Source organism: Mytilus californianus, unplaced genomic scaffold (assembly GCF_021869535.1).
Source record: "Mytilus californianus isolate M0D057914Y unplaced genomic scaffold, xbMytCali1.0.p SCAF_14, whole genome shotgun sequence".
NCBI lineage: Eukaryota > Metazoa > Mollusca > Bivalvia > Mytilida > Mytilidae > Mytilus > Mytilus californianus.
This window is the reverse complement of record NW_026262626.1, coordinates 22,223,606-22,511,963: the sequence shown is the minus strand read 5'-3', so window position 1 is coordinate 22,511,963 and position 288,358 is coordinate 22,223,606. Positions and strand designations below refer to the sequence as shown.

The window sequence follows — 288,358 nt, the reverse complement described above, 5'->3', positions numbered from 1 at the left end:
TAATGTAGGTTCGAAAAAAATAGAATTAGACTGCAGCTGACATATAAAAAAAAGTCAGGGAAGACCGTTAAAATTAGGTAGGGTCGAGTTATCCAAAACGAAGCTTATATTTTAGGCCAATTTACGTAGCATTTTTTTAATCTAGAAATTAAATAACAATTACGGTTTTGGCTTTTGATATATATCAAACGGGGTATGATTTATTCAAAATCTAAAAGATAAAAATAAAAACATTTTTAAATTTGATAATGTTGACTGATATAATAATACTCACATTTTGCAGTTAAACAATTTCATTTTTAACTGGGACATTATAGTCCGACACATAACATTCTTTAAACCGTCATTCTTAAAATTGTCCTTGTAAAATTCTTTTTCCGTTTGCTGCAATCCGTGAAAGTCTGTAATCGTCATTGTCAAGAATTGGGTCTTTTCCTATATATCTTAATTTTCACATATTTGTATCAGGGTAATGTCTATTTCTTCATTGCATACATATAACGATCATCTTATTCTTTCTGTATCATCATATTTTGTTGGAAACGTTATTTGACGCTCCATTACTGTCGATGAATCTTGTCTAAATGATATTCGCGCCTTTTTAAGAAGTCCGTGCTTTTTAGAAAGTGGGCGGGGTTTGATTGCTAGGCCCAAACTAAGGGAATATTTTTACTGAATCTTTATCAAATTATTTTTAATGCAAAACACAAAATATATGTAAAATATTTTTAACAGTGAAAGTTACAGGCGAGACAAAAATAAATGATTTAACAGACACTTTTTCTTCTGAATTAAAACTTGTTTTTGATATAATAAACATATTGCATTCTTCTCCAGCCAACACTTCAGGAAGGTGGAAGAAAAAAAATGCATTACTGACTTTTTTACTGTTTTTTTTTTTTTATTTTCGTAGCTTGTGGAACTTTTCTTGTAATGAATCAAATCATCACATTTAGATGCATGATCTGTGAATGAAACAATTTCTATGTTACAATTATAAAAAATCTTTTAACGATCAGCTCCTTTACATAGTGTTTTAACGCCACTTTTAAGCACCGCTTTTGAGCTATTTCGTGGCGGCCAGTGTTTATTGGTGGAGGAAGCCGGAGAAATAGAAAATTGTATACAGCTACCATTTGAAATTATCTGTTAAGGCTTGACTATTTAATTTATTACTTGGGAGTGTACATCAATTTTTCTCCGTGTTTTATGTACAAAGACCTAATCCTATTGCAATTCTCAATTTCTGCGAACCGGATGTCTGAAGCAAATTGCACAGACCGATCTAGATATAAAGTTCAGCACTCAGTTTGCTTCATAATCTGGATGCTTTTATCTTATTCTTCATATCTTCATATTTTGTTTCCTGGATGCTTTAAATTAATCTTATACTCATTGAAGCTGTCTGTACTCATGGAAGAGGTTGTATAGAGAAATTGAAAGTCCAATTTCCATGCGAAGTGTAACTCTGTGACACAAATTATAAGAATATTTCGTATTTTGTTCTTGAGAATAACACACTAGCTTTATTAGGGCCTCTTATATACTGACAATTTTTTGGTCCGATAAAACTTTTCAAATTTTAAGGATTTCCTGAAGTAACTTAAATCAATTCAAAAATTCGACAGGAAGACTTAGTTTTAAAAAATATCTTGTTTTCATAAGTCTTGTGAATACCCGAACATGCACTCAAAAGAACCAATTTATATTCGGTAAAAGTCAATAAACTCATCATGGCCACTTGGTCAGGATTAAAGTTTTGTACGCCAGACGCGCGTTACGACTACAAAACATTAAAAAAGGCCAAATATAGAACAAAGTTTAGGAGAATTGTTTAAACATCAGATACTAATTTATTTGTGTTCATTCCTGATAATTGGTACTCATATGTTGCATATGATTTTTATAAATGTATTCACTGTTAAAACAAGCGGGATGATAATATAACATTAATTATATTCTATCAATGATAAATTTAGTTTCATGTTAAACTTTAATAATTTTAATGAATGTTCCCTTGGTCTGTAAGTATCTATTAATGAAAATAACTATTTTAGACACAATACCGTTTTGTTTAATAATCTTTCTGTTTTCCGACCTAAGATAAATATTTTTAACAGTAATATCGTTTTGTTCATTTTCTTCTTGTATTCCGACATTTGCTCAGGCTATGGTGGAATTACAAATATGACATGTTAAACGTTCAGAAATAATCAGTTTATTCTGGGACATAATTAAATGTCAGTATATTATTCCAATGTGTATTGTCACAATCTAAGACTACTATAACACATATATATAGTCTCAGTCACAATGGACAATAGCACGTTGTAATACTTCACAAGCAATGCGTACAGGGACCGTCTCACAACATAAAATATATACACTTTCAAATAAAAACGTATATGCTGTCAAAAGCAAATAGGTGACTTCAAAAAATGTGTTTGTGTAATTGTCATTTGTTCTTTCGTTGTATTTTTTTCACATGATGAAAAAAAATTGGGGGAATTGATTGATTTTTTTTCAGTGATTGGACTATCATTTACCTGGAAGAATCAATTATGCTACCTTCAGCTGTCCAATATCTTTAAGAAGGAGGAGGGTTATTCTTAAAATTATTGGACAGTTAAAGGTAACATAATGGTTTCATACAGGTAATTGATAGTCAAATCACTGAAATAAATTAAAGAACGGGTACAACAATAGAATGACGTCACAACAATGTTTTAATTACGAATATGATTTTATTAAGCTGAATTTGTCATAAATTATGTCAGGTTGAGATTGTCTGGTATCGGTTGTGGTATTCTGGACCAATGTTTAGAGCTTCTGTTGAATAAAACTTTCAACTAGCTTATTGTCATTCGGATATATATATAGAGTGGTTGTCATTTAAACTTATTTCTAGTTTTGACATTGGTTTTGTATGATCGAGCCCTGTTGGTCTAATACAGATACTTAAGAGCAGTGACTTTTAAAGTCTAGAAAACGAGATGGAAAGTCTAGCGCTGAGTGTTAAAATTTAACTGTCGAGGGTGAATAAATATCGTATTACACGAGATTTGGTGGTGGAATCTGTTTCTCTAATGATTTTCAAACAATACGCAGGCATATTTATTCCTTCTTTTCGAATGATCTGCAAAAAGATGTGTTCTTTCTATGTGACGTCATCAGGCATGGTCGCCTTTTTTCATGCCGTCACAATAGGAAATTCAGAGGAAAACAAAAAAATTCGACGTCATAATCGGATTTTAACCAATGAAGAACTGAGATCAAACGAACCACACGTTGATTAAATTTTGTTTATACAATGGGTGCAGAAAGGGATAAATTGACGAAGAATTAGAGAATATATTTTATCCTGCAATCAGCCAACTATTGTACAAATAACAGGTACACATATAAATTTTTGCTTTATTTGTACTTGTACACATAAAGTCTCCTGTTACCCCTCTTCTATGTTGAGCAAGCGGTAATGTGGATATTTCTTTTTGCGTACCAGTTCATGTCGGGGTCCTCTTCGCGGTCCGCGTTTAAACTATGTCGATTTCTTTGAAAAATTAGAGACAATGATTTAGATTCTAACAACTAAAGTTTCAAGTGTTGGGTGTTAATTTCAGGATAAAAACAATATATGTATATTGTCGGAAAATATAAAATTTATTTGTATTCGCTGCGAAACAGGAGCAAAGCTCGGCGAGTCTCGCTTTTCGTCTTGTTTCTAAAGCTCATACAAATAAATTTTATATTTTCCGACAATGTACATATATTGTATATAACGGTCGTATATATATAAACGGTCGTGTCGTCTGATTTTTGAAACAGAATTTTCAAGTGTACTCCGCATTTAATAAACAAAGCACACATGTACCCGAACGTAATAGTTATGCACTGCATGAGGAAGGGTCCCCGTATTTTGATTACAGGATTTGAAAGAGTTATGTGATACTTATTTATAAGAGTCTATATGTTGCAAAGTCACGCACGCTTAAATTTCTTTCATGAGAGCGACATTGTTGTGATTCAACACCAAGCGGAGAGTGCACATATTTATATATATATATATATACCAAATAGTTAATAATCGAGTTGTTCAATTATGTATATCTGAATACTAACGCAAAACTAAGCATGCTATAGATGTCTTTCTATGGCATTATGGTAACTTTCTGGCATAGATCACTAGAAGATGCCCGCGAAATCGCGGTACAATTGGGCAATGTTGAAACAAAGAGAACCCGACATGAAATTTTAAAGTACATTTTTGTATATAACATACAGTAACTAATTATTATTACAGTGAAACATGTCTAAACTAAACAAAATCTTCAGTCCCAAAGGTGTTCGGTTTATGCGGGTTTCACTGTATATAATATTTGTTATACTGTAGTATGCTTGGCATCCACATGTATCCAGTAGAAAGTAACTAAAATTTACCCCCCCCCCCCCCCCCCCCCCCCCCAACACACACTTTTTTCTTGTAATGAAAAGTATCCACATTATTTTATCCCTAGCTACGCCACCGATACTCCAGACTGTCGGCTCAGAGGTAAAATGTCTAGAAAATTCAGTATGCAAGTTTATATAGGGGAGGCAATTTAGGTAACAACATTTCAGCCTGCGATCGTCTGCTCAGAGGCATATATCATCACATAGCACACACATTTATATGAGGGAAGTAATTTTAGGTCATGACATTTCAGCCATCGAGTGTCTGATCTAAGGTTTACGTGTATTTCAGTCCGCAATTTATATAGGAGGGGGTAATTTATGGTCACAATATTTCTCCCCGTGTTTGAGGAGGGTGCACCACTAATTTTATATGGTTTCAGTATCAATGCTTCAGTTGCAAATTTGTGTGTGGGACGTAATACGACAACTTAAGTCCCAATTTTATGTGGGGTACGTATTAATAGGTATCGACATTTCATCCTATGTTTGAGGAGGGTGCACCACTAATTTACAACAGATTCAGTCTCAAATTTATGTGGGGGTAAGGACATTTCAGCCTAATTTTGATGACAAATATTTTGAATTTATGACATGTATAATATGATTGTGGTGTATGCCATGGGCATTGTGCATGTGACAAATTGTAAACGTTGGCCAAGGCTGCCATGCCATTGGCATTGTGCATGTGACAAACTGTAAGCGTTGGCCAAAGCTGCCATGATCGAGATCACTTCGACACGTTCAACACCCATTCCTTTTTTGGACAGTTGTTTGAATATGGATGCAGTGACTGAAATTGGGTGGAGTGCATGCAGATGTCACAAAATTTGTATGCGTTTGCTCAGGACACAGGCACCCGACGTCCGGACCCGCCCCTAATTTTTATGTGTAAAAATCATTTTGAAAAATATGGTCGGTAGGTCGGAATTTTTTTTTAATTTTTTGTGACATCGTTAACGAAATCCAAAAAATTATCATGGTTTTTCCAAATCTGAGTCCGTCATTAGTTTCAAATTCTGGAAGTGCGCCTAAGACACTGATCGATAACGGTCTCCGAATTTGGATATTTTCTCAAAAATTGGCGTTTTCTGTGGAATAAAGATTGTTTGAAAGACAAATTTAAGAAGTACAAAACACTACATTTATACGTCATTTCACAAATATTTCTGACTTTGTATGGTTTCAGAGAACATGCGGCTCAATGAAATCGGTCTCTTCCTTTAGTAGCATTGATAATATGGATTTTTTTTTAATATGGAAAGACGTTATTCTACAATAAGCTATACCGCTGTTACAAAAAATAAAGGAACAGTTTTAAGGAATGTTATGGCCTTTTATACAGACAGTTCAAACTTTATTTAATCAATTTCCAACCTACTGCACAATGAATTTCGTGTAAAAAAAAGTTTAAAGAGTTATATTTGCTCTGAAACATATAGATGAACAAAATAAAAAAAATATACAAGACCAACAAAGGCTAGAAGTTCCTGACTTGGGACAGACGCAAAAATGCGGTGGGTTTAAACAGGTTTTATGAGCGCTCAACATTCCCCCTTCACCTCTAGCCAATGTAGACATATAGAACATAAACGTCCACTATTTTGAGTATCACTGCCAAAGAATAAATTTTGGGGTCCCTAACAAATATTGCCTCTGCAGCTGCACCAAAGAGCCCACTCTTATCGAAATCTGCAGAAGGGGTCTTTTACATATATATACTGTAGTTTAGTTGCTATCTCCCTGTACGTTTAATATGACGGTGCTAGCTATGAAATTTAATAATAATTAAACTACAAGCCATCCGCTGTACTTCAAAAGACTATCTGTTTCTTCAGAAAATAACCATACTTTGCGTAGTGATTATGTAAAGCTGTGGTCACACCTTACCGGACAGCTCGAACAGACGCCGAACGGATGAAAAAAAAGTTTTTCGTTGACAAAACTTTTATTCGTTAGGAGTCCAAATAAAACGGACACGTAACGAATGCCTAACGGACACACACAGGATATGCAACGTACGAGAAACGGAAACGTACCGGACAGAACGGATGTCGAACGTACACCCAACGGACGAGTACTGCATAAAACGGACACCTAACGGGAGCGAACCGGATAAAACGGACAAACAAGATAACGGAAAATTAAAGGCGGCAATAATAATACATGTAAATCACATAAAATTGACCTTAAAATAGTTAAAAAGTTTCCGTGTAACTGGATTTTTAGTACATTCTTCAAAATGTCGTCAAAGGGTGGGGTTGGAAAAGGAAGAGAAAAAAAATGTCTGAGAAAAATGTCAATAACGCCGCCTCACCATGATTCAGAAGTCGAGCCAAATACAGAATCTTATGCCACTGAAAACCCACGAGAAGGCATCCCTCCATAAGAAATCTGCAATAATTGGCATTTCTGACGCAAAATTTTCAATTGGCATTTATCCGTTTTACATTCGGTACGTAAACGGAAACGGAACTGACGAGTACTGTAACAAACGGACGTCTACCGGACGTTCAATGGACACTTCATCCGTTGGACGTCCGTTCAAAGTTTTGAACATGCTCAAAATTTTCCACCGAACAGAACGGACGTCGACGGATAAAACGGACGCTGAACGGACATAAAACGGATATGGACAGACGTCTAACGGATAAGAACGGACGTCCAACGGACATGAACGGATTGAAAAAAAGTTATCAGTTCGGCGTCCGTTTGCGCTATCAGGCAAGGTGTGGCCGGGGCTTTAGCAATCCATTCATTTTTTTTTTACATGAGACTCAGATGAAGTCCAAACAACAAAAAGAATCAATAATACTGTATACAATAAGCTATCATTATTCAAAAATGTTAAAGAGGTACACCAACAAATTAAAATAGTTTTCCCCATTTTTACGCAAATCTAATTTTGTAAAGTTCTCGCAACTCGATTTTCGTAACTCGCAACTCGACTTTCGTTACTCGCATTTTGACTTTCGTAACTCGCAAATCGACTTCTGTAACTCGCAACTCTATACTCGACAACAAGTGAATCTAAAATTATATTGGTCCGAGTAATAAACGAGACAAGCTCTGATTTAGTTATCTATGGCATGACATTCTCCTATTTTAAAAAAGATTCACAGATTAACAATAAAATTGACTATCTTTATTTTTGATATTTTATAACCAGAAAAGCTCAACAGGAAGTGCCAGTAAACTTTTTTCTCGCTTAACCATTTGGTTGAGATTTGATGGTTTACCAGGCGTGAATAGAGGTACGGTGCAGTCCGGTGTATCCGCGTACATAAGACTTATGACTTCACTTCATTCAACTGATAAAATCAATAATTGAATAATAGTGTGTGATCACATTCATAAAATACTTTTATTTCATAAAGTCTTCTGTTTGTATGGTTTCACCCTCAAGATTTTGTGTAATGTGTGTCCAAAATTAGGGAAACCCCTGTTCTGATGGTTCCTCCATTGCCAGTGATTTCGCGCATGCTTTCCAACAATAGCTTATTTCGAATACAGGAAAGATTTGACACTACGAAATATAGCTGAATTTGAACCAAACACAACGCCAAGGATGCATAGCAAAAATAATTTCCGTCTGATATAAATTTTTCTGAAATAAAACAAATTTTATAAGATGATGAAATTTTTTTATGGAAATTGGCCAAATATTGTAAATCCCGGGATTGCAGTTATTAATTAACTCTTGAACTTATCAGTTTTATTCTTTTTTATCCCTTCGGAAGGTTAAAACAATAACTAGAACGATTTTATTTGTGTTACTGTGTTGATATTAGGAAATCAGCTAATGCACGATATCACCGGCCGCGCGGACACCGGGGACTCCACTGTAAATCATTTTTTTAACATGTATATTGTTATCCACATATGATACATGCAAAATTCATATGACAAATACAATGTTTTCGCAACGAATCGTACAGTATAAAAAAGTGCACAGATAACGAAGCGTTCACAATTTAAAAATAGACATGTAAAATCATGCATTTTGTTTATTTCTAGATAACACAAATACCTACAGTCTTTATAAGCTTGATAAGTCTTGCCTATAACATTATCAAAAATGTGTGTTTTAAAAGATATGAGGCACGGGAAACTTGAAATTTGTAACTATTAAAAAAAGTGAGCATGCTTTTATCAGTGGATAGGCCGTGCGTTTTTTATATTTGCCTATAAGGCTATAAAGATAGAAAATAAAATGCAGTAAAAGATTAGTAATACAGCAAAGAATATATTGACGCAAAATATCCGAAGAATAAATATTGAATTTCCTTAAAATTGAAAATTCTTAACGTGATGGTACCCAAATTGCGCCTATTTTGACAGTTTTATCACCTACTTTTTTTTATGATCCAGACAAAAGTTTCCATTTTGTGTTTATTTTGTAGACGTATCCTTATCTACTATATAATTACACCAATTTAATTTTGAATCAATATTGAATCATAGAAAAATTGATTTGAACCGACCTCCAAACGATCCATGATTCTGTAATGAGGAGTATCCAAATTGCATTCATGCTTAAATTCACTTCCTTACAAATCGAATAACAGATGTTTTGTTTTATTTCTTCAAATATTTAGAACAATTTGACATTGGTCCATGCTTAGTATTCATTTTTTTAAGAAATAGATGCTCGTAACATATTTTATTTGCTCATTTTTAAAAGATGACTTTTTGTGAACGTCGCATGGCGACGTTTCCGTAGATTTTATTTTTCCAGGGAATACTTCATCTGTTGATGAGGGTGGTAAAGGATTATTTTCGTGCAACGTGATTGCCGTTTTTTATTTCACGTTCAACGTGTTTTTACTTTTTTATTTGACGTTCAGTCGTGCAAGACAGGTGCCTCGTTCAACGTGTTCTGCTTATTTGATTTTACGTGCATCGTGATTTTCAAATGCTTATTTTGCGTGCTCGGTATTTTTCAAATAAAATTCAAACACTTGGCAGGGATCGTCAAGAAATACTTTTTTAAAAGCCGTAAACCATTCATATCATAAATGTGTATACTAAATCGGAAATAACAAGTAAAACAGAGAGTCTATATATACAAGAAGACAGTGACTCAGTCACAAAAGGTTCACATCAAAGTCTTTATTTTTCGTGCAACGTTCATGACAGAAATTATTTCACGTTCAACGTTTTTTCCGTGCAAGCACCCCCCCTTTACCACCCTCGTTGATATATACTGTGAACGTTTTGTGTATATTTATATATATATTTATCTATGTTGAAAAACGTACTATATAATGTCAATTCATAAAAATACAAATTGTTTAGTCTCAAAGAAAACTTGTAAGATTTCCACAGCTATTTTTTTTTTGAGTAGCTGCAATTTGGGTTACTCGGTGCTATTTTGGGTACTTTGACGTTACCTGTCTGAACTCCGTGGTACAGATATTTTCTATTATGACGTCAAAATTTTACGGGAACTTTTGTGATGTCCAGTAATGGCGGACAAATAGCGATAAGGTGTATTCAAGCGCGTCAACGTCCGGATTCATTTGTATCGGCGTTATACGGGGTGTGTTTAGCGGAATAAACTTTGCTAGTCGATGAAATAATACACCTTATCGCTATTTGTCCGCCATTACTGGACTTCACACAAGTTCCCGTAAAATTTTGACGTCACAATAGAAAACATCTGACGCCACAATGGAAAAGTGATTGTTGTATGACGTCAAAAGTTCGAGCGGGACAGATTCTCGGGTCAAGCGGGAATAGCGATAAGGTGTATGGCAAACGTTGTAGCCAGTAACAGTGTCACATAGATTGTACTTACAATCTAGAACAATGTGTATAAATCCTTTTTTTTTTCAAAACTTATATCAAAGTTGAATATCCTTCTATTCCGTGCACAATGATACAGTATTTTATGCGTTACGTCAAGTATATACGTGTTTAACCCTCTTGCTGCCAAAGGGACATTTATGGCTTCTACACACGAAACTTGTTGATTGTGTAGAACGTCAAAGGTCCATGGTAACGTCACAATACAGAGGGGCAATGACAACGTCAAAAGACGGCGCCAAAAGGACGATTTTGGCGGGAATGAAGCAAACTGAATTAAATGCATTATTTGTATACTTTTAAAAAACGGATGTCAACAAATGATACAGGATCATAAGCTTGTGAGTACTATAATACCAACTTATCTAACGTGTTTAGTAATTACGTAGTTCGTCATTTTCATGCAAAATGTCGCATACTTTCGAGAAATTTGTTAAAAGTTATCTTTTTATCAGAATATCTTAATTAATAATCGCATTTCTAATTAATCATATCAGAAAAAAGTAACTGGTATACTTGATTCGCTTATGATGGTGGCCTGTTATCCATTTCTTGCATGCATATATAATTCTCGTATCACACTACACGGAGTGTGATACGAAAAAGTGATACAGAAAATCTGCGTTAATTTGATTGGCTTATCCAGTATCACAAGACGATATTACGACATTTAAATTGGCTATTCGTTAGGTCATTGATACCTTCAAAGGTTGAGACGATGTATATTTCGTCCATGGCAACGGACATATGTGATTTCTTCAATAATATACAAAACACTTAAACATTTCACCTGAAAATCTATCTTCTTTTTGTCAAATTTTATTACATTCTGAAGCGTAAAAAAAGTCTTAAAATGTCTGATATTAAAGTTTGACACCGGAAAAGGACATATGACGTCATACAGGAATGTGCAAAAGACTAGATCAACATTTCGCGGAATTTTTAATTTACACATTGAGAGTGTTGACTATAAGAGAAATGATATGTTTAACAACTTGTGAAAATTAGATATTCCTTGATATCAACTTTCGTTTTTTAATTTAAATAGTAATAATAAACTCGAAGAAGGCTCGTTTATTATTATATTGAAATTTTATAACTCGAGTTGATATAAAGCGATATCCCATTCTCGCTCGTTATGAAACCTATAGTTATGCGAAATATTAATATTCACAGTACACGCTTTAGGGAGCTACCATTTGATTTTTATGGGGGGGTCTAGGATGAAATTTGAAAAAAAGGCAGGACAGGAGTTTTGAGTGAAAAAAAGGCAGGATGAGACACTTGCAAAAAAAAAAGTCAGGATGACAATTTAGGTAAAAAAAAGTCAGGATAAACTTAAAAAAAAAGGCAGGACCGAATAGAGTGAAAAATAAAAAGGCAGGACAGAGATTACAACTAAAAAAAAATGCAGGACAAAATTTTTCATCCTAGCACCCCCCCTAGCATGTTAAACTAGTAGGTGACCCAACGATTTCTCTTCCTATCCAACATATTATCCTTTCCCAGTTGCAATTTCAATTTTTAACCGTTTATCTCAGATCTTTTACTTTGTAGGATCGACTTACCGAGCAACATATTTATTGTTCATTAGATCTCAGTCGTCCTTAATATTGCATGAAATGCTTGCCACTGACCGTTGAGCAAACAGCAATTTTTATCAATCAACGAATTTTAAAAGATATTTCATGTATGCCAATTACAATGTGTATTTCATGAAATGAAAATGAAAATAAAAATATAATATTTTCAAGTCATGAATTATGACTGGTTCAGGTTCGCATGTAGACAATATAAATTAATTTTAGAATTTCTTCCCTCGTTTTTCTGTTTTTCAAGTTTATTGACTTTAAATATTTTGCATAAAATATTTTTTCTGTCTATGAAGAAATAACATCAAAAATGTGGTGCACACTGAATAACCCGCGAAGCGGGTTATTTTAAAGTGTGCACCACATTTTTTTTATGTTATTTCGAATAGACAGAAAAAAATTTTACAGTCATTTCTTTTAATTTAATTCTTAATTCCATTTTAAACCGGAGTAAATCATGAAAAAACGTTGATGACGTCAAGGTCACATGACAAAATTATGTCTATGAGCTGATAAACAAAACAACGTCAGCCAATCGGAAGACGCGTTACATCCAAAATTAAATTATTGTCTCATGATGCTTGACAAGACAATCAAAATGAACGCATTTTTCTTATAACTTATTCATATCACACACCGTGCCGTGTTATACGACAAAAATAATATCTTTTCGTGTAAGAAAAAGCTACAAGCCACAACCTAAGAGAAAAACCTATTGCTGGTTAACCCTTTCACTGCCACACTGATTCAATACTTTGCCACGGCATATTTTGGGTATACAAAAAACAACTGTACCGCCTACGACGTCCACAATGAAGGAACGTCACGGAGAGGGGCACAGATGGAGGTGTGCACAGAACATCAAGTATTTTGGGGTTTTTAAGATTTTGATCCGAAGCGCAGCAGATGAAATGCGAGTCCTACGTATTTGAGGGGTTCCGTAGTAATTTTAAGCGATACATTTTTTGAAATGTTTTCAAATTTAACCTAGTAAAAGTATATCATTTAAACTTAAATATTGAAAATCGAACATTTATTGAGTATGTCAATTCAACCTATTAATGAATTAGCTTTCTGTACCGGCGTGCGAGTACTCTCATGTCTATACCTTTTGTGTTTTTGATAGTCGTTTTTGTGCTTGGTATCGATCTCTTTTCAAGTGACACGGGAGACAGATTTATAAAATCCCGACAACATGTTTAACCCCGCCACATTCTGTATGTATGTGCCTGTCCCAAGTCAGGAGCCTGTAATTCAGTGGTTGTCGTTTGTTGCTGTTTAACATATTTGTTTTTCGTTAATTTTTTTGTACATAAATTAGACCGTTAGTTTTCTCGTTTGAATTGTTTTACATTTGTCATTTCGGGGCCTTTTATAGCTGACATATATATGCGGTATGGGCTTTGCTCATTGTTGAAGGCCGTATGGTGACCTATAGTTGTTAATTTCAGTGTCATTTGGTCTCTTGTGAAGAGTTGTCTCATTGGCAATCATACTACATCTTCTTTTTTATATTATAAAAGTTTTTTCAACTTTACCGAATCCCATATTTGAATTTTATGTAAAATTGTACTACAGTAACTGCAGGGTTACAATTTTCCAAATTTTATAACTCGAGTTGATATAAAGCGATATCCCATTCTCGCTCGTTATGAAACCTATAGTTATGCGAAATATTAATATTCACAGTACACGCTTTAGGGAGCTACCATTTGATTTTTATGGGAGGGGGGGGGGGGGGGTGTCTAGGATGAAATTTGAAAAAAAAAGGCAGGACAGGAGTTGTGAGTGAAAAAAAGGCAGGATGAGACTCTTGCAAAAAAAAAAGTCAGGATGACAATTTAGGTAAAAAAAAGTCAGGATAAACTTAAAAAAAAAAGCAGGACCGAATAGAGTGAAAAATAAAAAGGCAGGACAGAGATTACAACTAAAAAAAAAATGCAGGACAAAATTTTTCATCCTAGCACCCTCCCCTAGCATGTTAAACTAGTAGGTGACCCAACGATTTCTCTTCCTATCCAACATATTATCCTTTCCCAGTTGCAATTTCAATTTTTAACCATTTATCTCAGATCTTTTACTTTGTAGGACTTACCGAGCAACATATTTATTGTTCATTAGATCTCAGTCGTCCTTAATATTGCATGAAATGCTTGCCACTGAACGTTGAGCAAACAACAATTTTTATCAATCAACGAATTTTAAAAGATATTTCATGTATGCCAATTACAATGTGTATTTCATGAAATGAAAATGAAAATAAAAATATAATATTTTCAAGTCATGAATTATGACTGGTTCAGGTTCGCATGTAGACAATATAAATTAATTTTAGAATTTCTTCCCTCGTTTTTCTGTTTTTCAAGTTTATTGACTTTAAATATTTTGCATAAACTTACATGTTGAAGTATTTCGATTTTAATTTCAACATTTGCATTATTAAAATAACAAAAAGGCTAGACATATCTATGTGTTAACAGTTAATTGTCCCCCGTGCAATTCGTTGAATGGGACATGGGAATACCTGGCGTCCGTCCTTCCCTCCTGTCTAGTTAGCGCTCTCATTTGTACAATTCTTGACACATTTTTATGAAACTTAATATCATAGGTTTAATTCACCAATGCATTGTATGAGTTAGAAAATAGGTGCCGATCAATTATCTTTTAAAGAGTTATGTACCTTGGAAACATTAATTATATTGAAAATCGCATCATCAGCGCTTTCATTTGTACAATTCATGCCAGACTTTTATGAAACTGATATCTTAGTTTTAAAGAACAAAAAAGAATGTGCTATTTTTAGTTATTGCCCTTGTACCTTGGATATATAAAATATGTGCAACGCGGGGGACATTGGAACTCTGTCCTTTTATTATTATATTACTATAAAAATTCTCCTTTCTCGTGATTTTAATTTGCTATAAATGTGAGGAATCGTCTTTTATAAAACATTATATTCACCACGGGAAAAGTCGTTACAGATTTGCGATGGTAAAAACGGTAATATGATAAAACAATAGTTGATATTGATATTATTTATCAGCGCCTGAGATAAGACGGTCGCCCCGAGCCTCGGTGAAAATAATATCTCTGGGGTTGATAAATCCGTCACCATGGACGAAATGTAAATTGTCTTTACCTTTGAAAGTGGTCAATGACCTAAATAATAGCCGATGGAAATGTTGTAATATTTAAGGAATGACTGTAATATTTTTTCTGTCTATGAAGAAATAACATCAAAAATGTGGTGCACACTGAATAACCCGCGAAGTGGGTTATTTTAAAGTGTGCACCACATTTTTTTATGTTATTTCGAATAGACAGAAATTTTTTTTATAGTCATTTCTTATAATTTAATTCTTAATTCCATTTTAAACCGGAGTAAATCATGAAAAAACGTTGATGACGTCAAGGTCACATGACAAAATTATGTCTATGAGCTGATAAACAAAACAACGTCAGCCAATCGGAAGACGCGTTACATCCAAAATTAAATTATTGTCTCATGATGCTTGACAAGACAATCAAAATGAACGCATTTTTCTTATAACTTATTCATATCACACACCGTGCCGTGTTATACGACAAAAATAATATCTTTTCGTGTAAGAAAAAGCTACAAGCCACAACCTAAGAGAAAAACCTATTGCTGGTTAACCCTTTCACTGCCACACTGATTCAATACTTTGCCACGGCATATTTTGGGTATACAAAAAACAACTGTACCGCCTATGACGTCCACAATGAAGGAACGTCACGGAGAGGGGCACAGATGGAGGTGTGCACAGAACATCAAGTATTTTGGGGTTTTTAAGATTTTGATCCGAAGCGCAGCAGATGAAATGCGAGTCCTACGTATTTGAGGGGTTCCGTAGTAATTTTAAGCGATACATTTTTTGAAATGTTTTCAAATTTAACCTAGTAAAAGTATATCATTTAAACTTAAATATTGAAAATCGAACATTTATTGAGTATGTCAATTCAACCTATTAATGAATTAGCTTTCTGTACCGGCGTGCGAGTACTCTCATGTCTATACCTTTTGTGTTTTTGATAGTCGTTTTTGTGCTTGGTATCGATCTCTTTTCAAGTGACACGGGAGACAGATTTATAAAATCCCGACAACATGTTTAACCCCGCCACATTCTGTGTGTATGTGCCTGTCACAAGTCAGGAGCCTGTAATTCAGTGGTTGTCGTTTGTTGCTGTTTAACATATTTGTTTATCGTTAATTTTTTTGTACATAAATTAGACCGTTAGTTTTCTCGTTTGAATTGTTTTACATTTGTCATTTCGGGGCCTTTTATAGCTGACTAATATATGCGGTATGGGCTTTGCTCATTGTTGAAGGCCGTATGGTGACCTATAGTTGTTAATTTCAGTGTCATTTGGTCTCTTGTGAAGAGTTGTCTCATTGGCAATCATACCACATCTTCTTTTTTATATTATAAAAGTTTTTTCAACTTTACCGAATCCCATATTTGAATTTTATGTAAAATTGTACTACAGTAACTGCAGGGTTACATTTTTCCAATAATAACTACGGTTTAAACCAAGTGATTTTTATAATTTGTTCTTATAGTGTGATGTTAATACACCACTGTCACAGGTTAGAGGAGGGTTGGTACCTACAAATATGTTTAACCCCTTTTCATTCTATATTTGCCTGTCCTAATCCAGGAGCCTACATGCAATTGAGTGGTTGGCGTTTGTTGCTGTTTATTATATTTTTTTGTCGTCTATTGTTTTGTGCATAAATCCGGCCGTTAGATTTCTCGTTTGAATTGTTTGCATTTGTCATTTCACGGTATGGGTTATGCTCATTATTGAAGGCCAAACGGTGACCTTTAGTTGCTTACTTCTATGGCATTTGGTTTCTTGTGGGGAGTTGTTGCATTTATGGTTAATTATAGTCATACCACATCTTCTAATTTTTATCTCTTGTGTACATTCAGAAAGAACGATTATTTTATGCAAATCTGTGATCTCTTAAAAGTTCGTTAGAGTTTCAACAGTTGGTCATCGGATTCACAGTATGAACATTTTGAAAGTAATATTGACCCGGCAGAAATTGAAGTAAATTATTTCGAATACACGACATGTACAACATTTAGTTTAAACCGTAGTAGAATAATTCTATTGAACATATATCATACAGTTAACATGAATCACCATGATAAAACAGTTTGATGGACTTCGATTGCTGACTTTCAGGATTTCTCTCATCCTGTCAATAAATAACTCGTCAAATATTAAGAGACCCATTTTAAAAATTCTTTGATTGAAAAATAATCAATGTGTTTGGAGGGTGTTAAATTTGAGGATATAAAATTTAAAAGTAGATATCTGGTATCTTCCGCCATCTCGAATTGTAAAATACTAGAAAACAATCGGTCTAGATCTTTAATGAAATAATATGTATTTTAAATGAGGAATGCAATTCATTTATAAGACTTTTCATCTAACTGAAGATAACTGTAGTTATTTGTTTTATTGTATTATTGCGATTATTTAAAAAAAAAATTGCAAAACCTGCAGCTTGATAAATATCTCCGTGACCTCACTTTTTATTAGGCTATAGTTTTGAAAACCACACGAGTCTTCATTTAATCAAAGTAAGAATACATTGTATCTTTTTTTTATTATTTAAACCCCTCCTCTACATTACTTGAATAGTTATGAATAGTTGTCCTGTTTGCTTCTGTCACATTTTTCATGAGACGGCCATTATTTTACGATGCTGTCTACAGTTATGACGTCATATTTTAGCATTACGCCAAAAACATATGACGACAGCAATGGCAAGTCTGTCCCTGCAATAAACAGAAATCTTCCTGCATTGAAACCCCGTGTCGAGCCTCAATGTATTGTCCTTACCCATCTGTGACGTAACGTGCATTGTTACAAAACAGACGACATAGGCAACCGTTGCTAAGCCTAAATAAAGACCGTTGGCATTTGAAAGGAGTACAGAACGCCTAAATATAGGCATATAATTGAGTCTTTCATAGAAGATGTATTTCACCAGCTCCCACTGCCAATTAATGCCACTGCAGAATTATTATGTAATATGAATAGAAATAATAAAATGAATACTTCAGTTTTCAGGAAAGTCTGCTTCATTTTGCTAGCAGAAGATTTGAATTAAACTCTGGACCAGCCTTTCTTTTTATGCCCCCGCCGTAGCGGAAAAAGGGGGGGGGATGGGTTAAGTTTTACCCTTGTCCATCCGTACGTACGTCCGTCCGTCCATCCGTCCCATGAATATTTTTCGTCACATCTTTCTCAGGAACTACATCATAAGGATTTCTGAAATTTGGTTTCAGGGTTTATATAAGTCAGCTATACCGTGTGATACGTTTTCAGATTCATTACTCAACAACTTCCTGTTTACTGAACACTTACATATTTTTACACTATTAAAATTATCCAGTTGCGGCGGGGTATCATCAGTGAGCAGTAGCTCGCAGTTTCACTTGTTCTACCAGTCTCAACATTAGAGCCAAATCATATCAATTGCATTGTCAAAGACGAATACTTGAAGTACCACTGTGAATTTTTCATAAACTAAGTAATTTTCACTAAAACTTGACGGGAAAGATACATTATTACATGTATGTAGGTACGCTATGAACCGAAAGCCACCAGTTTTCTTTGGAATTACAGCCAAAGGGAAACTCATTTACACGTTCATGAATGTCAACTACCGAATTAGGTTTGTTACCGGGCTTGTACTAACATGAGCAATATGACGGGTGCTACATGTGGAGCAGGATCTGCTTGCCCTTCCGGAGCAACTGAGAGCATCCCCAGTTTTTGGTGGGGTTAGTGTTGCTTAGTCTCCATTTTGTTTGTTGTGTTTTGTGTACTATTGTTTGTTGGTCTTTTTCTTTTTTTTACCATGGCGTTGTCAGTTTATTTTCGACTTATTAGTTTGAATTTCCCTCTGGTATTTCGCCTCCCTTTTAATAAATTATAGGTCTAGTAAAAAATGTACCAACTATGCGACAATTTTTTACGTCACTTTGTAACTATTTCTCAACGCGATAGAATTTTTTTTATTCATATGTTCAAAATAATTGAACCTAAAACCTTTTTAAAATTGCGTACAATCAATGTATCTTCTCCGCTTAAATATTTACAAAGAAGCTCATTTAATTCTGTAACATTGATTGAAAATAAGCCAATACACCATACGTCCAAGGGAATATTTGAACATTACGAAAAAAATCAAGTTTATTGATTTTTAAATGTTTGTTGTATAGCCATTCTTAATGGAGGGAATCTGCTTCTTTGGGTCTTAATCCATGTGTCGAATAAACTGCTGTTTGACAAATGTGGTTCGGTCCAAAGTGCAAATGGCTATCAGTTCTTGTTGTATTTGGATATTGACCCCTGATTGCATCTTGGACGCGAAGATAGCTTTGATTGCCATTAACTTGCTGTTGTCAGAAAGTAAAAGGGTGAGCCACCCACATTTCAAACATGAGTGGTTATAAAATAAATACGTCGATAACAAGCATCCTTGAAATTACAATCCCAGCATCGTCTTTTACATACACTTGTCTGTTGTATATCGTTCTGGTTCGCTATAACAGTTTACCATAAAATGTCAAAAGAAGATCAAGATCTTGTAGGATTGTTTACCTCAAAAGGTCGGTACGAGACACAAAAACATCTAGCATAAAAAAAAAAATAGAAACAAAGCACCGAAATAAGAGTATTCGTAGTTACTGAAAGTTAGTTCAAAGAAAATTACAACTTATAAATAAATAATGTTCTCCTTGTTTTAAATATCCACCAGTACACACCCAACGGATTAATTTAAAGACGTCATGAACAGTCTGAAAAACGCATGACATTATGCAATGCCAAATATTAGAAAACAGTATCTACAAGATATAGGATAGTCTGGTGTGGATCCAGGATTTTAAAAAGGGGGGCCTAGGAATCCAACTTTTGCAAAGTCTCTACATTTATCATATATGAAGCTCCATTGCCCCATATTGAAGTATCAATCACCAGTATTCGTATTAAATGCTACAATCAAGTAATTCATTTTAATTTAATCAAAAGTATCGATGTCAGTGTTCGAGCTCCTCAAATTTGTATCTTGTTATTAGAGTTAGCCTGTAAACACATGCAAAATCTTTTTCTTAGCGAGCCAGGCTTAAATTGTCTGTACTATAGAAATGATTTTGTTTGCCTGTCATCATTTTAGTGTATATTCTAATTTTAATGATTGTTTGATGGCTAATTGTACATGTTCTGTCCGATCAGATCATAATATGTAGTTCATCTTTCATGCGCTCTGGGAGAACTTAATGCATGTTTTAGTAGTTATGAGCTTTAAATTAGCTTTAAGTAACTACAAGTACTCTTAAATCGGTGCTTTGTGGGTTTTTTTTTTACGTTAGTGGCTATTCTGCTTTGTACTAAGCAGATTTGTTAAGCCATTTGCAATCGATTCTTACAGTTTGTTATTATGCTGTGCTGTTATACTACTGTCCCAGGTTAGGAAGAGAATTGAGCGGCCACAAACATTCGTTTTCCTTAATCTTATATTTTCAGTTTAGTGTTTGCGGGCTTATGTTTGCCTTACATCGTTTTGTTTTTGTTTTGCCATGGTCATGATGGTATTGTCTTTTTTTACTTACATGGGTTTTGTTTGCTATCGTTGATATCTTCTGCTTCTAGATCTTTACATCTAAAGTATATTTCAAAATATTAATATATTATTACATAATATTATAAATAGCTAAATTATAACGTTGGATGATATGTAGAGTGTTGGATCAGGCATCTTACTTGCTCAGTTGTTCTTCGTAACCTTTGTTAGTCATCTTATTTAGCATCGGTTCATGTGATGTATTCTTTTCAATCGACAAACCTCGGGTGAATTTGCTACTCTCCTTGTACGGAAACGGCCGAGTTGTGACGAATGTATTCTTCTTTATCGGGATCGGTTATGAAAGGAAATAAGTCAGAATCCATTGTTGACTTCTGCAACTTAAAAAACACAAACACAAAAGGCCAAACAGAAACTATTTGACAGTGTATATTATCATACTTCATGTCAAAATGCCAGATTTTGATTGGTTAGTACGAGGGAGGCAATTTACTGTATTATACTTCATGTCAAAATGCCAGATTTTGATTGGTTAATACGAGGGAGACAATTTACTCTATCCCATGGCAAATACTATATTACCCTTCACGGAGACGCTTGCTCAAGTGTACGCTTTAATAAATACGGATGATTGTTATGTACAAGACGACAACGTTTATTACGTTGAAGTTGAAATTTAATAGACAGTAATAACTAAACATTCAGTATAATAAATTTATAAACACATATCTGAGAGGGTGATAGAGCAGATTGTTACCCCATGAAAAGACATTGTCAACCTTGGCTTCGCCTCAGTTGACAATGTTTTCTAGTGGTAACAATCTGCTCTATCACCTTCTCAGCTATGTGTTATTTATATATCAACTCACCATCATTGCATATAGCTTGAATTCAACTCTGGTTATCTATTATGAACAATTTGCTATAACACACTTTACTATAGCGGGTCCGTGACTGCAATGATTTAGTATATATTTTGTTCAGGCTTATTTTTTTGTACAACACCGTCAAAAGTTATAAAAGTTATTTTTGTTCATTACACACTTTTTCCATAAGCAGTGATTTACTAAGCAGAAGGCATAAAATCCGAAACCGATGGTAATGATCTCAAAGACGAAACACAAAAACAGGTCTTCTTTTTCTTTTTTTTTTATAATACTAGATGATAATAAACTCGGCAAAGTTCGTATTATCATTTTATAAAAAAAAAAAAAAAACTGGAAAAAAGAAACACAAATTCCGAAGGTACATTCAAAGTCACAATTCGAAGAAAAAAACCAATGTAATGGCGACAAAAGCAAAACGACGAAATGGAAAACAACAGTCTACAAATCACTATTATACACAACTAAGGACTAAGTAAAACGAATTTCACCAAAATCATGGAATAATCTCTGGTGATTCGGAAGGGTGGTACCTGTAGCGGAGCTTGTATAAGGCAAAATAATTCATGGGATATCTATTTCAATACTAATAAATTTGTTTGCCTAAGGATGTTTGCTCCTCTTGTTTTTGAATTTTTGCCAGATTTTTGGAATCCTCTAATTTTATCCATGTATTGCCATTAAAAAAATTTGCCCGCTAGCCCTACTTTTCTTTTCATAGTTGTATTACATATAGTTTAAAAAGCCATATTTGAAAATCTTATAAAATCCTTGTTATTTTTTCATAGTTTTTGAAAGGAAACAGGTGCCAATGTTAATTTTATGAAACATCTAGAGAGAATAATTTCCCACCAAATTTTCAATGGCTTATATCTAGAAAACAAGCACACGAACCCATCATTTTTTTCTGCTTTTTAAGGTCTGTTATTTATATTCTACCAATTTATTATAGTCTTTTAAAAAGCTTGTTATTTTGAAACAGAGTAGCGAACATCCTTAAGTTTTTTAATCCGGTTAAACGGGCATTTTTTTTTAACTAAATGAATCTTTAAAAAATGTAGACAGATCGCACTTAAATTTCGCATCTTACATCTTAATATAAAGAAAAAAAAGTTTAATAGCAGGTGCCGGTTTTTAAATTTGTGTTTTATGTCTTATATACATGCACTACGGTATAACTGTTTAATCAGACCAGTGTTTTATATATATGTCTGTTTTGTTTTACTCAAGTCATTCTGTCAGATTGTTCAAGATAGTCTTTATCAGAACTAGAAAATGCCCGCGAAATCGCGTTACACTTTGGCAAGTGTTGAAACAAAGAGTGTGGACACAGTAATAAGGTGGACACAGTAAGGATTTGGAAACGGTTAATGCATTTAATTATATTTCTTTAAAGAGATGAAAATGAGGAACATAATGCAAAAGACCCCATTCATCTCGGTTGGAAAATAAAAATATTTAATACTCTAAGAAAAGTCTGGCAAAGTGTGATTTTCAGTAGTTTTTTTTTTACCCTTTTAAACCAATAACCGTATGCGCTACGTACAATCCGTTGATATTGCCGAAAGGGATCAACACAATGGAAAAAATCCCATCTAAACCAGATGAAAAATAAAATAAAAGTCGACTGAGCATGCGCGAAAGCGTAGAAGACACGGATCGATAACGGTCTCCGAATTTGGATATTTTCTCAAAAAATTGGCGTTTTCTGTGGAAAAAAGATTGTTTCAAAGACAAATTAAGGAAGTACAAAACACTACATTTATACGTCATATCACAAATACTTCCGACTTTGTATGGTTTCAGAGGAGTTGCAGCTCTCTTTCTTTAGTAGTATAGATTCTTCGACTGCTTTATCATGTTTACAAATTTTTTATATATTCCGTTATCGTAATCCTTATTTGAAGTGATCATACATTCTCATTCCAAATATAAATTCAACCACCGTCTAACAAAATTCCCCTTCTAAATTTAGCACTGTTTATAATTGTGTCAAAGGTGGCAATGCTGCTGCAACATTAATAGATATCCCCGTGCAATACCAGAAAATGACTAGCCTGTTCTAGGTTATCTTCTCATAATACTGTTAGGTCAGTCGTACATTCGTTTCACTGTGACAGTACATGAAAAACTCAAAGCCTCATTTATCTGGTTACTTGAACAAAGATTATATTTGGTATACAATATGAGGAACAAACAGGACGAGAATATTTTTAACGAACACAGGAACATCTATTCCGCTTCCAAAAACTTTTTATACAGTATCTTTCTACATCAATTGAAAAATTCGTTGATTAAAAGAACAATGAGAGCCTCATAAGTCAGGAGAGTATTAATTCCAGATCATCACGACTAAGGCCAACAACTTACTAACCATATGAAACATGAAAGCTAATGAAATCTTCCTAGTCTTATAATAGACTGAACATAGATACCATGATAACAATTGTTTTCACCAGGCGCGCATTTCATCTACACAAGACTCATCGGTGACGCTCGAATGTGAGAGGTCAACATATTTTTGTCATAGACCATAGGTAAACATCATACAATTGCTGGTCAAACGTTTGCACAGCATTTTGTAGAACATATCTTAACATTTTGTCATAGTGGTATATACAATAAACCGTTTCGATATTACTATGCTAGGCTTGGTGTCTAAAACTTGGATTTGTAAAAACAGATTCAAAATGGGACAATTTGTTCAGTGTTTTCTGCAAAAATATAAATTGCATCTAATTTTGTTTTGAAATAAGTCGAAGAAATATAAAAAAAAAAAAAAACGTCAGATGTATGAATTTTTTCCATCAAATAAAACGCAGTCTCCCTGCAAGCAAATCATTATTGGTATTATTTTAAGATCGATTGGTAAGCATGCCATACGTTTTTTATTAACATTATCAAACGTCAAAGATCTTTCTAGTTCAAATTGACATAAAATGTCCCATTTGATAAAAAATCTAAAGACTGCATTTGACTAGGAACTATTGAAGCGGCTGCATGTAATGTTTGGCCCATTCAAACTTAATATCTCAATTTAATTTCCCTACAATATCTATCCTGATTTCAAATCGATAGCTACTGGAATGACTTCAGAAATTATTATCGAAACCAATATCTGATTGCTTTTCCATAATGTTTTACAAACTTAACTTTGATTTGGCTTTTAGTTTTGTTAAGAGGGGAAAAGAGTTAATTTTTCAAAAGAAAAGACAGAACAACGGCTTTTTGTGAAAAAAACAAGACTGCATAGGTGTCAAAACTCAAGCAATGCATGGCCGGATCGCAGAACATTCAATTCATCGTTTAATTGTTCTTTATTATGAATGCCAATTTGAACAAGAGGCTCATGAGAGCCTGATATCGCTTACCTACTATTTTCAGTTTCAGGCATTTGACTTATTTGTAGATCTTACTTTGCTGAACAATTTTGTCATTTACACCTTCTCTTTTTCTGTAATAAAACATAACTCAAAACTATAAAAATTCTAAAAAAAATAACTATGTCTGGACAGTTAAACCACAATTAGTTGTCCTATTGATTTTAAGATTACTTGACATGTAGATCTAAACCTGTTTAACACTTTCATCTATGTCAGTTTTGCTCTAACTGATTTAGTCTTTGAGATGAAAGCGAAAACTTCATTTGACCCCTATTTTTTTTTTTGAAACTACCGCCATGTTTTTGAATGGATCAAATTCTCGAATACAATCTAAACTAGATACCCTAAGGAACATTCAATTGAATTAAGTATATGGCCAAGTAGTTTTAGACGCAAAAATTGTTGAAAAAGTAATCAGACTTTCACAAAAAATGTAAAAAAAAGCGGTTCCAAGGGCACTAACTCCTTAATGAGTCAATTGACTATTTTAATCATTTCACTAATTTGTAAATTCTACATGCTGAACATTTTTGTCATTTACACATTCTCTCTATCTATTATAATATTACAGATAATAACCAAAAACAGTAAAATTTCATAAAAAATAAACTATTTCATATAGTAACCCTACAATTGGTAGTCCAATTGGTCTGAAAATTTCATAGCAGATATATTTTGTATAATTCATCACTTTAACTCGATGTCACTTTTGCTCTATCTGCTATAATAGTTTCTGAGATAAAAGCCAAAAATCATTTGACCTCCATGTTCTATTTTTAGCCATGGCGGCCATGTTTGTTAATGGATCATAACTTCGGATACAATTTATAAACCAGTTACTAGCTATAGTCAATTGACTATTTTGGTCATATAAACTGTTTTGTAGATCTTACTTTGCTGAACTTTTTGCGGTTTACAGTTTATCTTTATCTTCAATAATTTTGAAGATAATAACCAAAAACTGCAAAATTTCCTTAAATTACCAATTTAGTGGCAGCAACCCAACAACAGGTTGTTCGGTTTGTCTGAATATTTCAGAACTGTGTTCTATTTTTAGCCTTGACGCCCATGTTTGTTGATGGATCAAAACTTCGGAAACAAACTTACAATGTATAAACTAGACACCCTTAGGCAATTTCAGTTACAGTTTGTAGGTATTTGGCCTAGTAATTTCAGAGCAGAAGATTCTTGAAATAGTTTACAACGACGACGACAGACGACGACGACGACGACAGACGACGGACGATGACGGACGCCAAGTGGTAACATTAGCTCAAATAGGCTAAACATAATCAAGCAAGCGCTGTGGTTAAGGGCCTTGTTTTTCTATTCTGTGAAAAAAGAAATGATTTTATTTTTGTCCTGTATTTTTTATTTGTCTTTTGTCAGTTTCAGGATAATGAATATGTGTGTTGCGTTTGTACGACTTGGGTCTTACGGAAAATATAAGAAGTCCAGTCCATAGGAGTGGACATTGATCGCGGCCGTAAGAACAGGAACAATATGGTTGATCATCGGCATAACAAGTGTCTGTACATCATAAATGATTGCCAGTGGGACAACTACTCAGCAAAGTTCACGATCAAATAAAAAGTAAAATCACAAAAATACTAAACTCCGAGGAAGATTCAAAACGGAAAGTCCCTAATCAAATGGCAAAATCAAGAGCTTAAACACACCAAACGAATGGATAACAACTGTCATATTCCTGACTTGGTACAGGCATTTCCTTATGTAGAAAAATGGTGGATTGAATCTGGTTTTATAGCTAGCTAAACCTCTCATTTGTATGACAGTCGCATCAAATTCCATTATATTCAAAACGGTGCATGAAATGAATGTAAAAAGTAAAATCACAAAAATACTGAACTCAGAGGAAAATTCAAAAAGGAAAGTCCCCAATCAAATGGCAAAATCAAAAGCTCAATCACGTCAAACGAATGGATAAAAACTGTCATATTCCTGACTTGGTACAGGCATTTTCTTATGTAGAAAATGGTAGATTAAACCTGGTTTTAAAGCTAGCTAAACCTCTCACATGTATGACAGTCGCATCAAATTCGATTATATTGACAACGATGTGTGAACAAAATAAACAGACATGATAGGTAAAAATGTGAACAATAGGGGTACAGCAGTCAGCATTGTGTTATAATCTTAATCACTATAAAAATAATTAAATATGTGACAAAGAAGCACATAATGCATAAAGACAAAGCACATTAGCAAAAATGAAAGACAAGAATGCAAAAATTATCATATAACAATAACACAATGACGGGATGTATAAGAACAGAGCCACGTCATGTATAAAAGAAACGCAAAAAGGCATATAGACAAAGCACATTAACAAAAATGAAAGACAATAATACAAAAACACAATGAGGGACAAATAAGTACAGAGTCACATATAATGGTAATCACCAAAAACAGACTAAACAGTAAAAGTAATATATATAAAGACAAATAAAAGAATAATATAACACGGTATTAAGACGATAAACAATGTCAGTGCCAAGAATCTATACTTCAAGACCATCGTGTATTATTTGTGAGGTTGATACGGAATATTTATCAATAATGTCTATGGTACCTTCCGATAATTTTTATTTAGAAAAAAGACGAGACGTTCTTTGACATACCTCTGGTTTATCAACTTTCTGTTCAGACACTGGTGACGTTTTACAAAGTATGAATAGGAGCTGCAAGCTCTTGAATACCGAATAAGTCAAAATTAAAATCGTCTCGTTCGTCATAGATGCTGGTACTGAGATGACTGTGCATGTCAAATTCGAGGTAAAAGTCTAAAAATGAGGCGGAGGAAGCCGTGTCTGTTCCTTTTTTAATTTTTAGTTTTGGAGGATATATTGATGGAACCCAGTCAGAAAAGTTCGGATCGGTAATGGCAAGAACATCATCAATATATATGAAAGTGAAATTAAATAACCTAGCTTCTTTGATCTTCTTGTTTTTGACAAGTGTCTGATCGAACTCCGATTCATATGAAAATAAAAAGAGGTCGGCAAGGAGAGGCGCACAGTTCGTTCCCATAGGAATGCCGACAATTTTTTGAAAAAAAAGTCTACCTCCAAATTCAACAAATATGTTGTCTATAAGAAACTCCAGCATACTGATCACGTGTTCCTCTGTGTAGCATGTCTTACCTTTTTGTTCACTTTTAACAAAATATGCCGTATGGTATCCCGAAGTAATAAATTTATAACGTATGCTACCATTTTTATGTTGAAAATAATTGTGGATTATTTCTTTAAGACGATTTTTAAATTTTACATGAGGAATGGTTGTATACAGGGTTGAAAAATCAAAAGTTCTGATAGAACTAATTTCAGAAAAAGATCGAGACTTAAAATTATCCAGAAGTTCTTTAGAGTTTTTTAGAATCCACATATGGTTAATACCACTTCGCGAGTAAACAGTTTCACGGTATTTCTGAATACTCTCTTTTACAGCGGACATACTTTTTGTCAATCAAATGGACAATTCTTTAGTCGAACATGCAGATGAGACGGCAATGTACAGTTATTTGTACGGAATTTTGTGAAGCTTAGGTATCCAACACAAACAAGGTAGGTCCTCCGATTAGTTGTTCAATGTAATGTTCATTGGACCAACGAAGTATTTATCATTCGCCAAAATCTCATCCTTGACAAATGATACGTTTTTATATGTTCGATTACCTGAGTGCTGATTTATTCCTTATTCTTTTACAAGACACTCGTAGTAATACGACTTACATACAAAGACAATATTATTTGAAGCTTTGTCCGCAATTATAGGCAACTCTATGATCATCTGTAATATCAGGATGTGTTAACTTTTCTAAATTTACCCTGGTAGGGTATGACTTGCGACAAGATTTTTGAAAATGATACCTTTATATATCATCATCAAAAACCGAACTAGACAAATCATGGAGTCGTAGGTACATATCCTATTGTATTGACAGCATTATAAGGGTTCCTATTGTAGCAAGAGAGGAATTTTTCTAATTGATTAACTCGGACATATAATTAGAAGAGTACAGTTGTTAGAAGCATGGCTTCTTTTAGCTTTTTAAACTTTAATAAACTACTAAAATAAAATATTCAGGGAATATTACTTGTCCTCTCCAATTCAACTTTTAAAGTTAGAAAAGATCGTAAACTTGTTTAGCTGTAGAAAAAAATCATGATTAATGATCTTTGTGACGAAATTTATTAGAAAAAAAAACCTTTTAAACACAGTGTTTAATAAACCTGTGAGACAAATTTATCTTATTGCACAAGAACGAATAATGATAAAGGAAACAAAGTAGTACTTCAATTTCCCGTCTTTGCGCTGGGTCTTTTGAATTTGTGAACCCAAGTCAATGTTGGAGCTCTGTGATTGGATTGGGTATACTATTCTTTTTAAATGTGTTAATAAATAACTGCCGCAGTGTTTATATATTCAATATCAATTTTGAAACACACGAATTATTTTTTTTGAGAATTATTTGAGAAGGCTTCAAAATTTCATCAATTTGATGTTAAATAACGGCTTGCATGGATGCTATACAAGCTCGCTCGAAGAAAACACCTTGTATAAAGTACATATATCCAGAAGATCTACTTCGTATCGGTGTTAATAATTTTAATAAATTTAGAAGTTCACTGAATTATAATGTCTATTAAAAATATGTCGAAAAACACGAATTTATTTGAAAAACTGCGACGCAGTGTTCTCATTCCTATACAAAATGGAGTTTAACTACTTTTTATCCCAAAAACATTGGAATCTACCGATGCAATGAAAATTTATAAATGTTGTAAACACTCCGTGAAAATAATACATAGTGTGTATTCTTAAAACTGGGTGAAAAAAATAAGGCTAAATAGAAATAATTTTAGTATTACAATATAAATTTGCACTTCATAAAATGCCAAATCAAGAGTTTGGTACTATAAAAAGAAAAGAAAAGTAAAAGATTTTGTCAGGTTGCATTTTGAATGAAAAGTCAACGTCTTGTTCTTGTCATTATATGAAAACATTGCAACATAGTAAATGGCTACGATCGGGCAAAAAAGGAGAATTTAAGTTATTGGCTTTGCAAAATAAAAATGTAGCCTGCTTTTATTCCGGTCCATTAAAGTCGTAAAAAATTTTTTCATGATTTGTCACTCTACTACATTAAAGCCAATGCATTTATATATATCACTTTCCAAACTTGTGATGCTACTTATGAAGAAAAAATCTAGAAATCCCACAAAGAATGGAATCGATTAGGTATAGTATTAATGCATGACCTTGAGTACACAAATTGTAACTCTAAATAAAGTATTCAAAATAAAGTGTTTATTGTGACTAACATAAGATTTAACAACTTACGAAAAAGACAGAAAACTAGTAGATACTTTTAAATTTCTAAAATCTCTTCAATGTACGTACAGAGATTGATATACGAAAAAGTTATAAATTGATCCCACCCGGAAATCCATATCCATATAAAAATGAATAGCAAGCACCATAAATGATAACTCCAAACCGTTCACTGCCTGATTTACTATGCAAGGTATGGTAATCTTCTGTTGCTCGAAATGAAATGGTGGAATATATTTTATCCCCGATATGAATACTTCTTACAGTTGAATTCACTGGTAACTGTGCATTGTCATACAGTATATCATTTATAATACTCAATTCCGCAGTAATTGCAATAAATCGTGTCTTTAACATAGTTCCTGGTTCCCAGCAACCAAGCTCATAATTCTCATGCATATGAGAACGGGGAACAATAAACCAATAAACATCTTTATAATGCTTCAATGAAGGAACTAGTGACATAAATCCATTTCTACTTCTAGAAAACGCCCCATTAACAATAAGTGATACCTGAATTGGTCGATTCGAGTTGACATACAACGGACCATCTGTTGTCATTTGAATGTCAATGAAATTTCCGTGAGATAAGTCCCGTGAGGTGGAAGTTGAATTGTCAACTACTAACACACGAGTGTTTGATTCGTTCGCTACTATTCGTAAAATACCTTTAGGATCTTTGAAATTCAAGAAAGGAACGATGAATTCATTACCCCATTTGTTGATAGGTAATAACTGCTCTCGTAATGGATCACAATCAAGACTAGAATCAGAAAAACCCGCAAATGCACACTGATTGCCTGACATAACAGATATCCGCTTTGAACCTTTTATATATGTTCCTGTCAAATCACTTTTATGCGATAAAATGAAAGTCATTCCTTTATTCAGGTCTACTTTAAGAATGTCCGTGTTAGAATAAGTGTGTCCGTTGTAAAGTAAGATTCCTGTCATCTTAAGATTTATATCCAGCCTCGTATTGTCATTTATTCCAACAATGCCGATCAAACTACCTCTGACAGGGGTGTATGTGGTAGCCATATACTCTGTGGATAGACTGTGAGCAGGAATAACATAAAATCCTTCCCTATTACTCGATTCCTCGTTGTATCCGAATACAGACACGGGTACAGATGCTTTTAAATTAATTCCTTTATTTTCTACCCCAGTAATGTTTGTAGATTTTAATAACTTCGGCAGTTCTATGACTGTTTTTCCTCGGTTTATTGTCTTATTTAAAGTTTCTTTTAAGGCAGGGCTCTGGATAACCACCCAACCTTCCTTTTCTGATGCAACAAGGATATAGATATGTCGATAACTTTCCCTTTTAGTTTCATTTTTCTCTAATGTGTTATAATCCATATGGAGAAACATAAGCCAGAACTCATTACTTAAATCTAAAAAAAACATTTTTAAAGAAACGTTTTTATAAAAAAAAAAAAAAAGAGAATCATAATATAATTATACAATGCTCTCAGATATTGGAATCTATTTTATCTACCTTTGATGTTATACAGAGTTTCATCTATATAACTAAAATATGATAAAACAATGCAAAAAGATCATAAACTAGTTACATGTTTTGTATGATATATACATATATAACTAGCATGTTGGAGGTTTCCTTTCTTTTTCTTTATTTTGTGAAAATATTTTTCTAGCAACAATGTCTTGTGATTTCAATAAACAATGAAAAATCACAAGACATTGTTGCTAGAAAAATATTTTCACAAAATGTGATTTTACAACAACTGCGTGCAAATACATTCCCAAAAAAACAGCACTGACCGATATAAGCTGGTAAAATGTGTCAAACAGAGGCTGCGTATTTATCATCCCAAATAAATAGCAGTTTTATAATGAAAATAAAAAATAATAGTAAATTTGGGCCGAGGTTAAAAAATTGGACGTGGATGCGTACTTGTACATCCCTACCATTTTCATTTGGTAGGGATGTACAAGTACGCATCCACGTCCAATTTTTTTCATTTGGTAGGGATGTACAAGTACGCATCCACGTCCAATTTTTTAACCTTAGCCCAAATTTACTATTATTTTTTCTTTTCTTTATAAAACTGCTATTTATTTGGGATGATAAATACGCAGCCTCTGTTTGACATATTTTACCAGCTTATATCGATCAGTGCTGTTTTTTAGGGAATGTATTTACACGCAGTTGTTGTAACATCTTAACTGACGTCATTTTGGAATTTTAGAGTTGTGCCAGTTCATATCTCTAATTATTATTTTCATTTGTCTTTGAGTCGTTTTATTTGGAAATTTAAAAAAATTATTAGCGTCTCTACATATGATGTTCGGGTGAGACTGTTTCACTTTTTTTATTGTATAGAATTCAAGCTTGGTATAGTTTAGTAATCAGAATAGATTGATCTGATTCATTTTACATCGTGCTCATACTGATGAAGGATATCTGTTATCCGAAATATTTATAGTTACATATGTTCGTATATTGTCATTTTTTGGTGATGTTGTACCCTTTTAGACTGGTTATATATTATATTTTGTAGTGTACTGTATCATATTTATATGATCCATCGCCCCGTAAGATTTATCGTTGGCTATTATTCAGTCATTTTATATATATATATATATATATATATAAACAAGTCTAAATTGAAAACAACGTTCAAACCTATTATTGCGTTGGATAAAAACCGCAATTTTTATACGTGTGCATGCAAAACAAATTTCTTGTTAGAGGGGTCTAAATACAGCACAAACAACATTTTCCAAAAGACCAAAAAAGTGAAAAAGTATATTTTAACAAAACGCATTTAACTAACAGGTCGAACAACAAATGTTCTTAAACCCTGCTGACTGCCATTGGCGATTGCCAAATAAACGGATCACCGATGTAATAAATGGATCTTAATTATAAATTTAATACTAAACAGAAAACAATAAACTTGCGGAAAAGATGGTATACCGCAAACAAAAGGTGCAAATGTTTTTTTACACCACATATGGCAAAATTTGGGGTAATTTGCTAATTTGCATAGCGGCCATTTTGCCTTATCATGACGGCAGCCATTACAATAGGATTATATAAGCCCTTTTTATAAAAATGCCAATATGCAAATACCTATGTCGAATGAACAATTTGTTCGCATATAGGTGAATTGTACATGTTTTTAGGCTTCTGTCCGTGTACAAATGGACATTGTCTACTCTGAAATCTTTCGGCCTTTTTAGTTTAATAATCGGAAGCGTAACCATTGTGTAATTGCTATATAAGATCAAATAAAATGACGTAAAATCGTAAAATAGCAAGATTCAAAACAGAAATACACATGCAAGAAGATATTGTTCATGATTTGTTCGCATATAGGGAAACACCTTGTAGGTTGAATTTTAAAGTTAAATGACTTTTAACTTACCTGCTTTCTTAAGTTTTCGGCCAAATTCTTTTAAAAACATGATGATTTCAACCTTCCCATACCGTAAAAAGTCAAATTTTAAGCATTTTCCCTTAGAATTACACAGCATTTTTGTAAATATCCGCCAAAGGAAGTTTTTAAAGATACATTAGTTTTAGATACATGACGGAAAAGGACTGGATTATCCGCAAATCTATAATAAATTATATTTTCAATCTTAAGCTAAGGGAAGTAATTTGATCAAAAGGGACAAAGTCACGTGGTGCAAATGATTTAAATAAAGTACCTTTGATTTTGCCATATGATATCCGGATTTCGACAATTGATGTCTCTTCCGTGATGTTAGGAATCGAAACGGTATTTGGAAAGCTATACAATTTACCTCAATTTAGGATAGACTCTTGAATTATATATATATATATATATCTTCTCTAACAATTGCCTGCCCTCGATAAACAAATATATAAAATATATAAATTTGCAGTTTTGTTTAAAATTGACTCAAACTCCAACCTGTGGCGTCGAATACTATCTTTGATTTCATGAAAATATGTTAAGTTGTCGAAAAGTGTATTAAGCATCTACTAAATATAGTGTCTTTAGATATCCTAATTTCGTTTTGACGCTATAAATACCGAGATAGTGGTAAGATTAAAGACTGGTCGGCTCGGCGTCAGAACAATGTTTCCGGTTAGGGTGACACATCTTCCTGCGGACTTTTACTTTGTAAACAAGCACATTATAAATGCGACTAAGCGTGTCGGTCTGTGAATACAGTACATGAAAAATCCGGCTAGACTGTCGGTCTACAAAGGTAACCTTTAGATGTTCTCGTGCCGAATGTCTTTTAATTTGACGCTGAACATTAAACAGCCATTCATCATATTCATCATCAGTTGATGGAAAAAAAGAATAGTTTCATGAATAAAAGTTGCTGTCTAATAAATGTCAATAAGACCTCGATCAACAGAATCGATAAAACTGTAAACAAAAATATTCTTTATGAATTTGTACTTTATATTACGATTGACACGAAATTGATTCTAAAAGGATTCAAGTTCAGAAAATATAACTCAAATTAATAAATGAAAAAACAAAAAAAACAAAAAAAAACAAAAAACGAGGTGATTTACCCTGTGTTGACTTAATGTCTGCTGTTGTTAATGCTGTTGTTAATGTTGTTGTTGTTGTTGATGTGGCTGTTGTTGTTGGCAGCATATAATTTGTTGTGAAATTACCTATAAAGTAAAATTACAGAAATGCAGAAAGTTAAGTTGTTTATAACTTTGATTTATATGGCATGATAACTTTATTCGTCAGCCGGATATCACAAGATACGACAGAAACATACACGGTTCAAAACATTAGACAAAGACTCTTACAGTGAGGTGAGCCGTTACAGTATACAAATATACCAAATTTAGCGAACAGTTGTAAAACAATGAGTGAAATACAGAAGTTAGAAATAGATAATCCAAAAAAAAAACAAAAAAACAAACAAAGCGAAAACGAATTTATAAACATTTTACATGCAATCTTGTCTCATTTTATAATATCGGCATTGCAAATGAAAAATATTAATTCTAGCGGTTTTTCTGAGTTTTCTAAAAAAAATTCTGGGCTCATTTATTTTCCTTTTTGATTAAAAATTTTATGCTGATTTGAAACATCTTTTTGGATTACAAAATTGTTGCATCTTGTTTTGAATATCAAATCAGGAAAGTAGAAAGATATCATGTTTACTGGAAGTGGTATGGACTAGTAACATTAAACAAAAGGAAGAAAAAAGTAGTTTTGACTTAGGGGTTTTATAACGTTTTATTCTTCATGGCATGAGACACTTTTATCCATTAAATCACAATTAAACATTACTACATTATATGTACATGAAACAAAATTTTTATATAGCATTTTACTTTAAAAAAAATCAAAGATCAGCTGTTTTGCACGTAAGCCTATGGAGTAGTCAATTACAAGACTGCAACCTTAAGTTTTGGCGCTTGAATCCTAATGACGCATACATATTGTGTATGCAAAAGATTGTGACACGACAGGACGCATTTTAGAGCAAATGGATTTTTTCTTTATAATGTTGAAAATATGCACATAGGAATATATTATATAAACATAAAAAAACCCCATAAATATCAAAGGACATATTTATAATTCACTCATATATTTAAAATTTACCTGCTTTAAGTAACACTCCATTTCGGTAATTTAAAAAAAATATTTTTATTTATTTGTTTGAAGTTTTTATCCATTGTCCTTTTTACTCCATAATATTTGAATTAAATTTATTTTTACTGAAAAAGTGATATATTTTTAAGATGCCAAATTTTTTTATCTTTCAAATGCCTTTTTTAGAATAATTGGCATTCGAGGAAAAGATATCTTATATTTTATAACTGAACTATAAGCATTCCAGGAAGACACGGTTTTAGTATAGATTTACAATGATACGTAAAAAGATCGTGTCTCTTCTATATAATTATGAGACATTGTCAGGCAAAGTAACCTTTATTTGGACGTCACATCATTGAAATCAGAGGGAAGCGAAAAACCTGCACGTCATAATTGAATGATGAACGACTGAAACCGGGCGAACCACAAGTTAATTCTTAAAATAGTCTCAAGTTCGAAGAAAGAATATATGGGATAAAACAAATTCGAGGGAAAGAACCAATCGGCTAAGAACTATATATTTATATGACTGAGTCTACTTTTCCCATATCATTTTGCTGTATGTCTATGGATTTATTTTTGAATTACTAATTTTGTTGTATTTATTCTGTGTCTTATTGTTATTAATTACAGCAAATAACTAACGATAAAACGCGTAATTGTAACGTTTTTTGCAAATTTCTGTTAAACAGGTTACATGCTATTGTGAATGACCTAATTTTTGAACTTTATCAGTATTCTAGTTTGTTTATAACAACATTTTAAATGTTGTAAACTCAATAGTTTAAAAACAAAACATTAAAGATAAAAGATTTCCTTGAACAATCAAAATTAATTTTAATTCATCTCAATGAGTAAGGAGACGTACCTTTACTGTTGCAAAGGTCTTTAAAACAGCAAGCGGTGATATGTTGTGATGAATGAAAGTCACGTCTTCCGAAACCATGTGATACAACTGATGGATTACATACCTTTTAAAACACAAACAAAATAATAATTCTTCGTCAAATAAGAGTAAAAATAAAAGGTACTAATATCTTTATTCTTAAATATAATTGTAGTCAAATACTTTTATATAATGCATGGAATTTGACTTGGCAATTGGTACTGCAATTAATGTAACTATTTAAACTCTATCTGTTCAAATGCCCGTAGCATGGTAGAAGCGAATCATATCAGTTAAACGAAGTTCATGAGCATCGAGGACCCAAAATTGCTTGTATAAATTGGATTTTAAGTAAATAGCGATGATTGTTTGTTTAAAATTTTATGTTATTTTATTCATGATATATCTAATACTTTTGTACACCATAGCGTAATCAGAAAAGGAATAAAATTAATTCCAAAACTGTTAAATCGAATTCACTGAACATAAAACAAGTGTGCTTTAAAAAAAAACAATAAACTTATTGCAATTTATAAGTTTTGATTTATTTCTTCAATTGTGTCTTTATATTTTTGGAGTTCAAATATTAATGAAATGCTTATTATAAAAATGAAAACAACACGTTATAAATTTCATGCGTCCGAAGCGCTTTTTTGGATTTACCTTCAACAGGAACGCCCAAAGCCGAATATTTGAAAGCCAAGAATGTATAAGGACCGAAATCGTTTAAGAGCTATAAACCAAATTTAACTTTCAAAAAATTTAGCCAAATCCTCTAAGGCCTACTTTGCCTGAGGGAGTTGAAACCTTAGTTTCTGTATAATTTCAAAATTTATAAACGGGCAATTTTATATAGTTTGTTATAAATCATCTCGATACCGAAGTACTGACTACTGAGCTGATGCTACCCTCGGGAATTGATAGTCCACCAGCTGAGGTATCGACTCGGTGCTGTAAAAAATGAAAACAACACGTTATAAATGTCATGCGTTCGAAGCGCTTTTCTGGATTTAATTTCATCAGGAACGCTCAAAGCCGAATATTTGAAAGCCAAGGATGTATAAGGACCGAAAACGTTAGTTTCTTTATATCATGAAGACCGGAATGAAAAGTAGAAAATAATAAAATATTAAACTGGAGACTCTAAAGAGCCTGTGTCGCTCACTTAGGTCTATATGCGTCTACAGCAATGGACACTCTCCAACATCGTGGACTAAAATAGACTTCATGACACAAATCTATATATCTTCTTTAGTTTTTGCTCCAAAAACAGAAAACGGTTAAAAAAATTGCCATTTAATAACAATCACTCCTATAAATGCCGTCTACTTACGATTTCTGCAAAATTTGACTTATTTGGAGATCTTGTCTTGGTGATTATATTTGCTATTTAAAGTGTCGATCTCATCTATTACTTATAGTGTTTCTCAAGATAATAGGCAAACATGTAAAATACTGATAAAAATCATCATGAAAAAACATGAACTCCAATAAGTTGACTGATCGATCATATTGACTATGTTGACCTATTTGTAGATATAGCCTTACCCATCATGTTTTTGACATTAAAGTTGCTATCTATATAAAATAGTTTTGAACGTAAGAGGCAGAACACTAAAAAAGGGTAAACATCGTCATTAAAGAAGAATTACTCTAATAAGGAGAGAACTGACAATTGAGAACATTAAATTGTATATCTCGTTTTGCTGATAATTTTTGCTTCTTTAAGTTTCTATCTATCTAATATAGTTTTTCAGATAGAAGACAAAAACACAAATATTTGGCAAAATTCGTCATTAAAGAGCAAGAACTCCAATATGGGGTCATCAGACGATTTCAACAACTAAACCTATTTGTAGATCTTGTCTTGCTGATCATTTTTGCTATTCTAAATTTTCATCTATCTATTATAGTTTTGGAGATATTAGACAATAACACAAAAAAGTGAAAAAAATCGTCATTAAAAAAGCAATAACTCCAATAAGGGGTCATCAGGAGTTTTCAGCAATCAAACTGATTTGTAGACCTTGTCCTATTGATCATTTTTGTTTATTTAAGTTTCCGTTTACCCATTATAATTTTTGAAATGATAGACGCAATTATAAATAATATAACGCAAAAAAATGATAAAAATCGTCATTAAAGGGCAATAGGGCAATATCTCCAATAAGGTGTCGTCTAACGATTAAGACCGTTTGACATATTTGTAGATCTTGTCTTGCTGATCATTTTTGTCATTTAAAGTTTCTCTCTATCTATAATCATATTCAAGATAATAGGCAAAAAAAAAAAAACAAAAAATGGTAAAATTCGTTGATTAAGAGAAAGACTCCTATAAAAAATCGTCTAAAAGTTTTGATGTAAAAGGACAAAAGGTAGACTTCATCATTCTGACTATTTCTATCTCGTCAGATTTTCTCTATTCAGTTTATAAGATAATAGATAAAACTTGCATTTCACCCCTTTGTTCTATTTTTAGCCATGTCGGCCATCTTGGTTTGCAGGCGATGTCATCGGACACAGTTTTTGAAATTAATACCCAATGATGTTTGTTGCCAAGTTTGGTAAAATTTAGCTGAGCAGTTTCAGAGGAGATGCTCTTTGTAAAAGTTAACGGACGACGGACAACGGACGAAGGGCGACGACCACAGAATACGGACGCCAAGTGATGGGAAAAGCTCTCATCACTTCGGGCCATGTGACCAAAAAAAAATTTAAACTTCCTGAGAATTTGATAGTATCTTTCGTTGCATTAAACATTTAATAAAGATAATTCCATGATTCATATAATTCAATTTACATGTCGTGCTTTATGATAAAGAAAAATACATTACTCTACGCTTTTCGATGAATCATTTTCTAATCTTAAATCAGCTTTTCGCTCTGTTCTAAATATAAAAAAAAAGGAGATGTGGCATGATTTTTCGATCTGTTCTAAATATAAAAAAAAGGAGATGTGGCATGATTGACAACTATCCATTAAAGTAAAGTACGTTTTGCACATAGAAAGATTGAAGTCAATATAAAACGAAATTGATATATTGATAATCTTCTAGATTTATATCTTGCGTAGAAAATTCTAAAACTTTTGAATTCAAAAGAGTGAACGGTTTAGATTGAATTTTTTCTTCGAGCATTTTTAATGACATGATCTGTTCGGATGAAGTAACTTGTCAAATTGTTCCACCTTATGCTGTTTCCCGTTATTTGCCGATAAAGTTCCACAAAATGGATTCATCAAGTATAATAATTAGCGCTAATAAGGGATTTGGTGGTTTGTATTTATTTGATTGTCTTTGCAATTGACGGCCCACTGAATGTGACATATTTTTAACGGTATCAGTAAAAGCTTTATTCCATGTTTGCCATTTTGTATTGAAAGGCAAACACACCCTTTTTACTGGTAGTTAAAATTTCCCACCAAAGTATCCGCTTTACTAATATTGCAGAATATACATAATGGATATATTATTGATTTTATCGCGCAAAATATACCTCAAATATTTGCAACTTGACGTAAGAAAACATAATTCAATAAATCTTAGTTCAAATAGGTAAAGAAAAAAATAGAGAAACCAAAAACAGTTATTTCGAATAAAAAACAGCTTTAGTTTTCACTTTCTCAACAAAGTAGCATAGTAAAATTTTCGAATCGTTATAATAAAAAGGCTAGTGTGGCAACAATAATTGCAAAAATATTTCCTGGATTAAGAGTTTATTTTATTGATTTTACCCTTACCAATGGCTGTTCTAACAGGATCCCTGGGAAATACGCATGTGTCCGTATGCACAAGATATCTGTATCCTTTTTGAACAACTGCTGTCACTCGCAATTTTGATTGGATAACGTATTGTCTAATTATAAGCTTATGGTTTTATGCAATTGTTGTCCGTACGCAAGCTTTTGTTAATTCTGACATCGTTTGAAGGAAAGAAAATACAATAAATCAGTCCGTCTGAATTCAATATTACAAAACAAAAAATGCAAGGAACTAAGGTAAATGTTTTTCATTTATTGTTTTGTTTAAATTTCATGCCGTTGATTTTTTTCTTTTGATTTGATTCACAATCTGTCCTGGACTTTTATAGCGATTAGGGTTTTGCTCATAGCGATATGGGTTTTGCGCATCGTCAACAGGTCGCACTGTAACCTCAATTTGATGAAATTCGCTTCATTCGAACTCTATTGAGAAGTTGTCTCATTGTAAATCATACCACATCTCCTTGTTTATTCAAAGTGTAGATTCATTATGATAACTGACAACGTTCTGATATAATATAGCTCATTTTAATAACATAATGATAAAACGGAGCAAAGCAAAACTGTCATTTTTCAGTATGCTGCTCTTAGAATATCGTTTGCTTTTTTATTTAATTGTTATGTCGTTTCTGTATCAATAACTTAACCATACATAACTCTGTATTCATTTATGATTTGAACAAAGAAACACATTTTATGCAAATCATTTAGTAGGTTTAACTACTTACAGAGGCACGTCTGCACCCAGTTGAAAAGAAAGTATCTCCAAACTCTGTTACTGTATCTATGTAACATACCTATGATTATAAATGGAGTAAACACAGTTAACAAAAATTTCTACTTAGTCTTCATTTGTACGTTTGGTTTCTCTGAAGTGGGGTAGAGTGTTGGTTGTTGTGTTGCTGTCCTGTGGTATTGTACTCTTTTTATGGCACCCTCAACGGAGTTGGAGTGACATATTATTATTCTACGTTTCTTTTTATTTTTTTTATTATTATTTTTATTGTTATTTTTCTTCCACACTTTTTTGTCCAGTCTGGATCTCGGAATTGAATGGACCCAAGTTGATGGAACTATACAATAATGTTAACCACCATGTGAAGATTTGCGATTGGGGGTTAGCACTTTCAAGATGGCTGCCGTTGCCATGGAAACAGCAAAAATGCGAAAACAATGAAAGTGTTCCAAACTTAATGAAACTTTACATAAATGGTTACTGGCATGTTAAGAGTTGCAGTTTGACTTTGGAATTTTCAAAATGGCCGCCGTTACCATGGAAACAGCAAAAATGTCAAAAAATTCAAAATGCTCCAAACTTCATGAAAATTTACAAAAATGTTAATGGGCATGTGCAGGTGTGCTCTTTGACTTTGGAATTTTAAAAATGGCTGTCGTTACCCTGGCAATGGGGGGACGAGGGTGCCATCCGTTATTGCTAGCAATTACAAATCTAGTTTTTAATTTCTTTTTAATGTTTTTTTTTATTTATAATTAAACCGTTTGTTCAACCATTGAACGTTTTAACGTTGGCCATTATTGATGGGTTTTCGCAATTAAAACACTTTTTATGGTCATATAGTTCGTCAAGTTTTTAATCATCAATAACTTTCAACTTTAAATTTTGAGCGTTTCTGTTGCAGAATCTAGAAAACTTTAACCACTTCTGGAACAGCAGAAAATATGAGCATGTAAACAACTTATAGAATGTAACATGTGTAATGCTTGACGACGACAATTTTTGAAGATTTCAGCAAAGTTGTGGGTATCTAAAAATATCAAGAAGGACATTCCTAATTACGAAAGAGAATGTTCACCTTTAAAAGATTTTTGGAAAACAACAACTGTAGGAAAAAAATTTCTGTAGCTCTCCACAATAAGTCTGAATTATACGACTAGGTGGAGTCTAATGCATAACGTAGAACCTATTTAAAAATTATAAGCCATGTTGAAATCAAGTGTTTCCTTTTTTTATTTTTATTTATTTCAATTTTTGTTTATTTTCACCGAGGCCTCGATTGCCTCAATGGAAGCTACGCCACGCGCGCGGCTAAGAATTGTCGCAAAATTAAATTCTGAAACCAATTTAGCTAATCTCTTACCTTCTCTTTCGGTAATATTTTATGCCTTTTTCATGACATTTGAATTTAACCAATTGTTATATCCAATGAATAAGAGAGCTTTGATGTGATATAGACAGGATGTAATATATATATATATATTGATATGAGTAATATATTTGTAAACCTCAAATCTATGTCCGACCTTAAATCTATTCCTTTCCTCAAATCTGTGTCCTATTTTGTATTGCGTCATAGACGTACAAAATCTACATTATGTCCTTTCTTTCCCCAAATCTATGTCCTTTAACCCTCTTGCTGCCGAGTTTATTTCTTGCTTTGTCGCGCCAAAATCATCTTGACGTATGCATTGTCCTATGAGATGACGTCATAATTTTCAAACATCTACGAGAAATTATTTCTGTTGTCAAAGACATCTATACGACTTTACAAATGAAACAGTTAACTAATTAAATAGACAGGAAATGATGAGATACAATGTATGTTTAAAAAACACGATAATTATTAAAAAAGCAGCATTTACAAAAAGGAGACATTTTCATTTTAAAAACTAAACACGATAATAGTTACTGACCCCGTTAACAAAATTGGTATAATCTAAGGAATGTAATAAAGGCTTATGTTTGGAAACGCCCATAAAGAAATAGTCTGTAAGGGGAGAATTAGAGTCCTAGCTTTTTACACGAACATAGAATTTTGAATGTCGTAACGACTATCTGACACATATTTCAAAAGAGCCGTACCGTTTAAACGGACATAGATCTGCAAATGACGAAACGATTGGACCCATATTTGAGAAAAGGACATATACTTGAGGCCGTACACGGATTTGAGGCTTACATATTTTTATAAAACCTCACCTCGTTAGTGTCACATACGGATATTGAATGACATATGGAAGGGTCTGGCGTTGTGGTACAAGACACACATACGGGTCCTCGATTTGGAGGATAATCTTACAAAAATATGTAAAAAAAACATATTAACTTAAAGGAACAATAACAAGTAAGATTTTTTAAATAGTTTGTATGATATAAATTGCTTAGTTCAGATCCAATATGACTACAATTAATTGTAAGCTTGTGTCTAACAGTCCAATTTTCAGTATGTTCAGTTTCAACCGGTTAACAATAGATACCGTGCTATATATTATTCAAACAAGCCAATATTGTAATATATATTTAGAAATAGATAGTCTTAGACCTTTAGTTCATTCAGCCAAAGGGGTTCAAAATTGTGATATTTTTAGATCAAACTGTCAACATGCACGTGATGCATGCGCGATTGCAATTAATTTTTGTGTGGATGAAATGAATTCTATTTGCTCATCCATCTTTTTTCTTATGATCATATAAACCATGCAGTGACAAGTGTTTAATTCATACATGATAAGCTAATATTAATTTGGGTTGTGATTTGATCCAGGTGGACACACTGAGTCGAATATTAGATGTCATTATTTACATATTATACAATGTAATAGTCGACACTGAATGACGTAATATCCCAATCGGCTCTAGGTTAAATTGCTACATTGTATTATACCGGTATCCGGCCGTTATTTGACAGTTCTACAATACGGCGCAACTTATATAACCTCATACTCCATAATTAAACACGTTTACTACAAGCTAAAACTAATTAGATCATTCAATATCAATAAATGTATTTATACACTTAAAATGGATTCAACCATGGATATAATAGCTATTATATCTATGGTTTAACAAACATTTTCTACAAATCAAACACTTTCTGTTTACTTTAAACACTCAAATAGTATTTGTATAGAAGAGCAGAGTTAATCCAAATTAATACGCAGTTTACAATAAACATTTTTTAAAGAAATTAGATCAATCATTTTCCGAAACAAGAATTAAACATATTCATCAATAAACCTAACACATATATATTTGTTTAAATAACTTAGATTGGTATTCATCAGTACCTGGTGCCCCGCATCCAACTGAATTGCATATATTTTCGCGGCAACAATGTATACAGTCAATTGGTAGGTCATCTACACTGTAAACGTCGGATTCAAAATCGGAACTGTTTCTTGACGTTGATCTCTTTGTTGTTCCACAAATCTGATCAAAGTAAAGAAACATGCAAAAAATGCATGTACATTGTCTGGAAACGTTCGTTTATATTAACATTATTTATCTATAGGGGCCTTAAAAGATAAAAAAAAAAAACGAGACGTATCAAATGTTGGCATATAGCGTAAGGAGTATAAAGAATAAAATAATGATACTTTGTTAGTTTTTCGGGTCAAAAGTTTTCTTTTGACTTACAAATAGTATTCATTCTGTCTAAAATTAAGCATACATACCTTTCACGTAGAATCAAATCATTTATTAATAAGCGATTACATGGAAAAACAAATAATCTAACTTTCAGATTTTTTTTTCCTTAATTCGTTTTCTTATTTTACCTTTATTAGCCATTACTTGTCAATATTTTATAGTAATATTAGTATATTTATTATCATTCCCATTATCATTTACATTTTATCATACCTGCTGTACACCACACCCTGTCCTGTAGCTGTAATGGTTGTTATCATATTTATATCTCTCAAGAATGCAGACCTATAACGTAAATAAATCAGACAGTTGAATGGATAGGCACCCTATAACATCGAAATTTATATCCTGCAAAATGCCCAATTGGACTAGATACAATGTATACTACAGCTCATATGGACTTTACCATGTCCATTTTTCCATGACGGGACTGTTCAAAACTTAATTTTTTTATTAATCCGGACCAGAAAATGTAGAAAAACACCCCGAAACAGCACCAGATTTTTTGACATTGCCACTTATAAAAGGAAATTCAGATTGGGATAATTTCAATTCAAGGTACGAAATGTAAAAATCTTGTGAAAAGAAATAAAACACTTAAAAAAATGACATGAACAGAGTAGTCACAGTTAATTAATAAAGATATTATTGCGTAATTATTTCTGTGTTAGCCTTGTTATTGGTTCGAGGCTTGCTTGCGGAAGACAAATAGAGCTGTTTGAGGATCAAAACAAAATATGAATCACGTAATAATTTCACAGTAGAATCAAAACATAAAAAAGCAAATGCGAAATAATGAAAATGAATGAATTGTAACGGACTTTTCCTGACTTAACCATAAAGAGAGAGTTTGTGAATGATTGAATGTTCACACCCGCTGGCAAATAGTTCATGCATATGCAGTAAACGAAGAAAAGCCACTGTTGAAATATATGAGAGAGACAGAGAATACAGTGGCAAATATTTAAAAAAATAAATTTGAGGACATTGAGTACGGAAACAGGTAAATTGGAAAAGTTACCTATTGATCAAGGCGAAATACATTTATTTTCAAAACACAGATTGCTAGAAACAGACACAAAATAGGGGAGAGGCGAGGAGACTGAGTCTGACTCTCTTTTAAGTACATGTCTTCTAATAAACGAATTTTTAAATATGCATTTTAAATGGTATTTAGTGGAACAGAAAGTAAAGCAAAAAAAAAAAAAAAATCTGCCTTTTCTTGATTAGGTTTCCCACTTGTCAAAATACGGTCTGGTGCACTAAAATCAGTACCAATCACAGACAGGGATTCTTGACGCAGAGGAACTGTTATAATGATATTTAAGTATTTTTTTTAAACTATTGAGAATTCGAATTCACATTTTTTAATAAGCTAGGTACATGTAGGAGTGAGATTTCAGAAGGATGAACAGTAAATACTGAATTAATTATGTATTGCAATTCAAATTTATCTATGAAATGAGAATAGAACCTTCAAGTTTGAATAAAAAATGTCTGACGGTGTGATAAGACAGCGGTCTTTATCTTGAACAAAAAGTGTAGCAACGTAGCTACTTTGTTGCAACATGCTAGAAATGATTTATTAAGCAACTTCCGTTAAGATAGCTATCTTGACACTGATTTTACAGATAGGTTTGCGTGTCCGTTTATATTTCACAAGGGAGATGGCTAATTTCTTTGATTTTTTTTCAGAAACTTCTTCCAGGTCAGATTGTTCAACCCAAACCTATTCTGATCGTGTTGTCAATTAAATTAGTTTTTTTTTAAAGAAGGTATCCAACCAAGATTAAGACAGCCTATTACTATGTACTCTTTATCTACGTTTATCGAGTGCTCTTTGTCTACGTTTATTGAGTGCTCTTTATCTACTTTTATCGGGTACTCTTTATCTACTTTTATCGAGTACTCTTTATTTTACTTTTATCGAGTACTCTTTATCTACTTTTATCGAGTACTCTTTATCTACTTTTATCGAGTATTCTTTATTTACTTTTATCGAGTACTCTTTATCTACTTTTATCGAGTACTCTTCATCTACGTTTATCGAGTACTCTTTATCTACGTTTATCGCTTTATCTACGTTTATCGAGTACTCTTTATCTACGTTTATCTAGTACTCTTTATCTACGTTTATCTATTTATCTTTACCTACGTTTATCGAGGATTCTTTATCTACGTTTATCGAGTACTCTTTATCTATGTTTATCGAGTGCTCTTTTTAATTGTTTTCATCAATGTTGTGTTTCAATCTGATTTGAGTTCCAACTTTTGTAGGTTTCCTTTATTTGATACATGATGCGTGTTTTTTCGCTGTTTAAATAATCAGAATCCAGAGAACAAACAAACCTCGTTAGCAGCACATCTCTCCACAGTTTTACAATGACGAGGTTGAATAACATCATCACAAGATAGACAGGTCAATGTTGACACCCCTAAATACAAACAATTTATAAAATGGTAGACAAAAGGAACATATTTTAAAATATATTTAGCTTATTAACATCGCATTTAATATATTAAGATTTTTAAAACAACGTTCACATATTCAACTACAAACCCCTCTTTTCATTAAGAAAAACCAAGCAGTGGCTAATCCTTTCGTCTACTTGGTTTAATGACGTTTCAGATCCGAATTTTATGAATATGTCTTCAGGTTGATGGAGTCTAAACTCGACAAAAATAGGGTAAAAAAAAATAATAGCGGGAATAAACTCATTTTCATTAGTGGGCGAGTTGTCAGGTCGTTATAAAGTTAATAAAGTTAAAGTATAAAGATTAAACTCATTTTGCGAGGTTAAAATCAAAGCTTGCAATGTTCATCGGAAATGTGATCACACACGGCCATATCCAAATAAAAGTTTTGATATGCATCACCTTCTGATAACACATACTCGCTAAAATAGGTTCATAATGGTTGAAACTAGCCATCAAAACCATATCTTTTAATGTGGAATTTGAAAACGTTAATATCAAAATAGTGAAAAGTTCTGAAAACTGCGTTTCTATTTGCAGTCAATGTATACCATATTAACCAACAATATTTTCTTTGAATACATGTACATGTACATGTATGAAACAGATAATAAATTATACTGCATTAACCTAGATAAAACTTACCCTTTTGCAGAATGCAGAAACTATACAAAATAGTTCGTCTGAAAAATAATATGGTAAGATTTATGCATGTTATACATTAAAAAAGGGATACGTTAGGTGTATGTTTACTTGTTTTTGTTAATATTTCTTTTTGATCAGTTAAGCCATTTCAATTGATATTTATGTGTGTCTTTCTATGTTGTAATGTTATACTACTGTTTCAGGTAAGGGTGAAGGTTGGCGTCTGTTAAAACGTTTAAACCCGCTGCATTTGTTTGCACCTGTCCTCAGTCAGGATTCTGTTGTTCAGTGGTTGTCGTTTGTTGATGTGGTTCATATGTGTTTCTCGTTTTTTATCATATGTGTTTCTCGTTTTTTATCATATGTGTTTCTCGTTTTTTATATAGATTAGACCGTTGGTTTTCCTGATTGAATTGTTTTCCACTAGTTATCTTGGGGCCCTTTATAGCTTGCTGGTCAGTGTGAGCCAAGGTTCCGTGTTAATGGCCGTACTTTGACCTACAATGGTTTATTTTTTTAAACATTATGACTTGGAAGGAGAGTTGTCTCATTGGCACTCATTACACATCTTCTTATTTCTATATACGTGATACAAATATGACTGGGAAAAAGAGACAGCACATTTTAAGCTTATTTGGCCCTGGAAATTTACTGTAAACTTAAGCATTGCATGATCGAATTACAACTCAATTTTGAAAGCATATTAGAGGAAAGGTTTTCCGAAAATAATAAATTGAATCATCCTTGATGACACCGTATGACTGTAACATCATTTTAGTGATAGGTTATAATTACGTGTGATTATTCAGATAATCTGTAGCAAAGGCAATATAGTTCAGAAAGAATCAATAACTCGAATCAAGCGACACACACACCTATTTTTTCATGCACTAATTTTAACTATGGGTAAAATGCTTCACGGTTTTGCTCTATAGGCCTATTATATTTTAGCATTTACAAGACAACTGTTCAGTTTTTGCGTAATTCCGCAGTATACTTGATTTAAAGTGATTTCATGACCATATAACCAATGATAAGTTGATATTTCGACCCAAATCGATGATGTTGATTAAATTATACAAAGATTCAAAGATAGACTATACGAATCAAAGGAAGTGTGAATTAGATTTGATGTTCGCTATGGCACTAGATAGTACCTTTTCCTTATATGTTTCTCACTGGGCTAGCTTTTTTTGTTATATAAACAAAAGAACACCAGCTCTTTCAAAAAATATGTTACTGTCTTATAAAATTTGAAGGAAACATCAAAGAAATTAATAGTGGAAAAGGAACGGGTTCGTTGGGTGCTGGTGAACAACACTGACTAGATATATATAGACTGTGTAATCATAGTTATATCTCGACTTAAATCTAGATCTTTACAACAAGATTATCACATTAAAACAAGCATAGTTATCTTTCCGTCTCAATATTCCAGCAGTACCTTTATGTAAAAAAAAACTTTCTCACTGCTGTACAATAATCCAAAACGTGCGTGTCAAACAATTTGGTTCTTAACACAATTTCCACCACGAATTATGCTGTCAAATAATTGAACGTTATGAATATAAAATAATAAACAAAAATTTGAATTTAAGATACTTACAAATGCATTTTTTCTCGAATGAAAGTAAATATTTGGAAAATCTGTTAACTTTCAAATGTCTTACTTTTTCACCACATACATAGCACGTAATTCTTATCTAGAGCGTTATCTGTCCACGTTCATATACATTTAATTTAAAGGAAATAAAAGAATTGGCCGGTATTGGTTGTTTTCGACGAATCAGAATCGAATAACGATAATAGAAACAAGAAGGAAATATTTATAGTAGACTAATTCCATATTACCGACTTTTGACTCCGGATTATATAACTTTTCGACAGGTAACCTAGTCTGTGGTAGGACATCCTAGTAATCGGTCATGTAAGAGCAACCAAAAGAGGTAAAATCAAACACAGTCTTAATTGGTGCAATTTGTGGGTAAAGTTTATTGTTTTCTGATGATTTTGTAGTGTACAGAACATAAAACAGTAAATTTCCCTCCTATATTGTACCGACTGTAAACTTAATTTTACTTCTTGAAGTTGCTCTTAATTGACCGAGTACCAGGATGTTTAACCACAGAGAAGGTAACCTGTTGAAAAAATATAAACTCCGGAATCAAAAGTCGGTAATATGAAATTAGTCCATTAACTATAAATATTTCCTTCTTGTTTTCTATTATCGTTATTCGATTTTGATTCGTTGAAAACAACCAATACCGAGTGATAAATATGATGCATACAGTTTCTGGTAACAGTAATTACAAATGATTTTGACCAAAGACAGAGATATGATAAGAGCCATTATACGGTCCCTGACACGACAAAAAATAAATATAAAATTGAGAATGGAAATGGAGACAACAACCCGACCAAAGAACAGAAAACAGCCCAAGGATACCAATGGGTCCTCAACATAACGAAAAAATCCAGCACCCCGGAGGCAGGCTTAAGCTGGTCCCTAAACAAACGTGTACTAGTTCAGTCAAAATGGATGTCACACTAAACTTCGAAACATATATTAAATGATCTTAAATTAAAAAACACACAAGACTAACAAAAGCTAGAGGCTCCTGACTTGGGACAGGCACAAAAATACGGCGGGTTTTGTGAGATCTAAACTCTTCCCCTTTAACCCTAGCCTATGTAGAATACACAAACACTTATCTATGCGTGTTAAAATTACTATAGTGTATATTCCTTTTATTGATAAATGAACCATGGTCCAATTTGGTAATGTAAGTGCAGTAAAGTCACATGTGATGCCACTTTGACGTCATAAACATGTCGACATTTGCGTATTTTACCTAAATTGGCTATTACACACATAGCTTGTTGATTACAATACATATGAACAAGAGCTTTTTCTAAAACATATATTATCATAATTATATACAACTTAAAATCTTTGTAATATGTTAACAGGCGAAACTTATGTTGCACACGATTAAAAGGTTATACATTTGTAAAATTTGTTTTATTTTAAGGATTTATTACATAACGATAAGTTATAATGAGGCAGGTACTACCAAATACCACCATACACATTTGGTGGAAAATCTTCTTTGCCTGGATTGTGACACCACCGCACGAGACTTGTCACCAAATTTGCACTTACCACGAGCATCACGACTGTCTTCACATGTGGAACAGAATCTGATTACCCCCTCGTAGCACCTAAGATCAGCTGCAGACTGAGTACTTGGTAGATTTTGTGTTGCTACTTCTTTAGTTTTCACTGTAGTGTTGTTTGTCTTTTCGTCATTTTTCATTTTTTTTCCTTGATTTGTTGGTCTCTCTTCCATTATGTTTGTCCTTAGTATTTTTATCTTCTGTTTCTTTTTCTGTGTGATCAGAAACAGTTTAGCCGGAAGTCGTTGCTCCTTTTTGTTTTAACAAACCAATAAAGAAAAGACGAAAAACTAAAGTAAGTAAGCTTTATCGCAATGTTGTTTAAGGTTTTTCGGTTCATTAAGTATTTAGACCCCTTAATTCTCCCATTTATGCTCTTTTGGGGAGTATATTTACTTATGTTTTTTAAATTATTCATATAAAACAGGGTAACTTTGTAGTATTACCAATGAAACAAGTAAACTACAATAATGTACAAAACCCAGGACTGTTAAGAAGATTTACAAGTCACGGTTACGCTTTGGGGGAAATTAGGAACACCCAAAACTTAAAGTAAACCATACATGGCTTTGAAATGTAGGTCACAGTTAGCTCATGTTGCTGAACAGTACTGTGCAATACTGGTGACTGTCACAGTGATTCTGTACCAAGTGAGGTATGATTTAGCTAGAACTTGTATATTTTCCGAGTACTGATATAACATGAATGAGAGGTGTATTGAATATAAACGAGATGCTTTGCCGTAGCAAAATGTCTTCCGCGCTGTTTATATGAGAAAATGAATTGTCTGTCACTATGTGTCATTTGGGTGCGATAGTCAAAATATGCTGAAACTCTTACTCCCTGATTTTTTTTCAAATCGTAATGACAGTAACGTATGGTCAAATACATCTGAGCACATAAATGCATACAATTCTACCAAGTATAGACCAATTATTTGTAAAAATTGTCAAATCAGAATGGCGGTACAATATGGTGAACTACACATGAAAGTATTCAATAGTACCAAGTTTAAGACCTCAGAGAAGTTACGTTCACAATTTGTTATTGTCACAATACTAAAAAAAAAAAAGTCGAAGTTCTATAACTCACGTAAAAATAGTCAAATCGAAATGAGGGTATTACTAAAATATATTCAACTACTTATAATACAAATACTAGTACCAAGTATAAGAAATGTCTATCGAACAGTCACAGAGAAGCTGCGTTCACAATGTGTCATTGTCTAAATACATCTAACTCACGATGAAATAGTCAAATCAAATGACGGTACAATATGGTCAACTACAAACAATCCTACCAAGTATATGAGATTTCTGTAAAATAGTCTAAGAGGAGTTGCATTCTCAGGATGTAATTGTCATAACAATAAAATAGAATATGGTCAAAGTCCCATAACTTCCCTGAAAATGGTAGCTCTCCTCGGGCATTTATTTGCTTCATTTTTATGGAACCATTTTTAATTTAGGGTTAGATTTTGCAAGTTTTACTATTTTATTCAAATTTATTGGGAAATTTTATGGTCATTGATTTCAATGTTTACTAGGCCAAGGATGCGGAGCCAGACTGTGCAATAATTAACAACTTCTAAGATGGAAGTTAGAGCACTCAGTCTGGTCTAAGCTCCTCCCATTCTTTTTGTTTCCTATGAAAAGCGATCAACGGCGGGCGTCGAAAGTAAAATAAATAAAAAAAAAATCAGTTAATGTACTCCTCCAAAAAATAACCGAAGTTAACTCCTCAAAGAACAAAGAAAAAATTACCATTCATGTAACAACACTGTATAAAAATGGTCAAAGTCCTATAAGTCACGTACAAATTATCAAATCAAACAGACGGTATACATGTAGCATGGCCAAGAAAATATGATCACAAATGATCCAACAAAGTATGAAAACAGTATATCAAACGGTCCTTAAGTATTGACGTGTTTTGGACGGACGGACGGACAGTGACCATTATCATATTCCACGATGCGCAAAGGAGAATAACACAGCAACCTAATAATAAAAATGTATTTATATATATAAGAAATGCAGTGTTCACCTTACCTGCTTTTGTTTACTTAAACTTGGTCACAGAGTCAGGTGCTATAATTGCTCTGATTTAAAAAAAATATGTATCAAATTTAAATTCTGAGTGCTTATGAGTAAATTATATCTATGTTTAAGTAAAATCTTGAGACAGCAGCTCTTTATTTGTAACATGAAGACTGAAATAACAAAGTTTTAGGCACAATACATAAATATCAGTTAATGCTTGTAAAGTAGAGAAAATTTGAAAGAATAGTAACAAAATGTTAAAAAAAATCGTCTTTATTTCTTTCCTTTTCCATACCTGGGAAGTGCAATTTAACAATTCTGAAACGCGACCTACAGAGAGATAGAAATATTTGTACGCTTATTACTCCACCCTTATTTTATGATGCATGTATAGTAATAAATTATTTCATTTAAACACGGGTGTCATTCGATATATGTCAAACATTGCCATCGGATCTTGAAAGATCTGGTATCGGATTGTGAATGTAATTAAGTGTAATTCTACTTCAAAATCTGTTTAAAATCTGCTGTATTTTCAAAAGATGGAACAAATCAGAAAAAAAGAAATATGTCTCTCAAAATGATTAAATCTCAATAATAATACTATGCACTACGTTAAAGAAAAAATCCAGTACTTTTTCAAGAAAACACACAAGGCGACACACGATCCTATGAGATCTTTAAGAAAAAATCACGATTTGCATCATTCTATAATAGTCACATTGCAATATTTCATGATAGGTTTGAAACTTAATCTTTAGTGTGTCAGATAGTCCAGTAAAATTAAAGTATGTTATAACTGGAAAAAGTTCATATCATTTTTGAAAAAAGTATACTCGGCGGTTTTGTTTATTTTTAATCAAAATTGATCGTGAACTACTTACACTTAGAATTAGACTTATCACCGGGTTTGTACTTACTTAATATCCGCGTCAAATGAAATGATATCAATTTTGAAATTATAACTTTTCCTCACCTTAGCAGCAACTTACCAACTTTATCCGCGTATTTAGTATACATTTCTCAACTCATACGATATTCAAAAGCTTGCAACTGAATTTGTAAAACGTCATTAGTGTCTGAGCAAAAAAATTAATGAGACAGCAGGGTTTTGTGAAAGACAGTCTCGTCCTTTTTCGCAAACAGTTCTTTGGAAAATACCAAGATCTTATAGATAATTATCAATTGTCTACTTCACAAATACTACAGGATAGTCCGAGAGTTATAGATTCTAATTAATGACTCTGTAGAATTTTATTTACTTTACAATTTTACCTTTATTTGTCTACTACTACAATGTTCCATTAGGTTGTATGATTTTTGACGTGGTTCGGTATATGTGCAACCAGCTTTCAGGTTTTTGGCTTTTGGCGTTCCTTATTCGGGTTGGTCTAGAGATGCGATTCGGACGCATGAGGTTCAAATAGTGTTGTGCTCATATGTATACCCTTGTATTGACATTATTTTTTTTTGTATCTTATCGGGAAAGTGTATATGTCTTTATGTTTTACTATACTGACTGCATTATTAACTACAAAAGACTGTTTTTGTCGGCGTCTTTAATTGATTTAATTGTAAGTGTGTTTGAACGTTTAATTCAGTTGTGTTGTATATCTGTGATATATGTTTACACAGTCAGTTTAACTGCTGGAACCAAGTTATGGCCATGTTAACCAATTATGTCTGTTTGGGTTGCTTACCCAATATAACGGAACATTAAAAAAACTGTCATTGGGCGTTTACTTAGCTAAAAAACGAGATTTAACCCACCATGTTCTTAGGAAAAAGCGTTTGCCAAGTCGGGAATATAACTGTTGTTTTCTTGTGTTTTTTTTTCAATTTTTACAAAAATCAACAAGGAACTTCGTTTTATATGACTGTGCAAAAACATTAATGGAAATCAGATGAGACAGTCCTAACTTTGCATACGACATAAAACTAATACAGGACGGACAGACAGACTTGCATTTTTATAAAGCAACTAGTCGGTGTGGTATTATTAAATACTCAGACCCGTGGCATTGAACTATCATAGTAAAAATAAGGAGATGTGATTTGATTGCCGATGATACAAGTACCCACCAAAGTTCAAATAAAGTGGATGTAAGCAATTAAAGGCAACCATACGGCCTTCAACAATGAGAAAATCCAAACTGTATAGTCGGCTATAAAAGGCCTCGACATGAAAAATATGAAACAATTCAATTGAGAAAATTAACGGCCTAATTTATAAATAAAACAGTTTACGAAAAACAAATATGACAGACATGGACCAACTAACTCGTCAGATCGATACAGAGGAGAAAAACATCTAACGAAAACATAGAGCGGACGTGGCAGGATATTTATATATCCCTCACAACAACAAAAGACACAAAGTACAGATATGAGAGTACTCGCAATTACTGATAGTTAGTTCATAGCCAATAACAACTTATAAAAAAAAAATCACGTATCTAAGACATAGCCCTATTAACAAACAAAAGTGAGGCGGATTAAGTCATGCAATTCCAATCTTTTGCTAGACCAATTACAAATAAAAATTTATCATGTCACCCCTTTAAAGAACAATTTGATTGTTTTCATGGTTTTTTTTTTGCTAAAAACGAATAAGCAGCTACAGATCTTTCACGATCCTTTACACGATCATCAAAAAAGCGGTACCCGATCTTTCACGATTCGAAATATCAAAATTTTACAAATATTCCCATAATTTTAAGAAAAAAGTAGTTTATGCATTAAAAATATGAAAAAAAAATCATGTTTGTTTACATTTTTATTTCTTTGAAATTTCGATGAGCAATTTGCCTTTTTGTAGTTTTGTAAAAATGGTGTACTTTTGAAACTTGATTTTTTCTCGGATACTGATCATAATGTTGAACCATTTTGACAAACAGTTTTATTTTTCCTATATTCGTAATTAAATTTCATTTATTAGATTTTTTACTGACGTTGCATGTGTCTTCTCGATAAAGTTTTCTTCACGATCCTATCGAGATACTTGACCACCGTTACTCTTTCTTTCACGATCATTTTTTCTCGATAAACCGAATGACAGCCGTGTTGCATCTGTATGGAACGCCAAAAACTGTCTTGTTATGACTATTTTCATTATATGATGTGCATTTACCTTTATATGATGTGCACTTGTTATTATATGATGTGCAAACATTCTTTTATGATGTGTAACTATCCTTATATGAAGGGCAAATATACTTATATGATGTGCAAATATACTTATATGATGTGCAAAGATCCTTCTATGATGTCCAAATATACTTATATGATATGCAAATATACTTATATGATGTGCAAATATATGATGTGCATTTTCTCTTATATTATGTACAAACATCTTTATATGATGTGGTTGTGTCATTAAATTATGTGCTTGTAACCATATATGATATGGTTCGGTTTACTTCATTATATGATGTCGAAACGTCATTATATGATGTTCTTTCATCGTCGTTATGGTCAATGAACATGATTACGATTAGAACGATTACTGTCTACGTCATAACTGATTCCGATCTGCTTCTGCGGAATTACTATAAATCCGGCTCAAATCTGTAGCTATCGTTTGGAAAATGGTTGAGATTTAAAAAGAGATAAACCTTGCCATGTTGGCACCTCGTTTTAAGATGTTAACTAACTTCTGAAAAGCTTAATATTTGAGAAGGTAGAAGACTTGGATGCTTCATACTTTGTATATAGATGCCTTATGATATGAAGTTTCCGTCTGTCATATGTTCATTGTCCTTGACCTCATTTTCATGGTTCAGTGACTATTTGAAGAAAAAGTTAAGATTTTTTGTAATGTTAATTTCTATTTATAATAATATAATTATTATGAATAATATGATAACTATATTTGGTATGTGCGTACCTTACAAGGTCCTCATGCCTGTCAGACAGTTTTCACATGACCTCGACCTCATTTCATAGATCAGCGAACAAGGTTAAGTTTTCGTGGTCAAGTCCATATCTCAGATACTATAATCAATAGGTCTACTATATTTGGTGTATGTAATGATTGTAAGGTGTACATGTCCAACTGGCAGGTGTCATCTGACTTTGACCTCAGTTTCATGGTTCAGTGGTAATAGTTTAGTTTTTGTGTTTTGGTCTGTTTTTCTTATACTGTATGCAATAGGTCAACTATATTTGGTGTATGGAAATATTTGACGATGTACATGTCAGTCTGGCAGGTTTTATTTGACCTTCACCTCCTTTTCATGGTTCATTGCTTATGTTAAGTTATTGTGTTTTTGTCTGTTTTTCTTAAACTTTAAGCAAAAGGTCAACTATATTTGGTGTATGGAATGACTGTAAGGTGTATATGTCTGTCTGGCAGGTATCATCTGACTTTTACCAAATTTTCATGGTTCATTGGTCAATGTTCAGTTTTCCTGGTTAACTTTGTTTCTTGGATACTATAAGCAATTATTATAGGTCAACTATATTTGATGCATGTAATGATTTTAAGGTGTACAAGTCTATCTGGCAGGGTTCATCTGACCTTGACTTCATCTTCATTGTTCACTCTTCAATAAAGAATTTCCATCGTTTGGTCGGTCTGTTCTTGTATACCCTAAGCAATAGGTTATCTATAGTCTGTGTATGGAATGATTGTATTGAAGGTGTACATGTATTTCCGGCTTGGTTTATCTGACCTTGACCTCATGGATCATAGATGTTAATGTGATATTTGTAGTAAAACTTTATATGTAGGACTATCAACATAAAATCAATGGTCAGTATAGTAGGTGAGACATTTTCGTGCACTCTTGTTTTCTATAAGAAGTTGATACATGAATTTCCAGTATGTTCATTTTTTGTAAATTTTGCCTTGCTGATCATTTTAGCTGTTCTAGTTTCTCTTTGTATATTACTTTTCTCAAGGTAGACACAAACAATGGGCAACAATCGGACATTGATAAGGTAGTGACTCATATAAGGGATAAAAAGAGGGGATAGGAAGAAATTAAGGGGGCCTTTAATATTTTTTTTTAATGGAAAGGCGGTATTCAATTTTTTATAGCTATAGATTTGCCGCCATATAATGTTATGGCAATGTCTTCTTCGTCTGTAGATATTTTGTTGCCAGACAATAACTGTTTAGGAATTAGGGGCCAAAACATGACAAAAAAAGCATTTCTAAGGGTTCTTTGATATGCGGACTCAAACAATATATTTAGATTTTGGATATTGGACCATATAATAGGTAAATGTCCAATTTCAACTTTTTAAAATCTTAGACCATATTTATTATGTGTCACAAACCTATGATATGTCATATATTTAATCCATACTTGCCCTTACTGTTCAGGGTTCGACCCTCATCGTACACTCCCCCTACAGTAAAAAAAACCCAGTTTTGACTCGAAAGACATCAATTTTTAAAACCTAAATCCTTAGTTTCAGCAATTTCTTCTAGCAGAGTGTTTTTCATCAGAAGCTAATATTGAATGAAGGTGTGGTAAATATCAATGAGACCATAACCGCCATATCCAAGTTAAGTTCACTGAAGTCGCAAACAACTTCCACAGTTCTAGATCCACTACTGACGCAATATTTTAAACTTATAATGCAATAGAAACTTAATGCGTTTTTTTTTGTTATTACGAACAAAAGTATTGAGAAATGTGTGTGTGTGTGTGTGTTTGTGTGTGATTGTTCGGCGGCGGCTTTTTTGGGGGAAAAAGGGGGGGGGGTGAAATGTTTATGTCTTTGGAAAGAGGGATCTTCATTGTTTTTTCCTTCTTCAAGGAGTAAACTTGAAAAAATAAGAGAAATTCACATGTTTCCTCCCACGTCCCCACCCCCTATGAAAGAAAATGATCATAATTATAAATTATTTATTTTTAAATCTGTTCTTCTCTATACCTTTTATGCAAGGAAAGGTTTCTCTATAGATAAGTTATCAAGATAATAGGCAATAAAACAACAAAACTCTTAAGAGCCAAAATTGCACAAATGGGACCTTTTCTAGAATATATTCAGACACATTGCATAATTTGTTTTTTTTTTTAAATCTATTGTAGTTTTTAAGATAAACGCAAAATATCAAAAGCCGCCGCCGAAAATATTCACTTTAAAAAACGATTAAAACACAACTCTCTATTTGTAAGAGACCAACAGGCCTCAGTAAACAATAAATAAATGCAGTTTTTTATGTTCATTTAGACACCAATCTGATTAAATTACAGATATTGTGTGTTCAAGCTTTGCTTACGCGGATCTGAAAACGCTCCATTCTATTTTCTGTTTTAAAGACCATTGGGATTCTCTGGTTTTGTCGGATTGATACACACCTTCAAAAATGTGTAGGCTGAAATTGCATTGGCTGATGTAATATTTACCAGAACAGAAAGTAAAATAAAGTGTTGTTAGATCCTTGAAACTAAAGTTTAGACTGATGATCTGTATATTGTATCTTAATCAGATTGGTAATGCATCGACTATTCATCGACTATGCATCTAGTATGGGCAGTGGCACGTGTATTACCTTGTGCTCAGGACAAACATATTTTTCGGCTTTGATAAGAAATAAACTTTTTTTTGCAATACTAGTAACATTTTTATTTTTTCATTATTGTTTTATTTTTTCCCTCATTTTCAATGGAAACAAACTATTTCGCTTCCTATCTGAAATAGATATAATCTCTTTCAAGAAATTTGGAATCAAACAATTACAAAAAAACTTGCCCCCCACTCACCAAAAAAAAAAAATCAATGGTCGGTACGTTAGCCCTGTTTACTTGAGTCTGGAGGTGTGTACATGAACGGCTTCCCACGAAACATTTTATATTGCGGGTTACTTTCTAGTGGCGGAGCTTTCGTAGTAGCATTTTGCATCGAGTGCGGGAGGTCGTGGGTTTGAACCACGGCTTGGTCAAAACCAATGACTTTAAAATTGATATTTGCTGCTTTCCTGCAAAGCACGCAAAATTAAGGAGTAAGAGCAAAGTCTTGTCAGCTCGGAATCAGAATAATGTGTCTGGGTAAGGTGACATATCTTCCTGTGGAATGTTACCTTGTGAACTAGCATGTTAGAAATCAGGCTCACGGTGTCGGTCTAGTACAAAGCAGGGTTAATACTCATATCAAATTAACATGTTCTTATACGAATATGCATATCAATTTGCAGCTGAACGTCAAGTATCTATCCATAATCATCTAGTTGAAGCTGTGAAATAAATGCAGGAAAACATAATATAAAGCTGCACGCACATGTAATGTACTACTGCATCACTAGCCTGTCAACACTAAGGTTGTGAGTTCGAATCCCGCACGTGGCAGGTAAGCTCGACTCTAATCTTATAATGACTAGAATTGTCAGTTTTCCTACCGAAGGTCAGTTGTTCTCTCCGGGCACCTCGGCTTCCTCCACCAATATGAACTCACCGCCACAAAATAGCATGATAGCGTTGAAAGTGGCGTTAAACACCAATCAATCAATGATCCATACCGGTAAAATTATGCATGAGTAGATGATTTTATAGCTATTGTTATGAAATATTATTAAAACAAACTGTGAGTTCATTGGTGTCTTTTGCAATGAATAGAAATAAGAAGATGTGGTATGAGTGTCAATGAGACAACTGTCCATCCAAGTCACAATGTGTAAACAGTAAACAATTATATATAGGTCAAAGTACGGCCTTCAACACGGAGCCTTTGCTCAAACCAAACAGCAAGCTATAAAGGACCCCAAAATTTGTTTTTATCATATTTTCGCCGCAGCCGGGAAATTCTTCAACTAGCTCCTGTATTAATTGATCTTAATCTTCCTCCGAAATGTTTGAAACGTTGATTTTTGTTAGATTACACTGTATCATTTTTTCTATAAAATGGATTTCGCAAGCGATTGCTACAGATTTGAGCCGGGTTTATAGTAACCGCAGAAGCAGATCGGAATCAGTTATGACGTAGACAGTAGTCATTCTAGTCGTAATCATGTTCATTGACCATAACGACGATGAAAGCACATCATATATTATTATACTTCATGTCAAAATGCCAGATTTTGATTGGTTAATACGAGGGAGATAATTTACTCTATCCTATGGTAAATACTCTATTACCCTTCACGGAGACGCTTGATCAAGTGTGCGCTTTACTAAATACAGATGGTTGTTATGTACAATGTACAAGACGTCATATAGTTTATTACTTTGAATTTGAAATTTAATAGACAGTAATAACAGAACATTCAGTATAATAAATTAAATAACACATATCTGAGAGGGTGATAGAGCAGATGTTACCCCTTGAAAAAACATTGTCAACCTTGGCTTCGCCTCAGTTGACAATGTTTCTCGGGGTAACAATCTGCTCTATCACCCTCTCAACTATGTGTTATTAATATACTATTCCATGGCAAATACTCTATTACCCTTCACGGTGACGCTTTATTAAGTGTGCGTTTTAATAAATACGGATAATTGTTATGTACAAGACGTCATAGTTTATACTTTGAATTTGAAATTTAGTAGACAGTAATAACAGATCATTCAGTATAATAATAATAAATTAAATAACACATATCTGAGAGGGTGATAAAGCAGATTCTTACCCCTCGAAAAGACATTATCAATCTTGGCTTCGCCTCAGTTGATAATGTTTTCTTGGGGTAAAAATCTGCTCTATCACCCTCTCAGCTATGTGTTATTTATATAATGTCGTTTCCACATCATAATAATGAAGTAAACCGAACCACATCATATAAGATTACAAGCACATAATATAATGACATAACCACATCATATAAAGATGGTTGTACATAATATAAGGGAAAATGCACATCATATATTTGCACATCATATAAGTATATTTGCACATCATATAAGAATGTTTGCACATCATATTAGTACATTTGCACATCATATTAGTATTTTTGCACATCATATAAGTTTATATGCACATCATATAAGTATGTTTGCACATCATATAAGGATATTTTGATGTTCAGGGGAGTGGAGGGTGATGTGGGCAGGATGCTTTTTATAGGACTGAATATTCATTTTGCTTGTCCGGCTTATTTTATTTCTCTTTTAAACATAGTAGCTATTATTTTCCGTTTTTCTTGGGGCAAGATTATCCTTTTTTCAGTTCTTACCAGACCAGAATATCAATTTTAAATATTCTCCAGCATCCACCCTTTCCCCCTACCTCCACCAAAAATATGAAAAATTATTAATTGTCGTGTCCTAATGTCCGAAATATTATTTTTATTGTTAAACTTCTTACCATATATATAGTTTGGTTGCTAGAATTTTTCCAATGTCATATATGGGAAACAGTCTTTTTAATATATGTATAACGCACGGGAGAAAAAGGTGGGTGGGGGTGGTTCTCAACATAAAAAGTTGCGTACAGAAGTCCGGCTAGGGTTAAACCCCCCCCTCCCCAAACTACCCACTTCATATATTGGTTTATGGTAAAATCACTACCATCTTAAACATTTCATAGATTAATCACAACCCATTTATATCAATAGTTCCGAGCTATCATGACATCTTATTTACTTATTTAGACGTAAATCACATGGGATCACCCATATTAAAAGAAGATGAACATTTATGGCCAATTGACATGTAAATAATTCCTACCCATTGTATATTACATCCGTTTAATTGCAAACCATTGATATATTTGACATTCCAAAAAAGTTACCCATCTCAGCAGAATGTCTGTGTTTACCTTTACATAGAAATAGACCCCCCGTGCAACGTCATTGAAATAAGATTTTTTTAAGATAGAAACTGAAAGTAAGAAGATGTCGTGTATGTAAAAAAATTAAAAAATCTACATAAACAAGGTTCAACAGTTTGTTTATAAAATTTAAATTGTTGCGGTTTTGAAAATAATGTTCGTTAATTTCATGACTGAAGATCTCGATTCGCGTCTTAACCTTGCTTTGAGCTGTAAATTTCGGTTATTTACATAATATATTATATATTGGTAATATCAAAACAAGTTGTTAAATGTACACAATAAATCCATTCTATTTATAAAATCAGTGTAAGCTGGAAATTTTCATCGACAAATATATGTTGATTATTGTTACGATTACAACATGTACAAGACATGTTACTTAGTACATGTATAACCTTTTAACTGCCACTCTTGTTACTATGGTAATACACATAGAATTTGAGTGATTCTCTGTTATAACCTGTAAAATACTCTTGCATTTAAGACCTCCGTTCTTGTGTTGAGAAAGTCTCCTGGTCTTATCTGGATGTTTTGCTACATTTTCTTTGAAATAAAATGTGTTTTTTGACAACGTTGTTTGTCCAATTATCGTCCAAAAAAAGCGACTTGCTAATGAAACCATAAAGAATTATTATCTTAGAAAAACACTCTCTTTCTTTCAGTTAATTTTGCAACATCAAATCTGATACATTTGATTAATGTTCAAACACAGAGCTACATATGATTGATGAAAATTGATTGATGATATTTAACGACTTTTGCAGCACACTTCGTTAAATAATATTGGCCAGTTTAGATGGTTGGAGGAAGCAGGAGTACCTAGGAAAGAACTGCCGATCGCCGGCAAGAAATCATTCCCAAATATGAATATAGTTGGTATATATCAAACTTTTTGGATGGACTGACGTAACTGAATATTTATTAAAGTCAGCATATTTTATGGATTAAGAGTGAGTTGGAGGTGTTTCATAAAAGAACTCCTTTAAAATGACGTTTGTTACAATATGATAATAATTAAGAACTCCATGATTAACATTTTGCATGTCATTTAATAAAAAAACAAAAAAACAAAAAATTAGAGACAAACGTTTTTACAAATATTTGAACGTTTGTTTTGAAATAGTTATTACAAGGCTTAATTATTTGTTATCAAGGTATTGCAGACCGCCTCGGTGGTCTCGTGGTAGCGTTATCGCCTCGAATTCGGGAGGTCGTTGGTAAACCAAAGACTTTCAAATTGGTATTTGCTGCTTCACCGCTAAGCACGCAGCATTAAGGAGTAAGAGTAAATATTAATCGGCCCTGAGTCAGAATAATGTGTCCGGATAAGGTGACATGTCTTCCTGCGGACTGTTACCTTGTGAACTAGCACTTTAAAAACCTGGCTCAGCATGTCGGTCTAGTACAAGGCAGGGTTAATATTGTAATTACATTGACATGTCTCGTCCTGAATATGCATATTGATTTGCCGCTGGACGTTCAGTATCTATTCCTCATCCATCATCATCAAGGTATTGAAAATATAATACCGGTTGGCGATACCATATTTTTGACTTGCAGTCCTTAATCTTTAGTTAAGTCTTTTGTTGACTATTTGTATGTTCGTTTTTCGTTTGTTTTAGATTCTTTTACTGGATTTTCAGAAGGAAACACCATCCTTCTCAAGTGCATGCTTTGTGGTAAAGTAATGGTAAGACATCGTTTCTGTATGCAATGCATTTTAGCCAGAAATTTAATATTTTACAATTGACAATTGTCGACGATCACTTTAACAGAACACAGTCAGTGTACCAATATCTCAGATTTATTTTGAGTGTTTATTGACCTGTGCATACCTTAAACAACATGACAAGCATTTTAAAAGAAAAGTATTTAAACTTACCTTCTATAATACATATATATATTGTAAATGCACAACAAAACGACATATTTCTAAAGAATCAAATATGAGATATCATATTTATTATCGGTCGCATACATATTTTCTATATTCTATATAAATAGCATCCAAAAGAAAGCAATATACCGTAAATCAATTGTGTACAGTGTCAATATTATATTTTATTGAGAATTTCCAAATCATCACATACATTTTTAGCTTTAACTTAGTAAAACATTATAAAAAGATCTGATACACTTTGATTGAGAATTGATAAATCTTCCTGTGACTTTGACTCAATGTTTAGATCTATGAACTTGTCACGGGACTTTAAATGTCAGATATAAGTTAATTTTTTACATTTTGTACACGTACTCAGGTATCCTGGTGTCGATTTACTTAGAAATTAACCAGAGTATTTAATTAGGTAAAATTAAGCTTATTATTGATTTTGAAAATTTTCCGATTTTTCATTTGAAAGTTACTGAACTTCACCTATCTGGTTTTATAGATTTTTGTACAGACTGCACACTAGCTCTAGTGTGAGTAAGACTATTGCAAAATGCTTTACAGTTTTGTTGATATTTATGATTGTCGACTTCCTTTCGATTTTGAAAATAGTTTGGTGTGTCGTTCAAGAGTTATAAAACTGTTAACAGTCATGTGTCAAGGCAATATTTATACGTCAGTTTTCTATATGTCAATTTCACTGACCTCTGATAAGAAGCCTTCTATACATCATGTACATATTCCATTTTATTTTTGCAATGTTTTTTATATCTATTAGATGGGCCTATCATGCGATTCTTGCGCTTTGCGCATATGTGTATCTAACTGTATGGCTGCTGTATATACTACTTTGTGTAATAATAAACATATATATTTAAAACTTCAAAAATTTGATATAATTCATATCTGATAAGGATTTTCCCAGTTTGTTGCTTTATTCAAAATTTTAAATTTGTGAAAAGATCGCAAGGCATTGTCCTACATTTCTATATGAAATATGAAAAGCTTCTTTTCAGTATAGTATTTGTTTAATCTCTATAAAATACAATCATCTCAAGGTTTCAGGTCTTTAACTTAATGTTGACCAAAAATACACTTATAATTCTTTTAAAATTTGGGCTATTTGAACTACATTAACGATAATAGAATACGATGATAGAATACGGATCATCTTCGTTCTTCTCTGAACATACCTGTGTGTCTGAAGAAACTCATTTTGTCAACAAGAAATAAAACACAGATTAACACTTACTGGTATGTTTAAATGTATTTTTACATATGAACATGCATTAAGTTTAACTGACAAAATTGAATGAACCGACATTCAACTAATGACAAAAGGAAGACGTGCGGAAAACAAACAAAAAACAAGAAAGGAAATATGATGAAAAATAGCGAAATAAAAAAAAATAAAATATCTCTAGACACACCATGACGTAAAGATTAGATATACCATGCATATATTGCATAACTATATGTGCATTATAGTTTAAATCTTTCCGCATGAACTATGAAAATTTTCAGATTGGAAGTATTTCAAATCATAATATCTAGTGTATACCTGTAGTGCATAATTTATTATGCAATTTTTAAGATCAAATATACCGGTATGTACATGTACCTACAAACTACAATGGTGTAATTTATTTGCTTTCACATTAAAGAAAACGAAAAAAACAATATAAAAATGCATGCATATATTCATCAAATTCTTGTGATATTCATATATAAGAATATATTGTACATTGTTGAACGCAGATTGATTTAATGGAAAAATGGCCTTCGACATGTTCGAATTGTGGCGAGTATTTTCAAATTCTTTGAAAGATGTATGCATAAACACCTTATTGTTCTCTGTTCTTGTTTAGCTATATGATTATACCAATTTAACAATACACAGAAGGATTGATAAAACTTGTTTAATCTTGATAAAGATCTGGAAATTGAAGATCTAAAAATAGAACAAAAATTTTCAAACTATTTATAGCTATTTAAATAGAAAATAACACATTATATCTGACATTTAATACAATACTGTAACAAGCTGGTATAAAGCAGTGCTATGATCAGTTGCGGTTAATAATATGAAAAATTTCTTGCGGTAATTCTTACATGTCATGGAAGACGTTTCTTTGCAAAATTACCGAGAAAAAATACACGAGACATAAACATGATGATCAAAGCTAGAAAGTTATGTACACAGGTTAAATGCACAAATTGTACAGATCGGCCTGGTTATCGGACAATGTTTTCAAATTGCTCTTTGGTTGGAAACTTAAATCTTGTGACCACACATTTTGAAAATTTTGACCACTGTTTACCAAAATATGTGAGTTATTATATTCAAATGGCATCCATTTGGAACGACAAAGGATTGGCTAGCATTTGGAAATCTATAAAACTGCAAATGAACAACAATGGATATGTTTGTTTCTATTCACATGACCTTCTGCACATTCTGTTTGCAGTAAATTATTTTGAATTAAACAAATTCGACTTTGAGTGGCAAAATTATCAGAAATGTAAAAGTAGCCATGAAATAAACAAATGTTTTACAAATCAAATAATTGATGGCAGATATTCAAATCCGAGCAAAAAGGAACATATTCATAATATAGAAAAGAGTGTGAGTTTATGCAATACAAAAAAGTCAATGTCCGTTCAGGATTTCCTAACCAGTTATCAAGTTGAAAGTGATTGTATTCAGTTATGGAAGAAATTTGCAGCACAAAATGCTAGACTTATTATAAATACCCTTATCGGTAAATCGATTGGAGATAACTTTGAGAATAACGGAAAAGTTCATACAGATTCGTCTCTAAGTGTACTTTTAAACTGTAACTACAAGCACACGTGTGTGCATCCGCCTTGTTTGCATAAGAAGATATCGAGTAAACGTTTACAGAGGTACATATGTGATATACGCTCGGATGATTTACACACAAATTTGAATTTAAATCAGGATTTTATCCAAAGAAAAAGAAACGTCTGCTTACTCCTCTTATCACTACAGCAAGGTGATGATCCGGGTTGCGGAAAGCACGTTATTGAAATCACTTCCAAAATAAGACAAAAACCAATACCTTACTATGCACGTAGCTCTTTGATTTATATGTTTTCTTTGATTTGTGTGTTGGCGTATGAAAGCTTAAGACGAAATGATAATAAAAACAGGACAAAAGAAATATCGGAGAAATTATCTTCACTCTTAGACAGAAAACCATCAATTACGAAGATACAGAAGGATCGACGTATCCTCCAGTCTTTACTCGAGCTTAAAACTATCAATGTATGCCAAGATATAACTGCATATCCAGTTAGTCGAATGTCACTGAATAATATTTTAGATAAAGAAAGTTCGGGATCTTTGTCAGAAGGCAGAATGAATAATGAACTTATGCGACTTTCAACATTATCCAATTTTCCAGTACATGGAATAAGTCTTATTAGATTGGCAGAAGACGGGTTCTTTTCCGAAGGAAATGGAGATGAGCTAGTTTGTTATTGCTGTGGAATACGCTTAAAAGGTTGGAGGACTGATAGCAACCCAGCAGATATTCATCAAAAGAATTCTCCAAACTGCCTACATATTCTAGAAAAGAAATCAGATCCAGTGGATCTGTTAAGCAGCAGAAATTCAATAACAACTGATGGTTTGTGTGATTTTTTCTATCATGATAATATTCTTTTGCCAAATTCGTAATTCACCCGTTAAAAAGAGATTCATTTTTGAGTTGCTTCATTCAAGACGGACATACATTTTTGTTGAAAATCAATATCAACAGCTAGTGGAGATATTTTTTGTGTGCATAATGTGTGTAATTTTTAAGTTTTTCAAATATTTTCACTTTATTCACTCTTTTGTTAGGCTAAACATTTTTTGATGTCTATAGTTATTTTTTCCCTAGAAATTGGTTGAAACACCTATTTATCACCTTCAAATTATCATGCTTTGCATGGACAGCAATTTGCAAATAGACTATCATAAACATCTGATACTGTTAAAAGTACTCCCTTTGAAGTTGTTTGAATTTCTATTTGTGTTGTTGTTGCTTTAAACCATTTTGATTGCATAATAGTTATACTGATAGTTTCATGGGACGATGCTACTATTTTTGAGATGAGATATTATATTTGTATTCAACATAAATTATGTTGCCTAATAAATTTTCGTACATAATCAAGATATACATTTTGTAAGTTAGTCAAGCAAAAAGGTCGTTTGTATCCTTGAGTCCTACTTTATAACATTTATAAGTAGTTTACACCGGCTAACATATTTTAATAGAAATGAATTTTATATTTTGTTTTCAAAATGGAGGGGGAGTTTTTTTATCAAGTAGCAAACCAAACCCATTGCTTTAATACAGGGGAAAAAAAACAGACAAAAAATGTCATTGAAAGCTAACGAAAGATAGTAACGTGTCCACCTGTCCAACTAGCAGGGTTCTTCGGACTTTACCTTATTTTTGATGGAGAATGTTAAGTTTACATGATATATATGATTCCTTCAGTAAGACTTATTTTCGGTTAAAACATAATCGGCGAATAAGATACACTGCCACTCTCAACTTTATAATTAAGATGAGTTGAATAGACAAGGAAGCTAGGGTACATGAACATTCATTAGAGTAAACATTTGGCGTTTTATTGGGACCAATTTTAAATTCATAAACATCATATTTTATCAATATTTGTTCAAAAGAGGGTAACGGAAATATCAAATATTTGTGTTATGTTTTTTTGTCATTTGTTATAATTAGTATCATTGAACCTTGTTCACACATTTGACTCTAGATAAATATGAAACAAGATTTTTGATGTGCTGTCTGTCGTTTTATCTAATGACGTAATATCCTTCATCTTAAATATATTTGCAATTTTTTTCCCTATTAAAAAAAAGAAAAGTTCTGATCAACAAAGGGAGACATTTGTGACAAATTCAACCATTGAACTTAAATTATCTGGCAATCACCTTGTGGAGGTTCTGTAAGTATTAAAGGTATCTGGGGCTCTTAAAATTTCAATTGAATTTTTGTAATCGTGTCCACAATAATGCAATATTTCTTCTGTTATATTTCTTGATTAATCAGGCATATGAAACGTATACAAGTTTAAAAGACAAAAGTTAAATGGCAGATAAAAAATTAAATAATAATAAAAAGTAAATTGTATTTATAACTAAAAAGGTTTTTAGATTTGATATGTTGCACGGCTGAATACTCAAGCATATTCATATTTTTTCATTTCCAAACTTTGAAAGTATTTGTTAACAGGTAAATTTATGGTAAGGCCACGTTTTTGACCCTGGAATTCGAAAATAGAAGAAGAACTTTATATTTCCTAAAAAAGAATTTTCAGACGTTCATAATAACATAAACGGTACCAATTTTTCTGTACCAGATGCATAAGTCTGTCAAACACTTCAATCTATATTTTTGAATTTCGTGATAATCATTTGCATTTAGGCTGCAAACCTGTTCCTTGCACGCAATGCGAAACTGCCAAAAAATGTCATATCTCCTCTTTTATTTTTACTTTTAAAGACTCGAGGATTTTTAAGCAGTGTGTTGCCATCGTATTAACGTTAAACGTATATCTCATATTATGCACACTTAAATTGAAATCGGACAATAAACATGTTTTTCAGGCAGAACAGAAGGCAGCCATGCAAACGTATCCAATGGGGATATTACCTGTGAGCAAATCATGTGTACCGATGCAGGACATGAGGACAGTTTCGATAGCTTGTTGATATCTACATCTCATAATGCTGCACAATTTCCGTCGAATATGCAGGGAAGCACATCGAGCAATATCGCATCAGCTTTTCTTAGCCAACAGTCGGAAAGAATATTCTCAAATATGACAAATCATGTGTCATCTTCGATGTCAATGACGGAAGGCCAATCAACTGGTCAGCAATATCCAAGCTCAAACAACTCAGTACATTATTTTGCAGAAGGATATAGACTTTCTGATAGTGATTATGGAAGGGAACATACCTTGTCTCGCAATCCATGTTCTTACTATATTTTAAGCAATTGGCCCCGGTCATCCATAAGTTCTATGAATGGTAGGACACCATTTTCAGAGCGGCAGTTATCAATGGACGGTGAGCCAAATTTCAGTCACGATTTCAATCACCTATCATTAATGTCTGAAGAACAAATGTTACTTTCTAGAGATAACAATCAACCTCAAGATACAGACTTATCTTTACCATCTCAACAGATATTACAGAGATTACCAGACACTTTTGATCAGAATATACCATACACAAGTTATGACGAAGCATTAAGTACAGATTCCACCGCACACCGTCCGGCAAGACCGTCACAATTGAAATACCCTAACTATGAGTCACTTCAGAGCAGGAAAGATTCGTATTTTGATTGGCCAGCATATAGAAGTTTTCTTCACCCTTATGACCTTTCTGAGTGTGGATTATTCTTCACTCGTAAGTTTTCCATATTTACTTCCCTTTGGAACGTTCTTATATTATATTAGTAGAAACTACATAGGAAACCATTTATCAGATTCTTGCACATGTGTCGCAGGCGTTTTCGAATTTCCGATAGTTAATAGGATTTAATGGAATTATAAAACGTTGCAAAAGTGATTAGATATCAAACTGTTGAATACACGAACAAATTTGTTTAGTGTTTTGTTGCTTTAAGTTTTTTATGTTATGCAGTACAATTGACATGGGTGATCTTTTATTATGTATCTGCATAAATCCTCGAAAATAGAAGTATCCTTATGATTACATCAATTGAAATGCACAAAAAAAGTGTTTCAATATAACACACTCAATTTATGTTAGTTCCAATTTATGATAGTTATTAACTTGGGTTTTCATTTCTGTAAATTTTAATTTCTCATTTCATGTTCTTTATACTCGTTTGACCTAATAATCTCTATAAATTACACTGTTGCATCAATTATTCTCTGTTTATTATCTTATTTGCTAATTTTTCTCTATTCTCTATTATTTTTTTCTTTAACCTCTTTTTAATTCCTTTACTGTCGATTTTGTAAACCGTATCAAGACCAACATTAACATTTGAATTGAGCTTGAATGCCTTTACCAAATGCACGCCATCTTTTTATTAACCGGATTTTTGAAAGAAAAATCGATTATTGATTTGGGGATGTACGGCGGGCGGGCGAGCATGTGGGCGGTTTTCTGCTGCTAAACAGTGTCCGTTTATTAACATGAAAACGCTTTGACGAAATCTTTTCAAATTTAGATATGTTATTTTCAGTTACTAAATGAAGTTCAAGTTTAATTTTCCCGATTTTAGCTGTTCTTGTTGTGAAGTTGTAGACCTTTCAGTAGCAAAATTGATTTTTATTATATGAGTTTGAGTTATTTCCGTTTGAACACAAATTAATAATTAATTTCTATGTCATTTGGTCTTTTGTTTATTTTAAGTTATTTTCCTTTTAACAGAAATGTAATTAATAAGTATTTTATCAAAAATTGAATTCTTGGGGTTCTTTGATATGCTGATTCTCACTATGTACTTAGATTTTGGATATTGGACAATAATAGGTAAATGTCCAATTTCAAATTTTTCAGTTCTTTGACCACATTCATTTTGTGTCACAAACCTATGCTGTGTCAAATATTCAATCACAATCCAAATTCAGAGCTGTTTTAAGCTTAAATGTTGTGTCCATACTTGCTCAATTGTTCAGGGTTCGACCTCTGCAGGAAAATCTGGTTTGCTGTCACTCTGACAGCCTCTTGTTGTAACTTCATTTATGACGGATGCTTCTATTGGATCTGAAACTGCTTACCCTTGTGAAGCACATGAGTTCACTCTCCGTTTTATATTAGGGTTGTGTGACCATATTTACATGATTTAGTTTTCTCTGTAGTCTTTTATTAACTATCATTGGTCGTTTCCTATTTCGCAAACATATTATATGTCCGTCCTTTGCTTTAATTTTTATTTCCTCATTGGTATCTTTAACCTCTGTGTATGTAAAATTATAAAGATCATTGACAACTCTGCAATAACGTTCTCGTTTTATTTGTAGATTTTGAAGACTGTGTGAGATGTTTTCAGTGTGGAATCGGTAAGTTTAAGAAAAACATAAAGAGAAGTCTTTGGTTTCGTTTAAAACCAGCAGTCAAACGTCGGAGTTTTCAATGGACAGGTGTTGCTGGTAATACAATATTTTACATAAATTGATTTACAAACATTTACAAAGCTAGGCATTCATGAAAGAAAAAGATTTTTAATGGATTTACACCTTTTAGCAGATAGACGATTTTGTACCCAGATATGTACATAACTTACATAACAATCGCATGCAACTTTTCTAGGATTTTTTTGAAAGCTGCGGATGGATCCTTGATTGAAACCCTTGACAACTTTATTTAGTATGAGAAATTGCCTGCTCGATTTATAAAACATTTCATCAAAAGTGCCAATTTTAAACTGTTTTACATCGACTGTTTACATCATAATTATACACATTACATTCATGACCGTTTTAAATCATATATACTTACACGTCCACTCTGTGTTTTTGTTAGATGCATTTCTATTTGTATCCATCTGAGGAGTTAAGCCCTTTTCCACCGATTTTTATAGTTTGTTCTTATGTTGTACTGTATCACCACTGTCCCAGGTTAGGGGAGGGTTGAGCACCTGCTAACATGTTTAACCCCGCCACATTCTATATGTGCCTGTCCCAAGTCAGGAGTCTGTAATCGAGTGATTGTTGTTTGTTGCTGTTGATCCTATGTGTTGTATTTATTGTTTTGTACAGTTCTTGTATTGTTATGTTGCACCACTGTCCCAGGATTAGGGGAGGGTTGGGTTTCCAGTAACATGTTTATCCCTGCCACATTCTGTATGTGCCTGTCCCAAGTCAGGAGCCTGTAATTCAATGGTTGTCGTTGGTTGCTCTATTACATATTTGTTTTCCGTTCATTATTTTGTACATAAATTAGGCCGTTAGTTTTCTCGTTTGAATTGTGTTACATTTGTCATTTCAGGGCCTTTAATAGCTGACTATGCGGTATGGGCTTTGCTCATTGTTGAAGGCCGTACGGTGACCTATATTTGTTAATTTCTGTTTCATTAGGTCTCTTGTGAAGAGTTGTCTCATTGGCAATCATACCACATCAATTAAAACTTGTTGGTACAGAGTATGCAACAAAACCAAGAAAATAACACCTTAACGTTAATATATGCGAAGGGAAAAACCCAACTTTTCCTCTCATTTTACTGTTTTTCTTGTGAAATAGATTGCCGTTTGAAAAGTGTTTTGTCTCAGTTTTCAATGACCATCGTTTATCATTTATACTTTGATCAAGATATTTACAATAGACTGTTCATGGAAGTAGATATTGAGGTTTTCACTCACACTGATTTACTCTTGCATTGAACTCCTTTAGCTACTGATAAATATCAAACTCGCAAGAATCTTTCATTGTCAGTAATTTTACTAAGAAAACAAATGGGTAATTTCTTCTTTTCAGATTTTGCTCTTTCTTAGGGATGTTTAGATAAATCATGAATATGTTGACATATACAGACGAGGCTAACAAATAGCGTATAAGAACAAATGTTATCATGTAATTGCAGAAGAGCTTCAGTATTGGACAAAGATACAGAACATCGTAAAATACAATATGATCATGTAACAATATGCAAAAGCGCGTAAATTTGTTTATTAAAAAACCAATTTCCTGATTACTTAAGCTTCATCATATTAAACCAAAAAAAAAATAAAAATTTGAATACAAGAATGAAAAGTATTACCTAGTATATGGATGTTATTTTTCAAAATCTACGCGTAGTTTGATATGTAAAGCATCGTAATTGATAACTTTTTCTCTTAAGTGATTCGTCTGTTGAATATGACGGATAACTATTCTTGAAATATTTAGAGTACTAGAACGTTAAGTCACAGATAAAAACAACCAAGTTTTGTTTGTACAATGCTGGTGTGTTTTATCATACAATGCTAAAATACTTTTTGAAGGTTTGAGAAACTGGGAAGAAAATGACAATCCATGGGTAGAACATGCACGGTGGTCCCGCAAATGTCAGTATTTAATAAGAAGGAAAGGACAAGGATTCATTGACAGCGTCGTACAATTGTTGAGATTAGAAACGGTAAGATGCCATTGCCCTTTGGATAATGCACACTTGATCCTGTCTAAAGCTACTTATCTTTTTGCTGAAAAAAAGATATCAGATCTCTCATAAATTGAATTACAAAAGGTTACCGATTACCAAAAAAGCAGTGTGCAATATTTCATTGGTACCAAAAAGTTGTAGGCTGACTATATAATTTGGCGACTTATAAGAAGTAAATGGATATCAAAGTTATTATATTGTTTATGACGTCCGATATACTTTTTATTGACCCCAATTTCCCCCTCTTTCAATACATATTCTTGTATTCAAACCAACACTTGATATACAGATAAGGTGATGTGGTATTGTTTCTAACGAGACAACTATACAAATTCAAATTAAGTGGTTGTAAGTAACTAAAGGCAACCATACGGTCTTCATAATGAGAAATAACCCACACTGTCGAGTCGGCGATAAAATGCCCCGATATAAAATAATATAAAAACAATTCAATTGAAAAAACTAACGGTCTAATGTATAATAAAACAATTTCCGAAAAAAACCCCACCCCAAATATGATAGACATAAACCAACGACAACCACTGAAACACAGGCTCCTTACTCTAGACAAGCACACAAAGAATGTGACGGAGTTTAACATGTTTGCAGACTTATCTTGTAATATTTACATTAGTTCTATTACAGGGAAAAGCAGGTTTGTATTATACTTGAATAAGAATATAAGTTGTATAAGACATTTACAGTGTTTACCATATACAATTGTTCTGTTTTAGGATGAAGAAATTGCACAAAGTTTGGCACCTCAACTTAACCTAGATGGTAATTTAACATATCTTTGAATGTTTCTATAACGCCGTTCAAAATTTAATTTGCATCAAATAACTGTTAGCTCGTGTCTAAATGTGCATTATGCTCTTTATTGTAATTTATCAATTCCTACGAAAATGACACAGGTTTCATGCAAAAAAATAAATACAGATTCTTACAATAGTAAATTGAACATCTTGAAACATCTCTGGATCAAATGGACGTAAACATCAATAAAAACCCACTTTAACTCAAGAACATTGCATTTAATAAAATATATATTCATATGTAATAATAAACAACTTGAATAACAATTTTTGAAGGTCAAACTAATTCCGCGCAGTAAAAACTTTTAAGAAGTTGTAAACATCTGTTACACCTGTCATTTAGATTCATTAACAGAATTGATAAAGGTTATGACCTTTTAACTTAGCAAATTCATCTTCTGAGACCAACGACAACCACACATTGATAACGTTTTTGAAACAATGGACCCAGAAAGAATTAGATATGTATATATATTTCAATGGTCATTTACTATGCATATTGACAATAAATAATATAATGAATTAATTGATAACTTAAAAATAATTTAGCATTGCACCTTCTCTTGGGCATTAAACAAAAAAAAAATAAATAAAAACAAACACCAACAGCAACAATGAGAAAAATAACATCATAATAATTGTGATAGTTTTATTATTGATTGTACCAACGTTTCACAAAAATGATCCTAATTCAATTTAAATAGGTAGTGTTAGCAAAAATGTCTTATATATTTATAAGATGTATTAATTGTAGAACTTACAACCATCAGAAGAAACCCACTTGAGCACAAAGCTGCCATATATGTTTTGTGTGAAAGAATATTCGATAACAAAGAACTGGTTCAGGAGTGCATGACCACACTACTAAAAACACATAGTAAGGTTACTGCAATATGCAAAGTTTTACCTATTTGTTTTGGAAAACGATACAATTCAGTTTTAAACATGTTTTATAAACAATAGTATGTTGATTATTATGGTCAATTTCGATTTCTGATGCTTTTTAGCGTTAACGATCAACTTTGGAAAGCTATATTATGATTTGATTTATACGTTTGAGATGTCTTACGTAAAACTTTCATAAGTTCAATAAACGTGAATTTCATAAGCTTCACTTTATGTTTAGTATAAAATAAAAACAGAGAGTGCAAAACAAACTGAAATAACGCATATCTTGCTATCAATAATAACAGTGGCCGGTTTTTTTACGTATTCTGTGACATGTACTTTTATATTTGCATCATCAAGTGTTCCTAGGAAGCACGAAAGCGAGTTATGAAAATAGTCACAACCTGTATCTTTCGGTTAATTTTGAAACTATATCACAATTAAGGTTGAAATCCCTTCAGCAAAAAAAGAGAGACAATATATCAAGGGGCAATAAAAAATAATAAGTCCAATCAAAACAGACAATACCGTGGACAATAAGACGACAAATAGAAAAAATACAAACAACAGCAAAAACAACAAAATGCTACACCACACCAAACATTCAGCTGGATAAAACAACACGAAACCCACCTTGACTTTGGAAAATACAACTTGACCTTTTGATGGATTTGACAGTTCTAATTCCTTAATATTTCATTTTGAATTTATTCTAAATGAGTTTAACTCCCGGAACATTTTAAATGCGAGTGAACGTCCGATGCATGTGTTTTGAGTATTAATAAACACTGTATAATACACTGCTATTCTCCCGATAAATCAATTGGATTATATACCATTGCTTTCATTCTATGTTACTTGAATAAGTCCGTACAGTAAAACCTGTACATTAAGGGCTTCCCCTGGACCAAAAAAAAAAAAAAAATTACCTGACAAAAGAGGTGACCTTTTAATTGGGATTCAAAATGCATAGGTATCACAACGAGCGGTACAAGACAAGGGTGACATGACCAGACAGGGTTTTGCTTAATAGAGGTGATCTTTATAGCGACGCATGTCATAGTTGGTTCAGGATCTGCTTACCTTTCTGGAGCTTGGTTTTTGGTGGTGTTTGTGTTGCTCAGTCTTTATTTTTATGCCCCTAGGCAACGGGGGCATTAAGTTTGACCATCCGTCCGTCCTTCCGTCCGTCCATCCCATTTTGGTTTCCACACTCTAATTTACGTTTGCCTCATGCAAATATTTTGAAACTCACACACTATGCTTAGAACCACAACTGGCATACAGTGTTTAAATTTTGGCAGTAAGGCGCTTACCGTTCTAGAGTCATGCCCTTTCTAACTTGGCAAATTGCATTTTTTCCGTTTCCGCACAGTAACTTATGTCTTTTTAATTCAAATTTAATCAAACTCATACAGAATGCTATGAACCAAAACTGACAGACAAACATGTAGTAAGCATTTGGGCAGTGAGTAACTTACGGTTCTAGAGTTATGTCCCTTTATAACTTTAAAAATTGGAATTGTTTATTTGAAATTCATACACTATGCTAAGAATCATCAGTTGTAGACAGTGTTCGAATTTGGACACTGAGGCGTTTACCGTTCTGGAGGTACCCCCTTTAATGCCCCTTTTTAACCTGGAAGATTGCATTTTTTTTCGTTTCCGCTCTCTAAATTAAGTTTGTATCATCCACATTTTATGAAGCTCATACACAATGCTAAGAACCACAACACACATACAGAAGTCGCATTAAGGTCGTGAGTTATACACTGTTCTAGAGTTATGTCCTTTTTAACTTGGAAAATTGCAAAGCTTGTGCGGGGGCATTCGTGTCTTTAGACAAATTCTAAGTTGTGTTGTTTTTTTGTCAGCGACTAATAAGTTTGAATATCCTGTTGTTATCTTTTTCCTCTCTAACAGATTTTACTATCGAAGGTAAACAAAAATTACAAATTTGGAGGCTTGATGCAGCAAATCGACGGATCGTCAGCCTATGACCGTTTGCTGTTTCAAGTCGCTGCTGTCTTTTACTATCGCCGTCGGTACGTTACACGATGATGGAGATCGTCTTGATTAAGGCATTTATTTCTGCCTCCCTCCTCAGCTGGCCGCCTTGTCCGGCTAGAATGGCCTCGAGTGGGGTTATTTTCTGCAACAGCCAGTCTCTCGGTTTTAAGTTATACGACCCATTGTAAAATTGTGAACAAATTTGCAATCTTACTTTCATTTTTCATCTTTCTCATGAATCAATGCTCAGAGTACATACATATCATCAAATTATATTTTATTGGTAAATTTAACCTCCCGAGATGCCTGAATACTTCAATGAAATACATGTATGAGTTATTGCCATGTGTCGTCTTGATATGTATAACGACGAACAATCCGCAGTTAACCGCGGTTATCGATCGTTTTGTGGATCATTATCGAATTTGGCTATACTCAATGTAGTTGACCACTTTCTAACGATCGGACAACACTCCAATCTGTTTTCTGTTCAGGTAATTATAGCATCAGTCACGGAAATGTTAGCCTTCAAATTTTTCGAGTTGTATATCATCACTTCAAAGCCAGAGATCTTTAAATCAGATAGTAGAACGAAACATTGCCAGATAATTGTAAGCGATGCGTTATCAAATGATCTGTAATTCATAAAGATTGAAAGAAAGAAATCTGATTGTTTGTAATACGTGCCAGAAAATTATTAATGAACAAGAACTCACAATCACACATAAGTTATTATCGACTTGTCTTTTCATCCGAACGCATTTTAAGTCGAAAATTTAATACTTCTGCTCGACGAAATAGAAGGCATGGTCACAGAAAATATATACCACCTGCTGTGCACACCGTGACAATTGATAATCTGTTAACGTTTGTTCAAAAACCTTTAGGAATTCATCATATCAGAACTAAATTATACTCCATTCCATTGTCAAAACTTTTTTTTATTATTTCAAGAGGCCCAAAATACTTCCGTTACTGATTCTCGTTCTGTTTTGTATAGATTAGTTGCAATAATCATGGACATTAGTAACCATAGACTATTTAACCCCGTATCGACTACATTCAAAAATGAGGAAAAACGTTATTTTTTTAAGGTAGAATTCGCCAATAAAGGTTTAGATGCTGTAAATATTAGCAATGATTTCCACCAGAAATCTGTACAAAAAACTATACCTGATTACTTCAAAAATAAAGCTACACCTGTTATTTCTTATACTTACACCAAGTCTATTGCATCCAAGATTTTCAACCACAAGAGGGTTTTAGAGGCCTTTAACCTCAAAGATGTGAAATCCAAGCCTCCGGATTGCTCATGTGCATCGTCGCAATACAATTATAGTCCAGCTGTTCATGTTATTACTGGCGACCTTGGCATCTTTACCAATGAACAACTAAGAGAGTTGTTAGCGAAGGGATCAAAATATAGAATTCCCCAGCCCATCAACTGGAAAAAGAACTTCAGGTTACTGATGGATGCCGTTGAGGACTATGCAAGACAATGGGTAAAGCGCGAACCAGACGAACCAGAACTGGACACTTTGTCTGAATGGATCAAAGCTATTCGACCATGCATTCAGAAGCGCATTCAAAAACTACGATGTACTATGAGCACAAGAGTTACTAACCCTTTCAAGAATCCGGATGTTGTGGATGCTTTATCCTCTTTGCATGACAAATATGTCGTTGTTCCAGCAGATAAAGCCTCCAATAATATTGTCTTCATATGTAAAAACCATTATTTGCAATGTCTCACAACAGAGCTTAGAATAAATAGAACTACCGGTAATCCTACATATTCTTTAACATCATTTACCAAGGACGAAATTTTACAAAATCACAAATCTGTCCTTCTTTCTTTTGGTATCAACATCAAAGAAAACGAAGAAAATTTACCATCATTATACTGGATACCAAAACTTCACAAAACTCCATATAAAGAACGATACATAGCTGGGTCATCAAAATGTTCGACTAAACATCTTTCTAGAGTACTGACTACTAGTCTTTCTACAGTTAAAGATGGGCTTCAAAAGTATTGTGCTGATATTTATTCTACCAGTGGTGTTAACCAGATGTGGATTCTCAAAAATTCGAAAGATCTACTGCTTAATCTTCGATCACAATCTTTGCAATTTTGCAGCAACATAAAGACTTTTGATTTTTCTACGCTTTACACTACTATTCCCCATGCTCAGTTGAAAGATCAACTTCACCATCTCATTAAACAGAGCTTTTTCTATAAAAATGGAAATCGTAGATACAAATTTCTTGTTTTGGGTTACAATAATTCATATTTTATGAAGAACCATACTGAATCTACCAGAAAATATACTGAGGATGATATTATCAAAATGCTGGACTTTTTGATCGACAATATATTTGTTGAGTTTGGAGGATTTATATTTCAACAGACAGTCGGTATTCCAATGGGTACTAACTGTGCTCCCCTACTGGCCGATTTGTTTTTGTACTCGTATGAAGCAGAATTCATTCAGAACCTTCTAAAAGACAAACAGAAAAAGCACCTTGCGAGATTCTTTAATTTTACTTTCCGATATATAGATGATATCCTATCATTGAATAACCCATATTTCAGTCAATACTTACATCTAATATGTCCCATGAAATTGAAATTAAGGATACTTCTGATACTAGAAGGACTGCTTCATATCTTGATCTTTTCCTCAATACAAATGGACAGCTTCACACGAAAATCTATGATAAACGGGACGATTTCAACTTCCCAATTATCAATTTCCCATTTCTCAGCAGTAACATACCCTCTGCCCCTTCCTATGGTGTTTACATATCTCAGTTGATACGTTATGCTCGTGCATGTTCACACTATACGGACTTCATATACAGGAGTGTGCTTCTAACGCAGAAACTTCTCCAACAAAGTTATGAGGAGGACAGATTAAAAATGACACTCCGTAAATTTTACGGACACCATCACGAATTGGTCGATCCATACGATGTGTCTTTGTCAAAACTAACTAAGGATATTTTTACCACGTCTTTTATTGTGGTTTGACATTACGTCGTCTGATCTTTCAATTACCGAACGTGACTTATTCCCGATTGTGACTGTTTTGCTGACTGTGAATTCGCATTGCTATAAGCCGTATCACGGTACTTTTCTATACAAAATTCATGTATTTAGTTTTGATGTTATATTTGTTATTCTCATCGGATTTTGTCAAATGTCTTATCGTATGTAGTTGTAAATCTTATTTTTTTTTTGTATTCGTGTGTTATGGTAAAGATAATTAATAACCCAGCTCATTAATTAGATTTTAGTTTGGGTCAACTTAATTTATACGATATATTTAGTTTACAGTTTGATTTAGAAGAAACAACGACATAGCTAGATAATACTATTAATTATCTAGTTACTACCACATTTCATATTAATTATTATTGTAATTTTCATTGTTATTAATAAATGTTATATGAGTATTTTAAACCAAATCTTGAATTCTATCCTAATTCTATCCTATTTTTGGGGAAATTTCAGAAATTCAAATGTGACGTCATCTTTTTTTTTGCGTTGATCTCTTTGGCTAACTCGGCTGTGAATTTTTATGTGCTGGTTTCTGTTGTTTTATGTATCCGTTTTTATACTGTAGTTAGTCACCACTTCGGTGTTATCATGTATATCTATTATATAGTCATTTGTATAAATTTACTGTTTGCAATAGTATGAATTATTCTAAATACTAAGGATTTTCTTATCCCAGACATATAACCTTAGCCGTATTTGGCACAACTTTTTGGAACTTTTGGTCCTCAATGCTCTTCAGCTTTGTACTTGTTTTGGCTTTCGAACTTTTTTGATCTGAGCGTCACTGGTTAGTCTTGTGTGGACGAAACGCGCGTCTTAAATTTTAAACCTGGTACCTTTTGTTAGCTATTATTCGTATGTTTCTCTGTCCTATATGTTTTCCCATTTATTTTTATTGTAGTCCTGTCATGTAATGTTGTCATTTTAATGTTATATTTAACATTGCCATAAAAGCAGAAGGTTTGGCTAGCCACAAAACCAGGTTCAACCCACCATTTTTTTCTTAAAACGTCCTGTACCAAGTCGTTGATATATTAAAGTTCGTTTCTGATTGTGTTACATTTTAATGTTGTGTTTCTGTTGTGTCGTAATTCTCCTCTTATATATGATGTGTTTCCCTCAGTTTTAGTTTGTAACCCGGATTTGTTTTTCCTCAATAGGTTTATGAATTTCGAACAGCGGTATACTACTGTTGCCTTTATTTGATGAAAACGATTGGGAAATTTAGATTAAGCATATTTCCTGGAATAAATATAGATAAACTGAATCAACTTATTCAAGTCAACATTTTCAAGGTATTTGATAAATTCGCTGTTCACATCACTGTTACGTTAAATACAATTAGAAAATCAATAAGACAACATTAATTTTAATGTAATTCCACGATTGGTCATAAAAAAAATATAACAGTCAAAATAAATGTGCTTATTTTTCTTAGATTGACGACTGATATATGTTATAGGTAACTGCATAATTTACTTATCAATACATTATTTCAGATTGGCATTCGATTACGAGGGACCTTTTGGTTACTTCCATTCTTGAAAAAAATGAAACCACTTCTTCTGGAAGCAGTAGCGGTCCAGATACTGCTACTGACAAATTGAATAATTCCTGGAATGGTGTCATTGAAAACAATCAAAATGGTTTACTAGATAAACCAGAGATCACATTACCAACTAAAGATTTAAAACCGATAGACATGGATATTGAGAGAAAGAGTAAAGGTGTGTTTAGAATCTATCAACGATTTAACAGACATTTTAATTGAAATTCAGAGTTATTGTAAATTTGAAATAATATAAAAAAAGAAGATATAGTATGATTGCCAATGAGACAACTATCTATGAGTGATCAGGATGACTTTGAATTTAGCAAAACAGGTCACAAACCTGCCGTCAACAATGAGCAAAACCCATATCACAAGGCAAGCTATAAAACACCCTAATTTGACAATTGTTAAACAAGGCTATAACATACCCATTTTAACAAAAGGATAATTGTTCAATGACAGATTTAATAACGTACCAAACTTTATGCATACGTATAATGCATTTGTATGGCCAATGGAACATGATTCAAATTGGATTATCTCCCGTTAGGCATCAAATCACAACTAAACGAAATGAAATATACGTATGTCAAATACACGTAGGTATGAAGTAAAAAAAGATATGAGTAAAAAAATCTGAAAATCTCATATGTAACTTAAAATTAAAACATAACATTTGTTTATTTCTGCATACTCTTGTCTTAAAGCTGATGATGACCCGGACACACTTCAAAAAGAGAATGAAGAACTGAAAGATTTATACACGTGCAAAATATGTTTGGATGAGAAAGTCGGTGTAACCTTTCTACCGTGTGGACATTTAGTTACCTGTAAATTGTGCTCTCCAAAACTTCGGAAATGTCCTCTTTGTCGAAAATTTATCCGCAGTACAATCACAACTAAGGTATAGTCCAAATAATTTATATCGTGTTGCATTCTTTGAGAAAGATCTCAGCAATATTGGTTGGAAATATCAAGACCCGCAAACAAAGTATGACAACATCCACTGCTTGTTATACTAGGTGTTCTTAAGTATAAAGTTAAAAAGGACAGATACATGTGTTTTGCTGATAATACCTTATCATGTCATTAATAAATTAGTAATAGTGGATTTCAAGTTAGATTATGCTTTGTTTAACGATTCATAAAGAACAATTGTTTTACTGTGTTGACTATGTTCTAAAAATGTAAAAAATATCGTTGTTTCTCATACTTTTACATTCTAAAAATTGTATTTATTCTGCTTTAATAGTAACTTTTTTTTTCAAATTTAATCAAATATTAATGAATATGTTCATTGCATGAATGTTGTTAGTATTGACTTTCAATAAAAGGAATATGTATAACAGTAACCTGCAAACAATGAAATTTGTTACAATCGTGTAGCCTTTAGTTGCTTAATAGTGAGTGTTTAAGTTTATGTTAAAAAAACCCATGATACAATATTAGAACAACGATGTTGTATCCATGGCAGTGTAATTTAAGCAATACTATTAATGATAAAAGCAAACTAACACGAAACATTTGAGTAAATATGTTTTGACAATGTAACTTACATTTTCGAAATGAAATGAATAAACCTACTGAAAAAGTTCATACCTTCTCAGCGCCTTTTTGAAAATCTACCATCATTAGGAACACTCAATTCCAAACATTTGAAATCCAAGGATGTATAAGACCAAACATATTTAGTTTCTTAATTTGTAACAAAATAATTCAAGATAATTTTGTTATAAATCATTCCAGTAACAAAGCACTGACTACTAAGTTTGTGATTTCCTCGGTCCACAAGAAAATATGTACAAATTTGGTATTTGTCATATGCATACCTATGTTTACCATGTATGAAATAAGTCGTCATATGGAAGATCTTTGCTTTTCTCTGTTTATTCTATTCACAACTTTTTGATGATAAAGAGCTTTACCTTGAATGTCGATTTGTTTTTTTCGCCTCTCTGTTGCATATCTTATGAACGTTTGTTCATATCTATGTGTAATTACCTTCTAGATGTTGAATGGTTATTTTTGACGTTGACTTACCTTCATTGACGTTTACCCCATTCTCATTTTATGCATAGATGGAATGTTTAATACATTTGATAGCTGTTTTGTTCTAAATTTAATCTATGCACCATCGTCAATCACATACAGTTGTAAAAGACCTGAGGTTTACACATTGTTTTCATTTTTTATAATAATACAAATATTTCCAAAAAGAACAATGATTTTCTTTAAAAAAGCAGATTTCATGTCAAAACAAAAACAAATAAACAACACAACAAACAGACGAACATCAAAGTAAAACAAAAGACATTCTATGTTATATTCATAAAAACCTCCAGATGTGTTTAACGAAAACTTAATTCCGACAAATACATGTTCTCATAAAATGTACTTAACATATTTTCTTTTATGAATAGAAATACGAACAAACAAAATCGTCAAAAAGTAAAAAAAAGCATATACACTAACGCATTTATTTACCAACAATATCAAAGGTATATTATGTAAACATTAACAGCAAAGGAACACATAAAATTACAAATAATAATTGTATCGACCAAAATCATGAAATATATAAGCAATAAGAATTTCAACGCAACATGAGCTCGTAATATGCTCAATTATTTAAAACTACTACATCATACAGATAAATTTATGTATTTATACTAAACTTTACTAGAACAAATGCTTAAACATAACACTTCTTACAATAGAAGAACATTCATACTCCTGAAACAGTTGAATGATGTTTTGAACTAGATAACCATTAAATTGCGACCAATTTGCTTGAGGACTGTACAAGGCTGAACTAAGTTACAAAGTGCTACGTCACTTCAGATTGAGCTAAATTCTAACTTCCAAAACCGATTACGCTCCCTACGAAAACACAACAAAATTATAGTATTTCAAGTTCGACTATAATATCAGTCACTTTTTACAGCTCATAGAATCATGGATAGCGTTTTACATGCCAAGTTAGTAACCGAAATCTAATGAAACTGTGATACTTTTCGACCTTATATTTTACATCTTACATAACATTATAAAAATCAATGTATTTTCAAAATTAAATGTCAGCAAAAATGTTTGTAAACCATCGGTCTGTTCTTTTGGGATACGTATAGATGAAAGTATATGAAAAGGCTAGAATTAATAATCAAATTATTCAAGAAAAAAACTGTTCCTAAACAGTATGAAATATGCAGAAGAAGGAAACTATTTTATCAAGAATGTATTCGAATGCTGTAAACGATATTGACCTATATAGCGGATACAAACAGTAAATTGGATAGGACCTAGCTGATGAGATAAAAGGGTTGCTTATTTATGAATGTCGTACGCTGACTTATACATACCGCTTCATCATGTTCTTTAGGATTCTGTTTAATATTTGTATCATCGACAATCAACCACAATTCCGATTACACATTAACGCAACCAATATTATCTTTTGATCAAGGCTTATTCTTTGATAAATAATATATATATAATATACTTTAAATGAAGTGGATGTAAGCAATTATAGGCAACGTACGGCCTTCAACAGTGGGAAAACCCATACCATATAATAACTGTTATGAATAAGTCTATTAAGGTGTGGTATTCGTAATTGGGTGGTATTTCTGATTTTATAATTATGCATTTCATAATTGATAAGCTGATTCTGAATAAATAGCCCTCTACATAGGTAAATGTTTGACGTTATAACCAATTTAGCTCCATGAGATAGCGATGTCCGAAATTCCTTTTACACATTATTTCTTTCTAAAATAAATACGTCACTGCTGTGACCATTATCTTTAAAGGTAAAAGAGTCAGTAACTTTGACTGTCCAAATCATTTGAACTTAAGTGATAGATGGAAAAGAAAATCCACAAAAATTAAGGCTATTTCTCTTAACGCCGTCCCCATTATTTGCTTCTTTTGTCCTTATGATGCTATTGTCAGTCTACATATTGAGACTTATTGATTGTAAGCGGTAAATATGATTCAAATATCGCATATATCATGTATATATTTACATAATTGATATGGAAATGAACGATAAAAACATGCCAAACTCTGCCACCTTCTTTAATATTCTGTTCCAAATGAGGATCGATTCTATAATGCTTGTCGTTATTTGCTGTCTGTCATATCTTTAAATCGTTTGTTGTTTGAGCATAAATCCGGATGTTAGTTTTCCCGTTGTTGAACACTTTGTAATGTCGAGGTCCTTGAAAGCTTACTATACGGTGTAGGTTTTGCAGATTGTTGAAGGCAGTATGGTGATAAATAGTTGATTTCGATCTGGAGGATAATTGTCTCATTAGCTGTTACATCTCCATAATCATATCTGAAGTAGGAAGTTAACTAGGAAATTCAGTCAATAAGAATATAGCTTTCATATGACATTGGTTAAACAAAATATCAGGATAAATAAGAATTATTGAGAAGATTTGACCTTCAGATTTCAAGCATTGCTGAGAAGGATAAATATTTCGCAAGTTTTTTAAATTTAACATTCATAGCAAGAAGAGAACAACATTACAAAATAATACCGAGACAGTAAAATGACAGTTCATCTGAAAAATTAAAAGATGCAAACACCAGCTTATTGTTTTTATTACATTTTACCTGTCTGGTCACTGCTTGTGTGCTATTTGAAATGAAGAAAAATATAGCACTAAAGAGTGTCCTCAGAGGTAGCGCATATTCAATTAATATAGATAATAGAAAAGTATTTCGTATGATGAATCATCATTAATAAAAGGTCAGTCATAGCTTTTGAATAATATGATGCTTTTGTAGCTTTGTTAATAACGGTCAATTCATGTTTTGATCTTAACCAAATGGCATAGTGCATATTACAATTTGAAACCTTTTATCAAAAATGATTTCACTTTTATCAAAATGTAGACCAGAAGAATTATGCATTCAAAATATATCATTCTTTCTTATAGGATTTATTGAGAGTTTAGTATTATTTACAAAATTGGTATCCCTTGTTTTCTAGTATTAACATTAACGAAACCAATTTTACTGCACCAAATGCACATTTCGTCAATGGGTGTCTTCTCAGCGATTTTCAAAGCTAAAATATTTGAAAACCCAAAACCTGATACAAACGTTGAAGAGCTGATGAAACCAAAAAGGACCTTAAGGGTTGCCAAACCCGGACAATGAGTTTGAGCTTTGCATAATGGAGATATATTCTTAAATTGTATTAGTACTGCCAAAATAAATATCATTCAAATCCAAGACACTTTTACCAAAATGCTATCAAACTAATTGTGAAATACATGATATACACCACATATTAAGAACCAGAGCATCACCTTCAAGAAAAACAAATTAATTAAAAGGAAAGAAAAGGAAAGATGTCTCCCGTTTGTCCTAGTATCAGCATGAAAATTAATATCTTATGAAACAGGAATCAATAACCTGTTAGATGTATCATGAAGCATTATTACTTATATTATGATTTATGATTGTATTCAAACATGAGCAAAGAACGGATGTCACGAACGGTGTGCGTTGTGTAACGTTCGATGATATTTTCTGTCCGTTCGTTGCGTGTTTTCGTTATTATAGTTGTTAGAGTGAGACTCGTATTACTCAGTCTCTACATGTAGATGTATGTATAATGTAAATTGACTTTTGTTTGTATTATGAAATTTCAATTTTTATCCCCGGTTTAGAGTGAGACTCGTATAACTCAGTCTCTAGATGTATGTTTTATGTAAAATTGACTTTTGTTTGTATATGAAATATCACTTTTTATCCCCGGTTTAGAGTGAGACTCGTATTACTCAGTTTCGCGACGTATGTATAATGTGAAATTGACTTGTGTTTGTATTATGAAATTTCAATTTATATCCCCGGTTTAGAGTGAGACTCGTACTACTCAGTCTCTAGATGTATGTGTAATGTAAAATTGACTTGTGTTTGTATTATGAAATTTAATTTTTATCCCCGGTTTAGAATGAGACTCGTACTACTCAGTCTCTAGAAGTATGTATAATGTAAAATTAACTCGTGTTATATTTTTTATTTTCTTTTGAGATACTGGATGTCGTTTAAATTTGACTTTCCTATGTTTTGGGCTTCATGTCATGCTCTTTTGTTGTGATTTATTTGAAGGAGATACGACATGAAAAGAAGGCAAAGTAAGATAAAAAATCAATTGAAGGTCGGTCCAACCGGAATGCACATATTTTTATAAGGAACATATCAACTTCCGGTTTTAAGTTTCATTCCCGGAGTAAGATGATAGCTTACTTTACGATGATTCCACACATTAATGGTTTTACAAGACAGTGGTGTATAGCGATCAACTATTGTTGATTTTATTGTACACCATCTATGTCTGTTTTTAAATCAGAAATTTATTGCATAGTACTGTAATCTAGTCTATTGTGCTTTCAGTTGATATGGATTTATAGTAAAAGAACAAAGGATATGGGGTACCCATTTATGACATAAAATCACTTCATGCACAGCCAAAAAAAAACAAAAACAAACACAAAAAGCAAAGGAACAGCACTTTTATTGCTGTTCTTTATGAGTATGTTCTTAAGTTCAAGACAAAACATGCATATTGTAATAAAAGCCAGGATTGTCAATCTTTAGGTATGCACATTCAATTTTAATTGTCTCATACAGTGAAATAGAATGAATAAATATCTTGAAATTAAGTGCTCCTTTTTGTCATCTTATTGGGTCATATAAGCGTTGACCGAAGTACATGTTGAATAAAGCCCGGAATCTTACGAAACTTACATGTAATGAAATTATTAAGAATTGTCTAATTGTCTCAGATAAGTAAACGCATCATAGATACCAGAATTTGATAATGGTTTAGTGAGTTTGTTTTATGAATTTATGTAACACTTGATTAATCGGGAAGTACTTACTTTGCCGGATTATGGGAGTTTGGAGTTTTATTTTTAGGTGCCTCTTCCTATCCTTCAAAATTTAAATGGAAAATATTACGTTTAGTAGGGTGGGTCTGGCAAAATACCCATGTAAACATAGCACTGCTCTGTATCATTAATTGCCTGCTTTCGTAGAAACGACATAAAAGTTGGCTTTCTTCCTTTCTAGAATAGTGGTAGTTACCTGAAATGCTGGACAGTACAAAAGATCACTTCAAACTACCAATCTGAGAAAACTTATACGTACATACAACATGAACAAAGACAAACAACAAAGAAAACTCTATTAACGGAAAAGTGGGTCACTTTCTATGTAAAAAAGATATCAAAAAGGACATTGCAAAAAAAAAAGAAAAAAAGACAAAAGACAAAAAGACAAAACCTAACACAGAAAAGCATCAATAACCTCACCAAAACCGGGGTTGATCTCAGGTGCCCAGGGAGGGTAAGCAACTCATGCTCCACATGTGCCACCACTGTGTTACTTATATAAGTACAAAACCGGAAAAAGTCTAATCAGGGAATAAGACATAATGAATAAAGTAAAAGTTTTATAGCTAAGAAATGAAGAAATATATTTGCTCGCTCCATTTCTATTTCACTATTTACATGTAACTAAAAAGATTCTCTAATAATTATTTTGTATTCAAAATTGGAAAAAGCAGATCTTCAATTTTCAACAAAAGCGTCATGAGCATCCAAAAATATATACTTACAAATTTGTAAATGAAGGGAGCGACTTATTTTACTGACTTGGAACATGATTTACAGAAAAAGAGGGACTGTTAAAGGAAAACACTGCCTGCATTTGTAGAAACTGTAAATCAAGGAATTATTGAAAGAATAATTTTTTTTTTATCTCAACATAATATGAAAATTCAGAACAATAAATTATTCAGTCATGTTGCTCAGTCTTTAGTTTTCTATGTTGTGTTTTGTGTACTATTGTTTGTCTGTTAGTCTTTGTCTTTTTTAAACATGGCGTTGTCATTTTATTTTCGACTTATGAGTTTGAATATCCCTCTGGTATCTTTCGCCTCTCTTTTTCAGTCTTTGGTAATTTTTCAGATTTAACCACTGAGGTAAATTCCGTACTAGTCAGACAAATCGGTTGCAGTCAATTCAGTACAGTTTAGTTCCTTTTCAGAAGATTAAGTATGTGCACAGGAATATAACGATCACTGAATAGTCTAAACATAGACTGAACGTACTGCAAGCAATTTTTCTTAACAGTACTGAAGTTACCACAGAGGATAAGTCTAAAAATTTACTGAAAGACTGACAATGACTCGACAATGTATTATTATGATCAAAGTGACCATTTCAGATCAAAATAAATTTATTAGTATTTTCAACCAACTTATAAAACGGCTGAACAGCATTCGAAGAAAAAAATATCCTGTGGTGGAGATTTTGATAAAAAAGAGATAAAGTGTATCTTTCTTTTTTTTCTTTTATATCTAACATGAAATAACTACAGGAATTATTAACACCAAAATTAGTCAGCCTTTATTTTACATCAAACTAAGAATCATCTGAAATCTAGTACTGAATTAAAAAGTCTTACCGTATATCGAAATATATTAAATTCAATTCATTTTGCTTTCGTGATTTATTTTCTCCACTACAGATTGTAAATTATATCATCAAGATCTAAGCAAAACCAAAAGATGTAAGGTGACTATATTTTTATTTTCGTATCTATAAGATATCTCATCTTAACATCGTACTTCTCGTGTACCATTGCCTTTCCAATAATCATTTTCTGCTTCATCTCTTAAATTTCCTCTTTTCTTCTTCTATGTTAATAGTTTGATAAACTTGAATACATAAGTAAGAGATTTTGCGTATACGTCAATGAGACTACAACCTAACAACGTACATCTAGCGAGAGTCAACAAAATAGAAGATATATACGAATCTAATCAGTTCCGCATAAAATATTTTATGGTTATATGTCTGTTATAATAATTGCATTCATTAGTGGCAAGTTATAAAGAATAGCGATATTTAAAGTCAATTCCTTTCATCTTTTTGGCATACAGAGCATCAAATTTCTCATTGACGGCAACGGTAAAATAGTTTTTCCAGTCTCCAACCTCACCTGTCAAAGAGTATTGATACACTTACTGCTTAAAACAATACAAATTGCATAAGAATAGGTATTACAGTAAAAAAGATAGTATAAACAAACATGAACAATAGAAGCATTTGTTGAAATTAGGTATGAAAATATAAAATATCGATACAGTCATGCAGTTGGGTTTGAAATATCATGTGTTTCAAACAAATTATGCAGTCATATCTCATGCGAACACGTTCAGTACTTGTAAAATTGATCATTTTTGAAATAAGTGAAGGAGAAGCACAAAAACCAATTATTCTAATAACTACTCTCTAGTAATTAAAGCGTTGTTTTATGTACAAACAACATGTTCACCTATAATAGTAATACGAATATGTTGACATATAGGTGTTGACTTTGATATAGAAAGTGTCATCTTTAGTATTCTTTATGTCCTGAAGTAAAACCAATGAAGTGGTAAACGTCGGATTAGCTGTGCTTGATGTATAAAAAAAATACTGTCAACTGTCAGGTCCGTCAAGCTGGGAAGGTAAATCCGAAACGTTGTGTAAGGGGAATGCCTTGTTCCCTAAATGTAAAATGATCCTTGCATTCACTCTCTGAGGTTTCGTAGGTGATCTGTTGCAAGGCAGAAATTCAACTCTGTCCAACATGCTTTTTTTCAAAGTGGCAGTCCTAATTTTATTCATGTAGGCCAATTTTAAAGAACCTTTATTTAAGATTTTTGTTATTTTTTTTTATTTTACTAGTATTTTTTATTATTCAATACTTGCAACTTTTGTCGTACTTCGCGATTGAAAATCGTCCTATTCATGCATGAAATATTGGCCACTAGACGTTAATCAAACTAACAATCAATCGTGATTGAAACAAATGTGAAGTTGAATATAGGACATTATTAGGCGATATATAAGATATACATACATGAATTAACATAAAATTAGATTTATACCTTTTCTGTATGTGAAGTTTGTAAATTTCTTAGCTGCTTCTTTATTATTGATTGCAAACGTATCAATCTTTGAAAGCGCTGCTTGTTTCAAGTTTTGGAAACTACATTTTTCTGCTATATCTTTAAACAGGTCACTGTTTTCTCCAACTTCTAGAAATTTTGCAAGTTTTGTTATTTCCCTCACTGGATCCTGTGGAAAAGAACAGATAGGTGTCATGTATTACCGACAGCTGACAATTTAAATGTGTTGACAGGTTAAAAAACATTGAAAAAGAAGAAAAAAAATAAAATTCACTACTTATTCTTAGAAAACTTAGTGTTATATCTGTAAATGTATGCGTTATATTCTACTTCATGTTCATTTAATGTATTTGAACTTGCAACACTTGTTTTGTTTATTAGCTCCTTGATGTCAAATGAAATCATATCTGAAGTATCGTTAAGCTGAAATCGTTAATTCAAAGGAATCTTCAACAACAGTTAAGATCAATGTTTTGTTGCATTGGTGTTTTTCATCTCAAAGAGTATACATATATTTTTGAAGATAGCAAATGAATAACGAATTCTCAAAGTGATGTTTAACAATTCAGACTAAATTTAACGAGATATCTATGGTTCACTACTAATTCTTAGAAAACTTAGTGTTATATCTGTAAATGTATGTGTTATGTCTACTTCGTGTTCGTTTATTGTATTTAAACTTGCAACACTTGTTTTGCTTATTAGCCTAGATGTTAAATGAAATCATATCTGAATTATCGTTAAGCTAACATCGTTAAATCAAGGGAATCTACAGCAACAGTTAAGGCCATTGTTGCATTGCTGTTTTGTCATCTCTAAGAGTATACATATATTTTTGAAGAGAGTATAGTAATAACGAATTCTCAAAATAATGTTTAGAAAATTCAGACTAAATATAAAGTGATATCTATGATTCGTGAAATGAAAAATAAAAAAAAAAAATATCGTGATATCCATTTCCAAGTATTCTTTTATGTTCAATGTTGAACTTTAGAAAGAAATAAGTAAATAAAGGTGAAATAAGATACGTCTTTAAGGTCTTCATATGCCAAGCAGTAAATGTTGCCATGTCCTTCCTTCAAGAACTCAAACCACTGTATTGTATAGTAAAACCAGTTCAATAACGAAGATTCAACTTCTAAAATTTGGTAAATAACAAACAGAAGCTATTACACGTAAAACAATAATATACGTTAAAATTTTAAAATGAAAAACAAGTAAATATCCTTAGGTAAAAATTGAAATAAGGAAGAAGACTAAATCATTAACCATGAAATTATAAATATTTAGTTGCATTTGTACACATTTGGAGTTATAGATTTTTTCATGTTTCAATTCCAACTTTGCCTCACTGTTTTGTGTTAATAATGGACATTTGTTTTGTCAGATACAATGACAAATATTTCGTGTACAATGTATCCCAATTGAGTCTTTTTCAGTGTTATGCTTCTAAAATATTTCATCAAACTGATCATCAAAAACTCCATTCTTGATGTTTTCATTTGACACAGCTATTGTACGGATATTTTGTAGAATATAGTTTTCTTTTGTTCTTTGTATTGTAATATGAAGAGCAATCTATATTAAAATTCTAAAATCTAAATATTGTGTAACATTGTATGACATGACTTGAAAACTGGACCAATCAAGGTAAATTGAAAAATAAGAAAAAAAAAAATATCAGATAAAACGGTATGACACAAACCATTAGATATTATATTCTATCAACTTACCTAATTCCATATATTTGCAGATAAATTCATCCCATTTAATCTCAGAATCTATGAGCTTATGACCCTGTAGATACGGAAGATACGACACTAAAACATCTTTTGGATTCCTTTGAAGGAACAGAATCTTGCACTTTCTGTCAAATACATGCATTGGTAATCCTTGAGGTGTAAAATGAGTATTATAAATACGGGGTTTTGGCGTAGATCTTAACACCTCTGCGGGAATTAATTCCAACATGGTTGAATTTTTCTCTTTTCCGTGATAATCCGCTTTTCCGCTTCCTAGCATGGAAGTTATTTCCCATAACCAATGTGTTCCTGTTAACATTGAATATAAATGTAACCCATTTAAGAATGTCAATTACCGATGAAAACAAATGTATGTGTTGTTTGTTCATGTTGATACTGGACATTATTCATACAATTAGGTTAGTCAAGCATATTAATGATTTGGTATTTTGTCACTATAAGCAATTGCAATGTTTGCTAAAGTTGAATCAAATTGTTTAATCCTGAAGGTTTTGTACACTGTTATAAATGAAAAAAAATCAGGTATTATATCAAACATGAGAAACCATTGTTAATGTCGTGTAGTATTTGAGTTATATTCAGAAACTAAATGGCATACTCGCTTAAAGGGCTGGAAGTTGAGCAAACATTTTTTGAATAACAGAGAGAGAATGAGTCAGAATACTGCTTTATTCATCAATAAGAATGTTTCCTTGGTTACAAGTATGTAAAATTGACCTGAACCTATAGGTCTGATATGAACGACTGAATATTAAAATACAAATGAATATCAAATTGCTAATCGGGGAAATAAGATACTAGACATTGTTATTTCCAAATATTGAATATCGATTTAAAAAATCAAACGATTAGATTACCAATATTTAGAAAAAAGATATAATTTTCAAATATCAAGCCTCCTGATTTTCAAACTTTGAATATAGATAATAAAAAAATAAACATCCTGTCATCAATTTGCTTGAGAAAACTGTTATGACGAACAATCTGTTAAATACAAAAAAAAAACCACGTTTTTATATTAGTCAATAATGGCAAAGGTAGTTTACTGATATTAATATTTCATCAGCCGTATTCAAATCTCATCAACCGATTAAAAAACAACAAAAAAAAAAAAAAAACGAAAAAAAAAAAATAACGATATACCTGGTGGTGTGTGATTTATTATTAACAGTCAAGTTTCCCAAACAAATGAAAACCGAAGACGAAGCAATGCTAAACGAATTTATGATACAATAAGTTCACCGAATCAAATGTATAATATTTGAAATGCTTTTATGTTAACTAATTCATAAATGCTATGCGACAATTAGAGACATGCATCATTACTGAATCTTAGTAAAATTTAAGAAAAAATATTAACTTTTGAGACAACTATACATATATGTAGCTAGTTTGTTTGGAGGTTTGTGTATATGACAAAATTTTACGAACAATTGTGGGTTAGGGCTAAAAAAAATTATCTATATATCAGCATGGTGATGCATCTTGCCTCAACGTCAATCTTGTACTATTAAATGTTGATACGAGTCTTATTGACAAGAGTTGTGTCCTTGAAAATTGTGTTTTTTTAATCAGAATATCTTAATTTTTTCACAGCATATTGAATTATTCTACTAATTTGGTCTCTTGTAGAAAGTTGTCTCATTGACAATCGTACTACATCTTCTTATGTAATATTGTGAAGTATACTTATGATATTAAGGAAAACATGACTTTTTTAATTATCTGTGCTATGTGTTTTGGCAGGATATTGTTCTTATACAGTTTTGACTTGTACATAAGTAAAATATGTGGTTCATAGTGTAACCACAATCTCAACATTTTAGGGTCTTGTTATTTCGTTTTGTTATTTTATGTTCAAAATTTCTTTTCAATCGAATTTAAAGAGTGTCATTTAGGAGAAAAAAATGTAAAACATCCCGAAACACGAAAGAGTTGAAACGTATAATGGTATAGTTGCAACGAAAACGAAGGTAAAACATATTCTTTTTCTGTAACAAAAACCCAACAGTTGTGTGAGGAGTAATTCTTTTTATGGAACCAATATTCATACGTTTGTGGTTGCTTTTTTTTCGACTAGACACAAAAAACCACAACGGACGAAAAGTTTACACAACCAAAGGTCAAACCCAAGTTCGTATTTCCTGTACTTTATTCTTTAAACACTCAGAACAATCACGTGTTTATCATGTGTATCTATAATGGCCTTTTATTGAAGAAGAGAAATTAGACAGAAGGCTCCAACTACCTGTATATGCTTTAATTGAAATAAAAAATAAACTAACTTTATTTTATGATTGTTCATCTAGTGTTTATTACAGCAACCAAAATAAATAGTGTTACCTCGAGGGAAAATCCACAAAAAATGTACAACATACATTTATTAAGCGCCAATAATTTAAATTAAACAGTTGCCATCGAACACATCGTATGTCGAAGTACAAAACAAGACGTGACACTGTTAGTTTAACGAATCCATCATACAAACTTGACAGGGTGTTTTCGTACAATTAATACATACATGACATAATGAGACTACTTTTACGTCTGAACATGTTAATGACCTTGTCCCATGTCAGGAATCGTGGTATTTTACCTTAAATATTTAGTGATTTTGTCCTTCAAACTGCTACGTTCGGAGCACTTTTTTGGGCATTTAAAATAAAAACAAAAAAAAATTCCATATACTGTAAGGAATGGGGAAGTGTAGAGAGTTACAAACGGTGCCTTTCCTTTCTTTGAAATGTTATTTTGAGCTTTGATTACTTTTCATCTTTATCGTGTTAGTTCTTGTTTTGTTGGTTACCTACCCATATCATTGATTGTTTAGTTTTTCTGAATAACAGATGTGCAACATATTTAAGACCAACTTTGTAAGCAAAGTAAACTGCACCAAAATCCAAATCAATCTTTTTAAATTGTTTACCGATAAATAAAAGAAGATGAATACAATGTCTTTTTTTGTATGCCGTTGTTCTATACCTGATTTTGCAAATGCACATATTATGACATCATCATCATCCATTTCCATATTTCTGATACTCGGTATGTGTTTTCTGTAATCTGGAACCACCCTGGCCATTTGAACCAAAGGCTGTAATGCGTCTCCGTTTTTTAAACATTGTATTGGTGTTCCACCCAAGTCAACAGTTACAATTTCATCATCACTGGAAATTGGATCTGCAAAAGATTTGAAATGGTTCTGTATTTTTTATGACTTTTATGTAGATTTCGAGTTGTAATAGTAATTCAGTATTTGAATTTTTTTTTCTATTGTTAAATGTTTGTTGTTGTTTTTACGTTACTGTTGAGCTACTTACCATATTTAACGTTCTTTTATTTAGTAGTCCTTGAGACATGTGTGACAGAAATTGTAAACTGATTTAACATATTGTGAGTATTTGTGAACAGGAAGTTGGTAACAGTTCGGAATGTGCGTGTGCTGACACGTTACAATTTTCAACTGTGAAGCTGCAGACCAAATATAAAGTCATTCTGTTTATTCAACATAATTTTTGAAATTTTTCTCTTCAGTGAACTCTACTGGGTAAAATGCATCAACGAGGACTCAGACCTGCTTTTGTCGAGTTGTACATGTGTAAAACTGTAGTCGCAAGGAGAACGGACATTAACATAATAACAATACAAAATCGACGACAAGACAATCAAGCCAAAAAAGCACTGTTTATTACACAAAGGACGGACAACACGAATCTGATCAAAACTTTAGGTAAATCGCATTGATTCAGAAGGGTAAGCTGGTTCTGTTTCACTACTACCACTGATTGTGCTGCTTACGAATAGTCCAAATTCGGCGATAATTTTATTTTGGAAATTTTACGACCTAGGAAAAGTGTGTCTGATATTCAATTAAAAAAGGATCATGACAAGTCTTGCTTACCAAAGTCATATTTAAATTCAGGTTTCCATTCAGATGAAGTATTACAATTTAGCGTTCTGTCTCCCATTATAATATCCTAATATCTAAAAGAACAAGAAGAAACAGAATAAGTTTTATATAAATAAAAGTAAATAATTTAATGTCAGGATATGAGATAGACTTAACTGTATATGTTATATCCGTAATCTCAAATTCAACGGGATAGATGCGCTAAAAAAATCACCGAATGTTGAATTATTTAGTGAGAGAACATCATCTATATAGCGGAAAGTGAAGACACTGCTAACTTGTCTTTCTTCCTATGAAGTTCCTGTATGTAGTCAGTCTCATATTTCTTTTTTTTTAATACAACATATATAGTATAACAAAACAGACATCGAAATAGCAAGTTTATATGTATGTATTGGCAGTCGGCAGGGTTTAAGAACATTTGTTGTTCGACCTGTTAGTCAATTGCGTTTTGTTAAAATATACTTTTTCACTTTTGTGGTCTTTTGGAAAATGTTGTTTGTGCTGTATTTAGACCTCTCTAACAAGAAATTTGTTTTGCATGCACACGTATAAAAAGTGCGGTTTTTATCCAACGCAATCATAGGTTTGAACGTTGTTTTCAATTTAGACTTGTTTATGTATATATATATATATATATATATATAAATAAATAAAATTTAATACAGCTCATTAGTAAATGTATAGTGTTTGAAATTGAATTTAACACTTGGTTATTTTTTTTTTATAAAAGCTGACTTATTAAAAAGGACAAAAAAAACTAGAATAGATGAGTAAGATAAATACAAAAATATATCAAGTAAAATAAACAACCACTAACAGAAAAAATAAACAGAAAAAAAATTGGTTTGTCTGAAAAAAAAAAGCTTCTTGTCTGTTTTGTTTCTATTGATATTCCATCAAATTATCAGGTAAAGCATGCTAGTAAATGTGACAAGCTTGGTTAAACTCTTGAAAACATTTGTTTTTAAACGTTATTTTGTCTCCGAATAATAATAATGAAGCTTTATGTTTTTAAATCAATGCTGTTTAACGTTTTTCTTCTTTAATATTTCTTGTACATATTTTTATTGCTTAATCCAGAGAAACATATTGTTTTGAGGTCCACCTTTGTATATTCGTGATAAATTTCCAAATAAAAAGATTACTTGTGTAATAAATTTAAATGGTTGTACATAATAAGATTCCAAAAGTATATGTTCAATTGATTTCAACTCAGTCTCACACAAAGTACAATATAGCTTCTGAACTAACCCTATTTTGTTTAAAAACTTATTTGTTGCCAGAATCATTATTCCATACTGAAACCGTTGTAGCTAAGTGTTTTTGATATGACAAATAGTAATTGAAAAATCTTTTCCCAGTTTTGATTTTCTAAAACAAATGTTGCCTCCCGTCTTTTTACTCAAGTAGGAACATTGTTGTTTTTGTTAAGATTTCAATACATATCTTTAGGTCCCTTTTGCATTTTAGAACGGACTTCATAACTAATGGAATGAGAGAGATACTAATTTATAATCTCCCTTATCAAATTTGTTGGAAGTCTTACTTAGCATAGAAATTATGCTGTTATATTTCATGATGCCTTAATTTATCCGAAAGAAACAATTTAGAAAAATACCACTGTACCCAACAATACCATTTACATGTAGAATACTTTGCCAGTCTTTGAAAAAAAAACACTGGTTTGTTGTCAATTTGAAAAAGATTATTCATCCAAATTGGACAGGAAAGAAAATATTCCCAGTCTTGTAAATTCATGTCTTCCTCAATAACCGTTTGCCAAGTACTCGGTACATCTTTCCAAAATTTGTTCTTTATACTTTGCTGTTGTTGCCTTATATAACTAATTACACAGTTAAAAAGAATCAATCTTTATCAACACATGACAGAAATATATTACCTAACTTACAATCATTTAAAGAATACTTCTGATCCAAGAATATTTGAATTTATTTGAAAAAAAAAGATTTAAACTAATCAATTTTAGGCCTCCATTACAATAACCTTTTTGTAGTATATCTTTTTGTCACTCTTTTTACTCGCGAGTTCCAAATAAACTGATACATAAATTCATTTATCTGTTTACTAATATATTGAATTGGATAAGGTAGTGACAATATTGAAGAATTTAAAATTGGCAAACTAAGGGGCTTTACAACAGTAATTCGACCATTAACAGTTATGTTGCGTCTAAGCCATGGTTTAGTTAGACGTTTTATCATTACAAGGTTTTCATCATAATTTATTTTAACTGATTTCTCTAATAAATCAACATCAAAATTAGCACCCAGTAATTTAAAGGATGTCCATCCCAAAGTAAGATTTTGACTTGTACAAAGTGTCTCTGTACTTTGCTTATATTTCCAACCCAATGGACATATCTGTATTCACACCAGAAATTGTAACAAACAAATTTTGTTCTAACAAAGCATCATTTAAAGTTTCTTCACTATCATCTAAAAGTGTGCATTGTGTAATTGTTTTACAAAAACTAACTATAATCTTGTGATTTAAACATCTAACCGTTAAAACCTACGTTTCTCCTAGCTGTTATATTTATTTTGATTAGCTGACATTTCCATCAAACTATTCCCTAAAAAGAATTCAGAGTAAGAAAGTTCTCTTTCATTCGTGTAGGAAATGTAAAATTCTTAAAAAGCTCTATTTTGACCCAAACAGCGTAAGTGAAAAGCGATATTACGACCAACAGATGCAGCTATGCAGATATATGTGTGTAGCATGTTTATCAATATATCGTATAGGAAAGAACACAATACTATAATACAAAAAATGAACTTTAATCTATTATTTTTAAAAATCGAGAGAAGTAAAGAAAATTGTGTATCCTTTAGAACATGTGAGTTATCAATTACATCATGTATATGCATGTTTTTAATTCAGGAAGGCGAATACTGTGTCTAAAGAAAAACAAAATCACCAATTACATGATTTTAATTATAATCATTCAGAAATATTTTGTAATAAATTAAAACGACCAATTTGAAATATAGTACTAGCGCAACAACCTCCTTAACTATTAAACATTGAACAATCATGATATGACATTCATAACATATTCAAATATGATCACACAAGTACGAGACACGGATAATCAATTTCGTAGTTAAAAACAAATCTTATATTTTTTTTAATATCATTAAATGTATCATAATAGGTAAAATTTTACTTTATTTGATAGCATGTTGTTACATCTTCTTTTTTTTGAAAGATGAATAAAAACCAGGTAGAGCTTACAAATAATGCATTCATATTGTCAAATGTCACATAAATGTACGCTTCTTAAGGGTTAACATATAGTACACTAGGCTTTGCATACATAACTTATATGACCTTATGAATCACTGGATATATATAAATATCAATGCCTAACCGTTTTATTTAAAGGAATAATTAGTGTAGAGAACGTTTAATGTTATCACTGTGCAGCATCACCATCGGATATAGGTACTCCAGAAGCAAAGACACAATGATAGCAAAAAGTATATATTTTAATCCCTTTACAGTAAACAACTCTTCGCCATACGATGTATCCGCTTCATATACATGAATGTATCTTGGTAAACAAAATATTATTTCAAAATACAGTGTTGTTTAAACTTAAATATGATATTACTTTGTTGTACGAAAACATCGAACGAATAGGTGAAGGATAAATGTGTGTTATGCTTCGTTGAACAGATATGTACCCGTCTCCGATTTTATCGATTTCAATAGAGAGAAAGAAATTAAGGATCATAATCAGCCTTAAATAGTAGCTACACTATTAGGAATCAGTATCAGTAACCTTTACTTGTCAGCATTTAATGAAAATAAGAAGAATTTGACCGTACCTGTCTTCACATTTGTTTTTTCCACCGCTGCCGGGGTACCTTTGTCTGGTGGTTATGCTACACAGTGGTTATGTGTATCTAGTTAAATGTAAATACTTTATCGATGTGTTTTACCTTTTTAATTGTGTAGTTTTTTAAATGTAATTATATCCATAAGAAAAAAATATAACCCAACAACAAACCAATGAGTATTCTTCTTTTTAAACTTAAGAATTTCAGAGTTGACGTTACTTTACTTTGTCCTTGTTGTTCCTTAAAAACGAAGACTACACAGAGGGAGAGGAAGGAGAAGAAGAAAACGGGCTAGGAATTTCTATTGTTATAATCGAAAGACTATGTATGAATGTAGACTGCATGTATTTTTTAGCTCTCATTTTGCTTAAAAACATTTTCAGGAACTTTGGGTCCTCAATGATCTTATGTAATTTCCGCCTTTATTTTTTTGATTCGAGCTTCACTGGTGAGTCTTTTGTTGACGAAACACGCGTCTGGCGTACAAATTTCAATCCTGGTTTATATATAAGACAAATATCAATACTAACCCAAATGATTAACATGCTTAACATTAGCATGCATATGTGTTTATACACGTTATGAAAGGAAGGATTCTACGATGTAATGGAAGTGTTTTGATATTTTTTTATTATACGTGATATAATTTTGTTGTTTTATAGTTATAAAATGTCAAGTTTTTCTTGTGCATTATGAAATATGTGCAAGGAATGATGTTTAATACAAGCTTTATTGTGAAAAAGTGTAAGTGAAATACTTACATTTATCATAAATACATATTCTATTTAGTATACTTAAGCCGTTTTATAAAAGAATATGTCAATGTTTTGATTGTTTTTCACGTATTGATATAAATACAGATCAAAAACAAATATTCCAACAAAATGTAAAACACACACTAGAAAGTAAACGTTGTGATTGGCCTCTAACAACGTTCTTTCTTGCCAAAAGTAACTCATGAAGGGTGTCACTAGTGGAGAAGGGACAATTATAACGTTAACAAATGAATTTTGGTAGGGTTATTGTTGCTACGTTTTCAGTCTTTTAAAACTTATAAATATACTTTAGGCGGCAAAGGTTGATCCGGTCTTAACATACTCTGATATTTCTGATATATAATTATTACAATTTTAAGAAATATTTTTTCTAAGTATTTGTTTTGCAGGAATTCCATTCAGATATTTGACTTGATGATAGTACAATACTAACCCGACATTTGCAAATAATTCAGTAAGTGTTTTTCGCCGGTACATTTGAATAGTAAACGTTCAGCAAAAAAACTGAACTGATTCTGATTTACCACACGCAAAATGTCTGAAAAACGATGCATTACACGCGTAGGTCGTGTCTGAAAATCGACCGATAAATTAAACATTTTGCTGACTTATTTTGCTGATCAATATTGGTTCAGTATCTACTTTTATCTTATGTCCTATACATTTCTAGGAATATGATTGGTTAAAAGCAACCGTGCGGAGACCGTGTATATTCCAAATTAGGCTAGTAGGCGGGGTTTATTTCAATACACGGTTAGTAGTGGTGTTACGACCCTTTAATAAAACAACACGGTGTTGATGAACAATCTTAAAGGTTTCAACAGACGAAGAAATAGATGATGAACGATTGAAATAAATTCTTAAAACACATTTAAAGCTAACAAGTTGTTAATATATTGTTGGCATTTTTTTGTATAGACCAATGAGTAGGTTCTTAATACTAACGGTATTGAAGACTTGATCAATTTGATAAGCCACTAGTCTAAATACCACATTTTAAGATAGTCGGTAAGATAAATTCGTTACATAGTGTGCTAGTGACCTAATACGGTATATATGGGGTCAGTAAATTCCATATGGGAATTCGAGCTTTGCTTTCAACCCATATGGAATTTACCGACCCCATATATATCGTATTAGATCACTAGCACACTATGTAACTAATAAAACATGTCGGAGCAAATAAGAAATACCATATCATTATAAAATTTCATAATTTAATTGAAATATAGCATCAAAGTGAAGTTGCCTTTCTTAGACGCTTCTTGTCAAATCGGACATGGGAGATAACAACTTTTGTCCTAAACTCATTATTATAATAAGTTAGAATATAAAATAGAAATATGTATAAAAAGCTCTCATATTCCCATGTTGTTTACGTTTCTTCAGTTTCTAATTTGATTATGTATTTGAAATATAAATGTATTGTATTAATATTTTTATCTATGGGAAAGTCATGTTTTAAATGCTTAATCTCGTTGTCCAATACGCATAAAATGTGTTCATTATATGTTTTTGATTGATAATCCTATTCGTGAAATTCACCAGTAATGTAACAGAACAAACAGTTTGTGCTTAATAAATTTATTAATATTACCAAATAAGAATTGAGTATTTTCAATTTTGTAGCGTTTATTTGTCGAAAAATATGTATTCAATCCGTGTGCTAAATCATTTTATGCAGAAAGGTTTATAAATTAAAAATCAATAATTTTCAAAACAATAATATCATATAAATGCATAACAAAACTTAAAGTTTCTAATACTTCCTTTTGTTTTCAAAACTCGTTTAGGAGGAGGGATGGGTTCGAACCCCTTGACTACGGGTATTAATATACACACGAGTAGATATATCAAACTTAACTAAAGATTTTTTAAAGTCGGGCGTAATGCACAAGAAAGAATATTATATTTGCTACTATTTCATCAGTCTACGACATATCAAATAATGCATGTGTTGGTCAATAACGAATGTATGTACAGTTTATATACTAGGTAAACAAATTATAGACTGCATATTATACAAAATCACAGAAAAATATTTGTAAAAAAACACTGTAAAATCAGTTTGAAAATCTAACTGCGGGAGATAAGAGATCGAGTTTCTTACAAAAACTGATAACTATGACAATAAGTATTACATTCTTTAAATAGCATGTGTAATACAGCCTGAACAATACTTTGCGACTGATGGGTATCTCATATTACAACACTGACAATCTACACAGTTGAAAAATTATTCTTTGCATCATAGAAAATTACTGATCCCCAAATGATAGACATTGACTATCTGATAAAGAAAATAAATCCACTTAACGCATTAAAAACAAAATGAAATTTAAGACATTAAAAGAATTGAGACTTGCTTCTTGTTTTTTTTTCAGTCACAAGTGATTCTTTGAGAGCAAAATGTCCATAATATTTCATGCATGCGTAAGTATAGAGAAAATCTTAGAAGTGTACATATAAAATTTGAAGAATTATGAGTTGAAGTCAAATTAATTGTAAAAAAGAATGTTCTTTGTTTTTTTTTCACATTCCATTCTTTTTTATTAGCACATGTTAAAGGAGATAAACACATTTGGCAATTAACCTATAGTTATTGGGGGGAATCTGTACTCAGCACAAATTGATCAGAGACAATTTGTTCACCACGGTTCCAGTTAAATTCCAAGATATTTGTACATTTAATGCTTTTTTTTGTGCACATTTCTACATGCATTTGTCAGATATTTATATCTAAAAAAAAATTATCAAATAATTTTATACTTAGGACTAAGTTAAAGCAGGATAAAACTGGAAAATATTGACTCAAATCAGTTACATCAGTTCAAAACAAAGAACAAGGAAGGTCATGGTGTCTCTTGGAAGCCATCCCACCTCAGGATATCACGTACTGATGACTTCTGACCAGATAGAATACATTATCTTTATCAAATTGATATTTCAAGCTACTAACAATAACAGAATTAACCATGTAATGTGTAAAATGTATCATTAAAAATAAATTGGAACAAAAATAGTATTGTCATCGTAAGAGGGGAGGGTCATTTTTTGTCGTATTCGATTTCGGGTAGAGCATGGTATCATTTGCATCTGATACTAAAATAACTGGTTTGTTAAATTACAATTTTTTTTTGATCTCCGTCACATATTTTGATTTTATTTATTTTAATTTAAGATAGTGCTTTAAATAACTCGCAGTCATTTAAGATAAAGAGAACAATTGTTCTATAGCGAAGTATAATAATATACTACATTGGCATAGCACAAGATTGAAAAGAAATAAGATTTGAAGATGAACATGGTTTGCTTAAAATGACTCAAAGGGTTTTTACTTGAAATGTAAATACCGTGCATGAATCTAAATGACAGTTTGGCTACACACAATGTTTATAAGTGTTTATATAGTTTGCAAGTAAATTAATAATGATTATTCAATGAAAACATATGTTTGGAGATTAAATATTAATGCGACAGCAGACCAACAAATCAAAACAACACAATACAAAATATAGTTAAAAAGTCCTTAAAGATGTTTCAATAGATTTAGAAAGCCAAGATAGAGAAATTGCTCAAAAAAAAAAAAAAAAAAAAAAAAAAAAAAAACCCCGTACGTGTCAGGCAAGACGTATCAAAACACTGTTTATTAATTACAACTACATGTATGCAAAAATTTCATTTTCATCTCATTTATAAGTTTTCGACTATAGCTTCTTATTTGTCAGTGAAGGAAACGTGTTCCTCATCATCTAATTATTTTACAAGTTATACCTTCTCTATCATGTCTATATTCCTTGGGAATGTTTGTTTAACCTACTGGCTTTAAACAAACAAAAACGTTTAATCTTTTATTTCCTTTAAACCTTTCGTTAACTACACTTCAAATACTTTGACCGTATATGTATACAGCTTAATACATATATGCTTTGATTAATACAGTTTATTTTGACCTATTGCGATTAACGATATGAAAATATGAAGATGTGGTATGATAGCCAACTCTCCACCAGAGACCAAATGACATAGATGTTACAACTATAGGTCACAATACGGCCTTCAACAATGACCATAACTAATACAGCATAGTAAGCCACACTATGCCTCGAAATGACAAATATAAAAAAAATCAAACGAGAAAACTAACGGCCTTCATAAGCACCTTAAAATTAATTTCATCGTATCGGTTTCGAAGAAAAAAGAATTCATATTCCTTTCATATCAACATGTTTTTGACCTTCTATGCATGTAATGTTTGACACATTTACACCAATCCATATGTGATGTGTCTTGTCTTGTCTTGTCTTGCCTTGTATTTCAGATTAAGGACAGATAAACTGTCACAGTTTTGTAGTTCTATTACAACAATCCATACCCAGGTATTACTGACAGAGGAAAATGACTGTATAATCTGTGGTATGCAGTTGCTATAACATACTATTTTGTCAAAGAATAAGAGAGAAAGAATCAAAATTAAAATATATAGTAAAACTGACATTTCCGCTCAAATGATTTCAACTATGTAAATAAATCTACATAAACAAGGTTCAACAGTTTGTTTATAAAATCTAAATGATTAAGGTTTAGAAATTAATGTTCCGTAATTTCTCGACTGAAGATTTGCGTCTTAGCATTGCTTTGACGTGTAAATTTCGGTTATCTACATAACATATTATATAATACGTAATATCAAAAGAAGTTGTTAAACATACACAAAAAATCCATTCTAATTATAAAATCTAGGTAAGCTGGAAATTTTTATCGAGAATATATTTATTTTTTTCACGATCACAAGAACTGTTCATTTATAAAACCGCTTAACTGTAACTACTTGTGCCAAAAACAGTAATCAAATAACAGTAGTAATACATATCGTCCTTTGAATCTTATAATGATGTATTTCCAATTTGGCAATAGTGGTAAAAAGTTAAACTTAAATTTAAAAGCGCAATATCATAAATATTTGACTGAGACATAAACAAGTTATATAGGAATTGAATTTACGTACACGAAGAGTAACTCTTTGTTCGAGTTTTTTTTATAGACGAGCAACATAGATAAATAAAGCATCCCTTTTCTGGAGATGGAACACTTCGCTACAAACAATGTTATTTTCGAAATTTATCCCTATATTTCTATTCGACATAGACCATGTATTTTTTTAGCTGTATAATATCCCCAATTCTGGACTGCTGGATTTGTTAAGAATTGCTCATTGCATAGTACTACTCAGATAAGTTTGATAACAATTATTCTAGAGGAAAAAAATACCTAAAAATAGTGGAGATACAACACCATAAAAATATTTTTCTCTGAACTTACTGGCTAAAAATGTTTTGTCCATCAGTGTATAGACCTAATTTTGTCATGTGACCGTGCTGTCATTAAGTTAATAGTGTTTTCATGATTTACTCTATAAAAATGGAATTTATATTCAAATTATAAGGAATGACTGTAATATTTTTTTCTGTCTATTCGAAATAACCTCAAAAATGTGGTGCACACTTTTAAATAAACCACTACGCGGGTTATTCAGTGTGCACCACATTTTTGAGGTTATTTATTCATAGACAGTAAAAATATTACAGTCCTTCCTTAAATAAAAAAAAGACAAGAGACAAACATTTCGAAATATGTGTACATTTGTTTTGAAATAGTTATACCCAGGCTTACTTGTTTGTTACCAAGATTGAAAATAAAGTACCGGATGACGATTCCATGCTTTTACTTGCAGTTCTCAATCTTTAGTTTAGTCTTTTGTTGACTGTTGGTTATATGTTCGGGTTTTGATTGTTTAGTCACACTGTCTGTCTTTCGACTAAAGGTTTGATTCTTTTTTTTTGGATTTCATCTAAATCATTTCCAAATGAAAATCCGTCCTTCTCAAGTGCATGCTTTGTGGTATTGTATATTAAGAAAAACGTCGTTTCTGTACGCAATGCATTATAGCCGGACACTTGATATTTTATAGTTAACACTTGTTAAAGATCCCTATAACAGAACAAAGTCAGTGTCCCAATATCTCAAATTTAATTTGTTTGCGTGTTTACCTGTACACACCTAGATTAACATAATAAACATGTCTCAGTGAAACATGAATATCTAAATTGACCTTCTATTATACATTTAATTACAAACCAATTCAAAAGTACGCATTCCTAAAATAGTATACACATGAAACGGCAACAACCCGTATACAAATTAAATGTCATATCTTTGAACATGTTTAATATTCAGAATTTCCAAAAAATCACATACGCATTAACATTTTGTAATAATAAAAGATATCATACACTTGCATAGAGAATGATACAATCTTACTCTAAGATGAGTTACAGCATTAAATTCACTGCCATTGCATTAGGTTTGTAAAGTGAATATATGCATTTGTCAGTGGTTCACTGTCAGTTTTAAGTACAGTTTGCACATAGTGTACACTAACTTAAGTTTACTTTATCAATTGACCTGAAATTTACACAATTTTTGGATTCGATGAAAGTACGCTATGTTTATAGTTAAAATTTTGCGATTCGCCATTACAAAGTTATGGAAATTTAACTATCAAAATAAAGGCAAATTATCAGACTATAAGTCACTATATCTTCCCTGTTTGGAAATTATTACAAAACCCTTACATTTGTTTTGTCATTTGTAATTGTAGGCTTTTGATTATTAAACTATTCTGGTGTGCCAATTCTTCAAAAGATGGTTGACATATTTATTTCAAGGTTGACATTTCATAGTTTCAAGTTAAATTGCTCGTTTTGAAGTTCACATTTCTCAATACCAACTTGACATTGCTCAATTCTAAGTTGATATTTTTCAATTCCATGTTCATATTTCTCTGTTCCAAGTTGACAAGACTCATGCTGTCCTTTGTCAGATTTTGTTTGTGCTTTTGAAAAGTCGAATATATCTTACTCCGATGGGTTAAAGGGACAATTGAGCGAAAAATAGCATTTTAAAAATCTATAATCAACCAATTGACAACAAGAATTACAATTGTAGAAGCAAGCTCTGGTTTATGAGTTTAATACATGCTGACTGGATCTTAAATGATCCCCATTGCCAACAATGCATTCTGACTGATTGTAATTTTTTTTCAATTAATTTAAACAGGAAAACGCATTAAATATGAAAATAAGGAGATGTGGTATGATTGCCAATGAGACAACCCATAAAGTACACTAGCATCTAGAAAAACAAGCGTTCTGTATCTTCAGCCAGGTTTGATATATAAAGGCAACAGTAGTATACCGCTGTTCGAAATTCATAAATCGATTGAGAAAAAACAAATCCAAATATAATTGCCAATTATTCAAAAAAAATAAAAGAGTTATCACGGCCTCCAAGATTGTATACAATGTAAAATGCAAAAGAAAATATGCCAACATAAAGCAAAATAGACAATAAAGAAACGTTGTGAACAACAATATTCCCCCATTTCAGTAATATAAAACAGACACCAATTTGGAAGAGACCATTTAACATTAAAAGAATTGTAATATATATTTGTGTTTTTGTAACGCCTTCGACGTAAAAATGTCAATATGAATTAGCTAGGGGGTGTATATCAAGCTATAAAAAGACCGCAGGATGAGGGAATATGATTCAATTAAAAAAAAAAAGAATCACAACGGCCCGATTATTCTGATCATTCTGATTGCTGGCATGGTCATATTTAAACTAAGTTTAAGCATGGAGCGTATAATTAAAAAAATCAGTTTAATTATTTGAATATATCTCAGGCAGTGTGTACTTGATGATAGCACAATTTGTATTGCCTAAGTTTCAGGAGCAGAATATTTGTGGTGAAACAGTTGTCTGCTACAACTAGAGGGTGCTTAACGACCTTGACTACCCATGAGGGTCTCGCCCGGTCGGTACCCTGCTCGAATGGATAACGCTGAGTTATGTGCCATTTGTTTTTTATTAACTTTGGTCTCCCATGCCTAAATAAGGCTGTTTAAAACATTTACGGTATGGATATTACCAAACTGAATTGATTTTCAACTCAATAGTAAAGCATTAAACGATATGTACGCTGTATGTCAATGAGTCAGAAACTTAACGACAAAAACACCTAAAAGGCAACATGTAGTCTTAACTATGACAATGTATGAAGATATATCTAAACACTTATTAAATGTCTAAAAAACGTTAAAAAAAAACCAGAAATAATCAAAGAATTGCCATTCACTCTTCATTCTTGGACTAGCGGAATAGCAGAACATGCATAATTTCTCAGAGTGTGTTCCCATACTACAATGTTGCACTATAACCTTTGTTGTTTCTTTGCAGATACATGAGCACTGATCTTGATGTCGTGTCGTATGTCTCTGTGGACGTTTTTATATTGCAATTGTCTCCGATGCAAGCTGTATATATTATATGTTCATTTTAATTATGGTGCTTAGACTTTCTTATCCGTATGTTGTAATTAGTTTCTGACATGCCAGTGTAACATCATACAATGAATGCATGTTACGATTTGAAATTGAAAGTAGGTTTTTTCTTTTGTAAACATCAAATAAAAATCAAATCAAATCAATGATGGTAGTGTTTTAAAATGAACACGGTTGAATATTATATAACTGAAGGCTAGTGTTATGTTTTTATATTGATTAAAGCTTATAATGTCGGTTATCTGTATATACACACAAATCCCTACCTGTCAATACTATGTAGACAGTGCAATGTCATAAATTAGACTTTAAATATACATACATATACACTTTGTTTATGAATCATTCTATTCTTAAATCCGATGTAAACCATTGGAAATTTTCAGCGAAAAGTAATTCTGTTGAAGACCATAAGACAAGTACATGTAGTACATCTGTATTACACCTTAATCACATTGTGCCACATACAACTTGACAATGTCTAAAGTACATGATAAGCGTGGGAGGCAGGACATAAAAAAATATCATAGATATACAGGATCATTTGTCGAATATGATTGTTTTACTGATTCTCTGTGGTAACAATGTTAAAAAGCACTTTAATTCCCTAGATTTTTTTCTGAATACGTTTTTTTTTTATAAAAAATGTCTTTGGGTCTTATTTTTTTGTTGTTCTGCTTCATTTCCATTTAATCGTTTTTGCAGTTTTTTTCAGTCGATATTATCATTTGAATTTTATGCCCAAAGCGATATGATAAAACAAAATACAAATTGAAATTAAGAACCAATCTTCCTTCAGTTTTTGTACCTTGCCATTAATTTGATTTTGCACTACTAATACTTCATTTCTTTAATTGTTTTTGTTTTTCGGATTACTTTGATGACAGTTAATCTTGAAATGGGTTCGGAAGCACTAAATGTATAAAGTGTTTTTGTTTTTGTTTTTGAATTTAAAACATAATGCTTAATAAAAATATTGTCGACTTTTATCTGCAATTTTTTTTTAAATTGACATGTTTATTATAAAAAGTAGACGTTAATCGTTTATTGTGCAATAACCGTCTTATTCCGCCACGAATCAGTTCTGTTTGATCCATGCTTTCAGAGGTTTGATAGTTATTTTATAATTCTAGTGAATGTTTTGCTTTTGATTTATTCGGCATATTTAAAATTCAATGTGAAGAGTAACACTTTTGATTCCAACAAATGATATGCTTTGACGGAATTGACTACCTATTGCACTGAAACCTTCCAGTTCTAGTTGCAGAACACCCCCCCCCCCAAAAAAAAAAAAAAAAAAACAACAAAAAAAACTACAAAAAACAACAAAAAAACACATGTAAAGGAAAGAGGAAGAAAAAGAAGGATGGCAAATGTCGGCAGCTGTGGCTTTGTTGGACTTTGCAACACCCAAATATGCTTCCCCAAGCAAAACTTAAGTGTTTGAGGTTTTTACAGAGACGTACTGTCCATGCCGACTGCAACAAAAGACATCCATTTGCACAGTCGCTAACTGGTCAAGAACACCAACAAAATTAGCATTTTTTTTTATCATAACCCAATGAGCAGCATGTTGTATGTTTCTAGATTAAAGAAGAACAAAAATAATTGTTTTTAAAATTAATTTTTTTCTGTACAAGGGCAAAATAACTTGGCATCAAGGGGAAACAAACCATGTTATGATTTATGTGCGATCTCATTGTTTCAGATTTGTCTCTTTTTTGTTGAGTTTGTTTTGCTCAATCTGTTGTGCAGTGTTCTATACACTGTTGTTTGTCTGTCCGTCATTTTTCTTTTTGGCAATTATGTTTTTTTTTCGACTTAGGATGTTTGATTGTTCCCTTGCTTTATTTATATTCTGAACGCAAACTAATAAGTGTTTGTTTTTTATAGGTTATATTACAATTCCTTTCTTCGCTCCAAACATTGAAGCTACAAACGTGATGTTTCACTGTGACCATTATCGACGTGGAATTAGTGTTACAATATCGCAGATTTCCGTCGTGTTTGAATACCTGCCAATAAAAACTTGAATAAAACATTTGTAAATGAATATAATTAATATATCTAAATTAATTCTGTATTTTTAAAACGTAAAACAGATCAATTACGTTCCCCATGAGTTCCGACTGCATGTTTAATAGAAATTAATAGTAAGCAACAAACCTAATGTAAATGTTTAGTGTTTCATCCTATTGCCGAGAGAATTTCCAAATTATGACATACTTACATGTAGTATTCTAATAACATTAAAGAAACGTCTGACGCACTTTGTAAAAATGAGACTTTGCAATAAATAACAGGTATATATACGTAGTATTTGGTTTGATTTGTCCCATGAAGTTATACACCATACTTTGTAATTTTTCAGTCGATATTATCCTTTGAATGTTTTGCCCAAAGCGATATGATAAAAGAAAACACAAATTGAAATTGAAATATTTTTTCAACTACTGAGCGACTATTCAAATGATAAAGTATTAATCTTGCTACATGAAGGTTAAATGTAAAAAAAAAAAAAAAAAAAAAAAAAAAAACCAACACTGTACGGTAAAAACTATCCCCTGAAACAAATCCCACAAAAGGCGAATAAATTTTGCAGCAAAAAAAAATTCCCGTATTGCCACACGCAAAAACGTAAACAAAAAGAGTAAAAAGCTATGCACATATTACAGTATAATCATTGAAAAACATAATTCACATTTTTTCAAATCTCAAAGTATCATACTACCTCAACATGAACTTGTAAAAGTTTTCGAATTTGTTTTACTTAAAATCAAAATATAACGTGTGTAAAATACAAATGTCAAATTTGTATACACGAAATTGATATTGAAAGTTTCAAAGTATGACAGAGTGGTGTCAAATAAAAAAAATATTGGCGAAAATTAGTTACTTCCCTATTTTCAGAAAGATACATGTATATGCATGACAATCTCATCGCACTTACTTATTTGTTATGCTATTATGAATACAACATTTAAAAGACATCAATAAACAAAAGTTGACGTATAACTACGAATTTTGCGATCAATAAGACGCTTAAAGATATTGAAATTCCAGTATCTAAAATTAGAACGGGAGTTTTCTTTTTATAAATAGGTGACTTTATTTGAAAAGATAATATATATCTGTCATACTATGACACAAGCTGATATAAAGCAGTCCTATGAGTAATTGCGGCTATTCTTTAAATTAGAGTGAGGTTATTCTTACCATCAGACACAAAAAGGACGAAATGGTAATATAAACAGAACAAGAACAAAAGAAATAACGGAGAAATTCTTTTCACTCGTATACAGAAAACCATCAATTACGAAGATAAAGAAGAATCGACGTATCCTCCAGTCTTTAATCGAGCTTAAAAATATCAATGTAAATGGAGATATAACTGTATATCCAATTAGTCGATTGTTACTGACTAATATTTTAAATAGAGAAAGTTCGGGATCTCTGTCAGAAAGCAGAATAAACAATGAACTTATGCAACTTTCCACATTATCCAATTTTCCAGTACATAGAATAAGTCTTATGGCAGAAGAAGGGTACTTTTCGAAGGAAATTGAGATGAACTTGTTTGTTATTGCTGTGGAATACTCTTAAAAGGTTGGAGGGCTGATAGCAACTCAGCAGATATTCATCAAAAGTATTCTCCAAACTGCCTACATATTCTAGAAAAAAAATCAGATCCAGTGGAACTGTTAAGCAGAAGACATTCAATTACAATTGATGGTTTGTGTGATTTTCTTTTTTCATGATAAAAGTCTGTTGCCAAATCCGTAATTCAACAATCAAATTAGAGATCCATTTTTTGAGTTGCTTCATTCAGGACAGAAATACATATTCATAGACAACAACTAACGGACATCCCGATTTTTTTTTTGCATGATGCTTTTTAAATCTTTTAACTGTATTCATATTTTTGTTAGTCTAAATATTTTATACTCAATAGTAATCGTTTTCTATTAGAAATTGGTTAAACATCACTTTTTCACCTTTTAAATTATTACAATTAGCATGGATAGCAAATGGCAAATAGACTATTGTGAACCTCTGATATTGTAAAAAGTACTGCGTTTGAAGTTGTTTGAATTTCCTATTTTTGTTGTTGCTTTTATACTTTTATACATTTTGATTGAATTAAAGTGATACTTATTGTTGCATCATACGAAACTTATATCTTTGAGATGTAATATTATATTTGCATTCAACATATCTGAACAGAATATACCATACACTAGTTCTAATGAAATATTAAGTACACCTGCAAGACCATCACCATTGAAATATCCTTAGTATGAGTCATTGCAGAACAGGAAAGATTCGTATTTTAATTGGCCAGCAAACAGAAGTTCCCTACATCCCTATGACCTCTCTGAGTGTGGATCATTTTTCACTCGTATGTTTATACATTTCCATTTCTTTTGAATGTTTATATTTTAAATTCGTTGAAACTACATTAGACAAATATTTGAAGGTATTTCCTCTTTTCTTTTACTGACGAGTGTTTATGCATTGCTGCCGATTTTGTTATGCCACCGCCGTAGCGGAGGGGGCATTAAGTTTTACCTTCGTCCGTACGTACGTACGTACGTCCCAAAGTTGGTTTCCGTTCTCTGACTTTAGTTTGCCTCAACCAAATGTTATGAAACTTATACACAATACTTATTACCACAAAACACAGATAAAGTTTGAATTTTGGTGGTGTCACTTTTACTGTTCTAGAGTTATACCCCTTTACAAACGGAAACATTGCTGAATTTTTCGTTTTCGTTCTCTTACTTAAGTTTGCCTCAACCAAATGTTATGAAGGATGTATAAGACGTAAACACATGAAGAGCGATATGAACAACACGGACATACAAATAGCCTAATTCATATAAAGGCAACTTTGTCTGATGGAATTCGAACCTCAGTTTCTTAATAATTTCTGAATTTATCAGATGAGATTTTCAGAAAAGTATGTTAAAAATCATGTCAGTACCAAAGTATTTAATACTGAATTGAAAAAGGTACACAACTGTAATATTCCTGACTTGGGTACAGGCATTTCCTAATGAAGATAATCTCGGTGACTAAAAGTCAACCAGCAGTGGTATAGACCCAGTGCTAGTAAATGAAATTAACACTTTATTACTTTCGTGCTTCAAGTTTCTTTTTTGAGTCAACATTTATCAGGAACGCTCACACCCAATCATTTGTGAATAAAAAAAAAAAAAAAAAAAAAATAAATGTCGTAAACCCAAAGTGCTTTTCTTGATTAACCTTCATCAGGAAGAGTAAAACACAAACATTTTAAAGCAAAGAACGTTTAAGGTCAAAATACGAAAAAAGATGTATGACCGACAGAGATAAAAAAAAGGAAAACTTATCAAAAGTCAACTTTGCCTCAGGGTGCCTCAGTTGGAATCTTAGTATCTTGATAATTTTTTGATTTATCAACTGAGAATTTAAGAAAAGTTTGTTAGAAATTTTGTAAGTCCGAAGCACTCCAGAGTTAGTGACACACCCGATGACTAACAGTTTACCATCAATGATATCGACCCAGTGCTTGTACATGAAAACAACACGTTATTATTTCGTGTCTTAAGACTGTTTTCTAAAGCAACATATATCAGGAACGCTCAAAGACAAGCATTTGCTAGCAAACATGTAAAAGAAATCGCCATGTGAATGGCTAAATGACCAAAAGGGTCAAAACATAGTCAAATTCATCAAAAGTCAACTTTACATGAGGGAGTTGAAATCATAGTTTCTTATTAATTTGATAATTTACAACGAATAATTAAGGAAAAATTTGTTAAAAATCATGTCAGAAGGGAACCACTGACTACTGAGTTGTTTACACCAACGAGAAATAACCGCCATCAGAAGTGAAATCGACCCAGTACTACTAAATGAAATAACACTTTATCAATTCAGCGCGCTAGAAACACTCTTTTTGATTAATTTTATCAGGAAAGCCTAAACCCAAACATTTGAAAGCCAAATATGTATAATATCTCATTATGTGAATAGGTCTAAGGCCAAAAGGGACGTAATGAAATAGCCAAATTCATCTAAGGTCAATTTTGCTTTTTCTTAATACGTTTTAGGTTTATCAACGGAAAATTTAAGAAAAGTTTGTTAAAAAGCATGTCAGTACCGAAGGACTGGCTATTGAGTTGATGATACGCCGAAGTCTTACAGTCCACCAACAGTTGTATCGACCCAGTGCATTTGACGAACTTTCTCATAATGTTTTGTCAGATTTGATTGCTTTTTAACATGTTACGCTATATCCAACAATCTTTATATCTGTCTTGAAATATCAAAATAATTACATTTTTTATCAATTTATATAAAAAAAACTTTATCGGCAATTTATCAATCAATTTAGTTAAGTGTTAATAAAAAATATCATGGTTATTATTAACTTATGTATTGAAACATCAATATCTTGCGCTCATACTCTGTTCTATATATGTCATTTACTAGAATGACGGGTATGACTATTGGATCTGGAACTACTTACCCTTTTGGAGCACTTGATTTCACCTGGTGTTTGTTTTGGGTGGTTTTGGAACTTTATTTTCTGTGTAGTGTTTTATCGACTGTTGTTTGTCGTTATATTGATTCCCTTTTTGGCAATGATCATGTCTGTCTTTTTCGACTTTTGTCACATTGTAATTCCCTTGTTGTTATTATTAACCTCTGTGTATGCATCATTATTAAAACCATTGACAACTTTGCAACAGTTTTCTTGTTTTTATTTGCAAATTCCGAAGACTGTGTTAGATGTTTTCAGTGTGGAATTCGTAAGTTTCAGAAAACACCAAAATCAACTGTTTGGTTTCATTAAACGTCAGATATGCGTTTTCAATGATATTTTTTGGCTGGTATCAAAATATTTGGCATACATTGATCTAAAAGCATTTACAATGCTAAGGATTCATGAAAAAATTCTATAATTTTAAGTGATTAACAACGTTAAGCTGAAAGACTGAGATATGTACATTACTTTCAAAACAAGTGCATGCAATATTTTTTTGTGAAATTTTACAGCTGCGGAAAAACCCTTGATAGAAACCCCTAGCAACGTTATAGCGTTTCAAAAATGCACTGCTCGTTTTATAAAACACATCAAAAGTGCCAATTTTAAACTGTTTTACATCGACTGTTCACATCATAATTATATACATAACATATTTGTAAAGGGTAAGCAATTAATACATTGACCGATTTTAATCATGTATACTTAAACATTTTTGGTGCACAGTTTGCATCAAAACCAAGGAAATAACACCTTAAATTTAATATATGCAAAGGAAAAAAAGTTTTTTTTTTTCTCAGTTTTCATTTACCATCGTTTATCATGTATATTTTGATCAAGTCGTGGCTATATAAACATGTCCTCTTAAATTGGACATGTTTAACTGAACCTCACGGAATGCTATAGACATCTTTTAATAGGTCTGCATACAGACCTAAAAACACAGTTGTTTATACATTATATTCAAAGCACTAAAATTGTGCCTAACCAAACAGTTATGATCAGATATCACCACTATATAATAACAGTGCCAACAACAACATCAAAAGAATGGGAGAAACTCATTAAAAAAAGCATGAAACAATCAATTAAGTCGTCCTAGACTTGGGACAGGAACATAGACATGCGCCAATTAAGTTAGTGTAAGTTGTCAAAATTCTTCCTATAAATGACGATCAGTTAACTAAATATACCTTTTAAAAACCTCATCAGATATACCAGGGTTACAATTTTGAATGTCAGACGCGCGCTTTTTATACGAAAGACTCACTAGTGACGCTTAAATCACAAAAGTTAAATAGACTAAATCAAATACGAAGTTGAAGAGCATTGAGGACCCAAAATTCCGAAAGGTTTTGACAAAAAACAGCTAAAGGTAATATATTCTTTGGGTGGAAAATCCTCAGTATTTCGAAAAATTCAAAGTTGTGTAAACAGTGAGGTTATAAGTATGACTATATATGTATCAATGATCATTGATGTCAACACAGAAGTGCTGACTACTGGGCTGGGGGTAAAATCCATCAGCAAACCTTCAATAGCAGTTGTATCAATTAAGTGGTTGTAAATGATGTCAGGTTAATAATTGTGTACGCTAGAAGCGTGTTTTGTCTACATTAGAGTCATCGGTAACGCCCGAATCAAAAAGGTTAAGAAGTCCAAATAACGTACGTAATTGAATGGCATTGAGGACAAAAAATATCGAAATGAGTTGCTTATTACAGCTGATGTAATCTATTCCTGGGATAGAAAATCCTTAGATTTTCAAAAAATTATATGTATTGTTAAATCAGTTCTGAAAAATTTACTTCTATACTTTACTGTGAGTAGACTGTTCCTGTGTTTATCCTCTCTTAATACACTGTTTTATGAACTTTGGTTAAATTAATTTAATGAGTTATATAAATGCGCAGATACCAGATATTAAAACGAATTATACGTACATGTACATTTGGAAAACCTTCATCTGACACATTCTGAACCAAAATTATTGAGAAGCTAAGTAGAAAGATGTCCGGATGCATCAAACCTAATTGACGTTAACAACATAATGGCAATAAAGAAACTAAATACTTGCAGACAAAATTGATATCTAAATCATTTCAAAATTTGCTACCAGGGGGAAGGTACCGTCGGTCGCAGGATCTGCTTACCCTTCCGGAGCACCTGAGATCAACCCCAGTTTTTGGTGGGGTTCGTGTTGCTTAGTCTTTAGTGTACTATTTTGTGTCATCTGTACTATTATTTGTCTGTTTGTCTTTTTATTTTTGGCCACGGCGTTGTCAGTTTGTTTTCGATCTGTAAGTTTGACTGTCCATCTGGTATCTTTCGTCCCTCTTTTACTCTTGCATTGATTTTTTGTAGTTACTTACAAGTAACAAACTCGCAAGAATTAATCATTGTCAGAAATTTAATAAGAATATAAATGGGTAATTTCTCCTTTTCAGGGCTTGCTCTTTCTTAGGGATGTTTAAATAAATCATGAACATGTTGACATATACAGACGAAGCTAACAGATAACGTATAGGAACAAATGTTATCATGTATTCTCCGAGGATCTTCAGAGCTTCAGTGTTGGAAAAGATATAGTACACCGTTTAATGAAATCTAATCATACAACAATATGCAATAGCGCGTACATTTATTTATAAGGAGACCAACGACTTTAGCTCCATTCATATAAATACAAACAATCAATTCGAATACAAGAATGCGAAGTATTACATATTTGAACGCTAATAAAAAAATCTACTCGTGGTTTAGTATGGAAAGCATCGTAATTGACCCTTTGTGTTTATTCTTATCGTAGGTGATTCATCCGTTGAATATGATGGATATCTACTCTCAGAATATTAAAAGTACTAGAACGTTAAGGCATATGAAAAAACAACCAATTTTTGTCAAATGTACATTGATGTATTTGATTTGTGTTTGATCATACAATGTTGAAATAATAATTGAAGGTTTGAGAAACTGGGAAGAAGATGACAATCCATGGGTAGAACATGCACGATGGTCCCACAAATGTCAGTATTTAATTACAAGAACAGGACAAGGATTCATTGACAGCGTCGTGCAATTGTTGGGATTAGAAAGGGTAAGATGTCCATGCCCTTTGGATAAAAAGTAAAATAACAAAAATACCGAACTCCAAGGAAAATTCAAATCGGAATGTCCTTTATCAAATGGCAAAATCAAAAGCTCAAACACATCAAACGAATGGAAAACAACTGTCATATTCCTGACTTGGTACAGGCATTTCATTATGTAGGATTAAACCTGGTGTTATAGCTAGCTTAACCTCTCACTTGTATGGTAGTCGATAACTCTTTATGAAAATAAAGAGATGAGGTATGATTAGCAATGAGGCAACTATCCACCAAAGTTCAAATGAGAAAATCAATACCGTGTAGTCGGTTACAAAAGACCCCGACAAGAAAAATATGAAACAATTCAATTGAGAAAATTAACGGCTTATTTATAATAAAACAATTTACAAAAACAAAAATGACAGACACGAACCAACGACAACCAATGAACTACAGGCTCCTGACTCGGAACAGGCACATACAGAATGTGTCGGGAGTACACCTTTTTGAAGGCGTATCTAGTAATATTTACGTTAGTTCTAGTAAGGAAAAAGAAGCTTTGAATTTTGTATTAATTGTTATTGGCTTTTAACTTGCTGTCAGTAACTGCAAGTATTATCAGATCTGTTCTTAGAGTCTTTTGTCTTGTGGGAACGTACAAATACCCTGCCACGTCCGGTCAGTGTTTTTGTTTCTTGTTTTTCTGCTGTGTATCGATCTGATGACTTTAGCCTTTTACACTGATCTTTATAGTTTGTTCATATGCTGTGCTGTTACACCACTGTCCCAATTTGTGGAGTGGGTTGGTGCCTGCAATATGTTTAACCCTGCCACATTCTGTATGTGCATGTCCTAAATCATGAGTCTTTATTTTAGTGGTTGGCTTTTGTTGCTGTATTTAATATTTGTTTTTCGTTATTTTGTATATAAATCAGGCCGATAGCTTTCTCGTTTGATTTATTTTACAGTTGTCATTTTATAGCTGACTATGGGGCATGGGTTTTGCTCATTTTCGAAGGTCGTTCGGTGACCTACAGTTGTAAAACTTCTATGTCATTTGGTTTCTGATGGAGGGATTTTCTCATTGCCAATCATACCACATCTTCTTATTTTTATATTATAATATACTTGAATGAAGTATATAATTGTGTATGTCATTTACCGTGTTTACCTTATACAATTGTTCTGTTGTAGGATGAAGAAATTGCACAAAGTTTGGCACCTCAACTAAACTGTGAAGGTAAGCTCATAAGTTTTTTTAGACTAACAGATATTTTTGTCTTGAACATTACTTAAGAAACATTATTTGCTCATCTAGTGCAGAAAAATTGGCACTGTTAATGTTGTTGCTTTTCTTTTAGTCTCTGCTTGTTCGAACACGGAAATTCCGTTCCCAACCCCGGTAGAGGGGTTTCGTAATCCTCTCCCGACAAATCATTTGGATTATATACTATTGCTTTCATTCTGTGTAACTTGAATTAGTCCGTACAGTAAAACCTGTACATTAAGGTCACCTCCTGGACCAAATAAATATTACCTAACAATAGAGGTGACCTTTCAATTAAGATCCAAAGTGCATAGGTGTTACGTTACAACGAGCGATACATTATGGCAAATTGCATTTTTATCCGTTTCTGCACTGTAACTTATGTAATTTTCATTCAAATTAAATTTAATTCATACACAATGCTTTGAACCAAAACTCGCAGATATAGTACGCATTTGGGCAGTGAGTCACTTACGGTTCTAGAGTTATGTCCCTTAATAACTTTGAAAATTGCAATTGTTTTTGTTTCCGTACTCTAATATAAGTTTGCCTCATGCAAACTTTTCGAAACTCATACACTATGCTAAAAATAAAAACTTGCAGACAGTGTTCGAATTTGGGCACTGAGGCGCTTACCGTTCTAGAGTCATGCCCCTTTAATGCCCCTTTACATCGAAGATTGCATTTTTTTCGTTTCTGCTCTCTAAATTAAGTTTGTATCATCCACATTTTATGAAGCTCATACACAATGTTAAGAACCACAAGGGTCGCATTAAGGTCGTGATTCATTCACTGTTCTAGAGTTATGTCCTTTTTCACTTGGAAAATTGCAAAGCTTGTGCGGGGGCAATCGTGTCCTTAGACACGTTCGTCATTTATTCTGAGTTGTGTTTGTCTTTTGGTTGTTTTTTGTCAGCGACTAATGAGTTTGAATATCCCGTTGATATCTTCTGACTCTCTAACAGATTTTACTATCGAAGGTAAACAAAAATTACATAAGTTTGGAGGCTTGAGGCAGCAAATCGACAGATCGTCTGCCTATGACCGTTTGCTGGTTCAGGCCGCAGCTGTGTACTACTGTCGCCGTCGGTACGTTACATGAGGATGCAGATCGTCTTGATTAAGGCATTTATTTCTGCCTCCCTCATCAACTGACCGCCTTGTCCCACTAGAATTGCCTCGAGTAGGGTCATCTTCTGCAACAGCCAGTCTCTTGGTTTTAAGTTAAATTGTAAAATTGTGAACAAATTTGCAATCTTATACTTTCATTTTTCATCTTTCTCATGAATCAAAGCTCAGAGTATATACATATTATCAAATCATAGGTTATTGGTAAATTTAACCATCCGAGATGCTTGCATACTTTAATGAAATACACGTATGAGTTATAACCATGTGTCGTCTTGATATGTATAACGACGAAAAATCTGCAGTTAGCCGGGGTTATCATACGTTTTGTAGATCAATATCGAATTTGGCTATATTCAATGTAGTTGACCACTATCTTACGATCGGACAACACTCCAATCTGTTTTCTGTTCTGGTAATTATTACATCAGTCACGGAAATGTCAGCCTTCAATTTTTTTGGCTTGTGTATCATCACCACAAAGCCAGAGGTCTTTAAATCAGACAGTAGAACGAAACAATGCAATATCATTGTAAGCGATGCGTTATCAAATGATCTGTAATTCATTCAGATTGGAAGAAATCAATCTGAAAAACATTAACAAACAAGAACTCACAATCAAACATAAATTATTTTGGACTTTATTTTTCATCCGAACGCATTTAAAGTCGATTATATCAATAATCGAGCAATCTTGCATTAAATTTGAGGTGATTTTAATGAAAACGATTGGATTATTTAGATTGAGCATATTTCCTGATTAAATATATATAAAAACTGAATTAACTTATTTAAGTGAACATTTTCAAGGTATTTAATAGATTCACTGTTCACATCACTGTTACGTTAAATACAATTAGGAAATCAATCAGCCAACATTAATTTTAATGTTATTCCACGATTGATCATAAAAAAACAATGTAATAATCAAAATAAATGTGCTTATTTTCCTTAGATTGACGACAGATATATGTGATAGGTAATTGCATGATCTACTTAAATTATTTAAGATTGGCATTCGATTACGACGGACCTTTTAGTTACTTCCATTCTTGAAAAAATTGAAACCACTCCTTCTGCAAACAGTAGCGGTCTAGATACTGCTACTGACAAAGTTAATAATTCCTGGAATGGTGTCATTAAAAACGACCAAAATGGTTTACTAGGTAAACTAGAGATCACATTACCAACTAAAGATTTAAAACCGATAGACATGGATCATGTGGATATTGAGAGAAAGAGTAAGGGTAAGCTATTAAAGCCCCTAATTTGACATTGTAAAACAAGGCTATAATATAACCATTTTAACAGAAATGACAACTACTTGTAACTTTGTACATAAGTTTGCCCAAAACAAATCAACATAATAATTTTAAAGATAAATGTACTTAACGGATTTTTTTGTAGTTGCCTTTTTTCATCAAGGAAAATACACGGTAACCAATTTGAATCACATGTTCAAACACATTTACTACGCGATAGATTTAAAACAAACATAAACATATTTTTATCTTTAAAACTTCAATTGAAACTTAACGATAAGATTGATTGATTGGTGTTTAACGCCACTTTCAACACTATTGTGCTATTTCGTGGCGGTCAGTTTTTATTTTTGCATTATGGAGATATAGTATTAAATTGTAGTAGTATTGACAAAATCAAATTCATTTAAATCCAAGACACTATTACCAAAATGCTATCAAACTAATTGTGAAATATACACTACATAATGAAAACAAGAGCATCACCTTCAAGAAAAACAAATTAATTAAAATGAAAGGACAGTTGTCTCTTTTATGTCCTAGTATCCACTTGCAAATTAATTTTTGATGACACAGGAGTCAACAACCTACCTGATATAACATGAAACAATATCACTTATATAATGATATACGATCGTATTCAAACATGACCAAAGCCCGAATGTCTCTATAGGACCAAGAACCTCTTCGAAAATTAAATTGTATCCCCGGTTTAGAGTGAGACTCGTGTAACTCAGTTTCTAGACGTATGTATAATGTAAAATTGACTTTTGTTTGTTTTATGAAATTTCAATTTTTATCCCCGGTTTAGAGTAAGACTCGTACTATTCAGTGTTTAGATGTATGTATAATGTAACATTGACTTGTGTTTGTGTTTTGTATTTTCCTCTGAGATAATTGATGGGGTTCAATTTTGACTTTTCCATGTTCATGGCTTCTCGTCATGCTCCTTTGTTGTGATTATTTTAAAGGAGATATGACATAAAACGAAGGAAAGGTAAATAAAAAAATCAATTGAAGATCGATCAAACCGGAATACACATATGTTTATAAGGAAAATATCAACTTCCGGTTTAATATGTCATTTCCGGTGTAAGATAATTTCTTATTACGCTGATTCCACAAATAAATGTTTTCATGAGCTAACAGTTTTATGTATCGGCAAACAATTGTTGCCTCTATTGTACACCATCTATGTCTATTTTTAAATCAGAAATTTCTTTCATAGTGCTGTAATTAAGTTTACTTAACTTTTATTAGACATGGATTTTTGAGTATGTTTTAATGTTCATCACTAAACAAACCGCCTCGTTGGTCTCGTGGTTGCGTGTTCGCATTGAGTGCGGTAGGTCGTGGGTTCGAACCTCGGCTGGGACAAACAAAAGACTTTAAAATTGGTATTTGTTGCTTCTCCGCTAAACACGCAGCATTAACGAGTAGGAGAATAGACTTGTCGGCTCGGAGTCGAAATAATGTGTCCGGGTAAGATGATATGTCTTCCTGCGGACTGTAACCTTGTGAACTAGCACGTTCAAAATCCGGCTCAGCGTGTCGGTCTAGTACAAAGCAGGGCTAATAATCATATTACATTAACATTTTCTCGTCCTGAATATGCATATTAATTTGCAACTAGATGTTAAGCAGCCATTCATCGTCATCATCATCATCATCATCATCATCATCAAGACTAAATAAGTGTATTCTAATAAAACCCAGGATAATCAAGCTGTAGCTGTGAACTTTCAGTTTGAATTGTCTTAAACAATTAAATTGAATGAATATATATTCCAAAATTAAATGCTCCTTTTTGTAAATGATTGGGTCGTACAAGCGTCTTCTATTATTCTATCTAACTTGAAAGAACTACAGGAATTATTAACACCAAAATGAGCCAGCTTTATGTTTCATCTGAGAATTCGCATTGAACTGAATATTCTCACCGTATATCAATATATATTTAATCTGTTTCATTTTGCTTTCGTGGTGTATTTACTCAACAACAGATTGCAACCAATGCCCTTTATTTTTATTACATGTATATTAAAATTGACAGAAAATACCAATCACAATTTTACGACCATTAAAAAAGTTCATCATAAATCAGTATTGCTCAGGTTTCCTGTTTAGTTTTGTACCAGGATAATTCATGTTGTGCTTTCTTTTTCTTTATTCTCTAAATTATGAAATCTGTTGCACTTTCCGCACAAAACATTATTTATCACTCGATAAAGCTGGTGTCTTCATGCAGATGATAAACTCCACTATCGACACCAATTGTCATATACATGTTGCACTAAGATAGATTATTTATAGTTAATACACATATTATAGTATTTACGATTATGACAACCTGTCATAGTCTAATAATCACTCATTATTTGAATTAAAGTGTCGTTACAAGAAGGTTGGTATGAAGTAATCAGCTGATACAGTTGAATTCAAATAAAACTGAATGAAAGAAGATCTGATGTATACGTAAATGAGACAATAAAATGGCGTATATGTATAAAAACTCATCAAAGATACCAGGCTTATAATTGTTTTACGCAGGACACGCGTTTCTTTTACAAAATACTCATCAGTGACGCTAGAATCAAACAGAATTAAAGGACAAATAAATGAAAAGGATAAATGATTTGCAGAGCAATGAGGACCAAAAGATTTTACCAACTATAGCTATGGTACACTTATCCTTTCGGGAAACTTTTTACTATTCCGAACAATTCAAGGGTTTCAAAACAGCTTGTTTATTAATATTTCCATATCAATAACTCCTGTCAACAAAAGAGGGATAGTTTACGGGGCTAGTAACCACCGGAGAGGAAACATCCACCAGCAGAGTATATTACACTGCATTTTGTAAATGATATCATCAAAATAAAAGCAAAATCAAAATGTGATTACATTTTTATTTCCATATCTTTAAGATACATTTTTCCTATCTGAACATTTCAATTTTTTTTTTGTTTTTGTGTACAATCTATGCTAATAGTTTGGTAAACTTGGATACAAAAGAAAGATATGTGGCGTATACGTCAACGAGACTGCAACCCAACGAAACACAGAGGTTAACAAAAGAGAGGATATAAACGAATCTAATCAGTTCCTTCTGTAATATCTCTTGGTTATATATGTGTTATAATCATTGCATTCATAAGTGGCAAGTTATAAAGAATAGCGATATTTAAAGTCAATTCCTTTCATCTTTTTGGCATACAGAGCATCAAATTTCTCATTGACACCAATAGTAAAATAGTTTTTCCAGTCTCCAACCTCACCTGTCAAAGAGTATATATACACTTACTACTAAAAAAATACAAACTGCACTAGAAGAGGTATTACAGTAAAAAGTCAACAACATGACTAATAGAAACATTTGTAAGAATTAGTAGTAAAATATGAAAGATCGATACATGCAGTTGGGTTTGAGATATCATGTGTGTTAAACAAATAATGCTGTCCTATTTCAAGCAAACACGTTCAATACTGGTAAAATTGTTCATCACTGAAATAAATGAAAGAGAAGCACAAAACCCGATTATTCTGATAACTACGTTCTATTAATCAAAGGAAGTGTTGTTTTATGCACAAACAACCAGTTTATTTGTAATAGGAATAAGAATATTTCACATCTTCATCATTTTTTCTGTCCTAAAATAAAACCAATGAAGTGATAAGTTTCGGATTAGGTGTGCTGGATGTATACATACGCTGTCAGGTCAGGTAGGGCCGGGAAGGTAAGTTCGAAATCAGGTGTAAGGTGAATGGCTTGCTCCCTGAGCATAAAATAAAAGCTGCAACAACTCTTTCAGTTCCATATGGGATCTGTTGCATGTTAAAATTTCAGTTCTGTCGAATATGACTTTTTTCAAAGCGGCAGTCCTAATCTTATTCATTTGGACCAATTTTAAAGATCTAAATTTAGCTGTTTTTTTGGGTTTTCTTTTGCAACCTATGTCGTACTTTGCGATTGAACCTCGTTCTGACTATATATGACATATTTGCAACCAGACGTTAAGCAACAAACAGTCAATCGTGATTGAAAAAACATGAGAAATGATGAAAACAGGACATTATTATGCGATAGATAAGATACACATACATGAATGAACATAAAGTGTGATATAGATTTATACCTTTTCTGTATGTGAAGTTTGTAATTTTCTTAGCTGCTTCTTTATTATTGATTGTAAACGTTTCCACCTTTGAAGTCGCTGCTTGTTTCAAGTTATGGAAACTACACTTTATTGCTATATCTTTAAACAAGTCACTGTTTTCTCCAACATCTAGAAATTTAGCAAGTTTTGTTATTTCCATCACTGGATCCTGTTAGAAAAGAACAGATTTGTTTAATCTGACCGACAGCTGACAATAGAAATGTGTTGACAGGTGAAAATAGTATAAAAAAAACACAACATACATACATACAAAACAATTTACTACTTATTCTTAGAAAACTCAATGTTATAACTGTAAATGTATGTGTTATGTGTTATGTCTATTTTGTGTTCATTTAATTAATTTGAACTTGCAGCAGTTGTTTTGTTTTTAAGCCTTGGTGTTAAATGAAATCATATCTGAATGATCGTTAAGCTAAAATTGTTTAATCAAGGTAATCTTCAACAACAGTTAATGCCAATGTTTTGTTGCATTGCTGTTTTTTCCATAGGTTACATTACACATATATTTGGAGAGAGTAAAGGAATAACGAATTCTCAAAGTAATTTTTAGAAAATCAAGTGATATTTTTGATTCGTGATATCCATTTCAAAGTATGTTCATGTTCAATGTAGAACTTCAGAAAGAAACTATAAATAAAAAAAGAAATAAGATACGTCTTTCAGGTCTTCATATGCTAAGCAGTAAATGTTGTCATGTCCTTCCTTCAAGAACTCAAACCACTGTCTTGTATAGTAAAACCAGTTCAATAACGAAGATTCAACTTCTAAAATTGGTAAAAGAACAAATAAACATCTAGTACACGTAAAACAATAATATATGTTCCACTTTTAAAGATGGAAACAAGTAAATATCTTTCTGTAGGTCAAAATCAAAATTAGGAAGAATACTAAATCTTTGACCATGAAATATCATAATATTTAATTGCATTTGTAAACATTTGGACTTATGGGTTTTAATGTTTCAATTGCATCTTCGCCCCCTTTTCCTTGTTGATAATGGGTACTTTGTTTTGTAAGATGCAATGACAAATATTTCGTATACCATGGATCCCACCTGAAGCTTTTTTAGTGCTTTACTTCTAAAATTGTATGACATAACTTGAAAACTGGACCAATTCAGGAAAATTGAAATTTAAAAAAAAAAAAAATGATCAGATAAAACAGTGTCACACAAACCAAAAGATATTATATACTATCAACTTACCTAATTCCATATATTTGCAGATAAATTCATCCCATTTAATTGCAGAATCTAGGAATTTATGACCCTTGAGAAACGGAAGAAGCGACACTAAAACATCTTTCGGATTCCTTTGAAGGAACAGAATCTTGCAATTTCTGTCAAATACCTGCTTTGGTAATCCCTGCGGTGTAAAATGAGTATTATAAATACGAGGTTTTGGCGAAGCTCTTAACACCTCTGCAGGAACGAATTCAAACATAGCTGAAGTTTTCTCTTTTCCGTGATAATCTGGTTTTCCGTTTCTTAGCATGGAAGTTATTTCCCATAACCAGTGGGTCCCTGTTTAAGTTGAATATAAATGAAACCCATTTAAGAATGTCAATCACCGATGAAAAAAAAGTATTTGTTGTTTGTTACTGGACATTAAACATACAATTAGATTAGTCAAGCACATTAATGATTAGGTATTTTGTCACTGTAAGCAATTACAATGTTTGTTAATAGTAGTTGTGATATACATATAATCCTCTGAAGTTCAAATAAAATTGTTAAATCCTGAAGGTTTTGCATAATGTTATAAATGTAAAAAGCAGGTATTACATCATGTACATTAAACTAATGTTAATGCACGTTTTTTTTTTCGTTTTTTATTTTATTTTTTTTTATTTAACTGATTGTTCGTCAAAACTGTTTTCACTAGCAAATGGAAGACAGGATGTTTATATTTTTATTACCTAAATTCAATGTTTGAAAATCAGGATGCTTGATAAAATTTAAGAACAAAATATTAACCCCTTCTCACTACTATCGGTACCCCAGTACAGATGGGCAAACTTTTGAGACAACTTTATATAGCTAGTTTGCTTCGAGGCTTGCATATATCACAATATTTTACGTACGATTGTTGGTTAAGGTTAAAAAAAAATGCTCTGTATACCAGCGTACTGATTCATCTTGCCTCAAACGTCAGTCATGTACTGTTGAATATTGATACGACTCTTATTGACAAGAGTTGTTTCCGTAAAAAATGTTTTTTTTTTAATAATATAAACTAAATATTTTTACAGATTATTGAATTATTTTACGTTATTTGGTCTCTGGTGGGAAGTTGTCTCATTGATAATCATACCCCATCTTCTTATTTTATATTGTGAATTATACTATTGATATTAAGTAAAATATTACTTTTTTATCAACTGTGCCGTGAGTTTTGGGAGAACATTATTCCAATCAAAGTTTTGACTTGTACATACGTAAAATATGTGGTTAAAAGTGTGTCAATGTAACGACAAACTCAAATAACATTCCATGGTCGTGGTCATTTCTTTGTATTATTTTCTGTTCAAATGTTCTTTTCAATCGAATTTGAACAGTATCATTTCGGAGAAAAAAATGTCACAAATCCCGGAACACGAAAGGGTTAAAACGTATAGTTGCATAAAAGTAAGTCAAACATATTCTTTTACGGTACCAAAAACCCAACATCTGCTTTAGGAATAATTATTTTTAAGGAATTAACATGGATACATTTATGACGGCTTTTGTCTACAGGAGTCAAATAACCACAGTCGACGTAAAGGTTACAGAACCAAAGATCAAAGCCAATTTCTTATTTCATGTACTTTAGTTTTGTTAACACTCAGAACAATCACGTATTTATCATGTTTATCTATAATGGACTTTTATTGAAAAAAAAGAGAAATTAGACAGAGAGCTCCAACTACATTTGAATGCTTTAATTGAAATAAACCATAAACTAACTTCATTTCATCTTGTGATATACAACGATGTTTTGAATATGGAAACTAAGTATTAATCATGGCAACAAAAGTATATATTGTTAACTCGAGGCAAAATCTACACAAAATGCACAACATACATTTACTAAGCGCCAATAAATTCAGTTAAAAAGTTGCCATCGAACAATAGGTATGCCGAAGTACAAAACAAGACATGACACTTTTATTTTAACGAATCTGTCATACAAACTTTACATGGTGTTTTCGTTCAATTTATATTACAATATCACTTATTTTACACCTGGACATGTTAATGACACTTTCCCATATCAGGATTCTCGCTATGGCTGCATTTGTTACTATATTTAGTGTTTTTGTCCTTCCTTTTTTGGTATTTACTTAAAAAATTTCCCATATTGTCAAGAATAGGAAAGTGTAAAGAGTTACAAACGGTACGGTACCTTCCTTTCTTATAAATGTTATTTTGAGCTTTGATTACTTTTCATCTTCGTCGTGTCAGTTCATGTTTTGTTGGCTATCTAACCATATTAATAATTGTTTAGTTTATTAAAAAGCTGACGTGTAACATATTTAAGACCAACTATTTTAGCAATGTAAACTGCACCCAAATCGAAATCCATCTTTTCTCATTGTTAGCCGATATAAAAAGACCATTAAGAAGATGAATAAAATGTCTATTCTTGTATGCTGTTAATATATACTAGTACCTGATTTTGCAAATGCACATATTATGACATCATCATCATCCATTTCCATATTTCTGATACTCGGTATGTGTTTTCTGTAATCTGGAATTATCCTGGCCATTTTAACTATATGCTGTAATGCGTCTCCTTTTTTTAAACATTGTATCGGTGTACCACCCAAGTCAACGGTTACAATTTCATCGTCACCAGTAATTGGATCTGCAACAGATATTGAAATGGTTCTGTAATGTTTATAAACTTTATTTAGTATTTCATGTTGTAATTATGGTAGTTCGATATTTGTAAATTTTGTTTGTCTATAGTTAAATGTTTGTTGTTGTTTTTTTTTAACGTTTTTTGTTGAGCTACTTAACAAATTTAAAATTCCTTCTATTTAGCTGTACTTGATAAAAGTGTGACAAAAAATTTAAACTGATTCAACATATTAAAAAATTTAAAGTATCTGCAGACAGGAAGTAGATTTCCGACATATCTGAATGTGTTAGTGCTTACACGTTACAACTTATAACTGTGAAGCTGTGGACAAAATATAAGGTCATTCTGTTGAATCGTACATGAGAAAAGTGTAAAACAAAATGTATTAGCTGACTCAACATACTTTTAGAAATTGAGAGTACTGTCAAACAAGAGGTTGATGTTGGATAAAACTGGAAAGTGCCCACACATTTAAGTGCATTCTTATAAAGATGCTGACTGAATATAAAGTCATTTTGTTGAGTTATTCATTAGAGAAGTATCACGGAAATATTTGTTGCTTAAACATTTAGCAACATACCCGATATGTAGGCTCTGTTTATTAAGTTGGCAAGGATGAGTTTTGCAAATATTTTGACAGCACTTGACTGAATATTCGAACATACAACCCAAGCAAACTCCTCCTGTAGGAATGGTTTTACTTCGGAAAGGGAGTTGGCCAGATGACTATATTTCTCTTTTTCAGTGAACTCTACGAAGGAAAATGCATCAATGAGGACAGAGACCTGGTATTGTCGAGTTGTACACGTTGTAAACTGTAGTCGAAATTTCTGATCAACGTTTCTCCAGCTTTCAGTATGTACTCATCGGATAAAAACATCTGATAAATAAGATCAAATTAATTTCAAATGAATGGCATGATTTGAAAAAAGAGGCAAAAGGTTCTAAATGAACAAAGAAAAAAAAAAAAAAAAAACGTCACAAGAAAAACTGATTTCAGCATGATTAAAAAGCAAGTTCAACGACAAGACAATCAAGTCAAAAAACAGTATTTATGACACAAAGGACTGAACAACACAAAGCCGACCAAAAATTATGGGTTTATCTAATGTGATCCAGAAGAGTAAGCTGGTCCTAGCGCGCATTTGGCAATAAGTTTCATTTTGGCATTTTTAGAACCAAGGAAAAATGAGCCTGATAATAATTTTAAAAGGATTATCCTTACCAAAGTCATATTTTAATTCAGGTTTCCATTCAGATGAAGTATTACAAGCTACTTGTTTGTCTCCCATTATAACAGTCTTATATCTAAAAAAAACACAAACAGACAATGAAAAAACACAATAATTTTATGAAAAGTATAAAAAAAATAATGTTTTTTATTTTTTTTTCCCCAACATATATCATGTATATATATAGCAGTACAGACATTGAAATAGCAAAATCATATTTTTTTTTCGAATAGAATATGAGACTTATCAGAAAATGTAAAGTATTTGATCTTTGTGGTTTTTTTTTTATAAAAGACAAAAAAGTAGATTAAATCATAAAAAAAAAGATACAAGATGAATAAAAAAAAAAAAAACAAAAAAAAAACAAGAAAAACCAAGTAAATTAAAAAAAAAAAACAAAAAAAAAAAACAAACAAACAAACAAATACACAAACAACAAACCAAAAAAACAAAACAAAACAAGAACACATGTTGGTTTGTCTGAAAAAAAAATAATGTATTTTTGTCAGTTAATTATTTTATTGCTAGTCCATCAAATTAGCATGTAAAGCCCCCTGGTAAATGTGCCAAGCTTGGTTAAGTTTGTCAAAACATTTATTTGTAAACGCTATCTTCTTCTCCAAATAATATTGATGCTTTATATTTTAATCAATACTGTTAAACTTAATTCACCTTTAACATATCTTCTATTATATATAGATATATATATATTGCTTAATCCAGAGAAGTATATTGTTTTGATGGTCGCCTCTGTACAATTAGTGATAAATTTCAAAAGAAAAAAAATATCTTGTGTAAAAGGTATACTAATACCATTCTGCATAAAACAGATTTCAGTTTGCTCAATAAATTCAAATTAATATTCCCAAATTTTATGTTCAATTGATTCCAACTCAATCTCACAAAAAGTACAAAATGGGTTTTAAAGTAACCCTATTTTGGTTAAAAACTAAATTGTTGCCAGAATTCTATGATATAATCTATACTGAAGCCATTGCAGCTTAGTGTATTTGTTATGACAAGTGGTAATTGAAAAAATCTTTTTCCAGTTCTGATTTTGTGAAGCTAATGTTGCCTCTCATCCTTTTACTCATGTAGGAACAGTGTTTATTTTTTGTATAGCTCAAAATACATATATTTATATCCCTTTTGCTTTTCAGAATGGTCTTTATACTTGATGGAATGAAAGGATATACTAATTTATAATCACCCTTATCATAGTTTTTGGAAGTCTAAGCAAGAATAGAAAACCATGCTGTTATATTTCATGATGTCTAAATTCATCTGAAAACACTTCTGAGACTGATAAAATTGAGAAAAGTACCATTCTCGTCAACTACATCATTTACATGTAGAATACCTTTTCTATGCTAGTCTTTGAAAAAAAAAACACTGGTTTGTTGTCAGTTTGAAAAAAGATTATTCATCCAAATTGGACTGGAAAGAAACTATTCCCAAGCTAGTCAATGTATTGCTTCTTCAATTACCATTTGCAAAGCACCTAGTACAACTTTCAAGAATTTATTCTTTATCCTTGGCTGTTGTTGCTTTATCATGTTTGTATAACTATTAATACAGCTAAAGAATCTCTCTTTATCAACATATGACAGAAATATATTTCGCCACTTACAATCATTTTTAAAAATCCTTCTGATCCAAATTACATTTCAATGCATTTATAAAAGTATTTTAATTAATTTATGACTAAATTACAATAATCTTGTTGTAGTATATCTTTTATCACTCTATGAACTGGTGAGTTCAAAATACACTTATACATAAGTTCATTCATCTGTTTGTTAATATGTTCACTTGGATTAGGTAGTAACAATATTAAACAATTTAAAATTAGCAACATAAGTGTCTTCACAACTGGAATTCGACCAATAACAACATGAACATTAATGTAACGTCTAGACTATTGTTTAACTAGTTTTTTATTTTTACAATATTTTCATCATAATTAATTCTAACTAGTTTTTCTAAAACAACATCAAAATTAACACAACATATGTTAAAAGGACGTGCTTCCCCAAGTAAGATCTTGACTTGTACAAAGTGTCTTTGCACTTTACTTTTTACTTCCAATTCAAATTACTTAAAACTCTTCTGACCATTACCCCAGAGCCAATTTTATATACATTATTTAACAAAGATATATGGTGCCAGTTTGTAAAATAATGTCTATGTTTGTTACCTTTTGAAAGACATGTTATTATCCCCTGTTTTTGAGTAACAGCAAGTACCTGCATTCAAAGATCTCACAACAAAATACTTTAAGTCAGACCCGAACATTTTACAAATTTACTCGAAAACCCATCTGATCCAGGCGTTTTATTGCTTTTCGTTCCCTTTAAAGTTTCACCAGCTTCATTAACTGATATTTCACCTTCTAAATTATCTTGTTCATCTATAGATAACTTTCTAACATTCAAATTTTGTAGACTATTTTCAATTTCAATATCTTAAAGTTTATAACATTTAACATCTCTGTGTTTGTACAAATTTTCATAAAATATTTCAACCAGTATAAGTATCTCATTCTGGTTTACAAAATCAACATATTCTTTTTCAACCTTTCGAATAATCTTGTTGGTAAAATTCATAGATTCCAGTCCACAAAAATAAGTTGTGGGTGTTTTCTCCCTTATATATCCACTGCCCCTGGGTCGAACAATTTTACCATGCATTTTTTTCTGTCTTAACTTTTTTAAATTCAATGTATTTGTCTTCCAATTGCTGTATATAATCTGAGTTTTCATTTACTTTTAAACTAAAAATGTTTTCTTTTAATGTTTAATTTTCCTATTTTCTCTTTCCCTCTTTTTTTAACTAGATTATGCGATCGTTTTGCCCCGCACCTCCATTAATAGAGTTGAAAAAAAAAACAAAACTATTAATTGTAAAACGAAGATCCTTATTATTCACTTCATTAATATTGTCAAAATTATATATATATATTATGTATAAGGCTGCATACTGTTACATCCAAGATTTAATCCTTGATAGCATTAATATAGTCAGTATCATACAACAAAGAGTTATTGAACTTCCATTATCTTCCCCCCTATGAATGATTTAAATTCCAGTCAAATTCTAGGATGATCTGAGCAGTAACTTGGTTTGACACAGCAGTTTTTAAAAAACTGATAAAATATTTTCAGAAAAAGGGAAAAATCAAGCCTTGCTAATTTGAAATATGATTTTTTTCCTCAAAAAAAACAAAAAAATAATGTTGCAAAAAATTATTAAATAATTCTAACCTCAAGTAATTGATTACACTTTATAAAATTGAGAATGAAAACGGGGAATGTGTCAAAGAGACAACAACCCGACCAATGAGCAGAAAATAGCCGAAGGCCACATTATGAATGTTTTTAATCATACATTGCCATGTGATATCAGTTCAGTAAACTAACTTCACAAAAAAATTCAAAGCACATTATTTTCTACCAAGACCTATCTCATTGAAATGAAGTTTGTCTGAGTTCTGTTATTTTATCAGGACGAGTTAAGTAATAAAATAGATATACGATGATTAAATGAAGTTTCATATTTTGAGTATATTTATATATGTAATATTTTATTTAATTGTCCATAAGATCAAACTTTATCTCGTTATCAATAAGGAACTGAAAAGGTAATTGAGGGAATGATTTGACTATGACAGCAATTGAACATATGTTCCATTCATAATTTTACACAACCATGCATGCAATATTTTGAAATGAATATAGCTTTTCGTTGTCATGGATATACTATTTAGAAATGGCAACTTCCCTGGGGGGAACTAATAGAAGATAAAAACTTGCTCAGGTTCTCACCTGTTATCTGATTTGTGTTAGGTCACGTAACAGGTAATTGACGAAGCGTCTTTGGTGAAGGAAATGATATTTTTCAAAAATGCTTAACAGAGCCTTAACATGAATGAACCATTAAAATGTATATCAATATATATTTATCAAAACCCCCTCCAAAAAAAAAAATGTGTGTTGGTATACAAAAAACCAGAACTAACCGATGTTTGTTTTTTCAGTAGAACAAATTTCCACTCTCTTTTGCGTATCATTATACTTGAGCGATTTATGTATTCATAGACAAAAACCTATACAATTTCTACAATATATAACATTTAGACATGTTAGAAGAAAGAAAGCACAATTAACATATATTGCTTAATATCGATCAGCTTAAATAAAATTGTGAGGTTATTGAGTTTTTTTTCATGGATATAATTGAGTAATTCTACTAAAAAGGTAATGCGTGACTACAGCAACAGAAGTGATTTTATTTTGTTTGAATTAATATTTTATAGTAATATTAAGAGTTACCTTTATCGTAATTGATAGTCGAATAAATTACTTCTATGCATCAACCTGTTTTAATTAAAACCCAGTGTCCTGCTTAACATTAAATCATATTTGTTGTAGATTAACTTTTTACCCCATAAGCTTTTTTTTTAGAAATTAATATTTCTTATTGACGTGGCTTTAACATTTATAATTGAATGGCTGTACAAATAATGTCAATTGGATAGTTCTTGTGGTCATAAAATGTACATGATTTTGTATATGTTGGATTAGGGAAACATAGGTTTGAAATAATCAATGAGGGTCGGTATGCATAAACCTACTATGTTAACTGCAAAATGTCAATAAACAAGGTCACAATATTCATACTTGAGTGTTAAATATTGTATCTAAATGAAAAAAAAAAAAAAACAGAAAAACTCACCACTTTATCATGTTTATATGATTTTAATTATTTTCCTTAAGAAATATTGTGTTGCCAACAGGCCTGAGGTAAAAATAAAATAAAAACTACCAATTTGAAATTAAGTACTACCGTATCAATCTGCTTAACAACTGTACTTTGAACAATCATGCTATGACATGAATTACTTATTTAAATATAAGTACACAAGTATGAGACACGGATAACGGATGATACATTTCGTAGTTAACAAAATTCTAACATTTCTTTTGATATCATTAAATTTATCATAACAAGTTAAATTTTAATTCATTAAATAACATGCTTTTACTTCTTTTTTGTTTTCTCTTTTTGAAAGATAAATAATAACGATAGAACTTACCAATAATACATTTATATTGTCAAATGTCACATTCATATAATAGTTCTCTTTAAGGGTTAAAATCTAGTACACTAGTCTTTGCATACATAACTTAAATGACCTTGGATATATATAAATATTAATGTAAAACGTTTGTAACTGCTTGAGGCTACCGACGATTGACAGTGCGAAACATACATAAGCGTATTATTTGAAAGAATAATTCATATAGAGACAGTGTAATGTTATGACTGTGTAGCATCACCACCGGATGTAGGTACCCCAGAAGCAAGGAAACAAAGATAACAAAACGTATCTATTTTAATCCCCTTACAGTTAACAACTACTCGCCGCTATTCGCCGTATGTATCCACTCTATTTACCTGAATTTCTCTGTGTAAACAATAGTTTATGTCAAAATATAGTGTTGTTCAGGTTAAATATGATATAAGTTTCTACGAGTACGTCAAATGAATAGTTAAAGGAGAAATGTGTTTTAACAGGTTTGATTTGGTCGTCACATGCTTCGTTGAACAGGTATCCGATTTTAACGATTAGAAATGAAAAAAAGCCAATTAAGGATCATAATAAGCCTTAATAGTAGCTTCATTATTAGGAATCAGTATGATGAAACTTTACCTGTAACATGTGTAAGCAAAACGTAAAATATAACGAAAAAGAAGAGTTTGACCATACCTGACTTCACTGATTTGTTTAACCACCGCTGTGGGGTACCTATGTGGTGATGCTACGGTTATGTGTATATTGTAAAGTGTAAATACTTTATCGATGGGTTTTAACTTTTAAATTGTGTGTTTATTTAAATGTAATTATAACCATAAGAAAAAATATCACCAAACAACAAACCAATGTGTATTCCTCTTTCTAAACTAAAGAATATCAGGGTGGCCATTATTTAACTTTGTCCTTGTTGACGAGTATACAAAGGGAGAGGAAGGAGAAGAAGAATACGGGTCAGGAATTTCTATTGTTATAATCCAAAGCCTTCGTTTAAATGTAGACTGCCTATATCTTTTAGCTCGCGTTTGGCTTTCAAACACTACAATAACTTTATTCAAACGAGTTGAAACAATCTTAATGAAACAAAAACATATATATGTACTCTTAATGTAAATCAAAATAAGACACAAACAAATATGAATACCCAATCCAAATGATTGACATATTTAATCAAAATATAGATGGAGTATGATTCATAAAAAATCGATATAGATAACTTACTTGAAAAAGACATAATTATACAGATAAACAACTGCGCATGCTTATGTGTTTATATATGTTATAAAAGCAAGGATTCTAAGATATTATGGACGTCTTTTGTCATTTATCCATGATACGTGATATAATTTTGATGCTTTATAGTCATAAAATGTTAAAAGAGAAGCGAAGGATACCAAAGGGACATTCAATCTCATAAGTCGAAAATAAACTGACAATGCAATGGTTAAAAAAGAAAAAAAAAAAACAACCAGACAAACAACAGTTAACGTTGTGATTGGCCTGCAACAATTTATTTCTTGCCAAATGTAACTCATTTTTTAGTGTTCTAACACTGAAAAATATACTTTAAGCTGCAACGGTTGGTACGATCTCAGCATACTCTGATATATCTGAACATCAAAATCTGAATTTTAAGATATGTTTTTTCTAGACATTTGTTTTGCAGGAATTCCATTCAAATATTTGGCTTGATGATAGTACAATACTAACCCGATATTCCGATTGACATACGTTCCACTATATCTCACAGATGGCACTGATAGTACCAACTGATAAAATCATGTTCAATGGGCATGATGTGTACATTACTTGTTTAAGGAAAACCAATGTCTAATATAGAATATCTAAGGGTGCCACACATTCTAAATGCTGGTTTCCAAGTGGTAGCAATACATTGTTGATCATATGCCGTGTTATAAATGTTGAAATACAAAAAATGCATATTAATTCATTATTGGTTGTTATATGTGTGTTTATCATGTTTATATGCAGACAATGGTAGGTATGTAGAAAAATAAGAGTGATGGTACATAAAGGGACATTATTGTTTTGGGAGATGCGGCTTAATAGAGGTGTTAAAATTTAGACGAGGACCACAAGCAAGTTTTGCATTCCTTCATATAGAAATTTGTTTTGATCTTCTCATAGTCTATCGCAGCCAATAAGTAAAATATTTAAAGTTTCTACCGCTTTTGGATTTCGAATCAAGATTTCGATTGCATCCTTGGTAAGTATTTACTAATGTTCGATACATATTTCTAAGATAGATGTTCAAAACTAAAACTAAATGATAGTAAAGGAAAACATGTTTACAGATTTAAAATAGTTGTATCCATGTCATTCATTGTACAATTGAAGTAGAAACTGCAAATATTTATTAAAACTATAAGTTTGAAGGGTTCAAAACAATTGTATTATGTATCTAAAACGTTATTTTCATTTGCTTTTAAATAATTTCATTTCAATAAATTCAAAATTACCTCTTTTCTAGATAGCAAAACAAGAATCTGAAAACCCATCTTCTGAAAACCTCAGAAAACTTAATAATACAAAGAAGATGAATTGAAATTTAAATATTTTGTAGCAAACACAATGCTGGTCATTTCATACCAAATAATACTTATTGTCCATGTTAGCATCATGCTTTCCAGAAATGCTCGATATTGAAATGATCACCGTTAGTTTCTTTTTCGTATTTTGAAAGGTAAAAATAGACAACGTAATCGTGATCAAAATTAGATGACGTAAGATACTACTCTTAGTGATACCAATCTTAAATGGGAAGTGCTTTGTGTATTTGAACAATCTCTGCAAACGGCCTAATCTTAATTATTTTTATCTGAAGAATTGAAAGGAACTGGTATAAACTGCGAAATTTTCCACAAAAGCCTAGACTTTTCAATTAATCTGAAAGGAATGTATTTGTTTGCTGCTTGATACCATTATTTTGATTTGAAATCTATCTTAAACGAATAAGGGTATACAATACTTTATAACTTATGTTTTCTCATATTTGGATTTCTGCATAGGAAATAGCTTTAGTTAACAGTTTTAAGTGCGATGTGTTGGTTAGAATACGACCGCAAATTAAGAACGTTAACAATACAAACATAACAATGGATCATCAAAATCGAACTTCAAAATTTTTGTTCAAAAATTTTTCAAAATTACACAGTGGCAGATACAACGTCGTTTACTTCACAGTAAAGTAAGTATCAAAGACTCTGATACCACAGAAAACATATTATATAAATAACACATAGCTGAGAGGGAGATAGAGCAGATTTTTAGCCCGAAAAAACATTGTTGACCGCGGCGAAGCCAAGGTTGACAATATATTTTCGAGGGGTAACAATCTGCTCGATCCAACTGTCACCTATGTTTTATTTATTTTATTATACTAAATGTTCTGTTATTACTGTCTGTTAAATTTCAAATTCAAAGTAATAAACTTTGACGTCTTGTACATAACAAGCATCCCTATTTAGTAAAGCGCACAAATGATCAAGCGTCTCCGTGAAGGGTAATAGAGTATTTGCCATTGGATAGAGTAAATTTTCTCCAACGTATTAACCAATCAAAATCCTGCATTTTGACACGAAGTATAATAATACCTTTTATCATATAGTTTACTTGATATTTTCAATATAAAATATCCTGGTTATATTATACTCAAATTATAAACATGGGATTTCGATTTGCTATTGCCGACTTCAATTTAATGAAATAAAAATGAAAAATTTCGCTTTGAATTTTTATTCAGGATTACAATCGCATATTTTAATTATTTCTTTGTCTGAAATCTATTCACATATCATGCATATAGTGCATATCCCTACGAACATCTGCTTCTTATTTTGATTGTGATACGAGTTACATGTATTATTGCCCGACATTTTAATTCTAGTTTTTTTTCTTCTGTTTGCTGCTTTATTGGTTAATACATGTACATTTATTACTTGTTGTTTGAATGGGTAATTGCCTAAAGTGACTAATTGTCTACTTTTGATACAAACAAGGTCGATTTGAAATGACTTAACAGTTTTACAAATGAAATATATAAGTACAATTTACATTAGATTATTGTTTCAATTTGTCTTAAACACATATAACCACTTTGTCAGAAAAGAGATATAACAAAATAAATATATAATTTACAAGGTAAGAGGAAAAACATGTAAAAAACTGGCCCAAATTTATCAAGCTTAGCTTAACTCTTTTCGAATCATGTCTGTTATGGAAATGTTGGCACACACGCAAGTCTTAGAACATTTTCTTTATCCTGTATTTTGACAAGACATGCTTCACTTTGGCAATGTTAATAGAGGACATTAAGAGTCTACCAAACAACCTCGTTGAGTACGATATCTGTCCACTCGTGATACTTAAGTTTTCAAACTTTGAAATATCAAAAGTGGATACATCTTTTAGTAGCTATTATATCTTTGGTTTTCTATGTTGTGTAATGTTTACCGTTGGTTGTCTTTTGTGTTTTTTTTTCGTGTTTTGCCATAGCATTGTCAGTTTATGTTCGATTTTGATTCCGATTGTCCCAATGGTATCTTTCGCCCCTCTTTTAATGTTCCATTTTGATTTGTCGGGAAACTGTACGAGACAAATATAACGATCGTGTGGTTTATCAATTTTATCAAGATTGTCAGTATATAACGAAATTGTGAAATGGTTGTATTGTGTTTAATGGTTCGAGTCTTATTTGTGAGTAACTCAAATTTCTTGTTAAATTGTATTGGAATTTTTTTGTTTAGACAAACTTAAGTTATAGCAGAAAACGCTTACCCTCTTCTCGAAGCTATTTTTTTTATTCTTTATAGAGTTCATGCTATTCCTTCAGTATCTGTGTCTTACTTATGGTTATTTATATCTCTAGACAGTTGGAAAAGGTACATTTAAAGAGAGGTGAAAGATATCATAGGGACACTCAAACTTATAGGTTGAAAATAATTTGACAACGCCATGTAAAAAAAAGAAAAAGACCAAAAGACAAACAACAGTATACAAAACACAAAATAGATAACTAAAGACTGAGGATACGAACCCGACCAAAAATCAGGATTGATCTCAGAATTTTAAAGTCTAATTCGGTAGGTCACACTCGGGGGAAAGGAGGACGGAATTCTGGTTAAGACGATTGGAACATATCTGTCGTCATCTGTGAAACAGAAATTCCTTATCGGTCAACTAACGTCCGAAAAAATTTCGTGACGACAAGAGATGATTTCAACTTCACCACTTGGAATTCTTGGTTTAATAGCTTCCTTGTGAGCAGCTTTCCTCTATTAAGGACATCATGATAGGAAACACATTGAAACAATAGCCTTGACATATCATATCAACTGGGAGATATGTACTCCAAATGCAGGCGCTGCCGTAAATTTGTTACCTATAAATAGAAAGTTCACATTTGGGAAGCTGAAATAGTGTTGTTCTCAACCAACCCTCATTGTCAACTTCTAGATATAAGTCAAGATATGAGGCAGACTTAACTGTATCTGTTGTATCCTTTACTTCAAGTTCGATGGGATAGATGCGTTCAACATAGTCACAAAACTTTTTTTAGTGAGAGAACATAATCTTTTTGGCGGAAAGTGAAGTTAAAGGACAATGCTAGCTTCTTTTTATCCTTCCTTAGAGGTTCAACTATAAAGATAGCTTCATATGAATAAAGGAACAAGTCGGCAAGTAGAGAGTTCAGTTGATTCCCATGGAAACCCGATTGTTTGTTGAAAAGTACGTCCTCCAAAGTAACAGATATGTTGTCAATCAAGAAATCAAGCATCGTGATGATGTTAGTTTTAGAGAATTTTTTGTTTGAATCATTGTGATGTTTTTACTAAGTACAATTTATCCCTCCCTAAGAAAAGATACTTGTATCTACGTTGGCCATCCCTTTTATCAAACAAAGCAGGACCAGCTCTTTCAATTTGTCTCTTAGTTTGGAAAGGGGAATACTTGTGTAAAGTGTAGAAAAGTCAAATGTTTTAATACCATTGCAGGATGGATGAGTCTTAGATTGTGTGTACTCTAACAAATCTTTAGAATTTTTAAGTATCCATATTTGATTCACAAACGCCGATTACGCTGCACTGCAGACAAATAAAAACATGTACAAAAGAACGAACATTGTATATCTAGTTTGAAAGTGGCAAAAAAAGTCAAATTGAAATTAAGTAGAGAATGATCAATTATTATTCAAAATAAATATTAAAATAAACATGTAACTAAGCGAACAGAAAATTACTTCAAGATGTATGCATTCCTTCTGAAGATTTGTTGGTTTTTTTAAGGACCTTTTAATTAAAATAGTTAATACTACATATTTGCAAGCAATTGATATACTGATTTCAATAATATTTAGTAATGTCCAGTATGAATAAAACACCGTGTATTTCACAGCGATGTATCGTTGTACAGATTTGAATTATTTTTTATATGATATTATCTTTAATTTGTTTTTTTTTGTGTTTTTAGCATCAGTAATATCTTTATTTCAAATCACATGGAATACATAAAACCTTAGCAGTCCAGCGCAGCTGACAGAGGGGTCTTTGCTTTTATATTGCATATCTCATTTGCCAGGAAGATACAATTTTATATATAAATGTTATCTATTTTTTGTTCTTTTAACCATTTGTACTATCTAAAGTTAAAATCTTTAATTGATTTTAAAATAAAGACCGCCATGTAAAGCATTGCATATTTAAAAGTCTAGTTTCCCTTTGTTTTCCTTTCGAAAAATGTTCACTGTTTAATATTATTTCGTGGCGGTAACATTTTTTGCCTTTTGACAGGTGTTGATCTACTTCTACCAGTAGGTTGTGTCGCGTGTTTTGGATTACATCTAGATGTAGAAGTGATTTGAAGCGATTGTCCTGTAACTACGCAAGGTCCTATGTCTTCTCCAAAAGATCCACTTAATTTTATTTCTTCTATTGCATCTGCTAATTTGTAGCAACCAAGCATTGGGATCATTTCATCACCAACTGGTATTTCCTGACCACCAAAAATCACCAATACAGCTGACGGATCATCGGGTACATGTTTGGCAGAACTCAGACATACTATTGATCCGCTATCGGCCGGTAGAGCAAAACAGGACGAACCAATATTCACACCAAGAAAGAATGGTTGATCAGATTCATTTTCTGAAACAATATAACTTTCTAATATGCCCTCTGTGTATTCTGTTCGAGCGCCCCACTTATATACTTGTCTTGAAAGAATATCATCTAGAGATCCTGAAAATATTTTATATTGAAAAAAATTACAGGCAGATTTCGGTCCTTTTAATCCGAATTTGCAATCAGAGATATTTGGTGTGTCAACCTTAACCAATGACACGTCAAGCCAATGGTTTGATACTTTCCATGGTCCTTCGCAAGCAAATACACTTTTTCCAAGAATAGAATGATCGTTTGGACAAAAGGCTGATTCTCCTTCTTCAATGACATGAGCGCACGTAGTAAAAAATAGTTCCTTTTCTGTATTTTGAAGAAACATTCCCAAGGTACCGTATCTAATATCATTATTTCCTGCGGTATGCTCTGCTGTCTTGTCTACTCGACTGCCTTGCTCATAGGCAAATCTTTTCATTTTGAAATTACTAGGCCATTCCTGCATAGTAAAATCGAGACTACTTTGGTTCAAAAATTTCTTGAAGTAATTTGCTACATCAGTTTTTGAAGTTGATTCTTTAAGGTAAACCCGGACAACTCCTTTAACAAAACCAAAAGCATGTACTGATGGATGTCTGCAATAAAACACAAATGTTCATATGATGTAAGAAATAATATTGTTATAATCATTTGCAAACAATTCAAAACACAACTTTTCGTGGACAAAAGTCCAAGGGTATATCTTTATAGTATTACTAAACAAATTTCTACCATTTTAAAACACTTCTGTTGAAGTTGTATGTACCTATAATCATTACATAATAATGACCTGCCAATAAACTTATTATAGATATCAGGATTAGAACTGTGTACACATTTCGTGTCAAAAAGGCCAATCAATGACGCTCAAATCAACACGGTTGAAAAGGTCAAAGCCCAAGCACATTTGTATGTACGAAATTTTATATATAAATTGGAGTGCAAATTAGTTGACGTGCTTGTTTTTGATATGAAGGGGCTTGACACCACTTCTCTAACCCTTTATTTTATACGATATTTTAAGCGGTTTAAAATTGAACATGTCATGCATATTAACGTTGACTTCGTAAAGTGTGACTGAAATACGATTTTAAGTATAATAATATAATCATTTCAAAACGCGGCAAACTATAAAAGGGCAATCAACATCCATACATCTAAGACAAAAACAATAGCATGGACAAAAAGAAGACGATGAAAAGACAAACGTCATTCTACAAAATACTACACCTTGTGAGATGTAATTCAAGATATGAAGCATACATAACTTTATTGCTTGTATCATTTAAAATGTAATGGCATATGCGATCATTAAAGTCGATATACTTTGAACTATTCATTGAAAGTTCATCCCCTTCAATGCAAATAGTTATGTCAAAGCATAATACATTAAGCTTTGATAATGATAAGTGACTTTTAGACCCTAGTATGTAAATATTCAAAAAAAGATTTAAAAAAAATTGAGAATAGGAACAAAGCTATGCATAAATACACTCTCTGTTAATGATTGTTTTTCTTTGAAAAAAATGTGTAATGATGAATAAGTAAAGAAATAGGAAATGCAAATAAATATACAACTGTTACCTGAAAGATAGAATCTTCCAAGCATGTAATTGAACATTGCTGCAGATCTTTGAAATTTCCTCTTCAAGAAGATTTTGTAAAGTTGTATTTAAGTCTGCGCCAGGGTTCTGTTGTACATGATGCATGTGATGTGTCTTTCTATTTTGTTGAATTTCTATGGTTGGTCTTGCAGCTCTGGTCTTAGTTGGATGTTTTTGAATATGTGTACTTTGTTTATTCAAAATTGATAAAATATCTCTTAAAGATTTCATGCCCTTCATGATATTGTTTTGCATTATTAATCCTAAACGAATAAGCAATTCTGCGTCTGTCTCTAGGAAAATGTTTTTGTATGTGGTGTTCGTAGGTAATTTGAAAACCTCTTCTATTTCATTACTGACAAGCAACAGGTCATCAGCTGTGTAGTTCTGATTTTCTGGGGTATTCTGTACGACATAGACAATGGAATCAGATGCTGCCCTGACATTCCTTGACGAATTTAACAGGGATAAGTCCTGTATTAGAAAAAGAAAATTGAAACAGCTGTGCCTTTGATTTTCCAAAAATATAAATATTCACTACGTACAGAAATGTTTTATCGCCAGACATCTTTTTGAAAGGGATCGTTGCGTGTATTTGAGATATTTGCAAAACGTCGAAAAACGGACAAACATAAATTACAAATCAAAATATAAGCTCATCAGAACTTTTTTTTTTGAGAGGAGAGGTGAGGATAGATATTTCATTTTTTCTTGTTTTCGTCTTGCTCCCGTTCTTTTTTTTTAATTTTAGTTTTCATTTTCTTTTATGTGTTAGTTTATACGTTTTGGTTTTTGCATTTGGACATTTGTTTTTGATTATTACGCCTTTAGATGCGGGGTCAATAATTGATGAGGAATCATAACCGCCAAATGCTGACTGTTGTGAGATTTTACAACTGTGCTTTATTATTCGCAACATACCAATGATAATAACCAATTAAATATATTGTACAGCATAATTACATATTTTCTTAAAGGGACAGTAGCTATCAAATTTATGTTTACCGATTTGACACAATTTTTCTTATTAGAGTTATAATATACCAAAGCGTATAACCAAATAACAAAAAGTAAAAAAAAAAACAGTTGACAATACATGGACTAGTTATAGTGTATCAGCAATTACTGCATATTTTAGACTAGACACCATCTATTAAACCATTGAGGAGATCTCCAAAGAAAGCCGATGATCATATAACCCGAAACAAACATATAAAGTAGACAGATAAACACTCGTAATCGTTAAATGACGATTTTTCTGTATCTGTTTGATCATGTTGATTGCATGTCATAAATTAAAAAAAAATATGTAAATCATCGTGTTTTTCTTTATGTCTATGATTTGTGCAAACTTAATCAGTCAACGATAGTTATCTCCCGTGACTCCCATGTTTCACTTTTTGATGGTCATATTCTTTAAATCTAATAACTTGTTACTTTTACGGTTGAGTTATTGACTACTGTTGTTTCTTTCTTGATCGTTTTTCGTTTTTGACATGGCATTGTCAGTTTGTTTTCGACTAACAAGTGTAAGTTTAAATATCACTTATGTATTTTCCGACTTCATTTTGCAAGTCAGTAACAGATCAGCGATGCTTTACAGCTCTATTTGACACATTTGAATCAAACTGACTTCTAATAGCGTTATTTTATTTCTACATTTCATTTTTATCTATGTTTGAAAAGTTTGAAATACAAAACTAGGTTTGAAGAACGACTGCTATCTTGAGATTTGATTTTTTTTTGGTGTCTAAATCCTTAAAAATTATGTATGTTCTGTTGTATTATAATTCAGGACCTACTTATCATCAATAAGATTAACGCACCAGTTTTTTCCACCAGTTTTCAGTATTGTAATATCTCATTGTCTGTTATGAAGCAGTCGTTATTTCCCTTTTCCTTGAAACCTACTCTTTTTATTTCTAGCTCAAAAATAAGATCAAGATTCAGAATTGGTGCATTTTAGACCCAGTGTTAATGAATTTGGTTAGCGGTTTAATAGGAGACATTTACGTATCCTGTATTCAGTGATCATTTCTGAACGTTTATGTGTTATCAACGTATTGTAACACGTCCGGTTTTAGTAGTCAACAGGTAGCTGTTGACTTTCCCTATGAACTTGATTTCAAATTTAGATGAAAGCTTTGTTGGTATCATGTTTGTAGTTTATGATGAAATATACCTGGCGACTCAAACATGACTTAACTCCTTTACTTTCAGTTTGAATAACATATATTAATGCATATGGTCTAAAAAAAGAGCTGCCGAATTTGCTTGGATCTGTGTCTATGTGTATGTAACGACTGTCAGATGGTTCTATCTTCTCGAACGTTTTTCCTTTAATGAAATCTAAATCAACAATATCTTGATCACAACTCGCTATAACAAGCTGCGGGTCACTAAATATTGACTGCCTCAAGAGGACAGCGTCGTTCCATTCTTTTGAAGCTTCGTCATAAGGTGAGCATGACTGTTGTGTGATAGACTGTTGTGATAAATATACAGATTGGAATGTTTCTGGTGGGAAAACAAGTTCCTGAGAAAAAAAAAACTATTATAAAATTTTGTTACATTTATTTTACTAGTAGGCTACTTTTAACTACTACCATAATTTTTGTTTATTTTAATCAATATTTTATCTCGGGTCTATCTTTCAATATTTCAGTCATTGGTTTGTTTGAAAAAATTAAACAAAAGTCTCAGCAGATAAAAGCTGATAAACTTGTCTATGAATACACGGAAGATATTTGCCAACATTATTTTGAGAAAAATACTTGATCAAGTTGACATTAATTATGGAGCTAACAAATTTATCAAAACAGTCTGCTAGTCAAGTTATCCTCAAAATATTAAAAGCTAAAACTACTCTTTTGTGATATCATTTTAGATTCTGCACGCCGGTTATTTTACTTCCACTTTTAAAGGTCTTACCAAAGATGTGTTTATCTCGACACACAATAATTTACATTTTTTTAATTAAACCTGAGGAAATTGATTTTTAGCATTTCATATGAAAGAATAATTTTCCCTTTCTCAATTGTAAAAAAAAACGCTTAACGATCAAATTATGCCGTATTAACTTCAAGTATAATCTCTCAGACAGAAGTATTGTACAGCGTCTGCTATTTCTGAACGCTTCTAAAATTTATTATATGATATTTTGAGATACAAAAAAAAACCCCAAAAAACAAATAATTCCTGACATTTAAACTTGTTTGATAACATCTGAAAATGGGATAATTCCTCACCTGTGTGTCTAATTTAGCCGCTGCGCTCTTTAACTTACGCTTCCTATTCTTCAAAATACGTTGTTTTTCTGAAATTGTTATTGTCGCCATTCCTTTAGAAGATTCCTAAAAGGGGGAACAAGAAAAAAATAAAACATATCACTATTATTATATATGCTCCGATTTAAGAAAAAAAAAAAGTAATGCGTAATATGCTAATTCCGATTTATTTTTTAATTTTCATCAAGTACTCATCTAGAACTGGCTGGTGGCATATGTTTAACATTCAAATGATGACGTTGCCTACATAACAATAGAAAAAACCATAAAAAGAAAAAAAATAATTTTAAAACCAATATAATGATCAATCCAAAATCGTTAACTTTTTTTCTTATGTTTAATTCATACCATTATAAAACGCATATCTAATTTACAAAAAGTCCTATAGAAACAATAAACAATTATGTCACTCTATCATGCCTATATAAAAAATTGATATGAATGAACGGACGTGCAATCGTATTATTGTAATTTAAGGTATTTTTTGTTTTTTATTCCGACTGAAGGGCATACGATGCAGTTACATGGTATTTTTTGCGACGTCAAACAGTGTCATATTAGGAAAAGATGGATTTTTCGACTCACTTTTATTATTAGCTTGAAAACGGATGCATTGACCCCTATTTTTTAAATGGCATTTGGCTTGATTGTGTTTGAAGGTTATTTGTACCATTTTTTATGAACAAATCACCGATGGAAATTTTCTAAATTAGATAAATACTACACAAAAAATCCGGTTTGTTATTTAAAATTATGAAAAATTAATAAAAATGAATTATTTCCAAACAATTGTTGCACAAATTTAAAGCACATTTATGTAAAATAAGATATACTAAATGATTTTATGAAAAATCCTTTTGTGTTTATCTTTTGATACCAGAAAGTTAGGTATGTCTATCCAATGGATAGAAATATTCCAGAAACAGAAATTAGTAAATGTCTTTTACCTGATTTATCTCTAAAAGTAAAAGATGCAGGTATATGTTTTATTGTATATTTTAATTGACTGGTTGAAAACTAGCTTATATGCAAATTTTCTTGCAAACATTACCGTGGGATCAAAACTGTATCGTATACCCTTTATATAAATATATCTGGCGAGATATCAGAGAAAAAAAAAAAAATCAACCTTCATTCAATTTTAAATGCATGAAAGAAATAGTCATAGAAATATATAAATCTTATGAGATTGAACTAATTCCCAAATGTTGAGTACTGACAAAAATGTGTTATCTGAAGTTAACAAGGTGCGTATAAAAGAGCAATAACCATGGTAACAGTTCGATATCATATACCTACCAACCTATCGACATGTTAAAAATGACGGAAGAAAATTTATAATTATGACGAAATCAACAGGTCTTTCCAGAGAAAGATGGAAAGACCTAATAATTGTTACGCAACTAATTAGAACGATCTCATGTTTCAGTAGAGAATTACTAATTGACTAACAATTCTTTATAATAGATATAAGAAGATGTGGTATGAGTGCCAATGAGACAACTCTCCATCCAAGTCAAAATTTATAAAAGTAAACCATTATAGGTCACAGTACAGTCTTCAACACAGAGCCTTGGCTCACACCGAACAGTAAGCTATAAAGGGCCCCAAAAAATTACTAGTGTAAAACCATTCAAACGGGAAAACCAACGGTCTAATTTATATAAAAAACTTTTGAACCACACCAACAAACGACAACTACTGAACATCAGATTCCTACATTACCTTTATGCGTATCAGAATATATCAGAATATACCTCTTTTCTATCAACACGAATAACACAATATACATATCAATAGTAGTGTCATATTCTGTTATAACAATCGTTTGTTATAATTGTTTTGTCAAGATCTACTTCATTATTTATTGTGAAATACAATTATTTGACCAATATAATTTCGTCATTGTTTTAACAATAAACTGTTCAAACAATATGCACTTGATTCAAATATATCTATTAGCACAACTCTTCTTCACCTAAATAAAAACAACGATTTTACACGAAAAGAAACAAACATAGTAAAACATAAATTTCCTTACCATTTACATGCTTTGAATAATGTATTGGATGTACAATTTATCAAAGTTAATAACAATTTTGCAAATGAATTTTTTCCTGTTCGATTCTCACCCTATCATATTATTAAATACATTTTCTGAATTGTGTTATGGATCAATATCACCAGGACATGCATGCTCAGGACATGAACAAATTAACAATAGATATAAAAGGTAGATGAAGGTCGATGAAATTTGGACTGCCACTTGAAAATGAAGGTATATGAAGTTCTGTTTTATCGGGATGTGTAGATTGTTTTATATATATTCCCCGGGGGTGAGATGACTTAATATGATTTAATTTGTTTACTCAATAGATTAAAATATTGTTCATTTGCGTTGGACAAGAACTATTTATACCTGTAAAAATGTAATCAAAATAGGCTATGATCAAAAGTAAATTTAGATGCAGTGTATAACAGCAGGCGTCAATACTTCAAACATATAGTTCTAAATAAGAAAACAATATATTTGTAATACGTTTATATGGTTTCAACAGCTAATAAAAGATTTCACGGCAATATATTAGATGATTTTATTAAATTTCTAAAACTGCTAGCGATTTTACTTTAACAAATCTTTTATTTTATATACGTTTTTAAATTAAAAAAAATGGTTTGTTTTTCTTATTATATTGAGCAGAGTTTATACACACCTTCTCATAGACAAAAAAGGAAAAGCTTCTGGCAAATTAATGTATTCACTTTCAGATATATTGATGATTTACTGTCACTCAACAACTTTCATTTCAGTGAGTGCTTTCCACCTCATTTTTCTCACTGATATTAAGGGTAATGTCGACACTAAAACGTCTGATTCATGTGTCAATCTTTTCCTTTATATTGACACAGATAGATGACTTCAAACTAGAATATATGACTTGATCATTTCCGCTTTCCCATTGTCAACTTTCAATTTCGAAACATGCACATATTCCCAGTCACGTCAAATGGTGACATGTTTCAATTGATCTTTTAGTTTGTGCTTCATTAACAGGGAAGTGATCCTTATACACAGACTCATCCGACAGTGTAATTAAGACGAGCGACAAAACATAGGTTATACGGTCACTATTATGCATTGGTTGTCCGATACAGTGTGTCTCTGTCTTTACCAGTCAGGGCCGTTACTTAAATAAGTATTTTTTTTAGTTACTTATATAGGTAATTTTTGTTTTTAAAAATTATAAAATTACTCAATAGAGTTATTTTAAATTTAAATAGAAGCATGGACTAAATGTAGTTTTCATGAATTTATAAGATTTGAGAGGATTATAGAGATAAAAGATTATTTTAAAAATAATGACAAAAATATAACTTGAATAAGTTATTTTTATTCATCTTTGAAAGAATTAGTAAGAACGGGTCTTAATTAATTTATATCTATTTGTATCTGTCTACCTTCAAGATTTGCGAGGAAAATGATATTGTTATAGTCACAAGAGACCAATCTTGGACCCAGAAGCGTCGATATGAAAGATAAGTGCGTCAGAAAGGCAATTAGTGTTTCAGAAGGATTAGATTTTATATTTCATAGGAAAAATAATAAGATGACTGTGAAAATTTGTTTAAGTTAGTAAAATCTGTATAATTGGACACCTATAAAAATAATATATAACAGTTACTTATATAAGTAATATCTAAAATAGCCTCGTTTTCAAAATTACTTGTATAGGTAATTTTAAAAGTTACTTGTTTAAGTAATGCCCCTGACTTTTTACTGACTAAATACGTGTTTTTGCAGTCTTAGATTTGTTATCTATCTCTTGTGACATTTTTGATTCAGTGTGGATTTCATGGTAGATAACGCATGCATGCAAGGACACGCTTACCTTGACGACGCACCAGGTATCGCTCCTTTAAAATTTCATGCAATAACTTAGAATTGATTTGTTTGTCTAAAATGGATTGATGAGTTTTGAACATTTATCAGAAAACTACTATTTCCTCCCATTTGTACCAACTTTCCCTTTTTTTTTGTTATTTATTTAAATACTTAATATTGAGAGTTCCAAAGAAAGAATTGTTGTCAGCTCTAAAAACATAATTTCTCCTAACAGTTTTGACGAAACATACATTTCAGTTGACCTGTAGAAATATAACTTCAATTTTTACAGAATCAGAGAAACATACTAAAACACATTATTTGCACTATGATTGTTTCCCCTTATCATATAGTTGTTTGACCTATTTATTAAAACTTGATAACATTTCTCGATATTTAATAGATAACTGTTCCGTGTTTGGTCACATACTTGATTGTACTTTTAAGGTCAATATAAGGACAATGATCAATTGTATTATTGAATTTTGATGACATAAAATATCATAATGGTTGTTAAATAATAATAATGATAACGGTACACAATGACAATGATTAAAATTCATTATAAACTTTAAAAAAAAGGTATAAAAAGTTACAACAGGACAAAATGTGTAAAAGTTTAAATTAGAAAGTTTTAGGCCTTATCTATGACTAATCAATAAACAAAAATTAAACAACACCAAACCAACAGCAGCCACTGAATTACAGGATCCTTTTTTTGGGATAAGCACATACAACAGGTGGTGGGGTAAACACACGTGTTTGAGAGCTTAACCCCACGGTCTAACCTTATATAGTAATTAGTATGTCACAGTTCTCCTTTTCTCAACACTCAAATTTATTTTTTATTGCACATCTTGCTGTTTAACAATAGCATTCCATCAAGTATCCGGGCTAAATTAATCACTAAATATCCATGGAAAATATTCAGTAAAATTAACTATAAATAACATTTATATACATATCTGAATAAATAAATAACTGTTACAAATAATCTTCACTACTACAAAATAAGTTAAATTTTTGAATTAATCTATATCTATAATAAAAATTGGAATTACAATATCTATAATTACACAAGTTTGTCAGTATTTGTACGGAAACGGTTTGTCACAGAATAAACTGAACAAATTAGTTGGAAATTGTTTGACTCATCGCATTTGCACGAGGGAAAAAAAAAAAAAAACTGTAACAAAAAGACAGATTTGTAACGTATAGATATAAAAGTATGTAAATGTGAACTTTTGAAAGATTAAATCAATGTCTGCTATTAAGAACGGTTGCAGACCAGTCCTTAATGCTTTTTGACTCCTTTTGATAAAAAAAAACAAGAATTGTGGCAAGTTTTTCTTTTAAAAATCAAAGGACATTTCTTTTTTTGAAGAAGTTAAATCATTTAGAAGGCTGTAGTAATTCATTATTTGTAGTAGCTTATCAAAGATGCTTAAAAATTATTTATTTTTTATGATTTTTTAACACTAGTACTACACAGTATTGTGGTTGTTGTTGATAGCTATATGAAATTTTATAATTCTTTTTGTTATAAATATACATATCTATTTATAATATGTATTTGATAAAAATAATTTAGAAACTTAACTATATTTACCCGATGTACCTTAGTTTTAAAGTGATATTTCTAAATCATTGAAACAAAACAGTTTTGTTATCTTTGTATCTATAAAGTTATATGGTTGGTATATCGACCTTCTGTTCACAAATTATGCAAAAAAGACATGTAAAGACCTAAACACTCATTTACACGATGTTGTTTGGAATGAAATCATTAATTGATTAATTGCAGAATCAACATTTTATTTGAAGTATTAACTATGACAAATTATCAAACATTTCCAGTGCGACGTTTTGGTCACTGTAATATACTGTACTAATACATACCTCACCATATTAGCAGTTGCAAAAAGAGTTTTATTGTTTGTTTCAACACATACTCACTAAAAAACTTGTTTCTATTGCATTAGAATATTAAACAGAATTTTGTCCGAAAAAAGGAACTGTTCATCTTTATATACTTTTATCTATTTCAATGGTTTCAATTGTTTTTGAAATAATTATAATTGTTCTCATTGTTTGGATAATAATTCTTCCGTGATGTGACATACTAAACTTGGTTAATACTAAACCACGCTATCAAGGTCAACGTCACAAGGAAATTAATCTGTGTTTATTTCCGAAATGATAAAATAAAAAAAAACAGGTATCTGCCAGATCATATTTCATATGATGTTATAATTATGAAATCGATTAGTTTTAAGGAAACTACATGTATGTTTCAAATTGATGTCAAACATTTAGACAATGTTTGGACTCTTAAAATTATTTGTTATGACCTTTTCGGCTATCTCTATATTTCATGAAAATTTTGATTATTTTACGTACTTTAATTTTTTCAAAATAAACAGCCAAATATATGGGCTTTTTTTGTTTGTTTTGAAAAAAAATGTAAAAATAGAAAGACGATAACGTAAATATAAAGCGATTTATTGAACCTTATTAAATTAACCTTATCCTGCTATTCTGCATGATGACTGTTTAGCTACACGGCAGAAAATACTCGATTTAACATCACAACCTTATTTTTAATGACATTATCAATAGTGTTTCTCTTTTGTCCTTGTTTTTACTATTTTCAATATTTACATAGTACAGATCACTAAGTGGTTTAGTATTGGTCCAATGAAAAGGATTACTTGATTAATAAATTTACATTACTTCCATTGAAACTATGTGCATTTGAGCAAGATACATAAGGTACTATTCTCAAAGTAGACAATTTGGATAGTCATCCTTATTTTATTGTGTAGTCATGAAATTAATAAAATATAATGTATCTGTTTGGGTCTGCATGAGGCTTTTTATGACATATATTCTTACGTTCATAATCGTTCCAGTATAATGTGTAATATACTTTGAGGACAATCTGTTTTGGTCATTTGTTGATAACACGACTGAAGTTCAAAACGATATTTCTCGGAAATTCGCCGTTAGAATGCATCATTAATTTTCCACGAATGAATTGCGGTATTCTATAAAATTTGTCTGTTTTGTTGATATTTTATTAGTAATTCAATATCTTACATACAAAGATACAGTTGAACTTGTATCACCCTGAAATCGTTAATAATTGTTATCTTGGTAATCTGAGATACTTACTTTTTTTATCAACTTGAATATTCAGAAAATGTTTTTCTTCAGTAAAATGTCTATTGAAAAATGTCCTTGTCAGTAGTGTGCATACATTATTAATAACGTCAAATAGTTCAAATTATACTGAAATAGAACACCCGGAACTTGTTCTAATCAATGATTAAAATATATAGTCTTTGTTATAACAACATTAACGGTACTAATTTCACCAGATATGCATTTCGGCAACAAATGTCTCACTCGAGATGATCAAAGACAAATTATTTTAAAATCAAAGACTTATTCAAAACTGAAGAGCTGATAATAACAAATAGTAAAAAAAAAAGTACAGCCAAAGTCGGGCACAAAACCAGACCTTTGCATGAGGGAGATATAATCGTTAATCAAGAAAAAAATCAACATTTTGCTGCAGGAAATTGCAATAACGCAATATCCGTATGTTGATGCCAGTATCGACGTACTGGCTACAGGGCTGGTGATATCCTGTGGTATTAACAGTCAACCACCAGACATGTTTATACAACAAAAACATAATGCTATTATAAAAACAGTAACCCCCTCCACACACTCATACACGCACACTACATATCCTGTTTCATCAATATTTTAGTATATGTTATATATTAATCAGTTATTTTACTTTAAAATACACATGCCATATTGTCGTAATAAATCTTATGTAGGCAAATTTTACGATTAATGAATTGTTTGTTGCTTAACGTCCAGTGGCAAATATTTCATAAATGTTCAGGACGAGAACACATTAACAATGAATACAATAAGTAGGTCCTATAATATAGGCCGTTAGGGGAAAGGGATGGGAAATTAAGACTGCTGTCACCAGAAAATGAGGGTATATTGAAGAGGGTCGGGAATTTAGCCTTAGAACAGGCCACATACGAACCCCTCAAAGAGTTGGTGCAAGGGTTCTTAACTTGCAGATAGCGTGGCACTCTCTTTACACGAAACATAGGATTTAAAATCCCCATTCGGACCGGACGTGGTTGCATACTGGTACATTCCGTACAGCCAAAAGGACGACCTACATCGGCGAGGGTTTTGACTGCCGGTTGGAAGAAGACCAAAGTGACAATATGTCTATTCTCCCCAATATAACGAGCACAGTTACGTTAATAGTTTAACAACATAGACATGAAATGAACCATTCGAATGAAACAATCGTAAAATAAAGATTGTGAAATATATTATACATTCATAAAAGAAATGAATTGGATTTAACACATGAATATGATTTATATGCATATAATTGAGAAATGAACTAACAATCATATTAACGTTGGACTATGTTAATCATTTCAACAGGAACATTGTGAATATTGAACAAACATGGCTACATTGCTTACAAAAGCTTTAAATTAATTGAAATACTAAGGATTTTATATCACAGGAATAGATAATTTAGCTGTATTTGACAAAACCCTTCGAGATTTTGGATCTCGATGCTCTTCAACTTTAGTTGTCCTTTTAATTGTTTAATGACTCTTTTGAAGACGAAAAGTGAGTCTGGCGTACAAGAATTTGACACATATCCATAAAATCATCTGTTATTCGGGTGAATTCTTACAGTTGAAAGAACTTTAACCATTTTTTTGCAATTTAAAAAAAAAAGGGGAAAAAAAGCAGCTTTCACAATAACGCATATCTATACTGACAACTTCAAAGCTTATATTAAGTAAACATTAACTGCATTGGAACAAATAAAAATATTTGAAAATTAAAATCGTATTTACCAAATATAAGCAGCAAGGATTTCAACGCAACATGTGATCGCAATATGATCAATAATTAACAAAACATGACACCATCTTACAGATAAATTTATGTATTTACACTAAACTGTACCAAACTAAATGCGTAAGTATAACACTTCTTGCAATAGCGAAATATTTATACTCCTGAAACGCTTGAATGAAAGTTTAAATTTGATAACCACTAACATCTCGACCAAATTGCTTTAGGACTGCACAAGGCTGAACTACGTTACAAAATGCTACGTCACTTAAGGGTTCAGCTGAAACGTAATACACTAAACTGATTGCGCTCCCTACGAAAACGCAATTAAATTATAGCAACTCAAATTCTACTATACTTTCAGGCAGTTTTACAGGTAATATAATGATGTTTATTTTCGAGTCAAGTCAAATTAATGACCATAATCTAACAAAAATGCATAAAGTTGTGATATTTCTGACCAAGGAAGTTATTATTTCATATCATAAATTAACAATGAAAACAGTTTATTTTCAAAACTGAAGGTATGCAGATGAATGAAAATCATGATCGTAGGATTAAGGTTTTGTATACTTATAGATTAAAGCAAAGGAAACTGGTATTAATAATAATACAAATATTCCAAAAGAAATGATTGCAAAACTGTATAACAAAATTATGTAGAAAAAGAAACTTTTCACATGAAAGTATTCTGTCAAGAATGAATTTGTATGCTGTGAAAGATATAAAGCTATATCATGTATATAGCGATTGATGATAGTATAGTAGATTTGTTTACAATTTGAGTAGCAACATAGTAACATAAACGGTACCAATTACTATGCACAAGATGCGTATTTCGACAATAAATGTTTCTTCAATGATACTCAAAGCCAAAAATATTCAGACATTAAAATAAAAATTAAGAGCTTATAAACCAAGAGGACATGAAGTATAGCAAAAAAAAAAAAAAAACCCGGACAGGAAAATCAGAGCTTTTCATGAGGAAGATATAATATGAATATACATAACATTAAATGAAAGCTATGTTGTATAACTTGTTTTTTTTTCGTCCCTAAATTCGTCTTAGGATATTAGACAAACCACGTAAATATAAACAACATGTTTATCAAGAGGTAAAACATTACATGTTTAGACTGGAAAGACGTTGATTTATTTATTCGTTGTTATTGGCTTTGCATAAGCTTTCATTAGTTGCGGGTTAGCGTATATCGGTACTTTGTGTCTTTCCATGTCAGTTGTGTTTGTGCTTGGGGTCGATATGGTGAGTCAAACCATTTTTAACTAATTTTTACAGATTGTTCGTATGTTGTTTCTTTACACCACTGTCCAAGATCAGGAAGGGTTGAGCACTCAAGCATATGTAATCCAGCTACCATAAACGGTAATCTATTCACGGGGTATAAAAATCTTTATCATTTCGATCAATTCAAAGTTTTTTTAAACAGTTAATTTATTAATATCATCAATGAGCTAGCGATACCTTTGGGGAGAAAATTTCCACCAGTAGTGTATATACATTTTACACTGCATTTTTGTAAATCATATCTACAAATCAAAGCAAAACAAAAAAGGTGATTACATTTTTATTGTCATACCCTTAAAATATCACATCTTAACATCTTGTATATTTTTTTTCATGCTTTATCTCTGTAATTTGATGCATGGTTTGTGTTTATTAATGGTTTGGTCAACTTGAATACATTAGAAAGATATGTGGTGTATACGTCAATTAGACTTAAACCGAACTACACACATCTAGAGGTCAACAAAAAAGAGGATATATACGATCTAATCAGTGTTTTATATAATATGTTTTGGTTATACATGTATGTCTGTTATAATCATTGCATTCATAAGTTGCAAGTTATATAGAATAGCGATATATAAAGTCAATTCCTTTCATCTTTTTGGCATACAGAGCATCAAATTTCTCATTGACAGCAACGGTAAAATAGTTTTTCCAGTCTCCAACCTCACCTGTCAAATAGTATATATTTACTGCTAAACATAATACAAATTGCATGAGAAGAGGTATTACAGTGAAAAAGAAGCAACAACATGAGCAATAGAAACATTTGTTTGAATGCATTCAATACTGTAATAAATGAAGGAAAAGCACAAAAACGGATTATTCTGATAGTACTTTCTCTTAATCAAAGGAAGTGTTGTTTTATGTGCAAACAACCATTTTACTTGTATTGAAAATACGAACATGTTCACATATAGATGTTGACGTTGATATAGAAAGTGTCACTTTGAGTATTCTTTCTGTCCTGAAGTATAACCAATGAAGTGGTAAAAGATGTATACATGGACTGTCTGGTCAGGTCGAGCTGGGAAGGTAAATCCGAAACCTACTGTAAGGGGAATGTAAAATAATCCTTTCAACAACTACAAGAACTATCTAAGGTTTCGTAAGTGATCTGTTGCAATGCAGAATTTCGACTTTGTCCTAATTCTAAAGAACCTAGATTTGGATTTTTGTTGAATTTGTATCTCTTCTATGATTTGTATTTATTCAATACAAGCAACCGTTGTCGTACTTTGCGATTGAAAATCGCCCTGAACATGCATAAGGTATTTGTCCCTAGACGTTAAACATACCAACAATCAATCATGATTTAAAAAAAAAGTTGAAGTTGGATACAGTGCATTATTAGGCGATAGATAAGATACACTTATATGAATGAACATAAGGTGTTATATAGATTTATACCTTTCCTGTATGTGAAGTTTGTAATTTTCTTAGCTGCTTCTCTATTATTGATTGTAAACGTTTCCACCTTTGAAGTCGCTGCTTCTTTCAAATTTTTGAAATTACATTTTACTGCTATATTTTTAATTAAGTCAATATTTTCTCCAACTTTTAGAAATTTAGCTAGTTTTGTTATCTCCCTCACCGGATCCTGTGGAAAAGAACATATTTGTTTAATATATTACCATCAACTGACAATGTAAATGTGTTAATAGGTTTGAAGCACATTAAAAAAAAAAAATAAAAAAAAACATTACATCTTGCAATTTACAACTAATTCTTAGAAAACTCAGTGCTATATCAGAAAATGTACAATAACTTTAACTCTTGGTCAAAATTTACTAGCAAAACCTGTCTCCTAATTATCTTCGTCAGGGGCGTTACTTTAACAAGTTATATTTTTTTAGTTACTTATATAGGTAATTTTTGTTTTTAAAAATTATAAAATTACTCAATAGAGTAATTTTAAATTTCAATAGAAGCGTGGACTTAATGTAGTTTTCAGGAATTTTAACCTAATTTTATATCATAAAACTCAGAATTTATTAAATTTGAAAGGAGTATAGAGATGAAAGGTTACTTTAAAAATAATGACAAAAATATTACTTGAATAAGTTATTTTATTCATCTTTGAAAGAATTAGTAACAACACTTATTTAAGGAACATATGTAATAGTTTTGGGTTACAAATTATAAATAACTTCAAGTCTTAATTAAATCACAAGTTTCTATCTATTTTTATTTGTCTACCTTCAAGGTTTTCAAGGAAAATGATATTTTAATGGTCCCAAGAGACCAATCTTTGACCCAGAAGCGTCGATATGAAAGACAAGTGCGTCAGAAAGGCAATTCGTGTTTCAGAAGGATTAGATTTTATATTTCATGTGAAAAATAACCAGATGACTGTGAAAATTTGTTAAAGCTAGTAAAATCCGTATAATTAGACACCTATAAAAATAATATTTAGAAAAGTTACTTATATAAGTAATATTCAAAATAGCCTCGTTTCCAACATTACTTGTATAGGTAATTTTAAAAGTTACTTGTTTAAGTAATGCCCCTGACTGATGTATGTCTTATTGTTTGTTAGCCTTTATATTGAATGAAATCATATCTGATGTATCGTTAAGCTGAAATTGTTAAATCAATGGAATCTTCAATAACAGTAAAGGTTAATGTTTTGTTGCATTGCTGTTTTTTTTCTCCATTTCTCAATAAATTTACATACATATTTTGAGATAGTAAAGGAATAACTATTCTCAATTTTTTAAATTTTTTAATTTTTTTTAAATTCAGACTAAATATGTAGTGATATCATTGATTCTTGAAATGAATTTAAAATATCGTTTATATCGATTTCCTTGTATATTCATGTTCAGTGTTGAACTTTAGCAATGAAAAAATAAATATAAGCTTAAACAAAATACGTCTTTCAGGTCTTCATATGCTAAGCAGTAGATGTTGTCATGTCCTTCCTTCAAGAACTCAAACCACTGTCTTGTATAGTAAAACCAGTTCAATAACGAAGATTCAACTTCTAAAATTTTGAAAAGAACAAACAAACAGCGATTTCACGTAAACAACAATATACCTACAACATTTGAATATGAAAAATGAAAAGAATAACCCGAGGTCAAAATTAAAATTATGTGAAAAAAACGAAATCTTTGACCATGAAATCAAATGATATTTAGTTGCATTTTGGACGTTTGGAATTAATGGTTATTAATGATTCCATTTCATCATTGCCATCTCTTTTCCTTTTGATTTATTGGAACTTGTCTTGTCAGATGCAATGACAAATATTTCGTATACTTTGCATCCCATCTGCAGCTTTTTCAGTGGTATGCGTTTAAAAAACTAACAGATTATCGAAAACTCGATTCTTGATGATTTCACTAGGCAAAACTATGGAACTGTTAGTTTTAGAACATATTTTTCTCTTGTTCTTTGTGTATTTTATATGAACAGCAATTAATATTAACATTCCAAAATTTAAATATTGTATAACAATGTGTATAATAACTTGAAAACTGGACCAAATCAGATAAAATGAAAATTAAAAAAAAAAAAACTTTTTTGTCAGAGGAAACAGTGTGACACAAACCAATAGATAATATATTGTACCAACTTACCGAATTCCATATATTTGCAGATAAATTCATCCCATTTAATAGTAGAATCTAGGAATTTATGACCCTGCAGAAACGGAAGAGCCGACACTAAAACGTCTTTCGGATTCCTTTGAAGGAACAGAATCTTGTTCTTTCTGTCCAATGCCTGCTTTGGTAATCCCTGGGGTGTAAAATGAGTATTATAAATACGAGGTTTTGGCGAATCTCTTAGCACCTCTGCAGGGAAGAATTCCAACATGACTGAAGCATTCTCTTTTCCATGATAATCTGCTTTTTCGTTTCTTAGCATGGAAGTTATTTCCCATAACCAGTGTGTCCCTGTATAAGTTTAATGTAAATGTAACCCATATAAGAATCACCGATGAAAAAAATATGTATGTGTTGTTTATTACTGGACATTATCCAGTTAATAAGATTAGGCAAGCACATTAATCATTTAGTATTTTGTAACTATAATCAACTGAAATGTTTTTCAATTAAAAAATAGTATTCTTTCGTGTGTTTTGCATGCATACTTTTTTCTCTTTTATTTTGTTTTAGTTTTTAGTTCCTTTTCAAAATCAAAATGAAATGCAGCTCACTAAGGAAGCTAAGTTCAACGAAACAGTCGTTGTGGTATACAAATAATCCTTTTTAGTTTAAATCAAAATGTTAAATTCGGAAGGTTTTGTACAATTTTAAAAATTTAATAGCAGGTATTTCATCAAAATAAGAAGACGATGTTACAACCGTGCCCTATAAAAATTATATTGAGAAATTAAAAATTATTTTTCATGGCATGCTCGCCTTTAAGGCCGGAAGTTGCTGATTTGATACCATCTCTCCTAAATCACATATAAAAGTTTTGCTGTATTTCATTAAAGTGCGCATCATTTAAGAAGATTAGCAAAATTTTCGACTAGCAGTCAGTGTGATTCAGAATAAAGCTACTATCATCAATTAGACTGTTACCTTGTTTACTAGTATGTAAAATTGGCCTGAATATTTTGGTTCGATATGAACGACTGAATATATGATACCAAACCACCAAAAAGGGATATAAGATACAAGACAGTGTTGTTTCCAAATATGGAATATCGATTTTCAAAAATCAAACAATTTGATTACCAAATAATCAATTATAATTTTCAAATATCAAGCATTCCGATTTTAACTCATTTATACACAGTCTTGGTTTGGAAGAGGGACCGACATGGTTAGAATATGCAAATGGTGACACCATTACAAACACAATTTCATTTTAATATTCTTGTCATGGCTAGAAAGTACACAAAATAACACCATTACAGACTCGGTCCCGGCTTAGTATTCTTGTGCGTGTGCGTTGATAATGAGGCTGATCTTTTTTGTTTTTAGAAATTTACGTCACCGGGGTACGTCACTTTTTGTGGCCTTGGTCCATTCGTGTGGTGCGCGGTTTATACTTCGTTGTGATTTCCTGTGCTGTCGTGAATTCATGGGAGGTGTCATATGTTATTCTGCGGTTTACATGTTGTTATGTTCTATTATATTATGTGTTTATGTGTTTCTCTGTGCTGGGTGTTCTTGTGTTTGTTTGTGCTGTGTTCCTGTCGCGTAGTGTTGTCCATGTTGTTGTTTTAGCGGTATTTGTAACATTGCCATATACGCGGGAGGTTTGGTAGCCAAAAAACCAGGTTCAACCCACCATGTTTTTTAAATTGTCCTGCACCAAGTCAGGAATATGGCAGTTGTTATTAAAAATTCCGTTGCTATGTATGTTGGCGTGTGTTTTTGTTGCACTTCAGTGTTTCTGTTGTTCCGTTGTTTTCCTCTTATAATTAATGTGTTTCTCTCGGTTTTAGTTTGTAACCCGGATTTGTTTTCTCTTAATCGATATATGACTATTAAACAGCGGTGTACTACTGTTGCCTTTATTGAATATAAGTTATAAGAAAAAAAACATCAAGTTATCCATTTGCCTGAGAAAACAATTATGACGAACAGTCTGTTTAATACAAAAAGATTTATAATTTGGTAAGTAATGGCAAAAGCCGTTTACCGATATTTAAATTTCATCAAACGACGATCAAAAAGACCTGGTGATGTGTGATTTATCATTAAAAGTCAAGATCCACAAACAAAGAAGAACCGAAGCCGAAGCAATACTAAGCACATGTCTGATACAATCAGTTCAGCGTATCAAATGTATAATATTTGAAATGCTCTTTGTGAACTAATTCATAAACACTATGCGTCGATTGTTAACCGTATCAAAATCTTGAATGAGTTGATAAGGACACGTATCATAACTGAATATAAGTAGAATTTAAGAAAAAATATTAACCCATTCTCACTCCTATCGGTACCTTAGTACTGATTGGCAAACTATTGAGACAACTTTAAATAGCTAGTTTGCTTGGAGGCTTGTATATGACAATGTTTTAAGGACAGTTGTGGGTTTGGGCTCAATGTAATGCTTTATTCACCAGCATTGCGATTCATCTTGCCTCAAACGTCAACCAAGTACTATTGAATAATGATATGCCTCTTATTGAAGTGTTTCCGTGAAATTGTTTTTTGTTTTTATAATATGAACTGAATAGTTTTACAGTATATTGAATTATTCGACATCATTTGGTCACTGATGGACAATAATACCACGTCTTTTTATTTTTATACTATAAAGTATACTAATGATATTGAGAAAAAGATGACTTTTTTATCAACGGTGCCGCGTTTTGGAAGAATATCATTCCAATTAAAGATTTGACCAAGTAAAATATGTGGTTCATAGTGTGTCAGCGTAAACTCAAATAACATTCCAGGGTCGTGTTGATTTCTTTGTATTATTTTCTGTTCAAGAGTTCTTTTCAATCGAATTTGAACAATGTCATTTTGGAGAAAGAAAAAATGTCACAAAACACGGAAGGGTAAAAACGAATAGATGCATAAAAGTAAGCCAAACATATTCTTTTACTGTATCAAAACTCAACATTTACCTTAGAAATATCTCTGTTTAAGGAACCAACATTTTTGTTGGCTTTTTTCTACAGGACACAAATTAGCACAGTCGACCAAAAGGTTACACAACAAAGTTCAAAGCCAAGTTCTTATTTCATGTACTTTAGTTCTCCCAACACTCAGAACAATCTCATATTTATGATGTTTATCTACAATGGCCTTGTATTGACGAAAGAGAAATTAAGCAGAACGCTCCAACTACTTGGATATGCTAAGATTGAAATAAACCATACACTAACCGCATTTCATCTAGGATAAACAACGATGTTTTGAATAATTATAACTAAGTGTTTATCATATCAACTGAAAATATATATTGTTACTTCGAGGCAAAAACTACACAACATGTATCACTTGGTTATTGTTGAAATAGGCTGTGTGAAAATACTACGCGCTAACAATTTAAACCAAAAAGTTGCCATCGAACAATAGGTAAGCCGAAATACAAACGAGAATTGACACTGTTATCTTAATGAATATTTCATACATCTTTTCATGGTGTTTTCGTTTAATTTATATTAAGATATTACCAATGTTACGCCGTCAAATGTTAATTACACTTTCTCGCTAAGACTGCATTTGTTAATATATTTTATTTTTAGTGATTTTGTCCTTCAAAATGCTACGTTCGATGCACTTTTTAGGTTTTTTTTCATTTTGTCACATATTGTCAAGAATGAGGAAGTGTAGAGTGTTACAAACGGTGATTTTCCTTTCTTTGGAATGTTATTTTGAACTTTTATTATTCTTCATCTACGTCGTGTTAGTTCTTGCTTTGTTGGTTACCTAACCATATCATTGATTGTTTAGTTTTCTGAAAAAACAGTCGTGTAACATATTTAAGACCAACTATTTTAGCAATGTAAACTTCACTCAAATCCAAATCCATCTTTTTTAATTGATAACCGATTAAAAAAACCATTAAGAATATGAATACAATGTCTATTTTGTGTATGCTGTTATCATATACCTGATTTTGCAAATGCACATATTATGACATCATCATCATCCATTTCCATATTTCTGATACTCGGTATGTGTTTTCTGTAATCCGGAATCATCCTGGCCATTGTAACTAAATGCTGTAATGCGTCCCCATTTTTTAAACATTGTATCGGTGTACCACCCAAGTCAACGGTTAAAATTTCATCGTCACTAGTAATCGGATCTGTAACAAATTTTGAAATGGTTCTGTAATGTTCATGACCATTATTTAGTATTTCAAGTTATAATCATGGAAGTTCGGTATTTTAAAATTTTGTTTGTCTATTAAAAAATGTGATTGTTGTTTTACGTTCCTGATGAGCTACTTAAAAATTTAAAGGTCCTACAGTTAAGCAGTACTTGAGAAAAAAAACCTATAACTTTGAACAACTATGAATCTGCGGACCAAATATTCGGTCATTCTGTTAAATCGTACTTGAGAAAAGTATGAAAAATAGTTTTATTGATTTATCATATTTTTAGAAATTGAAAGTAACGTCAAACTGGAGGTTAGTGTTGGACAAAACTGCAAAGTGCCCACTAAAGTGCGTTTCTATAAAGATGCTGTCCGAATATGAATATTTTATTTAGTTGTTTCCGAGGGAAGTGTCACAGAAATATCTTTGGTGGCATAAACATTTTAGCAATTTATCCGATAAATATATATGCTCTGTACATTAAGTTGACTAGGTTGAGGGTGGGAGTTTCGTCATTAAATAGGTGCAAATATTTTAAAGCATACAGTCCAGCCAAACTCCTCCTGAAGGATTGGTTTTTCTTCAGTAAGGGAGTTGGTCAGATCACATTATTTCTCTTCCTCAGCTAACTCTACTGGGAAATAGGCATTAATGAGGAGAAAGACTTGCTATTGTCGAGTTGTATGCGTCTAAAACTGTAATCGAAATTTCTGATTTATGTTTCTCCAGCTTTCAATATGTTGTTATCAGATCAAAACATCTAATAGATAAGATGAAATATATTCCATATGAATTAAATGATTTGCTAAAAGAGTCCAAAGGTTCTAAAGGACAGCAAAAAGAAGACACAAGAAAAACCGACTAAAAATACGATTTAAAAGCAAAATCGACGACAAAACAATTTAGTCAAGATAGCACTTTTGATGAAAGAAAGGGCTGAGCAACACGAATCTGACCAAAACATTAGGTTAATCTCATTTGATCGAGAAGGGTAAGCTTGTCATGTTTCACTTCTACCACTTTTCGTGTTGATTTCGAACATCAATGGCTAATTCGGCGAACATTTTCATTTTAGAAATTGTACAACCAAGGAAAAGTGTGTCTTATATTAATTTAATAAGGATTATGACGAGTGTTGCTTACCAAAGTCATATTTCAATTCAGGTTTCCATTCAGAAGAAGTATCACAATCTAACTTTCTGTCTCCCATTATACTAGTCTTATATCTAAAAGAACAACAGACAATGAAGAAACAGAATAATTTTGGTATACAGTATAAAAATAATGTCTTTTTAAAATAATTTATCATCCAACATATATATGATTTATATACAACATATATGAATCAGTATACATATATAATGAAGACATAATCTTAAATCAGTTTAATTGAAGTCTTTGAAACATTCCCCATTTCTATTCCCAATTTTACTTAAAGGTCACCAAACGGCCTTCGACAATAAGCAAAACCATACCGCAAAGTCAGCTTTAAAAGACTCCGAAATGGCAAGGTAAAACAATTCAACATAATTGTTGAATTTGGAGGTAGACTTTTTCAACAAATTGTCGGCATTCCATGGGAACGAACTGCGCGCCTCTCCTTGCTAACCTCTTCTTACTTTCATATGAGTCGAAATTCCTTCAGACACTTGTCAAAAACAAGAAGATCAAAGAAGCCAGATCATTTTATTTTACATTCAGATATATTAATGATGTTTTGTTTCTTCAAAACAACCCAAAATTTCTGAAAGGGTTCCTTTAAGGTAGCCTCTAGAACTAGAGATTAAAGAAACAACAGATACGGCTTCTTTCGCCTCATTTGTAGATTTATACCTCAAAATTGACATAAACGGTCATCTCAGTACCAGAATCTATGACAAACGAGACGATTTTAATTTTGAAATTATCAATTTCCCTCACCTTAGTAGCAATATACCAACTTCCCCTGCATATGGGATATACATTTCCCAACTCACGCGATACTCAAAAGCTTGCAGCTGCTACTCAGACTTTGTAAATCGTCACCAGTGTCTGAGCAGAAAGTTGATGAACCAGAGTTATGTCCAAGAACGTCTCATCCTTTTTCTAAGAGTTCATCTGAAGATACCAGGACCTTGTTGATAAATATTCCGTATCAACTTCACAAATAATACATTATGGTCATGATGTATATATTTTAGGTACTGACGTTGTTTTTCATCTTACTTACGTGTTATAGTGTTCTTTATTTGACTTTGTAAATTATTAATGTTTACTGTTTGGTCCGTATTTGGCTATATTCTGTAGGCTTGGCTCGGTACTTGCACTTCCGCAACTGTGTTGCTGTGCTGTTGTTATTTTTTGTGTTGCTGTGCTGTTGTCAATTTTTGTATTGTTGTGTTTCATTTTTGCGTATATTCTTTGTCTATATGTCATTTGTTTTTCGTTGTTGACATCTTCGATTGTTATTATAGTGATTGAGACTATAACACAATGCTGACTGCCGACCCTTTTTTTTTTGACATTTTCACCTATTATGTCTGTCTGTTTTGTTCACACAAGTGAGAGGTTAAGCAAGCTTTAAACCCCCGGTTTAATCCACCATTTTCTACATAAGGAATTGTCAATGTCAGGAATATGACAGCTGTATTCGATTCGTTTGATGTGTTTGAGAATTTGATTTTGCCAACTTTTAAGGGAATTTCCGATTTGAATTTTCCTTGGAGATTTTTTATGTTTTACCTTTTTCAACTTTTTTTAAAGATTGAAGAATGCACGGAAAGCTAGATCTGATATCATTGGTTAGTTATATTATTATTTAATTGTTCTCTACTATCAGTCTTTATATTACGTATTGCCATAGCACATGTAGCCTGTTCTGTATGCTTTTGCAAAAATACATATTCATTCATTTATTCAAACGAGAAAACTAATAACCTGATTGATGTACAAAACAATGAACGAATAACAAAAATGATTTACAGCAACAAACGAAAACAACTGAATTACAGGCTCCTGATTTGAGATAGGCACATACAGAATGATGCAGGTTTAAACATGTTTGTCATACAATTGGTAAGTTTAGCTAAATATAAAACCACGTATTACCCATCATTTTCTTCGGAAAATGCTGTATCAATTCAGGAATATGGGTATTGTTTTCCACGTTTCCCGTTCAGTGATAGCGTTTTTATATTATACTTCTCTTTTTTTAATTTACCCTTGAGTTCAGTATTTTTGCAACACTCATTTTTACCCAATCTGCGTCAGTCATTACCGATTTAATGCCCAATAGATGCAGATATGTGACGCGTGCATAGATCTATAGATCTTATAGAAAAGGTAACAATAGTTATGGACTATAATTTATCATTTTAAAACATCGAGTGAATAACAAAAAAATGTGAATCCTTATGTATATGTCAGCAATCAATTATATATATATTTCAAATTTCAAACGGTAGATATTGTATCAAAATGGAAAAATATCACAAATTTACATGATTTTAATTATTATCATTAAGAAATAATGTGTTGTTAACAAGCCTGACGTGAATAGAAAACAAACCTATAGATTGGAAATTCAGTACTACCATAACAACCTGCCTATTTATTACACATTGTACAATCATGCTATGCCATTAATTACGTATTCAAATATAATCACACAAGTATATGACACGGATAATCAATTTCGTAGTTCAAGAATTAAATATATCATAATAAGTGAAATTTTACTTCATTTAATGATGAATTGTTATGACTTGCAATATCCATTTTGAAAGATGAATGATAACGAATAAACTTACCTTTTATATCGTCAAATGTCACATTCATGTCGTGATTCAATACGTGTGTTTTCCACAGGTATAATTAAGGTAGAATTGATTTTAATTTTACCGAAAAAAAATGTCTGGAAAACAACAAATTACCCTGTAGGAAATGTCTAAACATTGATTGATAAACGCAACATTACTTACTTATCGTCCTGTCAGTTTTGGTTCAACATAAATTTACTTATACATTGTTGTATGACGTTATCATCTCACAGATAAATTTATGTATATCAAACTAATGCGTTAGCATAACACTTCTTACATTAGGGGTAAATTTGTATTCATGAAAAGCTTGAACGATGATTAAGATTTGATATCACAACTAAAATATCGACCAGCGTGCTCGAAAACTTAACTACAAAAGGCTAAACTACGATACACAATGAAAAGTCACAAACATTAGGTTTAGCTAAAACATAAAATACAAAACCAATTACCCCCTACAAAAACGCATTTAAATTGTAGCAAATTTTATATTCTACTATGAATTAAGCGAAATTTACAGTTCATATATATAGAAAAATGGCATTTTTTTACATTGATTCTGACTTTATCATCAAAAAAAAAGCAAGAGCGCCCGTTATGGCGAGCTGATATTCCAGCTGACGAAGTCAATATAAAAAAAAGATACCTATTCTATTTATCGGTAATTTGTCATATCTGTATGTTTTTTTGTTGAGAATATAAGGTTAAATGAAATATTTACTAAAACTTCTTTGACTCGTACAAAATGTTGGGATAGTTGTTCGGTTGTATGAATGAGGTCGCGTGCATTTTATTGATACATTGACGCGGAACGACTTGAGCACGTGACATTTTGCACTGATACATGACGTCAATGGCTTATATTTTATGAGTCCTGTCCATGATCTTGAAAGTATCAAAATTGAGAAGTGGAATGTATCAAAGAGTCAACAACTCGACCAAAGAGCAGAAAACAGCCGAAGGTCACCAATGGGTCTTCAACACAGTGAGAAAATCCCGCACCGGAGGCGGGCTTCAGCTGGCCCCTAAACAAAATGTGTACCAGTTCTGTGAAAATGGACGTCACACTAAACTCCAAAACATATAAATGAACTTAAATAAAAAAGCATACAAGACTTACAAAGGCCGGAGGCTCATGACTTGGGACAAGCGTGTAAATGCAGCGGGGTTAAACATGCAATAAAGCAATAAGTGGTGCACAGTTAGTCCCCATTGGAATTCCGATAACTTGACAATATACGCAATCTATATAGCGAACAAAAAATTGTTATCTAGTAAAAATTTATGGGCAGTTATCGTATCAAAGCAGGTCCAATTGGCATAGTTCTTTTGTTTATTGATACTAAAAATTGACCTAAAAGAAAGTGAACATTTATATTCGCATTCAGACTTTTTAAATGTCCATCAAATTAGGTGTGTGCATTTTTTCGTAATAAGATTGAGGCAAAGTGGTATATATAGATATACATATTTGTTTAGTGGCCAGCTGAAGGACGCCTCCAGGTGCGGGACTTTCTTGCTGCATTGAAGACCCATTGGTGGCCTTCGGCTGTTGTCTGCTTTATGGTCGGGTTGTTGTCTCTTTGACACATTCCCCATTTCCATTCTCAATTTTATAGTTTAGAAAAATCAAAAATTTGAACAGATTCGAAATCCAAAATTTAAGCATGCAATTTATCATGTAGTTCCAACAAATTTTTGACATTCCAAAAGTAATTAATTCCACCATTTTCAAACGCCTTATTTGATCTGAGCGTCACTGATGTGTCTTTTGTAGACGAAACGCGCGTCTGGCGTATCACATTATAATCCTGGTACCTTTGATAACTATTGAACAATTTATTACCAGGTTTTTGATTGTACCAAGTGTACTAGTAAGTAGAATAGACAGTTTAGTAGTGGAATAATGGCTTGAAGACCATATAAATCTATATTTGTAAGGTGATTTGTGCAGCTTCGGAAGCGTTTACATAGTTTGAACTTTCATTGTATTTGGTTCTGCTTGAAAAGAGGTAGCTAAAAGTTTATGTTTTGCTACAGATGTTATTTCCGAAAATGGAGTCAGTTAGAATGTTGCTGAATTCGTGATTTCTTTTTGCAGAACCTGAATGTAAAATTAACGTCAAACAATAACAATGAATAATGATATTATTAGCAGCCTTGTGAGAAAACAAAAACAAAAACAAATTCCTTTGCGAGTTCTTTTGTTTATATTTGATACGAGTAAAAGGGCTATTATGGTTTTTGTTAGGAGTAAAATGTTCTTTCAAATGTTTATTACGAATATCAACTATGTTTCTTACTGATTTAACAAAAAAGAATCTAAAATTGTAACTGAAATTAACATCTTTACACACTTTGCCATAATTAAACACATATTTCTGAGTCTCAATCTTCAAATTTGCTTATCTAAAAATACTACAATCGCTAACATTTTTAATAATAAAAATCGTGCACGTGGTTACCCTTCTATTGATAAGTGTTATGCAAAAAATAGCTTACATGTCCCCGTCTTTCCACCAACAATACGGCTAGGTCCACGTTTTATGGTCGCACATTTTACTTAAATTTTGAAACTGAAAAACTAACATTGTTATCTATTTACTCATATGAAACAAACTGAAATGCAGTCAATCCTCTCGGTCTTCATGATAATATCAGTGGAATTGGCAATACATTGTATATCAAGAACCGATTCTGTTAACATTTTGGATATAGTTTCTAAAACTGTTTGTAAAAACCGTTCTCATGGGCGTAGAATAAATCGCAATCAGAGAAATTTCGCACCAACAATACAAATATTTCGGTTCTAATTACTATTTTAAAAAACAACGGCAGACGTTATCTGTTAACCAAGCTCTGTTCTTTACCTGTTAATAAATTACATCAAACTTTAGAGGATTTCAACACAATTCCATATTGCAGTCCTAAGTATGAAATCGTACAAATTATGTTAGCATATTGTTATTCTAAACTGTTTCCCAAAATTGATCGCCGGGAAGATCATAAAAAACATTTTATTAAAATCCAATATGTCAATAAAGGTTTTGATTTTGTAAATATTATCGGTATTTTCAATAATCATTCTGGTAAAAAATAAAATCCTGGCTATTTTGATAATACTGAACTCCCTCTTATTTGCTATGTTTACTACTTGTAGATACCCTTTGAACAAGTTTGGTATTCAGTATTTTTCGATTTCTTAATTTCAGTTTTTGTTATTTTTTTGTTATCCGTATTAGGCAGTAAGAACAAAGTGAAAATGTACAAATTACCGATTAAATTATGTTTTGATTTTCGAATAGCGTTCTACATGTCAAATTAATGACCAAAATCTAACAACATAGCATGAATCTGTGATATTCATTGACCTTATATTTTACATCATGAATAAAATGATAAAAATGATAAAAATATTTTATTTTCTGAACTAAATGTATCCAGATATATGAAATCCATCCTTAGAATAATGTGTGGGTTACTTATAGATGAAAGCAACTGAAACTGTTAGCAATAATAAAAAAAAAACAATATCCATAAAGAAATAATGGCATGATCGTATGAAATATTCAAGAAGAAATAAGTACATGCAAGTATCTTGTATGCATTGAAAGATATAAACATACGGATACTATTAGTAAATTGGTTTACAATTTAAGTAGTTACATAATGACATTTACGGTACAAATTTGTATGCACCAGAAACGCATTTTGACAAAAAAATGTCTCTTCAATGATTCTCAGAGCCAAAATATTAAAACATCCAAAACTTATTAATACAAATGAAGAGCTTATAAATAAAAAAGGAAAGCCATAGCCGAGCAAGAAAATCAGAGCTTTGCATCAGCTAGGAATACCATCGGAGAGGAAATCTCCACCGGCAGTGTGTATTCATTTTTGTAAATTATGCCATCAAAATCAAAGCAAAACCAAAAAGGTGATTGCAATTTTATTTTCATATCATAAGGATACTTCATGTTATCATCGTCCTTCTAGTGTACCATTGCTTTTTCAATGATTTTTATTTTGTGCTTTATCTCATTGCTTCTTTGTCCGTAATAATGGCTTGGTCAACTTGAATTCGTTTACGTCAATGAGATTGCAAACCTTACGATTCACATCACAATTAAAAGTCACAGAAAGAGAGGGTGAATACGAATCTAATTAGATCCTCATATATTATAATTTGGTTATAAGTCTGTTATTAAACTATTATGATTGTATTCATAAGTAACAAGTTATAAAGAATAGCGATATTTAAAAGTTATTCTTTTCATCTTTTTGGCATACCGAGTATCGAATTTCTCGTTGACAGCAACGGTAAAGTAGTTTTTCCAGTCTCCAACCTCACCTGTGAAAGAGTAATAACACACTTACTGCTCAATATGATAAACATTGCACTAGTAGTGGAATTACATTTAATAAAAAAGATCAATAACATGAACAAAAAAAGCATTTGTTAAAATTAAAGTCAGGAATATGACAGTTGTTATCCTTTCGTTTGATTTGTTTGAGCTTTTGATTTTGCCATTTGATTACGGACTTTCCATTTCGAATTTTTCTCGGAGTTTGGTATTTTTGTTATTTTACTTTTTAGTAGTAAAAATATGAAAGATGGAAAGATGCAGTTAGGTTTAAGATATGATGTATGTCTAACAAATTATGCAGGAATATTTTCTGCGAACAGGTTCAATACTGGCTAACTGTTCATCACTTAAATAAATGAAGGAGAAGCACACAAACCGATAATTCACAAAAACTATTTTCTATTTATTAAGGGACGTGTTGTTTTATGTGCAAATCACCAGGTTACATGTAATATGAATAAGAAAAATTCACATATAGGTGTTGATTTTGATATACAAAGTATCATCCCGAGTATTCGTTCTGTCCTGAAGTAAAAACCAATGAACTGGTAAGCCTGTGACTAGCTTTGCTGTATGTATAAATACAATTTCAGGTCAGGTCGAGCTGAAAAAGTAAACCCGAAACCTGTTGTAAGGTGAATACCTTTCACCTGAGCGTAAAAGTTTCCTTGCAACAATCGTTAAATATTCCGTATGTGATCAGAATTTCAGTTGTGCCGAATATCGCTTTTTTTTAAAGTAGTGGTCCTCATATTAATCATGTGGACCAATTCTTAAGAACCTTAATTTTGACTTATGTTGTTTTTTTTTTTTTTTTTATAGAATTGGTATTCATTCAATACTTGCAACCCTTTTTATTCTTTGCGATATAAAATCGTCTTGAACATTCATGAGATATTTGCATTTAGACGTTTTCCAACCAACAATCAGTATCGATTGAAAAGGTGAAGTTGAATATAGGACATGATTGTTAAATAAAAAGAATACATACAAGAATGAACATAAAGTGTGGTATAGATTTATACCTTTTCTGTATGTTAAGTTTGTAATTTTCTTAGCCACTTCTTTATTATTGATTGCAAACGTTTTCTGCTTTGAACTCGCTGCTTGTTTCATGTTTTGGAAACTACTTTTTACTGCTATATCTTTAACCAAGTCACTGTTTTCTTCAATTTCTAGAAATTTAGCAAGTTTCGTTATTTCCCTCACTGGATCCTGTAGAAAAGAACAGATTGGTTTAATCTATAATCATCAGCTGAAAATGTAAATGCATTGTAAGATTTTAATCACATAAAAATAAAGAAAAAAAAAGAAAAAAAAAAAGAAAAAAAAAAAAAAAACAATGGCATCTTGAAATTTACTTCTCCTTACAAAAAATCTTGTTATATATATAAATGTATGGGTATTGTCGGCGTTATGTTCATTTAAGGTATTTAACGCAACACTTGTTTTGTCTGTAAGCGTTGATGTTAAATGAAATCATACATGAAATATTGTAAAGCTGACATGGTTAATTCAATAAAATCTTCAATAACAGTAAAGGCTAATGGTTGTTTGCTATAATGTTTTGGTTTCATCTCAAAGGGTATTAAAAAAATGTTTGAGGGAATAAATGAATAAACGAATATTTAAAGTAATCAAGCGATTTCATCTATTCTTCAAAGGGGCATTATCTGTCGAATTCATGTTCACCAATTTGACTCAAATTCTCATAATTGAGTTACAACATACTAAAATGTATATCCAAATTATAAAAAGTCTAAAATAAACAATTCACAATGCATGGGCTGGATTGTTGTATCAGCATTTTATGTGAATTTAATTAGAAGTAGAAGCCATCTACATCACTACCGAGGTGACCGCGTAAGACTGACGACGGTCATATTATCCGATTTAAATATAAATATCGATATAAATAGATTGCAAACTCGTGCAATTAGATTTTTCTAGGTCTGTTTGATTTCATAATGTAGGTTAAAGATATATGTTAGTCATCTTTTTTACTTGTATAAGAATGGGTGTTTGTGGATCAAATCAGACAATCAAATGGTTATCCCTTGTTTCACTTTTAATGTTGTCATTCTTTTCCTTTTAATAACCGAACACTCATAATTCATGCGTAACCAATCTCTAGCTAAGGCTTTAAAATGAAAGTCACGTGAATACGGATTAAATGAGGTCGAATTATTCACTTGCAAGTGAATAATTTAATAGCGAGGTTTCTTGGCTTTTTTGACAAAATTGAACCAAACTGGCTGCTAAAAGCTAATTATTATTTCAATTGTTCACTTTCATTAATGATTTAACAAAAAAATCATATACTATTTGTTTTATATGTCTCGTAGCTAATAATACTTTTAATTAATTTAAAATATCGTTGATATTAAATTCCAAGTTTGTCCATGTTCAGTGTTGAAATTTAAAAATGGAAAAATAAATATAAGCTAAAATCAGATACGTCTTTCATGTCTTCATATGCTAAGCAGTAAATGTTGTCATGTCCTTCCTTCAAGAACTCAAACCACTGTCTTGTATAGTAAAACCAGTTCAGTAACGAAGATTCCACTTCTGAAATTTGTAAAATAACACACAAAAAAATCAGCTGTAACTCGTAAAATAACGATATGTGTTCAACTGTTTAAGATGAAAAAAATGACATAGCCTTATGTCAACATTAAAGTTACGTGAATAATACTAAACCTTTGGCTTATGGGATTTTAATGTTTCTAAAGCATCTTCGTTAACTTTGTGTGGTCAAATGCAATGACCAATATTTCGTATACTTTGGACCCAACCTGAATCTTTTTCAGTGCTATCCTTATAAAACAAATTAACGGACTATGAAAAATTCAATTCTCGAAGTTTACATAAGACACAGTTCAAGTATTATTGTTATTTAAGAACATATTTTTTAATTGCTCATTGTGTATTGTTTATGAACACCAATTCATATTAAAATTCCAAATTTACATATAGTGTGTAATAATGTGTAATATGTGTTACATAACTTAAAAACTGGACCAAATGCAGAAAATTGAAAAATAAAAAAACTCTTTTTTATCAGATAAAACAGTATGACACAAAACAATTAGTAACATAGTTTATCAACTTACCTAATTCCATATACTTGGAGACAAATTCCTCCCATTTAATCGTAGAATCTATGAATTTATGACCCTGGAGAAACGGAAAAAATGACACTAATACATCTTTCGGATTCCTTTGAAGGAACAGAATCTTGCACTTTTTGTCAAATATCTGCTTTGGTAATCTTTGAGGCGTGAAATGAGTATTATAAATACGAGGTTTTGGCGAAGCCCTTAATACTTCTGTAGGAATGAATTCCAACATGACTGAAGTTTTCTCTTTTCCATGATAATCTGCTTTTCCATTTCTCAGCATGGAAGTTATTTCCCATAACCAGTGTGTCCCTGTTTAAGTTGAGTACAAATGTAACCCATGTAGGAATGTCAACAATCGATGAACAAAATATGTATTTGTAATAAGTTACTGATATGTACAGACAATTTAATTAGTCAAGCATATTAACGATTGATATTTTGTCACTGTCAGCAATTGAAATGTTTGTTTGTGAAAAAAGTAGCATTGTTTCGTATGTTTTCCCTGCATACCTTTTCGTTTGCAGTGTATTTTAGTTTTGAGTTCCTTTTTCAAAATCAACATGAAATGCAGCTCACTTAGAGGTTCGATGAAACAGTAGTACTCCTATACCTATACCCCTGAACTTCAATTCAAATTGTTAAATCCTGAAGGTTTTTTATATTGTTATAGTTGAAAAAGCAGCTATTACATCCAAATGAGAAACCAATGTTAATGTCGTATCGTAGTTTAATTATATTCAGAAAAAAAACCCACATTTGATGGCAGTCATACCTTCAGGGTGTAAATTGCTGCTTTGATCCCATCTTTGTTAAATCACATACATACGTTTTTTTTCTGTACTTCATAAAGTGCGCATCATTTTCATATTTAGGAAAATGAGCAAAAATGTTGAACCAACAGTTGATGAGAGTCAGAATAGAGCTACGTTTATCAATAAGACTGTGAACTTGATTACTAGTATGTTAAATTGAACTAAAAATTTAGGTCTAATATGATCGACCTAATATTACACAAAAACACCAAACAGGGATATAAAATACTAGAAAGGAGAGTGTTGTTTCTAAAAATATTGAACATAGATTTTTACAAAAATCAAACAGTTGGAGTACCAAATTATCAATTTTACTGTTTAGATATTAAGCGTTGTGATTTCAGGCATTGAAAATATATACTATAAAAAGAAAACATCATGTATTCCATTTGCCTGAGAAAAACCATTATAACGACCAATCTGTTTAATACAAACAGACGTATCCATACTGGTAAAAACTAGCAAAAGTCGTATTCCGACATGTAAATCTCATTAACGATTAAAAAGACAGTCAAAGCAATATAAATGCCAGTAAATATTACTGAAAATTGTAGACCTGGAGATGTGTGATTAAGTATTATTAGTCTACACCTTTAAACATGCTTAACAAATAAGAACTAAAGCCGAAACAATGCTTAACAAAATTCTGATACAACCAGTTCACTATATCAAATGTATAAGAGATGTAAAAGATACCAAAGAGAAATTTAAACTCATTAGTCGAAAATAAACTGACAACATCATGGCTAAAAAGGAAACAGACAAACAACAGTACACAAAACACATTTGAAACACAACATAGATAACTGAAGATTTCAATGTTTGAAATGTTCTTTTGTTATCTAAGTCATACATGCTATATGTCCAACGATATCCGTATCATATTTTTTATGCGTTTATAGAGACATGCATCATTACTGAATCTTCGTTAAATTTAAAGAAGAGTATTAACCTCTTCCTGATCCCATTCGTACCGTACTGATTAGCAAACTTTTGAGACTTGAATTGTTTGCTTAGTGGCTAGTAAAAATCACAAGGTTTTACGTATAATTATTGCTCGAATTAAACCTGTATACACCAACAGTATGATTCCTCTTGTCTCAAACATCAATCAAGTACTGTATTGTTAAACATTGTTAAATGTTATGACGTCTCTTATTAACAAAAATTTTTTCCGTGAAAATTGTATTTCTTTAATAAAGTAATCTGAATATCCTCGCCGAATTTTGAATTTTGTACTTGACTTGGGTTCTTCTTGAGAGTTGTCTCAACGACATCATACCACTGCTTCTAATTCTATATAGTACAGTAAACTAATTATTTTTAGACAAACTAAAAAAAGATTGCAGGTTCGTTTTCATCTATTTGTATTATTTACTGTTCGAATGTTCTTTTCAGTCGAATTTGAAAAGTGTCGTTTCGGAGAAAAAACTAAGTCACAAATTCCGGAATACGAAAGAGTGAAAAAGTAGAGGTGCATAAACGAACGCCAAACATATTGTTTTATTTAATAAAAGTTCTGCCATTTGCTTGAAGAATATTTTTTTTTTGTACACCAGCATGTATGCAACTAAAGTTCTCTGAACAATCACAACAATCACGTATTTATCATGTTTTTTCTATAATGACCTCTTATTGAAGAAAGACAAATTAAGCTGAGAGTAACTTTATGTACCTGTATATGCTTTAATAAAAATAAACCATACACAACTTGTTTTTCAAATGGTGATAACAACTATGTTTTGAATAATGAAAACTGATAGTTTATCATAGCTACCGAAAATATATAGTGTTACCTCGACGAAAGAACTACACAAAAATGTATAACATAAATGTTAATTACAGATTTTTGTCAAAATAGGCTGTTGGAAATTACTTGGCGCCAATAAATCAAAGCAACATGTTACCATCAAAAATATTTACCTATACAGGTAAACCGAAGTACAAAACCAAACATGATTTTGTTATTTTAACAAATTTGATTATATTAAAACAGGACTTACTCTACGTCTGATTATGCCACTGACGCTTTTCCATACCAGGAATCTCGTTGTTGCTGCATTTGGTAATACATGTAATTTATTTAGTGATTTTTTCCTTCAAAATATCGCGTTTGATCTACTATATGAGTAGTTCTTTTTCATAATATTGTCAAGAATGGTCAAGTGCAGAGAGTAACAAAAGATGCATTTTTCTATTTTTGAAATTCTATTTTGAGCTTTGAATGCTTTTATCTTCATCATATAAGGGTTAGCTATGTTGGTCATCTTTCGTTTATCTTTTTGTATGTTGTGATTATATACATGTACTTATTACCTGATTTTGCAAATGCACATATTATGACATCATCATCATCCATTTCCATATTTCTGATACTCGGTATGTGTTTTCTGTAATCCGGAATCACCCTGGCCATTGTAACTAAATGCTGTAATGCATCTCCTATCTTTAAACATTGTTTCGGTGTACCACCCAAGTCAACGGTTACAATTTCATCGTCACTAGTAATCGGATCTGTAACAAATTTTGAATGTTTATGACCTTTATCTCGTATTTCAAGTTGTAGTCATCGTAGTTCGGTATTAATAAATTTTGTTTGTCTATTTTGTTTTAACGTTACTTTGGAGCTACTTAACACATTTAAAAATTGTAGCAGTACTTAAGAAAATTGAAACAAAAATTTTAAACTGATTGAACATATTAAGAACTTTAAACTATTTGCAGACAGGAACTTGGTTACCGACATATATGTTACATTTTTTGAAGTGCTAACATGTAACAACTTAAAACTGTGAAGTCAGGAACCTGTTGTTAAGTGGTTGTCGTTTGTTTATGTGGTTCATAAGTGTTCCTCGTTTCTTGTTTTTCCATATAGATTAGACAGTTAATTTTCCTGTTTGAATGGTTCTACACTAGTCATTTATGGGTCCCTCTTTAGCTTGCTGTTCGTCGTGAGCATATGTTCCATGTTGAAGACCATAATTTGACCTGTAATGGTTTATTTTTACAAATTGTGACTTGAATGGAGAGTTGTCTCATTGGCACTCATACCACATCTTCTAATATCTATCAAAATAGTTTTTGCAAATTGAAAGTACTGTCAAACAGGAGGTCGATGTCGGACAAGACTGCAAACGTCCAACACGTTAAAGTGCTAAACTATTTTGCAATATATCCGATATGTAGGCTCTGTAAATGGAGCTGGCAAGGATGAGGATGGGAATTTCGACAGTCATTGGATAGGTTTAAATATTTTGACAGAAAAGACTGAATATTAAAACACACATCAAAGCCAAACTCCTCCTTAATGATCTGTTTGATTTTTTAATGTTGAAAATGACTATAAGTCTCTTCCCCTATTAACTCTACTGTGGAAATGCATCAATGAGGACAGATACCTGCTATTTTTGAGGTGACCACGTCTAAAACTATAGTCGAAATTTCTGATAAACATTTCTCCAGCTTCGAATAAGTTATTATCAGATAAAAATATCTGCTGGTTGAGATGTATTGCATATGAATTGAATGATTTGAAAAGAGTGAAAAAGTTCTCAAGGAACAAGAAAAACGACTCAAGAAAAAAACAAGAACAATTGCTGATACATACAGTTGGGTGCAGTCTAAGCATTACATAAAGTAAACGCACGTTAACGCCGCGTGCACATATTTCGTTAGTTAACTTCAATTTTCGCGTTTACTAATAAACGCGCGTTTACTATAATTACGTTAACGCGGTAAAAATGAAATTTTCTAATGTCTACCCGAGTAAACGGGCGTTTATTTTTATGTGCACTTAAAAGTAAACGGGCGTTTACTACAGATTTCACAGCCGATTTTTACGTGCACTTGAACGTAAACGCGAGTTTACTTTTCGCGTTAACTGATTGTGTAAATTAAGAAATAAACTTCGTGTTCATTTGTACAATTATTTTATTAAAACGACTTTTATCTTAATATTTTACGTATCAGTGTTTCAAACAGGAACCATTCAAAAACACTTTTACTTCGAAATATTAACTTTTATTAATTACAAAAAATCAGTTCCAATAACTTTACTGAGTAGCAGAGTTTCTGTTTTCTTTTCAAAAGTTACATGTACAAATATCGAGGCGGATAGAAAGGTTATCCAACACATCGGAAAAATATTTGTGTATGATAGGACATAAACATCATGGTGTACGTTGCTTTGTTCCCCATTTTTAACAGTCTCTTCCTAAATATAACTCTATGCATTTAATACACGGATTTTAAATCGTAATTCACCTTGTTTGCCTTGGATTTACATGATTTAAGATTCTGTCTTGCTAAATGTTCAAACGAAATTTATACAGTGTATATATAGGGAAATCAATAAAGTGTTGTATAGGTATGTACATTTGTACCATCTCGTCAATTTTGACACACTTATCCATCATGTCCATAATGATTATAAATGATATCTGGGTCGTCCGAAAAATATACTCGATCTAAACATGAATGAAATATTTGCCACTGGACGTTAGGCTACGAACAAAATCAATCAACCGACATATTATATTAAGAGTATACTATTCCAAGAAGAGAACTTCTCATACTTTTCATCAAAAAGTACATGATTCAGTCATGTCAGTGTTGGATGATGCCGTTAAATAGTTTTGTTTTTAATACAAACCATCACGAACTACTGACTTCTGTGACGGTTCATTATAATGGATACAGAGAGGAAATTATGGCACTCTAAATTGATGTAGACAAAATTTTGTAGTCATTGTGTTCCAATATTGCTGTCATCTATATAATACAATCCGTCCTGACAGAGAAATATTACTGATTTACGATGAGGCTATATATATTTTCATGATAAAGTGCAAATATGGTCAGTTTTGGTCGATGCGGTCAAATAATTTTGTTATACGAGTCATCCTGATGTATCAAAACTACTGATATTTGTTTACAATTCTATATTTTGAATAAAAAGAGGACCTGCTGGTACTCTAAATTGATGCAACCAAAATTTTGTAGTCATTGTGATCCAATATTATTATCATTTGTATTATAATGACAATCCATCCTTACATAAAAATATTACTGATTTACTATTCGACTATAAGATTTACATAATAAAGTGCAAATATGGTCAGTTTTGATTGATGCGGACAAATAATTTTGTTATACAATACAGTTTGAGGTATGAAAACTACTGAATTTTGTTGACGATTCAATAATCTGAATAAAAAGAGGACATGATAGCTCTCTTAATTGATGCGAACAAAATTTTGTTGTCATTGTGTTCCAATATTGAAGTCATATGTATTTTACAATCCATCCCGACAAAAAAATAATATAACTGATTTCCTAGACTATGTATGCGGCTATATAGATTGACATAATAAATTGCAAATATGGTCATGATGGTCATGATGGTCAGTTTTGTTGATGCGGACATATAATTTTGTTATACAAAACATGAAAGGTATGAAAACTACTGATTTTTTATTACGATTCAATATTTTGAATAAAAAGAGGACATGCTGGTACTCTAACTTGATGTGGAAAAAGTTTTGTAGTCATTGTGTTCCAATATTGCTGTCATTTGTATTATACAATCCATCATGACATAAAAATATATAACTAATTTCCTAAGCGGCTATATAGATTTACATATTAAAGTGCAAATATAGTCATGATGGTCATGATGGTCAGTTTTGGTTGATGCGGACAAATAATTTTGTTATACGAGTCAGTCTGAGGTATGAAAACTACTGACATTTGTTTACGATTCAATATTTTGAATAAAAAGAGGACATGCTGGCACTCTAAATTGATGCGAACAAAATTTTGTAGTCATTGGTTCCAATATTGCTGTCATTTGTATTATACAGTTCATCCTGACATCAAAATATAACTGATTTACTATGCGGCTATATAGATTTGCATGATAAAGTGCAAATATGATCAGTTTTAGTTGATACGGTCAAATAGTCAGTCTGAGGTATGAAACTACTGAAATTTGTTTACGATTCAATATTTTGAATAAAAAGAGGACATGCTTGCACTCTAAATTGATGCGAACAAAATTTTGTAGTCATTGTGTTCCAATATTGCTATCATTTGTTTTATACAATCCATTCTGACATAAAAATATAACTGATTTTCTATGCGGCTATATAGATTTACATAATAAAGTGCAAATAAAGTCATCATGGTCATGAAGGTCAGTTTTGGTTGATGCAGACAAATGATGTTGTTATATAAGTCAGTCTGAGGTATGAAAACTACTGCAATTTGTTTACGATTCAATATTTTAAATAAAAAGAGGACATGCTGGTGCTCTAAATTGATGCAACCAACATTTGTATTCATTGTGTTCCAATATTTCTATCATTTGTATTATTATGACAATCCATCCTAACATAAAAATATTACTGATTTACTATGCGACTATAAAATTTACATAATAAAGTGCAAATATGGTCTGTTTTGATTGATGCGTACAAATAATTTTGTTATACAAAACAGTTTGAGGTATGAAAACTACTGATATTTGATTACGATTCAATATTTTGAATGCAAAGAGGTCATGCTGGTACTCTAAATTTATGTGGAAAAAATATTTGTAGTCATTGTTTTCCAATATTGCTGTCATTTGTATTATACAATCCATCCTGACATAAAAATGTAACTGATTTCCTATGCGGCTATATAGATTTACATAATAAAGTGCAAATATAGTCATCATGGTCATGATGGTCAGTTTAGGTTGATGCGGACAAATTATTTTGTTATACAAAACAGTTTGAGGTATGAAAACTACTGATATTTGATTACGATTCAATATTTTGAATAAAAAGAGGACATGCTGGCACTCTAAATTGATGCGAAAAAAACTTTGTAGTCATGGGTTCCAATATTGCTGTCATTTGTATTATACAGTTCATCCTGACATCAAAATGTAACTGATTTACTATGCGGCTATATAGATTTACATGATAAAGTGCAAATATGGTCTTTTTTGGTTGATACAGTCGACAAAATATTCTAACGAAAATTGTACAGTGTCCGGATACATAAGGTGTTGAATAATTATGAACAATCTAGTCAATTTCGTCAGATTTGTCTTTACCGATTAAAAATGATGATATGGGACTTCCAAAAATATACTCGTTGTGCACATGAATGAAATAGTTGCCACTTGAGGTTTAGCTACACACAAAATCAATCAACCGACATAATGTACCAACAGTATACTATTCCCAGAAGAGAACTTCTTATACTTTTCATTATAAAGTAAAAATGAAATCAGACATGTCAGCAGTGGTGCAGTGTTGGATGATGCTGTCAAATAGTTTTGTTTACACACACCATCCTGAACTACTAACTTTAGTGATGGTCTAATATTATGAATACAGAGATATTGCATTCATTGTTTACCAATATTGCTTTCATTTGTATTATAATACAATACATCCTGACATAAAAAAACTTCGGATTAAATATAATGCAGCCATATAGATTTACATACTAAAGTGCAAATATGGTCAGTTTTAGTTGATACGGTCAAAAAAGTATGCTATACCAGTCAGCCTGAGTTATCAAAAGAACTGAAATTTTGTTACATATCAATATATTGAACAACAGGAGGACATGCTGGCACTCTAAATTTATGCGGACAAAATTTTGTATTCATTGTGTTCCAATATTACTGTCATTTGTATTATACATTTAATCCTGACATAAAAATATTACCGAATTATTATGCGCCTATAAAGATTTACATAATAAAGTGCAAATATGGTCAGTTTTGGTTGATACGGTCTAATAATTTTGCTATACAAGTCAGCATGGGGTATCAAAACTACTGAAATTTAGTTACGTATCAATATATCATGTATATTGAACCAAAGGAGGACATGCTGGCACTCTAAATTTATGCGGACAAAAATTTGTAGTTGTTATGTTCCAATATTGCTGTCATTTGTATTAATACATTAAATCCTGACATAAAAATAGTTGCTGATTAACTCTGCAACCATATAGATTTACAAAATATAGTGCAAATATGGTCAGTTTTGATTGATGCGGTCGAATAATTTTGCTATACAAGACAGCCTGAGGTATCAAAACTACTGAAATTTAGTTACGTATCAATATATCATATATATTAAAACAAAGGAGGACATGCTGGCACTCTAATTTATGCGGACAAAATTTTGTAGTTGTTGTGTTCCAGTATTGCTGTCATTTGCGAGACAATATTTTGATTAAAAAGATGACATGCTGGCAATCTAGATTGATACGGACAAAATTTTGTATTCACATAATGTTCCAATATTGCTGTCATTTGTATTATACAATACATCCTGACATAAAATATTACTGAATTATTATGCGGCTATATAGATTTACATGATAAAGTGCAAATATGGTAGTTTTTGGTTGATATGGTCAAATAATTTTGCTATATGAGTCAGCTTGGGTATCAAAACTTCTGAAATTTTGTTACGTATCAATATATTGAACAAAAGGAGGACATGCTGGCACTCTAAATTTATGCAAACAAAAATTTGAAGTTGTTGTGTTCCAATATTGCTGTCATTTGTATAAAACATTCATTCTTGACATAAAATTATTAATGAATTATTATGCCGCTATATACATGATATAGATTTACTTAATAATGTGCAAATATGGTCAGTTAAGGTTGACGCGGTCAAATATTTTTGCTATACGAGTCAGACTGGGGTATCAAAACTACTGAAATTCAGTTATGTATCAATATATCATGTATATTAAACAAAAGGAGGACCTGCTGGCATTCTAAATTAATTTATGCATACAAAAATTTGTAGTTGTTGTGTTTTGATATTGCTGTCATTTGTATTATACATTAAATCCTGACATAAAAATAGTTGCTGATTTACTATGAGGCTATATAGATTTACAAAATAAATTGCAAATATGGTCAGTTTTGGTTGATGGGGTCAAATAATTTTGTGATAGGAGTCAGCCTGGGGTATCAAAACTACTGAAATTTTGTTACGTATCAATATATTGAACAAAAGGAGGACATTCTGGCACTCTAAATTTATGCGGACAAAAATTTGTAGTTGTTGTGTTCCAATATTGCTGTCATTTGTATTATACATTAAATCCTGACATAAAAATAGTTGCTGATTCACTATGCGCCTATATAGATTTACAAAAATATAGTGCAAATATGGTCAGTTTTGGTTGATGCGGTCAAATAATTTTGTTATAGGAGTCAGCCTGGGGTATCAAAACTACTGAAATTTTGTTACATATCAATATATTGAACAAAAGGAGGACATGCTGGCACTCTTAATTTATGCGGACAAATAATTGTAGTTGTTGTGTTCTAATATTGCTGTCCCTGGTATTATACATTAAATCCTAGTCGACATACAAATAGTTGCTGATTAACTATGCGGCTATATAGATTTACAAAATAAAGTGCAAATATGGTCAGTTTTGGTTGATGCGGTCAAATAATTTTGTTATAGGAGTCAGCCTGGGGTATCAAAACTACTGAAATTTTGTTACGTATCAATATATTGAACAAAAGGAGGACATTCTGGCACTCTAAATTTATGCGGACAAAAATTTGTAGTTGTTGTGTTCCAATATTGCTGTCATTTGTATTATACATTAAATCCTGACATAAAAATAGTTGCTGATTCACTATGCGGCTATATAGATTTACAAAATAAAGTGCAAATATGGTCAGTTTTGGTTGATGCGGTCAAATAATTTTGTTATAGGAGTCAGCCTGGGGTATCAAAACTACTGAAATTTTGTTACGTATCAATATATTGAACAAAAGGAAGACATGCTGGCACTCTAAATTTATGCGGACAAAAAATTGTAGTTCTTGTGTTCCAATATTGCTGTCATTTGTATTATACATTAAATCCTGACATAAAAATAGTTGCTGATTCCCTATGCGGCTATATAGATTTACAAAATAAAGTGCAAATATGGTCAGTTTTTGTTGTTGCGATCAAATAATTTTGTTATAGGAGTCAGCATGAGGTATCAAAACTACTGAAATTCTGTTACATATCAATATATTGAACAAAAGAAGGACATGCTGGCATTCTAAATTTATGTGGACAAACATTTGTAGTTGTTGTGTTCCAATATTGCTGTCATTTGTATTATACATTAAATCCTGACATAAAAATAGTTGCTGTTTCACTATTAGGCTATATAGATTTACAAAATAAAGTGCAAATATGATCAGTTTTGGTTGATGCGGTGAAATAATTTTGTTATAGGAGTCAGCCTGGGGTATCAAAACTACTGAAATTTTGTTACGTATCAATATATTGAACAAAAGGAGAACAAGCTGGCACTCTAAATTTATGCGGACAAAAATTTGTAGTTGTTGTGTTCCAATATTGCTGTCATTTTTTGACCGCATCAACCAAAACTGACCATATTTGCACTTTATTTTGTAAATCTATATAGCCGCATAGTAAATCAGCAACTATTTTTATGTCAGGATTTAATGTATAATACCAATGACAGCAATATTGGAACACAACTACAAATTTTTGTCCGCATATCCTGCTGGCACTCTAAATTAATTTATGCATACAAAAATTTGTAGTTGTTGTGTTTAGATATTGCTGTCATTTGTATTATACATTAAATCCTGACATAAAAATAGTTGCTGATTTACTATGAGGCTATATAGATTTACAAAATAAAGTAAAAATATGGTCAGTTTTGGTTGATGCGGTCAAATAATTTTGTTATAGGAGTCAGCCTGGGGTATCAAAACTACTGAAATTTTGTTACGTATCAATATATTGAACAAAAGGAGAACATGCTGGCACTCTAAATTTATGCGGACAAAAATGTGTAGTTGTTGTGTTCCAATATTGCTGTCATTTGTATTATATATTAAATCCTGACATAAAAATAGTTGCTGATTCACTATCATGACTATGTGGCTATATTGATTTACAAAATAAAGTGCAAATATGGTCAGTTTTGGTTGATGCGGTCAAATAATTTTGTTAAACTAGTCAGTCTGAGGTATGAAAACTACTGAAATTTGTTTACGATTCAATAATTTGAATAAAAAGAGGACATGCTGATACTATAGATTGATGCGAACAAAATTTTGTAGTCATTGTGTTCCAATATTACAATCATTTGTTTTATACAATCCATCCTTACATAAAAATATTACTGATTTACTATGTGACTATAAGATTTACATAATAAAGTGCAAATATGGTCTGTTTTGGTTGATGAGGACAAATAATTTTGTTATACGAATCAGTCAGAGGTATGAAACTACTGATATTTGTTTACGATTAAATATTTTCAATAAAAAGAGGACATGCTGATACTCATAATTGATGCGGACATAATTTTGAAGTCAGTGTGTTCCAATATTGCTGTCATTTGTATATACAGTCCTTCCTGACATAAAAATATAACTGATTTGCTATGCGGCTATATAGATTTACTTGATAAAGTGCAAATATTGTCAGTTTTGGTTAGTGAGATCAAATAATTTTGTTTTACGAGTCATCCTGAGTCAGCCAGTCTGAGATGTGAAAACTGTTGGATTTTGGTGATGATTTAATTATTTAAATAAAAGAAGGACATGCGTAAACTGTTTATATGTGAAGAAAAAGAAATTTGCTATGATCAATTTTCAATTAATTAAAGAGGTGTAATAACATTATTAATTAACTGTAATCGTCAATATGTCAATCGAAAAAGACCAGTTGGTCCTTTAATTTTGATGTACCTTATCATTTAATATTTAAGGTCAGGGTATCCAGGATACGATGACAATCTGCGTTAACGCGTGTTTACTACGAACAGTAACCTTGCGTTTACTTTTGAGAAAATAAAAGACGCGCCTTTTTTTACGTAGATGCGGAAGTAAACGCGAAAGAAAACGACCGTTTACTCTTTGCAAAATTAGAAGACGCGCCGTTTTTGCGTTAACGCGGAGGTAAACGCGAAGGTTAACGCCCGTTTGCTTTTTATGTCTTCTGAAATTTCGGAGTTAACGCACAGTTAACGCGGCGTTTACAAGAAGTACACGCGAGTAAACGCCGCGTTAACTTTTTCCGCCCGTCTACATGTAATGCTTGGTCTGCACCCAACTGTAGAGCAACATGAATTGACCAAAATTTCAGGTTAAACTCATGGAATCCAGAAGAGTGACCTGATTCTGTTCCACTACTAAAATGCGTCGTATTGATTACGAATATTGCTAATTTGGCGATAATTTTCATTTTGGAAATTTTACAACCAAGGAGGAATGTGTTAGATATTAATTTAAAAAGGATTATGACGATTGTTGCTTACCAAAGTCATATTTTAATTCAGGTTTCCATTCAGATGAAGTATCACAATCTAACTTTCTATCTCCCATTATGATAGTCTGATATCTAAAAGAACAACAGACAATGAAGAAACAGAATAAGTTTGACATAAAGTAAAAGTTTTAGTAAATAATCATGACCTATAACAATTGATTACACTTGATTAATGTCTTTTATCATACATTGTCCTGTGATATCAGTTCATTAAATTATCTTAACAAGAAATTCAGTGCACATAATTTTTTATCATGACCTACATGTATCTCAGTAAAATGAATTTTGTCTGAGTTCTGCTATTTTATCAGAAGTAATTAAGTAATTAGATAAAACAATTATTATTAAATGGTTTCATATTTTCCAACGTATAATAACCTATCTAATATGAGAATATTTGATAAATCAATTATTAAAATTGATCATTAGATTAAACATTAACTTGTTATCAAGAAAGAAATTGAGGGTAATAGAGGGAATGATTTGACTATGACAGCAAATGAACATATACTTCATTTATAACTTTATACAGCCAAAATTTTGAAATGAATATAGCTCTTTGGAATTCTTAAATTGTATACTGTTTGAAAATATATGTCGTAAATATGAAAGCTGGTGCCATCATGGCTTAACTCAAACGTCATTTTCATCATTTGCCGCTCCATAATATTAATCATTCAAATGTATATCAAGATATATTTATTAAAACAAATAACACACATAGGTTTTGTTGGCCTACAAAAAACGCACCTTACCGATGCTTGTTTTTTATGTAAAGAAAATCACCATCTTTTTTTGGCTCGATGCTTTTTAGTTTTTTTAAGGATGTTATTGAATAAGGTTACCAAAAAGGTAATGCATAATTACAGCAATACAACTGATCTCACTTTGTTTGAAACTGTTTTATAGTACTTTTCAGATTACCTCTATCGTAATTGATAGTCGAATAAACCACGTCTACAATTTCCTGCTTAACATCAAATCATATAAGTTGTATATTAACTTATTCACCCCATCAGGTACTTTCAGAAATTTATCTTTCTGATTGATATGGCTATACTGTGGATTTATTATTATTCGTTAAGTATCAATTTTCGTGGATTTTGTAGGTACAGATAATCCAAGAATTTAAATTTTCAACCAATTACACATTTTATATAAGGTGGTATGCAGACTTTGGCAAATTCACGAAATCTAATATCCACGAAAATGCAAGTCTTTCTCAATCCACGAAAATAAATGAATCTACAGTAACATTTATATGTGAATGTCCGTACTTATAATGCCAATTGAATATTTTTTGTGGTCATGAGTTGCTTTTGAAATTTGTAACTGGTTAAAGGAAAATCGACCACGCAAAATGTACCAAAGGAATAATATGGGATACAAATCAGCTACAATATTTATTATGTTCATTTTTTATTATTTGTTTTAGAAGATAAATCAATACTTCAACGGATTACAATACCTTTTGTCGGAATGTGTAACAATAACTTTGACATGAATGCTAAACGAATTTTTTTCAGAGCAAGTAAACAGACCATAAAAAATATGTTTAATGCTATTTTACTAGTTAGATTTTAATGACGTTGGCTTTATGACGTCATTCTGTTCTCATTTCATTCGGATGAGAAAATGCATAATTAGTGGAGTAACTTGAAATGGAACATTATCATAAAGAAAGATCAAAGGTAAAAATAGCGATAGAACAAAGGAATATGTATGACATCTCTAAATGTTTTTATAAAAAATCGTGTAATGACATGCATAAACTGCTTGACTAGACATGAGGGTCTTGCACAGTTGGTATGCGTAAACCCACATTTTTACTAATAAGCATCCATAAACAGTCAAAGAATCAGGCAATTGAGAAGGATATCAAACCATAGTAAAATTTCGAACTTAAATACATGTAAACTTGAGCGTGTATTTGGTTGTCATGTTTTCACCACTACATGATTATTAGACAGATAAGCATGTACATAGTGTTTGTTTCATCGGAATGAGTTTCGAACACTGTTAGATATCATATACCAAACAATCTGAACTCAGAAAACATTCATTTTACAATGTTTGATTAATTCACGGATTTAAATAGTTTCAGCAACCTTTCAAAAAAAAAAAGAAAGATATAGTACACTTAGCATACGCACTTTACAATAGTTCATTGGTCTATGAATAATGTTTTATTTTTGCAGCTACTGAAAATCATGTACAGTATCAAGATTTTTCTGCAGCTATGTATTTCGGAATTTTGTTGATGAAATCTTCTTTTTAGTGCAGATCTAAGTTTGAAATATTGACGAAAATTTGACTTTTTTTGAATTTACTGACAATATTTTCATACAGAGTTCGAACATATGTTTGTTTGAAAAAAAAACAAGATATGGTATAATTGAAAATAAGACAATTATTCACCAAAGATCAAATGACATAAAAGTTAACAACTATAGGTCAACGAACGGCTTTCAACAATTATCAAAATCCATACCGCATAGTAGGTTATAAAAGGTCACTGAGTGACAAATGTAAAACAATCCAAACAAGAATTATAACGTCATGATCTATGAACAAAACAATGAACGACAAAAAGTATATGTAACACAGCAACAACTATAACCACTGATCTAAAGGCCCCTGACTTATCATATTGTATTTTTCTAACAGCAACTTGTATTGTGTAATCGTTTAACAACAACTTACTTTAATCTTGTGATTTAAACATCTAAACGTTACGACCTTCGTTACGACCTGTCGTATTTACTAAGTATTTAGATTAGCTTATATTTCATTAAAACTATAATTTAAAAAAAAACAATGCGAGAGAAAGTTATATTTTCGTCATGATCTGTCTTCGTCAAGTAAATATGGAGAGTTTTAATTTGACATAAACAGCGTCAATGATAAGCAATATTACAATCAATAAATGTAAATATGCAGTTACATTGTGTCATGCGTAGATAGATATATCACATAATAAAGAACAAGATATTATTACACTAGTAATGTACTCTAGAATATTTTTTAACAATCGAGCGAATGAAAAAAGTACATTTGGCGAAATCAATCACATGTTTGTTTCAAATTTAGAATTGTTTATATTGTATTTAAATGAAGAAATAAATAATTCACAAATATACATAATTTTGATTCTTTTCATTACGAAATAATGTGTTGTCAGCAGACCTGATGTGAACGAAAATAAACACTACTAATTTAGTACTACCGTAACAACATCCTTAACTACTTTACATTGAAAAATCTTGCTATGACATTAATTACTTATCTTTACAGGTATTCAAATATAATCACACATGAGACATGCATAACAAAATTCTTAGTTAAAACAATCTAATAATTCTTTTAATATCATTAAATTGATCATAATCAGTCAAAGTTTACGTCATTTAATAACATTTTGTTACATCTTGTAATATCCATTTTGAAAGATGAATAATAACGGTAGAACTTACCAATAATGAATCTATGTCGCCAAATGTCATATAATATACACTTTTAGGGTTGAAATCTAGGACACTTATCTTCGCATACATAACTTATTTGACATTATGAATCACTAAACGTATATACATATAAATGTAGTACACTTGTAACTGATTGAGGCTACCGATGATTGACAGTACGGAACATATTTAACCGTACTATTTGTAAGAATAATTCACAAAGAGACAGTTTGATGCTTTCACTGTGTAGCATCATCACCGGTTATATATAGGTACCAAAGAAGCGAAGAAACAATAAGAACAAAAGTATACATTTTTTATTTCCGTACAGTAAACAACTAGTCGCCGCTATTCGCCGACAATGTACCCACTCTATTTACATGAATTTCTCTGTGTAAACAATAGCTTATTTCAAAATACAATGTTGTTCAAGCTTGAATATAATATAAGTTTATTCTACGAGTACGTCAAATGAATAGTTGAAGGATAAATGTGTTTTAACAGGTTTGATTTCGTCGTCACATGCTTTCTTGAACATGTACCCCTGATTTGAACAGAGAGAGAGAGAGAGAGAGTGAGCCATTTAAGAATCATAAAATGCCCTTAATAGTAGTTACATTACTATGAATCACTATCATTAAACATTACTTGTAAACAAAACGTAGAATATAAAAAAAATTGACCTTACATGACTCACATTTGCTTATTTTTACGGCTTGTGGGTAGTGGTGCTTCACAGTAATTATGTGTATATACTAACCTGAAATACTTAATTGATGGGTTTCACTTTTTAAGTTTTGTAATTATATCCATAAGACTGAATCAAAATAACCCAACAACATACCAATGTGTATTCTTCTTTCTAAGCTAAAGACTTTTAGGGTGGACATTACTTTACTTTGTCCTTGTTGTTTCTTACAAACACAGACTATATAGAGCGAGAGGAAGGAGAAAAAGAATACGGGCCAGGAATTTCTATTATAATAATCCAAAGCCAACGTTTAAATATGTAGACTACATGTATCGGCATTTGCCTTGCAAACACTACACTAATTTAATCAACGAATTAAAACATGTATATGCACATTTAATCTAACTCTGACATAAAACACAAACAAATATCAATACTCATCCCAAATGATTAGCATGCTCAACATAAGCATGGTTATGTGTTGTTATAAGTTATTAAAGGAAGGATTCTACGATGTAATGCACGTCTTTTGTTATTTTCCACTATACGTGATATAGTTTTGATGTTTTATAAAATGTTAAGTAATACGTCTTTATTATGAAATATGTGCATGGCACAATGTTTAATACAAGCTTTACTGTGTGAAAGTGTAGGTAAATACTCACATTTATCATAAACAAATATGTTATGAAGTAGACATTTACTCACAATACTAACCCTACATTTGCATATAATTCAGTATCAGTTTTACAGCAGGTACTTAAGGTAGTAAACGTTCAGCAAAACGACTGAACTGATTCTAATTTACCGCAAACAACAGTCTGGGAAACAATAAATAACCAGCTTAGGACAGGCCTAAAATTGATTGATAAACTGAAGATTACTGACTAATTTTGCTTATCTGTTTTGCATGTTTTGGTTCAGTATCTATTTACTCACATGAGTTATCAGACTTTGTTTTTGTTCCTGAGGTTTCTTATTGAGCTTTAGAATTGTGTAATCTATTTGGTATATACTGGTTGACATAAGTTTTACTATATCTCACAGATGACAATGATAGTATCAACTGATAAAATCGTGTTCAATGAGTCTGATGTGTACAATACATGTTGAAGGAAAAATAATGTCTAATATAGAATATCTAAGGGTGCCACACATTCTAAAAAATAAAATAACAAAAATACCGAACTCCGAGGAAAATCCTTACTCAAAAGGCAAAATAAAAAGCTCAAACACATCAAACGAATGGATAACAACTCTTATATTCCTGACTTGGTTCAGGCATTTTTTTATGTAGAAAATGGTGGATAAACCTGGTTTTATAGCTAGTTAAACCTCTCACTTGTATGACAGTCGCATACAATTCCATTATGTTGACAACAATGTGTGAACAAAACAAACAGACATAATAGATAAAAATGTCAAAATAGGGGTACAGCAGTAAACATTGTGTTTTAATCTTAATCGCTATCAAAACAAACACATGGGTCAACAAAGAATACCAAAAAGACATATAGACAAAGCACATTAGCAAGAATGAAAGACAAGAATACAAAAATTTACCATAGCACAATAACACAATGACGGGATTTATAAGTACCGAACCACTTCAAATGGATATCACCAAAAATAGACTTAACAGTAAAAGTAATATTCACAAAGACAAATTAAAGAATACTATAACACGTTATTCAGATGATAAACAACGTCAGTACCCAGATTCTATTCTTCAACACCATCATGCATTACCTGCGAAGTTGATACGGAATATTTATCAGCAAGGTTTTGGTACCGTCCGATGAATTTTTTTTTAGAAAAAGGACGTTCTTTGATATACCCCTTGTTTATCAACTTTCTGCTCAGACACTGATTTGCAAGGGGTAGCAATTAATTGTTGATCATATGATTATATTATAAATATTGAAATACAAAAATGCATCTCAATTCATTATTAATTGTTGCATATGTGTGTATCATGTTTATATTATATGCATACAAAGAGTGGTGTTTAGAAAAATGAGAGTGCTATTACATAAAGGGACAATAGTATTTTGGAAGAAGCAGTTTAATAGAAGATTGATTGCTCCTCATAACCAAGCTTTGCATCGCTTCATATACAAATTTGTTTTGATCTACTCATATTCTATCGCAGCCAATAAGTAAAATTTAAGTTTCTATCGCTTTTGGATTTCGAATCATGATTTCGAATGCATCCTAGGTTCGAATATTTGTTTACGTTCGATGCATATTTCTAAGAAGAATGTTCAAAACCATAACTTAATGATAGTAAAAGAAAACCTTTTTGCAGATGACACATTTTTGTATTCATGCTGCTCAGTGTACAATTGAAGTAGAAACTGCAAATATTTATTCAAATTGTTTAAAACTATCAGTTGGAGGGATTCAACACAATTGTATTATGTATCTGAAACATTAACTCTATTTGCTTTTCAATTACTTTATTTCAATAAGTTCAATATAGTGGGGCTGCTTATATATTTTTCTGAACAGCGTACCAGGGTAAAAATCAACGTGCAAACATCTTATACGTTCCGGTATTTCACATCCCACATTTTATGTAAATGTTCTCTACAAAGAACAAAATATTCGTCATTCACAACAGAAGCTAACCAAAAGTTTACAAAAGCTTTTGCAGAAGGGATATTGTTACGATACTGTTGTGAGGTCATTAAAGATGGCATTTTGGGGATTTCGTATTGATTCACTAATAGGGACTTTGTACCAAAAATAAACACATGTGTTCTAAAACCAGTTGTTTGCATTGTACGGGTAATGTTCTTCTGGTACATTTTATGATGGTATAAAAGTACACCCCTAATTTTGGGATTGTGATAGATGTAGACATATGTGTGATTCAATCAGTTTAATTGAAGTATGGACCTGGAATGTCAGTAACAGCAAGTAATCCTTTGTTAATGTATGTCGATCATTGTCATTTTGCTTCTGTTACCTATTCTTACATCGGACTCGGACTTCTTTTAAACTGAGTTTTACTGTGCGTTTTGCTGTGTGTTTGTTCAACCATATTTGATAGAGGTGGACGGTCGAAATCTCACAAAATATGTTTAACCCCTCCGCATTTTTTGCGTGTGTCCCAAGTCAAGTACCTCTGGCTTTTGTTAGACTTGTATATTTGTTTAAATTTTGGCTCATTTATATGTTTTGGAGTTAAGTGTGACGTCCTTTTTCGTTTGAACTAGTTTATATTATTTTTTAGGTGCCAGCTGAAGCCATTTCCGGGTGCGGGATTTTCTCGCCGTGTCGATGACCCATTTGTGGCCTTGGGCTGTTTTCTGCTCTTTGGTCAGATTATTGTATATTTGACACATTCCACATTTGTATTCTCAATTTTACTTTCAAATGCAAGCATTTGAAATTGAAATATGTTTTTTCTAAATATCCTTAAATTCACGTGCAGTGCAACTACTCAGATACATACCACATATTATTGACTTTCCGATTAAATTATTTTAGACATATTGATTTCTATATCGAAAAATCCAAAATGCAAAACAAAACTGGTTCTGCGAAAGTTTTATTAAAAAAAAATCCAGGTTTTGAATCAAATAATTTCTTTTTCTTGTTTTTTGTGTTGTTTAGGCTTGTGGAGTTTGGCATGTGATGTAGGCAACGTACTTTGACAGATCGATTCGAAACCGATTATAGAATCTTGTCCGGTGGTTGTGATGGACGGATGGCTTAATGATATATTCTTTTTCACTTCGAATATCCTTTTTTATGTTTATAAAGGAAAGCTATATGGCCTAGAAGCAATTTGATTCAGCTATTTTACTATATTTTAGACTCTATAATATTAACATATTTACAAACTGCGCTAAGCACTTTAATCCTGCAACCCACCAGCACTATAACAAGGGACATTTTGCCATATATGAATAATGTTTATACTAAAATTAACGATAATTCAAGTCGCTAAAGATTGAAATAATCATACTCGACTTTAATTTTTATCTTTCAAGCATGTTTCAAGCATATTTGTTTGTGCACAATTTTGTGATAAAACTGTAAATGAGTTAACAAGAGGGATGCATTTTATGTTTGACATTACACAACATTCTTGATGGTCAGCGCATTCGTAATCATTACGCTCGAACCAAACAAACAAAGAAATGTGTTTTCGTATTGTTGAGTTAACACTAATAAAGCGGAACTAAATCAAATAAAAGTTTAAGATATATTTCAAAGTATTTGTTTCGATCGAATTTACTTTCTTCTGTTACTTTTTGTCTTCTTTTGAATTTTTAAGTCCAAGAAAAAACCCTGAAACATCACGATCTAACGAAAAAAGACAATAGTGAAAAATAACGATACACAACATAATACACAGAAAATGAAAAAGATCAGCAACGTCGCTTGAACATTATGGCTTGTAAAAATGCAGGTTAAATTATAGAATGCACGCTATCTGCAGGTTAAGAACCCTTGTAGCAACTCGTTGAGGGGTCCGTAAGTGGCCTGTTGCAATGATAACTTTCTGTCTATATACAATATACCCTCATTTTACAGTTGCAGTCGAAATTTCTCCGACCTTAATCCCGGACGGCATCTATTATAGGAACTAACTATAGTATATATTGTTAATTTGTTTACAACCTTAACATGCATGAAGTATTTGTCACTAAACATTAAGCAACTAAAATTCGGTCAATGAAGCTTGAAATGAATGTAAGATAAAAACAAGTATCTAGGTTTTGTTTTTTTTCAACAGCGTTTGAATGATTACTTCAAAAAGTTCATGCTTAGAATGAAAAATTTTTGTTGAAAGGAAGAAAAGTTAAATGTTGTATTGTTATGCTTGAGGATAGGGACTTTGAATGCACATGCCATTTAAGATCTTTTGAGAATTGTTTGTATGGAAATCTGGTTCACAACCGCCTCGCGTTAGGGGTTATATAGTTCTTCAAAGTCCGGTTTCTACTGCTGATTCTTCAGGATTAAAACATTTTCTTGGAACACTAGCCAGACTAAGCAATATAAATACATAACATGAGAGTAAGAAATGTTCTCAAAAACTTCAGAACTAATTTTTTTCTAACTAAATTAATTATAGCTAACATGATCGAGGAACGAAAAGGAGAAAAGAAACATACCTCAAAGGTAGAATCTTCCAAGCGTGTAAAGTAACATTGTTGCTGATCTTGGATATTTCGTCTTCTAGAAGATTTTGTAAAGTTGTTATACGATCAATGTTGGAATCCAGTGGTACATGACGTGTCTTTTTATTGTGTTGCATGTTTTCATCTTTTGTTGCAGCTCTAGTCTGCATGGTATGTCTAAGTATATGTTTGTTTGGATTTTTACAATTTGACAATATTTCTTTCAATGATAGGATGCCTGATAGGATATGATTTTGCATTGTTAGCCCTAAACGAACAAACAATTCGACGTCCGTCTCTAAGAAAATGTTTTTATATATGCTGGTCGTATCTAATGTCAAAACCTCTTCAATTTCATTACTGACAGTCATCAGGTCATCAGCTGTGTAGTTCTGATTTTGTGTGGTATTCTGTATGACATATACAATGGTATCAGATGCTTCCTTGAAATATCTAGACGATGCTAACAGAGATAAATCCTATATATAACGAAAACGAAAGTAGTTGAATATTTCATCTTTATTAGAGATTAAGGTTCGTTGCGTATACATTTGTAGAAGTGTTTTATCTTATACATGTTATATTTGCGAAATGTTGAAAAACGGGATAACTAAACATTAATATTACGTCTGTCGTAAAACTATTATCAGACTGGTATCTCTGAGTTTTTACATCACACATTAAGGCATTACTATTTTATGTTTTTCCCTGTAATTTCTTTCTGTTTTTTTCTGTTTTGTTATTACTTTTAGAAAATGCTCTGATTGTATGGGGTTTTATAGGTTGCTTTTCTTATAAATAACGAGAATAAAATGAATGGAGCATCGAATTCGGAAAACCTCGTATAGTGTAAATATGTACAACCATTTCATACATGTTTAAATAGAGATAAGTATACGCCAAACGATGGTCAGTGCTATTATCAGTATAGATTATTTCACACACTTGCTTCAGTTTTTAGTGTCAAAGTTGTGCTATTTTATTTTTGTCATTGTCTGTGAGATTTTAACAGTAAGTCCTGTGCTCTATATCATTAAAACGCCATATCTATTTTAAACTTCAATAGTATGTAAAGTTTTAAAATCAATAGACATATTGTTTAAGAATTCAATGATGTCTCTTGGGTTTAGTTAGGAGACATTTACAAATCCTGTAATGAGTGATACCTACTTATATTTACTGTTTACTCTATGTATCTTAACCTAAGTGACACGACCGGTGTCAGAGGGACAACGAACTGCTGACCGTTGTGTAGCACCTAATGGTCATTGATCTAGTATATGATATTTTGTCGTCGTACCGGTTATTCCTCAGCATTATTTCAGAACGGTAAATAATGTGATTAATGAGGGAATACGTCAAAAATACCTGACTACTTAAACATGCTTTTCCTCTTTTACATTCAGTTTGAATAACACATATTAACGCATATGGTCTACAAAAATGGCTGCTGGATCTGCTGACATGTGCGCCTATGTGTTTGTAACGACTGTCTGATGCCACTATTTTCTTGAAGGTTTTTCCAACGATGAATTCTAAATCGTCAGCATTGTTGTCGTTGCTGGCTATAACTAGCCGAGGGTCAGTATATGTTGACTTGCACAAGATACCAACTTGTTTCATTCTTTTGATGTTTCATCAGAAGGAACAATTGGCAGATGGTAATTTTGAAATATTGCCTAATAGACTGTTGTGATAAATGTACAGATTGGAAATTTTCTGATGGGAAAACAAGTTGCTGAGAAATAAAGATTAAACATAAGTCGTTATATCGTGACTACCTCAGTCCTGTATAATTTTTTATTACATCCAATCATTTGTCTTAGTGCTATTTTGAAATATGATAAATTTTGACATTTGTTTACATATATAATACAAAGGTTTTCTTAATCAAAACAATAGAATTAAAGGGTTATAATTATAACTATACATTGAGGTTGTTAACAAAAAAATAAGTTAAGACATATAACAACTAATTCGCATATTTGATACGAGTCTCGTTATTCGAAATGGTTTTCAATTGTAATGTTATTGAAGAGTCTGTACGTTGACCATTTGTTTATCCCGATATGCAAGGTTTGAGAAAACGTGTGTATTTCGACACAAAACATTATATATTTTTTTATGAAAATGTAAAGAAATGAATCGTGTCTAATCATTTCCGCTTGCTTATTTGTTAAAAATCTATATATAAACAAAAAACACGGTACCTTATAAATATAAAACCAACCTCTGTATCGAGGGTAATACAAAATGTATTCACTTGTGACATTTAGATAGTTAAATTTAAGACGCAAGGCTCGCAGGACGTTTTAGATAGTTAACGCTTAAAAAACATGTTTTTTTTGTTAGTGGAGAAATGTTTTGTAGTGTTTGCACGAATTTGGTTATGTTTCTCTGGTGACTCCAAAAACATATATAGTCGCATTTTTGCAACGTCACGATAGTACTTCCATTAGAATGCAAGAAAGTTTATTGTCGTTATTGACTTTTTACAAATGAAAAACAGATATCCAAGGAGTCCCATACATTGACTATAAAAAAAAAGCAACCGGTCGGTGAAGGTAAACACCAGCGAAAAATAAGATAAATGTGTATATCTTGTTGTATTCGACCTTAAAACAGAAACAATCTACAAAAGAGGGACACAAGATACCAGAGGGAGAGTCAAACTCATAGATCGAAAACAAACTGACAACGCCATGGCCAACAATAAAAAGACAAACAGACAAATAATAGTACAGATGACACAACATAGAAAACTATAGACTAAGCAACATATGTTAGCAATTAATAGAAAAGATTCTAAAATTTCTCTTATTATACATTGATATATAAATAAAAGATAAAAAGTAAATTCTGTATCTATACAGCAATAATTTAATTTTGGATGTAACGCGTCTTCCGATTGGCTGACGTTGTTTTGTTTATAGCTCATAGACATAATTTTGTCATGTGAACTTGACGTCATGAACGTTTTTTTCATGATTTACTCCGGTTTGAAATGGAATAAGAATTAAATTATAAGAAATAACTGTAATATTTTTTCTGTCTATTCGGAATAACATGACAAATGTGGTGCACACTTTAGAATAACCCGCTACGCGGGTTATTCAGTGTGCACCACATTTTTGATGTTATTTCTTCATAGACAGAAAAAATATTACAGTCATTCCTAAAATATCTGAATATCGGATAATTCATTACCCCTATCTTGTCCGATTTAACAGCAGCATTTTTAAATTTACGCTTCGTCCCCTTCAAAGTACTTTGTTCTTTTGAAATTGTTATTGTCGCCATTCCTTTTTATGATCACAATAGAAAAACAAAAGGAAAAGTAAAATGTATTAAGTATTGAGCAAAACATAAAAAGAGATTAAGAAAAATTAAAAACCAATTGTTCAGAGAATAATTGAAAATCTTTCCGCCTTACATATTGATAATCAAAATTTCAATGAATTTCATAAAGACACACACAATCGTTCTTGAAATACAAATAAGTTACTTCCGTGAACAAAAACGGTATAAGAAGAAAACTTCGTTTTCTCAGATTCAAATAAAACAGTCTCGTTTTTAAAATACGGCAGAAGATCAATTATCTCCTGTTAAGAATAGTCACTGCCGGTGTCATATGATAGCTAACTTTGCACTCATTCAAAAAGTATGTAGTTTCCTTGTATTTTTCTTCAACATAAAGGAGATATAATTGACTACTTACACCAGACAAGATGTCACCTCCGCTGTCATATGACATATAGTTCATTAAACTGATTTGAGAAATATATAGTTTCTTTATGCTTTTGCTAGTAATAAAGATGATAATCTTCTACTTCCAGATGACAAATTGTCACTTTCGGTTCATATGAAAGGTTGCTTCACATTCAATTTAAAAATAAGGCTTCTATTAACTTTTACATGACATTAGTGCAAACAAATATTTCTTCCAGTCTACAAAAGGTATTCTGGTTGACCTTTCCCAAGGTCATACACCATACTAATGCAACATACCTCATGTCATATTTGACTTTGAACTTGCACTCAATTATAAAGTCAAATGTCATGAATCTGATATCAAAAGACCCGAGGAGTTATACAACTAAACAGCATATTTCGATTTTTTAAGAGGAGAAAACTCTTATCAAAAGGGGCTAAAGCACTTCAACCCCATGTTTAATGTGTATTGGCGTATAAGGGAAGTGATATCAAGAAAAACTGGGAGATACCTCCAATATTAAAAAGTGTTTAGTTTAAAAGGGTTTAAAGGATTAGTTTTAAAACCACAATATCTGTTCAATATCATACATGTGTCATATGCCAAATATCGTATCAAAATATTGCGAAAACAAAAGAGACATTTCAGAAACAAAAAATGACAGGTACAAAAAACAAATGATCACCAAAAAATCGAAATAGTTTTCGGAATTATAATTAGTGCATAAACAAGACAACAGGAATTATACTAGCTGTAATATTGTTTTCTCTTTTCCAAATTAATTGTAGAACTTAGTAGTGAAATATGTTGATAATATCCTTGACCTGATAAGAAAGTAAGAGGTATATTTAAACGTTTATTATATACATGTACATGTATCTGCTGATATTGTCGTTTGCTGACAGAAAAGTAAAACAAAAACATCATTGTTATTAAAAAGCTTGGCTATATATCTTACTGACTGTTATATACAACTCCTTATTAATACATATACAGTGAGGTCATGAAGACATTGCATGATAACTTTGATAACGATATAACACGCTAGTTGTGAATGTATCGTATATTTTAATGTTCTTGTATTTTACATTTCGATTATTTTTGACGGATTATCAGAAACATATAGATTTTACCATGCATCCCTGTAAATAATGATATTTATTTGAGATAGTCAAATTTCGAACTTAAAATATGAGGTTGATCGACAGTTAGAAAATTTAAATATCTAACTATCGAGACTATTGTAGTCAATCGGAAAAAGAAGAGTATGTTTCTCTAAGATACAATGGAAAATGCTAAGCGCAATTTTCTGAATAGATTGAGGGAAATAACATGAGATAAATTTAATATACGTTTGCTGAAACACAATTTATCATGGTGTTAAGAACTAATTTAAATGCAAACTGGATTGGAAAAGCCAAAATAATAAACATTTTGATGCGAGATTTACACTGTATTAAATGAAAGGATAGAAAGAAAATATGCAAATCATGTATATGATTTAAGTCAGTCCCTAATCTAAATACAGACATTTTGTTTAGTTAATGAAATTAAACTACAATTAACACGAGGTATGTGGATTCTGTATCAACTAATTTGCTGTTATTAGGGATAAACCTTCAAAATATTTCCTCGTAAGCACGTTTAACATTGAATTAATTTTTTCCTGTTTTCGTATTGCTGTTTGATCCACGTCTTTTCTAAAAGCATTTTCACTCACTCATTAAAATGCAACAGTATAAGATATAAGCACGAACACACGTATCATTTTCTGAATATAACAAATGAAGAACGGAATGAAGAGATACCAAAGGTACAATGGAAAAATCTCAAGTTGAGGAAAATTCGACAACACTATGGTCAAAAACAAATTGGGACGAAAAGATAAATAAAAGTCCACAACACTTTAGATATAAAACTGAAAATAGAGAAAGTGAAACCACAAACAAGTCAGCAGATGCTTTTGAGTGCTTCGGTAAATTATAAAGATCCTGCATCATATGTCCATGATATGCTACCCGACGTGTTCCTCCTGACAAGGACTATTTAGATAATAAATCTCCTTCTTCTATGTTTTTATGTGCACATACTTTTGCATCTTCATTCTATCAGGCTGTTTTAAACTGGGTATGTTAATGTCCAATTGACATCCGTTATCTCAAAATTTATTGGACTTGAACAAACATTTGAAATAACAAGATTCCATGGAGTTAATATAACGCAAAACTATCAATATGGACACATCTTATTTTGAGACAACAGGAATTATGAGATAAAGAGTTGAATACAATGAAAGGAAGATAATATAATAATATTTGAGTTCAACATGTTAAATTGAAACAGCAAACAAATTTAATCAAAACGTAGAACAACAGAGAAAATTATCAATTAAAAAAAAAATAAATATATTTCTCACTTACCTTTATGATTAGAAAGTCTCTTGTCCACTGTACAATCATTCATGTTTAAAACTATACCGTAAGGTATAGGTTGGTGTTAAATGGTTTTCAACACCCGGATGCATTTACATTGTAGAAACAACTCTTCGAAAATAAAAAGACTCAGTCCTCATTCATCATGTTTATTGAAAATGTTGGCTAGCTTATTGAATGACTCTAAGTAGTTTTAATAAAAATCATTTTATCAAGCAAATCTGAATAATTATACAATGTCACAGTACTATCAAAACATTCAATTTATAGATTCATCGATTACATTCACATGCAATTGGTATCTGATTCACTATGATCTATAGTCTCGATCTGCACTAAAAAATTTGAAAGCCATCTTTTTGTTCCATGTAAGAGACTAACATATTGAAAAAAGTATATGATTTTTCAATGACATCTTCAAGGATGTTATCAAATGAAGAAAAACATAGATATAGAATAGGTGTGATAAAAGCCATTTAGATGCATGTAGATATGTAAGAGATGTCTTATTTAGAAAAACAATATACACATGTATCATCGACATCATCATCCGTCAAATGTGATTAACGAATGAATGATGATCAGATATGGTAACATAACTAGGTCTAGTATGGAAGAGGTTAAACAATAACAACACGATACAATGATTTATCGTTTACATATGATCGTTGATCTGATTACCCAAACGCACCCTTCAATAATGTGTCCGCATTCAATCGGTTTTTGCACATTTTTTTTGTAATAGATAAACACTGTCAAATTTTGAAAAAGTTTTTCCTCTTTAGTTTTAAAAAATCGAAATGTAACCGTTGTATAACTGCTTCATAAAATAACAAAAATTCCTGCACAAACGAACTTACAAAATACTAAACATAGATACAATACGAGGTTATTAAGGATGTGTACACATTTTTTAAAACACTTTGGAGGTTGAATTTTCGCATTGCGATGACATTTCAATTTGATGCATTTTTTCACGACTACCACAAATGATTGTAATTATGCAAAAAATGAAATTTCAAAAGACACGTCAGTTTGAGTATAAATACGGACACAAAACCTAATAATCCACAATTTAACAGAGTGAATTACGGAATAAAAATTGTACTATAATATATATATATATAACATACTTTATACATGTTGTAATAATTTTCTCTGAACACAAATACATAACAAAAATGTTACGGTAAATACAAAAAAAATTAAACAAATTTTATATAAATTTTCCAACATATGGCGAAAATGCTTTAGACTTGTTGAATTAATAACAAAGCTTTAACTTGCGAAAATTTTGAATTCATTGTTTTATTAATTAAAACATATGTTGGTTACCTTTTTTACTCAATATATTTAGAAATTTTTTAGAAAACTAAGGTTTCAGCTGCTTAAAGCAAATAAGACTTTGAGATAATTTTACCTTTCTTTTAAGGTCTATTGTTGGTAACCATATAGCTCTCAAATAGTCAGGTTTTCAATCATCCTTGGCTTTCAAGCGTTCATGATGACTATACATTCAGGAAGAGTCTTCAAATGTATAAAATGTTATTTCCGTTTATTTAGAAACATACATTTCACATACTAAGACTACATGTAATTCACAGCAAAACACACACATATTATGATAAAAACTTTATCTTACCACTCCTACGATTTTGACAAACAGAATGGATGTAATAATTTATAGTTTTGGCAAAAAATATCCTTGTATAATTTTAAACTAATCGCAACATCAAATCACATTTTTTTATATTAATAGTCCATCAAAATAACATGGACATTAGGTTAGTTTCAATTTGTAATACAGTAAAACAAAATATAATTCGAAGGTCAGATGATGAATTATAGTAACATGATTGATTCTCAATGTCTTAGTATTTACATGCTTAAGACAACAGCAGTTGTATGCTGTAGACGCGTGTCCATTGTTTAATACTTTACCTTACCACATTTTAATTATCACTACAAAGTACCCAAATTCTAAGATGACTAATTTTTGTTTGAATTTGATTGCAATACCTCTGAACAATTTGAAAACTATTGATTTTCGCAATTTTTTTTCACACTGTCTTAGTTTTTATTCTAATTAAGTATGTAATTGTAATGATAAAAATTCAATGATCAGTTAATATTGACATTCAAAGACATCCAAACAAATGGGGGTGTTAAGCTTTTTCTATGGATGTCTTTGAATGAAAACTTTAACTCATCATTGAGCTTTTACTGACTTACAAATCGTCATATATGTTAGTAAAGTACTAATAAGACACTTGCACAAGCCTTTTTCCCTTAGAATGGACGATTACACATATGATATATAAAAGTACTCATACTGATATATACAAACAACAGATCTCTGACTGCACCAAAAACGGACCGATTAGATGACAGTAACATGATTTAAATATTTTACTATACAGTCCGCCAAAAGTTAAGCACCACCTATTTATAACTGGCAATATTTTTTTAACTATTGCGAAAAAATATTTATGTTTGGTGTTATGAATTGCCTATAACATACACTAAGAAAATTCATTACGACCAAAAAAAAATAAACTCCGATAAAGAACCCAAGCAATTATTTATTAAAGGTAATCTGCACTTTTTCGAATACACTGTTTCGATGCTTTTAAATCATCTTCCTACTGTCCCGCGTACAGGTGAAATTTGACCTTCACCAAGTCACTGTGAAATATGGCAAGGGGTAAGTTATATGCGACTGAACCTCAACAAGCAATTGACATGTCAAATGCCGGTAGGAGCACTAGTTGCATAGGTAACCATTTCAATGTCATTCATGTCCAGTGTACAAAGTAGTACCGATATTGTTGACATCGCAAAGTAAACAATGTCGACACAATAGTGTACAACGTTGTCGATATCGTTTCATACTCTTGTCTACCTCGTTGACATTGACGATATCGCGAAGTAGACAATTTCGACACGATGTTGTACAACATTGTCAATATCGTTTCATAGTCTTGTCTACCTCGTTGACATTGACGATATCGCGAGGTAGACAATGTTGACACGATATTGTACAACTTTGTCGATATCGTTTCATACTTTTGTCTACATCGTTGACATTGACGATATCGCGAAGTAGACAATGTCAACACGATACTGTACAACGTTGTCGATATCGTTTCATACTCTTGTCTACATCGTTGACATTGCCGATATCGCTTACACAATACTCGTGTTTACATTGTTAATTTTGAATACAATGATGTCAAAATGGTGTTGTACTACTTTGTCGATATCCTTTCATCATTTTGTTTCTGCATGGTTGGCATTGCCGACATCGCGAAAAAGACAATGTCAAAACAATGTTTTACAACGTAATCTATAATATCAACATTGCAAAGATGATGATGATGAGGAGGAGGAGGAGGAGGAGGAGAATAGAGATTTGCAAACATTAAAAAACTGTCCAAATAAGTTCTACTATTAAGAACATCGACACAGGCGTAATATAAATACATTATTTGAAATTGAAATTGATAAACGTCTTGTCTCTAAATGATTGGCATTGCCGACATCGTAGACGATATCGTCACAATGTTGTCAACATCATGATGTGGACGATGTCAACGATGTAGACAGGAAATGGGGACGATATAGACGATGTCGTCGCTATGTTGTCAACATCACGATGTCGGTGATGTCAACGATGTAGACAGGAAAGGGGGACGATGTAGACGATGTAGACGATGTCGTCACGATGTTGTCAACTTTGCTATATACGCGATGTCAACGATGTAGATAGCAAGAAAAACGATGTAGACGATGTCGTCACGTTGTTGTCAACATTACGATGTAAGCGATGTCAACGATGTAGACAGGAAAGGGGGACGATGTAGACGATGTAGACGATGTCGTCACGATGTTGTCAACATCACGATGTTAGCGATGTCAACGATGTAGACATGAAAGGGGGACGATGTAGACGATGTCGTCACGATGTTGTCAACATCATGATGTCGGCAATGTCAACGATGTAGACAGGAAAGGGGGACGATGTAGACGATGTAGTCGATGTCGTCACGATGTTGGCAACATCACAATGTCGGCGATGTCAACGATGTAGACAAGAAAGGGGGACGATGTAGACGATGTCGTCACGATGTTGGCAACATCACAATGTCGGCCATGTCAACGATGTAGACAGGAAAGGGGGACGATGTAGACGATGTAGTCGATGTCGTCACGATGTTGGCAACATCACAATGTCGGCGATGTCAACGATGTAGACAGGAAAGGGGGACGATGTAGACGATGTCGTCACGATGTTGTCAACATCACGATGTCGGCGATGTCAACAATGTAGACAAAAAAGGGGACTCTGTAGACAATGTTGCGAGCAGGTATAAAATCATGAACGAAGTTGACAATATCGGCGATATCGTCACTACATCGCGCACTGGACATACCTCTTCAATGTTTAACACACCGTCATTGTCAGATTTTAAGCCAACCCATCTACTCCTGCCCCACAACTTAGACACCACTGGCGTCAAGGTGGTCATGTTAGTGTTCGAACATTGGTCCGTCGACTTCATAGAGGCTACCTAAGAGCACGTCGTGTTTTCAAGAGACCTGCCCTAACAGCCAGGCACCGTATAATCAGGTTTCAAAGGGCTAATGTCCATCGACGCTGGAACATGAGAAGCTGGCAAAATGTTCATTGGTCAAATGAGAGTCAGTTTCTGTTACAACCAATAGACGGCAGTATACGAGTTTGTCGTGGAAATAAAACTACTAATGACCAAAACAAAATTTGCCCAACGACTGCATACGTTGCTGATGGTGTTACAGTATGGGGTTTCTTCTCATACTGTTGTAAGGTGGGTATGCATATTCTGCAGGGTAACATAAACGGACAGACATACAGGGATTTGGTGCTGAGAAACATTGTAGTCCCTCATTTTTGATAATCCTCCACTTGCTTCAAGACCCTTGTGCATGTCCGACAATGTTAGACAACACAGGACAAGGATTGTAACCGAGTACAAAGAGCAAGAAGCCATTGACACTATCTTTTGGCCTTCCATGTTTCCAGACATGAACCCTATCGAACATGTCGGGGATGCCATTGGCAGAAATTTCAATTGCAGAGATCCACCTTTGCAAAATCTTAGCGATTTAAGAAGCGCAATTGTTGCTGAACGGAATAAATGTTTCTTAGCTAAAGTTCAGAAGGCTTGTACAGAGTATGAGACTCCGTGTACTGGAACTGTACCGGAAGAGAGGGTGTTACTGACATTAAATTTGCCGAACATACCAAAGATTATTTGTAGAGACTTTTAATGATATTGGGTGATTAATTGTTGTAAAAAAATAAAATCACAGTGAAACTTAAATTCCGTTTCTGATTTGTGTAAATTTTTACTATTTCTATGAACGCAAATTTCAAATGCATAGAACCTGCATACGTGAACTAACTTAAGTCTATTAATGGTATATGTTAGCAAAATTGCTACATGATTATTTTCTCTTTTTCGAGGAATAACTGTTTTTTTTAAATGAAAAAAATTTCGATGCAATAAAAATAGGTGGTGCTTAACTTTTGGCGGACTGTATATATATCATATTTTAAAGCTTATTTGATAATCGTAGGATTGCTTTATTTAGTGGTCATTTCATATTTTGAACTTCAACTTTTCAAAATAATTTTATTTCTTAAAATCTTAAAACCCTTGACAGACCTCATTAACAATAGACCAACGAAAAACACTTCTTGGTATATGAATATATTTGCCGTGAATCGTCTGTCATTTATCAGGATATAATTTCTTAAAGACCAAATTATAATACATAGTTAATAAATCTCTTCCAAAAAAAAAAATTTTTTAATCAGCTCGTAAGGCAACGTCAAACGCCTTAAACCAAATGCTTTCATACACAAAGATTTAGTTAGGGGGTTTGTATGTTTTTGTAAAATTGTTATTAAACACGGGATATCACATCCTGATTTTAATTTACGGGGATGGTGTTTATAGAGCCCGTAAATTTAAATACGATCCATGTTAACTAATTGACACTGTTATAAGAACGTACTCTTAAACACGATTGGTGCCATGTGTTGAGCAGGATTTGCTTACTCGTACGGAACACCTGAGATCACCCCCAGTTTTTGGTGGGGTTCGTGTTGCCTAGTCTTGTTTTTTGTGTACTGTTGTTGTATGTTTGTCTTTTTTCTTCTTCTTTTAAGCCATTGCGTTGTCAGTTTATTTTCGACTTAAGAATTTGAATGTCCCGTTGGTATCTTTCGCCTCTCTTTTAATTTTCATCAATTTTACAAGTTAGTAACATTTTCAAATATCGCATTAATCGGTACTATTATTGATTCTGCTTTTGAAAAACATAAAGCTTAACTTGATAGATATAACTATATATGTACAGTTATGATAACTCGTGATCCTTTATTCTATCGATACTGTTTTTTTTTTATAATATTTTGACTTTGGGCAAGGTCATGTGTTTCCCAGGACAGTTATGAAGGCGTTTTACTTAATCCGTTGGATTTATATTGATTAATACTTTAGTCTGGGAGAACTTGATTATTGGCTTTAAACTAGTGTTCAGTAGTACTCGCATATCGGTGCTTTGTGTCTATCATTTTTATGTTAGTAATTGTTGTGCCTCGTACCGATCGTCTTGGTTAAGCCAATTGCACTGACTTACAGTTTGTTCTTATGTCGTGCTGTAATACCACTGTCCCAGATCTGGGAGGATTGAGCACACATTAACATGTATAACCCGTTGTTTAGTTCTGTTTAGGACGATATATAATCTATTTTATTGTTAAACAAGATTAAAAAAAAATTATTATTTTCAAAGGGAACACAAAATAAACCTTGAATGACAGCTATTAGAAAATATAACAAACTACTATTGGCAAATACTTATTCAGTGGAAATGGAAAATCAGCAAATTAAATAGAGGCACGTGAATACTGAACTCTTACCACTTTACTTAAGAGGGGGGGGAGGGAGAATCAAGCGATGAATCAATACAACGTGACAAAACGCCGCTTTACTGGAACTCAGAATCGGCGACGATAAGGAAATCATCAGGACATTATTAGTTATATTAGTTATTTAGAATTATTAGCAGTTTATTAAGCTCTGAAATTAATATAGGACAATTTGCCGTTGAACATGTTAGAATACTAATAGACAATGCAATTTAGGGAAGCTATATCAACAGTATGTGTGATATAAAGTCTATTGAGTTCACAAACTACTAGATATTTTGTTTTAGTTCAAATTACACCAAATACGGTTTACAGCTGCTCATATACCAGAAAAGTTAAATACAATAGCAAACCATTAGTCGAGAAATTGTGACATGTTAAATATTCTGACAGAATGGCAAATGAATAAAAATGATATTAAAAAAGTATTTAAGTAAATTGATTTTTTTCCATCAGGAGATTGACAATTTTCACTCACATTTTAGGCTTCGAGATTGAATTAAGAGAGAAGGACATTTTTCTTGTCTAATTCGTAGTTTAACGAGATTATCGGGGTCACATGACTCTATTGTTAACGTTGTTGATAGCATGGGGTTAAATTGTGACCTTCTTTTCAACTGATTCACTGTTTTCCTAAACAAGTCAATAACGTAGATTTTTTATGTCAGACATTCTCTTTCTATTCAACTGAGCAAATTCAGTATCGTTCGGGTAGCATGCAATACAGAATTATCACTTAGAAAGATCAAAGGGAGATTAGCTCATCATAGATACCAGGATTAAAATTGTATACGCCAGACGCGCGTTTCGTCTACAAAAGACTCATCAGCGACGCTCGAATCAAAACAGTTTTGAAAAGTCAAATACAGAGCATTGAGAACTCGAAATAAGAGAAAATAGAGATAACTAAAATTCTCATCTATCAGTATATGCCAAGATTTTGCATATAATCAAAGTTGGAGCATTACACATCTGAGCAATGATTAAGCACACACATATTTTGAAAAAAATAATTTGTTATGTGTTCTTCAAGTGTACCTGGAGGATTCAAATACCTAGTTAACTACCAACAGTCTCCATTGTTATTCAAAGAATTATATAATTGATTAGTTCAATGAATTTTTTTGTAAACATACGGTGTTTTCATTTGGCAATGATTTCCAGCTTGCATTTCTGTTTTCATCAACAAATGCAATTGCACAAGGAAAGCAACTTGCAACCTCTCCAATTCTAATTTCAAAATCCTAGATTCCCAGATTCCAATTGACACATTTGTTTTTAAGATTAAATTTTAAATTTGTTAGGTCACTTTTGGAACGAAAGACTAGTCATGATACTTTTCATACTAGACGTTATGCGCTTGGTGTTAAGTAAAATTAAGATCGTCACATGTCGTATCCTTTAAATTACTTGTATTGCTTTTTTAAGATATTCAAATCATATTTTCTAACAAAACGGACTATAAACAGTTGTCATACAAATGGGAAGTAAAGCTTGCTGTAAAACCAGTTTTAACCCACCATTTATTCGGAAAGGGCCTTTACTAAGTCATGAATATGACAGTTGTTTTTCAGTCGTTAAGTTGGTTGATAAAGTCGAGCGTTTGGTGTTGTCAGGTTTTATGAACTGCACCTATTCTATTTTAATTTACCGTGGTGCAGTGGTAATTTGTAGAATAAGGTTTGACTCACCTGACTTAAAGAAAGTAATCCCAAATACATTCCCTTAAAGGTAAGTCGTAACAAGCTGATGTCAACAGCTATTTGTCATACTGAACAGGTTTTTTGGGTATATACACTTTATCATCCCTTGCTTTCGGTCGTTTGACAGTAAAACCCTTGCTAAAGAGCAGTGCTTGATGCTTAATAACCCAACCAAGTCCGGACGAAATAAGAACGTCAAATAATAGGCCTCGTCTAGTGCCCACTCTCTTCAATTAAAAGAAACCTTACAACAATCATAAGGTGGCATGTTGCACAGCAACATGTCTGACCCTATCAAACAAACCCTCATTAAACAGTGACAGTTAAAATTTCCCACCTTTCAACCTGGTCAACTTATTCTAAGGAACATATCCACTGCATTATGTCTTTTTTCGGTCTTGTCTTGAAATTGTACTGTAAATTCAGAATTATTGCGTGCATTTATTATTGCGATTTTGTCATTTTTGACTAAAATGCAATTTTAATTTTTGCGATATTCAGAAAAAATCCTGTTTAATTCATTTAAAATTTTGAAAATGCGAGTTTAAATTATTGCGATTATAACCCTGTCTTATTTTTGCAATAACAAAAACATCGCAAAAATTTCTGAATTTATAGTAATTTATTTGCAACTAACGGTTAAATAAGCTACAACCGCTCATTATCTTAAATTGTAAAAAAAAATTTGATCCTTTCCAAAGCCAAAATATTTGCATTGAGGTGACAAAATTTGATCTGAGGATGGCCTTAGTTCTTGAGTATCCAACATCTGTAACATAAGCTTGATAAAGGTGTTGAAAGACTTGTTCATATTATGTAACCATTCGACCATGAAATCTGATACATTTGTATCATCCTGAAATCTGGAAGATATTTGTTCATCACGGGACTTTTCTATTTTTAGACATTAGCGAGCATACTGGAACGTTTTAAGGGTCATGACACACAATTTCAAATTATTATTTCATGAAACATTTTGTGAAAGAAAGAGAAGTTTCTAACTTATTTTGAAAATAATTTTTCATTCTATCAAAGTAATCTGTATAATGGTGTTGGGGAAGAGGTCGCCAGAGAGTGAGATACAATTGTATATGTTAAACCCAGTATGTGTTTAAACCAGCTCCATTCTTAATTTGGTGTAATGTTCCAGATTATAAGTATGTAATCTATATGTTTCCTTCGGTTTCATTTACTTGACAGTGAAAGAAAATCATATAAACGTACTTCCATACTTATGTAAATATGGACAGAAAATGAAAACCAATACCAAATATCAATCTCACATAAAACTTTAATTTTGCAATTTCTGTTTACATTGTTAAATCTACAATTTAGCTAAATAATATTACAATTCGAATATAATAATTAATTTACAGTAAATTGATCATAATTTGATATTATAATTTAAATTCAGAAAGTTATACACTGTTTCTCATAATTTATTCGCTACTCACGCGGTGGTAGCACTTTTTGTCTTTTGACAGATGTCTTTAAATCTGGATTACATCCGGATACGGAGGCGATTCGACGCGATTGTCTAATTACAGCACGAGGTTGTATGCCTTCTCCAAATGTCCCACTTGTTCTTATTTCTTCAATAGCATCTGAAACGCTGTAACAGCAAAGCATAGTGATCTTTTGATCTTCAACTGGTATTTGTTCGGCACCTATAATCACAAAGGCTGCAGTCGGATCATTACCAATACGTGATGGATAGTTCATACATATTAAGGATCCACTGTCTGCAGGCAGTGCAAATTTGCGCGAACCTAAAACTCGAATCTCAAGAAAGTATTTCTGGTCTGATTCATCTCTCGAAATGACATAGTCGTCTATTGTTCCGGCTGTGTAATTTGTCCGAGCTCCCCACTTATATACTGGTCTTGAACGAATATCATCTAGGAATCCGTGGAATATTTTGTATTCTGATAAAGGAGAACAGCCACTATCGCCTTTAAGACCGAATCTGCATTCTTGAATCTTGCTATTGTGGACTTTTACCAATGACAAATCAAGCCACTGTTTGGAGTTTGACGATGGTCCTTCGCAGGCAAAAACACTTTCTCCAAGAATTGAATGATCATTTGGACAAAATGCATATTTGCCCTTCTCGATAACATGAGCACATGTAGTAAAAAATAATTCCTTTTTTCTGTTTTCAAGAAACATACCTAAAGTGCCATATTTAGTTTCTTCATTTTCTGCCAAAGCCGCATTCGATACATCAACTCGACTCCCTTGTTCATACGAATATTTTGTCATTTGACGATTACTAGGCCATACTTGCATTGTTACGTGGAGACTACTTGTCTTTAAAAACTTCTTGAAATATTTCATTACATCGGCTTCCAGTGATATATCTTTAAGGTAGATACGAACAACTCCTTTTACAAAACCAAAGGCTTGAATAGAGGAATTTCTGCAATATAAACATATAACACCACTTAAAGCAGTATTGGCTTGAGAACTAAACTGCAGCCTCTAATAAATAGTAGCAGTCATGTTCTATTAGCAAATAATAGTAACTATTGCATTTACACTGTTTCAGCTATAGTAAAATTAATATGCCGTCGTACATATATTTTACAAGGGAATCTACATATTGATCACGATCCAGGTATCATATTATAACGTTGATACATTTGGTAACTATAGTTATACTTACTTGTTCTAATAATTGCCCTTAAATGTTTTATCATGTTTTTTTTTTATCTTTGTGTTCTGTTTTAGTTGATGTGTAAATGAATTTAAAATGGCAATCTCAAGGAATACTTTTTTGTTTCGTGTGTGTGTGTTTGCATTTTATTAAAATAAAATTGAGAATGGAAATGGGGAATGTGTCAAAGAGACAACAACCCGACCATAGAACAGGCAACAGCAGAAGGTCACCAACAGGTCTTCAATGCAGCGAGAAATTCCCGCACCCGGAGGCATCCTTCAGCTGGCCCCTAAACAAATATATATACTAGTTCAGTGATAATGAACGCCATACTAAACTCCAAATTGTACACAAGAAACTAAAATTAAAAATAATACAAGACTAACAAAGGCTAGAGGCTCCTGACTTGGGACAGGCGCAAGAATGCGGCGGGGTTAAACATGTTTATGAGATCTCAACCCTCCCCCTATACCTCTAGCCAATGTAGAAAAGTAAACGCATAACAATACGCACATTAAAATTCAGTTCAAGAGAAGTCCGAGTCTGATGTCAGAAGATGTAACCAAAGAAAATAAACAAAATGACAATAATACATAAATAACAACAGACTACTAGCAGTTAACTGACATGCCAGCTCCAGACTTCAATTAAACTGATTGAAAGATTATGTCTTCATCATATGAATATCAGGCACAATCCGTCCCGTTAGGGGTTTAGTATCATACCATCATAACATATATGAGAAGAACATAACCCGTGTCATGCCAACAACTGGTTTTTAAATAAATGTGTTTAGTGCCGATGCAAAGACCCTATAAGTGAATCAATATTAACGCCAAAATATGCAAATCTTTAATGACCTGACAACAATATCGTAACTATATCCCTTCTTAATAAGTCTATTTAAAGGTTTTGTTAGCTTCAGAGGTGAATACTGACATTTTTGTGCTTTATAAAGAATATTTCCATAAAAAAATGGATGTGAAATACCTGAACGTATAAGAAGTCTGCATGTAATACTTATAAAGATGCTGGTGTAGACTCTAATTACATCTGCTGTATAGCCAGTGGTTTGTATCGAGAATAATTGAAATGGTATACTATAATCACAGATGATTCCTTCTTAGAAATATATAGAAAGGTACATTTTCGGTTACATAAATCGACATGTTCAACGTATTTGACTACTTAATATTACGGATTGCACAGAGAACTAAATGAAAGTGACGCAATCGTGTCTATTTCTAGGAAGGATGTATCTATATGAGACGATTACATTACGTAGCAAATGGTTTGTATAACGTCAAGACAAGTAGATTTATTGGGACCTTAGAACTGGTTTTTTTCAGCGATAATTGCCGTTTTCAGTTACACCTCAATTGCAAAAGATTCCAAAGGCAGTTTATTTGTCAATGAGTTAATGATAACATCCAATTGTACTTATATTTGTTTATGAAAACTTACAAGATTTTTTTCTTGTATAATCAACAAAAGTCAATGTTCATTGTTTGTTAAGTGTAGTGTAGAAAATTACAAACAACAACATGTCAGTTGAGAGTAGAAGTTGGTAATTGGAATGACAAAAAAATGTGGAACCAGTTGCATCAACAAGTTGAACATCTCATGATAAGCGTGTATAATTGCCACCTGTTAGAGGGAACCAATCAGCAAATGAATGAATAAAATTAGGAATGAAAATGAGGAATATGTCAAAGAGACAACAACCCGACCATAGAGCAGATAACAGCCGAAGGCCATCAATGGGTCTTCCACATAGCGAGAAAATCCCGCACCCGGAGGTGATCCTCAGCTGGCCTCTAAATAAAATAAAGCTTATTAGAAATTTTTTTTTATTATGTTACTCTTTTAAAACAATAAAAGATGCAATGTATTTTGTCATTGGTATTATTAAACATTGTCTTAAGGGAAAACATGATAAAGTAATTTCTCTCATTCTTCCTTAAGCTTCAGTAAAGAAAATCGATACTTGAATATGTGAATAAAAACAGATTGAGGTTTGTGAAACAAATCTTTTTTTGATGAACTTATTAGAAAAAAAATGACCTTGGGATTACAATTCAACATTAAATGCTCACTTTTAAGAACTGCAATGATCGGAAAGTATGAAAACTAATTTCAATTTTTAGTGCAAGCAATAGTATACGTTGTCATGTTGTTTTTTTTTTTGACATATTGCCATATATGGATACTTTTTATACTAAATCAAACGTTACCTCAAGTCGCTTAATATTAAAATAATCATACTCAACTTGGATTTTTATCTTTTTTGTGATAAAACTATAAATGAGTAAACCAGATGGATGCATTGTATGTTTGACATTACACACCATTTTTGATGGTCAGCGCATTTGCTACCATTACTCCTCAACAAACATAAAATGTGTTTTCGTATTGTTGAGTTGACCTTCAATAAACATTAATGAAGCGGAACTAAAACAAATGTACACATCAACTAAAACAGAACACAAAGTTTTAAAAAAACATGATAAAATATTTAAATAGTTAAAAATATATTTTAGAGTATTTGTTTCGATGGAATTTATTTTCCTCTGTTACTATTTGTTTTCTTTCGAATTTTTAAGTCCAAGAAAAAACCCAGAAAACATCACGATCTAACGAATAACAAGCAAAAGAGAAAAATAACAATACACAACATAATACACAGAAAATTGGAAAGATCCGTGGTGGCCAGTGACACAATAATCAATTGTATCTATTATAGGACCTAACTATAGTATAGATTGTTAATTTGTTAGCAACCTGAACATGCATGAAGTATTTGTCACTTGAACATTAAACAAACAAAAATCGGTCAATGAAGCTTGAAATAAAAGGTAAGAGAAAAACAAATGTCTAGGTCTTGTTATTTTTCCACAGCGTTTGAATTATTACTTCAAACAGTTCATGTTTAGAATGAAGAATTTTTGTTGAAAGGAAGAGAAGTCAATTGTTGAATTGTATTGAACGAGGATAGGGACTTTAAATGCACACACTATTTAAGATCTTTTGAAAATTGTTCGTACGATGATCGGGTTCACAACCCCCTAGCGTTAGATTTTATATAGTTCCTCAAGGTTCGGTTTCTATTGCTGATCCTTTATGATTCAATCATTTTCTTGGAGCACTAGCCAGACTCAGTAATATAAACATGATAAATACACAACATGAGAGTAAGTAAAAAGAAACAAAAGAATGTTTGCATAAACAAAATTAAATTTTATTCTTCAGAACTATTTTTTTTAACTTAACTAAGTATAGCTAACATGATTGAGGAACGAAAAAGAGAAAAGAAACATACCTGAAAGATAAAATCTTCCAAGCGTGTAAAGTAACATTGTTGCTGATCTTGGATATTTCGTCTTCTAGAAGATTTTGTAAAGTCGTTATACGATCAATGTTAGGATCCAGTGGTACATGACGTGTCTTTCCATTTTGTTGCATGTTTGCATCTTTTTTCGCAGCTCTAGTCTGCATGGGATGTCTCAGTGAATGTTTGTTTGGATTTTTACAAATTGACAAAATTTCTTTCAATGATTGCATGCCCGATAGGATATGATTTTGCATTATTATTCCTAAACGAACAGACAATTCGATGTCCGTCTCTAAGAAAATGTTTTTATATATGCTGTTTGTGTCTAATGTAAAAACCTCTTCAATTGCATTACTGACAATCATCAGGTCATCGGCTGTGTATTTCTGATTTTGTGTGGTATTCTGTATGACATAAACAATGGAATCAGATGCTTCCTTGACATATCTATACGATGCTAACAGAGATAAATCCTATATATAACGAAAACAAAAATAGTTGAATATTTCATCTTAATTGGAGATTAAAGTTCTTTGCGTATAGAAATGTTTTATCGCCAGATATCTTATATTTGCGAACTGTTGAAAACAGGACAACTAAACATGACGTCTGTCGTAAAACTAATATAAGTCTGGTATCTCTGAGTTTTTACATCACATATAAAGTACCAAAATAAATAATGATAATAACCAATTGAACAAGAAAAAAAGATTTTTTTTTTAAGTTTTAGTGGTTTGATAGGAACTACCAGAAAGCTGCATTCCCTTTAAAACATTTTCAATCCCGTGTGTTGTATATCGAGGCTAAATTTAAGATAGAGGATACTGTAATTTACAAATGTTCGTAACATCTATTGAGACGATAGAAATTAAGGTGAAAAACTAATAAAACGGAGGGAATATCATGTACTCCTTAAGAAGCGAGTATGGTGCGCCTTATTCAATTACAGACTGTTAATCGTCTCCAGCCATATATACATCATCCGTTATGTGAATCCAGACTCAGTCAAAAAAACACATTTGGGAATAGGTAACATTCAGTAAAATTACAGATAAAACAAATATTCTATTATATAAAGATATAAAATCTCGAAAACTAGTCAATTGTGCGTTCAGACACAACCATATCAAATCAGTCAACCAATGCGTGATGTTGATTGTAAAAATGTGATGTAATTTTAAGTCGTTTTTTGTCCATATATATCTTCTGAAGCAGTTGTTGTCAGAAGAAAATCTCTGTTAATGAAGTTCGTATAGTGTAAATATGCACAACCGTTACATATTAATAGAGATTCCGTTGGTGATCAACATAAACTCAATCGGCGTCTTTTATTTTTTTGTATTTTCTCTTACAGAAAAAGATTGAAATTAAAGGAACTGAAAAGAAGTCTAAATTTTCTAAAATCTCTAGTATACGAGAATGAACAATTTAGTCAACTTTAGATAAGGCTTAGATCGATTGGAAATTACTCTCTTGGCTAAAAGACACAGGGAAAATTTGTAACTGTACAAAGAAAAAAATAAGAGACATAAAATGTTATTATGATAATAAAAGACCATAACATACAAATACATCGACCTGAGACAGAATATCGATCCACTACCCATATTCATCCGGATTCATTTTAGCATTACCAAGCTAAGCAAGAGTTGTGTTCCTTGGTCTGTCAAACTTCTGGTTTCCGTGTAGGTCGAACTACTGGTATCTCGAAATATTTCTCTGGTCCGGCTAACGAGAGTCGACTGTATATGCAAAACGATGAGCAGAGCTAATATCAATTTGGATAATTTCACACACTTGCTTCAGTTTTTAGTGTCAAAGTTGTGCTATTTCATTTTTGTCATTGTCTGTGATATTTTAACAGAAAATCCTGCGTCTTATGTCATTTAAACACCATATATATTCTAAACTTTGATATTTAGTAAAGTGTTAATATAGATTGACATATTGTTTAAGGATTCGATGAAGTCTCTTGGGTTAGATAAGAGATATTTACAAATCCTGTAATAATTGATGCCTACTAAAATTTACTGCTAACTTTGTATCTTACCTGATGTGCAACGACCGGTCTCAGAGGGACAACGAACTGCTGACCGTTGTGTAGCACCTAATTGCAACCATGCTTATTTGTCTAGTATGTGTTATTCAATCTTAATTTTCATTAACTTATGCATTTGGACTGCTGTAATTTTTTAGATTTTAGCTATAAACGTGATATATGAAATTTTGGGGTGGTTTCTGAAAATTCTTTAGATTAATTTAATTTTGGTTGTAACGCGTCTTCTGATTTGCTGAAAGTGTTTTGTCTATCAGCTCATAGGCATAATTTTTTTTCATGTGACCGTGACGTCATCAACGTTTTTTCATGATTTACTCCCTAAAATGGAATTTACAATTAAACTATAAGGAATGACTGTAATATTTTTCTGTCTATTCAAAATAACCTCAAAAATTTGGTGCAAACATTTAAATAACATGCTACGCGGTGGTTCAGTGTGCACCACATTTTTTATGTTATTTCTCATAGACAGAAAAAAATATTGCAATCATTCCTTAAACGTTAAACAATGTGAATAATGACGGAATACGGCAAAATACCTGACTACGTAAACATGGTTTTCCTCTTTTACATTCAGTTTCAATAATATATATTAACGCATATGGTCTACAAAAAAGGCTGCTTGATTTGCTGAGATCGGTGCCTAGGTGTATGTAACGACTGTCGGATGCCTCTACCTTCTCGAAGGTTTTTCCAACGATGAATTCTAAATCGTCAACATTGTTGTCGTTGCTGGCTATAACTAGCAGAGGGTCAGTGAATATTGACTTGTACAAGCTACCAACTTCGTTCCATTCTTTTGATGTTTCATCAGAAGGTGCAATTAGCAGATGGTAATTATGCTTAATAGACTGTTGGGATAAATGTACAGAATGGAAGTTTTCTGATGGGAAGACAAGTTGCTGAGAAATAGAAATAAAACATAAGTCGTTATGAAGTTGCCACTTGTATATATATTTTTTTTATGACATCAAATTTAAACCATTCGTGTCAGTGCTATTTTGAAATATAATAAATGTTGACATTTGTTTACATAAATAATACAGTCGCATTTTTGCAAAATCACGATAGTAATTACATTAGAATGCAAGAAATTTTTATTGTCGTTATTGACGTTTTACAAATGAAAAAAGGATATCCAAGGAGCCGCACAACATTGATTTTAATAAAAGCAACCGGTCAGTGAAAATAAACACCAGCGAAGAATAAGAGAAATGTGTATATCTTCGAGAATTCGCCCTAAAACAGAAATAATCTACAGCATATGTTACCATTTATTTTTGAAAGTTTCTATATTTTCTCTTTTTATACTTTGAATTGAGATATAAATAAAAGATAATAGTTAAAAGCAAATTCCGTATCTAGGCATCAAAAAGAAAAATTCTTTTCTTTTCCTACAATATCTGAAGATCGGATAATTCACCACCTCTATCTTGTCCGCTCTAACAGGAGCATTTTTTAATTTACGCTTCGTCCCCTTCAAAATACTTTGTTCTTCTGAAATTGTTATCGTCGCCATTCCTTTTAGGATCCTAATAGGAAAACAAAAGAAAAAGTAAAATGTATTTAATTTTGAGCAAAACATAAAAAGAGATTATGAAAAATTAAAATTATGAAAGTCTTTCCGCCTAACATATCGATAATCAAAATTTGAAAAAAATTCATAAAGATACACACAATCTTTCTTTAAATACAAAAAAGTAACTTCCGTAAAAAAAACGGTATTATAAGATGACTTCGTTTTCACAGATTCAAATAAAACATAGTATGAAATATAAATAAGAAGATGTGGTATTTGTTCCAATAAGACAACTATCCATTCAAGTCACAATATGTAAAAAGTAAACAATTATAGGTCAAAGTACGGCCTTCAACACGGGGTCTTGGCTCACACCGAACAGCAAGCTATAAAGGGCCCCAAAAAGACTGGTGAAAAACAATTCAAACAGGAACACCAACGGTCTAATCTATATAAAAACGAGAAACGAGAAACATTTATGAACCACACCAACAAACGACAACCACTGAACAACAGTCTCCTGACTTAGGATAGGTGTATAAAAATGCAGCGCGTTTAAACGTTTTAACAGGCACCAACCTTCACTTTAACCTGAAACAGTGGTATAACATTACAACATAAAAAGACACACAATAAAATATCAATTGAAATGGCTTAACTCGATCAAAAAGACAATACACAAACACAAGTAAATATATACACTGAACGAATAATTTTGATCTATGACACAATATAAATAAATAAGAGATTTCAAAGTCAAAAAGAAAACTTTTACCTTGGACAAAATGGCGTTAAATAAAATAACGTACACAGGTAAAATTAAATATAATAATTTTGTTGTTCGGAGTACATAAAAATTTCCTACAAAATAAATCCGTTGTTCATAGTCTCTATATTGAAATAAGGGAGAAGAATTAGATCAATTACTTCCGGTTTAGAATAGTAACTTCTGGTGTCATATCATGCATATTATAGCAAGCTTTGCACTTATTCAAAAATATATAGTTTCCACATATTTTTCTTTAACATAAGGGAGATAATTGACTTCTTACGATATACCAGATGCCATCTCCGCTGTCATTGGATAGCCTTCACTTCCGGTTCAAATGAAAGGTTGTTCACAGTTATTCTTAAATATAAGGTTTCTATTTAGGTTCAACTTTGACCTTGACTTCAATTTCAAGATCATGCCTCTCATATCAAAAGACACTAGGTCAAAAATATGTATATTTAAGCAGTTATACTTCCAAACAGCTTATTTTCATTTATGTAAGACGAGAAAACTCTTACCAAAAGGTTCTCGTACATTTCAACTCCATGTATTGGCGTAGAAGAGAATTGATAACCAGAAAAAACAGTACACAGGGAGATACCTCTCACATTAAAAAGGGTTCAGTTTTAAAGGGTGAGTTTCAAAACGACAATATCTGTTCAATGTCATATGCCAAATATCGTATCAACATATTACGAAGAAACAAAAGACTCATTTCAGAAACAACAGTGGTCGGAGAAAAACAAATTATCAGCACAGAATCCAAAGAGTTTTCCACAGAAAGATTGAAAGGCCTAATAATTAGTACAAACAAGGATAACAGGATTTAATACAGGCTGTTACATGTTTTTCTCTTAGCCAATTAATTCTAGATCTTAGGGATGAAATGTGTTTATTATCTCCTTGACCAGATAAGAACGTAAGGGGTATTTTAAAAGTGTTATTATATGCACGTACATGTATCTGCTGAAAAGTAAATCACTTCATTGTTATGAAATAGCTTGGCAATATATCTTCCTTATTGATAACGATACAGTAAAGTTATAAAGACAAGGTGTGACAACTTTGATAACGATATGACACGCTTGTTGTGAATGTACAGTATATTTTCTTTTGTTTTACTTTTCAATTATAATTGGCGGGATATCAGAGAAATATATAATCTACCATTCATCCCTGTAAATACCGATATTTATTCGAGACACTTAAATTTCAAACTTAAAAATGCGAGGTTAACCGACGATTAGACAATTCTGATATTTAACTACCGATAAGATTGTAGTCAATCTGTTTAGAAGAATATTTTTTCTCTAAAAATGATAAATGTAATAAACGTTTGGTTGAATACATTTTAAATGTATCATGCTTTTAAGAACCAGTTAAAATGCAAACGTAATAGGAAAAACCGCTCACCTAGGTGAATGTGCCTATTCAACAATGGACACTCTCCAACATTGAGGAGTAAAATAGAACTCATGACAAAAGTCTCTTTTTTGCTGATCTTGTATAAATGAAAAACGGAAGCAAGAGATACCAAATGTACAATAAAAAAATCACAAGTCTAGGAAAATTTGACAATACTATGGTCAAATACGAAATGCGACGAATAGATAAATGAAAGTTCACAACACTTTACATATGAAACTGAAAACAAAAACAGAGCGACTGAAACCACACACAAGTCTGGAAAAGCTATAGGGTGCTTAGGTGAATTTTTTAGATCCTGCTTCATATTTCCATGATGTGGTACCCGTTGTGTTCTTCCTGGCAAGGACTATTTCAATGATAAATCTCTTTCTGTGATTTTACGATCCAGGAAACGAGGAGTGGATAGCGGCTACATTGTTCAATATATAAAACATATCTGTGGCCATATCGGTCAACCAAAAAATGACAGTGTCCGTAAATGAGATTAAACTTTTCATCTACAAACCCTTGGTTCAATAACATCTTTGTAAGCAGAGAACCTCTATCATGATAAGAAACGCAAGCTCTTGAATATAATTACTTCATTTATGGATAAATATACGAACCTTTTTTCGTAGAAGCAGGCTGTTTTAAATTGGGTATGTTAATATTCAATTGACATACGTTATCTCAAAGTTTATCGGATTGGAACAAATATTTGAAATTACAAGATTTTTAATATAAGTAAATATAACGCAAATACATGTATATCAATATGGGCAAACTTTATTTTGAGATAATAGGAATTAAAGAGTTGAATACAATGAGAGTCGACAACATTATAAAATTTGAGTTTTACTTGTTAAATTGAAATTGTTGATAGAATGTATTCATGCGGAGAACGACACAGTAAATTATAAATAAAACAAAATTAAATTAAAGGAACAACATTGCTCACTGACCTTTATAATAAGAAGGTTTCTTGTCCACTGTTCAATCATTCCTGTTTTAAATTATACCGTAGGGTGTATTTGGTGTTAAATAGTATTCAACACCCTGATGCATTTACATTGTACAAACAACTCTTCAAAAAAAAAAAAAAGACTCAGTCAACATTTATCATGTGTATTGAAAATTTCGCCTGGGTCATAAAGAGCATCAAGTTGTAAGAAAAATCATTTTATCAAGCAAATCTGAATGATTGTACCATTGCGCAGTGACCACAGTGTATTATTAGGAGATTCAAACTATAGATTCATCGATTGCAGTCACATATTATTGGCATCTGATTATTTATTATCTTTGTCTCGCAAATATTTGACAGCCAACTTTTTGTTCCGTGTAAGAGCCTAAAATATATTAAACCAAAAAATGATTTTTCAATGACACCTTCAAGGTTTTTATCAGATGAAGAAAACACATAGATATAGAATAGGTGCAATAAAAGCCATTTAGATGCATGTAGATATGTAAGAGATGTCATATTTAGAAAACAATATACAAATTTATCATTGACATCATCATGCGTCATATGAGGTTAACGAATGAATAAAGATCAGATATGGAAACATAACTAGGTCTAGTATAAAAGAGGTTAAACAATAACAACACGATACAATGATTTGTCGTTGACATATGGTCGTTGATCTGATAAGATAAACGCACGAATCCAGATCATATACGATAAAATAATAAGTGGTTTAAAATGTTATTAGGGAAATTAAACTAATGATCTTGATTAAATAATATGCAAACATGAGACCCGATATGCTAAAAGACAATTAACAGAATCGTAAGTCGGAAAATGAAATTAAAAAGCAAACTGGCCGAAATGAACAACTCCTTTGAAATTCGCATGCCTATATTTGATTATAGAAAATACTGATATACAATAATGAAAAGGTGTGGAAATAAAAATAGTACTTTCGGCTTGAATTCCGATTATTTTCAAAAGGCTTTGGACGTATAATGGTGTGTATGCGTTAACGAATTGTAAAACAAAAAGTATTTTACAAATATTCATCTAGAGTCAGCTTGAATTTTATATGAATATTGAATTATATTAAAATGGCCATATGAATACACCTATTTACAAACCAACAAGGGTAATTTAAAGAATCAAATCCCAACGTCATCAAGAGACAAAAAATCTCTGATAGTTATATCCAATAAGGAAAGGTCAAAACTGAAAAGACCTAATTTATACTTCATTATATTATACTTCCATTATAAAAAGGAGTTGTCTGTATTGCAAGCTTTATTTTTTCGACCTTGTTGTTGCCAGAATCTAAGATCTTACAATAAAAACTTAAAGTATCAAATAAATAATCAATATTTGCAACCTATCTTCGATGGGACTCACCTACAGAGAAGATCAAAATAATATGTGACAAACAATCGAATTAACGTGTTACGTTACGTTGATTATACACAGCCATACAGCATTCTGGTTTGAGTAATTTGCTAGTTTGCAAAGTAGAAATTTTTAATCTGTTCTAACGACAGCCATTTCAAAAGGAGTATGCATGCGCCACAAAAATAAGGAAATGTATCGATTCCTAATTCCCTTCAATAATGCGTCCGCATTTAATCGGATTTTACACATTTTTTGTGTGACAGATTGAATTTTCAGTTTGCATAAATTGTATCGCACCTGCTTTCTAACTTTTGGTTCACACTCTTATAAAACAGGATGATTTTGTGTTTCCAAGTACGTTGACTTTTCAATTTGAAGCCTTTTTTTCACAACTACAAAACATGTTTGTAACTACATGTATACGAAAAGGGCGGTTTCAAAGGACACGTTAGTTTGAATACCAATATGGACACAAAACCTAATTATCCGCAAATTCAACAAAGTGAATTATCGTAATGAATATTGTACTATAATAGATTTCTGACATACTTGATACATGTAGTAATAATATTCTCCGAATATACAAACTTAACAATTTTTTTTTATATGTGACAGTAAATATAGAAAATTAAAATAAACTCTTAAATATATAAATTTTCCAGCATCTGACGAAAATGCTTTAGACTTGTAGACTTAACAATAAAGTTTTAACTTTTAAAAGATTTGAATATAAAGTTTTATTTATTAAAACATATGTTGATAACCTTTTTAACTCAATATATTAAGATATTATTCAGAAAACCAAGGTTTCAGCTTCTAAGAAAATAAGACCTTTACATAATTCGACTTTTCTTTTTAGGTGTATTTTTGGTAATCGTATAGCTCTGAAATATTCAAGTATTTAACAATATAAGTTTTTTCAAGCGTTCCTGGTGACGATACATCCAGAAAGACGCTTCCTTATGTATAAAATATTATTTCATTTATTTACAAATATATAATTTACATAAAACTACATGCAATTGACAGCATAAGACAAACACATATTAAAAGAAATTCTTTTCTTACCACTTCTTCAACATTATGGACTTAATAATTTATAGTTTTGGCAAAAATATCCTTGTTAATTCAGACTTATCGCAACATCAAATCACGTAATCAGTTCTTATATAAATAGTCCATCAAAATCGCATGCAAATCATGTAAGTTTCAATTTGTAATACTATTAAGCGCCAAATAATTCACAGGTCAAATACGAACTATAGTAACATGATTAACAGCACTAAGTTACTAAGTATTTACATCCTCCGGCTTAAAATGCGTAAGGCAACACCAGTTTTATATTGTAAACACCTGTGCAGTGTTAAGTACTTCACCTTACCCTCTACACATATTTTGAATGTCTATACTGAGTCATTATATTCTGAAATGACAATGTTGTTTGGATTTGTTTGAATTTCTTCTGAACATTAGAAAAATTATTAATGTTTCGCAATTTTGTTCAACAGTCTTAGTTTTTTTTTTAAACTTTGAAATGGCAAACGTTCAATGATCAGTTAATATTGATATTCAAAGACATCCAAACAAAAGGGTGTGTTAAAATCCTCGAGCCCCTTTTGTGAGGATGTCTTTAAAAATAAACTTTAACTCATCATTGAACGTTTGCTGACATAGAAATCGTCATATATATAAGTATAGTACAGAAAAGACACTTGTACAAGCCTTTTCCCCCTAGAATTGATCAGTCCATATATGATATATAAAAGTAATCAGACTGAAATATATATACAAACAACAGATATCTAACTACATCAAACGGACCGATTAAATGAAATTAACATGATTAAATTATTTAATTATATATCATATCTTATAGCTTTACTTGATCATCGTAGGATAGTGTTATTTACAAAGTGGTAACTTCATATTTTTGAACTTCAACTTTTCAAAATAATTATATTTCTTTAAAGCTTATAAATGAGTTAGTTAAACCCTTCACAGACCCCATTTACAACTGACTAAAGAAAAATACTTCTTTGCATATGTATATATTTGCCGTGTTTAGTGTGACAGTTATCAGGAAATAATTTCTTAGAGATCAAATTATAATAAAAACAGTTAATTAATCTCTTCCAACAAATAATGTTTTAATCAGATTGTTAGACAACGTCAAGCCCCTTTATCAAATTCTCTTATATATAAAGATTTGATAAGGGAGTTTGTATTTATCTGTAAAATTCTTATTAAACACAGGATATCACATTCTGATTTTTTGCGGGGATGTTGTTTAAAGAGCCCGTAAATTTAGATACGATCCATGTAATCTAGTTGACCTTTAACAAAAACTTACTCTAAAATGTTATCAATTTAACAAATTAGTAAATGTTTCAAGTATTACTTTAATTGGTACTAACATTGATTCTGCCTCTGAAAAAAAAATTTAACGTAATATATATAGCTATATGTGTACAGTTATGAGAATTCGTGATCCTTTATCCTATTGATACTGTTTATCCCGTTGTTTAGTTTTTTTAGGACGCTATATATATCTAGAAGTAAAAAAAATCAATTGTATTGTAAAGTAAGATTTATTAAAAAAAACTCGACACGACTCTAATTATTTTCAAAGAAAACACAAGATAAACCTTGAATGACAGTTAAAAGAAAATATAACAAACCTGTATTGGCAAATACTTATCAACGAGTCAATAATGTAGGCTTATGACGTTATACATTCTCTTTCTATGCAAATCAAGTATAACTCGAGTACCATGAAATGTAAAATTATCAGACAGAAAGATCAAAGGGAAATAAACTCATATCATAGATATCAGGATTAAAATTGTGTACGCCAGACGTTAGTTTCGTCTACAAATAACTCATCAGTAACGCTCGAATCAAACAATTATAAAAGGCGAAATACAGTACGAAGCTGACTAAGATTGAGAACCCGAAATTAGAGAAAATAGAGATAAATAGAAAAAAAAACAAACCCACTGAACCAAGGTAGATTAAAGAAATAGGTGAAGTTCATAATACCTGAAAACACCAAACGATCTACTTTATCAACAAACGGAACGACATAAAAACAACTGTCATACAAATGGGAAGTTTAGCTTACGGTGAAACCAGGTTAAACCTACCATTTATTTGGAAAGTGCCTGTACTAAGTCATGAATATGACAGTTGTTTTGCAGTCGTTCCGTTGGTTGATAAAGTAGATCGTTTGGTGTTTTAAGGTATTATAAATTCACCTATTTCTTTAATTTACCTTGGTTCGGTCGAAAAAAGAACGTGTAATCAAAAACCTCGTCTAGGCATAGGGCACGCTCTCTTCACGTTTAAGAAACTATAATAGGTAGCATGTTGCAAAGCAACATGTCTGACACTATCCAACAAACCCTCATTTAACAGTGGCAGTTAAAATGTCCCGCCCTTCAACCTGGTCGACTTACTCCAAAAAACCTATCCATTGCATTAATTGCTGTTTCGTTCTTGTCTTGGATATGTGTGAATTATTTGCAACTGACGGTTAAATGAGCAACTACCGCTCATTATCGTAAATTGAAAAAAGGTTGATCCATTACAAAGCCAAAATGTTTGGGTTGAATTGACAAAATTTGATCAGAGCATGACCTTAAACCTTGAGTATTCAACATCTGGCTTGATAAAAGTCTGTAAAAAAAAAGTTCATGTTGTTAATACATAGCGTAACCATTCGACCATGAAATCTAATACATTTGTATCATATATTTGTCCATCACGAGACTTTTACTTTTCTATTTTTTACATTTGCGAGAATACTGGATCGTTTTGAGAGTCATGACACACAATTTTTAAATTATTATTTCATGAAAGAAAGAGAACTTTCTCACTAATTTTGAAAAGAATTGTTATTCTTTTGAAAAAATCTGTATAATGGTGCTGGGGAAGAGGTTCTCAGACAGTAAGATATAATTGTATAGGTTTATCCCATTATGTGTTTAAACTATCTCCATTCTTAATTTGGTGAAGGGTTCCAGATTGTATTATGTTATCTATATGTTTCATTTGGGTTCATTGACTCGCATTCCCTATATCATTCTCATTGACTAATAACCACATCTCATGTTATCCAAATTACCAAAACTCTACGCCTGAATAGTGAAAAAAAATCATATGAACGTACTTCCATACTTCTGCTCATCGTGAGTAAATATGGACATAAAATGAAAACCAATATCAAATATCAATTCCACATCGAATTTTATTTTTTGTGATTTCTGTTTACATTGTTAAATCTACAATTTAGCTTAAAATATTTCAATTCAAATATAATATTTAATTTACAGTATAGTGATCATGATTTGATAAAATAATTTTAATTCAGAAAGTTATACACTGTTTCTCATAATTTTTCGCTACTTTCGCGGTGGTAGAACTTTTTGTCTTTTGACAGATGTCTTTAATTCTGAATTACATCCGGATACGGAGGCAATTCGACGCGATTGTCTTATTACAGCACGCGGTTGTATGCCTTCTCCAAATGTACCACTTGTTCTTATTTCTTCAATAGCATCTGAAATGCTGTAACAGCAAAGCATAGTGATCGTTTGGTCTTCAATTGGTATTTCTTCAGCACCTATAATCACAAAGGCTGCAGTCGGACCATTACCAATATGTGATGGATAATTCATACATATTAAGGCTCCACTGTCAGCAGGCAGTGCAAATTTGCGCGAACCTGAAACTCGAATCTCAAGAAAGTATTTCTGGTCTGAGTCATCTCTCGAAATGACATAGTCGTCTATTGTTCCGTCTGTGTAATTTGTCCGAGCTCCCCACTTATATACTGGTCTTGAATGAATATCATCTAGGAATCCGGGAAATATTGTGTATTCTAATAAATGAGAGCATTCACTATCGCCTTTAAGACCGGATCTGCATTTTTGAATCTTGCTATTGTGGACTTTCACCAATGACAAGTCAAGCCACTGTTTGGAGTTTTACGATGGTCCTTCGTGGGCAAAAACACTTTCTCCAAGAATTGAATGATCCTTTGGACAAAATGCATACTTGCCCTTTTCAATAACATGAGCACATGTAGTAAAAAATAATTCCTTCCTTCTGTTTTCAAGAAACATTCCCAAAGTGCCATATTTAATTTCTTCATTTTCTGCTAATGGTGCATTCGACACATCAATGCGACTCCCTTGTTCAAAAGAATATTTTGTCATTTGACGATTACTAGGCCATACTTGCATTGTTACGTGCAGACCATTTGACTTTTAAAACTTCTTGAAATATTTCATTACATCGGCTTCAAGCGATATATCTTTAAGGTAGATGCGAACAACCCCTTTTACAAAACCAAAGGCTTGAATAGAGGAATTTCTGCAATAAAAAACATATAACACCATTTAAACTAGTAATGGCTTGGGAACTAAATTGCAGCCTCTGATAAATAGTAGCAGTTATGTTATATTAGCAAATAAGAGTAACTATTGCATTTACACTATTTCTGCTATAGTAAAATTAATATGCCGTCGTACTTATATTTTACAAGGGAATCTACATATTGATCACGATCCAGGTATCATATTATAGCGTTGATACATTTGGTAACTATAGTTAAACTTACTTGTTCTAATAATTGCCTTTAAATGTTTTATCATAGTTTTTTTAATCTTTATGTTCTGTTTTAGTTGATGTGTACATGCATTTAAAATGGCAATTTCAAGGAATACTGTTTTGTTTCGTGTGTGTGTTTGCATTTTATTATAATACTTATAACGATGCTGGTGTTGACTCTAATTGCATCCACTGTATAGCCAGTGATTTGTATCGAGAATTATTTTAATGGTATACCATAATCACAGATGATTCCTTCTTTGAAACTTTGAAATATATAGAAAGGTACATTTTCGGTTACATAAATCCAAATGTTCAACGTTTTTGACTATTTAATACTACGGATTGCACAGAGAACTATATGAAAGTGCTGCAATCGTGTATATTTCTAGGAAGGAAATACAACGTGTTTATATCTATATGAGACGATTACATTACGAAACAAATGGTTTGGTAAAACGTAAAGACAAGTAGATTTATTGGGACCTTAGAACTGTTTTTTTCCGCGAAACTTGCGGTATTCTTTTATACCTCAATTGCAAAAGATTCCAAAGGGAGTTTATTTGTCAGTGAGTTAATGATAAGTCCCAATTGTACTTATATTTGTTTATGAAAACTTACAAGATTTTTGTTTTGTATAATCAACAAAAGTCAACGTTCATTGTTTGTTTTAAGTGTAGTGTAAAAAGTTACAAACAACAACATGTCAGTTGGGAGTAGAAGTTGGAAATTGAATTGACAAAAGAATGTGGAACCAGTTGCATCAACAAGTTGAACATCTCATAATAAGCGTGTACAGTTGCCACCTGTTAGAGGGAACCAATCAGCAAATGAATAAAGCTTATTAGATTTTTTTTTATTATGTTACTCTTTTAAAACAATAAAAGATGAAATGTATTTTGTCATTGTCATCAATAAAAGTTGTCTTTAGGGAAAAACATGATACCATAATTTACTTATTCATCCTTAAGCTTAAGTAACAAACAAAATTTTGATACTTGAATATGTGAATTAAAGATTATGAGGTTTGTAAAACTAAACTTTTCTGAATGATTTGTTAGAAAAAAAATGACTGTAGCATAAAAATCGAGCATGCTTCCTTTTAAGAAGCTACAATGATCGGAAAGTTTGAAAACACACTTCAATGTATAGTGCCAGCAGAATTATACGTTTTCACTTTACAGATTTTACTTACAGTTTGAACGATTTAACGGTTTAATGGTCTTTGAGTATTGTTGTGTTTTGGACGACCAGACAGTCGGACGAAATGACATACATTCACCATATCACCTGTGGTACGAGCGGGGTGGACAATTGAATATGATGATTATTTTTATAGTTTAACCGTTTAACTATAATAAATATCAGCAAATAGAATTTCTATAAAAGTACCTGAAAGACAGAATCTTCCAAACGTGAAGTGTAACATTGTTGCTTATCTTGTATATTTCTTCTTTCAAAGTAATTTGTAAAGCTGTTTTCTGATTATTACATGGTTGACTTTGTACGTGATGGGTCTTTCCGTTTTTGAGTTTTTTGCTAGATCTGGTCTGCATAACATGGGGATGACTATATCCGAGTTGATCATTAACTTTTTCTAAGATATCTTGTAAGGATTCCATTCCAGTCAGGATATTGTTTTGCATGATCAATCCCAGACGAATAAACCATTCAACATCCGTCTCGAAGAAAGTATTTTTATAAGCGCTATTCTTTTCTAATTATAAAACCTTTTCTATTTTAGTACTTATGGTCAACAAGTCATTCGTTGTATACTTATGCTTATGTTGTAAATTTTGTATCACATATACAGTTGAATCGTATTCTGGTTGAAGTTTTTTTAACGTTTCCATCAAAATTGCGTCCTGTTAATAGAAAGAAATATACACAAAAATAATTACGAATAATCTAATATGTTTATTAATTCGTCTATTGTCCATTTCACACAGTAATGATATATATAAAAGACCTTTAAGACAGATGTATATTTTAATGACTCGAATTTATTAAAACGTGTAGGAACATTTGGTTTCCAATGCTCTTCGGCTTTGTACTTGACTTGGCCACTCAGCTTTTAAGCTACAAGAACCATTGATTAGGTTGTGAAGAAGAAACGGGCTGGTATTTTACAGCAATTTAATAGATGCAACTACTGGTTCCCATTCGTGTGATGACCAGCGTAAAAAGTCAGTACCAATGTTGCGACATAAAATTAAAATTGATGCGATCATTTTCTGTAAAATTACAGTTTATAGAAATGCTTTTTCGAAACACTTAGGTTTTGCTACACCATACCTAAACAGAGTTAGCAATAACCACTACAACACATTTCACAGAAAATTAAAGACTCGGCAACACGAATCAACCATGTTTTTTACTCTGATTTGATTACACACTTTACATGCTTTAAGATTAAAACATTTTTTTATGACAAAGGTCAAATAATACGAACATGACTGTTAAGGGAAGCATAATTTAAGTAAGTTGCGGGCGTACTTAAACACTGTTAATGTTCTTTGCAAATGATACATTGCTTACAAGGGTCGAGTCTAAATAATTATCTAATATGCTGATATTTGTCACAGAACATAAATATCAAAGTGAATATTGTTATACGTGAATAGTGAAATTATTGGCCATGTTGAGGTTCATTGTTATATGTAAATGATAAAACATTTCGAGTGGTAAAGCAGGTTAATTGAAAGAATGATTGAAAAACATAAGTAGTGCCACATCTCCATCGTAACTTGAATAACCTTAAGCTGTTTAAGCTTATCAAACGGTTACTTCTAACATTGTATCTATGATGAGTTTATTGTATATTTCTAGATATCTTAATTTCAATAAAACTGATTGAAACATTGATAATAATTAGATTCACAAATACTTTATTGTATACCTGGTGACTTATACGTAGCTCTCCTCCAACTTTCGAAATTTGAAGAAGAAAGACTACTGCATATGGTCTGTGAGAAAGCTTGCTTAACCCCAGATAGTCTTTGTCAATGCGCAAAAAATTACTCTTATGTGGTTCAATAGTCTTACATCGTTTGTCCTTGATAAAATCAATGTCATCAATATGTCGGCCGTGGCTGGCTACAATTAAGTGCGGATCCGTAAATATTGATTCGACCAAGTTTCCAACTGCGTCCCATTCTTTAAAATGTTCTTCACCTGGATCAATTAGCACGCGGTAATCTTCAAACTGTTTGATAGATTGTTGTGATAGAAATACAGATTGGAATGTTTCTGGCGTAAAAACAAACTCCTGAAAAAATATACAAAATGCATCAATGATTATCGTACCTCACCAACACTCATGTTTCCTCTCATAAAATTGGAATAGGAACATATCTGTTATTATCTGAGAAACAGATATTCCATAACGTTCAACCAACTCGTAATGACTTGATTTATGAATGGTAATGAGCGATTGTTAATTAGCTAAATGTGTCATATGTGTTTTCTCTTGATGAATAAACACACAATTGACATTGGTCAAACTATGAATATCTCATAGACCATCTCCTTTAAAAGTTTGAAAGACCAGGCCAGGTATGGTGTTTTAACGAAAATTCGAAACCATAAATAAAAACTAGAATCAAACTAAAGCAAAAGAAAAAACATTAAATCAAAAACATGAAATTATTTCTTCCTTTTCAATTTTCTAAAAAAAAAAACTGGCGTCTTTAAGTTTACCCGGGCAGAAACGGAAATTAAACGTAAATTTCTATAAAAATCAATTCATTGTGATCGTATCTACCATTATGTCCTAACATTTAAAACTATTTTGATTTTATTTGTTTCTAATTCTAAACTTTGACTATTTGTGTAAAAAGCATAATATATAATTTTTAACTTGTATATAATCCGATTTATCAGCAGCAGCAGCAGCAGCAGCAGCAGCAACAGCTGTCTGTTTATATGGTGTTCCCTTGAAAATGCATTCTTGATCCAAAACGTTTACCGTCGCCATACTATTACAGGTCTAACAAATAAAGAACTGCAAAATGAAGAACAAATCCATAAAATACACATGTCAGGACAATTAGACTCTTTATAAATCGTGAGCTAATATCTCTGACGAATATTGAACTGCAGAGGAAAACTAAGGCTATTGAATGTCAGGAGATTAACTCAATTTTACCCGAAATTACTTGAAATATGCGTCATATTACACTTAACTGTTGTTTAGTTTTTAAACGTGTTAACATAACAGTACAATTCCATACTTATTTTACCTACGGAATACGTACGTTTTTCATATTTAATGTTTTATTCATATTGGTGGCGGACATAAAAACACATATAAACTCTGAATATATCATTATCAACTGTATTCCAAATAAATTGTTATTTGTATTACGTGTTACTACATATATTATAAACTGTGTGTTTTTTCAAGACCTTCTCTGTTAATACAAGCAAACCTGAAATAAAGATCGACACTTTACAGCAAAAACCAGTCTTTTTAGGTCAACTTTCATATGTAGAAATTCTTACTCCTTTTGAATTTTTTTTGAATTGAGACCTTCATCAGCCGACTAGTGTGAATAAAAAACAAGAAATGAACAAAATGGACAGATATAGCAATGAAGATAACACTGGAACCCCAAAAATGTAACCAATTGTCAGGTTCCAAATGCGGTACAGCTATAATATACAAACAAAAATTGGGAAGTTAATGATTTTAGACAGACAAAAGTCACCATTCAGCTAGGTCGACTCGTTTTCTTGATATAACTTTACTTGTGTTTTATACCGCGATAATAAGTTGAAACAACTACTAAATTCATAACTTGACTCATCATTTTTAAATGCAAAATAATGCTAAACTTTGGATTGAACACATTTAGAAAAAAAATAATTTTCTGTCGTACAGACGCACATATTGTTTTGTGCTTAATTTAGCTATTATCGAATAGCGTAAATTTCCAGCTTTCGATGATTCATAGTCTTAATGATTGAAATTTGGTCATAACGTACGAAGATTCATGCAAAAACGTAAACATTATGTCCGTTTTCTTCAGGACTGTACAAATAGTACAGAGATTTAAGGATCATTTCCTCATTATAAACTTTTATCTATTTCAAAGGTTTCAACTGTTTTTCAAATGATTATTTTTATCTCATTGTTTGGATAATAATTTTTCCGTTATTTGACATACGAAACCACATTATCGAGGTCAACGTCACAAGGAAATTGTGCTGTGTATATTTGTGAAACGATCAAAATTATATCAAACCTTTAGACAATGTTTAGGCCGATTTGTTAGGACCTTTTCGGTTATCCCTATACTTCATGATAATTATTCTACGTACTATCATTTGTTTCAAAATAGCCAGATATATACACTTTTTTTGTTTGTTTTGAAAATGTAAAATAAAAGATCAACCCCTTAATAAAAAGCGATTTATAAAAACATATTAAGTTACTCTCACCCTGCTGTTCTGCATTGTATCTGTTTAGCGACAATCCGTTTACCATCATAAACCTTATTTTTCATGACTTTTTTTCAAAAGTGTTTCTTTTTTGTCCTTGCCTTTATAATTTTCAATATTTACAAACTACAGATCACTTGTGGGTTAGTATTGATCCAATCAGAAGGATGTTTTTATTAATAATTTTACATTGCTTCCATTGAAACCAGAATGTGAATTTGAACAAGATACATAAGGAACTACAGTAGTAAATTGTGATAGTTTTCCTAATTTTATTGTGTAATCGTGCAATTAATAACGACTTTATCATATTTTTGAAGTATCTGTTTAGGTATGGATGAGACTTTTTATGAGACATATCCTTACGTTCATAATTGTTCCAGTATAATGTGTCATATAATTAAAGGACAAATTGTTGTGGTCATTTGTTGATCACACGACTGGAGTTCAAAACGATATTCATCGGAAATTCGCCATTAGAATGCATTCATTAATTGTCCTCGAATGAATTGTGGTATGCAGTAATAAAGTGTCTGTTTTATGGATATTTTATTAGTAATTGAATATCTTACATTACAAAATACAGTTGGAATCTTAAAATCATTGTCATAAAGGCTTAGATACTCACTTTTTTGTCACCTTGATTATTCAGAAAACGTTTTTTCTTCAGTAACATGTCGATTGAATAATGTCCTTTTCAATAGTGTGCATACATTATTAATAACGTCACATAGTTCAAATCATACTGAAATTAAACACCCGGAACTTGTTTTTATCAATGAATAAAATATATAGTCTTTGTTATAACAACATTAACGGTACCAGTTTCACCGGATGTGCATTTTGGCAAACATGTCTTATTTGAGTTGATCCAAAATATGTTTATATCAAAGGCTTATTCGAAATTGTAGAGCTGATAAAAAAAAGTAATTAAAAAAAAAAGGACAGCCAAAGCCAGGAACGAAACAAGACCTTTGCATGAGGCAGATAAAATCAAGATCTTGTAACAGCAATTTTGAATAACACAATATCCGTATGTTGATGTCACTTCTGAGGACTGGCTACAGGGCCGGTAATAAATGCCCTGTGGGATTAACATGCAACCACCAGACATGCGTACACAACAAAAGCATAATGCTAAAATGAAAACATGGAGATGGCTACCATAACCTCCTATCATAAATGGATTGCTCATCAGTGACCATATGCATATAATTGCGAAATAAACTAACAATTATATTACCGTTGGACTATGTTAATCATTTTAACACGGACATTGTGAATATTAAACAAAATGGCTACATTGTTTACAAAAATTCAAATAGGTCGAAATACTAATGATGCCATATCACAGAAATAAATCATTTTAGTATTATTTGACAAAACCCTTCGAGTTTTTGGTTTTTGATGATCTCTTACTGAGTACTTCTATTGTCCTTTAACTGTTTTTGTTTCAGGCGTCACTCGTGATTAGTTAGTGCTTCTATACTTGTAGGCGTGCTATCTAGTATGTATACTATTTGTGTTTTGTTAATGTTTTTTATTTGATTGAAATCCACTCACTGTTCTTTGCTAGTGTTAAGAGTATGGCATTTTGTATAAAAAAAAACCATTGGTTGATGTAACAGAAAATATGTGGTTTTATCACCAATGAGACAACCTTCCACCAGAGACAAAATGCCTTGGAACGTTAGCATATCAAGGTCATTGTACGACCTTAAAAAATAAGCAAGTCCCATACCTCATAGCAAGCGACAAAAAGACCGAAATGACAAAAGTGAAACAATTCAAACGAGTAAGCTAAAGGGCTGATTTATGTAAAAAAAAAAACAACTATAAATGAAAAACGATTTTGATAAACAGCAGAATATAAGAAAATGTAGTGGTCTGTCTTCTGTGTCTAAATAACATTACAATGAAAGGTATAAATGTCATTAGCTTTAAACTATGATCTGATGATTCACGCTATATCAAAAGTGACAGTCAGTATTTATTAAAATTGTTGATATAAAAGATTTGATCAAATAAATCGATATAGATATATGGGAAGAAATTGCAAATGTTAATTCACGATTGTAAAATAATCACACACGGGTAAAGCTTTATAAGAGAGCATGTTAATGTGTTCTAACCTTTGTTCCATTGATATAGATGACCATTTCCTATTTATTCATTATTATACCATGTATTTTATTTTGATTGATATGTACTAAATGATTTTACGAGATTTGACATGCAGGTACTTTACCCTTTCATTTAATCACTGGCAGACATGTTTATACATTACAGTCTGGGATGTAAATATACATTGCATATCATTTGATGGTGTAGAAAATGATCGATGACCGAAGTAACTTGAAGATTTGTATTCCCAAGTGACGCAAAATGGAATTTCTAGAAACTATTTTTACTTTAGGTTGCATACGTTATTTTGATTTACACAGCCTTGTTACATATTACTCCACCAAAATATTGGTAGAGTCATATAACTAATACACCATCCATTTTTAATTAATTTTTGGTTATATCTCTTACCCAGAGATTCTCAAAAGAGAACATTGTGCACTTTGTATATCCCATCAGTGGGGTTGTTTATGCAAATAGCGAAGTTTTATGAATGTGGGTAGTTCCATCCCTATTTAACATTTTCTGATTAGTATATTCTATACAATCATGAAGGATAATGGTTTAAAGTCTCGAATTAATTTGTGTTCAATGTATCAATGTATTTCTTCATAACATCAAATGATTGAAATGTTATTGTACCAGTTTTGCATTTCAATTTGAAATGCATTTATATATGTATTTGTATACTCCTATGACCGTTTGCATAAAAGTGTCAAAACGTTATACTAAAGTCAAACAGGAATATATGTTTTATTACCAGTCCTATCAATTATAATCACTGATGTTCGAATTTAATTCTTAATCTGCATTCGAAGAACTTTTTGAATGAAAAATGACATATAATGAGATTCTGAGGCCCTTAGTAGAATTGACCTTGTTCAGCAACGTTCAATTCAAAAAGAAAAAAATGGTAAAGCCATTATATTTTTTGTTGCAAATTATGCAATCGTACAGCGCAAATGCAAGGGGACATCGTATGAAAGAAAATGTAAACAAACATGGAAAAATATAGTATTTACTGATTCTGTAATTTAAAAACTAGTTCTGTTTTATCTCTGATTATCAAGAAACAAGGCAAATGAAGTATACGAAAACACCACTTAGTGTATAAAGTAAATAACAAAAATTAGAACTCGACGGAAAATTCAAAACGGAAAGTCCTTACGCCAATGGCAAAATCATAAGCTCAAACACATTAAAAGAATGGATAACAACTGTCATATTCCTGACTTGGTACAGGCATTTTCTGATATAGAAAATAATAGATTAAACCTGGTTTTATAGCTAGCTAAACCTCTCACTTGTATGACACTCGCATAAAATTTCTATTTAATTGACATTAATATGCGAACAAAACATACAAATCACAATATATAGTCAAAAATAGAGGTACTGGATTAACAGAATCATTACTAATTGTTAATAATTAAAACATGTTTATTCCTTTGGTTCCTCCAGCCTCTCTTTTACTGTTCCGTCTGACTACTTTAATAGTATTTTCGTATTATGTCTTGTCTGTTTTTGTACGACGCAAGACATGATGAAGCAAATTTATAACCAAACTAGACAACCTAATAAAAAATTGATACATTTTTGAATTGATTAATGTGAGGCTCTGCAATTAGCGAAAAGCGTACAACATGTTGATTTTAAAAAGTATGAATATATGAGAACGTGTTCCGCTTTAAAATAGTGAGAGTATTGTTTATTTCATATAGTCTTAATAAACTTTTCGTTCTCATAATTATGTTTTAATCATTTCTATATATGTTAAGTATAACTGCTTTAATAAAAAGATGAAAAAAACTGTTTTTTATACAAAGCAATATTGCAGAATCAATTTTGCAGCTAGTTGAAATTCGGAAAGTAATTAAACCATTGGAAAGTTAATTCGTACTTACCATTCGTAAACGTAGTAATAACGTAATTAAGAATTTAAAAGTCTTAAATTTAAACAAAATGAAACCTATTTGGAATAAAGCTGATATTAGCAAATAAGTTATAAATAATCTAAAACTGTTAATAAATATAACGAAAATGGTAAGGAAAAAAAACTAAAATACTATTGTGCGTGTTAATTACCATGAAGAAGAGTTCCATCTAATCCATCTTCTCGTAAAAATGATGACTTACAAGTTACATTTGTAACTGAAATCAAATATCAACTTTTCTTGGATGAAAAAATACGGTCTTTAAGTTATTTAGTAATAGATCACTCGTTTTTATTATCGTAAAAACCTGTTGTAGTACTTTATCCTTGGAATTACACACTTGTTTTTTTTTTTCTGTAATCCGTTGTTAACTATACCAATTTAAAAAAAAAGAAACTGTGTTTGTTCATTACGGTGCATTAACATTTTTATAACCTAGACAAACGTAGGAATAATTCAATACATCGTAGGTACAATGAAACAGGTAACGTAAATCGTGATTGTTTATAGTTTGAACTAATGCCTTATTTATATTTCATTGCTATTGAAATTTAATATAATATTAAGTATTGTTTCTCCTGTTTACGTTCTAATTATATTCAACCCTACTTGGTTCAAAATGTTTTGTATTTACTTCAATGGAATAATTGAATATTGAAATGTTTATTGTACAAATTGTATGAGGTTCATTTGAAATAAACAATCGAGTGGACCAAAGTGATATAATGTACTCAGCTCACTGTATATGTAAAAAAAGTTAACATTGTAAAGAACATACTGAAAATGTGTACATACTGTTCTTAAAATAAGCTTTTCCATGCAATAATTTAGTAATACTGGTGACAAAAAAAGGGTTAAAATACATATTAAAATATATTGTTCATTATAGAATTTGAAAGTGTACTTCTGGCTTGCAGTTGTGTTCTTTATAATTTTGATATAAATATAAGGAGATGTAGTTTGATTGCCACTGAGACAACTATCCACCAATGATCAAATGAAATGGATGTAAGTACACTTTCCATCAGCGTCAAAATGACGTGGACGGCAAATACAGTTTAAATACGGCCTTTAACAATGAGCGAAATCCATACATTTTAATCAGCTTTTAAAAGTCCTGATATTACACACGCCTTAAGTTGACAAGGCATGTCTGGTCTTTAAATCTTCATTTAGTTATTTATAAAGCTAGAAAAAAAGACAATGATATAAATTCAACCAAGCTAAATGTATCGCAGTCAGATGAATGAAGGGCTTAAAATTTCAGCTAGATATTTAAGTTGTCTTACAAAAGGCTTTTACAATCAATGACAACAGATCCATGGTATTACATAAAACTTCCTAATGTTTCATATCATTGGTTGATTATAAGTATTGTACTGTTTATACTAGTAGATGGAAATGCGACAGACTTTTTGATTTGAGGCCAAACATGAACTGAAGCGTTTAAGGAATTTTACTTTTTATCTAATATTCTAGTCAAAAAGATCTTGATCTACTCTCAGAATATCAATCATTTGGTGTGATAAGCTATATGTATAACAGTTATACAGAAACTTGTTTGTTATATTCTATATTTTTCAAAAGAGTAGTGAGAGGTACACACACATGATCAATGGATATAAAAAAATTCGACGAAAGCAAACTGATAACGTCATGTGATTAAAAGGAAAAACGACAAAAAGACAAGCAGCAGTACACAAAACACAACAAAGGAAACTAAAGACTGAGCACCACGAATCCCACCAAAAGCCTGAAGTGATCTCCGTTGGCCCGGAAGGGTAAGCATATCATGCTCCACATGTGATTTTTAGACGAAAAACATCTAGTAATATAAATGCAAAACTTAATATGTGCAAAGTCAATTAAAATCTAATATCAATTTCAACGTGCCTTCAATTTCAAAGCACTTTAAACATCTTTAATTGATAAAAAGCTTGAATTTGATCATTCTTTCATTTCTATATGACATGTTTGATAAAGGGTATATACATGTATACATTTGTTATCGCGTCATGAAAACATTAGTCTAAATGATTAGAAAAGAAAGTTACTGTAACTGTTCGAAAACAAATCTTGAAATACAAATATAAAATTTTGCAACCAACTCCAAAATTTAAACATTATTTAAACTTATAAGTCGACCTTATGAAAATAATCAGATGTGTTATATGATTGCCGAAGAGAAAACTCTCCATCGGATATAGTCCATACATTTTTTTATGTAATTGATTTTGACTTTCAAATATTAAACGTAAAAATAATACGTACATTTCATTTTAGCCTATCTATCTGTGCATTAGTAGTTTCAAATGGCAAATTGTTAATATATCAAACGAAGACCTACTATTTATAACATATCTAATTGTTGACTAAGTAATTATATCTTTTGTATTGTCCCTATTTATACTTGTTTTAATGACACGTGTCTCGTCCCTCCATTGTAATGATGACACACATATTATTAAAGTTTATAAAGGTCACTAGAGTAAAAATCAAGTAGATCAAAGTTTTGTTTTTAATAAAACATTAAGATAGCACATGTTGTATTTAAAACTTAATTAAGAAACTATATAATAGTTGATAAGTGTTTCGATAATTTCCAACAAGTATTCAAACCTTCAGTATAAAGTGGTATTAGATAAAATGGTGTAAAAACGTTCAACGTTAAAACAATCGTTGATATGTTTATTCCTTTTGACTATTACACCATATTCATTTGAATATTTCACTGCATACAGCAATACTGTTATGATAAAGCTAAACCGATATCATTACGAACAACATCTAAGAAATTCAATTACAGATATACATTTAAAAAAAAAAAAAATTGCAAGAGGATTTAAATATATGTTTTGGAAGGACTGTTAACATTGTCATCTTGATTTTCACCCTTACAATTTTGCAGATGAATAAAAGGCAAATTATTTTGGACAATCATAAATGTGTATACGTGACACTGATGAATACTTAAATCTAAATCAAACATTGATTTCGATTGGGCTCTTGTTGTCCAGACGCTAAACTCACCGTGGAAACAGTAGCTACAAATGCTTGTTTCGTTGGTCTTATCAACACCTATATCTTTCCTCAAGCGGAAGGATTGTAGGTAACCAAAACAAGCTGCAGGATCACTGCGACATATGTCTGAAAACATAAATTAGGAGCATGTAACTTATTTTGTTATATTGGGCCTTAAAAGCTACTATATGGAATAGGCTAATATGTTTATGTTTATTGTTGAAGACGTAAAGTCACTTACATCATATTAATTTGGTCTCTGTTGAATAGTACCCTCATTGGCAATACAACAACATCTTTTGTATCTCAAGTTCTGAAAGTGCATTTAAGTTATATAAAAAAGTATTTATAGAGTCATTAAATCAACCATCTACTGTAAAAGTACTTTTATTCGTAGGGTACCAATTTTCATGGTTTTCGTGGATGGTTGTGTCCCCGAAGTTAACAACTATTTTCAAGACATTGAAACATCTCCATGAAGGTTTGACCCCATTGTAACGTGCATATGATCTAGAGAATACAACGTATATATCAGAAAACTCACTATGAACTATATATATACAGCTTCAGACATGATTTTCCAGTTTAATCTTTAGAAAACCTAAGCTACAACTTTAAACCTTTTATTTCTCATAAAAAAGTTAGTTTTGATGGTTGAAAGTTACCAGAGTACCTATGTAATCTTGTCCCTCCATGTGTACAAATATAACAAACTATGGTCTATATATTATTGTTCCATTTTGTAGACTTTCCCTCACTACTGACTCGTTAATTCTCTCCACAATACGTGAGTGAAGTAAGTTTGATCTAAAAAGTCACAGAGTTGACTCTATGTCTAAATAAGAAAGAATTAAAAAAAAAAAAAACGATAGCATCCTTAGGGACTTTCCCATTTGAATTTCCATGGATTTCTTTTTTTTTAATTTTTTTTCACCTTCTCTTGACATGCTTGAGTAAAGTTGAAAAGTTTTATTCGTACGGTCCGATAAAATTGACTGTCATTTTAACTCAATTGCGATTTTCCGCTTAATTCTTAAAGTATGATCTTCTTCGAGCTAACATTATAAACGATCGTATTTTTGTCCATTCGGGACAGATATTGATCAGATACATCATCATCATCATCATCATCATCATCATCATCATCATCATCATCATCATCATCATCATCATCATCATCATCATCATCATCATCATCATCATCATCATCATCATCATCTGTTGTTTTTTTTTTTTTTTTTTTTTTTTACCTATAGCTCGTAGTAAAATAACTTCCCATCTTTTATTGTAATATTTTATACAAAGCACCAAAATGTCGTCATTCGATACTAAACCCCTTACAGGAGGGATTGTGCTTGATTTTCATATGATGAAGACTTAATATTTTAATCAGTTTAATTGAGGTCTGGAGCTTGCATGTCAGTGACTGCTAGTAGTCCTTTGTTCATTCATGTTCATCATTGTCATTTGGCTAATTGGCTTCGGTTAACTTATCTAACATCGGACTTAGACTTCTTTTAAACTTGCTGTGTGTTTTGTTTTATTGGCTATATGTATGAAAGTTGGGTTGAGGTCTCACAAAGCATGTTAAACCCCGCCGTATTTTAGCGCGTGTCCCAAATCAGGAACCTCTGGCCTTTGTTAGTCTTGTATGTTTTTTTTTTTTTTATTTTAGTTCATTTATATGTTTCGGAGTGTAGTATGACGTCCATTTTTGTTGAATTAGTATACATTTTTTAAGAGGATATCTGAAGCCCGCCTGCGGGTGCGGGATTTTCTCTCTGTGTTGAAGACCCATTGGTGGCTATTGGCTGTTTCTGCTCATTTGTCGAGTTGTTGTCTTTTTGACACAAATCCAGATTCCATTCTTAATTTTAGTCATAAGTTTGATTTACTTGTGTCTTATCCATTTTGCTTTAATTTGCCAAATGAAATATGTTTAACAAACTGTGATCTACTGCTCACTAATGATACCCCCGCCGTAATATTTCGGTAAACAGGAAGTTGTTGAGTGATGAATCTGAAAACGCTTCACACGGTAGAGCTGATTTATATAATCCCTGAAACCAAATTTCAGAAATCCTTGTCAAGTAGTTCCTGAGAAAAATGCGACGAAAATTTTCAAATTGGCTATCATGTGTAAAATAATACAAGTGTTCGGTAAACAGGAAGTTGTTAAGTGATGAATCTGAAAACGCATCACACGGTGTAACTTACTTATATAAACCCTGAAACCAAATTTCAGAAATCCTTGTCAAGTAGTTCCTTTAGCAAAATGTGATGAACATTTTCAACTTGGCTATCATGTGTAAAATATTACAAGTGTTCGGAAAACAGGAAGTTGTTAAGTGATGATTCTAAAAACGCATCACACGGTGTTACTTACTTATAAAAACCCTGAAACGAAATTTCAGAAAACCTTGTCAAGTAGTTCCTGAGAAAAATGTGACGAAAATTTTCAAATTGGCTATCATGTGTAAAATAATACAAGTGTTCGGTAAACAAGAAATTGTTGAGTGATGAATCTGAAAACGCATCACACGGTTTAACTTACTTATGTAAACCCTGAAACCAAATTTCCGAAATCCTTGTCAAGTAGTTCTTTTAGCAAAATGTGACGAAAATTTTCAACTTGGCTATCATGTGTAAAATAATACAAGTGTTCGGTAAACAGGAAGTTGTTAAGTGATGAATCTGAAAACCCACCACACGGTGTAACTTACTTATATAAACCCTGAAACGAAATTTCAGAAACCCTTGTCAAGTAGTTCCTGAGAAAAATGTGACGAAAATTTTCAAATTGGCTATCATGTGTAAAATAATACAAGTGTTCGGTAAACAGGAAGTTGTTAAGTGATGAATCTGAAAACGCATCACACGGTGTAACTTACTTATATAAACCCTGAAACCAAATTTCAGAAATCCTTGTCAAGTAGTTCCTTTAGCAAAATATTACGAAAATTTTCAACTTGGCTATCGTGTGTAAAATAATACAAGTGTTCGATAAACAGGATGTTGTTAAGTGATGAATCTGAAAACGCATCACACGGTGTAACTTACTTATTTAAACCCTGAAAAGAAATTTCAGAAATCCTTGTCAAGTAGTTCCTTAGAAAAATGTGAAATTTTCAACTTTGCTATCATGTGTAAAATAATACAAGTGTTCGGTAAACAGGAAGTTGTTGAGTGATGAATCTGAAAACGCATCATACGGTGTAACTTACTTATATAAACCCTGAAACCAAATTTCAGAAGTCCTTGTCAAGTAGTTCCTGAGAAAAATGTGACGAAAATTTTCAAATTGGCTATCATGTGTAAAATAATACAAGTGTTCGGTAAACAGGAAGTTGTTAAGTGATGAATCTGAAAACGCATCACACGGTGTAACTTACTTATATAAACCCTGAAACCAAATTTCAGAAATCCTTGTCAAGTAGTTACTTTAGCAAAATATGACGAAAATTTTCAACTTGGCTATCGTGTGTAAAATAATACAAGTGTTCGGTAAACAGGAAGTTGTTAAGTGATGAATCTGAAAACGCATCACACGGTGTTACTTACTTATTTAAACCCTGAAAAGAAATTTCAGAAATCCTTGTCAAGTAGTTCCTTAGAAAAATGTGAAATTTTCAACTTGGCTATCGTGTGTAAAATAATACAAGTGTTCGGTAAACAGGAAGTTGTTGAGTGATGAATCTGAAAACGCATCACACGGTGTTGCTTACTTATATAAACCCTGAAACCAAATTTTAGAAATCCTTGTCAAGTAGTTCCTTTAAAAAAATGTGACGACAATTTTCATCTTGGCTATCATGTGTAAAATAATACAAGTGTTCGGTATACAGGAAGTTGTTAAGTGATGAATCTGAAAACGCATCAATCGGTGTTACTTACTTATATAAACCCTGACACGGAATTTCAGAAATCCTTGTCAAGTAGTTCCTAAGAAAAATGTGACGAAAATTTTCAAATTGGCTATCATGTGTAAAATAATACAAGTGTTCGGTAAACAGGAAGTTGTTAAGTGATGAATCTGAAAACGCATCACACGGTGTAACTTACTTATATAAACCCTGAAACCAAATTTCAGAAATCCTTGTCAAGTAGTTCCTTTAGCAAAATATGACGAATATTTTCAACTTTGCTATCGTGTGTAAAATAATACAAGTGTTCGATAAACAGGATGTTGTTAAGTGATGAATCTGAAAACGCATCACACGGTGTAACTTACTTATTTAAACCCTGAAAAGAAATTTCAGAAATCCTTGTCAATTAGTTCCTCAGAAAAATGTGAAATTTTCAACTTTGCTATCATGTGTAAAATAATACAAGTGTTCGGTTAACAGGAAGTTATTGAGTGATGAATCTGAAAACGCATCACACGGTGTAACTTACTTATATAAACCCTGAAACGAAATTTTAGAAGTCCTTGTCAAGTAGTTCCTGAGCAAAATGTGACGAAAATTTTCAAATTGGCTATCATGTGTAAAATAATACAAGTGTTCGGTAAACAGGAAGTTGTTAAGTGATGAATCTGAAAACGCATCACACGGTGTAACTTACTTATATAAACCCTGAAACGAAATTTCAGAAATCCTTGTCAAGTAGTTCCTTTAGCAAAATATGACGAAAATTTTCAACTTGGCTATCGTGTGTAAAATAATACAAGTGTTCGGTAAACAGGAAGTTGTTAAGTGATGAATCTGAAAACGCATCAAACGGTGTTACTTACTTATATAAACCCTGAAAAGAAATTTCAGAAATCCTTGTCAAGTAGTTCTTTAGAAAAATGTGAAATTTTCAACTTGGCTATCGTGTGTAAAATAATACAAGTGTTCGGTAAACAGGAAGTTGTTGAGTGATGAATCTGAAAACGCATCACACGGTGTTGCTTACTTATATAAACCCTGAAACCAAATTTTAGAAATCCTTCTCAAGTAGTTCCAAAGAAAAATGTGACGAAAATTTTCAACTTGGCTATCATGTGTAAAATAATACAAGTGTTCGGTAAACAGGAAGTTGTTAAGTGATGAATCTGAAAACGCATCACACGGTGTAACTTACTTATATAAACCCTGAAACGAAATTTCAGAAACCCTTGTCAAGTAGTTCCTGAGAAAAATGTGACGAAAATTTTCAAATTTGCTATCGTGTGTAAAATAATACAAGTGCTCGATAAACAGGATGTTGTTAAGTGATGAATCTGAAAACGCATCACACGGTGTAACTTACTTATATAAACCCTGAAACGAAATTTCAGAAGTTCTTGTCAAGTAGTTCCTGAGAAAAATGTGACTAAAATTTTCAACTTGGCTATCATGTGTAAAATAATACAAGTGTTCGGTAAACAGGAAGTTGTTAAGTGATGAATCTGAAAACGCATCACACGGTGTAACTTACTTATATAAACCCTGAAACGAAATTTCAGAAATCCTTGTCAAGTAGTTCCTGAGAAAAATGTGACGAAAATTTTCAAATTGGCTATCATGTGTAAAATAATACAAGTGTTCGGTAAACAGGAAGTTGTTGAGTGATGAATCTGAAAACGCATCACACGGTGTAACTTACTTATGTAAACCCTGAAACCAAATTTCCAAAATCCTTGTCAAGTAGTTCCTTTAGCAAAATGTGATGAAAATTTTCAACCTGGCTATCATGTGTAAAATATTACAAATGTTCGGAAAACAGGAAGTTGTTAAGTGATGATTCTAAAAACGCATCACACGGTGTTACTTACTTATAAAAACCCTGAAACGAAATTTCAGAAATCCTTGTCAAGTAGTTCCTGAGAAAAATGTGACGAAAATTTTCAAATTGGCTATCATGTGTAAAATAATACAAGTGTTCGGTAAACAGGAAGTTGTTGAGTGATGAATCTGAAAACGCATCACACGGTTTAACTTACTTATGTAAACCCTGAAACCAAATTTCCGAAATCCTTGTCAAGTAGTTCTTTTAGCAAAATGTGACGAAAATTTTCAACTTGGCTATCATGTGTAAAATAATACAAGTGTTCGGTAAACAGGAAGTTGTTGAGTGATGAATCTGAAAACGCATCACACAGTGTTACTTACTTATTTAAACCCTGAAAAGAAATTTCAGAAATCCTTTTCAAGTAGTTCCTTAGAAAAATGTGAAATTTTCAACTTGGCTATCGTGTGTAAAATAATACAAGTGTTCGGTAAACAGGAAGTTGTTGAGTGATGAATCTGAAAACGCATCACACGGTGTTGCTTACTTAAATAAACCCTGAAACCAAATTTTAAAAATCCTTCTTAAGTAGTTCCTTTAAAAAAATGTGACGACAATTTTCATCTTGGCTATCATGTGTAAAATAATACAAGTGTTCGGTATACAGGAAGTTGTTAAGCGGTGAATCTGAAAACGCATCAATCGGTGTTACTTACTTATATAAACCCTGAAACGGAACTTCAGAAATCCTTGTCAAGTAGTTCCTAAGAAAAATGTGACGAAAATTTTCAACTTGGCTATCATGTGTAAAATAATACAAGTGTTCGGTAAACAGGAAGTTGTTAAGTGATGAATCTGAAAACGCCTCACACGGTGTAACTTACTTATATAAACCCTGAAACGAAATTTCAGAAACCCTTGTCAAGTAGTTCCTGAGAAAAATGTGACGAAAATTTTCAAATTGGCTATCATGTGTTAAATAATACAAGTGTTCGGTAAACAGGAAGTTGTTAAGTGATGAATCTGAAAACGCATCACACGGTGTAACTTACTTATATAAACCCTGAAACCAAATTTCAGAAATCCTTGTCAAGTAGTTCCTTTAGCAAAATATGACGAAAATATTCCACTTGGCTATCGTGTGTAAAATAATACAAGTGTTCGATAAACAGGATGTTGTTAAGTGATGAATCTGAAAACGCATCACACGGTGTAACTTACTTATTTAAACCCTGAAAAGAAATTTCACAAATCCTTGTCAAGTAGTTCCTTAGAAAAATGTGAAATTTTCAACTTTGCTATCATGTGTAAAATAATACAAGTGTTCGGTAAACAGGAAGTTGTTGAGTGATGAATCTGAAAACGCATCACACGGTGAAACTTACTTATATAAACCCTGAAACGAAATTTCAGAAGTCCTTGTCAAGTAGTTCCTGAGAAAAATGTGACGAAAATTTTCAAATTGGCTATCATGTGTAAAATAATACAAGTGTTCGGTAAACAGGAAGTTGTTGAGTAATGAATCTGAAAACGCATCACACGGTGTAACTTACTTATATAAACCCTGAAACCAAATTTCAGAAATCCTTGTCAAGTAGTTCTTTTAGCAAAATGTGACGAAAATTTTCAACTTGGCTATCATGTGTAAAATAATACAAGTGTTCGGTAAACAGGAAGTTGTTGAGTGATGAATCTGAAAACGCATCACACGGTGTTACTTACTTATTTAAACCCTGAAAAGAAATTTCAGAAATCCTTTTCAAGTAGTTCCTTAGAAAAATGTGAAATTTTCAACTTGGCTATCGTGTGTAAAATAATACAAGTGTTCGGTAAACAGGAAGTTGTTGAGTGATGAATCTGAAAACGCATCACACGGTGTTGCTTACTTAAATAAACCCTGAAACCAAATTTTAAAAATCCTTCTTAAGTAGTTCCTTTAAAAAAATGTGACGACAATTTTCATCTTGGCTATCATGTGTAAAATAATACAAGTGTTCGGTATACAGGAAGTTGTTAAGCGGTGAATCTGAAAACGCATCAATCGGTGTTACTTACTTATATAAACCCTGAAACGGAACTTCAGAAATCCTTGTCAAGTAGTTCCTAAGAAAAATGTGACGAAAATTTTCAACTTGGCTATCATGTGTAAAATAATACAAGTGTTCGGTAAACAGGAAGTTGTTAAGTGATGAATCTGAAAACGCCTCACACGGTGTAACTTACTTATATAAACCCTGAAACGAAATTTCAGAAACCCTTGTCAAGTAGTTCCTGAGAAAAATGTGACGAAAATTTTCAAATTGGCTATCATGTGTTAAATAATACAAGTGTTCGGTAAACAGGAAGTTGTTAAGTGATGAATCTGAAAACGCATCACACGGTGTAACTTACTTATATAAACCCTGAAACCAAATTTCAGAAATCCTTGTCAAGTAGTTCCTTTAGCAAAATATGACGAAAATATTCCACTTGGCTATCGTGTGTAAAATAATACAAGTGTTCGATAAACAGGATGTTGTTAAGTGATGAATCTGAAAACGCATCACACGGTGTAACTTACTTATTTAAACCCTGAAAAGAAATTTCACAAATCCTTGTCAAGTAGTTCCTTAGAAAAATGTGAAATTTTCAACTTTGCTATCATGTGTAAAATAATACAAGTGTTCGGTAAACAGGAAGTTGTTGAGTGATGAATCTGAAAACGCATCACACGGTGAAACTTACTTATATAAACCCTGAAACGAAATTTCAGAAGTCCTTGTCAAGTAGTTCCTGAGAAAAATGTGACGAAAATTTTCAAATTGGCTATCATGTGTAAAATAATACAAGTGTTCGGTAAACAGGAAGTTGTTGAGTAATGAATCTGAAAACGCATCACACGGTGTAACTTACTTATATAAACCCTGAAACCAAATTTCAGAAATCCTTGTCAAGTAGTTCCTTTAGCAAAATATGACGAAAATTTTCAACTTGGCTATCGTGTGTAAAATAATACAAGTGTTCGGTAAACAGGAAGTTGTTAAGTGATGAATCTGAAAACGCATCACACGGTGTTACTTACTTATTTAAACCCTGAAAAGAAATTTCAGAAATCCTTGTCAAGTAGTTCCTTAGAAAAATGTGAAATTTTCAACTTGGCTATCGTGTGTAAAATAATACAAGTGTTCGGTAAACAGGAAGTTGTTGAGTGATGAATCTGAAAACGCATCACACGGTGTTGCTTACTTATATAAACCCTGAAACCAAATTTTAGAAATCCTTGTCAAGTAGTTCCTTTAAAAAAATGTGACGACAATTTTCATCTTGGCTATCATGTGTAAAATAATACAAGTGTTCGGTATACAGGAAGTTGTTAAGTGATGAATCTGAAAACGCATCAATCGGTGTTACTTACTTATATAAACCCTGAAACGGAATTTCAGAAATCCTTGTCAAGTAGTTCCTAAGAAAAATGTGACGAAAATTTTCAACTTGGCTATCATGTGTAAAATAATACAAGTGTTCGGTAAACAGGATGTTGTTGAGTGATGAATCTGAAAACGCATCACACGGTGTAACTTACTTATATAAACCCTGAAACCAAATTTCCGAAATCCTTGTCAAGTAGTTCCTGAGAAAAATGCGACGAAAATATTCATGGGACGGACGAATGGATTGACGGAAGGACAGACAGAGGTAAAACAGTATACCCCCCTTTTTTAAAGCGAGGATGTAACTAAAGAGTTAGCAGATCTTACTCCAAGCGTCTTGTTGCTCAATTACATACCAGTGAACAATCTAATTTTGAAGGTGAAATTCAAAAAATGAGTACTTGATTGTGATTACATAAATAAGAACACATTCGTAGTCATCTGTGAAACAGCTATTTCATAATAGTCAACCAACTCCTGATGGCGTCCGTAAAGTTTTTGAAGGCATAATTCCAACTTCATTACTTAGAACAGAGTTTAACACAAATCTTACTCTGCCTATATTTTTGTGGCGTTTCATTGCCATTACAGACGTGAAAAATATGACGGAAATCGTCTTTAATTTTTCTAAAACAAAATGTGCATTTGTGTTTCCTTGAGATAACGACGATTCGTAGAAAATCAACTTGTACAAAAATAAAAAAAAAATTTCTAAAACAAAATGTGCATTTGTGTTTGCTTGATAAAACGACGATTCGTAGAAAATCAACTTGACAGTGTACAGAAATAAAAAGTGTTAAACTTCTGTATGCTTTTTTTGTTTTAAATGCTTCAGATATTCAAGCCTCAAATTAACTTTACTTTTTTTAATTCAAACTTCAAAACTAAAATAGTGTTTGCAGTATAATGTATGTTGATGTTGACAAAATTCAAATAAGAAAATTCGAAATACCTATTTGAAACATAATGTCTGCAACATGATATACTAGTATATCAATCCAGTAGAAATCCAAATATATAAAAAAAAAATAGTTATTCAAACATAAATTGTCTCAATTATAAGAACTCACAAGTGTAAAAATCGTTTCCTTTTTTAATTCCAAAGTAATATTTCCATGTACATGAACTGAAGAGTGTATAACTTGTCTGGACTATATGCAGATGTTTCGTCATTCCGTATTGAGTGAATTTAATATGAAATTGTATTAATGTTTGCATTTTATATCATATGTATATGGTAAACAAAGTATCTCATCATGTTTCCATTAATTGATATTTGATGGCTTTTTTAGACAAAATTATTAAATTAAAAGATTAAATACATTTAATGATGTGTTTATAACTTGAATATTTATATGCTATCAAATTGACACTGTTAAAGTGGGAACGATCAATGGTTGTTTATTTTCAATGATCATTCAATAGTGATATGGGGGAAGGAGTGGTACGGTTTAATTGTATTTTATAATTACTAAGTATTGAACATGAGTTGAGATCGTTTCGATGAATTTTCAAAAAGAAAACCCCACTTTTGAAATGTTTACTAACAGAGAGATATCGTCATTTAGAATTCATACCTTTGAACGAACATCGATTAAAAATATTAAAAAACTACAATTATAACAGAATAAAGCTTCATTTTGTGAAATATTTGTCACTATTTCTTTTTTCAAATATATGTATTTAACTAGAGCTGGAATCGATTCTTTTATGTCAATTTATACTGTTTTTCCTTTTTACATGTTCAGTATTTAATATAAAACACCATTACCGTACGTTATCATAAAGAATATCCAATTGCTTGTGTCTGATTGAATTTTGCATTTTGAGTGCAACGATTATTTCAACTCATTTTGTTTTACAACAATTGATTTTCAATATTTTGTAAAATGTAAAGCTAAATGATAGCTACACGACTCTGTCTAAAGTTAGAAAAAATATCAACAATAAATCTTTTTATTTTTGTCGTAGCAAAATACCACTTGTTTCTGATGTTTAACCATTGCCTCGTTAATCGTTTTGCAAAATGAGTTGTATTTGGATTATAACGAGTTAATAGACGGCAATTTCATTGATACAAACAAGAATCTGTATTGAAGGTAACCATAGAAATTACATGTTTCTCTAACTATGTGTGACAATCATAAACTATTTTAAACTATTTGGTATGTTTAGGAATATAGTTATTTAATTTGAAATGAGTGACAGCCTCTTGATCAATCCAACTACTTTCTGCCGTTTGTTCTTTCGTTTGATTCGTATTTTGCTATATTAAAAACTTTAAAATCCTGCTATGCGGAATGGGTTTTGCTTTTTGCTGAAAGCTGTACAATGCTCTACGTAATGTTTGTCTCTGATGGAAAGTTGTTTCCTTGGCAAACATACATGTACCACATCATATTATTGTTATACACATCGTTAAACTTATGTTGTACGTTAGTTATTTTTATGTTTTTTTGAAATGCTAGATTTGTATGATATTGAGGCCTCTAAAGGTTATTTTAATTAATTATTGATTTCATGTATTTTTTTTTTTGTATGTATGTATGTATGTATTTATTTATTTAGTTACAGAAAAAAATATTTAATTGCATGCAAACTATTTATTTTCATACATAACAAAATAAAATTGCATGCATCTGTTTCATGAGGGCAAGCCGACATCGATTAGAAATGACCTTAAATACAAATTCGGCACGACACATACACCACGTGTCGTTTCGTACTGTATTTGAATCCCAACGACCCATTTTTAAAGATGAAGAAAAAGTAATTTAAAAACTAAAATGTTCTTGACTTGGATATTTTCTAGGCTATGGTGTAAACTCGGCTGACTAAGGTAGAAATTATCTATCTTAACTGTATAAGTAGCAAAATCAGACAAATTCAAAGTCAAACCGAATGATCATGATGAGCCATGAAAAACGGATCTAAGCCAAAGTTTTCATTCCTTTCTATATATATATCCTCAGTTTCAATACGATTAATTATATTGTCTTGTTTGAATAGATGTGTTTTCAATTAATTTGCATGAAAACATTGAATACATATCGGGTCAAAACGTTAAAAACGCCATTCGGATCGATTGTGTATAAGTTTACTATAATAGTTTGTTCAGTTTGAAATTGGTTTGTTTTCAATTAGTTAGAATGTGAAATACATTTTGTTCAATACACAAGCAAATGTCGTCTTTCCTTTCATTTCCTCATAGGTCAATGGAAAATAATATAAATTAATATACTATTGACTTCTAGAAATCTACATTTGGTTTAATTGAAGTAGTCAGTGAATTCTGTTTAGTAAGTATTTCATTTATTATATGACGATTGATACTTCAGCTGACACGATCCTGCAAATGACAAGCTTATTGTCTACACTTCTGGCTTTGATTTACTACATCTACAAGGTATTTTATTCTGTTATGTTAGATACTCAATATAAAAACTTGTGAAGTGGAAACTATATTACAGGAACTCCTCTTAGGAAAAAGATTGCATATTTTATCGTTTGTTTGCGTCTGATTTAGATTTATTTTGAAACCACGTTTGTACCCTATAAAACTTATCTCTTAACTCTTTGTTGTAAAATATCAGCACATTTTCTTATTTTCATAATGTATAAAGAGATGTTTATTTACCTTTTTGTAGCCTTTGAAAGCACCGAATCTGATGTTTTCATAGTATATTTCCTCATGTTCATGTATGTCTAATTTTCAGTTTGACAAATGTATATTGTTAATGCATAACATTTCAAAGTATCACTACAAACCAGTAAAAGTCTGAAATGGTCTATATTTGTACTCGACTGTACTGATTTTTACTCGACCAGTCTGAATTGGTCTGAAATTTACTTGATAATACTCGACTGTAGTCTGAACCATACTTAACAGTCTGAACTTGTACTCGACCTTTACTCGACCAGTACTTAACCATTTTATGTTCGTCTGAACCATGCTCCACCTAGTCTGAACCATGCTCGACCTAGTCTGAACCATACTCGACCTAGTCTGAACCATACTTGACTAAGTCTTAACCAACCTAGACGTAATTTTTGTATCTATCTATTGTAGTTCATCAATGTAGGAACTGTTTTTAACAGCTTTTTCCCCTGGCTAAAAATTTGAACAACAATTTGAAATTTAAAATGTATTCAATATTGCATTGAAACCAAAATTTCACAATAAACATAATATAAATTCAACACCATATTTATCAACACTTACATATATACATCACCTTTAAAATAGAAATAAAACAAGCTGATCAAATAATCTCAAAACTGAATTGTGCCTAATATTTTCAATGTTATTCAATTTTTGTTTAATGTTTCAGATATATTTTATGGTTACTGGACAATTTCCACCATTTACTTAAGCCTTGTATAGATTTATGGTGTCAGTTGAGTTTAGTTAATAATGAAGTTAACATTTTTTTTATTAAAATATATTTAAAATAGTATATAAAGCAACTTAATAAATTTTAAAAATCACACCTTTGTTTTGCAATTAAAACCAAGAATTTAATATAATCATGATAATAGAACTTCCATAGCAATCCTTGATAACCATTTAAAAAAGGAAATGTGTTCCAAAGTTGCAGAAAAAAATTATTTCAATTAAATTTGAATAACTTTTGTCAAAATTAAAGACATGGCATACAAGAAGCACTTTAATAAGGTTTAATTACCTCAGTACATGTGTGTTTTACAGGTAAAAAGAAAGCCCTTTTTTCTAAAACTCGTGTATTACTTATCTAGTGAATTCAAAAGGCCTTGCGATTTAAGCTTTACAGGATGTTGCAATTTTTAATGAATGCTAATTAGAAATTAATACTCGCTGACCAGGTGTGATCTTTTTAATGAATTTGCCTCAAGCAGGAGATATTACTTTATACTTTACCACTAATAAGAAGAAAGATTTTATCTATTTTTTTTTTATTTTTTTATCCCTTTTGATATATATTATATATAATATATCCCAAATTATAATAGGAATAGATATATTTCTAATATAAGGTTAAACAATGTCATTGATTATTTGGCTGTTGTTACCTCATTAAAAAGATAATTATATAATGTAACTATTGTATGTAACCATGAAACCTATATAGTTTTTCTTTAGGAATTTAAGAAAATTACGTTTAAAAAAAAACACACACACATGCCAAACAAGAAGCACCTGAATGAGGTTTTATTACCCTCAGTAAAGGTGTGGTTTTTAGTTAAAAGAAAATCTTTTTTTTAACAAAACTCTAAAACTTTAAAATTAATATAATTAAATTATTATATAAGATAATTTAATTTAACTATCTCTATTTGATAAATCTGAGAATCATGTAAGGATGTAAAAATACGTTTTTATATATATATCTTTATTTTATTGTGGCTGTTGTCATGTCAGAAAAAAAGAAATTAATTTTAACAGCTAAAATTTAAAAAAAAGTATAGGTTTTTTGGTCAAGTATGGTTCAGACTGGTCGAGTATTGTTCAGACCTTTGGTCGAGTATGGTTAAGACTAAATAAATTTGTCGAGTACAGGTCGAGAATGGGTTAAGACTGTTTCAGACTGGTCAAGTAATAGTTCAGACTATTTTCAATGGCAAAGATAAGGGTCAAGTACAAATCTGTACGGTTGAGTATTGTTAAGACTGGGGTCGAGTAATGTCGAGTAAAATTCAGACCAATTCAGACTGGTCGAGTAAAAATCAGTACAGTCGAGTACAGATATAGGCCATTTCAGACTTTTACTGGTTTGTAGTGTATATTTGAGTCATGCTTATGGAAGAATAAAACATCAGAGCACTTTCCATGTATTTTAAATGACAATGATTGCAGAGATATTTCAGACTTATTTTTTCCCTTTACAATATTCAAACATTTTCCTATAACATTCCAAATTACCCGTTCTTTATCCCTGTCGCCCCCTTTTGCAGGAACTGTACAGTTTTTCTCAATACGTAAGAAATATCTGCTACCGAATGTTCTGCAAACAACAATCAATCAAGTCTTTAGGACATTTTATTCACTTCGTCTCATTTTCTGTGCAGATATACATTTTAGGCACTTTTAAAGTAGGCTCATTAAAACAACATTAACTTGATAAACGAATTACTATTTTGTTTTATATCTTGAAATTTAATTTTACAGATTCTTCACTCCTTCTTGGATATATATTGGAAAAATCAAGCCAGTGAGCTAGATTGGTGGTGACGTACTGCTATACATTTTATATAAGTTAAAGGAGGTCGCTTAATTCTATTACATGACATCGACCTCGGGCTCTTATGTTTGACATTGCTACCATGTTGTAGCTTACATTGTCTTGAATAATTATCCTAGTTAATAGATATAATACGATGTGGTATGAGTGCCAATGAGACAACTCTACATCCAAGTCACAATTTTTAAAAGGAAAGGTATGCTTTTATTTATCAATAGGTCTGAATAAATAAATAAAAAGGGCCAAAGTCAGCAATGACCTTTGACCTAATAGTCAAAAGAAAAGAAAATTGTCAGGTAAAAGAATGCTGAACATTTTCAATTCATATTTATGCACTATCTGTAACACTCTTTGAAATATCTAAGTTCAAAAGTTATTGATGAGTCTTTTCTAGACGAAAGGAGTGTCTGGTGTACAAAAAAAAGATTTTCTCTCCAAAAAGAGCCCAGTAGTCAGCACTTCTGTGATGATATGAATTGGTCATGGTTATGAATAAACTGTTGAAAAATACTTGTTAATAGTTTTGTTTTTTGATAACTAAGGATTTTCTAGCCCATGCATAGATTACTTTGTCTGTATTTAGCAAACCCTTTGGATTTTCGTACTTTGCCATGTTACGTTTTTAATTTAAGAGTCACTTATAAATCTTTTGCAGGCGAAACGCGCGTATGGCGTAAACAATTAAAATCCTGATATCTATGATGAGTTTATTTTCTATGCTTTTAATACCAAAATTAACAGTTTAGTTCCCCTTTAGCTACAATCCAAGCAATACGTCTCCAAAACATTAATTTGTAAATAATTATGCATTACATTTGCAGATATTCACAAAATCGAGTTTTCAGGGAACGTTAGTTTTATAATGAAGACAGAAGGAGCCTTTAGTTGTCACACCGGCAGTTCATCGAATTCAACCAATTACTTTTATAACATCCTTCATCGTTCTTTTGATGTTGCCGCTTACTTTAACCAACGAAGGAATTTACATGAATGAAAATTTGGTTGTATCAGAAATATGGTCACATGTAACTATTCTGAAACCAAAGTCACTTTTAATTTGCAATTTGATATACTTGTATAGTATGCTTAATATCGATTTTCAAAAAACAGAGGCTTACTTAAGTAGAGATTTAAAAAACAATAGAGGCTTATTTAAGTACAGAGTGACTTCCTGCACTTCATGTGTCACTACAGGTGCTGAAACATTTATAATAGGCATGTACAAACATATTATGGAAATCTTGATAGTTGCATAATGAACTGTCACTGAAGTCAGTAGTTCGGGATGGTTTGTATTTAAAACAAAACTATAATATTTAACGGCATCATCCAACACTGACATGACTGATTAAAGTAATTTATAATGAAAAGTACGAGTTGACATGTATCCAAAGTATGAGAAGTTCTCTTCTTGGAAAAGTGTACTGTTAATATATTATGGCGGTTGATTGATTTCGTTTGTAGCCTAACGTCCAGGGGCAAATATTTTTTTTTCAGGTTCAGAACGAGTATATTTTATGGACGTCCCAGATATCATTTATAATCGTTATGGATAAGTCTGTCTAAATTGACGAGATGGTACAAATGTACATAATTATACAACACCTGATCAATATCCCTATATATACACTGTACAATTTTCGATCGAACATTTGGCAAAACAGAATCTTAAATCATGTAAATCCAAGGCAAACAAGGTGAATTACGATTAAAAATCCATGTATTAATAAAATTTAATGATCTAATAATTAAATTGATTTATTGCATTCAAAATACATGTATTTGTTTATTGAGTTTCGATTGTACAGTCAGTCCATTGTTTACGGTTTGCCATTTAAATCGTTACAACCATATATTTAAACATACGTAAGAAGATGCTTTGAAGCGCCTCGTGGACTTTTGTCCTATATAAACACGTGATCCCGCTCAATTTTCATTCAATGATTATTTCTCAACAGAATTGCACAAGGATAGGACCAGAGCGTAAATAAGATAAGTTGTTTAAGTTTATCCGTTATACTTTAGATATGTTTCCTTTTATTCATTTTAATTCACTTTATATTTAAAGAAAAAAACTTTTTTTTTTACCTGTGAGTTGAAATTCTGTGACGATAAAGTAAAACGGGTAACTTTAAATTTAACACGTGTTCACATGTGTTCGTATAATTATATGTTTCTCGTCACGTTCATTATTAAATTATTGAATTGTTTAATGTCACTTTAATTAGATTTATATATATATATATATATATATATGTGCTTATTTATTACCATTCAATTTCATTTACTTATAGTTGTTGCATTTAATTCAGTTCTTTAACAAGGTATTTTTATCGGTAAGTTTTTGTTTCTATTTTACCATAGTAACAATAAATATTCTCATGTATAATTAGCTATGGAATACTTGTGTAAGCTTGCTGACAAATATACGCTTAGTTACATTATTTTAATTTACGTTCTTTACCTGCATATAATTCAGGTACTAAATTGACACTGAAATACCGGTTATTCAAGTTATGGAAGGCCCGATTATCACAAATGTGACGGCATTTATTTAATTATAATACAAATGCTGTTTAGTTTGCTGCATGTTATTGTGCATATAAAGCTTTCTTTAAATTTGATTCAATAAATTGACACTGATATTATACCTGTTATCATGTTATGGAACGCACGATTATTACAAATGTAATGGCATTTACAACTGCCGTTCAAATTACTGCTGGTTATCATACACCTATAGATGTCTTAAGAGGCGTACATTATATAAACATTTATAATAGTATATATTTTAGGTACGGAGCATTTTATCTATATGCAGCCGAGGCATCAATGTAATGTTTCATAAATTAAAACATCTTTATATATTTAGAAAAACAATATACTTATAATGACTTCATTTTATAAAAGAATAGGAGAAGAAATGAAGTTAGCTGGAGATTAAGACCAAGGGTAAACAACGTTGGGGTTCAGCGACCTGCTCATCGTGAAGCACCAGCACCAGAACAGGTACCCGTCCCTGAGGAAGTTGTCCGAGTGGTTAACAGAGGAAGACACGGAAAAAGAAGGCGTGCAGCGCCCGAGCTTCAACAAGCAGATCAACCTGTGGAGCCCAATAATCAACCTCCACCTCAGAAACAACTGAAAACTACGGCAGCTCAGGCTCAACCGGGTAATACTTTAAATACTACTGTCCTTTGTTTATACCATGTTCTAATGAAATTGACACAATTATTTCTCAGCAAATAATAGAGAAAATTCGGAATTGTAAAAATGTTGATTTTGGTACTCTTCTTAAACAAAATAGCCAATATTATAGTAGTTTGGACCAGAAACAAAGTGTTACTGTTAAAAATGGGATGCTTGTCATTTCTCATTAACCTTCAAAGGACAATACAATAAATAACATTGAATTATGGACTGAAGCATTTGCAATTTTTTTCTAAAATTCTTCTCCAAAAACATGCTAGCTTAGCACAAGACTTGTTTACATACATGTTAATCATAAATGATTTTATATCAGATGCACCTTTTGACAGAGTTTACCCGTATGATAGAAAATTTAGAATAAGTGTATCACTAAAACACTCCAAATCTTTGTCTGAGATTGATGGCTTTCTTTGGTTGAAATTCATTGTAGAGGGATCGCAAGGCACACCTAAACCTGTAGTTTGCCACGTTAACTTACAAAGACCTTGTTATGACTATAACTTTAAAGGTTATTGTGATAAATCTCAGTGTTTTACAGACATAACTGTATGAAATATTCATTACAACATCCAGTCTTATGTGTTAGATTTGATAGCTTACAAAGTAACCAAGGTTTTCATAAGGGATCATTGATGCCACCAGTGTTTATCCAAAATAGATCTCGTATGTCTAACCAGTTTCAACAAAACAGGCCTTCATTTGTTCAACAAATAGATATAGGCCACCAATAAACACAAGGTATTCCGTCCCTATATTTAATCAAATGACATATAGTTAACTTTTCTTTCAGAATTGTCAGAGGATAAATATGATATTTGGAAGAAGGGACATTTACCTATTAATATTGAACAATTAAGATTATCCTAATGAACAGGATAAACAAATTTTGTTTATTGGTTTTAAATTTGGATTTAGCTTGAATCATGATTGACCTAGATTTCCACTTGAATCAAAAATTGAAAATCTGTTTTGTCAAATCCTATTGAAGCTAGATGTAAGATTGAATCTGAAATATCATTATGAAGAATAGCAGGTCCTTTTTGTAAAAGACCAATATCTAATCTTAGATATTATTCAATTGGATTAGTAAAAAAAAACAGTTTTTTCGTCTGATTACCCATTTATCATATCAGCCATTGACGACTTCATTGATGAAAGGTTTACCTCGTTAAATATTCTTCATTTGATAATGCTGTTGATTACTTCCGGTTTATACATGAGATTTTGACTACTTGGTTTTAAAATTGTAGATGAATACTACATAGACGGGGCAATGACATTGGACTGCTCAATTTCATATGCTAAATTTGAGAAGTTTTTAGCCTTTTTGAATTGGTTTTTAAAACAAGTCTGGTTTAAATAATATAGACCACTATTTGGAAGATTTTTAATTTTGTTGGCTAATCAAATTCTGATGAATGTGAACAACTGATGTTTCAGAATGATGAAATTTGCAAAGATATTGTAGTCTCACTTACAAATAACAAAAAAATGAAGGTCCAACTACACTGATTGAATATCTGGGTCTTACAATTGATACTAGTAATATGCTTGTTTAAATTCCACATGAAAAGATTGAAGAACTTTTAAACAGAATTAATAATTTATAAGCCATGAAAAAAGTAACGTTAAAAGAATTGCAGCCAATATGTGGTTCATTAGTTTTCTACGCGAAGGCTATACCTGCTGGAAGAGCGTTTAGTTGTATTTGACCATGGACAAAGTGTCAAAATCGTTTCACTTTTATCTATTGATGTGGAAATTATTTTTGGAACAGTATAATAGGATTTCGTATTTAAATGATATAGGATGGATATCAAATTTTTATTTTGAACTATATACAGATAGTGCTGGTGAATTAGGTAAAGGGTGTGCATTTATATTAATGGTCAATTGAGTGGCATAAAGAATGGAATAGTTCAGAAATAATTGAAGATATAACATATTTTGAAATCATTCCAATAACACTAGTTTGATAAATTATACAAGAAACATACTTTTTCACATTGATAATCTAACAGTAGCGAATGTTTTAAACAAAATGTCAAGAAAATATTAACTAGTTACGTCCGTTTTGAGTTTAATTATTCACTGTTCACTCATTGTTAATTTTCAGTTTAAAGCTGTTCACATTTTGTCAAAGGACAACGCAATTGCTGATGCATTATCTCGTGCAAATTTTCAGAAATTTCAATGTCTGCACCACTTGACAGCGATTTTCCACATCCAATTCCAGTGGAGTTCTGGAACCTTTTAAAGATGAAGTGAATAAACTTTTACAGCAATCTGTTTCTTCAAATACAATGGATGTGTATGAAAATGCATCTATTCATTCATAAATTTCTGACCTGTTTTCGAATAGAGGAAAGTTTGCCACCTCCTGTTAATCATACAATTAATTTACATATCTTTCAAAAATAGTTATTCCTATAACCTTCAAAACATATCTATCAGGAATTAATCATAAGTTGAAAATGAATAATTGAAATGATTCTAGCAAATCATTCATTTTGGAAATAATGTTAAAAGGTATGCAGCGTCTGGGTAATAGAGTTGATTCAAGAAAACCTATTACTGTTGATGTATGAAAACAACTTGAATTAATTCTTCAATGTTTGTAAATGTTAAGGGGAGGATTTGCTTAAGCCTTTTTTGGATTCATGAGAATAGGAGAAATCACAAAACTGATAATCATGTTGAAAACAATTTCAGATATTAATTTTGATGATATTAATTCTAAAGTTTTTGTTACAATTATGTCTTCTAAGAAGGATCAAATTGGTTGTTCGACAAGTTTAATATTGTCTTCAAATGATAATGATGATGAACATTGTTTTGTCAAAACATTTACAGATAACTTACAGTTATATACAAGTTGATGTAGGCAGGAATGTCCGGTATGTCATTATATAATTTTGTACCAATAGTTGAGAATGTGAAACATGGTGGGGGTTTACCAGATGCTGTTTTGCTTCACTACGGTGGCAATGAAATTAGACTTGTAAACTGTGCAAAAACTTTTATTTTATATTTAATTTATGCTAGATATTGTTGGACGTATGGTGAATGGAAGTTAAATTATTTTTTCAAGCATATTACCAAGGTTGAAATGAAGATGTTCAAAAGATTCAAGAGCAATGGATGCAACCAGATAACGTATAAATAGGGGAATTAAATCACATTTAATTAAAACTGGGGGGGTTACACTATAATTCATTCTGATTTTGAAGTCAAACTTTTATTTTTGGTTAGTCATGATGGAGTACATTTATCGTTTATTGGCAATGATATAGTTTTGAATTCTTTTCAAACTGCTTTAGAACAATTTGATTATATACCAAATAATTCTGTTTATCCGATGCATGAATGATGTTTGTTTATATTTGTTGTATGTTGGAATGAATAACAACTAGTTGATCATATTTTTGTTTAATTTATGCTGCTTATTCAATTGTCATGGCGGATTAGCATTTGATTGAGAGTTCACTAAAATGCCAATTTTGGCAGTGATTTATTCAAATATGGTTCATTGAGCTGTTATGGATCTGCCCAGCAGCTAGAAATTATTATGCATTTACTGTTGGTTTTACCTTCAATGACTAATTGTCATCAAGTTTTAACTTGTTGGCCAGTTTGTTGATGTTGGTTGTTTGTTGGTTGATATTGTTGAATATTGTTGAATAAATGCCATGACAAATAATAAGCCAAATTTCAATTGTTTGTTGTTTATATTATTCTGGCGAAGGAATGAAACAAAACAAATCTATAATTGTATATTTATTGCACAAATTGAATATGCAATAATAAAATTTAATGATCTAATAATTAAATTGATTTATTGCATTCAAAATACATGTATTTGTTTATTGAGTTTCGATTGTACAGTCAGTGCATTGTTTACGGTTTGTCATTTAAATCTTTACAACCATATATTTAAACATACGTAAGAAGATGCTTTGAAGCGCCTCGTGGACTTTTGTCCTATATAAACACGTGTTCCCGCTCCATTTTCATTCAATGATTATTTCTCAGCAGAATTGCACAACCCACCCTCCCTCCCTTTAATAAACAAAATTGCTGCTGTTTTAAGTTTATTTTTCAGATTACATGGTAAACAGATCCACATGTGTTGAATATTTCAATTAGATTGTCATATATCATCAAAAATGTCGGACGTTTCAACATTCATCGGCAGATTTAATGAAACCTGAATATTCAAGAAATTTGCAGTAATAATTAAAAAAAAAAAAATGTCTATCGTCATGACATTACGTTCTATATGGAAAGTGCGTTGGATGTCATCATCACATTGATTCAACTGGCAGTGATTTATTCAAATATTGTTCATTGAGCTGTTATGGATCTGCCCAGCAGCTAGAAATTATTATGCATTTACTGTTGGTTTTACCTTCAGTGACCAATTGTCATCAAGTTTTAACTTGTTGGCCAGTTTGTTGATGTTGGTTGTTTGTTGGTTGATATTGTTGAATATTGTTGAATAAATGCCATGACAAATAATTAGCCAAATTTCAATTGTTTGTTGTTTATATTATTCTGGCGAAGGAATGAAACAAAACAAATCTATAATTGTATATTTATTGCACAAATTGAATATGCAATAAATGCATAGAGTTATATTTAGGAAGAAACTGTTAAAAATGGGGAACGAAGCAACGTAAACCATGATGTTTATATATCCCATCATATACAAATATTTTTTCGATGTGTTGGATAACCTTTCTATTTGCCTCGATATTTGTACATGTAACTTTTGAAAAGAAAATATAGAAAATCTGCTACTCGGGAAAATTATTGGAACTGATTTTTTGTAATTAATAAAAGTTAATATTTCGAATTAAGTGTTTTTGAATTGTTCTGGTTTGAAAAACTTGTACATAAAATATTAAGATACAAGTCGTTTTAATTAAAAATAAATGTACAAATGAACACGAAGTTTAATTCTTAATTTACACAATCAGTTAACGCGAAGGAAAAGTAAACGCGCGTTTACTTTCAAGTGCACGTAGAAATACACTTGTGAAATCTGTAGTAAACGCCCGTTTACTTTTAAGTGCACGTAAAAATAAACTTGTGAAATCTGAAGTAAACGCCCGTTTACTACTGACTAAACGGACACATAGTAAACGCCCGTTTACTCGGGTAGACATTAGAAATTTCCATTTTGACCGCGTTAACGTAATTATAGTATAGTGATATACTTGTATAGTATGCTTAATATCGATTTTCAAAAAACAGAGGCTTACTTAAGTAGAGATTTAAAAAACAATAGAGGCTTATTTAAGTACAGAGTGACTTCCTGCACTTCATGTGTCACTACAGGTGCTGAAACATTTATAATAGGCATGTACAAACATAAAAAGATAACATATGAATAATAAATGCTTAACATGGTTCTCATGAAGTTAAATGTAAGGTAAAATATTTAGAGAGCTGTGAAAATTTGAACATTTGATTGAATGTACTGGGTTTTTGAATTGATTGTCTGATACCTTGATTTTCCGTGAAATAATATTCATTTACAACTTCCGATCTGGAACTAAGAAAGGATATTACATTACATGGGCAAGTCACGTATTTAAAATCGTTTGAATAAAAAAAAAAATCATATTACCATACTTGGTTTTTACCCCTAAAATCAAAGACTCGGGTCATAACACTTTAATAAAATGATTCCAACTATTCAAGCAAATTAGGACGCTTTCAAATACAAATACATGTATAGGTAAACTTTTTCAGTCAAAATGCATATTTGGTCAATGTTCAAAGTACGTCAAGTAGCTAATTACAGTACTTGCAACCTTAGGCGTTACTGTTTTAGCGATCAATCAGCGGTCATCGATCAGTCACCGATCAGTCAAGTTCGCGTCAAACTCACGTCACCAATCCGTCAGACTTATAGTAAAAGTATTTGACTGATCGGACGGATAGGACCGATCGACCTTTCTGACGGATTGAACTCTACTACGTCACATGATAAACTAATACAAATTACGAAATCTTAGTTTCGTTTCATTTAATTAAAATGGCGACATGGAAAATACCATTCAAGTACAAATGATCAACATCTTTTTTTATAAATTATTTAGCACAGTTTTAAGAATTTAAAAAGAAAAGAAATATGCATATAAAACTAAGTTTAAATATTACTATTAAAGAATGGCCATTTTCGTTTTAATTTAGGTTATATTTTTTCAAACCCGGACATTTCTAAACGGTGTTGATCGCGATTTTCAGTGATTTTATTATTTTCCGAAAATGCTCTTGAAAATAAAATGAAATGATCATTTATTGCAAATTTCGGTGTATTATTTTAAATTTTTTTAGTATTTTATCTTTATAATCTTAAAATTCTTTAAACAAACTTAGCTCGAGGCCATTAAAATAACAAATCACAAATAAAAATAAAAATGTTGCAAATTTTCCTAAAAATAAAAAAATATTGGTAATTTTAAACAACGAGAACACCATTATAGTATATTTTTTCTGATAGTCTTTTAACTTAATAAAAAATAATCAATCCTAAGCTATAAAAAGTACAAAAATCAAATGACGGTCAATAATTTCCATTCAAATAAAGGAATTATTGCATTCTATTTCAACAAAAAACAAAAGTTTATGCATATCTATCCTTCTTTATTCACATTTTATTAAAAATTACTTATCTAAAGGCATTTATAATGACTGATAGCAATTGCATTGCACTATTTCTGATACAAAAGAAGAAATATTTGTATTTTTATGCGATGCGAATATTAAATTTAGTATCTGATCCCTTCAATTCAACATATTTTATGAAATGCAACCAATCCTGATGTACAAAAAGTACTGAAATCAAATGGTGATTCATTATTTCTATCAAAATGAAGATATTATTGCATTCATTTTCAACACCAACAAAAGTTTAAGCCTTATTCTACTTACAATATTAAAATTCTTATAAAAAAATAATCTTGGAGCCTTTGAAATAACTAGTTACAAATAACATTGCATTATCTTTTAACAAAACAAGAGAAATTGGTAATTTTAAACAATGCGAACAACATTTAAGGATATTTTCTATGATCTTCTTTTACTTTTATGAAATCAACCAATACTAAACTATGAAAAGTACAAACATCTAATGACAGTCAATAATTTCCATTCAAATAAGGAAATTATTGCATTCTTGTTCAACAAAAACAAAAGTATATGCATATTTGTCCTTCATTTATTCACATTTTATTAAAAAATACTTATACAAGGCATTTATAATGACTGATAGCAATTGGCATTGCATTATTTCTGATATAAAAGAAGAAATATTTGTATTTTTAAGCAATGCGAACATTACATTTAGAATCTTTTCCCTTAAATTCAACATATTTTATGAAATACAACAAATCCTGAATCATAAAAGTACAAAAAGCAATAGGCATTCAATAATTTCCATTAAAAAAAGAAATTATTGAATTCTCATTTGAAAAAAACAAAGGTTTATGTATATTTATCCTTTAATTATTCATATCTTATACAACAGTAATTATCTGAATGCATTAACTATGACTGATTGCAATTGAAGTTGCATTATTTCTGATATAAAAGAAGAAATATTTGCATTTTTAAGCAACACGAACACAAATTTAGTATCTTTTCCCTGAAATTCAGCATATTTTATAAAAAAAAACCAATCCTGATGTACAAAAAGAACCAAAATCAAATGACGGTTCATAATTTCTATCAAAATAGAGAAATTATTGCATTCTTATCCAACAAAAACAAAAGTTTATGCATATTTATCCTTTAACGATTCACATTTCATACAAAATTACTTATCTAAAGGCATTTATAATGACTGATTGCAATTGAAGTTGTATTTTTTCTGATATAAAAGAAGAAATATTTTCATATTTAAGCAATGCAAACAAAAATTTAATATCTTTTCCCTGAAATTCAGCTTATTTTATGAAAAACAACCAATCCTGATGTACAAAATCTACCGAAATCAAATGACGGTTCATAATTTCTATCAATATAAAGAAATTATTGCATTCGTATTCAACACAAAACAATATTTAAGTATTATTCCCCTTACATTATCAAAATTCTTACAAAAAAAATCTTATTGGAGGACTTTGAAATAACAAGTTACAAATAACATTGCATTATTTCTTATCAAAAGAAGAAAAATTGGTAATTTTAATCAATGCGAACAACATTTTAGTATATTTTCTCAGATATTATTTTGATTTTATAAAAAACAACCAATCCTAAACCATAAAAAGTACAAAAAGCCATAGGCACTCAATAATTTAAATTGAAATAGAGGAATTTTGAATTTTTATCAAACAAAAACAAAAGTTTATGTATATTTATCAGTAAATTATTCATATCTAATACAAAAGAACTTATCTGGATGCATTAATTATGACTGATTGCAATTGACGTTAAATTATTTCTGATACAAAAGAAGACATATTTACATTTTCAAGCAACACGAACAAAAATTTAGTATCTTTTCCCTGAAATTCAAAATATTTTATGAAAAACAACCAATCCTGATGTACAAAAAGAACCAAAATCAAATGACGGTTCATAATTTCTATCAAAATAAAGAAATTATTGCATTCTTATCTAACAAAAAACAAAAGTTAATGCATATTTATCCTTCAATGATTCACATTTTATACAAAATTACTTATCTAAAGGCATTTATATCGACTGATTGCAATTGACGTTGCATTTTTCCTGATATAAAAGAAGAAATATTTGCTTTTTTAAGCAAAGCGAACAAAAATTTAGTATCTTTTCCTTGAAGTTCAGCATATTTTATGAAAAACAACCAATCATGATGTACAAAAAGTACCTAAATCAAATGACAGTTCATAATTTCTGTCAAAATAAAGAAATTATTGCATTCGTATTCAACACAAAACAAAAGTTTAAGTATTATTCTCCTTACATTATCAAAATTCTTACAAAAAAAACAAAATCTTATTGGAGGACTTTAAAATAACAAATAACATTGCATATTTTTTTTATCAAAAGAAGAGAAGAAAAATTGGCAATTTTAATCAATGCAAACAACATTTAAGTATATTTTCTCAGATATTATTTTGTTTTAATAAAAAACAACCAATCCTGAACCATAAAAAGTACAAAAAGCCATAGGAGGTCAATAATTTCCATTAAAATAGAGAAATAATTGAATTCTTATTTAACAAAAACAAAAGTTTATGTATATTTATCCGTAAATTATTCATATCTTATACAAAAGTACTTAATATCTGAATGCATAAACTATGACTGATTGCAATTGAAGTTGCATTATTTCTGATTTAAAAGAAGAAATATTTGCATATTTTAGCAACGCGAACAAAAATTAAGTATCTTTTCCCTGAAATTCAGCATATTTTATGAAAAACAACCAATCCTGATGTACAAAATGTACCGAAATCAAATGACGGTTCATAATTTCTATCAAAATAAAGAAATTATTTAATTTGTATTCAACACAAAACAAAAGTTTAAGTAAAATTCTCCTTTCATTATCAAAATTCTTACAAAAAAAATCTTATTGGAGAAACTTTGAAATAACTAGTTACAAATATCATTGCATTATTTTTTATCAAAAGAAGAAAAAATGGTAATATTTAACAACGCGAACAACATTTTAGTATAGTTTCTCAGATATTATTTTGATTTTATAAAAAACAACCAATCCTGAACCATGAAAAGTACAAAAAACCATAGGCGTTCCAATAATTTCCATAAAAAAAGAGAAATTATTGAATTCTTATTTAATAAAAACAATAGTGTATGTATATTTATCCTTTAATTATTCATATCTTATACAACAGTAATTATCTGAATGCATTAACTATGACTGATTGCAATTGAAGTTGCATTATTTCTGATATAAAAGAAGAAATATTTGCATATTTAAGCAACGCGAACAAAAATTTAGTATATTTTCCCTAAAATTCAGCATATTTTATGAAAAACAACCAATCATGATGTACAAAATGTACCGAAATCAAATGACGGTTCATAATTTCTATCAAAATAAAGAAATTATTTAATTTGTATTCAACACAAATTCAGCATATTTTATGAAAAACAACCAATCCTGATGTACAAAAAGTACAAAATAATGAAATAATTGCATCTTTAATCAACACAAATTAATCTTAAGGTATTCTAATACTTAATTTTTTAAAATTCTATCAAAGAAACTTTTCTTGAGGCGTTTTAAATGACTAATCAGAAATAACATTGCATTATATGTTATAAGAAGAAGAAATATTGGTAATCTAGAACAAAAATTAAAACAACACTCTAAATTAGAGTACTTATTTTAAATGATAACATTTTATCGCTTTTTAGTGGTACATAATTTACGAGTAAGGGTGTCTTCGTAGAGGTCCGCGTTTATCGACTGTAAATACTGTGGAGTTCGTTTTACATAAGAATTTTAATTACATACGTATCCGTCCGATCCGTGCATACAATTAATTTACTGATCGATCGCTGACCGTTGTCACGGTAACTCTCACATATCCTATTTGACGTATCTGACGGATTCTATGGGTCATCGATCACCGATCAGTCATCGATCAGTCAAACATCCGTCACCGATCATTCACCGATCAGTCAAGTTCACGTCAAACAGTAACGCCTAAGGTTGCAAGTACTGTAACCTATGCTAATGCAATCCGGTTTATTTCGCAAATATAAAGTAATTGTTTTCCATTTATGTTTTTATTATCTGCTTTCTTTTATTTTTTTTTAATGTTCGGAAATGAAACAGTAATGCTAATCCACTATAGTTCTTTTTGTATCTTTTGAAGTGAAACAGTATTGCTATTCAAAACTGTTTCTATTCGAAACAATAACCGGAACATTATTTCATTGTTTCTTATGGCATATTTAGTTACAAACTTGATAAAAATATACAAAATCAGGTGACAGACTTTTTCGCATCCAAAATATCCAAGTATTATATATGTTATAGGCAGAGACCGTATATACCGGGAAGTCAGTATTCCGTAATAACCCCATAACAAATACGACCGTTTCCCGCAGTGTATAAAATAGAAAAACCGTATAATATCAAAAGAACAAAATATTCCATATTGTATTTACTTCTTTTTAAAACATGTAATGACTTTCACAATTTAGTGAAATAATAATGACCATAATGACCATTATTGATTCTAAAGATTGCACATCTTTATATTAACTACACATGAGCTTTTATTAACTTACCACTCTCTGGAGACCATTTCTAAATTTGAATAAATATGACATAAATTTTTAACATCTTCTTAGATATTTATTTTTAATACAATTGTTTGAAAAAAATACAATAAACTCATCAACGTTATGATAGATACCAATGTGACTTCAGCATTTACTATCTAATAATTGATGCATAAGTACTACACTTCAGAAATCCACTTATGTTTTGTTATTAGTCTCATCATAACCTGCGATAATAGAAAGTAATAAAAGATCATGAAACCCACGACACCTTAATCTTATCACATTGTTGAAACTATGTTTAACAATAACAGAAATATTGATCTGAGTGTAACTATAACTTCTGTAGTCATTGCAATATCTGCTACACGTAAATGATACAAATGTTAGATGAAGTATACTGATTTGACATGCAACAAAAATATTATACGGATTTTTCATTTTGTGCATATGGTTGATTTGTTCTGAGAGTTAAGAATAAAAGCTTCAAATAAAAGTGATTTAATTGGGATCAGCTCTAATCTGATACCTAATACTAATAAAATTTAGAATGGAAATGGGCAACGTGTCAAAGAGTCAACAACCCGACCAAAGATCAAACAACAATCGAAGGCCACCAATGGGTCTTCAACACAGCGAGAAAATCCCTCATCCGGAGGCGGGCTTCAGCTGGCCCCTAAACAAAAATGTTCACTCCTTTAGTGAATATGGACGTTACACTAAACTCAAAACATATAAATTAACTAAAATTAAAAAACATACAAGACTAACTAAGCGAGAGGCTTCTGACTTGGGACAGGCGCAAAAATGCGGCGGGGTTAAACATGTTTTGTGAGATCTCAACCCTCCCCCTATAACTCTAGCCAATGTAGAATAAAGAAACACACAGCAATACGCACAGTAAAACTCAGTTTAAAAGAAGTCCGAGCCTGAAGCCAGAATAGGTAACAAAAGAAACTAAGCAAAATGACAATGATACATGAATTAACACAGGACTACTAGCAGTTACTGACATACTAGCTCCAGGCCTCAATTAAACTGATTGAAAGATTATGTCTTTATTATATGAAAATCATGCACAATCCTTCCCGTTAGGGGTTTAGTATCATACCATCATAAAATATAATGTTAAGAACATAACCCGTATCATGCCAACAACTGGTTTTAGAATAAATGTATTTATTTTCGATGCAACGAACCTATGAGTGAATCAATATTAATACCAAAATATGTAATCCTTAATGACCTGATAACAGTATCGTAACAATATTCCTTCTGAATAAGTCTGTTTAAAGGTTTGGTTAGCTTTTCAGGTGAAAGCCGACATTTTTGTGCTGTGTAAAGAATATTACCATAAAAGATTGGATGTGAAATACCTGAACGTATAAGATGTCTGCATGTTGATTTATAATAGATAATTATATGATTTGATAAGTGTTACACGGACCAACGTGGAAAGTGCTCATCAAATTTTGTTTTCATTTTTTAAATGCATAAACTGCTTTTCCCTTAAAAATATTGTTCCATATTACTGTTGAAAATGATTCTAAATAAAGGCAACAGTAGAGTACCGCTATTCAAACGTCATAAATGGATCGAGAAAAAAACAAATCCGGGTTACAAACTAAAACCGAGGGAATCACATCAACTATAAGGGGTAAACAAAGGAACAACAGAAACACTGAAGTTATATTTTTTTTTGGTTTAATAAAAATAAACTTTACAAAAATGGGAAAAGTTCTATAAAAATTGATATGTCGGATCGTGAAAGATCGGATACCGCTTTTTAATTATCATGTCAAGGATCGTGAAAGATCTGTTGCCGCTTATTCGTGATTTTTTTCTCTTTAAAAAATCAACAAAAACGATCAAATAGTTCTTTAAAGGGGTGACATGATAATTTATATTTGTAAATGATATAGCAAAGATTTATTTTGAACGACTTATTCCGCTTCAGTTTTGTTTGTGAATAGGACTATGTCTTAAATGCGTAAACTTTGTATTAGTTGTAATTGGCTTTGAAATAGCTGTCAGTAAATGCAAATACTCTCAAATCTGTATTGTATGTCATTTTGTTGTGAGGGATTTATATGGGCATTTAAAACGTCAGAATGTGAATATATATGTTCAAATTCTTTTAGGTCATTCTTTAGTAATAACAAACAAAAGAACTATGTCAATTGGACCTGCTTTGATACTATAACTGCCCTTGAATTTTTACTAGATAACATTTTTGTTCGCTATGGAGATTCCGTATATCGTCAAGTTATCGGAATCTGATGAATTAAGGCCTTTTCAACTGATTTTTGATTTCTAAATTACACAAGTTTATTTGCAAACAACAATACATTGCTGGGTCTTCTAAGTGCCTTACGATGTAAATTTTATATTATTGACATGAATTTTAGCAGCTATCAAGAACGGGATTGAAGTTATTGTGAAGCTACCTATTCTAGTGATGGCGTGAATTAGAAGTGTATACTAAAAACTTTCAAAGAACTTTTAGAGAACATGCAATCAAAGAGTCTTTCGTCTTGCAATAGTAATAACACATTTGACTTTTCTACACTTTATTCGGGTATTCCCCATTCCAAACTAAAAGACAAAAAGAAGTTGGTCCTACTTTGTTTCATTAAAAAAGAATTTACTAACGTAGAAACAAGTATCTTTTAAAGTGAGGGATAAATTGTACATTGTTAAAAAAAAAACGATATGATTTATATGAAAAAATCTCTGAAACTGGCATTATCAAGATGCTTGATTTCTTGATTGACAACATCATGAACATATTCGTAACGTTTGTAAGACGTGTTTTTCAACAAACAATCGGCATTCCCATTAGAACCAACTGTGTTCCTCTTCTTGCCGACGTTGGTCCTTTGTTCATATGAGGCTGACTTCATACAGGAACTCATTACGAAGAACGATAGATATTTTCTTTTACCTCACTTTTCGCTATATTGATGATGTTCTCTCAGTAAATAATTTAAAATGTGGCGACTTAGCTGAACGTATCTATCTTATCGGACTTGAAATAAAAGATACAACAGATATATCCAGGTCTTCCTCAGATCTTGACATACATCTAGAAATTGACAATGAAAACAAAATGTTACGACAAAAGATATAATTTCAGTTTACCAGTTGTGAAGTGTTCATTTTTATGTATCAACATTCAAGCAGAGCCTGCATACCGAGTATATCTCCCAGTGTATTCGATATGTCAGGGTTTGTAGTTCCTATCATGATTTCCTTGTTAGGGGCTTGAAGCGCACAAGTAAGCTATTAAATCAAGAGTTTCAAGTGGTGAAGTTGAAATCATTCCTGCGTAAAGTTTACGGACGGCATCACGAGTTGGTTGACCGTTATTTAATATCTGTTTTACAGATGACAACGGTTATGTTCCAATGTCGTATCTACAATCCTGTCTCCCTTTTCCCACATGTAACCTACCGAATTAGACTTATCACCGGGTTTGTACTAACATGGGACATACGACGGGTGCCACATATGGAGAAAAAAGTAAAATTACAAAAATATTGAACTCCGAGAAAAATTCAAAACGGAAAGTCCTTAATCAAATGGCAAAATCAAAAGCTAACACATCAAACGAAGGGATAACAACTGTCATATAGCAGGACCTTCTTACCCTTCCGGAGCACCTTAGGTCAACCTTAGTGTTTGATGGGTTCGTGTCATTTAGTCTTAAATTTTCTGTGTAGTGTTTTCTGTACTGGTGTTTGTCTATTGGTCTTTTTTTTAGCTATGACGTTATCAGTTTATTTTCGACTTTTCGCCTCTCTTGTACTGTTACACCACTGTCGCAGACTAGAGATGGGTTGGCGCCTTTAAATCCAGATACATTCTTTGTGTGTCTCTCCTAAGACAGGTGCAATCATTTTTGTCGTTGGTTCATGTCTGTCATATTTGTTATTCGAAAATTGTTTTTTTTAGTTAGACCGTTAGTTTTCTCAATTGATTTTTTTAAATTTTTCATGTCGGGGCCTTTGATAGACATGAGGTATAGGTTTTTTTCACCGTGGCCGTAAAGTTGCCTATAATTGCTTGCATCCACTTCATTTGAACATTATTGGATAGTTGTCTAATTGTCAATCATACTTTATCTCCTTGTATTTACTATGATAGTTCAATGCCATTAGATCTGATTATTTGATAATACCACACCGACTATAGATAGTTGCTTACAATAATATACGTCCGTCTGTTCATCATGCACATTAGTGTATGTCGTATGAAAAGTTAAGATTGTATCATCTGATTTCCATTATTTTTTATGCACAGTCATATCTCCAAATTTGGTGAACAGTCAAAATTAGTTAACGTGGCAATATCTGGGATCCATCAGCCAAAACTGTGTAAACATACATCACAGACATACAACACAACTAATTAAACGTTCAATGACAAACAAAAATAAAGCAAAAAAAGATGCGAACAAATTTGTTTTTTTGTAGTTGACAATTATATTAATAATACAATCAGTATAGTACAGCAAAATGAATGCACATCTATACCGAATAACCTGAAGCTTCATACGACCATATAGCATTATAGTTCAAAGACAAATGAAGGTAAATCTGTAAAGGAGAATAAATTCTACAGTCAGCATCTAGAATCTATAAGTAAACATGTATAACTCAAGACCAACCTGTATTATTTGTAAACGAGACACTGATTAAATCTGAACACTTTCGAGGGAATTTTTGGAGAAAAAAGAACGAGACTTTCATTCACATATCCTGGCGCATTATTTGTTTACTCAGACTCTGATGACGTTGAGGAATTCTGAGTAGCAGCTGCAATATCCTGAATATAGTATGAGTTGAGAAATGTATAATCCATACGCTGATTAAGTTGATAAATTGCTTCAAAAGTGAGGAAATTCAAAATTTCTAATTGAATCAATTTCGTGCTCAGGCATTGAAGTCAAATTTGGTGTATAGAAAATTATGTCCAAATTCAGACTGAGGAAACTGTAAATATGGTGTCTCTTGTTTGCAAAATTAAAAATTATTCTAAATAATTAGGATGTTCTTGTCCCAGGCAGAAAACCCTGGCCGTGTTAGGCGCAACTTTTTGGAAGTTTTGGTGCTCGGTGCTCTTCAGCTTTGTACTTGTTTTGGCTTTCAAATTTTTTTCAACTGAGCGTCCCTGGTTGGTCTTGTGTGGACTAGACACACGTCTGGCGTATTGAATTTTAAGCCTAGTACCTTTTGTTAGCTATTATTCGTGTGTTTCTTTGTCCTATATGTTCTCCAATTTATTTGTATTGTGGTCCTGTCATGTGATGTTGTCGTTTTGGTGTTGTGTTTGACGTTGCCATAAAAACGGGAGGTTTGGCATGCCACAAAACCAGGTTCAACCCACCATTTTTTTCTTAAAATGTCCTGTACCAAGTCAGGAAAATGGCCATTGCTATATGATAGTTCGTTTCTGTGTGTGTTACATTTTAATATTGTGTTTTTGTTGTGTCGTTGTTCTCCTCTTATATTTGATGCGTTTCCCTCAGTTTTAGTTTGTAACCTGGATTTGTTTTTATCTCTATCGATTTATGAGTTTCGAACAGCGGTTTACTACTGTTGCCTTTATTTGGGACTATCACTAGGAGCCACACCAGAAAAGTTTGTATTTTTTTATGGAAAAAAAATTATTTCCAAAAAATAAAATTGAGAATGGAAATGGGGAATGTGTCAAAGAGACAACAACCCGACCAAAGAGCAGAAAACTGCCGAAGGCCACCAATGGGTCTTCAACACAGCAAGAAAAACCTGGAGGCGTGCTTCAGCTGGCCCCTAAACAAAAATGTGTACTACTTCAGTGATAATGGACGTCATACTAAACTACGAAATATATAAATGAACTAAAATTAAAAATCATACAAGACTAACAAAGGCCAGAGGCTCCTGACTTGGGACAGGCGCAAAAATGCGGTGTGGTTAAACATGTTTAGTGATATCTCAACCGTCCCCCTATACCTCTAGCCAATGTAGAAAAAAAACAAACATACAGCATTACGCACAGTAAAACTCAGTTTAAAAGAAGTCCGAGTCCGATGTCAGAATAGATAACAAAAGAAACTAAGCAAAATGACAATGATAATTAAATTAACAAAGGACTACTAGCAGTTACTGACATGCCAGCTCCAGACCTCAATTAAACTGATTGAAAGATTATGTCTTCATCATATGAATTTCAAGCACAATCCCTCCCGTTAGGGGTTTAGTATCATACCATCATAGAATATATGAAAAGAACATAACCCGTATCATGCTAACAACTGGTTGCAAAGATGCAAAAACCCTATAAGTGAATAAATATTAAAGCCAAAATATGCCATCTTTCATGACCTGACAACAGTATCGAAACTATATCATGTATATCCTTTCTTAATAAGTTTGTTTAAAGGTTTGGTTAGCTTTTGAGGTGAATGCCGACATTTTTGTGCTTTGTAAAGTATATTACCATAAAAGATTTGATGTGAAATACTTGAACGTATAAGATGTCTGCATGTTGATTTATATTTACGAATGATGTCCTTGTACTGATGATAAAATTTAGTAAATATCTTGACTAGTTTGTGATATCGAAAACCCTGGTGTATTAATTTTTCAGTAAAACTGAGATTTCTTTTTTTTCTTTTTTTTTTTTAACATTAACAAATTCTTTATTGCACTAGTATCTAGTTGTTAAAAACTGCCCTATATAGTACAACTATTATATATAGGTTTATCCCTGTGTGTTAATCGTCAAATGAACCAGGGGATTGATTTGATGAAATTGTATAGAAAATTCTTTCGTAAAAATCAAATACGTTGTTACATACACGAGCGAATCGAACAAGTTGAGATATATAAACACCATTCTCTTTTATTATAACTTTTGGTATTAAGCTTCCCGTTAATGATATATATATCAAGATCCAGGAAAGGGCAGCGTTCACTGTTAGTATTAGCTTTATTTAAAGTTAGTTCAACAGGATCAATCTCTTTAGTGCGCATACTGAAGTCGTCATTATTTAGAGCCAATATATCATCCAAATATCTAAAAGTATTATTAAATTTTTGTATCAGATCTTGTTTCGACGGGTCTTTGCTGATTTTAGTCATAAATTGTAACTCATAAAAATACAGAAACAGGTCCGCAATAAGTGGTTCACAGTTAGTCCCCATTGGAATTCCGATAACTTGTCGATATACGGAATCTCCAAAGCAAACAAAAATGTTATTTAATAAAAATTAAAGGGCAGTTATAGTATCAATGCAGGTCCAATTGACATAGTTCTTTTGTTTGTTATTACTAAAAAATGACCTAAAAGAGTTTGAACATATATATATTCGCATTCTGACTTTTTATATTCCCATTTCATTAGGTGTGTGAATTTGTTCTTAATAAGAATATGAGGCAAAGTGGTATATAGGGTAGAAAAATCAAACTTTGAACAGATTCAAAATCATTAAGCATTATTTCTCTGTATGTAGTTATACGCTTCAACCAATTACAAGTATATCAATTGGTCAAAGAAATGTGGTTTTCTGATCATTAAACCTGGTCACGTCTTGTCTTTCACAATCATAATAATGCGTTGCCTGATTTTTACGATCAATTGTGATTGAAAATCAAGAAAATTATACTTTTTTCAAAACCTATATGTGAACTCTTTCAAGTAATGTCATACTTTATTTTTACTTGACTATCTAATTCACTAAAGATTACGGTTCAAACATATCATGATATATTGGAATGTGACCGTTATAGATACGAAACGGGATTGTTTTTTAATGATTCTCATAGGCTCGTTGCCCTATATGATTTCTTAGAAAAAGTGCCGATTTTTTTTTCTTCAACGTAGTGATAATATTTTCAAGGAAGTTGAAACATTTTGACAAACATGGTTTTTTTTCTGATTTGTTTCTACTTTTGAAAATACAGCAGATTTCTCATAGATTTTGAAGTAAAACTTGATTGCATACACGATCCGATCGCAATGCTTGACCTCCGTTAGTTATTTTTTCACAATCTTTCTTCTTGATACCCGTGATAAACATAGTCTGTTAAATCACCTTTATATTAATCAGGTAAAAGATCATAAAATATTATATTTGTTTAAATTTCAGGAGTTCGAGTTTTCTAATGAAATATTTCCATGTGATCATTAGACGCAACAGGCCTTGAATCAGTTTGAAGTCTTTGATCTTATAATGTCGACAGAATTTAAAACCTGGAGTCATTCAGTAATGAACTTGCGATAACTAATTATTAACAAAATACAGATGCTTATGCAAATAATGAACAGCAATCAGACTATTTTTTTCCAAAATAAATGAAGTCGAAAC

At 31.7% G+C, this 288,358-nt stretch overlaps 5 protein-coding genes and 1 long non-coding RNA gene across 26 annotated transcripts; 1 reads left to right on the top strand and 5 right to left on the bottom strand.

Moving 5' to 3' along the window:
- Positions 1 to 66,713: 66,713 nt before the first annotated feature.
- On the top strand, positions 66,714 to 125,489 carry LOC127724405 (uncharacterized). 6 transcript variants are annotated; one of them, XR_007992488.1, is made up of 8 exons: positions 66,714 to 68,321; positions 70,319 to 71,128; positions 72,718 to 72,756; positions 74,677 to 74,810; positions 75,569 to 75,614; positions 76,404 to 76,526; positions 82,772 to 82,906; positions 83,111 to 83,182. XR_007992488.1 is itself a non-coding variant. In XM_052231341.1 (8 exons), exons 1-8 carry the CDS (start codon positions 66,839 to 66,841, stop codon positions 84,071 to 84,073), a joined length of 3,066 nt encoding a protein of 1,021 aa, XP_052087301.1. In that variant the 5' UTR covers positions 66,714 to 66,838; the 3' UTR covers positions 84,074 to 85,094. The 6 variants fall into 6 exon arrangements, 5 of the variants coding, with proteins under 5 accessions (XP_052087301.1, XP_052087302.1, XP_052087303.1 ...); XM_052231341.1 differs by lacking the exon at positions 82,772 to 82,906 and adding an exon at positions 83,871 to 85,094 and having other exon boundaries at positions 83,111 to 83,338; XM_052231342.1 differs by lacking the exons at positions 82,772 to 82,906; positions 83,111 to 83,182 and adding an exon at positions 124,889 to 125,489.
- Positions 91,757 to 139,560, bottom strand: LOC127724412 (sulfotransferase 1A1-like). Of its 5 annotated transcripts, none has more exons than XM_052231368.1 (7): positions 139,494 to 139,560; positions 134,392 to 134,474; positions 97,888 to 98,085; positions 94,876 to 95,193; positions 94,171 to 94,280; positions 93,122 to 93,311; positions 91,757 to 92,187 (listed from the first exon to the last, which is right to left on the bottom strand). In XM_052231368.1, exons 2-7 carry the CDS (start codon positions 134,456 to 134,458, stop codon positions 92,075 to 92,077), a joined length of 996 nt encoding a protein of 331 aa, XP_052087328.1. In that variant the 5' UTR covers positions 134,459 to 134,474; positions 139,494 to 139,560; the 3' UTR covers positions 91,757 to 92,074. The 5 variants fall into 5 exon arrangements, with proteins under 5 accessions (XP_052087328.1, XP_052087326.1, XP_052087327.1 ...); XM_052231366.1 differs by lacking the exons at positions 134,392 to 134,474; positions 139,494 to 139,560 and adding exons at positions 98,807 to 98,889; positions 112,185 to 112,325; XM_052231367.1 differs by lacking the exons at positions 134,392 to 134,474; positions 139,494 to 139,560 and adding exons at positions 98,807 to 98,889; positions 112,129 to 112,151.
- LOC127724409 (sulfotransferase 1A1-like) lies at positions 123,180 to 231,523 on the bottom strand. Of its 6 annotated transcripts, none has more exons than XM_052231360.1 (11): positions 230,692 to 230,922; positions 227,458 to 227,563; positions 226,571 to 226,933; positions 224,311 to 224,445; positions 203,151 to 203,500; positions 193,853 to 193,935; positions 132,972 to 133,169; positions 130,526 to 130,843; positions 129,976 to 130,085; positions 129,277 to 129,466; positions 123,180 to 124,465 (listed from the first exon to the last, which is right to left on the bottom strand). In XM_052231360.1, the coding sequence occupies exons 2-11, from the start codon at positions 227,548 to 227,550 to the stop codon at positions 124,461 to 124,463; spliced, it is 1,845 nt and encodes a 614-aa protein (XP_052087320.1). In that variant the 5' UTR covers positions 227,551 to 227,563; positions 230,692 to 230,922; the 3' UTR covers positions 123,180 to 124,460. The 6 variants fall into 6 exon arrangements, with proteins under 6 accessions (XP_052087320.1, XP_052087318.1, XP_052087316.1 ...); XM_052231358.1 differs by lacking the exon at positions 123,180 to 124,465 and adding an exon at positions 127,131 to 127,433 and having other exon boundaries at positions 230,692 to 230,923; XM_052231356.1 differs by lacking the exons at positions 123,180 to 124,465; positions 129,277 to 129,466; positions 129,976 to 130,085; positions 130,526 to 130,843; positions 132,972 to 133,169 and adding exons at positions 128,036 to 128,418; positions 178,608 to 178,797; positions 180,041 to 180,150; positions 180,696 to 181,013; positions 183,833 to 184,030 and having other exon boundaries at positions 230,692 to 231,504.
- On the bottom strand, positions 145,678 to 158,705 carry LOC127724407 (uncharacterized). Of its 6 annotated transcripts, none has more exons than XM_052231352.1 (5): positions 158,614 to 158,705; positions 151,518 to 151,622; positions 150,452 to 150,805; positions 148,250 to 148,743; positions 145,678 to 147,261 (listed from the first exon to the last, which is right to left on the bottom strand). In XM_052231352.1, the coding sequence occupies exons 2-5, from the start codon at positions 151,605 to 151,607 to the stop codon at positions 146,253 to 146,255; spliced, it is 1,947 nt and encodes a 648-aa protein (XP_052087312.1). In that variant the 5' UTR covers positions 151,608 to 151,622; positions 158,614 to 158,705; the 3' UTR covers positions 145,678 to 146,252. The 6 variants fall into 6 exon arrangements, with proteins under 6 accessions (XP_052087312.1, XP_052087309.1, XP_052087311.1 ...); XM_052231349.1 differs by lacking the exon at positions 158,614 to 158,705 and adding an exon at positions 157,339 to 157,478; XM_052231351.1 differs by lacking the exon at positions 158,614 to 158,705 and adding an exon at positions 157,396 to 157,462.
- LOC127724416 (uncharacterized) lies at positions 203,507 to 209,440 on the bottom strand. Its single transcript, XR_007992493.1, has 3 exons — positions 209,289 to 209,440; positions 204,525 to 204,894; positions 203,507 to 203,635 (listed from the first exon to the last, which is right to left on the bottom strand). It is a non-coding gene; the product is annotated as an uncharacterized LOC127724416 (long non-coding RNA).
- On the bottom strand, positions 219,256 to 239,552 carry LOC127724411 (uncharacterized). Of its 2 annotated transcripts, none has more exons than XM_052231362.1 (2): positions 239,088 to 239,446; positions 219,256 to 220,401 (listed from the first exon to the last, which is right to left on the bottom strand). In XM_052231362.1, exons 1-2 carry the CDS (start codon positions 239,339 to 239,341, stop codon positions 219,429 to 219,431), a joined length of 1,227 nt encoding a protein of 408 aa, XP_052087322.1. In that variant the 5' UTR covers positions 239,342 to 239,446; the 3' UTR covers positions 219,256 to 219,428. The 2 variants fall into 2 exon arrangements, 1 of the variants encoding a protein (XP_052087322.1); XR_007992489.1 differs by lacking the exon at positions 219,256 to 220,401 and adding an exon at positions 236,309 to 237,458 and having other exon boundaries at positions 239,088 to 239,552.
- Between the last annotated feature and the right edge of the window lie 48,806 nt (positions 239,553 to 288,358).

What these genes read in the sequence shown, in the direction of transcription:
- LOC127724412 (XM_052231368.1), bottom strand. Translation starts at nt 134,458, where the DNA reads ATGGGAGACAAACAAGTAGCTTGTAATACTTCATCTGAATGGAAACCT. An exon ending in CATATGAAGACCTTAAAGAC is followed by an intron (nt 93,312 to 94,170) that starts GTATCTTATTTC and finishes TCTTTTCCACAG; the next exon opens with GATCCAGTGAGGGAAATAAC. An exon ending in AAACTTCACATACAGAAAAG is followed by an intron (nt 92,188 to 93,121) that starts GTATAAATCTAA and finishes ACTCTTTGACAG; the next exon opens with GTGAGGTTGGAGACTGGAAA.
- LOC127724405 (XM_052231341.1), top strand. Translation starts at nt 66,839, where the DNA reads ATGATGATCAAAGCTAGAAAGTTATGTACACAGGTTAAATGCACAAAT. An exon ending in ACCTCAACTTAACCTAGATG is followed by an intron (nt 75,615 to 76,403) that starts GTAATTTAACAT and finishes TATTAATTGTAG; the next exon opens with AACTTACAACCATCAGAAGA. An exon ending in CACACTACTAAAAACACATA is followed by an intron (nt 76,527 to 83,110) that starts GTAAGGTTACTG and finishes ACATTATTTCAG; the next exon opens with ATTGGCATTCGATTACGAGG.
- LOC127724407 (XM_052231348.1), bottom strand. An exon ending in CGGCTAAATTAGACACACAG is followed by an intron (nt 150,806 to 151,517) that starts GTGAGGAATTAT and finishes TTTTTTTCTCAG; the next exon opens with GAACTTGTTTTCCCACCAGA. An exon ending in TGGAAGATTCTATCTTTCAG is followed by an intron (nt 147,262 to 148,249) that starts GTAACAGTTGTA and finishes GTTTTATTGCAG; the next exon opens with ACATCCATCAGTACATGCTT.
- LOC127724411 (XM_052231362.1), bottom strand. Translation starts at nt 239,341, where the DNA reads ATGCAAAACAATATCCTGACTGGAATGGAATCCTTACAAGATATCTTA. An exon ending in TGGAAGATTCTGTCTTTCAG is followed by an intron (nt 220,402 to 239,087) that starts GTACTTTTATAG and finishes TTTATATTGCAG; the next exon opens with AAATTCCTCTATTCAAGCCT.
- LOC127724409 (XM_052231357.1), bottom strand. Translation starts at nt 227,550, where the DNA reads ATGGCGACGATAACAATTTCAGAAGAACAAAGTATTTTGAAGGGGACG. An exon ending in ATGTGCATTTGCAAAATCAG is followed by an intron (nt 181,014 to 183,832) that starts GTAATAAGTACA and finishes CAACTTAAACAG; the next exon opens with GGACACACTGGTTATGGGAA. An exon ending in AAACTTAACATACAGAAAAG is followed by an intron (nt 162,340 to 178,607) that starts GTATAAATCTAT and finishes ACTATTTGACAG; the next exon opens with GTGAGGTTGGAGACTGGAAA.